The 288,358-nt window shown below is 39.5% G+C and overlaps 17 protein-coding genes, 4 non-coding genes and 4 pseudogenes across 33 annotated transcripts in view; 12 read left to right on the top strand and 13 right to left on the bottom strand.

Moving 5' to 3' along the window:
• The window catches only part of LOC121985865 (probable tRNA N6-adenosine threonylcarbamoyltransferase, mitochondrial), a 28,671-nt gene extending 27,761 nt beyond the window's left edge, over positions 1–910 (bottom strand). Inside the window, exons 1-2 of the mRNA XM_042539560.1 lie at positions 817–910; positions 653–697 (exon numbers count right to left, since the gene is read on the bottom strand). The gene's annotated coding sequence lies outside the window, so the exon portion shown is untranslated. The remainder of the gene's footprint in view (positions 1–652; positions 698–816) is intronic.
• A 2,148-nt stretch (positions 911–3,058) lies between these two features.
• On the bottom strand, positions 3,059–7,999 carry LOC121987031 (protein STICHEL-like). The gene is made up of 8 exons (XM_042540943.1): positions 7,967–7,999; positions 7,551–7,603; positions 5,738–7,430; positions 4,934–5,153; positions 4,290–4,805; positions 3,601–4,210; positions 3,247–3,316; positions 3,059–3,160 (listed from the first exon to the last, which is right to left on the bottom strand). Exons 1-8 carry the CDS (start codon positions 7,997–7,999, stop codon positions 3,059–3,061), a joined length of 3,297 nt encoding a protein of 1,098 aa, XP_042396877.1.
• A 1,124-nt stretch (positions 8,000–9,123) lies between these two features.
• On the bottom strand, positions 9,124–13,681 carry LOC121985861 (protein FAR1-RELATED SEQUENCE 6-like). 5 transcript variants are annotated; one of them, XM_042539550.1, is made up of 7 exons: positions 13,529–13,675; positions 10,832–13,058; positions 10,642–10,752; positions 10,391–10,510; positions 10,166–10,234; positions 9,983–10,050; positions 9,124–9,550 (listed from the first exon to the last, which is right to left on the bottom strand). In XM_042539550.1, exons 2-6 carry the CDS (start codon positions 12,980–12,982, stop codon positions 10,015–10,017), a joined length of 2,487 nt encoding a protein of 828 aa, XP_042395484.1. In that variant the 5' UTR covers positions 12,983–13,058; positions 13,529–13,675; the 3' UTR covers positions 9,124–9,550; positions 9,983–10,014. The 5 variants fall into 5 exon arrangements, 3 of the variants coding, with proteins under 3 accessions (XP_042395484.1, XP_042395483.1, XP_042395485.1); XM_042539549.1 differs by having other exon boundaries at positions 9,124–9,537; XM_042539551.1 differs by having other exon boundaries at positions 9,124–9,537; positions 10,406–10,510.
• Positions 13,682–14,245: 564 nt separating this feature from the next.
• Positions 14,246–18,442, bottom strand: LOC121985864. 2 transcript variants are annotated; one of them, XM_042539557.1, is made up of 6 exons: positions 18,170–18,442; positions 17,877–18,035; positions 16,418–17,344; positions 15,958–16,230; positions 15,694–15,785; positions 14,246–15,317 (listed from the first exon to the last, which is right to left on the bottom strand). In XM_042539557.1, the coding sequence occupies exons 3-6, from the start codon at positions 17,342–17,344 to the stop codon at positions 14,450–14,452; spliced, it is 2,160 nt and encodes a 719-aa protein (XP_042395491.1). In that variant the 5' UTR covers positions 17,877–18,035; positions 18,170–18,442; the 3' UTR covers positions 14,246–14,449. The 2 variants fall into 2 exon arrangements, with proteins under 2 accessions (XP_042395491.1, XP_042395490.1); XM_042539556.1 differs by lacking the exon at positions 17,877–18,035.
• Positions 18,443–23,931: 5,489 nt separating this feature from the next.
• LOC121987030 (probable transcription factor PosF21) lies at positions 23,932–35,276 on the top strand. Its single transcript, XM_042540942.1, has 9 exons — positions 23,932–24,163; positions 28,603–28,830; positions 28,888–28,966; positions 29,332–29,943; positions 30,031–30,163; positions 33,665–33,769; positions 33,889–33,999; positions 34,455–34,539; positions 34,796–35,276. Exons 1-6 carry the CDS (start codon positions 23,932–23,934, stop codon positions 33,692–33,694), a joined length of 1,314 nt encoding a protein of 437 aa, XP_042396876.1. The 3' UTR covers positions 33,695–33,769; positions 33,889–33,999; positions 34,455–34,539; positions 34,796–35,276.
• Positions 35,277–36,473: 1,197 nt separating this feature from the next.
• On the top strand, positions 36,474–44,364 carry LOC121985860 (GTPase-activating protein GYP1-like). The gene is made up of 10 exons (XM_042539548.1): positions 36,474–36,756; positions 37,582–37,735; positions 37,823–38,003; positions 39,516–39,586; positions 40,676–40,813; positions 40,904–40,995; positions 42,545–42,816; positions 43,086–43,171; positions 43,251–43,352; positions 43,960–44,364. The coding sequence occupies exons 1-10, from the start codon at positions 36,626–36,628 to the stop codon at positions 44,119–44,121; spliced, it is 1,389 nt and encodes a 462-aa protein (XP_042395482.1). The 5' UTR covers positions 36,474–36,625; the 3' UTR covers positions 44,122–44,364.
• A 708-nt stretch (positions 44,365–45,072) lies between these two features.
• On the bottom strand, positions 45,073–49,831 carry LOC121985859. The gene is made up of 4 exons (XM_042539547.1): positions 49,209–49,831; positions 47,673–48,104; positions 47,282–47,582; positions 45,073–46,710 (listed from the first exon to the last, which is right to left on the bottom strand). The coding sequence occupies exons 1-4, from the start codon at positions 49,608–49,610 to the stop codon at positions 46,565–46,567; spliced, it is 1,281 nt and encodes a 426-aa protein (XP_042395481.1). The 5' UTR covers positions 49,611–49,831; the 3' UTR covers positions 45,073–46,564.
• A 4,684-nt stretch (positions 49,832–54,515) lies between these two features.
• Positions 54,516–58,377, bottom strand: LOC121985858 (proteasome subunit beta type-4-like). 2 transcript variants are annotated; one of them, XM_042539545.1, is made up of 7 exons: positions 58,201–58,377; positions 58,077–58,138; positions 57,074–57,150; positions 56,223–56,352; positions 55,864–56,023; positions 55,607–55,792; positions 54,516–54,875 (listed from the first exon to the last, which is right to left on the bottom strand). In XM_042539545.1, the coding sequence occupies exons 1-7, from the start codon at positions 58,204–58,206 to the stop codon at positions 54,762–54,764; spliced, it is 735 nt and encodes a 244-aa protein (XP_042395479.1). In that variant the 5' UTR covers positions 58,207–58,377; the 3' UTR covers positions 54,516–54,761. The 2 variants fall into 2 exon arrangements, with proteins under 2 accessions (XP_042395479.1, XP_042395480.1); XM_042539546.1 differs by having other exon boundaries at positions 58,077–58,132.
• A 184-nt stretch (positions 58,378–58,561) lies between these two features.
• Positions 58,562–62,121, bottom strand: LOC121985857 (28 kDa ribonucleoprotein, chloroplastic-like). Its single transcript, XM_042539544.1, has 4 exons — positions 61,524–62,121; positions 61,277–61,378; positions 59,011–59,292; positions 58,562–58,885 (listed from the first exon to the last, which is right to left on the bottom strand). Exons 1-4 carry the CDS (start codon positions 62,043–62,045, stop codon positions 58,823–58,825), a joined length of 969 nt encoding a protein of 322 aa, XP_042395478.1. The 5' UTR covers positions 62,046–62,121; the 3' UTR covers positions 58,562–58,822.
• Positions 62,122–84,296: 22,175 nt separating this feature from the next.
• LOC121985856 lies at positions 84,297–85,499 on the top strand. Its single transcript, XM_042539543.1, has 2 exons — positions 84,297–84,880; positions 84,971–85,499. Exons 1-2 carry the CDS (start codon positions 84,395–84,397, stop codon positions 85,031–85,033), a joined length of 549 nt encoding a protein of 182 aa, XP_042395477.1. The 5' UTR covers positions 84,297–84,394; the 3' UTR covers positions 85,034–85,499.
• A 28,371-nt stretch (positions 85,500–113,870) lies between these two features.
• LOC121987029 (auxin-induced in root cultures protein 12-like) lies at positions 113,871–114,854 on the top strand. The gene is made up of 2 exons (XM_042540941.1): positions 113,871–114,563; positions 114,694–114,854. Exons 1-2 carry the CDS (start codon positions 113,871–113,873, stop codon positions 114,757–114,759), a joined length of 759 nt encoding a protein of 252 aa, XP_042396875.1. The 3' UTR covers positions 114,760–114,854.
• Positions 114,855–117,686: 2,832 nt separating this feature from the next.
• LOC121987028 lies at positions 117,687–118,575 on the top strand (annotated as a pseudogene).
• A 3,176-nt stretch (positions 118,576–121,751) lies between these two features.
• Positions 121,752–121,824, top strand: TRNAK-UUU. The gene has a single exon. It is a non-coding gene; the product is annotated as a tRNA-Lys (tRNA).
• Positions 121,825–124,088: 2,264 nt separating this feature from the next.
• Positions 124,089–127,033, top strand: LOC121985855. The gene is made up of 2 exons (XM_042539542.1): positions 124,089–124,547; positions 125,446–127,033. The coding sequence occupies exons 1-2, from the start codon at positions 124,276–124,278 to the stop codon at positions 126,800–126,802; spliced, it is 1,629 nt and encodes a 542-aa protein (XP_042395476.1). The 5' UTR covers positions 124,089–124,275; the 3' UTR covers positions 126,803–127,033.
• A 40-nt stretch (positions 127,034–127,073) lies between these two features.
• On the bottom strand, positions 127,074–132,942 carry LOC121985854 (purple acid phosphatase 15-like). The gene is made up of 7 exons (XM_042539541.1): positions 132,541–132,942; positions 131,053–131,244; positions 130,367–130,700; positions 130,005–130,222; positions 128,299–128,489; positions 127,693–127,977; positions 127,074–127,421 (listed from the first exon to the last, which is right to left on the bottom strand). Exons 1-7 carry the CDS (start codon positions 132,812–132,814, stop codon positions 127,257–127,259), a joined length of 1,659 nt encoding a protein of 552 aa, XP_042395475.1. The 5' UTR covers positions 132,815–132,942; the 3' UTR covers positions 127,074–127,256.
• Positions 132,943–148,468: 15,526 nt separating this feature from the next.
• Positions 148,469–148,541, top strand: TRNAK-UUU. Its single transcript has one exon. It is a non-coding gene; the product is annotated as a tRNA-Lys (tRNA).
• A 7,347-nt stretch (positions 148,542–155,888) lies between these two features.
• TRNAR-UCU lies at positions 155,889–155,961 on the bottom strand. Its single transcript has one exon. It is a non-coding gene; the product is annotated as a tRNA-Arg (tRNA).
• A 1,476-nt stretch (positions 155,962–157,437) lies between these two features.
• LOC121985853 (TBC1 domain family member 13-like) lies at positions 157,438–174,667 on the top strand. 3 transcript variants are annotated; one of them, XM_042539539.1, is made up of 9 exons: positions 157,440–157,905; positions 157,996–158,088; positions 158,377–158,481; positions 158,684–158,836; positions 172,199–172,297; positions 172,381–172,509; positions 173,822–173,962; positions 174,083–174,199; positions 174,288–174,667. In XM_042539539.1, exons 1-9 carry the CDS (start codon positions 157,594–157,596, stop codon positions 174,450–174,452), a joined length of 1,314 nt encoding a protein of 437 aa, XP_042395473.1. In that variant the 5' UTR covers positions 157,440–157,593; the 3' UTR covers positions 174,453–174,667. The 3 variants fall into 3 exon arrangements, with proteins under 3 accessions (XP_042395474.1, XP_042395473.1, XP_042395472.1); XM_042539538.1 differs by having other exon boundaries at positions 173,783–173,962; XM_042539540.1 differs by lacking the exon at positions 158,377–158,481 and having other exon boundaries at positions 157,438–157,905; positions 173,783–173,962.
• Positions 174,668–196,012: 21,345 nt separating this feature from the next.
• LOC121988233 lies at positions 196,013–196,134 on the bottom strand. Its single transcript, XR_006113968.1, has one exon. It is a non-coding gene; the product is annotated as a U6atac minor spliceosomal RNA (small nuclear RNA).
• A 689-nt stretch (positions 196,135–196,823) lies between these two features.
• On the top strand, positions 196,824–197,005 carry LOC121988007 (annotated as a pseudogene).
• Positions 197,006–199,689: 2,684 nt separating this feature from the next.
• LOC121985851 (calmodulin-binding transcription activator 4-like) lies at positions 199,690–258,498 on the top strand. Of its 3 annotated transcripts, XM_042539534.1 has the most exons (12): positions 199,690–199,883; positions 199,963–200,032; positions 211,534–211,659; positions 211,752–211,867; positions 218,778–218,866; positions 225,952–225,997; positions 240,086–240,572; positions 241,195–241,319; positions 254,423–255,108; positions 255,241–255,832; positions 257,220–257,513; positions 258,143–258,498. In XM_042539534.1, exons 2-12 carry the CDS (start codon positions 200,020–200,022, stop codon positions 258,182–258,184), a joined length of 2,616 nt encoding a protein of 871 aa, XP_042395468.1. In that variant the 5' UTR covers positions 199,690–199,883; positions 199,963–200,019; the 3' UTR covers positions 258,185–258,498. The 3 variants fall into 3 exon arrangements, with proteins under 3 accessions (XP_042395468.1, XP_042395469.1, XP_042395471.1); XM_042539535.1 differs by having other exon boundaries at positions 199,690–200,032; XM_042539537.1 differs by lacking the exons at positions 199,690–199,883; positions 199,963–200,032 and having other exon boundaries at positions 211,532–211,659; positions 211,780–211,867.
• On the top strand, positions 227,736–228,664 carry LOC121985852 (annotated as a pseudogene).
• Positions 258,499–259,171: 673 nt separating the features above from the next.
• LOC121985850 (F-box only protein 6-like) lies at positions 259,172–264,063 on the bottom strand. Of its 2 annotated transcripts, none has more exons than XM_042539532.1 (2): positions 263,854–264,063; positions 259,172–260,608 (listed from the first exon to the last, which is right to left on the bottom strand). In XM_042539532.1, exons 1-2 carry the CDS (start codon positions 263,958–263,960, stop codon positions 259,372–259,374), a joined length of 1,344 nt encoding a protein of 447 aa, XP_042395466.1. In that variant the 5' UTR covers positions 263,961–264,063; the 3' UTR covers positions 259,172–259,371. The 2 variants fall into 2 exon arrangements, with proteins under 2 accessions (XP_042395466.1, XP_042395467.1); XM_042539533.1 differs by lacking the exon at positions 263,854–264,063 and adding an exon at positions 263,627–263,773.
• Positions 264,064–268,803: 4,740 nt separating this feature from the next.
• Positions 268,804–270,310, bottom strand: LOC121985849 (annotated as a pseudogene).
• Positions 270,311–270,457: 147 nt separating this feature from the next.
• Positions 270,458–276,958, bottom strand: LOC121985848 (metal transporter Nramp5-like). 2 transcript variants are annotated; one of them, XM_042539531.1, is made up of 10 exons: positions 276,640–276,958; positions 272,386–272,452; positions 272,110–272,276; positions 271,542–271,713; positions 271,363–271,467; positions 271,167–271,298; positions 270,993–271,100; positions 270,800–270,907; positions 270,642–270,722; positions 270,461–270,498 (listed from the first exon to the last, which is right to left on the bottom strand). In XM_042539531.1, exons 4-10 carry the CDS (start codon positions 271,710–271,712, stop codon positions 270,481–270,483), a joined length of 723 nt encoding a protein of 240 aa, XP_042395465.1. In that variant the 5' UTR covers position 271,713; positions 272,110–272,276; positions 272,386–272,452; positions 276,640–276,958; the 3' UTR covers positions 270,461–270,480. The 2 variants fall into 2 exon arrangements, 1 of the variants encoding a protein (XP_042395465.1); XR_006113276.1 differs by having other exon boundaries at positions 270,458–270,476; positions 270,642–270,907.
• Positions 276,959–288,358: the final 11,400 nt, after the last annotated feature.

The raw sequence follows: 288,358 nt of genomic DNA, 5'->3' as shown, positions 1-288,358 counted from the left end.
CTCCATTAGAAAGATATAGTCCTTTCTATATGCTATAGGTCTCATAAATATGCAAGAACATATTTTTTCTTTTGTTCAAAACATCATAGACAAACTATGCACGCAACATATCATAACAATTTCATATTACTTTTTTGTAATCAGATACCTAAGAATTTTTCTAAATTCAACCATGTGGTTGTGAAGGTTTTATATATGTTGACAAGTTAGCAACTCATGCATCTTCCACTAAATATATCACTAATCCAGCATCTAACATCTATAATTCTGTACACCCATTCTTTTACCTGTCTGAAGAACCACTCAGCACTCACCAGCTAAATTACAAGAGCAGCTAAATCACTAATCCTTTTTCCTGTCCAAGTTTCCACTATGACAACATCTAGTTGACATAATTGCTTTGCCAATCATAATCATCACACAAATAATTTTTAGTTAGCCATTCAACTTATTGTGACTCTAAAAACGAATGTATGAAAAACTGAAGCAGCAGTTCTACTCCAGCAAGAAACATGGAAATCAGCAGGACCATCAGACCAAGTTAAGCAAACCAAATGTGATAGAGTAAAAGAATGATTCTCTATGCACGAGATCAACTTCTAGTCTATTTTTTACAAAAAAAAAAAAAAGAGGAGATTTGTTTAGCACATACCTGGGACGACACGACTTGACTAAGGATTTTCCCGTTGCTTCTGACCTAATAATGGATATTATATAAGCTCCCATCAGTTGGTAAAAAAAAAAGGTAAATTCTCCTCTTTAAACCTACTGAGAACACAAACAAGGCAAAGAATAGACAGAATATATTGAACTTACAACAGCGGCTGCAGTGTCATCACAGCTCGTCTCGATGCCAAGCATGACAACATCGTCCCTCGCGGAACCGAGTCGGGAGGATTTTCGAGCGGCGAAAGGTGGAGCTGAAGGCACAGAAGAGAACATCCTGGTAGAGTCTTTGCTACTGAGACCGACTGAGGGTTTGGAGGTTTGCCACCATTCTCTGAAGGGGGAAGCCGAATGTCTGATGCAAAGAACAGGTAACGAGGGTTTCAGGATGAAGGAGAAGCGAGACACAGAACGAGGTGCAGATACGAATACAAAAGACGCCATTTTGGTGAAGCGGACGACGGAGGCGACGAAGGGAGGGACGATGGCTGCGCCGCAACGACGCCGGCGAGAAATGGCCGAAAAGATATCACGAGTATTTTATTTATTTATGAGAAAATTACGTTTGGTAATTTATATTTTTTTCAATTTTAGTACGAGTCAATTTATATTTTTAGTCTTGTAGTTTATAATATTTTTTAATTTCAATTTTTTTTTTAAAATTAAAATTTTTTAAGAGAAAATGATAAATTGTAAATTAAATTTGGGGACTAAAAACATAAATAAACTCATAATAGAATTAAAATTGAAAAAAATATAAATTACAGGACTGAAAATATAATTTTCTCTTTATCTATTTACATTTTCCCATCTTTTGGATTTTATTTTAAATTGATAAATTTTTATTTATCAAAAATATTTCTATTTAATCGATTTGAAAAATTAAATATTTAGATTATAAAAGAAATTATATTTTTAAAAAAACGAATCTTTGTATTTTTCAAAAAAACATTTTGATTATATTGTTAGAGCATTAGATAGGTATAAATTTTTATAGGGGAAAATTAAAAAGGCATCTCTTTTTATTTCTATCAAATGGATGCTCTGATTCCGCCTGTACATTTTATTTTTTAAAACTGTGTTTATTTTTTACACTATTTAATAGTTATAACTAGGGGGTAAACAAATAGTCAAATATGTCAAAAAAAAAAAAAAAAAAAAAAAAAAAAAAAGATTCGAATTCGGATCGAAACAGGTATATTTAAGTTCGAGTTCAATTCGATACACAAAAAATTTAAAATTTTGTGTTCAAGTTCGATTTGAATTAGGGCTCGAGTTCGAGTTCGGCTCGAAAAATTTGAATATGTTTGTGAACTATTCGAATTATTATTTGAAAATAGATATTCGAAAGACACGAAATTTATTTATTTAATATATATTTAATTTATATTAATAAAATATTAAGAATAATGAGTGTCTTGTGAACTATCAATAATATAATTTAGATTCGAATTCGGCTCGAAAAAAAGTTTGAACATATTCGAGTTAGCTCGAATTCGATAAATTCAAATATAAATTGAATATTTTTTAAACCGGCTCGCAAAATTCACGAGCCGACTTGATTCGTTTACCGTCCTAGTTATAACCCATAACTACTGATATATAAATATTATGACATTTTTAAGTCGGATCAATATTAATAAGTAATAGTAGTTATAATTAAATATGAAATTAATAAATTGTAATAATATATTACAAAATCATATCAGTACTCCAACTCTAATTAATATTAATAATATTAGCTTTTAATAATTATAATTCATAAACTTTGTAATATGGACACCATTTCTAATCAACACTTATCAAAATTAATCGACTTGAACTAACATCATACTATAATAGTTATGAATTATAGTTGTCGACTTGAATTGTATCATGGTAGAATAATAAAATTATAACTATTACAATTATAAAGTAGTTCAGATATTGTAGTTGTATAACAAGTATATTTTATAATTTCTAATATAATATAGAAATAAGAATAGTTTTGAAAGTAAAATATATAAAAATAAGGTAGGGCATCTTTTGATTAAAAAAATAAAAAGCGCCCCTTTGATATTTTAATAAAAAACAGTGGCATCTTGATTTTTACGCTATTTTTATAGATATAAAGAGTAAAATATGATCTATTTTTATATATTTTTTTTACATTGAGATAGTTTTATAACATACTGTATACACTTTCCATAGAAGAATGTTTTTTAAAAAAAACCAATGTAATTTAATTTGATAGAAAATTAAAAAAATAGGATTTACTTTTAGAAAAAAAACATCAAGATAATAGTCATCTATAATTATTTTTACTAAAATATTTCTACTGTTTTAATAAAAATTGTAATATTTCTAAAATAACTAACAGAAAAATACTGAAAAAATAAAATAAATAAAAGTCTCATATCCTGTATCTGTCGTCTTTGTTCTTCCTTGCCCAGCACTTGCCAAAGCATGGAAGGATCCCAGCCATGTTTGGACTTGCACCTCTTTCTTCTCTCATCTGAGTCCAAAGTAAACGACGAACTACTTGGTCATTTAATCCATAGAAAGAAGGAAGCAACGGGAGCAGAATGATTCAAAACCTACCTCTCTATTCTTTGGCTGGCTAGTCTTCCAGCAGCAAAATCCATCGTACTCAGCTGCATCCTCATGCCCCCTGTAAACAGTGAAGCAATTAACGAACTGAATATGGAGTCAGTTTTCAAACTCAAGTAAGATCGTAAGGTTACTAGTTATTTCTTTCTCCTAAGGCTATGTGATCACAAGAAGGGTTTTTTTTTTTTCAGAAGTATTCAATGCTCATCTGAACAATATTAGATTTTTTTTTTTAATAATAAAAGTAGGGAACAGATTGGTTGGAAGTTTTTCAAAAATCCTACAAATCTTGTATTTAGTGCAGCATATCTGTATTGAAGAAAAGCAATTGCATAAATTACTTACTGTTTTTTGTTGGCCAAGTCTGCCATGAGGTTGTCAATGTGCAATAGGCTTGGAGAAAGAGTAGGGTGATGCCTCTTCGACATGTGGTTGTGCTCTCTCTTGTAAACATGTTGGCTGCTTTGGGGATTTAACTTGTTGGTATCAGTGTTAAATGCACATTGGTTTGTTGATCCTGCAATTATCCTTGCAACACCATTTTGGCCAGCATTTCTTGAGTCAGAATACCACAAATTGTGGGTTCTGAATTCAGTTTCACCTTTTTTGGCTTCTTCCTTCCATGCATTGTCCAGTCTTTGTTCATGAAGAAATGTCTTATTGTCGCCCCAATTGTTTCTTCCTAAAGTCTGAATAAGCAATGTTAGATCCTGTGATCTTTCTTCATCCACTTGTGAATGTTCCAGTTGATTCATATTAAGATTTAACCTGCCCATCTTGTTAATAAAGCTGGTTGCTTCATTGTACTGACTTGATTTACGAGGCATTATATTGATCATGACCTCCACACTTTGCTTCAATGTTGTCGTTATTAAGTTTGTGATGCTGCTTAAAAATCTCTCAGCTTGGTGTTTTGCTTTATTGTCGGTGGCCACTAAACAAGCAATCAAAGCACCTGCATTCCATCACATCTTAATCTTTAGACATTTATGAACATAATCTGAATTAAAGAATTTCAAGTGGACAAATCTTACTTTCAGATTCCTTGATTTCCACCAATTTCAAATGAAACGCTAGCAATTGCTTCAGCTCTTTGATATAACATTTCTCAATGCAATCTCTCCAGATCATCTCCAGTTTTTCTGAACTTGCATACTCAAGGACCTTTCTGTTTGTGTATTCATTTGAATGATGGTCTTCTTCTGAGGTTCCATGTGATTCCATACTTGATACTGAACTATCTGTTTTCATCTTTGTAATCGAGCCAATCAAATGAGAACCTTGAGTACTATAGGATCCAGATTTAACTTTAGAAATAGAGGATGTGATGTTCTTCGAAGCATGTTTCAGCTTGTTTGATGCATCATTCAGTTTCTCATTGCTGATCCTGGAGCAACTGCTCGGAGTATTAGGTTCCGTGTTGTGGCTACTGAGCTTTATTAGAGCTGCAGTAAACCATGTCGACGGTTCGCTTGAAAGGCTTAGCTGCTTTTCTGCATCAGATAGAATCTGCAGTGCTTGTAGCAATCTATCAAGCTTCACTTCAGTCACTGAATGAAAGACAAAGCATCACGTTTTCATCTTTCATTATGGAAAAAAACAGCATGCGACGTCAATACTACAATGCTCCATTAATATGCTACAAGAAATAGATCCACTATAGGAGGAGTTTACTTACAAATATTTTTGCCATAAGGTGCCTCAGTGCCTTGTTGAGTGGCAAGCTTGTGAGTTCCTGCGATGATGTCAGTAAGAAACCCTGCTAACTGAGACATTAGAGCCACTGGATCAATGCCAAAGTCCATAAGTTCTCTAGACTTTCTCACTGTCTCGATAGTGTCTGATGACAAGGCTGCCTCAAGAAGACCAAGTGCTGTCTCATCGCTGACAAAACCCACCTAGACATTTTTCAAGTTTAGTTAGGTTCTATTAGTGAATCTCATGTTAGCACAAAACCCACCTAGACATTTTTCAAGTTTAGTTAGGTTCTATTAGTGAATCTCATGTTAGCATGATGGAAGTAGACTTTCTCTTCTGCCATTTATTCAGGAATCAATTCTCATAAAATGTTGTTTTGTATACTTTTGGAGAAATAGCATATTGACTAAACTTGATGCTGGAGTGGTTCATTTTAGCTCTCATAAAATGTTTTAGCATCTGTTTTTTTTGCTCTCATTAAGAAGAGTACAAGTCTGTTTATGAATGCAACAAGTTTACTAAGCTCCTATATATGAACTTCATAGGCATCAAATCTATAGTTAATACAACTTCACACAAATGAGGACCATCAATTTTTTTGTTTTGTTTTGTTTTTTAGCATGTCAGACGATCTCAGTTGTGTGAACCGAGACACTGTGTCTATATTTCCTGGTGGCATATCCTAGACTTCTAAGGCAATGTAGCTTCTTCAGTCATAAAAAGTGAAGACTCAAAATGCATTCAGTTCTATAAGTTCAATAGCTATAGAACATGGCTAACTTACAAGATTCTTGACAGTTGTAGGAGTGATCCTCTTTCCGAGCAAAGTCGACTGGTCTAACATCATTTCTGCTTCGAGAAGAGATCCACATGAACAGCGGGCTATTACTTCCAGAGCTTCATCTTCGATGTCAATGTTTTCTTTTGCACACAGTATTCTCAATCTACTAACAATATCTGCCTCAGATATCTTTAAGAATCTGTACTTGTTGCAACGCGACGTGATAGAATGTGGCAGGTTAGCTTGATGGGTTACAGTGAAGATGAAAGCAACATGAGGAGGAGGATCTTCGACGACTCTGCAAAGCTCCGACCAAACTTCCGATGACAAGATGTGGCATCCATCAACAACAACTACAAATTGCCTGATTGAGGTGGCTGCAGGTGCATGTTTCAGTATGTATCTCAACCTGTTCATTCCCTTTCTAGTGTTGGTGCCGAGCTCTATAATTGGCCCGTTCCTGTTGCACAATGTATCGGTGCAAGGGTTGCATAATCCACAGGGTTGCTTATCTTTGATCGACTGACAATTAAGAGCTGCTGCAAAAACCATTGCAACAGTGGTTTTCCCTGTCCCAGAAGGGCCCTGAAACACATATGCAGGGGATGATCCCTTTGAAATAGCATTTTTAAGTGATTCAATCACAAATGGCTGGCCGAGTATTTCATCGAAAGACCTTGGTCTGTACTTCTCGCATAGACTTCGGCTCTCCAGAATCTCTCTGCCAGATCCTCCATGAAGGATCAATTCCCTGTCTTCTTGAGCTGTGTGGTACGATGACCGTTCTAAAGCCGATCGTTTAGTTGGGCGCAATTGACTGAATGCCTCCAATTCAAGTTCCTGTATGCTTCTCGATAGATCATCCTCTATCTGATGTGTTGATGAACAAGCTCCATCAGAGCTATCTTCTAGCAGTGGCTTGATTTGGTAGCGCTGCGAGAGCGATGAATTCTTTTTACTCTTTTTGCTGTGATGCCTGATCTTACTTCCACTCCTTGTTATGCTGCATAAAGAAGGAGAGGAACAATCTCCACGACGATTATCCTTGTTTCTGCTAGACCTACAGCGTCGATGATGCTGTCCAATTTCACCAAATCCATCAAAAAATGCAGAAGATTCGCGAAGAGAACCAATGGTATCACCATGCCTCCTGCTTCTTGGCTTATGCCTGCTAATCTGTGTTTGATGTTCCAACTCCTCTGACTTGGAGTCACAGAAGGATCGAGCTCTCGAGACAGCACTTGTGCACATCCTCCTCAGTCTTCGACTTTGTAACATCTCCTGACTTGTTGTCTCTCTGCCATCATGAACAGACATGAAATCATCAAGGCTTTTCTCACTTCTGGTTCTTCTGGCATGATTGCTCGAACTGTATCCCAAACTCTCTGATACTGATTTAAGGCTATCATCGACCTCATAGTTGCTAGAATGATTGCCATGATCGTATAGATAAACCTTTTTTCTTCTTTTTTTGTTTACTTCTGTCGACTTTGCCTCGGCTTCCTTATCACGAATCTGACAAGCAGCAGAAGGAGTTGACTTAAAATTGGAAAAGGAGGTTGAAGATGGGAAAAGCTGAGGTTCTTGTAGCATTGGAGCCTTTCCATATCGAATAAGCTTCTTCTTCAAGTGAAGTTTGCTTGGACCAGAAGAATTCCCTACCATCTGGAAGACGACGAATAATGACTGAGAATTCCTGCATTAGATACAAGAATCCAGAATTCACATAAGAAAATTTTCAGACGAAGAAATACAGTAAAAAAAATCTTCTAAAGAAGCACAAGCATGTAGAAGAATGCGGACTCAATCTCCCAACATTGAAAAATCTTCTGATGCAACAAGAGAAATCAACAGAAACTGGAGCAAACCCTGAAAGCCGATGAACAACAAACAAATCAGCAAAATCACAATCGAGACTCACAGACAGAACCACGGCACTGCAGGTTTCAGGAGAAGAGCAGTTTGTGTATGAGAATTCTTAGGGATTGATTATACGAAGAGAAACGATGGAAATATATGGAAGACGCATTTGTAAGGTTATTAAGCATCGTATCTATTTAATCATTCACAACGATTATTTCCCGGTCATAAGGATTTCAGGCGATTTAATTCCTTTCTAAGTTTGATTCTTTCCTGTTATATAAGGCAATTTACCAACATTTTGTATGAGGCATACATACATTAGATTCCTAGTAAGGTCGTAGAATCTTACCAGGCCTTCGAATTACATACGATTGCAAAATGGTCCCCCAAAACAAGGCCCATTGCCCACGTAATAAAGTCGATGGTTACTGCATCAACCGTTCTTTCATCAACTGTTTGTTTATTATGATTTTAGTTTGTTTACTAGTAAATAGCAAAATTAGAATAGTAAATGAATTGAATATTCATGAATAAATTAATTTAATATTTATAAAAATTTATTTATTTGTGTTCAATATATAAAATCATTTAAATAATTCGTTAAACTAAACAAATAAATTTAAATATATATATCATCTGAAATACTAACACAAGGTGCAACTCCTTTATAAGTTTGAGCTAAATATTTCAGCGAGAATTCCTCCATTCGATATGTGATGATAAACTTTACACCGAACCGATTTTTCCCCCTCTTTTTAATAACAATACTTCCGATCAATATCTTTTTTATCTTTTTTTTTTAACAAATTCGTAGTCATTACAAATTTCAAATAGACAAATCAAAATCCTAGAAAAATAAAAGAAAAAAAAATCAAAATAATTAATTAATTAATTATAAGCAAATCAGAAGAAAACAAAAGAATCAATCCAGGATATCTGGATCGATCATTGGATCAATCTAAATGCCCGACTTATCGCAATTGCTTTTGCTCCTTCGAAAAACGAAAAAGGAAAAGAAAAAACCAAACGAAGAAAACCAAAAAGGAAGGAGAAAACGTGACCTCCAATTGCCATCCCTCGCAGCTCACAAGTCGCCAATCACAAGTCGCCACTCACCTCTACCTTACCTTCTCGAAGGTCACGATTCCGCTTGTCTCTATTTCCTTGCCTCTGCCCTAGCTATTTTGTAAGCAACTATAATGGCCGTTATGAGCTGCTAGATCATGATAGCACACGTAGTGTGCGCTATTGACACTATTATCTCGAATAACACAGGCTAATTAGAACAATCTCTAATCAGCGAACACTCTGTAACATTAATTAATTGTAACGCATGATAACGCGCTATTCACCGCTATTATATATATATAAAGTAATTAATAAATAAGATAGTTAAGTAAAATAATAAAATAAAATTTATTTAAATATAAAGGAACATTCATATATCCTACCTCAATGAAAAAAAAACATAATATTACCATATTAACAACCCTGTTACAATTATCTCACGTCATTAAGAGAGAGAATTCAACAGGAATCTAAATCGCCAAGTATATAAACAAAAATCTGAAGAGGTGATAAAATATCTTGCTAAGTTTCAACCCCGACCACTACCGTCATTATCCCACAGTCATGTTCTTATCAATTGATCCAGCCCAGGAGCCTATCCGACCAGATTCCATGCAAGGGAAAAACGATCAAAGCAAAAAGAAAAAAAAGAATGCTTCCAACAGATTATACAATGAACCTATATATACATTAAAAAATTGATCGGCCACATGACATCATGATCTCCATTGAGTACACGAATCTACTCGAGTAACATCATCAGACTGCACTTTGTCTTGACATCATGCAATCCGTACCGACAGTTTCGATCTGTAAAAATATCATCGACAATACAGAAGCCAACGTTCCTCGTCGAAGAACTGCTTGCGATGCTGAAAAAGAAATCTGAAGTAATATGAGAAGAGTACTTCATGAGAATTTGATTAAAAGAATAGATTATTGAATTGGTTATGCCAGACTAGAACAGATCGAGTTTTGATTGAAATCCGACAAACCAAATCTTGCGTCGGAATTTTTCACCTGGATGGAAACCTGAGTGAACTTACAGAGTTTCTGGTTGAAAGTTGATCAAAATTACTAAACCAAATCTAAGTCAAGAAAATCGGTGTGTTGTTAGATTTAGTACAAATGAAATCTAACCGCCAGATGCAATCCTTTTCCTACTATTCCATAAAAATAGATTAATCCTACTAGTGATACAGAGTGATATAAATGAGAATGGACCATCAACTGTCTTATTTGAATACCCTTTCGGGCAAAGAAGTTGGACACGAATGAACAACAAATTGCACTAGTCTTAAGAACATCAGTGTATACCTGAGGTTAATCTGAGGAAAGTAATGGCCTCGCTACCCGGTCCTCCTACCAAATGGTGTTTGGTTTTCCTGCATGTAGGTTGTGTAAAGAAACAAATCATTTTCCAGGAGATTTCTGATATAACTAATCAAAATCATACAAAGAAAAGAATACTAATAAGACATGTTTCTCAATTTTTATAACCTGCAACATTTGTTGGATATGCCAATGCATTCTCGATGGATCTCCAAGATTTTGCTGTCCAAAATGATTCTGCATACATAAATCTATTTTCTTAAAGGAAAAATTCCAAAATATCTGGGAGCGGAGCATACTAATATTAATATAAACAATCATGCTCCCACCTAAAGCAAATGAAAACAACAATATTTCAACAACCTAAGAAGAGAAAGAAACATAAATGCTAACATCTATGGTAGGAACCTGCAATGTAGGACCAGACTGCAGCTGATTGCCAAGAGGATGCTGACGGTTTGTTTGTAGTCCATAATGGGCACCAAATCCCAAGTCATTTTGGCTAACTTCTTCCTGGGTAGACATTATTACAACAAAAATCAGAATCAGGAGATCATGGATAATAAATATAAATACCGAAAAAGTTAAACAAAATAATAAATAATCTAGCAAATAAAGAATTATTTGGTGAGAATAGTATGCACCATTATATCAATCATTCCATGTGCCCTATCATGAGTGCTGAATTGGGCAGCTGTTGATGAAGATTGAAACAAATTGCTCTGGTGCCCCTCAGTTGATGTTCTCAAAGGGTCCTAATCAAAGTAAGTAGAGAGATTGGTTAACAAACAAATATTAGACGCACAGATACAACATTAGTCACTACCAGAGTACCTTTTTGCCATTTGAGTCATTAACTAGTTCCACCTCATATTCCTTCCTTTTCTTGGGAGGGCGTCCTCTTCGCTTAGCAGAAACAGAATTAGAAGATTTGTCACCATCAATGATGCCAGCCTGTGATGCTGCATGATTCTCATCACTTCCAGTCAACCTAGTAACAGAAGACACAAGCCTACTGTGCAAATCCTGAAATATGTTATCATCTAACAGAGATCTTTCCACTTCTTTAATTAACTTCAAAGCAAGTTGGTACTTCTCATCGGACACCATACCAGCTTCAACAAGTTGAAGGCAACACAAAGAGAGAGAATCATACTGCTCAACTGATCTATTGCCATAAAAATCTTTTGAGGAACGCTCCAAAGCATTCAAAAGTTTGAAATCCTTTCTCCAACGACTAAGGATGTATTGAGGTGGAACCTCGTACACTTGTTGCAGATTTAGAACTGACAATGCATGTCTGCATAAGATCCCTGTGGACTGGAAGAAGCCGCATATACATTGCACCTGAAATTCATCAACATGATACAGCACCTCATAATACTTGTCATGGTCTCTTTCGACACTTCCAGTGTAGGAGCATTCCCGTACTTCAAATGTAGTTATAGAGCCATCTACCTTTACAAGTGAAACCTGACAATAAAGAGTTGCCTTTAATTCATTCTGAAAAGTTTCAAACATGCTAAGTGTATATATTTCAGAAAGCTGTTGTTCCATAGGAGAATCTGATACTGTAATGTGACTCTTGTGGAATGAATCAAAATCTGCTTTTGCTTCCAACTCATATTTCGTTCGCAGAAACATGTCATAGTTTTCTAAAAATTGCTGCAAAGAAGTTTCAGGATAAATGAACCCTTCAAAAAAAGGACTTACACCCTTTTCATCGAGTGTAGTGGACAACCCCGCCCAAAACATATCCTTCATATAAACAGGTGCCCATAGTTTCCGATTTTCATATAAGGAGTTCAACCATTCATTAGCCTCAAGTCCATATGTTTTAGTCAGGTTTCTCCAGCCTTCTTCAAACTCGTCAACTTTTAACGAACTGTATATTACATCGGTCATGGCCTTATGAATTGTCTTCCATTCTGTGTGTTCCCTTAACTTCTCAGGAATACTTCTACTTATATGAAAGAGACAAATGCGATGGCGGACATCTGGTAATATTTTAGCAATCACATTTTGAATAGTTTTAGATTGATCAGTGATGATAGCATTTGGAGGGTGCTCCAACATACATGTCAGCCAGGCCTTAAATAACCACAAGTAGTTTCTAGGTGTTTCATCTGCAAGCAAACCAGAGCCTAATAACACCTGTTGACCGTGATTGTTTGATCCAATAAATAGAACAAGAGGAATCTTGTATTCGTCTTTTAAATATGTTGAATCAAAGTAAATAACATCACCAAAACAATGATATGCTGATCTTGACCTAGAATCAGCCCAAAACACATTCCTTAATTGACCTTCCATGTCAAGATCCATCATGTAAAAGAAATTTGGATATTTGATCTGCATTCGTGCAAAAAACTGAGAGATGGCATCCTTGTCACCTTCCACAAGCTTCATTTGCCCATCATCGATAGAATTTAAAAATTCCATGCCAACGTATGGTAAGTGCTCACGTCCTGCCGCTCGGACAGCAAGATCTTTAGTTGCTCCACTGGACATATTCTTATAGCATCTATAGAGGTGAGCCTCTGACGGATTAAGTTCATGGTTGTGTTCAAGTTTAGCTTCAACTACATGCAACAAGCCATCGCCCCATAACTTGGCTATAAACACAGCTTCACAATTTGTCTTCGTTGATGGCCTAGATTGGTGGTAGCATGCTTTCGTTTGTGCCTTGCCCTCTTTGCTGCACACAAGTACAAGCCGTCGGCAAAGTCCATAAGTTGTAAAAGATGACTTTTTTATAGTAACACCAAATCCTGTCCGCATTGCATATCGTTTATAGAAAGTGACAGCTTCCCCGTAGGAGCTGAACACCATCCCAACATGAGGTATGCCATCATCTCCTCCAGCCACTAACGGTAATTGACCATCAAGTTCAACCTTATCATTATTCCCCTCAACAATATCATCCTCAACAACAAGTTCTTTGGCCTGAATGATTTCTCCTTCAATGACCGTATCAGTTTCCATACTTTAGTAAAAACTACAAGCTTAGTCCAGAAAAATAAGAAGAAAGGATCCTGCCGGTGTGGACTTGAAGAACAACCTGCAGCAAGAAATCGAAGTTCTACTTACAATGCATTAGTAGTGAGATGTAATTATCAACCCAAGTTGCTTCATTTCCCCCATACACCTGCTGTTAGCTCCCTTATCCTCGTATCTAACATCTAAAGAAGTATCGCTATCCTCCCCATGTCCCCACTTCAACGATACATCGAACAATCAGAAAAACAGAAACTTGTTCGAATCTGAAATAAATAAAAAAAACAAAGAAAAAGCACGAAGGGAAACAAAAAACTTTTAAAGAAAATCAAGAGATTTGTGTCTAAAATCAACTAGGCATGAATGTACGGAACCCTAAATCATCTTAGCAAACATATAATGATGCGACAAATTAATATTTCAACCTAAAACTCAAGGAAAGTTGATCGAATAGCAATATTATGAACCAAAAAACAGCACCTGGGTCTAAGCCCATGACGATAGCAGCATTAGGCTAACGAAGAGGAAAAGAACCTGGATGCGATCAAGAAGCATGAAGTACAAACACTTCGATTCGGTCGACTCAAAGCTTCTACTTGTCCGATTAGGAAGGCTAGAGGATTGGGGGTTCGTCGCGGCGACGGCGACGGCGAGGACGAGGACGAGAGAGCGGGGGGTGGGCGGGAGGGCGGGCGGCGGCTTTTCGTGGCACCTGATCTGTAATACCCGACCGTCACCTTGACGGGTTTATTTGGGTGTGCAAATTTCGGGTGCGATTACTGCTTTGCGGATTTTGGGTGGGATGTAAAACCCGCATCCGCCATCCGCACCACGAATTTTTGAGATAATATCACGTGTATGCCATTGATGTGCTGTTTCCTTTGATGGAAATAGGAACAAAACAAATGAAAGTATTTTATGAAGGAAAAAAAAACAAGGAAACAAACAGATTAACTTATTTTCATTATATTTACCATGTTTATTTAGAGAGAACAAAAAAGAAAGAAAGAATTCTACTTATTAATTGTGTTTTATTAGATACATGAATTTTATTTCATTTTTCTTTTTTGTTTTTATTTTTTTTAATAATCTAATCTTCACAGTGGATGGTCTACTCCTGATTAGTCTCATTCATCTATCAAATAGATCCAAAAGCATCTAAATTTATCATCCCACAAAAAAGGTTCCTATAATACGATTCAAATTTTAAGTATCTTATTCTTTGGAAGGCAACAATAAAAAGAAATTTGATGAAATATTAATCTTCAGCAAATTTCTATTTCTATTCCTCACAAGAATATTTTTTTTTTCTTTACAATAAATTTTTGACTCGAAATATTTTGGATGCCCAATGGGCCCACTGACTGCACCAGGGATCGGATGAAGTGTGCCCCAATAACTGACGCACCCATTTTTTTGTCCAATAAGGATCCGCCACGACGTTGGATGGGCGTGTCATCGCCTCCATTCTTTGCTAGCCTGCCACGGCTTCGCTGCCGCGACCTTGCTTCCGCCACCGAGAGCGGCGGAGGCGGACTCGACGTGGGCAAGGAGGTATTTGTAGATCTTCTTCCTCAGCCGCTCGATCGTTTCTTCTACCTCTTCGTCATTGTTTATTCTTTGCCTTTCTGGTTCCGCTGCCATTTTCTGCCTTCGGCTCCCGCAGGCCTCCAGCCAATCGTTCACCTTCTTCATCTGCGGGAGCATCGCGGTCACCTGGTTTCTTCTCGAAGGCTCCAGCGCGGTCGCATCAGCGTCGAGTACCCGCTCTACGAACCCTAAGAACCACCCCCGCGCCTCCTCCCTAAGTTTGCGCGCAATCTCCACTTCCACCACGAGCCCTCCCCCGCGCTCCCACTCCAGAGGCTGCGAAGGCAGCGCCGCCACAGCGGCGCGGACCTTTCCCCTGCGAACAGAAGCATAGTCCGAAGACAGGCGCCATTTCGACGGAAGGGATGCTTTCAAGGGAGGCACCGGGGCGGTCTTCAACGGACGCTCGAGGACCACTGCTACCGGTGAGGCGGTGGTCGGGGTCTTGTGGCTGTAGAGGGTGAAATCAGAGAGTTCGGTCGAGAGAGATGCAGCGACCCAGGAGGTGGCGCGGCGGCGATTCTCGGCGAAGGCCTTTGTTGCTTCGTCCAGGATCAAGTCACCGACCGTGGGCTGATCCGGCGATGTTACCGCCATTGCTTGGGATCTTCTGTTGGTGAGGCCATCAGCGATGCTTGCGGCACTACAGAGGGAGGCGTGAAGGCGGAGGAACTGCTCCACCGCCTGATGTGGGATGTCTCCCCTTGCAGAGGTATTGAGCTCTGCATACATACTGCAATGTAGCAACCTTAAAAAGTTCATCTTTTGCGCTTAAGATCACGAAAGCAAATCGAAAAGACCCTCATTTGCATGATAAACTACTAGTAAAGAAGGGCTAAAAGCCTAAAACACCAACCAAATGAAAAACTTACCCGAAGAACAGAGTTTCCAAAATCAAACAGCAAAAGAATTTGCATGCAATAGGAGGATATTTCTGATCAATGTTTTACAAGCGAATTAGGTGGATCCTCTGTAAAAACATATTATTTCTTAACCCAATTCTCCATATCAGTCAGGAAGATTGGAACTAGCAGTTCTAGCATGATGTATAATTTGTATTGGAAATCCCAACACCCATTAAATAACAATAAATTAGAAAGAGAATTCACCTTAAGCACTGGATCAAACTCTCTGCAACAGAAGCTTCTTGTAAGGCCTCAACGGCAGCTAGTTTAGCAGCATCTCTATACTTCAAGAGCACCTAAAATATAAAAATGGTCTCTCAGTCCAGACAGTAAATGACACTATGTGTTGATCTAACCTAATGCATACAAATTAGAAAACCCCAATTCTTGACCAAGCAAAGTGTTGTGGAACAATCTCAACAATTTAGAGAAAGAGGCTACTATTGTGATTTTATACATCAATCATACCTTTCCTAGTTCTGATAGAGATGATGGAAGAGATGCCCATGAAACAGTGCCATCTGACCATCTTTTACTAGCAGGAACAACTTTGACTAAGTTAGAGAGATTTATAGTGTTTGCGGTTTCTGAAGGTTTCTTTGTCTTAGAAGTGTCCTTTTTAGATGATTTATCTGAATCATCTGCTCTAGTATTTGTAGTGCTCCTCTTTGTAGGGCATTGGATCTTAATGTCCTCCTTAGTTGCCAGTTTCCTATTTGTTGATAACTTCTGTAGAGGAACCTGCAAGTTACCACGACTGGAACATTCAGAACCTCGATTAAACTGCTACTGACATTATAATTTCTACTAGAAAGAAACAAAGGATAAAGTATACACATCAGATATCTTGTATCAAAACATAAGTTGTAAATCAAAGCAACTCAAACAAAGTGCAAAAAAAAAAAAAAATCATTTAGAATGAACTCACAGAAGCACGTCTAGTTTCAGTTATTCTATCAAAATTTGTTGTCTTCGAGGTAGAACTATCCCTTCTCTTTGGCTCCATATTCCCTGCCCAACTCTTTCGTAGTGCTTTGGATCCTAGCCCAATGGTTGGCACCAAATTTCTTAAGAAGTTCCCAGCAGAAGGTTTCCTACCAGCTGTGTTCACTTTCAAGACAGAGGTTGCCTTTTCCAAGAGACCAAACCTTGATGATGATTTTTGTTCTCCTTTTGCTCGTGCTTGATTCTTAATTTCATCGGAGAACTTTTTAAATGATGTAGGCAAAGAGCAAAAAGGTGGACTTGAGTTCATTGGTTTTGACCTCACAGTGAAAGCATCCTTCTTCTCCGATTGACAACTAGCCAGTTGTTTAGGGAGTGATGCCTCCAACCTACTGAGGGAAGCCCTTTTCTTTTGTGCTTCTTGTGTTTTAACAGATGTCCTATAGTTTCCTAACTTGCTCTTTTCATTATCTGAAGATGCTTTACGATTACACTTTGATTCAGTGGTTGGCTTTGGTTTCTCTGGATCAAGGAAACCAAGTGAACTGGTGGCAATGAGATCCTCAGGGTTTCCGATACAAGGGTGACGGCCCCGGAGCAGTCTCACCCCCTTAAGAATGGGCACAGGGGAGCCTGCCTTGATGCGATCAACAAGAATGAATTGGCCTAGTTGGATCTTATCGCTCGAGATGAGTTCATTTTGCTCATCAGGCAGGGAAACATATGTTGCGTGGGTAGAATCAGAGACCTTGAGGTAGAAGCCTTTGCTGGTAAAGAAATCTGTTCCGGAAAGAGCAGGAACAATACTCACAACCTGAAGGAGCGAAGACCGATGTTCGCCGGCAACCTTGGCATCCCTATTCGTGTGCTGGAGCAGCTTGATGAGTACACCCGGGACCAGTGAGGCCATCTGAAAGCAAATCTAAAGCATATAACTCTATAACAAAGGAGGTAAAGTTTTCATATCAACAACAGAAACTAACTGAGCAATGAGACCGAAAGGTATGAAACTTGAAATTCTCAACCACTTCATTATAGAATCTAACATTTTGACAATTTAAATCTCTATAAAATCACAAGAATTCGATGCTGAAAGTGCCCTTTCATAATCTGAAGATCATAGTCAACTAGCCATCAAGAATTCAAGATCTGTTAGAAAACCCTACCAATAAAAGAAAACAGAAGCGGTAGCAGGAAAAAAAGGATTAAAAGAAACTTTGGAGGATAGCAAACTTGTTTAGGGTGAAATCAAACAGGTCGGAGATTGAGACATCATTTGATACAAGAACTGGACGCACATTCTTCCTGTGACTCAAATACACAGCAGAGGCAGAGCAGAAAGCACGGATCACACGAGACTTCAATTTGAAGGCTCAGAGAAGTGGCCGGGAAGCAAACTCATTCAGGATCCTAAACTAAATAATTCAGGTTTATGAACTCACCCGACATGGAAGATTGCAAGATTAAGGAAGGTGTTCTTGTTTCCCAAGCAAGGCAATCAAAGAGATGAAGCCGCTCGAGCTGGCGTTGCGAACCCAAATGGAAACGCCACTTATTCCTCCCTCCTTAACGAGATCCAATCTTTGGCAACCTCTAATAGCCTTCTTACCCATAATTGAACGACCACAGAGTCGGTTTTTAAAGATCTCGCAAGTACGGAAAGTGGAATCCAAACGAACAGGAAAGAAAGGACTCTATTTTCGCTGCTGGAACGGAAAATTGAAGTGGTACGTACCTTTCTGCGACCCCCGGCGACAAGGAGAATGGAACAATGGAAGTGATCGCCTCCATTTCCGAGTGGGCTGCTCAGTGCCACTGAGAAATGGATCAATGACCTACCGACCTAACTTTTCTGGGTTGAGAGCGAGGTTTCATTCACTGCGACGGTGAGAGGTTATCAAAATACATGGGCATTTCACTGAACCGCGAACGAAGTTTTAGGACTTCTGATTTCGAAGTACTTAACTTCTATAATATCAAAAACATCACGAAGTCAATTTCATTATACAACTCCTCCATCAATATCATTCAAAAATTGATTGATCGCAATTTATAAATCAAGGAGTTCTAAGAAATATATATTAGGGATAGCGATGGGATGGGATGGGATAGAGATGGATTTATCTGTTGGATCGTAGAGTTCGCTAAAGGAAGGATGAATAGTGATCGAAAATTTATAGCAAAGTAAAATCAAGTACGCAGTGGAAATAAGAAAAACACAATGTTAACACCACCAATTTTACTTAGTTTAGAGCCTTCGTCAATTCTTACTCTAAGGTCCGCATTCGTCGAGTGCTTTTGTTGGGTAATTCACTAGCAGTTCGCAAAAGGGATTACAAGAACTCTTAAAAGAAATACCGATAACAATTGAAAAGAACTTGAGCCGCAAGTTGTCGGAGAAGTTTCGCAGCGTCCCAGGAGCCGAGCGCAACAGAGCAGTCGTCGAAAGAAGTTGTTGTTCGTAGCTCTGGAGGATGACTCCTTTTATAGGAGTGCTCCGGGCGCCCGGACTGTGACGTCAACCCGGCCAATCAACGCGCTCCACGTTTGCAACGAGATAGACTTTTGCCTTTTGGGGCGTCCCGATCAATTCCGGGCGCACGGATCCCTTTCGGACGCCCGGACCACCATTTTTCAGAAATCCATTTTCCTGCAAGAAAATGTTAGTCCGAGACAAAATAAAAGTTATATTACCCTGCAAAATAAAGTGTCAGTACAATTATATTAAAAAGAGTAGTAATTAGATTTTGTCTCTCCGAGACCAGAATCTAGTCACGATCTCAACTTAGATTCCCGAAATAGTTCTATGTTGGATCGACGCCTACTGTTCTCTCTAACGAGGAACGCATCCTCACCAAGTCACTCTCCTCCAGTGACTTATATTAACTTACCTGCCAGACATCCGGTCAGTCCGTCGATTTAGCTGGGTTTCATATTAGCTATCCGGTCGACCCATCGACCTAGTTGAGGTTCGTACTAGCTATCCGATCGGTCCATCGACCTAGCTAGATTTCTCCTGCACACTTAGTCAAAATGTTATATCACAACGAAACTAACTTAACTTACTTTATTATTCATCAAAATTTAAGTTAGACTGTCAGTACTAATCACACTAACATTAGCATCCCATTTTTCAAATTATATCTCTGTTCCATCTCTGTCTCATTTTTTGTTCTATCTAATCGGAGAATCTTTATCTAAATCTTAACCTTAATTATATAGAGATTAAATTCTCATCTCCGGTTGAAATGTCACTTAGTCAAAAATAATTTTTTAATTTTCAACCTGTTTCGTAAAAGTATTAATACACGAATTCAATAATATATAAATGCTCATATTAATTAAATAATACATATATAATAACATGATTTGATAAACAGAAAAGATGAAACTTTTATTATTATTATTATTATTATTATTATTATTTGATCATGTCCTATCGTTGAATCGACGGACACTGGGGACGTGGTATTCTCAGCTGTTTTCGACTGGTGATGTGGATCTCTGGTGAACCTGCAAAGAAGTCGAGCCGGGAGAGATTTCCCTCCGACGCTCAAGTCAGGCAGTGAAAAAGAAGAAGAGCAAGGTAACGCTACTGTGGCTACAGTGATGAGAATCGCATACCTCCGTCAAAATCTGGGGGTCCTTATATAGAACTCCGAGGAAGTGCGGGCACGCTTCTCGATGCGTGCACGCTTCCCCAAACATACCTCAGTAGGGTTGTGGCAGAAAAGCACGTCTGACACCATTCCACAATCGTCCGAGCATATCCCTTATGTGACGGTGAAAACTTCCACCGTACGATACTCTGTCCTCTCCGGCCGCCGACCATGCTGTTTGTCGACGGCAGGTGTCTCGAGGATAATTGTTACAAGCTGTCCCTTTGCGCCTCTTGCCTGTTCCCGATCCGAGCGGACCATTCGCTCGGCGCTCATGGCCTCTGGGAATGCGCATACCTCGGACCGGGCGGGGAAGCTCTGCTCATGTGCTCGGATGGGATTGCGCCTTATTATCCCATGGCTCGGCCGAGCAGCCTGCTCGCTCGGCCCATAGACCTTTTTACCTTGAGCATCGGAAACCCCACCCCTAGTCGGGCTGTCTTTCATCCGGCCTGGGAGCCCCCTGGCCTGATGTTCGGTCGGCGAAATGCTCGATCGGCCCGCCAGTCCGCTCGGCGTGACCTCTGTCCGTCCGGCACGACCTTGGAGTTGACCCTCTTGACCATTGACCTCCCACCAACGAGGGTCCCCGTCCTTACCACCGGATCATTATTATTATTATTATTATTATTATTATTATCAAAATAAATTTGGGGGTGAGACTAATATCCATATATCCGCTCTCGTTCAAGTGTAGTGATTTAAAAAAACCTTAAATTTGAATTCATACTAGAAAAGACTCTCTGGCCCGCTCCAATTTTGGATTTTTCCGATTTCCCCACATACCCTGAATATGTGGGGAAAATTGTCATCCTATTTTAGTGTCAATTTCAGAAAAAAAAAATAGCTAATAGATTTAGAGAATTCAAAATTTTAAAAGTATAATATTTTTTAAGTTAGGTAGTGTTAAAAATTCATTAATAGTGTTAGTTAATAATTATCATTAAAGGGCAAAAGTTAATAAAAGACCTAATTTAACTTTTACAGAGTTCCCCTTTTCTAAATACATTGTTAATCATTATTCTTGAATTATTATTCGTTTGAAATAATTTACAAAGGAAAAAATTTGAAGAAAAAATTAAGGATAGATATATAAAATGATAGATTCATAAAAATAAAATTAGTGGACTATGAATCTATATATCTATCCCTAAATTTTTTTTAAAACTTTTTTCTTCAGTGTATCATTAATCTATTCCTTTTTATTTCTTTAAATATAAGATTCTAGCATCAATATTTTCCTTTATCAACCCGGTTTTTTCTTTCTTATTACAAACAGCAACCGTGCAATTTCTCCTCTCTGTTTTCCACTTTATCGCAATTTATTAACTTTTTAATCATTTTTTTGCAACATTTGTTATAAAATCTAAAATACATGTATAAATTTGCTAAATTTCTATCAGATTCATTAGAATATTAATGAGGTGTGGAATTAAAGAAGGCTGAGCAAAAGTCTAATCATGTGAATCATCTAGTAGAAATTCTCAAGATTGAGCAAAAATTTAAACATGTGGGATGGATCAAAGTTTGACACTAAATAAATTCTCCCAAGTAGAGTGATGAGAATGTGTTCTCGAAAAGAGAGTAGTAAACATTGATTCAACCTAAGATTTCATGGGAAGCCTGAAGTTGAGGCTAAATAGTTGGAAAGTTGTTAATCATAATTTTATTATGCATGTTTGTCAATTGACATCATTAAGTATTCAGAAGAACATTTGTGTTGTTATTACTGTTAAAACTACTTGTGTTATTATCAAAGATATTGATGAGACATATTTTACTATCTTGGTTAATGAGTCTCGTGATGCATCAATGAAAAAGGAAATGATAGTTATTTTCATATAGGTGAACAAAGAGGAAAACATATTAGAATATTTTCTTGGCATTAAACATGTTCCTAGTACAACTGCAACTTCACTTAATGATGTGATTGATGGGCTATTCTCTTGTCATGGTTTAAGCATATCAAGTTTATAAGGTCAAGGCTAGGATGGGGCGAGTTACATGCAAGGTGAGCTTAAAGACTTGAAAACTCTTATTTTACAAGAAAATTTGTATGTCTTTTATGTTCATTGTTTTGCTCATCAATTCTAATTGAGTTTAGTAGTCATCACAAAGTATCATTTTTCAAGTTTAATATTTTTTGAGATCACATTGAAAGTTATGAATGTTGTTGGAGCATCTTATAAGACATAAGATATTCTTAGAGCCAAACAACATGAAAAAGTTACAAAATCACTAGCAAGAAGGGAGATTCTTAGTGGGAGTAGATTGAATCAAGAGACTAATTTTCAACTACTTAACGATACTTTAGTTATGATACTTTAGTTAGGTTCACTTTCATGTTTTCATCTGTAATTGAAGTACTTGAACTTATTATGTAGGATGGGTTAGTTGAAGCACACATATTGTTAGATGCAATGCAATCACTTAAGTTTATATTCACTATGCATTTAATGAAAAATATATTAGGGATTACTAATGACTTGTAATTGGCATTGTAAAGAAAAGAGTAAGAGATTGAGAATGCTATGAAATTAGTTCATATATCAAAACAAAATTTGTAATCTATGAGAGACGATAAATGAGAGATTCATTTTGAAACAAATACTAAATTACTTTATTGTGTGGGGCGCCTTAATCTTATAGACTCATTTTCTACTTTCAATAGAAAAAATCTCATTAGTTTTGCTAGATTATATCATAAGGTTTTTTTTTGTATATGATATTGTGTTACTTGATAATGAACCTGAGAATTATATTATTGACGTGCATACCAACAATAATCTTTTAGCAATTGATGAGATTACATATCTTGCTATAAAAATGATAGAAACAAGAAGACATATGATATATCATTTGGTTTATATGCTTATTATTTTAGCATTAACATTGATCGTTGCTACTTCATTACATAAAATATCGGTTGTTCAACCGAATGAAAGATGATTGCCTTAATGCATGTTGATGCGAATCATATTTCTTGGTTTAATAGGTAATAAGGGAGAAGCTGAAGGGTATTTTGGTCTTTACACTTGGTAAGGGTTTGGAGGTTATAAGGGAAGCACTGTTCATCTTCTAGCAAGGGTTTTTGGGTTCGTGTTTTGGCCGCCACCGCACCGAGGAAGGGGGAGGAGTGTTCCTCTCTTTCTCGCCGCCACCTTCGTGAGGACGCCGACCAACACATCTTCTCTTCCTTCTCCTCTTGATGCCATTGCCATCGTTGGTCCCTCTTAACGCTGACGACACCAGCGCCGCTAGGGGACTGGGCCACCTCCTCTCCTCCCACGGCCAACACTGCCTCCGACCCTCTCGCCGGCCGGCGCTACTAGGGGACTGGGTCGCCTCCTCTCCCTCACGCCCCGCTCCTCGCTGGCGCTGGCCGCCTCTCCTTCTCCTCTCGCCACAGCCACCACGAGCAGGGAGGGGAAACCTTTCCTCTTCCTCGTGCCGCCATAGGGTCTCTGACGGGACTCGCGGCTCGCCGGACCACCTGCGTCGCACGCACATCGCACGCATGCTGTCAATCCCAGCTAGCATCCCCTTGCCGGCAATCCTCTCCCCCTCCAAATCGGCGCCGTATTGTCGCCTCTTTCCAGCGCCACAGCCTCTACGCCGGCTCTCCTCCCTTCCAGCCGCCACCTCCGGTGGCAGCCTTAGAGGGGCCCATTGTCTCGGCCGCCCCACAGTCTTCACCGGCCCACGACCCGGGCCCACGACTTGGGCCAACCGTACAACGTTATTACAACAGTCGGCAGTCCACGCGTCGATTTTATATTGGTTCCAGCCTTGTGTGGTTGTTATATTTCGGCCTACGCGTCGTTGTGATGCGTCCGGCATGCGTCCCGATATTGCGTCCCAGCCTATGTGCCGACGTCATCTCTCGGCCGGTGTGCTACTATTATCTCTCAGCTGGCAGGTTGTTTGCCGGATCCAGGTCATGCTTGGCTCCCGACAGGCAGATCCGGCTCCTCAGCTGACACATTCATCTATCTTTTGGGGTCGTGATGACTCGATCAGCAACGCAACTAGCTCACCGATCCATCCGAGGGCGCTCCCCCGGGGCCAAGGTACGTCATTGTACTCGTCCTACATTTATTTCATTATTCTGCTATTAGTCGATTGCTTATGTATTCGTGGGACCCGCCTCAAGCATCGGGGTACCAGTAACCGGGGTAACTCGGTCGTTGGCTACAGATATTGCTGACTAGAGGACTTCTGACGACTTGGTCAACACAGAAGACAGCTCACCATCCGGACCATGGAGATGCGGTCAACATTCCAGACACGTCACACCGGCAGGTCCGCCTTCTCATATTCCCGACAGGAACATATTTGGCGCCGTCTGTGGGAACGCACTTGATCTGGAACGTGAAGATGGATGACACCGAAAAATTCTGTTATACTCATGACCTTGGTGGGGTTCGACGAGCATGTTCTACTCTCCTCACTCCATGGGTATTCGGGAGTTGAGGAATTGAGTCAGATCCTCTACTGATCGGCAAGTCAGTTTCTTCATCATATTCTCTTTCGGTTGTAGGATTTGCCATAGTTCCTCGGCCGAAGACTCCCGCGCCGATCGGCCGGGATTATAATTACGAAAACTCCTGAGCCGATCGGCCGGGATTATATTTGCGAAGACTCCCGCGCCGATCGACCGGGATTATAATTGCGAAGACTCCCGAGTCGATCAGCCGGGATTATAATTGCGAAGACTCCCGCGCCGATTGGCCGGGATTATATTTACGAAGACTTCCGAGCCAATCAGCCGGCATTATAATTGCGAAGACTCCTGCTCGGCGATCGGCCGGGATTATAATTGCGAAGACTCCCGCGCCGATCGACCGGGATTATATTCGTGAAGACTCCCGAGACGATCGACCGAAATCATATTATATCAGAGCCACAGGCTCACTGTCGAAGATCCCGTGCCGATCGGCTGAGTTTATATTATATCAAAGCCACAGGCTCACTGTCGAAAACCCCATGTCGATCGGTCGGGTTTATATCATATCAGAGCCACAGGCTCACTGTCAAAGACCCCATGCCGATCAACTGAGTTTATATCATATTAGAGTCACAGGCTCATTGTTGAAGATCACGTGCCGATCGGTCAGGCTTATAATTTATTAGAGCCACGAGCTCGTTGTCAAAGACTCACGTGCCGCTTGTCGGCATCTTCGCGGTCGCCCGGTCGGCATCTTCGCGGTCGCGCGCTCGGCATCGCCTGTCCGCTCGGTCTGCTTGTCATCCCGCGTGTCGCTTGGTCAGCATCTCCATGGTTACGCGCTCGGTATCGTCCGCCCGACGTCTATCTACCCGATCGACATCCTTCCAATCGCCTGGTCGGCATCTTCGCGGTCACGCGCTCGGCACCGCCTGTCTGCTAAGTCTGCTCGTCATCCCGCGTGTCGGTCGGTCGGCTATCATTTTACTCGTCGCTCGCTTGACATTTTGTCATTCGCTCAGTGTCGGTCTGGTTATCGATTTGGTATTATTCTCGTAGTTCGCTTGACATCGCTATCCTCTCTCTCGCATGACACCATTACTATAGCGACCGCTTCGTGGCATGATATGAGGGGTTCACGATTTGACTCTATGATCAAGAGTGATGCAGCTTTAGTGATGCAGCTTTTGCGATAGACTGTCTAGTCAGTCGGACTCATGCCTTCTTCGACTAGATTTGAAGGGAAGACTTGTGATGCAGATCATATTTCTTGGCTTAATAGGTAATAAGGGAGAAGATGGAGGGTATTTTGGTCTTTACGCTTGGTAAGGGTTTGGAGGTTATAAGGGAAGCACTGTTCATCTTCTAGCAAGGGGGTTTTTGGGTTCGTGTTTTGGCCGTCGCCGCACCGAGGAAGGGGGAGGAGCATTCCTCTCTTTCTCGCCCGCCTCCTCTCCCTCACGCCCCGCTCCTAGCCGGCGCTGACCGCCTCTCCTTCTCCTCTCACCGCAGCCACCACGAGCAGGGAGGGGAAACCTTTCCTCTTCCTCGTGCCACCATAGGGGTCTCCGACGGGACTCGCGGTTCCCCGGACCACCCGCGTCGCACGCACATCGCACGCCTGCCGCCAACCCCAGCTAGCAGCCCCTTGCCGACAATCCTCTCCCCCTCCAAGTCGGCGCCGTACTGTCGCCTCTTTCCAGTGCCACAGCCCCTACGCCGTTTCCCCTCCCTTCCGGCTACCACCTCCGGTGGCAGCCCCAGAAGGGCCCATTGTCTCAACTGCCCCACAGTCTTCACCGGCCCACGACCCCCGCCCACGATTTGAGTCGACCGTACAACGTTATTGCCACGGTCAGCAGTCCACGTGTCGATTTTGTATTGGTTCCAGCTTTGTGTGGTTGTTTTATTTTGGCCTACGTGTCGTTGTGATGTGACCGGCCTGTGTGCCGATATTGCGTCCCGGTCTGTGTGCCGACGCCATCTCTCGGCCGGTATGCTACTATTATCTCTCAACTAGCAGGTTGTTTGCCGGATCCAGGTCATGCTTGGCTCCCGACAGGTAGATCCGGCTCCTCAGCTAACACATTCATCTATCCTTCAGGGCCGTGACGACTCGATCAGCAGCACGACTAGCTCACCGATCCATCCGAGGGTGCTCCCCCGGGGCCAGGGTACGTCATCGTACTCGTCCTACATTTATTTCATTGTTCTGCTATTAGTCGATTACTTATGTATTCGTGGGATCCGCCTCGAGAATCAGGGTACTAGTAACCAGGGTAACCCGGTCGCTAGCTACAGGTATTGCTGACTAGAGGACTCCTGACGACTTAGTCAACACAGAAGACAGCTCACCATCCAGGTCATGGAGATGCGGTCAATATTCCAGACACGTCACATCGGCAGGTCCGTTTTCTCATATTCCCGACAGGAACACTTGTATAATTTTGTATATTGAGAAAAATATTTTTAATGGAATTGACAATAAATCTATTATACAACGATTTCAAATTATAACTTCTTGCAATAAACAATTATAATTTTAGTATAATTTTTTTGAGGTATATTTATTTATTGTTTTAAAATTATATATCATCGACTTTTACCTAGGGATGACAATGGATAGGATTTAGGTAGGATTTCATATCCTCTGTACTCATCCCCATTTATTATATCTATACCTATACCCATCCTATACTCATTGGGTATTTAACTTTCATACCCATCCTCATACCCGTCGGAGTTTCAGGTACCCATATCCTACCCATCATCCTATTATTCCCTACCATTCTCATTTAAAAAAAAAATTCAATGTACTTGTCAGCTCTTCCTCATCTCGCGCTCTTTCGACCGGATGAACATTTTCCATGGAAAAGAAGATGAGATGCGTGTTGATAACAGGATAAAGAGACAAACTAAGTTTTTTTTCTGAGACGGAAAATGGGCTAAAGTTTTTTCTTTCCCAATAAAAAATAAGGCTTATAAATAAATAAATAAATCGGGTATCGGGTAGGGTATGTATATGATTTTACCACATCCGCCTCCATACCCATACCCGAAATACACATACCCGAATATCCATTTACTATAATTGGGTATAAAAATTTCCTTTATATCCTCCTACATTTGGGTCGGATGTCGAATTATCCATCGGATTCAGATGAAATTGTCATCCCTACTTTTACCTCCCACTATATTTTTAACTTTACATTTATCTATCAATACAATATTTTCTTCAAACAACTATTTATTAAAAAAAATAATCTATTAATTTATTAAAATTAACATCATTGCCTCGAGCACAACATGTGGCAAAAAGGTGATTCGCTCGCCCCCAGCACCCCTGTCAACCCGTTCCTAGGCTAACACGGAAGAGGTAAATCACGGGTGACTACTAGCCATTAGTGCAAATGGCCAAGACATGAGGGAGATTATGCTCGGTCACGCTGAATTTCGACCCTAAAATTTTATATGATAACATCTTATGTTTTAATCATCGCACCGTCACAAAGAGACGCCTCGAGCGCAACATAGATCATTATTGTCTTAATTAAATGAGTTCAATTGTGGTCCAAACATATTTAATGCGGTAGGCCAGGAGCCACACATCTAGTTGCGATGACAATGTGATGGTGACAGTATTCAGCACAGCTGATTACTGCTAGATTGTCTTTCATGCAAAACTTACATTGGATGAATTTCTTTTTATCACATAAACAGTTCCTCGCTAAGTTAATGTTAATGTAAATGCTAAATTAATGTAAATGGACTAATGTGGACATGCCTTTGGAGCCCAGGCTCAGCCCATTATTCATTGCGCTCAGCTGATTGCCTTGGCCCAACAAAGCCTGTCCCATGCATCACGTGACTCGTCCGAACCGCCTACGAACTTGATCAGATGCAACGCTGCTCTTCCCGGTGTCGCGATATCCATCTTCAGCGGTCGGATTCCTCCGTCGACGTTGTACTTCCGGAATCGTTCGATAAAATTTTGGACGAGGGAATGTCAGCCCACACCGTCCTGTTCTTCTTCCTCTTTTGGAATCGGTTTCTTAATTGCAGAGGCGAGCCCGCGGCTGGTGTTCGCTTCCCGCGCAGAAGAGAAGGAATACTTTAATGCGCGCCTTACCCCAGTGGATTTCTTTCCATTTCTGGATCATTGTAACGTGATATGCTATCTCCTCGCTTCTATCGCCCACCCCGTTGCCCATACAGCGCCCGTCGCGCTCCTTCGTCGCAATCGCAGTATTATCGGGATCCATGAACATCTGATATTTGCAGCATTGGAGCGTTTGCAGGCGCCAGTTTGCTAGCTTTTTCGAAAGCCCCCAGCTTTTCTCGCTTCAGGATCGCCAGATCTCCCCAGTTCTAGGGATTTAAGATCCTGTCCGGCGACCTACTTCCAGACCGCGTGTTCGTCGAAAAGGTGCTAACTTTGGCTCCTTTTTATATATATATGTATGTGTATAATATATTACTTTTTCCGTTCTTGATGTTGTGGGTTTTGGATCTCGATAACAATCTCTTATTTTTATAATAAAATGCAACCTTCGAGTTTCTCCTTGCTAGATTTTTGATCTGGTTTATGGTCGTCTTGTTGTATTTGAACGCGAAAGCGCGTTTCTGTTGATTTGGATCGTTCGGTAACTATTATTGTTCTTGTTTCTAAGCTTGGTAGTTGGCTGTCTGTTTCGCAATGGTTTCTCTAAGAAAGATGGTGCCTCTGTGGTAGTTGAGCTTTCTAGATCCCCGGTATGGACAAGGAGAAGTCACTGATATTTGATGGAGCAGGAGGTGGAAATGCTGGTTGTTTGCCGTCCCAGCCCTCAAGATATATTTATTTGCCTCGCCTTTGGACAGTTATGGATTTACAAACGATCCCTCGGTTTCTTCTTCCTCTCAGCCACTTGATTCTGGTCAATTTGGTCACCCTACGCCGTCTGATGCTGAGAGGTTCAGCTATGATGTCAGCAGGATGCCAGATTGCCCTCCGAAAAATTCTGGCCATCGTCGAGCTCACTCAGAAATCCTGAGTCTCCTAGATGACTTTAGCTTTGGTAGCGACCTTGGTGTGGTGAGGTCGCATGATGAGCCTTCACTGTCCGATGAGACTGGGGAGGACCTTCCTTCGATGTTTGTTGATGCTGAAAACTTCAGCTCTTGTGCTACCTCTTCTAGTCTGTCCATTTGTGAGGTATCGCCTGCTCCAGATGTTCCCTCCGGTTCCAGCGAGAGGCCAAGGATGAGGCATCGACATAGCCAATCTCTAGATGGATCTACTGCAATCAAACCTGAGTTTTTGCTGTATGGGGGTGAAGGGTCTTCATCTATGGAAACAAAGAAGGCTATGCCAGCTGCAAAACTTGCTGAATTGGCTCTTGTTGATCTAAGGCGTGCAAAGAGGTTTCACATAACAAATAAAGTTGTCGTTTTTTTTTATTCCATTCAATTGCCTTGTTCCCTTCATTGATCCAAACCCAAGTTTTACAGGATTTTGGCAAATAGACAATCAGCTGCAAGATTAAAAGAAAGGAAGATGAGATACATTTCAGAACTTCAATGGAAGGCGCAAACTCTCCAAACTGAAGCACCCACATTATCTGCTCAGCTGAATGTGCTACAGGTACACTTGCTGATGTTTTTTTTTCCTCATTGATGTTTACTCTATCAACTGCTGAAAATATGTAGACCCAGCAGTTATGTCAACAGATGATAATACCTTTACAATATTCAATCTTGAAGCCGAATGCCTGAGACTGTCTATGATGCAAGATCTTTTATTTATGAGTGGAATGCAATGTCATATGGAGCAAAAAGTTCCAAACAGTTGCCAAGTACCAAATTGTCATTGTGTATAGAAAAAAACGTCACTAGCACTAATTCTACATAAGAGAGAACTTATATCTCTTCATCAACGTTGGAACTTGAGGTGACAAATGAAGTGACAATTTTATTGCATTGCACTTTCTCTCAAATAATGTGACAATAAATCTCTCTCTGAGGTGAACAACTTCTATAAAAAGGAAGTACGGGAAGTCATCTAGAGTTGTACCTGTATTCGAAGGGGCCTGAAGCACATACTAAAAAATAACTCTTTTACTACGATAAATAATGATAAAGTTCAAATAATATATATACTAAATACATAAATAAATCAAAAATAATATATTATTATAAACACTACTTGTCTAGCTATTTTAGAGGTAAAATATTTATAAAATCTGAATAATCCAATTGTCGGATTATTTCTTTCTCAATCTATAATATTGAGACCAATGTGGTGGCTGTAGGTAGTAGTAAGGCGACAAGCAGTAACCACTATGCAATTAGATTGACGTTCGCACAAGCGACCGGGGTAGCGTGCGACAGCCACCGCGCTGTGCAATTAGGTCACACGAGCAAAGGCCAACCACCAGCCCGTGTTGCATGAGATAGCCAATGTGAGAATCGACGTGATTAGGTCGCACAAACGACCGTTGTTGCACGATTAGGATACAATTGGTGCCGCGTGTTGCAAGATGAAGAAGATGGTCAAAGAAGAAGATTAGGATTACCTCTTGTTTAGTGAATTTATGCATTGGTAGAAAAGAACGTTGGAGAAAAAATCACGTGCAAAGAAGAGCAACACCAGAGAAGAAATTGCATTCAAAAAAGAGTCGTGCATCAGTGCGTGCCTCGAAGCCGTGAGAATAGGTTTACCGGCCATTTAGGGTCCATGCCTCTCATTTTGTTTTAGGTATAATTAAAAAAAATGGACCCTTCATTGGGCTGGGCCCTGAGGCAGTTGCCTCTCTGGCCTCATGAAAGTTACGGCTCTGAAGTCACCCAAACTTTAGTTTGAAAATGTTGATGAAATTACTTCATTTATGTGATCCCAATGGAAGTGTCATCAATGTTGATAAGTCCCTATATAGACCATAAGGAGGAAAAATCTTCCTAACTAGAAATAAGGTGAAATACTAAGTGATTACTTGTTCCTAGTCATACCATACTAAAGAAGAGCAAAGCAAAAATTTTCAAATAGAGTCCTTAGTGATTGTTTTAGTTCATATATGATTTCTTAAGCTTGCACACTAGGTTACTTTTCTCTTGAATAATAAACTCCAAAGGTTACTTCATATAAACCTCCTTAATAAGATCAACCCGAAGGTCCTGAAGGAAGACAATTTTGATGTCAAGCTAATGAAAGGGTAAGATAGCATATGAAACCTCCTTAATAAGATCAACCCGAAGGTCCTGAAGGAAGACAATTTTGATGTCAAGCTAATGAAAGGGTAAGATAGTTATCAAAGTGAGAAAAAGGTGACTTAAAGTAAACTTTATCATAAAAAAAATGTCAAGATAGTCTGCATTATAAATTTGAATTTATCCCTTAGCTACAAGACAAGATCAAACTAAAATATGATTATTTATTTGTAAAAGCTCACTTGTAGCCTTCTGTTGACTTTCCTGGAGGGAAAGGAAAGAATCCCAAGTATCATTAGAGTGGAGAGCGTCCATTTTATTGATAGTAGCCTATTGCTAACTTCGATCAGAAAGGGTCTCTAAAACATTATAAAGTTATCAAAGATATATATATAAATTAGGTCACAATGAATTATATGACAAATAGCCTGAACATCGTGGGTGCTTAATAGAACACTTTCTCCTACATTTTTGAAAAGCATTGGGGAGGTTTAAATTAGAAGCAGTAAATGATTGAAGGGTTGGAGAGTCTCAAGAAAATGCTAGAGCATACACATGTCTCCGTCTTTAGCAACAAAACTACAAAGGCAGCTTAGCTTGTATGAAATAAGGACTACGATAGCGAAGTTATGAGAAGTGGCAATGAGGTAGCTAGTAACCGAAAGCACGTCCTTAAGAAAACTCTGGACGATCCATCAAACAAAAATAATTTTAGCACTGCAAGTTTTTTAGGGAAAAATACTTTTATATTTAAAAAATAACATTTAACCCCCTTACCAAAGTCAAATGTGAAAAAAAAATTATAAAAGATAATTATGTCCTTATTTTTTTTTGATAATCTTAAGAGAAAAAAATCACATTAAATTTATTGATAATTTACATCTACTTTTTCCGTTTTCTTTGTTGATATCTGAACTAATTCTAGACAATTCAATGTCCTAATTGATATTTCATCACGTGCATGACTGCTTTTATACTAATTAAAATCAATAAATTGTATGTAACCTCCAATAATATATAAAGATTAATACTTAATTATATGAATAAAATAAAATTAAGCAGTTTAAAATATATATTTTCGTCACCTCGGCTGCGTAGCCTTCGAATATAATGCGTGATAATTATTTTCTTCACTTCCCCCTAAATTTAAAATTTTAGATCCGCCCATGTCCACTATTATATAAGGTTCCGTGAAAATAGGTGAATGTATAATTTTCTTTTCTTACACGTAGATAAATTTTCTTCGTCTTTTTCGATCTCTTTTGCTTTCTCATGCATGCACGCCAGCCTCACATCTCAGTTCATAACTAACTTGATTATCAAAGAGGGTAACATCGATGATGCCAACCCTCAGCTGATAAACTTTGTTTTGCAAGACACCGAGAGCGGATGCACCAACATCAACCACAAATTCGAGTGAGTGACGAAGGGCACCATCACTGGATGCTTATATATATTTTTTTATGTATATTTTTCTCCTGTGTACATCATCGATCCAACTAATCAATAATTAAAGAGTCAATCCCGAAATCATATGTAATTATTTTCCACATCAATTCAATATGTTTTTTTCCTCTTAATATTATCAAAAAATATGAAAAACATAAGGACATAATTGTCTTTTACAATTTTTTTCACATTTGACTTTGATCAAAGGAGGGGTTAAGTGTTATTTTTTAAATAAGGGACAAAATTCTATCAAATAGAGGGGGGTTAAAGTATTTTTCCTTTTTTTTTGTTAGTTGCTTCATAATTTGATGGGGTGTGGTTGGATAGAATTACTGACGCAGATAATTGTGGCTGAAAACCTAGACAATAGACATTTTTAATTAAAAAGAGCTCCAGAGGATCCACCAAACAATAACTTCAGCACCTCATTTTTTTTTGTTGCTACTACAGTAATTCAGTGGGATGTGGCCTGATTGAATTACTGATGCAGAGTTGCAGTAGTCCGATGGAGGTTATCTAGGGTGGAGTGGTATGGGGACACCGGCAAGGTAGTCAGTCGAGTTCAACAGGAGGATTGGCTTTGAAGTTCAACAAGGTAAGCACCATGGACTTTCAATGCTCCCAATTTATAGGGACATGAGGATTGACAACTTCTTAAGGTTGACAGACCTTCAAATTTAATGTTTATTCACCTCAAGGGTTGTCGATTGGCAGAACAGTATGGAGACGATGTTAGAGAATGTTTCCTGTGCTGATTCCTTTGCAGGTGGTGGTAGGGCTGGGATGCAACAGTTAAACAGTAATAGAAGAGGCATAGCCTGAAGGGTATGTGAACTATTGTACTGCAGTACACATATGATACCTCTCCATAGTAGGATACCTTATCTCCATTTGTTTTGTGTGATCATTATCGGTAGGTAGAAAATGATTATTTCTTTAATTTGGAGTATCTATCACCTACAACATATCCATGTATAATGAATGCTCTTCTATTGTTCCAACTTGTGTATCTTTGTCTTATCGGACAAGTCATGATTCACTGCTGCTGCTAAGTAGCTTATGTCTGCTACCATCTTCCCAGTGGGTTAACAATATGCTGCTGCATTTTATTATGGAATCACCTCTCAATATAAGATAATAAAATTAGTTATATTGATCATTGCGGCTTCGCTAATAAACTCATTATGCAATTCTTTTTATGGTTGACATTGGAAATGATAAATTGTTCAGATATGGAAGAAAAAAAAAATCCTCATTCTTGTTATCTTTTCCTTCTACAGACAGATACCAACGGTCTAACTGTTGAAAACAATGAGTTGAAACTGCGATTGCAGGCAATGGAACAACAAGTTCATTTGCAGAACGGTAAGGACCTCATCTAATTTGTTGCAATTGTATCAGTTTTTTCAAAGGGAATTTAGTTATCAGACTTATTTTTGTTTATTCATCTTTCACACAACATCAAATCAACCTCATCATCCGACGCCAATGAGTCTACTGTTCTCTGATATTATTTGGTTGTAATCCAATACTTAAAACCTGATGATGGTTATAATCCAATACTCTAATCAGATACTTTAACTGTCGAATACTTGCTGAGAAAAGTTGTTTATCGGTGCAGCACTGAATGAGACACTGAGAGAATAGATCCAGCTGCTGAAGATGACTACTGGCCAAATGTTGCCGAGTGGCGGGCAAATGAACTTTGCTCCAACTTTTGGTGCAAACCAACAATATTACAATCATAATCCTGCAATCCAATCTCTCTTGGCAACTCACCAGCATCAGCAACTACAAATCCGTTCTCAGCATCCACAACAGCTGCAACCTCATCGCGGACTCAACCGCGCCAGGTTCAGCAACAATCGCAGCCCCCATTGTTGCCTTTCCAGAACCGGTTCGGCAAGGCTCCATTTGACAACAGTAAAACTCATGAATGATGTTTAACCACTGATTTCTTAAGCCTTAACCATGAAGTGCTCTGCGTTTCTTCTTATTTCTAGAGCTTAGATAATTATACATTGACTAAAATCTAGTTACTTATATTGCATACGTAGTAGTTTGTGTTTCACAGAATTCTTTCTTGTGTGTTTGTCCCTGATTAAGTTTTAGAAAAGAAATATTTAATAATTATCTTGGTATGATAAAATATATGCATGACACTACTGTTACAACTCTAGAAGTGTGAAATATTTTTTCATAGTTGTAAATTTATAGTCATCCTAAATCTTTGTTTTTTCCCACGTTAATAATAATGAGAACATTAATATAAATATATAATCAGAAGAAAATTAAAATATCTTATTTAAAAGCTGCTGAGTATAACTTTGTAATATATTAAGAAACAAGACTATAAATGTCAATCATCCGTAGATAAATGAGATAGGTGAGGTGAATTTACATAAAAATTTGCACTTTGCCAGATATTAGATTTGATGTCAAGATCTTATGTGATAATTAATTTATTACTTATCGACTCAGCTAAATTCATGGGATTGACAATATAATCAATAGCACCTCCCAATGGTCATCAATTTTGATTTTTTATCAAAAGTACATCAGTCCATGGAAAAATTATAAGTTTGATGAGCAGACTTTATCTATACAATAATATTCATATCCTAGTAATTATAGTATTTATGATTTTGAGGCATACTAAATTATTCATAAATATTCATGATATAATAATTATCGTTTTGTAATTACTTGAATATGAATTTAATTTGTTCTTAATATTTATATTATATCAATTATGAAAATATAATTACTTTAACATGAATTATTCGTTCAGCTTACGTCGAGAGAATCGTCCCCTCTCTATTATAGTAAATTTTGCCTACAATAATAGACTCTTTTTATTTTTTTTTGGGACTGGATCCTTTGATCTCCTTATCTTAATCCGTTCTTGAATCGGGATAAGAGAATTGGTGAGAGACAATGACCCTTACATATTAACAAGTGGAAGGTCATTGCCCTCCACCAATGTAAAAATTAAACCATGGATTAGTTTCAACCTCTATGGATCAGAAGATCCTCCCCTTAATTTTACACACACATATATAAATAAAATATTTAAATAATTAAAATATGAAAAATAAATAAATTACTAATTATTTTAATTAAAAATAAAGCCTTAAATAAATCTCAACAAAAGCATAAAATTCATATGAGAATGAAGCATAAAGAACCGTCTCCGGTGCGGAGCGCTGGCGGTCGCTGCATCGATCTGTATCCTTCACCGTCCAATTGTGATTGAGCGGACCAGATTAAACATACAAACTGTTCATACCTCAACGTCGTCCCCAATTACATCGCATCACTCACCTTTTCACCGTCCCTTTTTGGTGTCTCCAACTAGAACAGGTATCCAAACGCAGCTAGGGCGAGACCAAGCGGAGAAAGATTCCTTCTCGCCGTATCCGAAGATTCCGAAGGGGGAGAGGGCGTTTCCATGAGGAGCAACGGAGGAGAGGAATCCACGCGAAAGGACGTGACCTCCGGCGGCAGCGGCAGTGGTGCCGGAGGGATCCCCAGTCCTAATCCCGAATGGAGGTTCAACCAAACGCTCCGAAATGTTCAAGGGTTAGTGCCGTTTTCCCTCTCGATCCCGATCACTTTAGGTCCCTTAACCAAATCTAGATCTCGGGTACCAATGTTAATAGTGGATGGAATTTGGTACATTTTTACTCTCAAGTAGTCGGTGTACTTGAAAAGTGTGGATCCTGAATGGTTATTGTGCTTTTTCCCTCTTCATTTTTATAGTTGAATTGGGGAATTGGTCTGGGTTGTGAATAAATTTCTTACTTGCTACTAGAGATATTAAGAAAGAGACTAGCTTTCAGATCTGTTCATTTTAGTGGCTGGGTTTATGAGAAAATAGTTGCTTGATTGTTCCAATTCTGTTTTTGTTTTGGATTTACGACTTCGGTCACGACATTAGGGTGAAAATAGTCTATTTTGATTTTGAAATGTCTTGGCATTAATGTTTCGAGCACGTGGTCCACAAAGAATTCATTTTAACCGTGGGTTTATTAAGGCTACACTAGCCCAGATTTAATGGGCTAACGATCATGATTCATAACATGCCTTGTTAATTTCCTTTGCGTATGGTTAATCAAGAATGGGTAGCATGTACTGCCATTCTTGCTACTACTTTCTGAAAGACCCGGGGTATTTTTTTTTAAAACAAAAAACTAAGTAAACAAATAAAAAAACCTTCTTTCAAATTTAAGTAATGAGGATCTTCTAAAGATAACTGGTACTTTTAATAATGTGTGACCTCTATATCGCCAAACTTTTGCTTCTCTGATGTCAAAGACCTATTATCTTCTCTGATGAACAGAAATGAATTTTGAACATTTGATCTTATAATTTTATAAATTTATATTATATATGTACTTCATTCAGGTTGCTGAAAGGTCGAAGTTTTCCTGGCAAAGTTTTGCTGACTCGGAAATCTGAGCCTCTAAATGCTCTAGCTTCACCTACACACTCTCGAGAAATGGAAAGAAGCTACTCCTCAAATGATCGTGGAAATGACCAAACAACCAATTCCTTTGAAGTAACTGAATCTTGTATATGGATGTTCTAGAATAACTTATCTCTTTACGGTCCATCGAGATGACCATTAAAGTAACACACTCCACAGGCTGAGGCTCAAAGTTCTGGAAGAGCGAACAATGCAAATCTACAGAAGACAAGTATATCATCATTGACCACTTCAAGTGCACCACCTGATGCTCAAGGTTCTGTCACAGGAGCTAGAGCCACAGATTCTGCAAGAGTTGCAAAGTTTGGAAATGAACTTTCTAGACAAGCTGTTATACTAGGTGTAAATTTTTTCCCATTATTCTTTGCACCCTTTTGGTTTGTTTCCAATTTTCATATGCAAATTTATCTCACTAGCACTTTTGTGTTAATAATTAATTATGTTTTCCCCTTCCTTTCCTGGTTTATTTTGCTTGCCCAATGTTTAACCTTTGATTTTATATGCATATGTGAGTTCTTTTTATTAAAAAGTTAATAATGCCAACCATTTTAATTTTAAAGAGATGTGATGCATGTGCCTAGATGAAATTCCCTTTATTGCGTCAATTTTGTAATGAGTTATGACATGGTAGTAAATTTCTGTTTTAGCATAAACTAAATGATTTTTTTTTTTGGTTAAACTTGTGGTAAAACACTAAGTCATCGCCAATTTCATTTGAATGGATGCAAGTGAATTTGCATGTGTTAATGCATTTGTGCTATATCATTTACATATTGATTCTATGTAAGCTTGAAATTCTACTTCATAAGTGTGCTGTAAGCGTGAGAATTCTGCCACAAACATGATTTCTCTTCCCTAAGATTGCTGGTAAAATAGTATTGTTTTATGGAACTATATTACATATTCCATCAGATTATTTTCTTTTATCTCTTTCTACCATCATCGAAGTAGCTTCTAAAGTGAGCATGAATATTAGTCATGTCATGCTCCAAGCCAAGGCATGTGCAAGCCGTATGCCTATAAGAACAACAAATAAATGTATGGCATTAATAACATACAAATCAGTCAGAGCACAATTAAATAAATCTAATGAACCAAGAGTTAATAGCTTACTAAGCCCACTCCTGCCTCCACCTACAGAACTTGCCCCTTCCCTTATCCAAACATAGTTTGCCAGTCTCTTCTTGTTTGCTATTGCCTTGTTTGTTTTGTTTGTTGGACTGGTTTGGATGGGCTGGGCCTTATAGATCATTTGCTATTTTGGCTTTAATATATGCATCCTTATTTACCTTGATTATTTATTTATTTTCTTGGTAATGATGTTTTGTTAACCCATGCTACATAGATACACTATGTTGGCCACCTGCATACTTTCTCCATTTTAGGACTTTGATATTGGTAAGACATATTTCTGCTGGTTTACGACTCACTCTGTCACGGGGAACTGACAGCTTTTGAGCTTGCTATGTGATTAACTTTGTTGAGGGTATGGTCTAAGGAAGATAATGGTTAACCAATTGTTCATTAAGGTAGGGTTTAAGGATCTTGTTTTCCTTGCTGTAGGCAGAACATTTTTACTTATCTTTTTGTGGTTAGTTCTTATAAATAAATTTCACTTGTAGCTACCTTTAGTGTGGCAGAACTTGTATGCTTGAGGTTTTGCTAAGATGTATTTAAGATACAATGCATTTTCTTTAATTTGAAGTATTAATATATGAACGTAAAATGAAGAAGAAAGATGAATTGTATTAGGTGTCGGATAAATTCATTGCATTAGTGCAACTCTGAAGTCATTTAGCAATGAGCATTACCCTTGAGTGTATGAATTTGTAAAGTTATTGCATATATGCAGAAAAGCTACGTGAGTTATCTTGGAGCGGTGTACCACCATATATGCGACCTAATATATGGAGACTTCTTCTGGTAACCCTTCAACTTTTTCAAGTTTTATTATAACTTTGCTTATTAATATTCAATATAATTCTAAAATAGAATCCTGATTTTATCAAGGGAATACATATTTTTTTAGTTTCTATTTCAAAACAGAATAGACAAGTTGACTTTTTTGAACATTTAAAAAGATTATTATAATCCCTCTGCTATGTATCATTACTCCTTCGTGTTATTTGAATGCTGTTCTTTTATAGAAAGTAACTAAACTCTGTTGTTAAATCAGCAGTCCTTATGGTGCACTTCTTGTTAATTCTTGATTATTTATATACAATATATTGTTACTAGCCATCTCCTGGCTACTTAATTCTCTTGTAAGATTTTAGAAATGATCAATCTTTCCCATTAATTTTCTTTTTAACCTTGTTCTTGGACCTTGCATTAGCAACTCAGAATAGTTTGATCTTTCTGAAATAGAGACATCTAAGATTTATAATACAAGTTTATCAAACTAGAATGGAGAATGCCACCTAGAAAGAATGAGTCTGCCATTAAGTTTTTGCATCTTGTGTAATTGATGTTCAAAGATGTAAAAGTAATTTAAGATAATTTAAGAAAATTTCAATAATGCTAGATGTTTGGCACTATATGTGCTTCTAGTCTCTGGTAACTAATTAAAATGAACAAAGAACTTTAGAACTAAATATTTATGCAAGTGATCAAATTTTGCACACGTTTCATGTGATCAACTCAACTATAAGAAATAGAATTAGAGGAGAAAAGACTAAAGAGAAAGAATGGAGCGAATCGGTAGTATTATGAAGTACTCATTTTTGGGAGCTCAAGTTTAGGCCTTTATCATGCCTTTTGGCCTCTTGTGGCATCTCCTCTGGAAACTACACTCTTAATCAAAGAGAAATCAACTCACTCCTATGTTCTTTACCTTGATTTCTATTATTGGATTAGGCATGCACTTACAGGCCGTTAGCAGTCCTAAATTTTCACATATTGTAGACTTGAAAAGCTTTGTTTTGCTGTATGAAACTTTTCATGTTCATTTATCTGCTATAAACCTATCATCATTCTTCAAAATATGTGAATTTAAGCATCATCTGAAAACAGGGATATGCACCACCCAATTCAGATAGAAGGGAGGGAGTTTTGGCTAGAAAGAGACTTGAGTATGTTGAATGTGTCGCACAGTATTATGACATTCCTGACTCTGAACGGTCAGATGATGAGATCAACATGCTTCGCCAGGTTTTTCATTCAATTTTATTTGATGTTTTAGGATATGGTTATCATGCTGTTTGCATTCATATTCTAAATTTGTATATTCTTTATTAACAGATCTCTGTTGACTGCCCAAGGACAGTTCCTGATGTCACTTTCTTCCAGCATGCTCAAATTCAGAAATCCTTGGAACGCATTCTTTATACATGGTTAGATTTAATCATTCTTTCCTTTTGTGTAATCACAACATTCTTGGGAACTTGTACATATTGTTTCAGCCAAGTTTCTCTCATGTTTAGTTGTATTTAATTGTTTATGAACAGCAACTATTATTTATTTCATTGTACACATTAGCCTACCATATCCATCACCACAGAATTCATCTCCCTGTATTAAATTTCATATACCGTTATTTTCGGCTAACATTTTTATTGATAAACCCTAGCTACCCAATAGTTGTTTTATAAAAATCTGACCTATCGGGTGCATGCAATCACATAAAAGCTGAAAACCCCTCATCAATTGACATATTTTATTCTGTTAACAATTGTACCTTTTCAACTTCATCTTACTGGGTAATATAATAAAAAATCTATTCAATTTTTCCTAATGAGGAAGTTTTGTCCATTATTTCAACTACTCATGGTTTTCCTCTTCATTTTGCTAAAAATAGGTCGTATAATATCATAATGCAACTTCAGGATTAATTTCAACTAACTGATATAAAAATTTATTGATCAAGAATATCATACTCCATGGTAATATATCTTGAATATGCTGCCAGGTTTATTTAATACTAATCAGGATTAATTCCAATTATCTATTCAAAGGACCTTCTTAATGAAGTATATCTTGAAAATGTTTATCCGTTCATCTAATACTATTGTGAATTGTAGTGTAAAGACTTAAATTGACTCTAATACACTTTTTGGTAATGAAACTAGTAGCTAGACTAGCATACATATCATTTATCATGTTACTTTCAACTAGTAGATGTTCCTCTTTTTAACAGCTGGAAAAACTCTGCAGTGACTACATTCTCCAATGGATTGTATGTTAGTGGAAAATTCTGAGCCCATTATAATCACATCGAATGAAATTCAAGTGCGCAACATGAGCAGGGGCTGTGCGCCTCAGCGAATGATCTCATAGATCTGCATGCATTGTGCCTCAGTGAGTGATCTCACAAGATTGTGAGAAAGAAAAAGCCATTTGGATAGATAAAAATTTAATTAGATATGATTGAATGTTTATAAGAATGAGAGGGCAGCTTTTTCATAAGTCTTATGACGACTCTTCTCCTAAGATTGGTGTCAAAACTTTCATTAGTTCTTTATTCAGATTATTCCACATTTTAAGACCAGATATTAACCTCTCAACTTAGGGTGTGTTATTTGAGAGGAAGGGATCCCAAGTGGAGGTAAAGGGAAGGGGAAAGTGGCTACTTTGTCTGATTTGATAGAAGAAACAAAAACAAGGAGAAGGGAGCAATTTAGAGCTCCTTTCTCCACTTATGGTTCTGTCCAAAAGTGCATGTAAGAGGAGAGGAAGAGGAGAAAAGTGGCGAAAACAAGGGAAACTCGTCTCTTTGTTCTTTCCCAGAGTTTATCATGAAAAGGTTGTGTTGTTATTTTTGCTCTTGGGAGTTTTGTTTTATATGGTGAAAGTGAATGTTTTTATGGGCTTTTTAAACTCCTCTTCTCATATATATTATTCTGTCAGAAGTGCACTAAAAATAAGTTTGTAATTGCTCCCCAGGGCTATTCGTCACCCAGCAAGTGGATATGTTCAAGGAATAAATGATCTTGTCACACCATTTTTGATAGTGTTCTTATCTGAACATCTAAATGGCAGCATGGAGAGCTGGTCAATTTCGGATCTTTCACCTCAGATAATATCCAATATTGAAGCTGATTGCTATTGGTGCCTCTCAAAGTTGCTTGATGGCATGCAAGATCATTACACATTTGCTCAACCAGGAATTCAGCGGCTTGTTTTCAGATTGCGAGAACTGGTTCGTCGCATTGATGGTAATTTCGGCCTATTTGCTTTTTATTATACCACAATTTAGTCTTATATCTTATTCTCATTCTTGGATGCCGATCTAAGTTTCTGTGATTTCATTACTTCTCTTTCAACTAATAATCTTGCCAAAAGGAAATATAATTGTAACTTGATCAGCAGCTGTGCGCTCCAGTTAATCTCAGAGAATTCTTTTACCTTTACTGTAGATATTTCTTAGTTTTTGGAATTTGAAATGTTCATGTCCTGATGGTTGACCTTTCATGTTTGGCGCTAGAACCTGTATCCAGACACATGGAAGAGGAAGGGCTTGAGTTCCTTCAATTTGCTTTTCGGTGGTTCAATTGTCTCTTAATTCGTGAGGTTAGCTTTGTATTAAAGTCTCTGTCCTTGATGAATATATGATCATTTAAGTTGCTAATTAAGATTCATAACTTTCTAGATCCCTTTCCACCTTGTTACCCGTCTGTGGGATACTTATCTTGCGGAAGGAGATTCATTGCCAGATTTCCTTGTGTACATATCTGCGAGTTTGCTTCTAACAGTAAGTTTAAGTCTTGCTGGGTTCATCTGAATGTTAACTACATATGTTAATTAGATTCAACATGAGTTTCATAATCCTTTTGAGTACCATCTTCCTAGTGACAATAAAATCGCGTCTAGCACAATCTTGAACATCTACTATTCCCGTTTTAATATTTCATCATCACGAGTAGAACAAAGCAGAAACATACACTGAAGTAAAGTTGACTCCACTGGGAATACTCTTGAGATGCAATCTTTTTGACTTTCAGATCTTTAACATTCATTCATCTAAAAAGATCAAAGCCTATTCTTCTGATTGTGTCCCGGTAGGCAAGTCGATTATCCACCTCATTCTAGCTGCTTCATTTGATAATTGTGTATGAACTCTGTTTTTCTCCTACTTCATTGGTGTTGAGCTTTGGATGTAATTTTTTTTAACTAATGAAGAAGACAGGAATGACCAGGTCAACTAAGAAAAGTCTCATGCTTCATTGGTGTTTCTTACTCGATTATCCCTGATTCGGCTTCTAACTGTGTATTATATTGTCGGTTGAATAACCAACTTTTGAACTGTTGTTGGACAACATAGAACTGCTAATTCTGAAAGCACCATTTGAATGTTGTAGTGGTCAGAAAAGCTTCAAAAGTTTGACTTCCAAGAAATGGTGATGTTCCTTCAACACCTTCCCACAGAAGACTGGACTCACGATGAGCTCGAGATGGTGCTCTCAAGGGCTTTCATGTGGCACACCATGTTCAGCAGCTCCCCGAGCCATCTAGCCAGCTAGAACAATCATTCTTCTCGCCTCACTATAAATTTCCTCCATTTGTTTTTAATATTTCAGTGGTATTGTTTCCCACCATTTTTCTTTTCCTCCTGTCTTTCCTACTGTCATGTTTGAGTGATTATTAAGTTTTAGTCTGCTCTTGTATTTTCCATGTTCTGGACTTGTAAATTTTCCAATCAAAATCACTTGTATGTAAAATTTGACAAACTCAAAGTTACATGACGAAACATCATTCTGCGTTCATGGTCAATTTCGAGTTTATTCTTGCATTATTTTTTTAATGCAAATTTTATCTTGCATCACCTATTTTAGTTTGTTTTTATGCCGTTTGATTGAAATAAACATCTAATTAAATTCTATTTTTAATTATTTTATTTTATCCAAAATTGAATTTGGAACTTTGTCAGAGGAACTATAAAAATTTAATTAGATTTTAACTATTTTTTAAATATATTTGTCATTATATTTTAATGGCTAAGCTGGACGTCAATCTAAACTAAAATAATTTTTATTTTTTTTATAATTCAAACATTTAATTTTTTTAATAATTAATCTGGTCTGATGAAACTACTAAGTAAATCGAGAAATGCAGATAGAAACTCATCCAAACGATTAGGTTTTATAAGAAAATCTCTGTGCAACCATTTTTAATTCAATCAAACAAGAATGGCTTATACTTAATTAATTTATCAAAAACTTTAAAAAAAAATTGATAATTTTAACAAAAACTCTATTTAAAAAATTTAAATTTATGAGAATGTAAATTTATCCAAAATCTAGAAGATCTATCCAAACAATTTATCAAAAAAAATTGAAATCTTTTCCTCTCACGGTTTGTTTGATTTCTCTAGCACTCGTTAAAAAGACAGGCGAACATAAATAAGAATCTTAAAGACAAAGATTTTTCCATAGCCAAGGCGGGCCACAATGAAATTAGCTTGCTTCACACCATTTGATCAAACACAATATATCGTATACAAATTGTTACACATGTTCAAACAACTCAATCAGCTCATATGCATACAAAGATCACTCATTTTATAACTAGTAAAAAAGAAAACATTCAAATATAATATTGATTAGATAACAAATAGACCATTTTACATGAATTCTTCTCTCGGACCATTGTGCTTGATTCCCCGTAACATCAACTCTCTCGACTGTTGCTAATCACATTTCCGAACCAAGAACACAAAAAAGAAGAAGAGAAGAAGCCACGAGTGTGTTTTTAAGTGCAAGAGTGCATAGCAAGCTGAATGTCTTGTATATTTATAGGCACAGCCGCACAGCACATACATAACAATTAATTGATTGGATTTAGAGGAATATCTGTAGGGGTAGGTCAGTTAGTAATGAGTCTGGTGGTAATTAATTAACTAAATCTTTTTTTTGCAATTTTTTTGAAGACAAAAAAGGGAATGGTGTGGTCAAAAGTCAAAAGGAATGTTGATTAGTAATTGGCAAGCATGCAGTGTAGGGCTAGACTTTGATCTTTTACTAAAGCTACCACATGCTTTGCATTGCCAAAACCTACTGTTTGTTCAAAAGAGGAGGGGGAAAAGAAGAGTGGTGGTGGCCTAGAAGAGACATAAACTCAAACTTGGTCAGTTGGGTTCAGTTGATTTGTCGAAAACCGATCATTAGCTTGCTTGCCTAGATGAACTCCTGGTTTAAGATGTGCACTTAGTCGACTAATATAAATTTGACGATAAAGTTGGCTTTGAAAGAAAGAAAAAAAAAGGTAACGCATGCTTGAAATGGAAGGGATAGGGAGTGGTGCTTGCATTTGAAGCTACAACCTACAGTGAAAAATGTTTCCAGCAATTGAAGAATTTATGGATTTAGAATAAAATATCTCTAGTAATGGAAGGAAATTGGACAAATTAAACCTAAACAATGAAATTTTAACTTAATGATATGATAATGATACAATGCAAGGCATGATTTTGTCATTAGTCATAGGGATTCCATGGTGCAATTTCCACATGCATTTGCTTTCAAATTTTGAATAAACAGAGCAAAAATAATCAGTTAGAAAAATAACATAAAGAGATTTATTACCTCATTAGGTTTAAGGTCTTGATGAACAATTTGCTCCTTGGCCATGCTCTGCAGTGTTGCAACCTAAAGAGAGTACAGAAAAATAGATGATATATTATATGAATCGTGTAAATGTTCAAATTTTTTTTTTCACATTAATTACAGTATAAAAAGAAGTCGTTAGTTGCCCAATCACAGGAGCAATCATCCAGTTATAGCTTGAACTACTCGACCAAGAACAAAAAGAAGCTTGTAAATTTGTAGCTTCCTGCCCAGACCACAACTACTCCAGATCATATGTTGTTGTGATCTTTGTTTGTTGCGGTCTCACTTAACTGAAAAGGTTAACTTCCCTTAAATTAGGTCACAACTTCTGTTCTGTCGAATGTATGAACAAAGAAGTTCAATTCTTCCCAGTGAAGACAATTGTTTTACCAAGCACGAAAAGAATGAGGGATAGCTCGAGGAAGAAGATGGTATTGAGCAACGCTCGGTCAACTGTCCATCCAAAGATTGTGATGCCCCCTGGGTTCGATTGTAGATATGTAACTGTAAGGGCAAAAGGAAAGAAAGATAAAAACATGCAATAAAGAAATGGAAAATAACTTGTAAGAATGTCAGACATGAGATAATAACAGCCTAGAGTAAAAAGGAAAACTACGGATAGGGAGGCCAGGAATAAATTGGGTTAACTAAAGATGATACTTCAACCAGAGTGATCTCAGAGATTTAATTCCTAATCTAAATTTAGATCACGCATGGACTATTTTTTTTTAGCTAAAATTTTATATATCCCTATCAAATATTTCCTATTAGGATATATAGTCCAAGTAAACTTGCAGGAAAACAATTACCTCTTTCTCTTTTTAGATAAGATCACCTCTCCATGCACCATTTATTTCTTTTACAATGAATCTAGCAGCTTATCAAGTAAGAAGCATTCAAGAAATACCAAAGCAAGACAGGATTTGTATATTTGTAGGTAATGTACATGGCATCTTTACTTCATAAATTAACATGAGGTAGAGTTGAACAAGAAGAATATTAAGAACTAAGGGCATTTTTGTTGCTGCAAATAGAAATAGCATATCTATTTGTAAGAAAAGGTAAAGTTACATACCAAGGGCTTGCCGCCTCTGGAATGAGAGCATAGAAGAAGTAAACTGAGAAGTATTTTGCATTAGCATATCTTCAAAAGATTCCAAGTCACTTTCTGAATTATCCATTACTGATGAACTTTCAGGAATAACCTCCACATTCCCAGCACTATTTGTATTTTGCATTTGAGAACCAGTAGGAGAGCATGTTATATAAGCATGCCATCGGCTGGCTAATGATGCAATGCCTTGAGCCCTATGTGAAATTTTAGAAGCAGCATTTAAACAAAGAATTACAACAACCACCTGAACAACTGATGACACCTGACAGTATGAAAATTTGAAAAGTAAGAAGAATTAAGTTCCAGAAGCACCTAGAACCTATTTAGAACTTGAGTGTTCACATAAACTCACAGCAATATCTCCAGCGTTAGCAAAGTTGATGTTTCCACTGTATCCAGTAGTCTGAAAGAGTGTAACAAACTGACTTGAAGTGACGAACAAGAAAAGTAGCAGCAGGAATATGCGGAATCTATGACTGATTTTGGAAAGATAAAATCGTAAGCGCGTGTGTTCCTCCAAGTGCGTAACAGGATCTACATCCCTTTCAAAAACCTTACCATAGTCTTCAAAGTGAATAATTTGCAAATTACAAACTAGATTAAACAACAAAGTAGCCGATAAAAGCACTGCTGTTAAATAGAGCCACGACAACATTGAGGCTAAGAAAACCACAACAGCTCTCCATGTGGACTCATGTAAGATGAACATACAACGGACAATTTCACGAGCAATCTTCACAAGAGAGCAGGGCAGTATCCACCAAAGAAGCAAATGGAAGAAGTCCTGTCATTTGATATGCAGTGAAATTATCAGTTTATGCAAAAGAAGGTAATAAATTCACTATTGTTGTAAACCTAACACATTACTACTGCAGAGTTTGAGGATTTAATAAAGCTTGAATAATAACTCACTATTTTAGTAGCTAAAGAATTCTTTAACAGAAAGTAAATATCAAAGAAAAAATTCTGTTGAATGTGAATAGTTAAAATTGGTGGAGCACCTTGGTATTTAGTTCAATGCCCCTGTAAAAGATTGAAAATTGGCCTAGTTTTACAAAAATCAATACTAACTTAAGAAGGAGAATCTCAACTAGAAGATCCTCCTACACTGAAATTAGTGAATGGAAATTATGTAGTCAATCGAACTAAAAAGGGCAGCCGGTGCATGAAGTTCTGCCAGTGTAGGGTCTCCGAGGAAGGGTTTATTGTATCTAGCCTTATCCTGTTTTGCAAGAGGCTTCAGGTCAGACGAGAGCAACTTTACTGTTGCGCCAAGACTCTCCTTCCTATTCGATCGAACTAATAGGAAGAATTGTATCTCTAGTTTGCAGAATCGCATCAATCTAATATTACACGAGTTAAGGTCGTTTTCACAATAGAGGGGCCTCCAAGCTTTAACCAGAAATGTTTAATGAACTGAGACAGCACAAATTCAAGAAATGGTTTTGTTTGTCCCTTCAAATTTTAATTTCGTCCATATTACAAGTTCACAATACAATAATAAACCCCAACATCAAGGAAGCCTGTATGTCCATAAAACCTTCGATGTTCTTCCCATGAATTTCGTTTTAGTTCAACTCTATTGCTTTACTCATCCCATTACCCTCTTGACAAGTATATCATCAGTGCTACTAAACTCTAAATCGACCTGCAAGTTCTAGTCCCCAAAGGTGTCAAATACCTTAAGCTTAATGGTTCAGAACGATAACCTAATTGCAGTAAGAAAACAGGCACCTTAGTTTGCTTTCATAGTTCAAACGCCTTCTTCTTTTTTAACTTCACGACTAGGCTATTTGCACTCGAGAGGTAGCTCATAGATACAATATCACCGACCATTCATAAAGATGGGAGAAAATGGACGAATTAAATGCAAAAGGTAGACTTCGACCTGTATCTTAGAGATATATTTCTCCTGTAACCTCACAACATAGCCGTGGTGCTGGTCCACGAAAAGGAACTTCCGCATACCATACTTGAGCAGGTTCCGCGAGATGGTCACAAGCGAAACAGCCGCCAGAGACGTCTCCGACACCGTAACGCAGAGATCGAACTGCTGCACCTCGTATTCTTCGCAGCCGGACCGCGAGCATCGGGAGAGCAAGATCGCGGCGGTAGGCACGCCGACGCCGAGGAAGAGGAAGGCGACGCAGGATGCCGCGAAGAGGCCGAGCGAGGAGGAGGTCGGAAATCCGAGAGAGGACAGGAGTACCTCTATGCGACGGAGGACGGCGTCCAGATCCCTCTCGCCGCATCTGTAAGGCACAAGCGGTGCTTCGCCATCCCCTTCCATGTGCGGAGCAAGGATATAGAGCGACTAGAGGAAGAAGAGGAGGAGGAGCACAGCAGCAGCAGAGAGCTATGGCTTCGCCTAGAGGTGTCGTGGTGGCAGAAGAATGAAGCCGCCGCCGACGAGCACGGTCCTCAGTTCCCGAACCGGTTTATTAACACTTCAGCCTTCAGCCTTCAGCCTTCAACCTTCAACCTCCAACCTCCAACCTTCAACCTCCAACCTTCAACCTTAAAACAAATTTAGGTGGCCTTTGAATCTCTCCTAATAATTAAGAATGAATCGAAATGGGAATGATATCATAGTATTATGAAATGAAAATGAGTATGAGTTTAGTATCATTATTAAAAATAATGTTGGGTTAGTTGAATATTTTTAATTGGAATGAACAAAAACATATGATGAGAGAGAAAGTGTAATGAGAGAAAATGAGAAGAGAGTGTGTGATAGAAGAAATTGAGAAGAGAAAAAGTACGAAGAAAGAGAGAGAGTGATGAGAGAGAAAGAGTGATAGAAAAAAATGAAAAGAGAGAAAATGTGATGAGAGAAAATGAGAGATTGAGGAGAGAAAGTATGATGAGAATATATGATGAGAAAGAAAGTGTGATGGAAAAAATAAAGAGAGAGAAAGTGTGATGAGAGAAAATTGGGAGAGAGTGTGATGAAATAGAATGAAAAGAGAAAAAATGTGATAAAAGAAAATATGGAGAGAGAGTATGGTAAGAGAGATTGAGGAGAAAGAAAATATGATAAGAGAGAAATACTATGGAAAAATAATGAGAGAATGAAGAGAGAGAAAATAATTAGAGAGTGTATGATGAGAGAGAATACAGAGAGAAAATGGTAGAGAATCTGTGATGAGAGAGAATGAGGAGAGAGAGTGTGATGGAAGAGAATAAAGAGAGAGAAAGTGTGATGAGAGGAAATATGAAGAGAGAGTATGGTAAGAGATATTGAGGAGAGAGGAAATATGATGAGAGAGAAAGTATGATGAGAAAATGCGGAGAGAATGAAAAGAGAGAAAATAATGAGAGAGAGTGTGCGATGAGAGAGAATATAGAGAGAAAATGATAGAGAATGTGTGATAAGAGAAAATGTGGAGAGAGAAATTATGTTGAGAGAGAAAATGTGATGATAGAATGAGGAGAAAGAAAGTATGATGAGAGAGAACAAGGAGAGAGAGTGAAATGAAAAAAAAATTGAACAAATATATTAAGGGTATTTTCGTCTAAACTTAATTCTTATTGTCATTCCATCGAAACCCAAGGGAGGGGGTGGGTTTCATCCATATTCAAATTTTTAGATTTCATTCCAAAATCTTGATTCTATTCCCATCAACCAAACATAGTTTAGGAATGAATCCTCTAAACCAAATGCCCCCTTACAATTTAGGATTTCTCACTTTTTGAAAACAACCTCTTGAACCTCTTGTAAAAGAAGATAATGCTTCAGCCTTCAATAATTTATTCACATCTGAAATAACGTGTTCTCTTCACAAATGTTATGTTGATGCCTTATTTTTTCATGTAGCTTTAGCTCTTTTATTTACTTTTTGTTTCTGATAGTTTATTCTAATGATAAAAAGTGATTCGTTCGTCTCAATATCTTTGTCAGTCCATTTTTAAATCAACACGAAAAAAAAAAATCAATCCATTTTTAAATCAACAGAAAAAAAAAATAAATCATACGTAATTATTAATCTTGGACAATTAAATAACATATAAACAGAGATAAATCAATGTTTTTTCCCACTCAGCTGACAAGGGAACACCGAAAAGGAGAAGACATTATTTCAGTTGGTTGTTGAGAGATTTGTTCTTCAGGTGTGTCTAAATAAATGTATTTCCGTCTAATCTTAGCACAAGAAAAATACTGCGAACGGATGCATCCAAGCTCATTTCTAATCTAGCAACAAGTCTGCTTTAATTCTAGCAAGCAGAACGTATCTACAGTGAGTAAATTATTAACGGGCAAAACGTGGGGTCGAGTTCAAAATTAATCGGATTGTAAATATGTAGAAAAATCATAAATATTTCTTGAAAAATTATAACAAATGTAATTTTTGATATAATATATATATTTGTCTCTTTCTAAATCCTGAAGTTCCTGTATTTTGTATGCTGCAATCTTTGCGTTTTTATAATTTTGAACAGTACGGCTCATATCTCGTCTAAAAAAAGCCAAATTTTAAAATGAAATTTTGATATAACATTTTTTCTTCTGGAAAATTTCCCCTCCTGAGGGGAAAAAAGCAATTCACATGCAATGACGGTGCATCTAGACCTAATAAACTAAACTATCGACGATGCCTAAAATGTGGACTTTTTTCAAAAAAATATTTAAAAATTATAAATTTATAAAAAAAATTAATAATCGAAACCGATTCGTTGACCCAGCTATTGAATTCGATCGAGTCTGAATATAATTATACGTTTTACTTTATTTTATATGTTTAATAATAACTTTTATTTTATATATATATATATATAATAAATTATATTTTTTATCATAACAGTTATTATCAAGTTAAATAGTTTTTATCAAATAAATTATTGATTTTTTAATAAATTCAATATTAAAATAAAATAGGTATAATAGTGAAAGGTAAATATTAATAAATTTATTAATAGAGTAAATAATATTAATAAATTAAAAGTATAATAGTTCCATCTCAAATAATTCAAAAATAAATAGATTGTGAATTAGACTGTGCATTAATTTTATTAGAAAAGTAAAATACATTTTGATGATGCCCAAAACAAATAAATTCAAAAATTAATTTAAAGAGATGGTGATACGGTAATGAGGAAGGGTCCATCGAAAATAGGTCAAAGTAAGAAAGACTGATTTATATAGAAGACAAAGTTAAGCAAGGTATCTAAGTATGCCTATGGCTTAGCGGATCGGATACTGCCAAGCGGATGGTACCAACTTGTAAGCCAAGTAAGTCGGGCCTTTTTCGATCGAGAAAATTACCCTCCGATCATAAAGAAAGATAAGCAATCGCTAATCTCGCCGACCGAACACCACGCCCAGTCAGACGAAGATAATTGAGGACAGTCAGGAAGCTCTGAAAGAGACAAGCCAGCATGCTTAATGACACTGTCGAGCGGGAGAAGCATGACCAAGCGAACGCTAATCGGCCGAGCATGGTTCCGCCAAGTATCTTATCATATCCTTTTAGAAGTTTGTGTCACTAACAGCAGGACATGTCTAGTAAGGAAATCGTACTTTAGAAATTTCAAGGTTGTCACGTCAGAAGATTGAATAACTATTTAAAAAATAATGTCAGGAACACTTTTCGTCTTATCTTTTCCTAAGACACTAAAAAAACGTGCATATGCATTGGGGCGTGTGCACGAGCATTCCAATGACACTAAAAAAAAGGGTTCTTATTCACGAGAAAGGTATGCATAACTTCGTCTTCTACATCCTTTAACTGTAGTTCTCCATTTCTTGAGATCGTTGGAGATTGATTTGAAAATCGAAGGGCCAACACCGAGAACCACTTCTCGGCTCGGTGCTGACATTTTTATATTACAAGGCTCCGTAAAATTATCATCGCATCAACCTCAAAGTCACATTCTTATCTTGTCATCCTTACGATTCCGGAGAGGATCATATTGTTAGAATAGTTTAGCATAAAAAAAATTCAAATCAAATATATTAAAAAAATAATTTAAATGAAAAATAGAATAGATTAATTGAACCCACAATTAATATTATTAAATATTTTAAATATATTAAATAAAAATTTACTAAAAATATTATAAATATATTAAATAAAAAATAAAAAATTTACTGAATAGATTTGTTGATTAATTAGACCACCAAGTAAAATGGTCAAGCTTATCTCACCAAATAATTTAAATAGATTGTATTAAAGTTTTATTAATCCATTTAAATATAAATTCAAACAGATTGATCCACTTAGGCTCGTGACTTGAGTAAGTTGGCCTGTGGTAGACTTATGTTGACTCCCAGATTGAGAAGAAAATTTTTCTAAAACATTAAAACTAAAATAAAAAAATTTAATTGACTCGTGAATTTAACCCGCTTAATTCGTAATTCAAATTAAAAATTTTTAATATTATATATATATATATATATATACTTGCTTAACCTGCCTTAAATTGGAAAATTTCCAACCTACCAAAATCTAACGGATCGACACATCCCACCTCGTCAAATGATCCGTCCATATCATGAATCGAGCTCTACCTCCGAACCATAACCGACTCAACTAGGACGGATTTCAATTCAAACCAGACTATCCAAGTCAATGAATAATCAACCCATTAACCAGTTACACGCTTGGGCCGGATCCAATTCAAACCCGGCCCCTGGAAACGTCTCAAACCCAGCCCCCAGCCCCTGTATCCGCTCTAAGAAACATTCAGAACATATTTCTAGAAAACTGTTTTTTAAAAAGATTAATGATATATCAAGAAAAAAAAACTCAACAAAAATTTTAAGAAATAGACACATAAAATCATGACCCACCATATATTTCTATAAAATCATGACCCACCATATATTTCTAGAAAATTATTTTTAAAAAGAATAATGATATGTTCAAGAAAAAAAATTCAAAAAAAAATTTAAAGATAAACACATAATATCATGACCCACCATTTCACTTTTTGTAAATTCTATCATTTTATGTGTCTATCTTTAAATTTTTCCATGAAATTTTTTTTTCTTTAAACATATCATTTTTCTTTAAAACAATGATGCTTTTAAAATAATATTTATGTCTCTCCTTTTCGCCCATAATAAAAAAAACTGATATATAGATTCAGAGGGAACCCAATAAACATACAAGCGCACACAAAATGATATTTTCATTAAAAAAATAGGTAAAACTAGCGACCCAAGGCAAAAGGATAATAAATGAGAAAAAAAAAATTAGCATGCAAAAGATAAATTAGACCGAAGGTAAAAGTTCCAAAATACACTGAGCGAGGTACAAAACAAATCTTTGAAATAAAATGGCTAAAACCAATCACAATGCATCTTCATACCATTCAAGTGTACCACAACTCTATAATTTTAGATTTCTGCCAAAGAAGCTAGAATGATTATCATAATACCACCGCTCGTTCCCACTGAAACCTTGTGCGTGATCAAAGTTTCATAAAGGCATATCAATTATTACCATGATCCCACAGCTCCCTTGCTAGGGTTTTGGAAGGCAGAGAAACCCCAGTAGGTCTTCAGTGCATATGGCTGAGAGATGGTCACTCCTTCCTCTGTTATTTTTGCAACCTGCAATGTAGTCTGATTTAGACGACCAAAACAATCGCACTTGTTGAATAAGATTAACAATCGTCACAGAACTTGCTACATAGTACTATCATCTCAATGAACATGAAAATGCTAAAATCCATCTGTTATACTCTAAAACAAATATTTATCTATTTTTTTTTAAAAAAAACATAATCTGGGAAAAATTGGGATGTCAAATTTGCTAGGAAGCATGGTGGGCCTAACGGGTGGTTTGTGATTAGGATTAATAAGATTTGAACCAAGCTCCAATTAAGCTCAATTTGGACGAGTTGAAGCCAAACCAAGCCAGGGTGATTTGATTTAGGTTTAGTCATGCACTTCGGTTCACCTGGTATAGGGTTTCCGAGGCTTCCCCTTCCCTCTTCTCCTAGTCTGATGTTAAGACAATTTAATAAACCTTTTAATCTCATTGACGCTTACAACTATTTCCACCCATTTATTGTTAAATATCCCTTGTGTCTATCCTTTTAGTCCATCTCCCTTCATTAAAGTGAATGGAGAATATCTGTGTGAACATATAAATGGATTATGGAACCTGGCAAAAAATTGTAAAGCTAGTGCTTGAGTCATGGAAACAATACTCAATCGCACTAATTGCACATCCACACTCAAAATATAATATTTCCATTCTTTCACAATGTGAGTTGCATATCAATAAAGACAACAAAGTGATCATCACTATATAAGAGCGTGATATAAAATGATTATACCTGAAACTTGTTGATTGCTGATCTATCACGATATAAGAGCACAAGAAGGCACTTCTCCATCAGCTTAACAGCCTCTTCAAAGCTTAGGTCTTCATGCCATTCAGCACGAAGTATAGGCCTTGCAAGATGATTCCCAAACCCAGTGGCCACATGATTGTCCTCAAAATGTGTGCCATTCATGCTCACCTATAATATGGGCATTTCATGGTTAAATTAATTCAAACACATAACAAATCAAGAAGAAAGCATTTACGCACCATCCCAAGATACTTCTGTCCATTCTTCACTCCACCAAGAACGAGTGAATTCCAAAGAGGATCAAACTTATTTCGCCGATTGTACATAACCTGAGTGACATAATTGTGAACCTCCTTGGGACCAAGTGAGTTCCCATCATCCCACATGTTGTCGTACAAGCTAAGAGGACAAAAATGCTACTTGTTAAAACATGAAAAGGCAAAAGGTGCATACATGAGATTAAATGTTCCATGAAGAAGTTAAATTCAACCAGATATTCACCGACAACAGAGTTGCTGACTATTTAAAACAAAACGTTGCCAAATACTTATACTTTTAGCAACCGTACGGTACATGAAAAGGCAAGCAAGTTTCTTACATGAGCTCATCAAGATAGCGAAGGATCTCTTGGAAATCACTGATTTCTCCACTTGCACCTAGGAGAGAGTGTTTCCCAATAGGTTTTATGCGCTCCACACTCTTGTATCTCAGAGTAGATCCATAGGAACCTGCACATTGCAAAGAACAAAAGTTCATCTGTGTCAAGTAATATAGAAGGAATAAATCAAATCAGTAATGAGAAATGTAACTATCAGTTATATTCCTTCTTTCATATTTTTCTTTCTGCTTTGCTTTTCTTGTTCATTTATAATTATTTATTGATACTACTATTTCGAGAGTTCAAAATTTCTTCCAATGACATTTGATTTGAGTTTAATCTCTATAACTGGCATCTGAAGGTTATTTGCATCTGCAAGGATTTCCAAGAGTGCCACATATCGGCTGTTTTCTAATTTTCCATAAAATTCTTCCAGCAATAAATTCTATCTTCTCATTTAGTGCACGTTTACCTTAGGCTTGGCTCACTTGCGAGTAAAATTAAAAAGAGGAAGGGGAGGATCACAAAATTAAAGGATCATAGATCACAAAATTAGTCTATGTTCTGTGACTTTGTCTGCATATTCCACACATGCATTATTAATACAAGGAAGACCATTATTTGATTATGATTGTATTCGGCTTCTATATATGACTTCTTTAACTTCATATAGACAAGGCACTGCAGAATATATTAGAATCCTATGTTGGGAATAATCTACATTATATCAGAGCTGCATCTCCTCTGATCCTTGGAAGGAAAGTTTCTACAACTACTATCCAGGAAGAAGTCTTTCGCCATGGTATAATAGTGAATATTAATACAAATAAATTAAAATCTAAAAAAATGACCTCCTGTATCAGCCGCCATGATAACACCTTCTTTGTATTTCATCCCTATCACTGACGTACCAGTCACATAAGGATACCTGTCCAAATATTTCACAAGTTCAATATTGTATAATTCAGTAGGGATGAGTCTATGATTGTATGCTTCAAATGCAATTATAGAAAGTTGGGAAGACAACTGAATTCTCACATAGATATTATTTACATCACCGGATACTAATGCACAGGATCCCGATGTGTCATGACTAAATATCAGTGGAAATTAAATAGTCTTTCATAGTTTAAGACTGAGAAGTATCATCTTATTTGTGATAATAGCAACTGATACAGCATGGTTTCAAATAAAATTCAGGTAAAAAAGCACTTCCAACTACCTTGAGGTACTACCCATCAAATTTATCTAATTCTTTTTTTTTAACTTTTGCTTCACCGTGACATAGAGTTGGTTCTCTTTGTGAAGTAGTATTAGGCAGAAGAATTTTATGTCGTTCAAGCTTCCATGTGTGTTGTGTTTGTTGTCTAAATTTTAGAGGCAAGTGATTGTGAATGGAATGTTTGATAGGATAAAGATATCCTCAACCATATACTTTCTAGATGGACATCATTTCTCAATTACCAACCTTATTAGATATGGTCCACTTGATTTCTCATTAGTGTTTATGAGTAGGTCGTTTCAGTTTCAGACACAAAATTTATACTCAAATTCCATGCATCTGATACTGTAATATATCCAAGCCACATAACCTGCTAGGGCCTACAATTAAAATCAGTAGAAATCTAGATGAATTGTTACATGAAGGATCAGCTTAAATCTCTAACCATACCATTAACTATCGCTGTCAAAGCTTCGAAAAAGACCTAATAAGAGCCTTTATAACAGTTTGATAGAATAAACCACAAAACCGACGCTGGGAGATATCTCGACAAAACCGACAGTGAAACGCTAGGGTAAAGACGACCATCAAAACTTAATAAAAAAAGAGAGCAGATATTACGAGATCCTTACAAGGTCCTTTCAGTAGTTCCATCATCTACGATTGTTGCATCTTTCATGGCCAACGTCTGCAACTAAACACACAAGACTGGTTTAGAGAATGTCGACAATCGAGGGTAAGGACGAAACAACTGACCTCCATAGCGCTCCGACGATCGGAAGGCAGAGGACAAATAGTGATTCAAAACAAAGAAGCACTTAGGTTTCGTTCGTCGATGAGCAAGAGAAGATCGACGAGCTGAAGAGACAAATAGGCGAGCGTTTGCACCTTGACTTGTAGCCCAAGAATTGCTATTTGAGCCGGAAACAAGGCCTGTCCGTTGAGAGGCTGAGAGCACGGCTTTATTAATTTTTTCGAAAATAATACATAGTCAATAATTAATAAAATAAAATATTAACTTCTAAATTTTTATTTTAGCGAATTGACATTTTTAGATTTTTAATAATCATCAATTAGTAATTTCACTTCAAATCCGAACCCACAGGATAAAAGGAAATACATATAAAAATCACAACAGATTTTAATTTAGAGGTTGAATCAACAATTCGGGCTTGGGGGAACAAACTGAACACTGAGCCCCCCTCAAACCAAAATTAATAGCAATGGTTGTACATTAACCTCATCTTCTTCATCAAGTGAGTGATGCATAAATGCATTAGAAATCCATAACAAGGAAGAACTTTGGCTAGCCCTATAAAGTAAAGAAAAAAAATTCATACGAAGTATTTCAGACAAATAATTTTTTGGTTTTTCCACATCAGAAGGTACGCCTCGGTCTCTCCTCAGCGACATTAACTCGTAACGCGCGGCCATCCAAACTCTGGCAACATAGAACGAGCAAGAATCATTAACTGAGCAAGTTTAACATTCAAGATTTGCAAACTCAGACTAGCTGGGAAGATATCGACAGAATTATAATAAATTGGTGGAACTAAGTAAACTCACCTGTCCATCGAGAGCAGCAATAGCGTCGTCCATTTCAGCCTGCGATTCCATTTTCACAAAGCCAAATCCACGCGAACGTCCGCTATCTCTATCATACACAACCCTTGCTTCCACCACTTTACCATGTTCGCTGAATACTTGCTCCAGGCGGTCGTCATCCACTTGCCATGGCAGATTGCCAACATAGATTCTGAAGGAAGGTTCATACACTCGTGGAGTTCTTTCCACACGAGAGCCCCTGGGGGCCGCTTTGTTTACGGCTAGGAGCCTGCCATTAATTTCCTGTTTCCATAACAGCAAACATGTTACTACCACAAAACTCAACAACCATGAGAAACTTTTTCTACTCTAGCAGGAGAGTTCAGATATCTGAATCAGAAAGTAGCTAAAACAAAATAATGCAGGATGGTATCTTAAGCTCATGGCAACAAGCAAAATTAGAATCGACGAATCAGGAAGCATGTGACAATTTAAACATGCAGATAAACAACAAGAAGCAGATAATAAAAGGGTTGTGAAAGAATTGTTAACCTGACACATAAGATTCAACAGTTTGAAAGGTTGGAAATAGTTGGAATGACTAGATTTTGATTTCATCGATCGATAAAAATAATTGGAAAAATAACATTTCTCCTTAACCTTGCTACAGTTTGATGCCGAAGACTGAATATTTTTTGCTTGTCCTCTTTCTCAGACTGAAAGTTAAATGCTCCAGTCTAATTGAGTTGGTCTGTGACTAGGGACCAAACAATTTATATGATGGTATACAAAGCATCCAGGTGAATTTAAAGTAAATCCATTTCATTTAGCCTGAATTGATAGTTGCACAAGTGACAGATTGAACACTCAGACAAGTCTGGTATGTAACAAAAAACTAGCATGTAGAAACAAAGTAGTTTTCTAGATAATTTTCAAGATTTGGTCTTCTGTGGTTATGCTTTAGAGTGATTAAACATTTTGTTTAAAAAAACATAAAGTTAAAATGCCGTGAAAAAGAAATCATGGGAATGCTACAACATAGCATTTCTATAATATTACCAAGATAACTTGTCCTATGAAAGTGTAAGACATATAGGATGATAGACATCACAAATTTGTTCCAACGATCACATTGCTCCAATATGATGCAATCTAAGCTGCATTTGGTTCCTCAAGAAATGACAGATTAGTGATTAGGCTAGCTTTAATCCTAAATTTAGTAATATGCTCAGGTCACCAAATAAGACAAGTGAAACAGCAACTCAATGGCAGATTTTCATAGTGTATCACCAACATATGAAAAGCTAGCAAACTGAAATTTAATGGATTTTAACTGTAGAATATGAGGTTATGATTCAGAGGCTCGTATCCATGTGATCTAATTTTGAGACTCAAATTCAAGTGCTTCTGTGTTCAAGTTCTATATCATAGAGAAGAGCAATTCAATAATACAATAAATCAGAACAATCCACTATATTTTGAGGATGAGCAAAGAAAAAAAAGGGAGAAATCCTTAAAATCCTATAGAAGGAAAGAGTAATTTTGCAAGAATTGAGTTGGACAAATTTCCTCCCATCCTGACAGCTAATGGTAGGTAAGACAAAGTTCACAAATAGTAAAAATTCCAGATTGGTTACAAGTACTGAATTTATATATCCATTGAATTTCCTACACTGAAATATCCAAATGTGAACCCCAAAATAGCTGGGGCTTACACAACACATAGATGAAGGTCATTTATATAGGCTACACGAGATCAAATCATGAAACTTAACCTAAACCATCCATTGTGTAGCCTATATGAATGACAGAATGAGCCCTCCTCAAAGTTTGCCACAATGGTTCACAAAGATAATGCTAGCATTCTGATCATTCACCTTTCTACCACACAACAACAAGCTATATCTCCCAATTATGTGGGGCTAGCTTGTTATCCATGTTTCTAGTTTCTCTTACAAGGAGAATATGGGTCAACACTAAGGCAATGTCAAAGTCCATGCGGAAGTGTTGAATTAATCTCGATCAAATTACACAAAATCTTAAAACCAAATAAGAACAGTAAAGCATAATGCATCACGACACAATCTTGACTCTAAGGACAAAATAGCTGAAGTGTAAGAAACCAAGAAGCAAACAACTTCATGGATCCAGAACCGCATAAAGCTTATATTGGCAATTCATCTTTAACTGAGACAGTGTTTGGGCATTCACAGATATTTTCCACTCAACTTTAGGAGAAAGAATAGCATTTTTTTTTTAATAATCAAGGAGAGGGCTTTGTCCTTACATAACGATGGAACATCTCTACGGCTTTGTCTGCTTCTTCTACAGTACTCATCGTCACGAATCCAAATCCACGACTTTGATCAGTCTGCCGATTGTAAATCACCTGCAAGTACAGAAGCAGAGACCAGAATCGCACAAATAACTTAATCACGTATAACAAAGAGAATAAAATAATCGATTGGTGGGCTAAAAGCTGAAAGAGACGTCTTCATTTCAGGATCCCATCAAACGCCTTGAAGTTTTTTTACCTCCGCGACCTCGACAACGCCAGCCGAATCGAAGAGCTGAGCCAATTTCTCGCTGTCTATATCAAAGGGCAGGTTTCCGACATAGAGCTTAGCCTCCTCAGGCGGCTCGGCATAAGGCTCCTCTACCTCCCCCACAGCGAAGCCGCTACCTCCATCGGCCACTACCCCACCTTCCACCGTCGGCTCCTCTTCTCCCTCATAATCCTCGATCCCAGCAGCGGCTCCCTCCTCGCCCACGTCAAATCCAAAATCTCCGTCTTCCACCTCATCCTCTCCCGCCTCCTCGTCCTGTCGAGCCCAATCAGAGGTCTGCGCGACGAGGGGAAGAAAACGAAGCTTCTTTTCGAGGGAGAAACGCGAAGCGGAGCGAGAGGAGTGGAGGAAGGGGAAGGGCTTGAAGGCGCGAGTCAATGAGAGGAGAGGGAGGGAGCGCTTGGTGTTGGACGAAAAGAAGGTGGTGGGGAGGGAGGGTAGAAGGCCTTCTGCCATGGATACGGGCTTGAAGGCCGCGGCTGCCGCCATGGATTGCGAAGGGGAAGAGATAAGGGAAAAGGGGAAGAAGAGGCGAACAGAGACGGATTGTTTGGGGTTTAGATTCAGCGTGCCAGACATATCGACAGAAAATTCATTTTCGATCCTCCAAAATAAAGATATTGTCAAATCTTGCTCCTTATCCGCGGCTCAAAATATGAAGGGACAAATTCATAAGTATCCATCTAAAAAGATTCAGTTCCGTCACACCCTATTTAAGTCTAAGAGGATTTTTGACTGAGCTTATAAGCTCTCTAAAACAATTTATAAGTTATTTTGGAGTTTATAAGTTCTTTAAATTTGTTTGATAAATTTTTTTTCAAATAGCTTATAAGTTGTCAAAATAAGTTGTTTTGGAGCTTATAAGCTATTTTTAAAAAAGTACGGAAGACTCTACTTTTTAAAAAAAAATCTTATTTTAATAATTTGTTTCTTTAAAATATACTTATATAATTTCATAAATCCCCATCTTATCCTCCATAAATTGTTAGAAGTCTAATATCTTTTTATCTTCGTCGACTTTTCTTTCAACGTTATGTCATCTTCTCCGCCAACGTCTCTTTCTAATTTTCTCTCCCCCAGTGCAAAAATTCACACAAACCCCTCTATTAATAGTATTATACCCTTTTTGATAATTTTATTAATAAAAAGATCTTATAAGACTAAACACATCAATATCTTTAAGTTGATTGTAATAAGTTCACCCAAATACTTTAACAACTTATTTTTAAAATAAGACCTAACAACTTATAAATTCTTAAAATAATTTATAAGTCTTACGAACTTATAAATTATTTTTAATAAGTTTAATCAAATACCCTCTAAGAATGCTCATACGACGGGCTCATTTGAAAGCCGAATAGGGAAGCCGAGCTGTTGGATGACTTGAAAGGCTGAAGGATGACTCGAGAGATAGAGCTAAATCGGGAGATAGTGTCTGGTAAAAGAACTCGGAATATGTCAGTTGAGTACTCGGCAACTAGGAACGGATCCAAGAATTATACTCTGGGTAGACTTGAATTAGCGTTGATGAGAATATTTATTTTCACCGCAATGTCTTATTCTCCTCCTCTTTCTCACTTCACCATCACCAGAGCCGACTGCTTTTTGTTTTTTCCAAAGGCTACATTAAACATTGGTTACTATCGAATATTGATGTCACTGCCTCAATATATTCAATATTTGTTAGTATTGAATAAACTACTTGTTGCTTATTGGACAAGTACTGCAAAGAACAGAAAAGGCTGGACAAAATAAAAACTAGAGCTTCCTATTATGGGTCGGAAAACTCATATATCTAAGTTATGGAGAATTAGGTACTTGACTTAAGTCTTAATTTGGGGGTTAGATAAGGATAATGTCTTAATTGAAGGTTATCGAGATAAAGCTCTAACTAGAAGTAAGATAAAGTAAAGTTTAATGGGTCAAGGAGAATCGTACATTGATAAATAAAAGTTTTAACTGTGATTAAGTAAAAAGAAGTCCAACTGAATCAGGAAGAATCACGTGTTAGTAAAGTAAATTCTAACCGGAGGTTAGGCAAAAGCAGAGTCCTAACTCGGAGGTTAGGCAAGGAAAAGTCCTAACTCGGAAGCTAGGTGAGGCAAAGTTCTAACTCGAGAGTTAGGTAAAGGAAAGTTCGAATGGATCAAGAAGGACCGCACGTTGGCAAAGGGAAGTTCTAATTAGGGTTAGGTAAAAAGAAATTCAACTGGGTCAAAGAGGACCGCATGTTGGCAAAGCAAGTCCTAACTCGAGGGTTAGACAAAGGAAATCCAAGTGGATTAAGGAGGACCACATGTTGGCAAAAGAAAGTCCTAACTGCGGTTAGGTAGAGGAAAATCTAAGTAGGGTAAGGAGGACTGCACTTGATAATCAGAAGTCCAACGGAAAGTTGGTAAAGTTTAAGTAGGTTAAAGGTTGACCGAACAATTGGTGGGGAAGTCCTAACAGATCATGGTTGACTGAAAGTTGGGCAAGGGAACCCTAGACTTTGGTTAAGGAAGTTAGGATTGGATAATCGATTAGGTAATCAATTGGTGATTGATTGGGAACCTTTCTTTATGAAACAAAAGGCGTCTGGATCTATTGAGTAATCGATCAAGAGCTGCGCCAATCGATCACGTGATCGATTAGGAGCTTTTCTGTTAGAGCAATCCCAATGGTCTGTGTGATCATGTGTTTTGGTGTTTGGGCAAAGAGTTTAAATTAGGATTACCCTCATTATTTGATATGTGTATGTGAGTGTACAGGTTTGCAGGATACACATACAACTTAGTTTGATGGCTTCGAGTCCTGTGAAGGATGGAGCATCTGAGGGACCGTGGAAAAGGCGGTAAGGACAAGGGCCGAGGGAAGCGACTTTAAGGCATACGCGAAGGATGACATTGGGGACGAGCTACGGGCTAGGATGCATCCGATGGACGAGAGCTAAAGGAAGTAGGATTGAAGGCAAGAGATCAAGGTTGCAATGAACAGTCAAGTGAGTCGTAAGGGTACGAGTGCATGAGAGATTGTACTCAGGAAAAAATCTGGGGGGAGACCGTAGCAGCCAACGAGTACTATAGCAATTACTATAGCAGTTGACTGGGGCACTGTAACAGTCAAATGGTAGAGAGCAGTTGAGAGAGCCGTTGGTCAGGCAAGGTTATTTTCTTCCAAGCTCTATAAGAAGGAGCTTGGGATGACTGGTATCGGCCTTTTTGCATGTCACAAGGCGCTCCAAATTAATAAAGATTGGAACCCATTTAAACTAAAGAAAATGCGTGTAGTAAGGAGTCCCATGTCGTATTTTTCCAAGGTTAACTAGTGAATGTGTGTGTATCCTAGAATTAGTTCCAATCAAATTCCTACATCAACAAGATCAATTTAACTTTTCATTTAATTAACACTTCAAACTGAATCCTTACACAATCACAAATAGATCAAAGAATGTCCATTCTCACCTCAACATGATTAAACTTCTCCTCATCAAATTAACAACAATTAAACTCAAATTCTTAAGTATCAGCTCATCAAATAAATCAATTGAATTCCCTTCCATTCAAGTTCACAGAAATAGAGCCTTCAAGTATTTAACATTGACACTCTTAGTAGCCATAACTCAACTCAAATTCTCATCAAAGTTACAAGAACCGAAAATAACAATCCATTCTCTATCACAATCAAATTCAACACTTACTTGATCACCAAATCTTGAATTCACTCCACAATCAACAAGGTTAACAGAATTTATAATGAAACTAAACTCAAGAATTGAAACTAAACTCTAACTTGTTGAAACCAAAACATGACTTAAAAACTAGAAATAAGTTGCAAACTAAGTTAGTAACTGAACAAGATTTGGATTGCCAAAAACTCAACAAATCCAGAATGCAAGTAAGAAACTCAGAAATGAAATTGCATAAACATCAAGTAAGTAAATCGGGGCTTAAATTGCTGAAATCTAAAGAAATCAAAGATGCAAGCAAGAAATGAGAAATGAAATTACAAGCTAAGTTAATCAGATCTTCAGATCTGAGCCAAATTATGAACAATTAAAAGACAAGAACAAGAAATATAAATCCTAACATTTCACAGTCCCAAACCCGTAGCAACCTTCTTCAATCTGCCAGGAAACCTCCAAAACAGAAGTGCTCTCGGAAACCTCCTTTCAAGCACCCAACAAACAATTCCCGAGCTTCCAGCTATTACCAGATGATGATCACAGCATCTTGGAAACCTCCCTTCTGCTTACATTTCTCTGATAACCTCACCAGCCGAAGAACAGAGCTCAGGATCTGTGAAGTTGCAAACCAGATCAACCGGCCAAATTGACCCAGGTTTGCTGCGGCATGGCAATCGGAACAGGATCAGAAGCATCCGAGAAACCTCTCTTCAGCTCTGGTGGATGCGAAAAACGCCGATCGGGAGACCTCCTCTATCGGGTATGCGGCGATGAAGCAAATCCCAAATCGCAATCGGGAGACCTCCCTCAAGCTCTCTGATGAACGGAAGATGGGCGTCGGCAGCTCGGATATCGCCGTCGGTGAAGAAGTCTAGCTCACGGATCTGGATCGAGGAATGGGAACTCAGCGCCGCGAGGAAGAAGAAGATGCTACAGTGAAGAAATCGCGAACGCCCGAGCCCAATCGCACTGTAGCTTCTCACGAAGCTTTTAAACCTCCTCAGTCTTAATCGGACGGTCCAGATCTTTCAGGGCTTGATCAACGGTGGAAACATCTCAGATCTGGATCAAAACCCTTGGATCTTCATCTATGGCTATGATGTGCTTCCTTGTAGCTCGGATGGACCAGATCCTCCACGGATGGCTCAGATCTGCTTGATTGAAGATGAATGGTCCAAATAGCTCCAAGATGTGATTGCCTCATTTTGCCCTAGATTTAAGCCCAAATGCAGTCTGATCTGATCGGGTCTATGACCCTTTTGATGCCTACAAAATAATAATAAAATATTAGCATCAAATACCATGGAAATAGGCTAATTTACAATTATGTCCAAAATCAAATGCAATTATGAAATGTAATGCAAATATGAGTTTAAGCTATGAATAGACCAATAAAAACATGCATTATGATTCAAAATAATATAGCTAAAATCATGGTTATCAAATCCCCCACACTTAGCCTTGGACGTCCCGTTCAAGTCAAGAAAACTAAAAATCATCTCCAAACAAATTCCCTAGCAATACCTAGAAGATGGTAAAAAGAATTTAACTAAGATCATCTTAAAGATCACAAACAATCATGGATACAATTCAAACAATAATCAGTAGGTATGGTGGTTTCAATCCAATTGAAGAATTAAGCAAGTTGCAATCTCACAAGGTATTCACATATTCTAGCCCTCACACTCACAACATATATTAGTGGAGCTCACTCAATGTCACTCACAACATTTCACTATCATAAGCTTGCTTATTTTCTAATTCTCTACCACTGTAAACATAGCATACATGAATCAAAAGGATTTAATCATGAAGAATTTAAATGGAATCAAAAAGAACAATGAAAGTGAATGAAAATGGCAAAAGAAAAGTATTTAATGAAGAAAATGAGAAGATGAGAGTATTGGAGGAGTATACTTGATGAGTTGACTATTTTGATGTGAAAAGGAGTGAATACCATTTGTTATTACTACTTCAAAGTATCAAGCTAACCTCCCCTTCAATTTGATGACCAACAAAGAATCTTGATACTCTATCTTCACCTTTGATACATTCTTGATTTTGCCAATTTTCTAAATTTTTCTGTTTTTTTTCACTGTAAGCTAAGATAATCTGGAATTACCTTATGGAAGAGAACTTCCTCCCCCACACTTAATCCATTGGCCGTCCCGGACAATGCAAAAAGAATTTCAGCAATATAGAAGCTACAAGAATTAAAACTGCCGAACCAGAGAATCAACAATGCTGAGCAGAACTGAATCAACACTTGAAAACTATATTATGATTTTCTCAACAAATCAGAACTTTAAGAAAACAATCCAGCAGAACTTAAGAACTTGTTGCCTTTCCTGCATACCAAATCCAGAAAAGAGAAATGTTCTTTTAGCACTAAGTCAAACATAATTGAATTTAAACTGCTGGCTAATCAATTGAGGAACAAACAAACAATTGAAATAGTTTGAGTTCTGATTCAGATTTTTTTTTTTCCTTCTACTGATTTTTCCATTTCTGAATTGTATCACGAATTCAGCAAGAATTCAAGGTTTTCAGCTTCCTAAAGTTCATGGTTGCAAACTCTGGTTGATACACATCAGTTCAACAGAATTAAAATCTGTTGCTACTGATAACTTGAATTGGATTGAGTTTCAAAGCAAGTTATTCTCTGCATTTACAGCATCTCACAGTTTCTTGCACTGAATTTCAGATTCAGATTCCTGAATTCGTAAAGGACTTTAAAGGCTGAAATACCATATATTCCGCATCATATAGGACTAAACTCGAATTCTTTCCTTGTCTAGATGTTGCATCTAATCCTTTGATACACTTTGGCACACAATTCAGCAATGAATCAAAAGAGACTTGAGGAGAATGAAATGCCATAGAATGCAGCAATAAACTCTTCAGCTTGCCAATTCCTGAGACTTTTGAATGCTGATTTCTGTTCAGCTCACAGGGACAGAATTCTTCTTTATTTCCTTGCACATTTAAAACATATAATTCTGCATCTTGTAAGGTTTCACTTAAGCTTCTCTATTTCACCCTTCTTATATTTTTACAGCTGCTGCTGTTTCTAGATTTCTGAAACTCGGTTTCAGGAATTGGAATTCAAAGAAATCTGGCCCTTGCTCTTAATCAGCAAATAGGTTGAAGAATTTGTTCCCTTACATTCCTGCACTTCAACAATTAATTCCCAAGAACTTAAAAGAGTTTCAAAGCTGATGACGAAAAAGTTGCAAAAACTTGATACACATATAAACTCCATTCTGATTCCGGAATTTTCCTCACTGCTTAAGGTACCAAATGCTGCCCTTTTCTTCAACTTCTCAAAATAATTGATACTCCATGCAAGTGCTTCATTTATGAAATAATAATCACCAATTAAATTCCCCATTAAAGTCCATTGTGATCAAATTTCAATAGCTCATTTGTCTGACATTTTTGTGTCCATAATTTATACTGAAATTCAATCAAATGTATCAATATTGGAGCAATGACCACAGCAACAAAACGAATTGATCTCCCTGGACACCTACAGCAGCCTTTGTAGTAAATTCAGCATCTCAGACCCTTGTATCATATTCAAGTATCACTCTTCTTCCTTACCTCATTGGCTTCTTCCTAACCAAAATTCCACAACCAAATTTGGCACAATTGATATTAACTTCATTTCCTAATAAGGAATAACATAATTAGTTGACACAGAACAAGTTCGAATGGATGCAATTTCATGTCTCATAGGGCTGATCTCTTGTCCAACTTTTGATGTACTTCATCATAAACGTTATGCTTAGTCAAGCTAAAGTACCTTTCCTTGACCCACGAAGATATAAATTTGGCAAAGGATTCCATTTAGCACTGTGATATCTGCATTCTGCATTACAGCTTTAATGATTCAATTTCTGAGCTCTTTCTTGCAAATTCTGCAGCATCTTTGTCGGCACAAACAACTTCCTGATTAAAGCTTCGGAATTCTGAAATCCAGAAACAATTCTTGGTACTTCTAGTTAAAATTTGAATTTTACTCTTGAATTGAGTTTCACTTCCCAACTCTAGAACTATCACTGTCTTCTTCTAATCTTCTCCTTCAAACTCAATGCAATTTCCATTAGCAATTCAATGCTATTACAGCTTTTGATTCATCAGAACTCAGCTTCTTCTTTTTTTTTTTTTTTTTTTTTTTAAAGCTGCATTTGTCACAAGAGTTTAGGTCTGTATAGAGCACCTCACTGCCAGTTATATACTTAGAAAATTGATTCTATTATCAGGTTCAGCATTTCCTTTCCTTCTCTTGTTTCAATCTTCATTCCTTTTCTGCCATCAATTACTGAACAGAATTTGGCAGCTTACGAAACTACAATTGATGCAGCAACTTCAATAGGGAATTCAGCTATTTTCTGAATCAAATCACAATATCACCAACTAGCACAAAATAATCCTCACAAAAAACAATTCTGATTCTAAGATTTGAACTGAATTCTTACATCTCTTGCTTAGGCTTTCTTCATTTAACTTCAAATAATCAAAAGGTTGTTTCCTAAAATTGGAATTGATTAATGAAGAGTTCCCTTGCAAAGAATTAATCATCATTCATCCCTTAAATAACCAAAATCTTTCCCGAAATCAGAATTCAAAATTTTGGACCAAGGCACTTGCAAATTCTGCATCTTAGTTGACAATTGTAGAACCATAATTGAAATCCATGTTCAAGACTTCCAAATCACTCTCAAAAATCACAATTCAATACTTATGAAACCATCCTTCTTCTTCAAAATTCTTGAGCACAAACTACTTTTCCCCCACACTTAAAACTTTGTCCATCATCAAGCAATCTAACTCATCAAGATAATCAACCAAAACCCTCAATGAAATATTAACAAGCAAGGATAATCAATGGGTTTGAATGCTAGACAAGAATATTTTAAGAAAATTGTGGAGAAAGAAATGGAAAGTATAATGGAGCAAAAATTGATAAAATCCTCAATTTCTATGCATACTTATGCTATTGTGATTTCGAAAAGAAGCAAAGCAAGTTCTAGAGCTTCAATTGTCATGAGTACATGCCACACAAAAGAATATAATCGTGTATAGGCTTAAAGTGGACCTCACTAGGTAATATTCATGCAAACAAGCTCAATTAATCAAATTGAAATTCACCACCAATTTAACCAATGTCATGTAAGTAGAGCATTCAATCATGTCATATGACCTAAAATTGATGGTCAAATTTAAAACAACTTTTACCATCTTAAAAGCATTACTTAAGAAATTCATGGAGACTTTCATTCAAATGAAATGCTATATACTAACAAAATGCAAAAGTGTAGAAGCAAAGTGTGGAAGTAAAATGCAATTGCTAAGTATGAAACTAAAGAAACGTATGAAGCAAGAATTTATTAACAAAGCATGAATTAAAATGCAAAAGAAAGTAAAATTAGAACCAACTCCCCTTAAATTCCGGCGGTCGAAGAAGATTGAGAAGAATAATCCATGCCGGTAGTGGAGTACTTTTGGTTCCACTCAATTCCTTTTTATTCTTCATTTTTCCTTTCAAAGCTTTTTCTGGAGGTCTTAGGCGGTTCAGTGTAAGCATCCACTCCGGAAGCTTGTGTTCTCCTACAACATCAATCAAAGAAAACGTCTCCCACATGCATGTGGGGTAAAAAGAAGATAGGAGAATATTAGTGTGGGTAAAATATGTATCAAGAAATGAATCACATATAATAAAGTCAACAATTGGTACCTCAATGAAATTTTCTGATAAATCACAAGAAAAACTCACCTTTTCATGTTGAAAGGTACCTGGAGTGGTGATTGTTACCTCCTTTTCATCATGATATGGCTCAAGCTCTTGTTCTTGTGAATGTTCATCCTCATGTAGTGATTCTTGGGTGCTTGGCTCCATAGCACAAGTCCCTACACTTACATCTTCAACTCTTGGTGATTCTTGAGGTAATGCCTCCAGTAAGCATTCCCCTACACTTAAATAATCTTCAACAACATATTCAGAACCTGAATCACTAACAACATCTTCAACAACAATATCAGTAGGATCAGAAATTTGCATAATCACATAATCATCACAAAAAGTATTAGAAAAATCATGTGAATTAATGGAAGTAGGGTCAGGCCTGACAGAATCGCTACTTTCCATCTCTCCACTGGAGTTTTGTGCTTGCGGCTGATTAATAGATGATGTAATCTGATCTAATTGAATCTGTATGTTCTGAATCTTTGAAAATTGTTGCTCTTGATGTTCGATCATTTGTTGCATCATCTCCCTGAGTTTCCATGTTGACTCATCCATCTGAGGTTCGTTTTGTTGAAAAGGTTGTGGGATAAAATTTGTTGAAACTTCTTGAAATCCATATGAACTCTGGTAGGTTGGAAATGGCTCAACAAATTGTCCTTGTGCACTTTCATACCTGAAACGTGAATTATCCACCCAATTAGAATTAAAACCATTTGAAAATGACTCATACCTATTTTGTTGATCCATGTTTGGGTAATATTGATACTCAGGCTGAAAACACTGATAACTCTCCATTCCACCTTCAAAATTCTGAAAATATGGATCCATGCTAAAGAAATCTCCTGTTCTTTCAAAACAACACTACAAATCAATGTTAGAAGATTCTAGAACATAAAGTTTCAATCTCATGAAAATAGGAACAGTAAAAGCAATTAATAATTCAAGAACAACCCAACATGAAAATTCAAAAGAGAAATAAGCAATCAAATCAATCAACATGCTAACAAATAAAATCAATCAATACACAATCTAAAATAAACACACACTACTAGTTAGTTCCCCGGCAACGGCGCCAAAATTTTGGTGTCGGCCTTTTTGCATGTCACAAGGCGCTCCAAATTAATAAAGATTGGAACCCATTTAAACTAAAGAAAATGCGTGTAGTAAGGAGTCCCATGTCGTATTTTTCCAAGGTTAACTAGTGAATGTGTGTGTATCCTAGAATTAGTTCCAATCAAATTCCTACATCAACAAGATCAATTTAACTTTTCATTTAATTAACACTTCAAACTGAATCCTTACACAATCACAAATAGATCAAAGAATGTCCATTCTCACCTCAACATGATTAAACTTCTCCTCATCAAATTAACAACAATTAAACTCAAATTCTTAAGTATCAGCTCATCAAATAAATCAATTGAATTCCCTTCCATTCAAGTTCACAGAAATAGAGCCTTCAAGTATTTAACATTGACACTCTTAGTAGCCATAACTCAACTCAAATTCTCATCAAAGTTACAAGAACCGAAAATAACAATCCATTCTCTATCACAATCAAATTCAACACTTACTTGATCACCAAATCTTGAATTCACTCCACAATCAACAAGGTTAACAGAATTTATAATGAAACTAAACTCAAGAATTGAAACTAAACTCTAACTTGTTGAAACCAAAACATGACTTAAAAACTAGAAATAAGTTGCAAACTAAGTTAGTAACTGAACAAGATTTGGATTGCCAAAAACTCAACAAATCCAGAATGCAAGTAAGAAACTCAGAAATGAAATTGCATAAACATCAAGTAAGTAAATCGGGGCTTAAATTGCTGAAATCTAAAGAAATCAAAGATGCAAGCAAGAAATGAGAAATGAAATTGCAAGCTAAGTTAATCAGATCTTCAGATCTGAGCCAAATTATGAACAATTAAAAGACAAGAACAAGAAATATAAATCCTAACATTCCACAGTCCCAAACCCGTAGCAACCTTCTTCAATCTGCCAGGAAACCTCCAAAACAGAAGTGCTCTCGGAAACCTCCTTTCAAGCACCCAACAAACAATTCCCGAGCTTCCAGCTATTACCAGATGATGATCACAGCATCTTGGAAACCTCCCTTCTGCTTACATTTCTCTGATAACCTCACCAGCCGAAGAACAGAGCTCAGGATCTGTGAAGTTGCAAACCAGATCAACCGGCCAAATTGACCCAGGTTTGCTGCGGCATGGCAATCGGAACAGGATCAGAAGCATCCGAGAAACCTCTCTTCAGCTCTGGTGGATGCGAAAAACGCCGATCGAGAGACCTCCTCTATCGGGTATGCGGCGATGAAGCAAATCCCAAATCGCAATCGGGAGACCTCCCTCAAGCTCTCTGATCAACGGAAGATGGGCGTCGGCAGCTCGGATATCGCCGTCGGTGAAGAAGTCTAGCTCACGGATCTGGATCGAGGAATGGGAACTCGGCGCCGCGAGGAAGAAGAAGATGCTACAGTGAAGAAATCGCGAACGCCCGAGCCCAATCGCACTGTAGCTTCTCACGAAGCTTTTAAACCTCCTCAGTCTTAATCGGACGGTCCAGATCTTTCAGGGCTTGATCAACGGTGGAAACATCTCAGATCTGGATCAAAACCCTTGGATCTTCATCTATGGCTATGATGTGCTTCCTTGTAGCTCGGATGGACCAGATCCTCCACGGATGGCTCAGATCTGCTTGATTGAAGATGAATGGTCCAAATAGCTCCAAGATGTGATTGCCTCATTTTGCCCTAGATTTAAGCCCAAATGCAGTCTGATCTGATCGGGTCTATGACCCTTTTGATGCCTACAAAATAATAATAAAATATTAGTATCAAATACCATGAAAATAGGCTAATTTACAATTATGTCCAAAATCAAATGCAATTATGAAATGTAATGCAAATATGAGTTTAAGCTATGAATAGACCAATAAAAACATGCATTATGATTCAAAATAATATAGCTAAAATCATGGTTATCAAATCCCCCACACTTAGCCTTGGACGTCCCGTTCAAGTCAAGAAAACTAAAAATCATCTCCAAACAAATTCCCTAGCAATACCTAGAAGATGGTAAAAAGAATTTAACTAAGATCATCTTAAAGATCACAAACAATCATGGATACAATTCAAACAATAATCAGTAGGTATGGTGGTTTCAATCCAATTGAAGAATTAAGCAAGTTGCAATCTCACAAGGTATTCACATATTCTAGCCCTCACACTCACAACATATATTAGTGGAGCTCACTCAATGTCACTCACAACATTTCACTATCATAAGCTTGCTTATTTTCTAATTCTCTACCACTGTAAACATAGCATACATGAATCAAAAGGATTTAATCATGAAGAATTTAAATGGAATCAAAAAGAACAATGAAAGTGAATGAAAATGGCAAAAGAAAAGTATTTAATGAAGAAAATGAGAAGATGAGAGTATTGGAGGAGTATACTTGATGAGTTGACTATTTTGATGTGAAAAGGAGTGAATACCATTTGTTATTACTACTTCAAAGTATCAAGCTAACCTCCCCTTCAATTTGATGACCAACAAAGAATCTTGATACTCTATCTTCACCTTTGATACATTCTTGATTTTGCCAATTTTCTAAATTTTTCTGTTTTTTTTCACTGTAAGCTAAGATAATCTGGAATTACCTTATGGAAGAGAACTTCCTCCCCCACACTTAATCCATTGGCCGTCCCGGACAATGCAAAAAGAATTTCAGCAATATAGAAGCTACAAGAATTAAAACTGCCGAACCAGAGAATCAACAATGCTGAGCAGAACTGAATCAACACTTGAAAACTATATTATGATTTTCTCAACAAATCAGAACTTTAAGAAAACAATCCAGCAGAACTTAAGAACTTGTTGCCTTTCCTGCATACCAAATCCAGAAAAGAGAAATGTTCTTTTAGCACTAAGTCAAACATAATTGAATTTAAACTGCTGGCTAATCAATTGAGGAACAAACAAACAATTGAAATAGTTTGAGTTCTGATTCAGATTTTTTTTTTTCCTTCTACTGATTTTTCCATTTCTGAATTGTATCACGAATTCAGCAAGAATTCAAGGTTTTCAGCTTCCTAAAGTTCATGGTTGCAAACTCTGGTTGATACACATCAGTTCAACAGAATTAAAATCTGTTGCTACTGATAACTTGAATTGGATTGAGTTTCAAAGCAAGTTATTCTCTGCATTTACAGCATCTCACAGTTTCTTGCACTGAATTTCAGATTCAGATTCCTGAATTCGTAAAGGACTTTAAAGGCTGAAATACCATATATTCCGCATCATATAGGACTAAACTCGAATTCTTTCCTTGTCTAGATGTTGCATCTAATCCTTTGATACACTTTGGCACACAATTCAGCAATGAATCAAAAGAGACTTGAGGAGAATGAAATGCCATAGAATGCAGCAATAAACTCTTCAGCTTGCCAATTCCTGAGACTTTTGAATGCTGATTTCTGTTCAGCTCACAGGGACAGAATTCTTCTTTATTTCCTTGCACATTTAAAACATATAATTCTGCATCTTGTAAGGTTTCACTTAAGCTTCTCTATTTCACCCTTCTTATATTTTTACAGCTGCTGCTGTTTCTAGATTTCTGAAACTCGGTTTCAGGAATTGGAATTCAAAGAAATCTGGCCCTTGCTCTTAATCAGCAAATAGGTTGAAGAATTTGTTCCCTTACATTCCTGCACTTCAACAATTAATTCCCAAGAACTTAAAAGAGTTTCAAAGCTGATGACGAAAAAGTTGCAAAAACTTGATACACATATAAACTCCATTCTGATTCCGGAATTTTCCTCACTGCTTAAGGTACCAAATGCTGCCCTTTTCTTCAACTTCTCAAAATAATTGATACTCCATGCAAGTGCTTCATTTATGAAATAATAATCACCAATTAAATTCCCCATTAAAGTCCATTGTGATCAAATTTCAATAGCTCATTTGTCTGACATTTTTGTGTCCATAATTTATACTGAAATTCAATCAAATGTATCAATATTGGAGCAATGACCACAGCAACAAAACGAATTGATCTCCCTGGACACCTACAGCAGCCTTTGTAGTAAATTCAGCATCTCAGACCCTTGTATCATATTCAAGTATCACTCTTCTTCCTTACCTCATTGGCTTCTTCCTAACCAAAATTCCACAACCAAATTTGGCACAATTGATATTAACTTCATTTCCTAATAAGGAATAACATAATTAGTTGACACAGAACAAGTTCGAATGGATGCAATTTCATGTCTCATAGGGCTGATCTCTTGTCCAACTTTTGATGTACTTCATCATAAACGTTATGCTTAGTCAAGCTAAAGTACCTTTCCTTGACCCACGAAGATATAAATTTGGCAAAGGATTCCATTTAGCACTGTGATATCTGCATTCTGCATTACAGCTTTAATGATTCAATTTCTGAGCTCTTTCTTGCAAATTCTGCAGCATCTTTGTCGGCACAAACAACTTCCTGATTAAAGCTTCGGAATTCTGAAATCCAGAAACAATTCTTGGTACTTCTAGTTAAAATTTGAATTTTACTCTTGAATTGAGTTTCACTTCCCAACTCTAGAACTATCACTGTCTTCTTCTAATCTTCTCCTTCAAACTCAATGCAATTTCCATTAGCAATTCAATGCTATTACAGCTTTTGATTCATCAGAACTCAGCTTCTTCTTTTTTTTTTTTTTTTTTTTTTTAAAGCTGCATTTGTCACAAGAGTTTAGGTCTGTATAGAGCACCTCACTGCCAGTTATATACTTAGAAAATTGATTCTATTATCAGGTTCAGCATTTCCTTTCCTTCTCTTGTTTCAATCTTCATTCCTTTTCTGCCATCAATTACTGAACAGAATTTGGCAGCTTACGAAACTACAATTGATGCAGCAACTTCAATAGGGAATTCAGCTATTTTCTGAATCAAATCACAATATCACCAACTAGCACAAAATAATCCTCACAAAAAACAATTCTGATTCTAAGATTTGAACTGAATTCTTACATCTCTTGCTTAGGCTTTCTTCATTTAACTTCAAATAATCAAAAGGTTGTTTCCTAAAATTGGAATTGATTAATGAAGAGTTCCCTTGCAAAGAATTAATCATCATTCATCCCTTAAATAACCAAAATCTTTCCCGAAATCAGAATTCAAAATTTTGGACCAAGGCACTTGCAAATTCTGCATCTTAGTTGACAATTGTAGAACCATAATTGAAATCCATGTTCAAGACTTCCAAATCACTCTCAAAAATCACAATTCAATACTTATGAAACCATCCTTCTTCTTCAAAATTCTTGAGCACAAACTACTTTTCCCCCACACTTAAAACTTTGTCCATCATCAAGCAATCTAACTCATCAAGATAATCAACCAAAACCCTCAATGAAATATTAACAAGCAAGGATAATCAATGGGTTTGAATGCTAGACAAGAATATTTTAAGAAAATTGTGGAGAAAGAAATGGAAAGTATAATGGAGCAAAAATTGATAAAATCCTCAATTTCTATGCATACTTATGCTATTGTGATTTCGAAAAGAAGCAAAGCAAGTTCTAGAGCTTCAATTGTCATGAGTACATGCCACACAAAAGAATATAATCGTGTATAGGCTTAAAGTGGACCTCACTAGGTAATATTCATGCAAACAAGCTCAATTAATCAAATTGAAATTCACCACCAATTTAACCAATGTCATGTAAGTAGAGCATTCAATCATGTCATATGACCTAAAATTGATGGTCAAATTTAAAACAACTTTTACCATCTTAAAAGCATTACTTAAGAAATTCATGGAGACTTTCATTCAAATGAAATGCTATATACTAACAAAATGCAAAAGTGTAGAAGCAAAGTGTGGAAGTAAAATGCAATTGCTAAGTATGAAACTAAAGAAACGTATGAAGCAAGAATTTATTAACAAAGCATGAATTAAAATGCAAAAGAAAGTAAAATTAGAACCAACTCCCCTTAAATTCCGGCGGTCGAAGAAGATTGAGAAGAATAATCCATGCCGGTAGTGGAGTACTTTTGGTTCCACTCAATTCCTTTTTATTCTTCATTTTTCCTTTCAAAGCTTTTTCTGGAGGTCTTAGGCGGTTCAGTGTAAGCATCCACTCCGGAAGCTTGTGTTCTCCTACAACATCAATCAAAGAAAACGTCTCCCACATGCATGTGGGGTAAAAAGAAGATAGGAGAATATTAGTGTGGGTAAAATATGTATCAAGAAATGAATCACATATAATAAAGTCAACAATTGGTACCTCAATGAAATTTTCTGATAAATCACAAGAAAAACTCACCTTTTCATGTTGAAAGGTACCTGGAGTGGTGATTGTTACCTCCTTTTCATCATGATATGGCTCAAGCTCTTGTTCTTGTGAATGTTCATCCTCATGTAGTGATTCTTGGGTGCTTGGCTCCATAGCACAAGTCCCTACACTTACATCTTCAACTCTTGGTGATTCTTGAGGTAATGCCTCCAGTAAGCATTCCCCTACACTTAAATAATCTTCAACAACATATTCAGAACCTGAATCACTAACAACATCTTCAACAACAATATCAGTAGGATCAGAAATTTGCATAATCACATAATCATCACAAAAAGTATTAGAAAAATCATGTGAATTAATGGAAGTAGGGTCAGGCCTGACAGAATCGCTACTTTCCATCTCTCCACTGGAGTTTTGTGCTTGCGGCTGATTAATAGATGATGTAATCTGATCTAATTGAATCTGTATGTTCTGAATCTTTGAAAATTGTTGCTCTTGATGTTCGATCATTTGTTGCATCATCTCCCTGAGTTTCCATGTTGACTCATCCATCTGAGGTTCGTTTTGTTGAAAAGGTTGTGGGATAAAATTTGTTGAAACTTCTTGAAATCCATATGAACTCTGGTAGGTTGGAAATGGCTCAACAAATTGTCCTTGTGCACTTTCATACCTGAAACGTGAATTATCCACCCAATTAGAATTAAAACCATTTGAAAATGACTCATACCTATTTTGTTGATCCATGTTTGGGTAATATTGATACTCAGGCTGAAAACACTGATAACTCTCCATTCCACCTTCAAAATTCTGAAAATATGGATCCATGCTAAAGAAATCTCCTGTTCTTTCAAAACAACACTACAAATCAATGTTAGAAGATTCTAGAACATAAAGTTTCAATCTCATGAAAATAGGAACAGTAAAAGCAATTAATAATTCAAGAACAACCCAACATGAAAATTCAAAAGAGAAATAAGCAATCAAATCAATCAACATGCTAACAAATAAAATCAATCAATACACAATCTAAAATAAACACACACTACTAGTTAGTTGCTCCCCGGCAACGGCGCCAAAATTTGGTGTCGGCCTTTTTGCATGTCACAAGGCGCTCCAAATTAATAAAGATTGGAACCCATTTAAACTAAAGAAAATGCGTGTAGTAAGGAGTCCCATGTCGTATTTTTCCAAGGTTAACTAGTGAATGTGTGTGTATCCTAGAATTAGTTCCAATCAAATTCCTACATCAACAAGATCAATTTAACTTTTCATTTAATTAACACTTCAAACTGAATCCTTACACAATCACAAATAGATCAAAGAATGTCCATTCTCACCTCAACATGATTAAACTTCTCCTCATCAAATTAACAACAATTAAACTCAAATTCTTAAGTATCAGCTCATCAAATAAATCAATTGAATTCCCTTCCATTCAAGTTCACAGAAATAGAGCCTTCAAGTATTTAACATTGACACTCTTAGTAGCCATAACTCAACTCAAATTCTCATCAAAGTTACAAGAACCGAAAATAACAATCCATTCTCTATCACAATCAAATTCAACACTTACTTGATCACCAAATCTTGAATTCACTCCACAATCAACAAGGTTAATAGAATTTATAATGAAACTAAACTCAAGAATTGAAACTAAACTCTAACTTGTTGAAACCAAAACATGACTTAAAAACTAGAAATAAGTTGCAAACTAAGTTAGTAACTGAACAAGATTTGGATTGCCAAAAACTCAACAAATCCAGAATGCAAGTAAGAAACTCAGAAATGAAATTGCATAAACATCAAGTAAGTAAATCGGGGCTTAAATTGCTGAAATCTAAAGAAATCAAAGATGCAAGCAAGAAATGAGAAATGAAATTGCAAGCTAAGTTAATCAGATCTTCAGATCTGAGCCAAATTATGAACAATTAAAAGACAAGAACAAGAAATATAAATCCTAACATTCCACAGTCCCAAACCCGTAGCAACCTTCTTCAATCTGCCAGGAAACCTCCAAAACAGAAGTGCTCTCGGAAACCTCCTTTCAAGCACCCAACAAACAATTCCCGAGCTTCCAGCTATTACCAGATGATGATCACAGCATCTTGGAAACCTCCCTTCTGCTTACATTTCTCTGATAACCTCACCAGCCGAAGAACAGAGCTCAGGATCTGTGAAGTTGCAAACCAGATCAACCGGCCAAATTGACCCAGGTTTGCTGCGGCATGGCAATCGGAACAGGATCAGAAGCATCCGAGAAACCTCTCTTCAGCTCTGGTGGATGCGAAAAACGCCGATCGGGAGACCTCCTCTATCGGGTATGCGGCGATGAAGCAAATCCCAAATCGCAATCGGGAGACCTCCCTCAAGCTCTCTGATGAACGGAAGATGGGCGTCGGCAGCTCGGATATCGCCGTCGGTGAAGAAGTCTAGCTCACGGATCTGGATCGAGGAATGGGAACTCGGCGCCGCGAGGAAGAAGAAGATGCTACAGTGAAGAAATCGCGAACGCCCGAGCCCAATCGCACTGTAGCTTCTCACGAAGCTTTTAAACCTCCTCAGTCTTAATCGGACGGTCCAGATCTTTCAGGGCTTGATCAACGGTGGAAACATCTCAGATCTGGATCAAAACCCTTGGATCTTCATCTATGGCTATGATGTGCTTCCTTGTAGCTCGGATGGACCAGATCCTCCACGGATGGCTCAGATCTGCTTGATTGAAGATGAATGGTCCAAATAGCTCCAAGATGTGATTGCCTCATTTTGCCCTAGATTTAAGCCCAAATGCAGTCTGATCTGATCGGGTCTATGACCCTTTTGATGCCTACAAAATAATAATAAAATATTAGTATCAAATACCATGAAAATAGGCTAATTTACAATTATGTCCAAAATCAAATGCAATTATGAAATGTAATGCAAATATGAGTTTAAGCTATGAATAGACCAATAAAAACATGCATTATGATTCAAAATAATATAGCTAAAATCATGGTTATCAATGACATGTTAAGGTGATGAAATTATACTTGGTTAAAGCCTAATTAGTAGTCAAAAAAGTGCTCAAGGTTCTTTTGTGTCCAAGTGTTCTTGGTTGGTATTGTGGTGAGGTTTCTCCACCCACAATGAGTTGCTTGAGTAGTCGGAGTTTGTCAGGGGCTAATCTACCAAAGGATCGGGATCGTTCACCATAAGGACAGCCGTTGAGTAGGAGCCATAATATCCGAACCACGTTATATCAACGTGCATTGGTTAGCATGTTTTTTCTCATTGTCTTTAGCTTCTGTATTTATATTAGTATTTGTATTTCCACTTGCGCACTAACGAATATGTAGGAAGCGATAATTTAGGGTCAACGTCTATTCAACCCCTCTTCTAGTCGGTCACGAGATCCCCAACATTTTCTACATGAAACAGAAAGGGCTCAGATCGATTGGATAAGACCAATCTCAATCGAGTAGGCAATCAATTGGGAGAAGATGTTCGCGACAAACAATGGGTTCTTGATCGATCAGCTGACTGATTAAGAGGGTTTTTCATGAAGCACAATAGCTTCCTCGCGAGAGCGTAATCGATCAGGTGATCAATTGGGAGAAATTCGCAAGCGAAGAGTGGGCTTCTAAATCGATTAGGTGATCGATTAAGAAGCTTTGTAATCGAGTGACTAATCGATTGAGAGAAGAAAGAAAAGAGCAATTGCGAGATTTGAACGGTTGGATTTGATCGGATTTGACTTGACAATCGATTGACGGTAAGATCAATTGATTGAAAACTCTAATCCATGGGATATAAGGCATTCGAAAGATTCAAATCAACAACTCTTCTTCTCCATCCCTCTCCACAAATTCTTGAAGCATTTGGAGATAAGTGTTGTCGTACTTTTCAAACATCAAGAGGCAATCTAAAACAGTAAGAGATCTATAGTAAAAACTCAATAAGTTATATATGCAAGGTTAGTGTGCTGGGGCAAATCCTCTAGTCCACCAGAAGGTGGGCAGAGGATGGACCACTTCCAATTATGGTTGAATCATGGCCGTAATTGGTTGAGATTTCTTCTTGGGTTCATCGTCCCTCAGGTTATAGTTTAGGTTGGGACAGATGGCCAGAGGCCGCTGGTAGTGGGCAAGTGGCCAGACAATCCGGCACTGAGCGGGGGCGGTCTCCGAGTGGCCTCCGGCCACCCATCCCAACCCTAACTATAATTTGGAAGAGACCATCAATTCAGGGAGGAATCATAACTAATTACAATCGAATCGTGGTCATGATCCTATAGTAATTATAAGTAGTTAATCTCATGATCCACTTTTTCACGACGAACTGGGCGCTAGCTAGTGTGCTCGGGAGGCTTAGTCAGGAGGCAAGAAGTCACGAGGAAAAACCTATCGACAAGAAGCTGAAACTTGAAACTGAGTCAAGTGTTCGGAGATTGAAATGCATGGTGACCCGAGTCTGTGTTTAATATATAGAGTTTTTTATTCATATGACATTCAGAGATTTCATAAGAAAAATAAATCTTTTAATCATCATGTAACACAATGATTTTATAGATTGAATGTATTAAAAGTTACATTATGTAAAATTACGTGAAGTATACTCGAAGACAAAAAAAAAGAAGTTTATAATAATTAAAGGCGATCAAAATATGTTTGACCAAAATATACCAATAATTAATTTTCTATGGCTCTCTTTTAAAAGAAAGAGGGAGCTAGGGTCTCTCTTTAACCCAAAGAACTATATGTGATGTCATTTTCTAAGCCATCCAATTCTATTAATCGCTTATAGTCCACTAAAATAATAGTAAATGGATTCATAACCATTGACCCCTCCTTCTAATTTTTTCCTATATATTTGTCTTCGATCCTTCTTTATTTTCATCTTACATACATTTCAACTACAATAACATCGTCTTATATAACGAATAAATTCACTATGGCACGCCCTCAAGTTCTTATCTTTGCCTTTGTCTTGGTTGCAATTGTTGCATCTGCCTTAGCAGGCTCTGCTCCCTCTCCCTCCCCGTCGAATGACGAAAGCTCTGTGCCTAATGTCTTAACCCCGATCGCCAAATCACCTCTCCCGGAAGATGCTAATGCTCCTTCTAGCGATGACATCACCGATAGCGATGCCGGGGCTGTCGGTGCTCCTCTTGGGACAACCCCCACCGAGCCGGAGACCAACTCCACTAGTAGCACGAGCAAAGCCGATGCTTCTTTCAATATTGGAGCAATTTCCATGGCGACATTTGTAGCCATTTCTACTTTTGGTTATTATGTGTTCTAAATGTGTTCAATTGAGGCTTTTGCCACGATGTTATTGAATTGCAAATGGTGTAATATCAAACTAATATTTCATTGATATCTTTCGATTTAATTTCTACCATACGATCGGTTTCCAATGAATGTTTTAACCGAAGAAGTCTAGACTTCCACTTTATTCTTCAAATTGAATTGGAATCCACTCGATAATGCTAGCGATGGAAGATAGTAACTTTAAGAGAACCTTCGCTGCTTGCAATCTTAAGGTCTAATCACTTAATCTCACATTCAACGTTAATAAAATTGTGAGTTACGTTTGAATATTTTTTTTATAATTTAAGTATTAATTAGATTTTGTCTGATTAATTTTAAAGATAGACGATCGATTTTTTAAAATATTCATCCAATTACGTTTGAATTTTGAACCAACGTGAGGTTTACTGCAGGATGACTGACTGTACGTAACGTCGTCGGCTGCATGCATGCCGCTCTCATGCTTCTCGTGCGTCGATTTAATTTCTACACCTGTTTTTTTTAAGCATTTATTTTAAATTATTATTATTATTATTTCCAACTTTTTTATCATCATTTTTTTTTTCAAAAGAGACATTATCATTTTGACGTTTTTCATTAATCCTGATTTAATTTAGATTCCCAATTTTTTACTAAACAGTCCAAAAAGTTCGAGATATCCATTCTCATCTCTATTATTGATTTATTTCTTGAAGGTTGGTCTGGCCCGGGCCCACCAACACTCTCCTTTTCTTCCCTCCCACTCCGCCCTTCCTTTCCCATTCTCCCTCTCCCTCTCCCTCTCCGTTGCCTTTCGGGGTTCAATTGGCCGAATTGAACCCGCAACATGCTCCGCCACTTCCCCCTCCTCCTCCTCCTCCTCCTCCGCGTCTCCTCCATCGCCAGCAGCGACGGCAGCGACGGCGGCGACGCCTACGAGGTCCTCCGCTCCCATGGCCTTCCCATCGGCCTGCTACCCAAGGGCGTCCAGGACTTCCGCATCGACGCCGACGGTCGCTTCGAGGTCCGCCTCCCCTCCCCCTGCACCGCGAAGTTCGACGGAGAGGTCCTCTACAACGCCACCGTCTCCGGAACCATCTCCCCCGGCCAGATCGCCTCCCTTTCCGGCATCGCTGCCCAGGACCTCTTCCTTTGGTTCTTAGTCCGCGCCATCCGCCTCGACGACCAGGCCTCCGGCATCATCCACTTCGACGTCGGGGTCGTCGACAAGCGATTCGCCCTCTCCCTGTTCGAGACCCCGCCGGACTGCGCCCCCGTCTCCGCTGACTACCTTCCCCGAGAGGGCTCGCGCATAGCTGCCCACGTCGACGAGGTATCCTTTCACGATCTCACTATATGTATGTTCCATTCGCTTCGACATTTTCCCAAACGACTCTCATGCGCGCACCCTTTTGATACACAGAGTCAATCAGCTGAGCTCCGCTACAAGCTCGATCATCCCGACTTTGGGGAGACAACCATCTGAAACAAGCAACGCCATATATCTTCAATTCTTCATCAGTAAAAAGGTCACGCCTGCTTGGTTTTAGCTTGCTAATCTGTGTGCTTGTAGAGCTTCACAGTCTCAAGCTGAAAGGCTGAACCTTTTTATAAAATTTCCATTGAATCTCGGAGTTACCATCTGAGATTCAATGTAAGATCGATCATATAGCATCCAATGTTGGTAAGAGAGTCTGGGATGATACTTTTTCCAACTGATCAATCATGCTAATGCTTATATGATATCTATTATTGGCATCGATCATAATGTTTTGATCATGCCAGTAGTATAGTTCATATGCATGCAGTGAAATCTGGAGTTTCTTTGCTGCAAAATATCTTTCTTGCTGTGTTGTGATTAATGTCCTACTCATGTAATTTTGTAATATTTAAGGATTTGTGGGAACATATAGGTTCTCTTGGTTGAGAGATAAACAGCTCTTTCAGTAGTAGTAGTGTTCTTCATTTTCTTTCAAATCAGGTTCACCAACCTAACTATCTTAATGACTGTCTCAACAAAGAAGATGCGAGTCCGATTTCATTTGACAAGCACTGCAGACTTGTGCAACTCATCTGTTCAAGATCTTCTAATGGGACACTTTAAAACTGGTGAGGTATGAAACAGGATTCAACTGATCCTGTTTTATCTAATTGAATGTGTGAGAATGTCAGGGATGGAATTCATAGAACATGTGGCTTTGCTTAATGGCGTTTTGCAGGAGTTCAAACATTATTTGCATGGAGGAACCTTTATCTCTAGTGAACTTCAGTGAGTGTCTCAATTCAGATGCTTTAACAATTGTTCTTGTGCAGTTTTGTTTGGACTGATCCTGTGGAACAGCATCTGGAAATTGAAGAGTTTTAAGTTTTAGTTTGAACCTGTGGACCTCTCAAAGGACAGACAACTCAAATGTCACTTTACTTTTCGTAAAGGAGGATTGGGAAACTGGAGTTGACTAGTAGTGAATATGAAGATGCAGTGCCTTTTGGAGCTCCAAATCTATGAGAAACCTCACTCCTGAATCATAATGAACACCAGCATGGAGTGCCCACCTGAATGCTTCAAGTCAACTTCAAAAATAATAGATTGCTGGCTCAAGTGCCTTTAATTGTGTAGCTTTTTCTATGGCATTTTGCAGAAGTTCATTATTGATACGTGGTAACTTTGATTTTGCATAATGTGGATGCTCTACCCCTTTTAAAGATTAGCCCTCATTAAATGCTTTAACAGTTGAGTTTTGCAAGCTTATTTGCAACTGTCTTGACTTAGTACCCAATTAGTAGAGATTAATTAGTTAAGTTTGCACAAAGTAGCATCATCTTAGTTGGATAGAAAATATACTAGATTTTCTTTTTACATGATGCTGAATTTAGGAGGAATTATATTAAAACAGGAAAAAAAATATGTTCAATTTAATAGAAAATATACTTGATTCTAATGTAAAGTGCTGAATATAAGAAGAATTATATTCATTTTTGGATCATTTGTACCTAAAAAATCTGAGGGATAATTAGGTCACAATATTTACATGAGGGAGTTGAAGCAAATAAAACTTTACAAGGAGTAGAAATAAAGTTTTTTATGAGTGAAGATTGTATGTAAAATTTAAATTATGATTGGAGATTTTTCTCTACTTTCGATTTTAATTTTAGAATCTATTAAATTAAATGAATTTAAATTAATCATTAAATTTCTAAATAAATGAATAGATAAATACCTAATTAATCTATAAATTATTAAAAATATTATTAATTCAGTTTTTATTAATTTAATTGATATTTTATCAGTTTAATTTATTTGATTTTAGTTAATTCGATTTGGTGTAGTGTCGATAGAAGAATTGGCTGCTATCACAACCCCAGTTTTTTCAAGTGAAACATCAAGTTGATTGCTAAGTGGTTAATCTTCAAGTGAAACTCCAAGTTGATTGTTAAGTGGTTAAAGAGTGAGAATAAATTTTTTTTATTTCCAAATATACCTCTTATCTATTATTGTAAAATTATCATTCTCTAACCAACTAGTACCGTAGAGACTATTTTGACATCTAAATATGATCATGTTTATCTTTTATTACATATTAATATCACTTCATATTTGCACATATAATCAACTTGTTAAGTCAAATTTATTTAATACGTAAGTAGATAGAGAAGGGCATGCATTGAAATTATTGAAAGTTGTTGGTGCAATATTTCTTAGGTTAAAGTTGACCTGATTGACTGAATTTGAATTGGTTTAAGCTCGAGTCTTGATGTTTAGGTTTCGATGTTTGACAATACATGTAGACAACACATGGAGATTGCAAGTGCGATTGTTCATGTGGGGAGATTGTGAAGGAGAGTCAAGAAGGTCAAGGTTAACTGGATACTTGACTGGAAAATCCTGGTGAGTGAAGCCAGGTGAAAGTCTTGGTGAGTGAAGCCAGACAGGTGTGGAAAGTCCTAGTGAGTGAAGCTAGGCAGAAGAAAATCCTGGTGAGTGAAGCCAGGTAAAAGACCTAGTGAGTGAAGCTATGCAGTAAGGAAAATCCTGGTGAGTGAAGCCAGGTGAAAGTCCTAACTGAGAGGTTAGGCAGACTGGAAAGTTCTGGTGAGTGAAACTAGGTGAATGACCTAGTGAGTGAAACTAGGCAGTTGGGAAGTCCTGGTGAGTGAAGCCAGGTAAAAGTCCTAACTGGGAGTTTAGGCAGACTGGAAAGTCCTGGTGAGTGAAGCCAGGTGAAAGACCTGATGAGTGAAGTCAGACAGTTGGGAAGTCCAAGTAGGTCAAAGGGATTGATCGGATACTTGACACGAGGAAATCCAGATGGGTCAAGGTTTGACTAGCCATCTGGTGAAGGTCCAAGTGGGTCATGGAGGACCGGACACTTGGTACGAGGAGAAAAGTCCAAGTGGGTCAAAGGGATTGACCAGACACTTGGAGAGGGAGTCCTGGCAGGTCAAGGGTGGCCGGATGTTAGGTATGATGTACCAACAGGTCATGGTTGACCGGATGTCGGTTTAGGGGATTTGGACTTGATTTTAGGCAAAATCATGAGCTGGATCGATCGGCCGATCGATTGGCTCATGCCCAATCGATCGGCTGATCGATTGAGCGAGTCCCTGCGACAAGCCTCCTCCCAATTGATCAGTGGATCGATTGGGAGAATCGTCGATCGCACATAAAGCCTCCCAATCGATCGACCGATCGATTGGGAGCCTCCAATCGATCGGCTGATCGATTGGGAGCTGCGATTTTACGCGATAAGCCCTGGATCGATCAGCCGATCGATCCAGGCGATTCCTAAGAGCACAGAGGCACTCTGAATCGATTGGTCGATCGATCCAAAGCCTCCCCAATCGATTGGAAGCAATTCAATCGATTGGGGTTCGACCGTTGGCGTAGAATAAAGCCGTTGTCGAGCTCTTTCTCCGCTAACGCTTGCATTGTTCAACTCCGATCTTCACAGCGATTCCACAGCTCATCCACAGAGTTCTCACCACCAGATCTTGAAGATTCTTGGAGGCATTTCCAAGTCAAGAGGCGGATCTACAGCAAGAAGAAGAAGCTAGGGTTAGAGTTTCGGGTATAAACCGTGTAAGCTTTCCCTTATATTTGCTTCTCTTTATTTCTTGTTGTATTAAGAGTATTGTAGGGCTTCTCCGCCCTCGATAGTTACCAAAAAGGAGCGTTTTCATAGTGGAGAGTGTGTGAGTGTGTGGATCCTTTGACTAGTCACCTCTTCTTGAGGTGGATACCAAGTAAATCCCTAGAGTTAGCGTTGTGTGTTTGTTTTCTTGTATTTCCGCTGCACATCATCGCAAGAGGCAAGCAACGACAAGCACGAGATCGCGACGAGCTATTCACCCCCCCCTCTCTAGCTACATTTCGGTCCCAACAAGTGGTATCAGTGAGAGGCCGCTCTTCACCGGAATCATCGCCGGAAGGGGCAACAAGCTAGAGGGTGAAGAAGTTGGAGCAAAATTTTACAAGTCAAAAACTTTATCAAAAGGCTCAACTTCAAGATGGAATTCCAGGATGGACTTGGATTCGATACAAGGGTGCCTCCACCATATGTATCCACGAGTTTCGATTCTTGGAAATCAAGAATTGAAAATTTTCTCATGATGGAGATAGAGCAATGGTTTGCTCTAATGGAAGGCTTCAAAGCTCCAACAAGTTCAAAGGGCAAGATCCTCAAGAAGAGAAAATGGAGTCAAGAGCAAATTCAAATGAGCGAGGCAAATGACAAAGTGACCAAGCTATTGGTCAATTTATTGTCAAGAAATATTTTAGCTCAAGTCGGAGAATTCAAAGATGCCAAGGAGTTTTGGAGCAAATTGGCAACGATTCATGATATCCCCTCCACTGTACCAATTCAAGAAGAATCCAAAGAGGACGACTCCGTGAGTCAAGATCAAGAGGAAGAGGACTTCGAAGTTGAGAGATGCTCAACTTCCAAAGAAGAAGTCCAAGAAGCATCATCTTCAAAGAAATGCAATGAAAAGGGCAAAGAGGGAGCATACTATTTGTTCCATGTACAAGATGAAGATGATGAAGCCTCCACCTCTAGGATTGAGGGGGAGTGATCTTCGTTGAACCGGATCAAGAAGAAGGAGAAACTTCTACATCCGGGTCTAATGGAGAAGAAGACAATGCATCCTCCACAAGTCAAGTCAAATCTATTGGAGGAGCATCATTGTCAGATCAAGAGGAAGTTTCTACCTCCGGATCAAAAGGAGAAGATGTCATCCCTACACATGAAGGTATAAATATTTCATTTAAAAATAAAAAAAATATTATATGTTTTGAGTGTAGGGAACATGGACATTACAAGAGCAAATGCCCTAAATTGGCCAAGAAGAAAGGCCAAGTGGCACCAAAGGGCAAGGAGAAACCCAAAGAGACCATTCCCGGAACAAAAAAGAGCAAGGAGCACATTGTGTGTTTCTCTTGCAATCAAAGGGGACACTATTGGAGTCAATGTCCAAAGCGGAAGAAAGCGGTCAAGACACAAGGAGGAAGCACAACTCAAGGGGGAGCCTCCAAGGTAAAACGAAAGGTATCATTTATTGAGCCTATCCCTTTAAATAATGGTAAAAGATATGTTAGTTCTAATTTATATCATTTTAATGCTATTTACCATAAAAATAGGGAACATGATAGCATTAAATAAAAACATATGACTCTCCATGCTAAGACTACCACACCTAGGGTTAGGAAGGTAGGTAAAAGTTTAGGAAATAACACTAAGGACCTTAGTTACAAGCCTAAAAATAAAATTGCTCAAGGATTAAATGAAAAACCAAAAACTAAGGAGTTAATGAGAGAAAATCAAGTCTTGAGGTCAAGACTTGATGAATTAGAAAAGACCCTAAAAGGATGGAAAATCCTAAAAGGGCAAAATGAGCAAAATCTAGGTTTAAGACAACAAGGGTCATCCAAGGGGCATAGAGGTTTGGGATACAAACCTAAAACCAAAAAGGATGTGCCTTCTTACCATAAAGTTCCATATAGTTATGGAACTAACCCTAGGCCTAGTGGTCAAGTCAAAAATACAAGGGAAGTTATCACTAGAAGTGTTTTTGCTACAACAAACGTGACTAAGACTTCTAAGAAGTCTAAGAAGGCCACTAAGAAGGTCACAAGGGAAGCAATCCCTAGAGTTGACCTAGAAAAGATGACCAAGGACTCTAAGAAGCCTAACAAGGTCACTAGGAAGGTATCTAGAGAAGTTATCGCTAGTGAATACCTAGAGAATCCAAGGAGCACCAATAGGTTTTGGGTTCCTAGGAGCATTTTCTCTACCCCTTAGATGGGTTAGAGAGTGTCAACTCTAATTAGAAGGGTAGTTAACCCAACTTTGATGAATTTGACACTCGGAGAGCATTTTCAAGGTTATTGTTAACCTTTGAAAATGAAACTCTTAGAAAGAGTAAGATGTGCCATAATTTGAGAAATTGAATATAATTTTAAATTGACACAAAATTTATAAAAGCAAAAGAAATGTCAAAATTAGATTTTGGCATTTTCTTGGGAAGTAATGGGCAATCTAGGTTTAAACTTTAAGTTAGCTAAGGTTTAAGGATACTTAGATAGCTATTCTAGGCTTTATTTATGCAAATTTGTCATGCTTTGTTTGCCCATTATATGTCATGACATCATATTTATTCTTGCACTCATGACTTATTATGAAAAACACAAAAATACCATGTTATGTCATACATTCATCATGTAGTTCTAGGAAATTTTCTTTTGAAAAATTATTTATCTTTGATGTATGCCACATCACATCATGCTTAATTTTTATATTTCTTGAAATTAAGGACAAATGACATTTATTAACAAGTAACATCCTTGGTGGATGTTCATAACCTCAAAATGCCTAGATAGGTATGCATGACCCTTAGATTAGGGCAAAACCAAAGTTTGCATCTCACTAAAAAACTATAAAATGACTTGTATGTGTTTTTGTACACATTAGATACAAGTGAGTGTTGGGATCGAAAAGTAGCTAGAGGGGGGGGTGAATAGCTCGTCGCTCGCTAGGTGCTCGTCGTTGCTTGTTTCTTCAAAGATGTGCAGCGGAAATACAAGAAACAAACCACACAACGCTAACAAGGTTGGTTTACTTGGTATCCACCTCACAAGAGGTGACTAGTCCAAGGATCCACACCTACTCACGCACCCTCCACTAATAAAACCCTCCTTTTCGGTAACTACCGAAGGCGGAGAAGCCCTACAAGTTCACACTACAAGAGGAAAGGGAAAGGATACAAAATACAAGCACAAAGCTTACAATGAGTACAAGAAAACCCTAACCCTAGCTTTCTTCCTCTTGCAATAGATCCGCCTCTTGACTTGGAAGAACCTCCAAGAACTGACGTGGAGAGCTCTGTGGAGTCGCTGGTGAAGATCTGAGCTCTGTCGTGGAAGCAATACCGAAGGAAATGAACGCCTGCGGCTTAAATCAACGCTAACGGTCGAATCCCGATCGATTGGAATGCTCCCAATCGATCGGGGAGGCTTTGGATCGATCCACGGATCGATCCAGAGCACCTCTGTGCTCTCTGGAATAGCCTGGATCGATCGGTGGATCGATCCAGGGCTTATCGTGCATAAACAGCAGCTCCCAATCGATCCACTGATCGATTGGGACCTCTGGATCGATCCACCGATCGATCCAGAGGGGTTCTGTTCGCGGGGACTTATGCACGATGGAATCGATCTTCTGGATCTTGAGATCTTCACAGATTTTGAATCTTGATCAATCAAATATCTTGAATTGATTAGGCACTTGAAAGAGTCCAATCTTGTTTTAAATTCGGCATCCAGTCAACCATGACTTGTTGGTACATAAAACCTAGCATCCGGTCACCCTTGACCATCTAGGACTCTCTCACCAAGTGTCCGGTCAATCCCTTTGACCCACTTGGACTTTTCTCCTCTTGCCAAGCATCCGGTCAATCCCTTTGACCTACTTGGAATTTTCTTCCTCGTGCCAAGTATCCGGTCAATTCCTTTGACCTACTTGAACTTTCACCAGATGTTTGGTCAACCTTGACCCATCTGGATTTCCCCGTGCCTGGCTTCACTCACCAGGACTTCCCTTCTGCCTAGCTTCACTCACTAGAACTTCTCTTCTGCCTGGCTTCACTCACCAGGTCTTTCACCTAGCTTCACTCACTAGGACTTCTCTTCTGCCTGGCTTCACTCACCAGGTCTTTCACCTAGCTTCACTCACTAGGATTTTTACCTGACTTCACTCACCAGGATTTTCCTTTGCCTGGCTTCACTCACCAGGACTTTCACCTAGCTTCACTCACTAGGATTTCCTCACTGCCTAGCTTGACTCACTAGGTCTTTCACCTGACTTCACTCACCAGGATTTTCCTTCTGCCTAACATCCTAGTTAGGACTTCTCAGTCAAGTATTCGGTCATCCTTGACCTACTTGACTCTTCTTCAATCAACCTTGTATTGTCAAACATCGAAACTCAAACCAAGATTCAAGCTTGGTCAACCTTGACCTGAGGGATGTTGCACTAACAGTGAGATGTTAGGATGAAGGGCAAAACTCAAGATGTTGATTTAATGCATTCTTTTGAGTTTTAAATTCATCAAAACAGATAGTTATGTGTTTTCCAATCATTGGGAAAGCTAATGTACAAGTCATGTGCATTGAGTCCAAAGAATATGGTTGGATATTGATTTTGAAAATGATTTTAAATATGCTTTGGAAAACCTTGATGAAGGCTATCTTTTGATAGTAATCATCATTGAATAGTTAAGCACAAACTTGGAAGAAAACACTAAACGTTTTACAGGTTTCCAAGTTTGTGTCAATCTTTAAAAATATAAAGTACTTTCATAGAAAACTATTTTTCCTTGATAGTATATGTCCTAAGGAATGTCTGCATGAATTTTCATGATTTTTTTATTTTTCTAGAATTTTAAGGGAGTTTCTGAAATTCACTTAAATAAATTTTCAGTTTTTCAGAGCTCCAATCGATCACCCGATCGATTGGAGTGCCTCAATCGATCGGGCGATCGATTGAGAGGAGTTTTCCCGCGAGCAGAAGCTCGCTGGATCGATCAGCCTATCGATCCACGCAGTCTGAATCGATCAGTGGATCGATTCAGCAGGGTTCAATCGATTGGGACCCAACTTCAATCGATTGGGGATGCTGATTTTGGCTGGGAAAGCTTATTTTCAGCATTTTAAACCATTTTTTGTCTATAAAACCATTTCTAACCCCTCAAAAATATTTGTATATCTTTAGGGGGAGTTTTCATGATGAAAACAAGGATGAATTGGTTAAAGAAGACTGAGTAGAGGTTTAGGTTGAGCTTTGACTTCAATATTGAATTTATAAACCTCAAAACTTCAAAATTTGGGTCTCCTATATGTTTAGGGATTCCAAGTCATTGTTGGTGCAATGACAGAAGTTACGTGCATGTCTTTAGGGGGAGTTACTCTTTAAGGACATGAAAATCAATTTTTTTATATACACCTTGGAAGGTGGTTAACCTTCTTTAGCGAGTATGCTCAAGGTTGGGCATTTGAATATAATGGAGAGTGGATATCTTCATGATTCAAGTGGTGTATACTCACGGATGAGTATTTGATGGCAATGAAGGGTATGAGACCTTCATTTGAATCGTATGTGAATATACCAAGTGGTATATGCTCAAGGATGAGCGTTAAGAATAATGAAGGGTATGGGACCTTTGTTATTGTGTTGTGAACAACGAGTGAAGTTGTAAACAACGTTGGATAACTCTTCAGGGGGTGAGTTTTTGATGTGTGCCAATAGGGAGAGAATGTGTGGTTAAGTTAGGCCTTTATTACCTAAGAGGGAGTTTGCCCTCTAGAAAAGGAGGAGAATGAAGGAAACCATCACTCTTACATTGGCATGAAGGAGAGTTGAGGCTATGAGATTAGCCTAACTTAAAGGTATTGTCAAACATCAAAAAGGGAGAGATTGTTGGTGCAATATCCCTAGGTCAAGGCTGACCTGGTTGACTGAGCTTGAATTGGTTCAACCGCGAGTCTTGATGTTTGGGTTTCGATGTTTGACAATACATGTAGACGACACATGGAGATTATAAGTGCGATTGTTCATGTGAGGAGATTGTGAAGGAGAGTCAAGAAGGTCAAGGTTGACTGATACTTGACTGAAAAATCCTGATGAGTGAAGCCAGGTGAAAGTCCTGGTAAATGAAGCCAGGCAGATGTGGAAAGTCCTAGTGAGTGAAGCTAGGCAGAAGAAAATCCTGGTGAGTGAAGCCAGGTAAAAGACCTAGTAAGTGAAGCTAGGCAGTAAGGAAAATCCTGGTGAGTGAAGCCAGGTGAAAGTCCTAATTGGGATGTTAGGCAGACTGGAAAGTCCTGATGAGTGAAGCCAGGTGAAAAACCTAGTGAGTGAAGCTAGGCAGTTAGGAAGTCCTGGTGAGTGAAGCCAGGTGAAAGTCCTAACTAGGACTTTAGGCAGACTGGAAAATCCTGGTGAGTGAAGCCAGGTGAAAGACCTAGTGAGTGAAGCTAGGCAGTTGGGAAATCCTGGTGAGTGAAGCCAGGTGAAAGACCTGGTGAGTGAAGCCAGGCAGGTGGGAAGTCCAAGTAGGTCAAAGGGATTAATCGGATACTTGACACGAGGAAATCCAGATGGGTCAAAGTTTGACCAAACATCTAGTGAAGATCCAAGTGGGTCATGGAGGACCGGACACTTGACACGAGGAGAAAAGTCTAAGTGGGTCAAAGGGATTGACCAGACACTTGGTGAGGGAGTCCTAGCAGGTCAAGGGTGGTCGGATGCTAGGTATGATGTACCAACAGGTCATGGTTGACCGGATGTCGGTTTATGGGATTAGGACTTGATTTTGGGCAAAATCATGAGCTGGATCGATCGACTGATCGATTGAGCGAGTCCCTGCGACAAGCCTCCTCCCAATCGATCAGTGGATCGATTGGGAGAATCGCCTATCGCACAGAAAGCCTCCCAATCGATCGGCCAATCGATTGGGAGCCTCCAATCGATCGGCTGATCAATTGGGAGCTGCGATTTTACGCGATAAGCCCTGGATCGATCAGCCGATCGATCCAGGCGATTCCCAAGAGCACAGAAGTGCTCTAGATCGATTAGCCGATCGATCCAAAGTATCCCCAATCAATTAGGAGCAATCCAATCGATTGGGATTCGACCGTAGGCGTAGAATAAAGTCGTTGTCGAGCTCTTTCTCCGCTAACGCTTGCACTGTTCAGCTCCGATCTTCACAGCGATTCCACAGCTCCTCCACAGAGTTCTCACCACCAGATCTTGAAGGTTCTTGGAGGCATTTCCAAGTCAAAAGGCGGATCTACAGCAAGAAGAAGAAGCTAGGGTTAGACTTTCGGGTATAAACCGTGTAAGCTTTCCCTTGTATTTGTTTCTTGTTGTATTAAGAGTATTGTGTTAGGATCCTTCGTACGGCTAGAGAGGGGGGGTGTGAATAGCCGACCCCAAATTCTCGCGTTTCTTCCTACAATTTGTCAGCGCAGCGGAAAAACAAACAAGGAAACGAAAACAAGAAGATCAAACCTCAACGCGTCGATGTAACGAGGTTCGGAGATGATACTCCTACTCCTCGGCGTGTCCGTAAGGTGGACGAAGCCTCTCAATCCGTCGGTGGATGAGTCCCCGGAAAACCGGCTAATACAATATACTCCTTGTGGGTGGAGAAACCTCGCCACAATATTCTTGCAACAGCAAGAAAGGAATACAACAAGAGATACAAGAAGACAAGAATAATGAATGTAAAACACGGGTTTTCTTGCCTCCTTGCCGATTGGATTCGTTGAAGCAGCACTCCTCGAACACCTACAACAGCAGGATATCCCGATCGAGAAGCTCACGCGAAGCTTCGAAGAAGAGCTCAACAAAGCTCAAGCACCAGCAGCTCTGTAGCAGAAGAGAAGAGGAAGAAGTTGTCGCGCAGCAGCTCTCGACCCCTTTATACTGCGAAGAAGCGAAGAAACTAGCGTTGCGTCGCAGCTAGAACTCTGATCGGTCTACGGACCGATCGGGAGCATCTGATTGGTCCCCGGACCGATCAGGTAACCTTCCTGGCGTACAAAATGAGCCTGAACTCGAACTGGATCGGTCCACCGATCCCAACCTCAGCGACATCGTCTCTGATCGGTCCCGGACCGATCAAGACATAACTTTGATCGATGCGTGGACGATCGACTGCCTGCTTTTTCGCCTCTGTTAAACTGGCGATCGGTCACGGGCCGATCGATGCCAACGAAGATTTCTGACCGATATCGATCGGTCACCGGACCGATCGAGGCAAAATCTTGGATCGGTCACCAGTCCGATCCAACTCCTAGGTTTAGAGTGCCCTCTCTAACCTAGTTCGGAGAACGAGCTACGAGCCCTCTCCGACTCCATATGCCAAGCTTCACTCACTTGGACTTCTCAACACGGATGTCGATCATCCTTGATCCATCTGGATTTTCCCTTGCCGGCTTTACTCACCAGGACTCTCACGGTTCACTCACCAGGATTTCCACCGCCTAACATCCAGTTAGGACTTTCCCATTGGTGGCTTCACTCACGGGACTTTCCAACTGCCTAACATCCAGTTAGGACTTTCCCTTTGCTTCACTCACGGGACTTTCCCCGTGCCAAGTCTCCATACTTGGACTTTTCCAGTGCCAAGTCTTCATACTTGGACTTTTCCAGTGCCAAGTCTCCATACTTGGACTTTTCGCGTGCCAAGCTCCCTGCTTGGACTTTTCCGTGCCAAGTCTCCATACTTGGACTTTTCCAGTGCCAAGCTCCCTACTTGGACTTTTCCCGAATCAGGTCAACCAGGTCAACCCTGACCTACGGTTGCACCAATAATCTCCCAAACATCTATTCTTGTCCCACATCAAGAATAGAACTCTCTCACGAGTGTCAAACATCAACATGCAACACAACTAGGTCAACCTTGACCTAAGGTTGCACCGACAATCTTCCCAAGTCAAACATCAAAATACAACTCGAGTCACGTCAACTCGAGTCGGGTCAACCAGGTCAACCTTGACCTAAGGTTGCACCAACATATTGTAGGGCTTCTTCGCCTTCGGTAGTTATCGAAAAGGAGCATTTTCATAGTGGAGGGTGTGAGAGTGTGGATCCTTGGACTTGTCAGCTCTTTTTGAGGTGGATACCAAGTAAATTCCTAGAGTTGGCGTTGTGTGTTTGTTTTCTTGTATTTTTGTTGCACATCATCGCAAGAGGCAAGCAACGATGAGCACAAGATCACGACGAGCTATTCATCCCCTCTCCCCCTTCTTTAGCTACATTTCGATCCCAACAGAAATTAATTAATGTTGGTTTTTAATAATATTTTGGCAATATTACATTATTACGTATAAAAAACAGCTTATAAAGTATGAATACAATAATCGAGAACACGCCAAGTTTCAAAATTCTTCTCCGTTCCACCAAATGAAAACCCACCACGTGTCTCTCTTATAAGGTATCCATATGATAAGTACATAATGCTAAACTTATAAATCCAACATGTTATATCATGGTTACATCAAAAATAAAAATAAAATCTATAATTTCTATAAATCTTGCACCCCTCATAGGGTGTTATCAGAGTGAAAGTCAAAATCAAAACGGTCAATACTCCTATATTATTGGTCAGTCGAATAACTTATTTGTCTGGCTGGGATGAAGGATAGCCAGGCTAATATCAACCCAATATTACCACAGCTCGATCGCATACCAAGTTTTCGATGCTCAAAAAGTCATGTGTTGGCGAGGCATACGTCGAGCAGCCAACCCGCTCGAACTAACATCGAACCTCGGGACCGGCGAAGCGCGATCGCAGCCGAGTAGTCACTCAGATATAGCTTAGCCCAACAACGCAGTTCAGACAGTGGAATGTTGGCCGAGCGGCCACTCCACTAGGGCCAAAGGCCAGACCACCCGAACGGCTAAGGGTTGGCTGAACGTCCACCCCGCTCGGCCCACTACCAGACAAAAAGAGGATCAGTCAATATCCTTGTGGGAATCCGTGCCACCGACAGACGGCATGGTTAACGGCATGACCAAGCAGAAAATCGTACTACGGAAGCTTTCACTGTCATGTCAGAGATATGCTCGGGTCATTAAGGTATGGTGTCAGAGACGCTTTCCTGACATATCTTTTCAGGGAAAACTTTGAGAAACGTGCACACTTCGAGGAGTGTACACGCGCATCCCTGGAGCCTTATATAAAGGGCCCTAAGCTTTAACAGAGGTAGGCATAATTTCTACAGTAGCTACTATTACTCTGCTTCTTTAGATTCGCTTTTGTCTCTGCTCCCACATCGCCAGCGACTGACTTGAGCGTCGGAGGGCCATCGTCGGGAAACCCCTCCCTGGCTCGACTAGGGCTGCAAACGAATCGAGCCGGCTCGCGAGCTTTTCGAGCCGGCTCGAAAAATATTCGATTCGTATTCGAATTTATCGAATTCGAGCCGAACTCAAACATGTTCGAACTTTTTTTCGAGCCGAACTCGAACCCAAATTATATTGTTCGAGCCGCTTGCGAGCCGCTCACGAGCCTTAATATTTATTAATATAAGTTAAATATATATTAAATAAATAAATTTTGAGCCTTTCGAACCTATTTTCGAGTAATAATTCGAATAGTTCGCGAACATGTTCGAATATTTCGAGCCGAATTCGAACCCGAACCCTAATTCGAACCGAACTCGAACCAAACATTTTAAAATTTTTGAGCTTCGAATCGAACTCGAACTCGAATATACCTATTTCGAGTCGAATTCGAACCTTAAATTTTTCAGCATATTCGGCTTGATTCGATTCGTTTACACCCCTAGGCTCGACATTGACGTTGTTGTGGTTACAAGTTCATCCTATTCGAAGTCCACGCACGATCAACAAAAGTACCACATTCTCCCGACATTCATCGTCTCGACTCTCGGACATGATCAAATCTCTTTTCACAACCATAAATTAAAAAAAACTTTATATTAGAATTCATACATCATTATTTATGTTTTCTATCTACTATCTTTATTTACAATATTTATTTATATAGTATCATAAATATATATTTATAATATACATATTAATTAATTTATTAATAGTATATTAGTTTTATTTAATAATTTTTAATAAAAATAGTCATTTCTAACTATTTTGTATATTTTAAAAATTAATTTTTAAAAAACATTTGACAGATTTGATTTTGATATAAATTTGCATATTAAAAAAATAAAAAAATTCTGAAAAAAAAAAAATGAAGTGAGCGTGTTAGCTATCGCATGTGGTGCCGTCACTAAATAAATTTTTTTAAAAATCCACTGACCTTATAATGCTACTCAATTCACAAACCCAGCTTGGTTTTATGAATCTAATATTACAATTGCCTAATACCCATCATCTCATCGAAAATGTAAGATTCATTTCACATACATATTATATTAATATTTTTTTCTTATATTCATTATATTAATATTATCATATTTATTATTAAAATGTATTTTTTTAATTAAAATAATTGTTAACTAGTCGTTTTATGAATTTACTGAATACTGACAAGTCATTGTATTGATCCATTACTGTTAACTAGTCGTTTACTTTTGTTTTTTTTTTAATTTTAATCTCATCAAATATATATTACCAATTCAGTTTTATTGGTTGAATTTAAATTTTTAAATAAACTCAGCCCCCGATAAAAACAAATTATAAACAAAACCCTTTTTTTCAATTTTATATAAACAAATCAATTGAACGTGTTTAATATTGGTGTAATTTTTCTAGGTTAAGATTGATCAGATTAATTAAATTTGAATTTATTTAAGTTTGAGTCGTAATATATGAGTTTCGATATTTAACAATATATGAAGATTATTTTGACAATGTATGAAGATTGCAGGAGCAATCGTTCATTTGGAGAGGTTGGTTAAGGTTGACCAGGGTGACAACTGACAAGAAGAAAAATTAAGTAGATCAAGGTTGATCGATACTTGATAGGGAAAGTCCTAACTGAAGATTAGGCAAAGATAAGTGTAACGGAAAGGTTGACAGAAGAGAGAAATCTCAGTTGCCATTGTTGACTGGACACTTGGTGTTGAAAATCCTGGTGAGTGAAGTCAAGCAGAAAGAAATCCTAATGAGTGAAGTTAAATAAAAACCCTGCTGAGTGAAGACAGGCAGAAGGAAAGTCCTGATGAGTGAAGCCAGACAGTGAAAAAATCCTTGTGAGTGTAGCCAGGTAGTGAGAAAATCCTAGTGAGTAAAGTCAGGTGAAAAACCTAGTGAGTAAGCTAGGCAAATGGAAATCCTGGTGAGTGAAGCCAGATGAAAGTCTTAGTGAGTGAAACTAAGCAGTAAGAATGTCCTGATGAGAGAAGCCAGACAATGGAAATCCAGGTGGGTCAAGGATGACCGGACATCTGGTGATTGAAAGTCCATGTAGGTCAAAGGATCGACCGGATATTTGGCACAAAGAGAAAAGTCCAAGTGAGTTAAGGGATTAACTAGACACTTGGTAAAGAAATCCCAGAAGGTCAACTTTGACCAGATGCTAGACAATGAGAAGTCCCAATAGGTCAACGTTGACTGGATTTTGGGTTTAGGAACTCTAGACTTGAGTTAGGCAAGTTAGGGTTGGTCAATCGATCAGGTGATCAATTGAACTGTTAGGGTCGATTTGTAGCTAGAGGGGGGGCGAGGTTGAATAGCTCGCCGCGCTTCGGTTGCTTGCTTTGATGATGTTGTTGCAGCGGAATACACTCAAGCAACTCTCACGATGCTAACACAAAGGATTTACTTGGTATCCACCTCAAAAAGAGATGACAAATCCAAGGATCCGACCATCACTCACTCATACACTATAAAATAACTCCTTCTCGGTAACTACCGGAGGTGGAGAAGGCTCGTATAGGCTCACACACACAGAGACACAGGAGGAACGAAATACAAGCTAATATAATATCAAATCTTACCAGATCTGCAAAACCCTAGCTTGTTTCTCCTTCCTGTATGGAACACCACCTGACCTTGGAAGTGCACCAACAATTTGCTCCAAGAAAGCTTCAAGAACAGGCATGAACCTGTGAGAACAATCGCAAGAAGAAGTGGAGAGAAAAGGGTTGTGGAATCGCTGCGAGGAAGAAAGCTTTTGAGTGTTTCTTTCGCAATGGTCAAATCCCAATTGATTAGGGAGATTTAAATCGATCAGCTAATTGATTCAAAGCACCTCTGTGCTCTGCTGGAGAAACCTGAATCGATCGACCGATTGATTCAATGTTTATCGCAACTAATGCGATTTCCAGCCCCTATCAATCGTGCCTAATCGGTCGATCGATTGGCGATGCCTAATCGGTCGATCGATTGGCGATGCCCAATCGGTCAATCGAATCGCCAATCGATCGACCGATTGGCGATGCTCAATCGATCGACTGATCGATTGGGTAAACTTCTGTGGTCACGATTCAGGCTCCCAATCGATCGCTTGTTTGATTGGGTCAGCCTTCACTCATAGCCACTTCCAATCGCTCAGCTGATCGATTGGATTGTGGTTCAATTGATCGGTCGATCGATTAACCTCCCTTTGACTTGCTTAACTCAAGTCTAGGATCCCCAAATCCAACATCCAATCAACCGTGACCTGTTGGATCTTCTCATGCCTAGCATCCGGTCAATCTTGACCTGCCAGGACTTCTTCACCAAGTGTCCGGTCAATCCTTTGACCCACTTGAACTTTTCTCCTCGTGCCAAGTGTCCGGTCAACCTTGACCCACTTAGACTTATCGTCTCGTGTTAAGTGTTCGGTCCTCCATGACCCACTTGGACTTCCACCAGATGTCCAGTCACTCTTGACCCATCTGGATTTTCTCGTGCCAAATATCCGGTCAATGCTTTGACCTACTTGGCCTTCCCAACACCAGGTGTCCGGTCAGCCTTGACTCACCTGGATCTCCACGTGCCTGACTTCACTCACCAGGTCTTTCCATCTGCCTAGCTTCACTCACCAAAACTTTCTATCTACCTGACTTCATTCACTAGAACTTTCCACACTGCCTGGCTTCACTGACCAGAACTTTCACACTGCTCGGTTTCACTCACCGGGACTTTCATCTGCCTAGTTTTACTCATTAGGTCTTTCACCTGGCTTCACTTACTAGGATTTCCTAACTGCTTAGTTTCACTCACTAGGTCTTTCACCTGGCTTCACTCACCAGGATTTCCAACTACCTAGCTTTACTTACTAAGTCTTTCACCTGGCTTCACTCACCAAGATTTTCAACTGCCTGGTTTCACTCACCAGGACTTTTACCTGCCTAACCTCCAGTTATGACTTTCTCAGTCAAGTATCCGGTCAACCCTTTGACCTACTTGACTATTCTTCACATCTAACTGGTCAGTCCTTGACTAGAGGGAAATTGTATCAACAATCTTCCCATTGTATCAACAATCTCCCCCAATCGGACGATCGCATATGTAATTTTCATGTATTGTCAAACATCGAAACCCAAATATCAAGACTCAAGCTTGAGTCAACTCAAGCTTAGTCAATCAGATCAACCTTGACCTAGGGATATTGCACCAACATGAACCAGAGCCCAATCGATCAGTCGATCGATTGGGAGTGTGCTGCGAGTGGAAGCACTCAATCGATCAGTCGATCGATCGAGGAGACCTTCTTGTGAGTAGAGCTGTCAAACCAGCCAACCCATGGCGGGGCGGGTCGGCCCGTGGCGGATCAACTATTTGGCGGGGCGGGGCGGGGCGGGGCGGGCCGTCAACTTAGCGGGTTGGGAAATTTCCAACCCAATCCAATCCAAGGCGGGTCGCGGGTTTGGCGGGTCAACCCACGGGCCTATCAAATTTTTTAAAAAAATTTTAAAAAAAATTCTTATCTTCAATGTTTTACTTCGGAAATATTTTATCAATCAAATGTATTCATAAACAAGTATTTTAAATATAAATGGACATAAACAAGCACTTATGTTGGGTCAAAAGTACTATTTTTATTTAAAAATTATAACAAAGAAAGATAATAAACTGACATAAAATTGTGCAACGAAGAGCAATAGTAATTAGGACTCCTGGCTGTGCGTCAAGCAGTTTAGATCAGTGGTACCCTGGTTGTGCGTGTGTAAACTGATAGGATCGAGTAGCGCGATAGAGGGGGGGTGAATATCGCTTCTTTTTAAAAACTATTCTTTTCGTATTTAAATCAAAGTCGTGCACAGCAGAAAGTAAATAGAGACACAAATGTTTTACTTCGTTCGGAGCCTAACTCGACTCCTACTCGAAGGCCCGCGGTCCTTGACCGCACCGATGGGCAAAGCACTAAAACCCTTCTCTCCGAACTCCTCGGAGAGAAGCAGATCGTACAAGTACAATAGAATAAGATAGTAACAAACCTACTATCTTATTAGCAATTAAGTATAAACCAAAAAACAAGTATACTGACAAATGAATCGAAGATGTAGCGTAGGTCGGTGCTTTCGAATGACGCAGCTTGCTGTACTGATGAAGATGAGTCGTTTGCAGAGCAGTAACTTGTGATCAGAAAAGTTCTATTTTAGTCTCTGTCTTCGAGTCTGAATTTATAGGTGGACTGAGGTTCGGTCGACCGATCCCTCTGTTCGGTCGACCGAACCAGCTCCGATCACCCACAGCTGGAATCTGACGCTGGCTCGTAAATTCTGCATTAACTGGCCTTCAATGGTTCGGTCGACCGAACCCTTTTATCGGTCGACCGAACAAGCTTTTACCTTGTTCGTCGAAGTCTGCCATAATCTTGAATTAATGCGCGATTAATGTTGATTGGATCGGTCGACCGATCCTCAGGTTCGGTCGACCGATCAGCTTATTTCCTTTGCTTGCTGATCGATGCTGACGAGCTGGCTTTGCTGAGTCATCAAGTTCGGTCGACCGATCTTACTATTCGGTCGACCGATCAAACTTTGATCGAACTTTGACTTTGATCTGTTCTGAACTGTTTGCTTTCTGTTATGCTCATGTTCGGTCGACTGAACCGCTGGTTCGGTCGACCGATCCAGTCTGACCTGCAACACAGTGTTAGAACAAAAACTTCCTGCAACACAGTGTTAGAAGAAAAACTTCCTGCAACACAGATGTTAGCACACAACATAATAATGAATAAAAGACAGCATAATGAGTAATATAAAAGACAGCAATAGAACTGTCTTGATCTCAACTTGGAAACCTTCCCGGTTTCTTCAGTTGGATCAGCGACCTAAGGTTGTTCCCTCTGGGAACCCGACCTCACTGTCGCTCCTCCAGTTTGCTTACCTCAACCTACCTGCCAAACTTTGATCCTCCAGATCTAGTTTGGACTTCTCACTCAGCCTTGATCGGCTCCCCAGGACTTTTCCTTTGATCTTCGGTCCTTCAGACCTCTCGATCACACTGCCAAGCTTCGTCTCCCCTCGACCTACTTGGACTTTCACCTAGGTTCCACAATCTGCTAAGATTTCTCCTGCCTAGCCTCCAACTAGGTCTTTCCCGGTTGAGTAAACATTCTGCACACTCAGTAAACTTGTTAGATCATAACAAGACTTAACTTGAACCTTTGACAACATCAAAACTCAGGTTTGATTCTAGTGCATCTTGCACCAACAATCTCCCCCTTTTTGATGTTTGGCAACCAAGGTTCAAAGTTAAGTTAAACATATGCAACTAGTAAATAAACAAGCAATTTCAATTCTTATTTCTCCCCCTGAAATAATCATCTCCCCCTGAATTCACTATCTCCCCCTTTGACACACATCAAAATTAGGGGAAGTCAAAAAACTAAACATAGAACATAATAAAGTCTAACATTTTTGAAAATGAGGAAAGATTAGAGAAGTAAAACTTTTTAGTAAAGGAAAATGAATTGTACAAAAATATACTAAGTTTTGAAATGATATCACATTTGTCTAAGTTTCAAAACCATAATTTTACTAAGTGATCAAAATTTGAAAAAGAGTTTAATGATAAAATGATTTATAACTTGAAAAGAGTTAAAGAAAGAAAATCAATCTTGAAATTATTTTTTTTTTATTTTGAAAAAGATGTTAAAGAAAATAATTTTGAAAATAAATAGACTAAGTGAAAAATTTTGAAAACGTGTTTAAAGAAAATAATTTGAAACAATAAAAAAGTTTATAAAACTATTTTGAAGATAACGCCCCCTAAATTTGATATTTATCCTAAAAGTCCAAGCATGGTATGGTAAACTAAGGGAAAAAGTCCTTATGATGAAATGTCCAACCTTTGTCCAAGACTAGCTATCACAAGATAGTAGCAAGTTGACTCAGGTTGGTCAATTTGAGCATTTTATAACTAGCAAGTTTTTACTTACTAGTTAACTCAAATTGATCAATGTTTGTTATTTAAAGCCCAGATTTATAGCGATGCACTGACATAAGGATCTGAAATCTAGGGCTAGGACCTAAGCATCTCACCCATTCTAAGTTATCAAACAAGGGATTCTACTGTGCTTGTGAGATGCTGGCTCCTAGAACTATAGGATCATGAAATTCTACGGTAAAACTTAGGCTAATCCATAGACTGAAAAATAGTTTCAAAGTTTTTTTGAAACAAAAATTTGAAATGGGAATTTTTACAAAAATAATTTTGAAAAATAAACTACGTAGTAATTTTCAAAAACAAAGAATCTATTCTACAAAACATAATCCTAACTGTCTTCTAAGGTTACTAAATTCTGCTTTAGGTAAGGGTTTAGTAAAAATGTCTGCCAAGTTAGATTTGGATTCAATATAATTAAGTTCAATATTCCCTTTAGACACATGATCTCTAATGAAGTGATGCTTAACCTCTATATGTTTAGTTCTAGAGTGATGTACTGGATTTTTAGTAAGATTTATAGAGCTAATATTATCAATTAATGTAGGTTTTTACATTTTTATAATCTAGATTAAAATCTTTTAATGTATGAGACATCCACAACAATTGAGCTACACATTCGCCCATTGCTATGTATTCGGCTTCAGTGGTAGATAAGACAACACATTGTTGCTTACGACTAAACCAACTAACTAAAGAAGATCCTAACAACTGACAACCTCCACTTGTATTCTTTCTATCTAACTTACACCCAGCATAATCTGAATCCGAGTATCCAACTAAGTCAAAATGTGAGGTTCTTGGGTACCAAATTCCCACATTGATAGTGCTTTTTAAATATTTGATAATTCTTTTAACCAATGAAAGATGGGTTTCTTTTGCACAAGTTTGATATCGGGCACACATACTAACCGCAAATAAAATGTCAGGTCGGCTTGCAATTAGATAAAGTAAACTCCCTATCATACTTCTGTAATATTTTAAATCAACAGGTATACCATTTTCATCATTATCAAGGGTTAGATTACTAGCCATTGGTGTTTTAAGCCCTTTACAATTTGCCATGCCAAATTTTTTAAGAAGTTCTTTTGTATATTTAGTTTGATGTACATAATTACCATCTTTAGTTTGTTTAATTTGGAGCCTAAAAAATAATTTAATTCACCAACTAAACTCATTTCAAATTCATTTTCCATTAAGGTGACAAATTCTTTTAAGAATTTTGAATTAGTTAAACCAAATACAATATCGTCTACATAAACCTGGGCTATAAAAATATCTGAGTTAAAGGTTTTAATAAAAAGTGTAGGATCAATTTGGCCTTCTTTAAAACCCTTGGATTTTAGAAAACTAGATAAACGTTCATACCAAGCCCTAGGTGCTTGTTTTAATCCATATAAAGCTTTTTTAAGTTTAAAGACATAGGTTGGATTTTCTAGATTTTCAAAACCGGGTGGTTGACTAACGTAGACTTCCTCCTTAATAACGCCATTTAAAAAAGCGAATTTAACATCCATTTGGTACAACTTGAACCCCTTAAATGCAGCATAGGCTAACAACATTCTAATTGATTCAAGTCTAGCTACCGGGGCATAAGTCTCGTCGTAATCTAGTCCTTCGACTTGACTAAACTCTTTTGCTACTAAACGAGCTTCATTTCTTAAAATATTACCTTGATCATCTTATTTGTTTCTAAACACTCATTTAGTATCAATGATCGTTTTATTTATTGGTGGAGGTACTAAGTCCCAAACCTGATTTCGTTCAAATTGGTTTAATTCTTCTTGCATTGCGATTACCCAGTCATGTGTCTGGAACACCCGCTATCCAAAATCCATTTATCCAGAGCTTTGAAATCCTACAAAATGTAGGATGAGACCAAAGTGTGGTTAAGGGATTAAATAAGTAGTTTTGAACTTTAATGAATTTAATATGTATTATTTATTGTTCGAATCAAGTAAATTGATTAAGTTATAATTTTTAATAAGTTAAAATAATAATTTTTTTTTAAAAAAAAATAAGTTTAAAATAATTTTAATTAAGTTTTAAAATAAAAATAATTTAATTAAGTTTAAAATAATTTTAAGTTTAAAAATAATTTAATTGAGTTTTAAAAATAATTTTAATTAAGTTTAAAATAATTAAATTAAGGTTTAAAATAATTTAATTAATAATTTAAATTAAGTTTAAAATAATTTAATTAAGTTTTTAAAATAATTTAATTAAGTTTTAAAATAATTTAATTAAGTTTTAAAAATAATTTAATTAAGTTTTAAAAATAATTTAATTACGTTTTAAAATAATTTTAATTAAGTTTAAAATAATTTAATTAAGCTTAAAATAATTTAATTAAGTTTTAAAATAATTTAATTAAGTTTTAAAAAAAAATAATTAAGTTTTTAAAATAATTTTAATAATTTTAATTGAGTTTTTAAAATAATTTTAATTGAGTTTTAAAATAATTTTAATTGAGTTTAAAATAATTTAATTAAGTTTAAAATAATTTAATTAAGTTTTAAAATAATTTAATTAAGTTTTTAAAATAATTTTAATTGAGTTTTAAAAATAATTTTAATTGAGTTTTAAATTGAATTAGTTTGAATTAGATTTAATTTGATTGAAAGAGGTTATTTAACCCATGTTAGATTCAAACTTAGCTTTGGGTTAATCAAGCAGGCGTCCTAAGGATAAGTTTCAGTTCAGTGGCGAGGCATATGGCCTACTTGAATATCATTAGACCACTTGCTGAAGACTTTCCAAACTGTTCCTGCCCAAAAAACTTAATACTAAATTTTGGTCTAACTAGCCCATATTTGACTGGGGTAGCTTCGGTCAGATCCACTAAGTCTAGTGCACCAGGTAGAATTCCATATTCAACCTAGACATGCCTTCGACAGAGTTTCCTTGACGTACTATCATCCCAATCCATTCCGGTGCTATGTTATAGGATTTGGTAAACCTTTTTCATCTAACCGTTCTAATAATCCTAATCCTAAGTAATGAGTTTGGTTTAATTAAGTTGGTTGGATTATTTTTCTAGTTGCTCCCCCTAAGTCATAGCTTAGATAAGGTCTATCTAAGTAATTGATTTGACTCTTAGGGATCAAGTAGTGGTTTGGTTTGATTGATTTGATTAAGTGTTTTGTTTGAACCCATGCTTGGACTTGACTTCTAACATTTTGACTGATTAGAGACATGTATGATTTGTTTATTTTGTTCGGTTTATAGACAAGCCCCGATTTGTTGTACACCGCTCGTTGCGATCCAAGTACCATATTTAGACACTTGGATCCCATTTCGAAACTTTCAAAAGTTTTCTTGAGTCGCTCGACTTGACCTTTTAAATCGGAATTTTCTTCCTCAAGTTTTTCAACTTGAGTCGAAGTTCCGACTTGAACTTGGTTAGTCGAGTCACTCAAGATAACTTGTTGCTTAAGGTGGTCTATTTCCTTAAGTAACAAGTTATTTTGTTTTTCCGAATTTGCTAATTTTTTAAACAAACATTTAACTACTTTAAGTAAATTTGACTTTGAATAAATCGTTACCATATTCGGATCTTTCGATCCGGGGCTTCTTTCGGAATCGAGGTCGATCTCGGACTCGTATTCTTCGTCGGACTCAGACTCAGAATCTTCGTTCCTTGCCATAAATGCAAGGTGACTCGAGTGCTTCGTTTGTTCCATGTCAAATTCGTCGGAAGAGGTTTCGTCCCAAGTCGCTTGAAGTGCCTTCTTCCGTCTTGTCGATTTGGGTCGTTCTTCTTTCCGACTTGGGCATTTGTTTTTGAATGTCCCTTTTTGTTGCATCCATAACAAATCATTTCTGATTTGTTTTGGATCTGGTTCGGTGGGATCTTTTTGGTATTTCTTCTGAACTTTTTCTTAGTCAACAATCTTCGGACCATGTTGACTAGTTCTTCTTCGTTTGTTGAATCTGAGTCTGACTCGCTTTCAGACTCGATCTTCGTTTTTGATTTTGTCTCTTTGTTTGAACCTGCATACAAAGCAACTCCTTTCTCGACATGGCTCATGTTAGATTGCTCGTGTAATTTCAACTCGCAAAATAATTCATCTAACTTAAGAATTGAAAGATCTTTGGAAACTTTGTATGCATCTACAATTGATGCCCACAAAGCATTCATCGGAAAGGCGTTCAGAGCGTACCTTATCGTGTCGTGATTTTCGAGTTCGTGTCCGATCAAGTGAAGATCGTTGAGGATGTCTTTCAGTCGGGCGTGTAGTTGCGAGGTCGTCTCTCCAGGAAACATTTTTATATTAAGTAAATTATTTAAAAGAAGATCTCGTTTGTTTACCTTTGAGTCGTCGGTTCCTTCGTGTAATTTGATTAGTGAGTCCCACAAGTCTTTGGCGTTGTCGTAGGGACCAACTCGGTTCAATTCCTCCATTGTGAGTCCACACTGAATGGTGTTGATCGCCTTGTAATTTAGTTGTGCCTTTTTCACCATTTGTGGAGTCCATTCTTCCGGTTCTAGAGTTGTTCCGTCCTTCATTGGAGGAGTGTAACCTTTCAAGATTGTGAACCAGAGCTCGATGTCGGACTTCAGGAAACACTCCATCCTATTCTTCCAGTAGCTAAAGTTTTCTCCTTTGAACAGTGGAGGTCGGACTGTGCTATAACGTTCTTGATATGAATTCGACGTCCTTGCAAAGCACAGATTAAAAAAATATTTCCAAGACTTTTGTCTTGGGATTAGTAGTGCTTAAAAAAAATAGAGATAATGAAAAATATTAAAGAAATTTGAAGAAAAGAAAAGATTTTAAAGATGTTTAGAAAATTGGTTAAGAAATTTCAGAGCTAACCTGCCTCTGATACCAATTGATAGGATCGAGTAGCGCGATAGAGGGGGGGTGAATATCGCTTCCTTTTAAAAACTATTCTTTTCGTATTTAAATCAAAGTCGTGCACAGCGGAAAGTAAATAGAGACACAAATGTTTTACTTCGTTCGGAGCCTAGCTCGACTCCTACTCGAAGGCCCGCGGTCCTTGACCGCACCGATAGGCAAAGCACTAAAACCCTTCTCTCCGAACTCCTCGGAGAGAAGCAGATCGTACAAGTACAATAGAATAAGATAGTAACAAACCTACTATCTTATTAGCAATTAAGTATAAACCAAAAAACAAGTATACCGACAAATGAATCGAAGATGTAGCGTAGGTCAGTGCTTTCGAATGACGCAGCTTGCTGTACTGATGAAGATGAGTCGCTTGCAGAGCAGTAACTTGTGATCAGAAAAGTTCTATTTTAGTCTCTGTCTTCGAGTCTGAATTTATAGGTGGACTGAGGTTCGGTCGACCGATCCCTCTGTTCGGTCGACCGAACCAGCTCCGATCACCCACAGCTGGAATCTGACGCTGGCTCGTAAATTCTGCATTAACTGGCCTTCAATGGTTCGGTCGACCGAACCCTTTTATCGGTCGACCGAACAAGCTTTTACCTTGTTCGTCGAAGTCTGCCATAATCTTGAATTAATGCGCGATTAATGTTGATTGGATCGGTCGACCGATCCTCAGGTTCGGTCGACCGATCAGCTTATTTCCTTTGCTTGCTGATCGATGCTGACGAGCTGGCTTTGCTGAGTCATCAAGTTCGGTCGACCGATCTTACTATTCGGTCGACCGATCAAGCTTTGATCGAACTTTGACTTTGATCTGTTCTGAACTGTTTGCTTTCTGTTATGCTCATGTTCGGTCGACTGAACCGCTGGTTCGGTCAACCGATCCAGTCTGACCTGCAACACAGTGTTAGAACAAAAACTTCCTGCAACACAGATGTTAGCACACAACATAATAATGAATAAAAGACAGCATAATGAGTAATATAAAAGACAGCAATAGAACTGTCTTGATCTATACTTGGAAACCTTCCCGGTTTCTTCAGTTGGATCAGCGACCTAAGGTTGTTCCCTCTGGGAACCCGACCTCACTGTCGCTCCTCCAGTTTGCTTACCTCAACCTACCTACCAAACTTTGATCCTCCAGATCTAGTTTGGACTTCTCACTCAGCCTTGATCGGCTCCCCAGGACTTTTCCTTTGATCTTCGGTCCTTCAGACCTCTCGATCACACTGCCAAGCTTCGTCTCCCCTCGACCTACTTGGACTTTCACCTGGGTTCCACAATCTGCTAAGATTTCTCCTGCCTAGCCTCCAACTAGGTCTTTCCCGGTTGAGTAAACATTCTGCACACTCAGTAAACTTGTTAGATCATAACAAGACTTAACTTGAACCTTTGACAACATCAAAACTCAGGTTTGATTCTGGTGCATCTTGCACCAACATAAACGAATCAAATAAGAATGTCATATACTTTTAAGAAGGCCATCTAGTTTGGGTGCACACACCAAACTCTTCATTGTGTATAATGTATGTTTCAGATTTATCCCATAAACGAATCAAATAAGAAGGTCATCTACTTTTAAGATTAATCGACTTTGTGTGCATATATATATTTCTGTAACTTTTGTCTATCACACTCAACTTCACAAGTATGGATTTTTCCTAATTAGTATTCCTCTCAACGAAGAAGATAATGAAATGCTACAATTTAACCCCGGTACTCTCGCAGTTGCAGCATTGACTACTGATATAAAATGCTTACATGTGTTTCTCAACCCGCGGGCCAACCCAAGCCTATCGTGGGCCAACCTGCGCGGGTCACGGGCCTAGGCGGGTTGGCCCGCGGCGGACTTGGGTTGATAAAATTTCAACCCAACCCGCTTAATTGGTTTGGCGGGGCGGGCCAACCCGACAGGCCTAACCCAAATTGACGATTCTACTTGTGAGCATAGAGAGGTTCCCAATCGATCAGCCAATTGATTGGGCCACGCTAATTGATCAGCAGATCGATTGAGGCTGAATTTCTTGCAGGAATGCTACGAAGCCTGAATCAATCGGTCAATCGATTTAGGGCTTTTTCAGCGAGAGCACAGAGGAGCTCTGAATCGATTGGTCGATCGATTCAAGCCTCTCCAATCTATTAGGATAGACCGTTGCGCAGGATGCAAGTTTTGGACGATTGGGTTCGTTGGGATTTGACGTGACAATCGATTGGGAGCACTAGATCGCGGAATATAAAGGTGACAACGAGTTTAAATGAGGCAGCGCTTGCACGAGTTCTTCTACGCTTCTTCACACTTATCACCGCCAGTTCTTGAAGCGTTCTTAGGACAAGTGTTGTTGCACTCCCAAAAGTCAAGAGTCATCCTCAAGCTACACAAGATCAAGCAATAAGAGGTTTTCTTTTATATTTCTATGTTTATTTCTTGCTTCAAATTGTATCTTGTTGTGTGAGTATTATACGAGGTTTCTCAGCCTCTGACTATTCCGAAGAGTTATTTTCTTAGTGGAGGGTTTGTTCAGTGTGTGGATCCTTGGATTAGTAAAAAATGAACACCAAATAAATCTATGTATTAACATTGGAGTGCTTAACTTCAATTCTATCCACTCCAAACCAACATCTACGAAGTAAACGTACAAACGAGAAGAACTATTCACATCTCCCTCTAACTTCGAAATGACCCAACATTCAAAACCACATTATTAGTCGTTACAAGCTATTGTATTGATCCATTAACCGTTAACTAGCTGTTTATTTTTTTATTTTAATCTCATTAAAATTATATTACCAATTTAATTTTATTAGTTGAATTTAATTTTTTAAATAAACTCACACCCCTGATAAAAAAATTTATAAACAAAATCTTTTTTACTATTATTATTTTTATATAAACAAATCAATTAAACCTGTTCAAAACCACGTTGCCATAACGCGGATTAGAAACAACCGATGTGGAAGCTATAAAAAGAGGTGTTGTCACATCACGGCGTTGGTGCCTTCCGCTTTTAGCAATCAGTTGCACCGGCCCGAAAGCTTTCAAACGTCAATGCCCTATAAAATTCCACCTCCACCTCGAAACAGACAAGAACTCACATTGATCGAAGCCATGGTGACCGGAGCACACCTAAACCTCGCCCTCCTCTTCGTCTTCATCGCCGTATCCGCCTCCGTCTCCGCTGCCAGCCGGTGCTCCTCCACCACATTCTCCGCGGACCGCACTTTCGCGCACTGCCGCGATCTTCCGCACCTCGACTCCTCCCTTCACTGGACCTACGACTCCGCCGCCCGAAACCTCTCGATCGCCTTCGTCGCGACGCCTGCATCGCCGGAGGGGTGGGTGGCGTGGGCTATCAACCCTTCCGGAGGCGGCATGAGGGGGAGCCAGGCCCTGATCGGCTTCCACCAGGCCAACGGGTCGATGGGCGTGAAGACCTACAACATCACCGAGTACGGCCCGATAGCCGAGGGGCGGATCGCCTTCCAGACGGCCGATCTGGCCGCGGAGTTCTCCGGCGGGACGATGCGGATCTTCGGGAAGTTGGTGCTGCCCCAGGGGATGTCGCCGACGGTGAAGCAGGTGTGGCAGGTGGGGGCGACGGTTGCGAACGGCGTGCCGCAGAGGCATGAGTTCGATCGCGAGAACTTGGAGGCGGTGGGGTTGGTGGATCTCAGCAGGGGAGTGTTTGCACAGTCTCCTCCTCCGGATCCGGCGCCAAGTACTCCCGCTTCCAGCGGCACCTCCCCTCCCGGCGCCGCCGCCGGCGGCTCCCCTCGTACCCCCGCTTCGGGATGCAAAAACGTGAGTCAAATTAGATTAGGGTTTTTTTTTCCTTATCATCTTCTACTTTTATTTTCAAGAAATTATATTTATATTTTATAATATTGATTTATTTTTTTTATCAATTAACCGCTTGTGTATATTTGTGCAGTTGAATGGAATTAGCAAGCCTGCCACGCTGATTATTTTGCTTGCATTTGGATTTCTATTTATATAGATTTTAATATAATCAATGTAACTTTTTTTTTTCTTTTCCTTTAATCAATTAGTTATTATTAACTTTATGTACTACTCTATTTGTAACTTCTAATATTAAAGATTATCCGTCCGAGCTCATAATTTGATTCCTAAATATGATGGATATTTTTCAGATTTATTTTGATGATTGATGATTACTCGACCCTAATTAAAAATAATAATAATAATAAAGATTATTTTGATGGTCGGGGTCGAGCTTATAAGAGCATTTAATCTCCTCTGTTCGAGGTCGAGCTATCTTCGATGATCACGAACAAGAGTATCTCCACTCGTCTCAGATCAGAGTATCTAATATGCTATGTACCCGTTCAGCTCACGACTTTCACTTTGATGCGCCTTCGACTCACGGGCTACACCCCAGTTCAGTCCATGTGCGATGCACCCGTTCAGCTCACGACTTTCGTCTCCGTGCGCATTTGATTTCACGAGCTACACTCTCGCTCAGTTTTCGGGCTCCACTCTTGCCCAGCGCAGCTTTGCCTCTCGCTCGATATTTGTCCGGGCACTCACTTGGCGTTCGCTTGCTTGCTCGCTCGTCTGGTCAGCATTTTATGGCCACCTGGTTGACACTTTCAGGTCGCTCGGTCACATTTTACGGTAGCTCGATTGACATCTCTCTGATCTCCCCTGTCGGCATCTTCACGGTCACGCGCTTGGCACCGCTCGGTCGCTCAGTCTGCTCGGCATCTCGCGTGTCACTCGATCTACTATCATTTTGCTCATCGCTTGCTTGAAGCTCGACGTCGATCCAGTGGCCGACTTAGCATCATTTCTCGTAGTTCGCTCAGCGTGGCTATCATCCCCCACGCGACGCACTCTTGAATTACTTGGTTCGTATTTTTTCAGTTACCTGATCGGCACCTTCTTGATCGCGCGCTCGACTCGATCTCCCGCCTTTCTATCCGATCAGTACTATCTCTATTGCCCGGGCCGCACTATTTCTCGTCGCTTGCTCGTTACTACTTGAGTCACTTGCCTGGCATCACCACAGCTGCTCATTCGACGTGATAAGATGAGCACAGTGATATGATTTCGTGTTCGGCAGTGATTCTGTTTTGGGACTTGGTCCAGTCAGTCGGACTTGCGCCTCTTTCGACTAGACTTGAATGTGAGACTTGTGATCCAGATGCAGGTTAGGATATATAAGAGAGGGGGCATTTGGGTCATTTCACATATTAGGGCTTTAGTGCTTCTTTAGTGCTTTTAAAGAAGCATTGTTCATAGGGAAAAAGAGGAGGAGGGGGGTTCATGGTTCTGCCACCGCACACAGGAAAAAAAACCATCTTCCTTATCCTCTCCGGCGCCTCGCCAGTGCCATCGCTGGTCGCCACCTGCGCTCTTCTCACTCCTCTCCTTCCTCGCTGGCAAGCCTCCACGAACAGACCGCCGCCCTCGCAACGACCAGCAGCCGAACCTCATGCTCTCCTCGTCCCCGTCTCTCTTCTCCACGCCGACGTCGCCTCGGAGCACGGCCAGCGCCTCATGCACTATCCAGGATGCCTCTGTCACCGATCTTCCTCACGCCGGTAGCCGCCAGGGCTATCCTTCCCTTCTCACCCTCTCCTTCTGTCGACAGACACCTCGGCTGCCTCCGGCGGAGGGCGCTGCTACCCCTTCTCCACGCCGGCATCGCCTCGGAGCACAGCCAGCGCCGCCCCTAGTGGGCATCGCCTCTGGCAGTTCGCGCCATCCCAGCGGTAGTAGTCGCCCTTAGCGATAATTGTCGCCTCCGGCAGCCAACGCTACCACTGGCGGCCACTGCCCCAGCTGCCATGGCCAGCCAGAGCCTTCGGTGTCTAGCGTCGTCATCTCTGGCAACCATTGTCGCAGCCGCCGGCACCGCCTGTCAGCCATCGTTACCCTCCAAGCCATAGCCGTCCGAGTGCTCAGGTATCGTACTATGTCTATATTCCGGCCTGCGAGCCGATGGAGTGTTCGGCCCTCGCGCCGCGTTTGTATTCCGGTCTTCGTGTCCCTATTCCGGCCTGCGAGCCGATGCTGTAGTCGAACCGTGCTCCGTCCTGCGGATCCATATTGAGTCCGGCTTTGAGTCACCGGAGCAAGCTACTCATATGGTGGACATCTATCCACTCTGCACGCCAGCGGCGACTCGATCAGCACCGCGACTAGTTCATCGACCCATCCGAGGACGCCCCCCGGGGCCAGGGTACGTCATCGTACTTTTCTTGCATTTATTTCACTATTCTGTTATTAGTATTCGGCTGCTTATATATTTGTGGGATTCGCCTCGAACACCGAGGTACCAGACATCGGGGCAACCCGGTCGATGACTACAGGTATTGTTGACCCGAGGATTCCGGACGACTTGGTCAATACAGAAAACAGTTCACCATCTTGGTCATGGGGATGCGATCAATTTTTCAGATACGTCATATCGACAGGTTCGTTTCTCAACTTCCCGACAGGATCAATTATTATTATTATTTGTATATAAACAAATCAATTGAACGTGTTCAAATGAGTTCAGATCCTCTGTCCCCATTTCACTCTGTCTCCGTGTCCCACTGTCAATCGGACGGGTCAGATTACATCTTAAGAATGTCTTGCACATCACGAAGATACTGTACAAATCTTAATAGTATCATGATGTATTAATATATAATCTGGTACGTCCGATCAATAGTAAAATAGGAGGACAGATAGAAATGGAAATAGAGTACCCGAACTCTGTTCAAACCACGTTGCCATAACGCGGATTAGAAACAACCTATGTGGAAGCTATAAAAAGAGGTGTTGTCACATCACGGCGTTGGTGCCTTCCGCTTTTAGCAATCAATTGCACCGGCCCGAAAGTTTTCAAACGGCAATGCCCTATAAAATTCCACCTCACCTCGAAACAGACAAGAACTCACATTGATCGAAGCCATGGCGACCGGAGCACACCTAAACCTCGCCCTCCTCTTCGTCTTCATCGCCGTATCCGCCTCCGTCTCCGCTGCCAGCCGGTGCTCCTCCACCACATTCTCCGCGGACCGCACTTTCGCGCACTGCCGCGATCTTCCGCACCTCGACTCCTCCCTTCACTGGACCTACGACTCCGCCGCCCGAAACCTCTCGATCGCCTTCGTCGCGACGCCTGCGTCGCCGGAGGGGTGGGTGGCGTGGGCCATCAACCCTTCCGGAGGCGGCATGAGGGGGAGCCAGGCCCTGATCGGCTTCCACCAGGCCAACGGATCGATGGGCGTGAAGACCTACAACATCACCGAGTACGGCCCGATCGCCGAGGGGCGGATCGCCTTCCAGACGGCCGATCTGGCCGCGGAGTTTCCGGCGGGGCGATGCGGATCTTCGGGAAGTTGGTGCTGCCCCAGGGGATGTCGCCGACGGTGAAGCAGGTGTGGCAGGTGGGGGCGACGGTTGCGAACGGCGTGCCGCAGAGGCATGAGTTCGATCGCGAGAACTTGGAAGCGGTGGGGTTGGTGGATCTCAGCAGGGGAGTGTTTGCACAGTCTCCTCCTCCGGATCCGGCGCCAAGTACTCCCGCTTCCAGCGGCACCTCCCCTCCCGGCGCCGCCGCCGGCGGCTCCCCTCGTACCCCCGCTTCGGGATGCAAAAACGTGAGTCAAATTAGATTAGGGTTTTTTTTTCCCTTATCGTCTTCTACTTTTATTTTCAAGAAATTATATTTATATTTTATAATATTGATTTTTTTTTTTTATCAATTAACCGCTTGTGTATATTTGTGCAGTTGAATGGAATTAGCAAGCTTGCCACGCTGGTTATTTTGCTTGCATTCGGATTTCTATTTATATAGATTTTAATATAATCAATGTAACTTTTTTTTTCTTTTCCTTTAATCAATTAGTTATTATTAACTTTATGTACTATATTGGTAATTCCTAAATATGATGGATATTTTTCAGATTTATTTTGATGATTGGTGATTACTCGACCTTAATTAAAAATAATAATAATAATAAAGATTATTTTATTGAAAGATAGGTGATGGCAAAATGCAATATCCTAATTGTGTAAGTCTATGCTTGTATAAGTATTTAATGTTGTTTGAGCCCTCGAGTTCTACTTCACAATCCACAATCTACTTATTATGAATGTCTTCGAAAATTTCGCTGGCGTATTCTCCTTTTAGATGCAAAGAAATCTAGTGTAAAATTCTTTTCTTTACAATAAAGATAAAATAGGAAAAGCAAAAGAAATTATACTTCATCAAAACTTGTAAGAAATTAGAGGTAAAACTTTAAAGCTCTAGAAATAAAATAACACACAAAAATAAAGTAGTTGAGTTTCTCTTACTTTTTGTAATTTATAACCTTCAAACTGAGTTTGATTAATGAGCACTCAAATCCTTATTTGTTGATTGAAATCTTCATTACCAGAGCCTTGCCCGTCAGTTGCAATCTATAGTCAACTCAACTAGATAAGATCGTATGCTTATCTTTTAATTGATTGTGATTCTAGTCAACTCAAATCAAATTTACTCAACTCAACACCTCTCAATCAACTCAAATGACTATTGTTGTTATCTTAATTGTCTTCCAACATATACTAATTGCACAATTAGTAGACTCAAGAGTCAAGACCTCTTTAAGTTTAATCGACTCAATGCAAATAGAGAGCACGATATTTTTAAAATTCAACTATCTCAATTCACTTTAGTCGACTAAATTATCATTTAGTTAATTCAAGTTGAGATAGAACTGTTGTATTTATAAGTAAAATGTCTTGAGTTGACTACTCGATTGACTTGCTTGAAGATAACTTCCAATTAATTAAAATTAATTACTTAACCAGATTTAGGTGGTGCTTGGTTCTCTCTTAGGAATCAGAATGCGAATGAGTATCATAATATTGTGAAATGGGAATGGGCATGAATTTGAGTATCATTCTTAAAAATAATATTTGGTTAGTTGAACATTTTCAATCGGAATAAACCTAAATTTCTTTTTTTATCCTTATAGGATAATAAGAGAAAAAATTAGATGGAAGAGAAAGTTGAATGTGAAAGAAACATATGATGAGAGAGAAAGTGTGATGAGAGAAAAAATGTGATGGGAAAAAATGAAGAAAGGGGAAATGTGATGAGAGAAAATGATCAGGAGAGAGCGTGATAGGAGAGATTGAGAATAGAAAAAGTATGATGAGAGAGAAAGTGTGTTGAGAGAGAAAGAGTGATGGGAAAATAAAGAGAGAGAAAGTGTGATGAGAGAAAATGAGAGATTGAGGAGAGAAAGTATGATGAGGGAGAAAGCATAATGGGAAAAAATGAAGAGAGAGAAAGTGTTATGCGAGAAAATGAGAAGAGCGAGTGTGATGGAAGAGAATGAAGAGAGAGAAAGTATGATGAGAGAAAAAGATGGAGAGAGAGTATGGTAAGAGAGATTGAGGAGCGAGAAAGTATGATGAAAAAAATGAAGAGAAAAAATAATAAGAGAGTGTGTGTGACGAGAGAGAATACAGAGAGATATAATGGTAGAGAATGTGTGATGAGAGAGAATGAGGAAAGAGAGTGTGATGAAAGAGAATGAAGAGAGAGAAAGTATGATGAGATAAAATATGGAGAGAAAGTATGGTAAGAAAGATTGTGGAGAGAGAAAGTATGATGAGAGAGAAAGCATGATGAAAAAATGAGAAGAGAATGAAGAAAGAGAAAATAATGAGAGAGAGAGTGTGCGATGAGAGAAAATGGTAGAGAATGTATGATTAGAGAGAATGAGGAGTGAGAAAGTATGTTGAGAGAAAAAAAATGTGATGATAGAATGAGGAGGGAGAACGTATGATGAGAGAGAACATGAAGAGAGAGTGAAATGAAAGAAAAATTGAATAAATATATTAAGGGTATTTTCGTCTAAAACTTAATTCTTATTCTCATTCAATCAAAATCCAACGGAGAGTGTGAGTTTCATCTATACCCAAATTTTGGGTTTCATTCTAAAATCTTAATTCCATTCATGTCAACCAAATACAAAATTTGAGAATGAATCTATTCGCTCATTCTCAAACCTCTAAACCAAACGTTACCTTAAGTCATCATATATTATCAACGAATGCACAATTTGATGAGCGATAACTATTGACTATTAAACACTTCTAGCCAAAATTAATTAACGACTATCACTTAACTAGAATGACATCTAGTTAGTTGTTGGTTTTCTTAAAAATGGATTCGATAAAGATGGTTGATAGAGGGGCATTATAGAAAATCTACGAAAGCAAGTACACTCTTTGATAAATTTACAAGTAGGACCTTTGATATTCTACAACTTTAGGCGCTCGTCCGTTTTGAAAAAAAATACATTTTTTATAACATTATAATATTTGATATAACATTTTTTACAAGTAGGGCATGCCCTCTGAGTAATATTTGCTTGGCTCGTCAAGTCATCTAGCTAGACTCACATGGCTTGTTCTGTTGAACCAACTTAATTGATTGGCCCGACTTGATCTATGCCACTTGCTTACCTTGACAAGTTTAATAAGACTAATCGACTTGCTTGGACAACGTGAATTGATTGTTTCGCTTGAACCAACTGTCATGACTAGTATGTTAAGTTGATTACCTCGATTAACTTTTCTAAACCACCCCTAACTAGATCAGAGGATTTAATTAGTCTATTTAAATGCTTAGTGTTCCCTGTGTTCCATACCAACTAGACTAACCTCTCTAAATCACTCAAATTGTTGGATTGCCTTGAGACCAAACGGAATAATTGGCACACATCAACTTTCCTAGTTTACATCCACTTCGCTCATGCTGGATTGACTAACCCATGTGGATAAACTAGACTAGTTGAACTCGTGCTAGACCCAAACTAATTTGCAAATGATTATCTGACATAAAGTTATCAAATTAAAGCTGATGAGAACAATTGTTACCAAAAAAACAATGTTTGTATCAATAATTTAAAGAAAAACAGTTTGAATGACTTTGAACATAGAAGATATTTTAGTATTTATTGTTAAAAAGAAAAAGCCGTCTTAGCTCAGCTGGTAGAGCGCATGGCTTTTAACCATGTGGTCGTGGGTTCGATTCCCACAGACGGCGGATGTTGTTTTTGCCTCTTACTGTCATTTTATTAATTATCTGATATTAAAAGGATATCCCATTTTAAAATAAAATTAAATGATTTTTTTATCCTTTATCATAATTTTGAAAGTTTAATTGGCCATTTAACATTCAAATTCAGTATATATATTTTTTAAAAAAATATAATACATAAAGCTGAATTATTATGAAAAAAATACAGATATTTGAATGCGTTTTTTTGAAAAAAAATAAATTATATGTTTCAAACTTTTATATTAAATCCTATAAACTCGGGTTTTATAAAAACTAGTGAATCACTCACTCACCTAATAACTTTGCAAAGAATTTTCTTTTTAAACTTAAACTCAAAAAATAGCTAATTTTGAATTTATATTTAATAAATAATAATTTTTATTTAATCCTAATACTATAATGCAAAGCGGCATCTTTTGTTATTATTTTAAATTAAGTCAAACATATCATTCTTTTACATTAATTCTAACGCTCCAAGCAAATTGATTTAATATATATTTTTTAAATTTAACTTATCAAAATTATTATATATGGATTATTTTTATATTAAAATAATTTATATTAAATTAGAAATGATTGTAATCAAGTTTTAAAATTACAATAAGTGTACATATAAAGTGTTACTTTTATTATTATTATTATTTTTACCCAATTGATTCTTTCAATTCCATTTGATTTAGAATCGATTATTAAAGCCCAACATAAAACTTTAAGGCTTTAACAACTACTTTCCCAAAAAATAAATAAACAAGTAAATCAATGGATGTGGTAGCTTTGCAAGTACAGTAGTAAATCCAAACATGATTTACACCGCAAGCCAGAGAAGAACACTAATTGCACAAATAAATGTTCTAGGCCGCATTAATTCACTGTCTCATTCTTCACTCTCAACATGAATTTCATTGTGAAATAATTACGTTGCCTTCCATATCTTATAATAATCATAAATAAATACTCTTTATTTTTATTTAATAATTTAGATGTTCAAATTTCTTCCTAATAATTTTGAAAGTGGATGATTTTTTTTAAAAAATAATCTCTTGAGTAATGATAAACAAAGAGAGAGAAAATGGGGAAAATATTAAGGGAACTTGAAGAAGGAGAATGAGAAAAGAAAAAGTTGATAGGGGAGAGACTAGAAAAGATTTCTTTAAAGAAAAAAAATAGTCTATTGAATTTTTCCATGGCTCAATGACAGAGTTCAGATTTATAGCTGGATCGACAAATGTCTTTCAAAGAGTCCCTTGTTAAAATTCTTTTTCTATTTGAGAATTAAAAATCAATAAAATCAATAGATAAAATTAATACATTTTTAATCGAGCCCTGGGGCTCCCGGGTAACCTTACACTTGACTCCGCCCTTGCCACGATTGATCGCGTGGGGTCAACCACTGCGAGAGTGTGGTGAGTGCGTGCGACCACACTTAGCCTTTGAACTAGGGTTTCAAATAAATCGAGTCGGTTTGCGAACTTTTCGAACTGACTCGAAAAAATTTTCGAGCAATAATTCGAATAGTTCACGAACATGTTCGAATATTTCAAGACTAATTTGAACCCGAGTCCTAATTCAAACCGAACTCGAACCAAATATTTTGAATTTTTCGAAGTTCGAATCGAACTCGAACTCGAATATATCTATTTCGAACCGAATTTATATTTTAAATTTTTCTAAATATTCAACTTGATTCGATTCATTTATATCTCTATTTTGAACCCGGCCATCTCACTAGTCACCTCGCACGGGGTCACGAACCACAGCTGCATGAGACCACCTCGCGTGGGGCCACCAACCATGGTTGCTGAAGGCAACCTCGCATGGGCTTACCATCTGCGGTCGAGTGAGGCCAGCCGTGGAGAAATTCTATTTTGTATCAGTACTGCGTCCATCCTTTTAAGTAAATAAGGGGTAAAATTAAAAAAAAAATAAACTGAAATCTTTAGTGAAAAAAAATATGGAAGAAATTGATATTTTTTTCATAATTGAGATATTCAATTATTTGAACCCAGGTGACCCAGCAAGATAAAGTTAGAAGCGTGAACAGCTCGGCAGCCCGTAATCGGAGAAAATTAATCCGCAGTACTTCAAAATCGTATTTAATTAACTACGGAAACACTTTGTCATGGCATCGTAGGCTCAGAGATTGACATTTGAATGTACATTAATCGGATAATGTCACCGAACTTATTAAATAATAATAATAAATCATACATTTCTTGATGGTATAAAAATATCTGAAATAGATTGACAGGGAAAGGGGAGTGAGAGTATCACATCTTCCACCTCGCCTCTGCCGAGAGAGAGAGGCCGACAGATCCGTGCCGGCTGACGTCCAGATAATCCGGCACCGACCGTCGGCAAACACCAGATCCCGTACGCTTTCTGTGACGCTACATTGGGTTGTACTTTCTCGGATTGGAGGAGACGCTTGCGGGCGAGATGGGAGTTTTGGGGGAGGGTTCGAGGTGGTGCTTCTGCTCGGGCGGGGGGAGATCCGAGAGGATGAAGGACAGCATATTCTCGTCCAAAGGCCTCGCGCTCGCGTCCATCTCCGTCGCCGGAGGCGGGGGCGGCGGCGCAGGCACTGGTTTCCTCATCCACCGTAACCTCCTACTCACAACGCATGCCCGTCTCCCTTCTGCTGCGGTGGCTGAGGCGGCCGAGATCCAACTCTTCCGTGGCTGCGCTGTTGGCCGCCTCGTCCCTCAGAGGTCAGTTGCTTCCTGCTTCATTACTGATTTTCCTCATTTGTTTCGAGATTCTCCTGCTTCCCAGTAACTCAGGGTTTGAATTAGAAATTTTGAAGTGTGGTGATTCGATTGTAGATCAATCTGGAAGTAGGTAAAAGCATGCCAATGGCGATTGCAATTTGTCCCAGATCTGATCCTGTGTACATGAGAATACATAGTTCCTATATTGTTAAGATTTTTTCCCCCTTTTATTTAGGAATTTAGCATTCTTCGAGCAACTGAAAGTGGAGAGATTTGACTATCATAACTATAGAAAATCCAAATTGACCTCTTTCTGCATATTGAAAGTGGAGATTTGACTATGTACGTAGATCGATATGACATTGAAGTGTCAACTGGATACATTCCACACTACTAGAGTAGCTGACCTACACATTAAAAACTCGTGTTTGATCTAACTTTTTGGTGAGTGAAGATGACACAATCCATTTACACGACACAATGTGATCCCCAAGTTTGCATAAACTAGTTGATGTTTTTATGATCTCTACAAATAAATAAGTTGTGTTCAAGTTTGATGATCTAACTAATTTTGATCTGGTTAGTGGTTACTGAAGTGGTTGTATACATGTTAGAGTCAAATTCGTTGCAGGATAAGGTGACATGAATTGTTTATGATCCCTTGGCCCAAATTGTCACCCATAATCTAATAGCTACAAATGTGTAATACAAGCAGCTATGAGTTCCAACAATTTAATTAGGATTGGCCACAGATGCATTATTGACATCAAACTTCATTGCGATTGAACTATTGATTCATGCACTTAATGAATAATTAGCATTAATGTTCTTCTACTTTCTAGATGAATACTTCATTTATCTTAGTGTTGTCGTCTCATGTTTCTTTGTTCTTTTTCAGATTTTTCATAACGAGCTCCGTTCTCGATCTTACTATAGTGGGACTTGATATACTGGATGACGATTCGACCTCACAGGTGCAACAACCCTTTCACTTGAAGATCTGCTGCCACCCGAATCTAGATTTGGGCAATTTGGTTTACCTATTAGGGCACACAATGAAAAAGGAGCTGAAGATTGGCGAAGCAAAAATAGTTGTAGCGACCGATAATCTCATAAAGTTGTCTACAGATGGTGTGCCATGGTGCCCTGGATCTGCTGGTTTTGATGTTCAAGGCAATTTAGCTTTCATGATATGTGATCCCATGAAACTTGCATCGTCTCCCACCAGAAGATCGCCTCCATCTTCTTCGACAGCTTTGTCACTGAAGAAGGATACTTCCACCCAATTTGGGATTCCCATTTCGGTCATATGCAATTGGTTGTATCAGCATTGGGAGGGCAGTTTGGATGAGGTTAGCAAGCCCAAGTTGCCTGCAGTTCAGTTGATGTCTACGGGACTGAAGACACGGCGTGTCTCCAAAGTACCTGAGGAGGTGAATGAGGCTATCACGCTATCCCCACCTGCAGACCGAAAATATAGACATCAACTTGGGCCAAGTTGCTCGTCAAACTCTAATGCTATATTTTGCCCTGACGAAGACCTGGTTATGGACTTGGATTGTATCCATGACCAGGGGATTCCTACTCCAGAGATTTTCGAATCGCCAAAACTAATTCCTGGACCGATTCAAAAGAAGGAACGAGCTCCGGTGCAGCTCTTGGACATCAACTTCCCTCCCAAGGTCTCAAGGTCGATCGTTTTACCTCTGCCACTTAAAAAATTAACTGACCAAAACAATGTCAAAGAGCCTACAATTGCAAAGAGAGAAAACAAGTTTTCATCCGACAATGCATCGCAAGTGAATGTTAAACCAGAATATAAGCTCCCACCTGTTGGTACTTGGCAAGATCACTGCAGTGACATGCACTCCTCTTCATCTCCAGAGGCATTGAACGAGTGGGAGCATTGTAGTAGCGAGAAGCAAACCATGTACTCGGCTGAGACAATGGAGAGTAGAAATATACCCAGTGCCAAAGAAACCAAGCTTCAACAGGTGGGCAGGAGCAGAAGCTGTGTCAACTACAGCAGATGGTCCTCAACGACAACATCAGCATCCAAAGCTGCCGTGCAGAAGCAGCACCTTGCCTCGCAAACTGCAAGGAAGACACGATCGCAAACATCAGTGTCGGCACAAGGGATCCATGAGTATTACAACCCAACCGTCTCATCGAGCATGAAGAAGCAGAACAATTCGGTGAATCAGAGGAAGCTGCCTCAAACTGCTGCTCATACGTCTCCAAAATGGAATTTTTGACCATTTGTTGACAAAGAGAAATGAGAACCACCACTCGCCGCTGTTCAGTGAAGCAGGAGCTTAGTTGTGTTGCATCTGCGAATATAGTAACTAAATTCTGTTCTGAATTTGTATGGGCTAGTGTTGTATTGAAGAAGTCAACAGATCCAAAATTAGAATGTAACATTTTGTGTTGAAGAACAAACTGTTGTGCGATAAATATAGTTCAAAACCATAAAAAATAATTATTAAAACAAACACTTTTTTGCAAGGCTGCATGCCCAAGCCCATATACATTGAGATAAAGTATCATGTAATCCATATCAAGCACAATTTAGGGCTACACAATAAATAAGTATTCACCCTGATGAGATAGGTTTAAATTTGTAATTTTGACCTTCATCCAATTTACACCGTGACTTCACCAAACCTATGTACCTTGTAAAATTTCATCCCACTGGGAAAAAATAGGTTGTTATTCCACTAGATTACCCTTGATCCCTCCTATAAAATCTGATGGCATTATCGGCTGGACAGGGCACTTGTCCGGCTGCCGGACTATATAAATCTCATCTTTAGCACTGGCATAAAGATCCTGGTTCCGGTGCCACGTCCATAGAGCATGAGTCTCGTTCTTCACCTGCATTTGGCAAATGATGCAAGTGCAAAAGATGGTGAACAAATCATCTACACCGTAAGTTGTAAATACTTTACTTCATGATTGAATTCTTAGTTATTTTAATCAAGTATTTAGATCCCTAATCCGGTAGATTTTTGGCTTGAATAGAATGGTTAAGATAAGTGTAACCTGATTGAAGAATCTAAAAGTTCAGTGAAAAAACAGAAACCAGTTTGAAACATGGTTGATACTGGGATCGTTTATGCAAGTAACAAAGAAAATAATGGTTTACCTCTAGAATCCCATGTCCAAAGCTACTTTCTCTATAAGCACTGTAATCAGGCTGACGATCCCAGCAAAACTTGCCTGCAGCAGGGCCAGAGGTGAAATTGAATGCACAGAATCCACCCATATGCACATCATATGTTGTCGATGGCTCTGGGCATCCATCAGGATCATCTGCATGCCTAACTGCCATTTTTTCTCGGTTGCCCCCATCACCTACTGTGATATAGACTGGACCACACGGATCCAACAAATAGTTGTACACACGGTTTGATCGTTCATATGCATGAACCTGAATATTGGGGAATGAAGATGGTTGATGATCAGATAGTTCAGAATTCAATGCAAACGTACTAATAATTTGTCATTTCAAGAAGAATGATAGGCAAAGGTGATATAACATGTGGGTTACACAAGATAATGAAATCAATGAAGCTCACTTCACCTTGTGTTCAAAGAAGCTGATATAATTTCAAAGCCAATTTTTTAAGATTTTTTACAATAATTGTATATAATTAAGTTCATTTTTCATTCAACTCCTTTCTTTAGAATGAAAAATAGCAGAGAGATCGTCATGGAAATAATGCAATTTAAGAAAAGACAACAGTCTTACATGGCCATTGAATACGATGTCAACGCCATACGAGTAAAGTAACTCCTCCATTTCCACTCTCATACACTCAGCTTCCCTGTAATGGGCTTTGTAGGAACTGTACCAAGGGGGATGCCAAGTTGCTATCAGCCATGGAGTTAGTGTTCGGTCCACCCTTTCCAGGTCTCTTTCCAACCACTTGTATTGTTCACCTGAAATAGACCAACTTACCTTAGGAGATTGCTATGATGGAGAGAGTTGTAAAGGGCATACTACCTTGGAAGATGCTACAGTGAGTGTAACCCTTATACATGAAAACAATTTTAGATTATACAAAATCTTCCAATATGTTTGATTCATGGAATGAATTTGGCAAGGAATGAAATAAGTGGGAATGGAATAGGAATATGCATTCTTAGTTTTGGAGTGGAATAAAGTATGAATAATATAAGAATACGAGTCTTAAATTTTTGGTTCATGGAAATATGGAATGAAATGAATTTTCTTAGTTTGCCATGCCTTGACTGCCCCTGTGAGGATCTTTGCACATTATCTAGTATCGTCTCCACAAGGAATATGTCAGACCCCTGTTCTTCCAAGTGTCTTGGTTCCCCTTCTCTCTCATGGCTCGGTAGTTCAATTCCTCCCTGATCATGTTCATTCAGATAAAGTGCAACTTCCTGTTCTGGACTAAAAAATTCTTCTTCCAGAAAAACTCTCTTTGCTTCTTTATTTTTCCATTGGTTCCTCTGCAGCATCTACTATTTGTTGCCTTCTCCCTCATCTGTTCCTCAATTTTTTTCTTCTTTCTTTCCATGCTTACTGCCTTATTGTCCACATGGTTCCATCTTCTTAGCAGCAAAGGTTGTTGAGTGATGTCCATCAGTCCTCTAAAATCTTTGAGTGATTCCCTTTTTCTTCATTCTTTTTCATGTTTGTTGTATGAACACTTTAGGGAGAAGCCCACTCAAGAACTTGCTCTTGAGACCCCTCTCTTTGTCCTCTCTATCACTGTGTTGATCTAAAACTAAGGAATTGTTGCTTGCATTCTCCAATAACTAAGTCTAGAGCTCTCTAAATATATTGTCTCTTATGAATACAACATGCAATACAAGTTTACCTTCTTCAAATTCTACTCAAACATCACTTGAGTCCAATTTTCAGTCTCAATTTTAACTGACCTTGTAGTGTAAGCCAGATAACTATCTAAAACCTAGAGTCTACACTGAATAGTCTAAGATAAATGGGCATGCAGGTGATTTCCTTTTTTGACCTTGAAACATCAATTGCCACCCTTAGTGACTTTCTCATATCCACAGATACATGTACTATTCTTAGTTCATGTTGGCCTACATATATTGTTGCTGCAAGGTGGATCAGATGCCAACAATATTTTGCAACTCAACCACTTAACATACTTCTACATACATAACGCCTTCATACTTTCATTCCTTCAATTGAAGTTTGAGGTAGGCAAATTTCAAAAATCGCTGCTCCAGTAAAAGAGATTTATAATGTTCAGAAATTATAATCCACACAACTCTGAATGATTGTAACAACTAAAGAAGTATGGCAGTTATTTACGGTTACAAATCAGAAAATTTTGTGTGCATTCCAAAATTGAAGACATTGATCCTTCACTTGAATGACAAGCAGCTTTATATGAATATCAAAATTGGAACCAAGCTACAAGCATCAGCAGTGTGTGAGAAGAAGCCTAAACTGACCTGATTTGTAATAGGAAATATAGGCTCCGAGCATAATAAAGTGTATCCCTCCAGCATTGAAAGAATAGTAAAATGTAGAAAATGATTCACTTTCTTCAGATGGAAACGCAAATCTTGAGCTGTAAGATACAAATGTCTTATTTTCAGCCTGTTGTTCTATCTCATGGTTTCCTTCAATCACCATAATTGGAATTTCTGAAATCACAGGCTCCATGTATCTATAAAGGGATTATAGAAAACATCATTCCATCGGTGGCAGCAATTTTGAATTCAAAATATTCATAAATGGATAATTTTCCTAATACTAGTATTCTTAGCAAAGATAGACAGATATTCAAAGAAGTGTTAGCAAGCTTACAAACCTTCCCCAGTAATCCCACCGAGGTTGGAAGGTCTCATGTATTGGAGTTGTTGGAAATGAACAGCAATAACAATCTGCTCCTGTCCCATTTGTCAAATATAAATTTGCATAAGTAGCATCCCCTAGCAAAAGAATAAGATCTGGCTTGTTGCTCATCATATGATCCACAGTGGATGTACTATTGTACGTAAGACCCAAATCTCCAACCACAGCTATCGATTTTGGGTAGTTATCAGGTCCCGAAGCAAGCATTGTGTGGAAAGAATGGATGGTACTCATAGCTGGTATTGATGGGTCTCCACATTGGTAGTAGTATTTTGTCCCTGGTCTCAGATCTGCAAAGGAATTATTTAGCAGCATTAACATGATAAAAGCATTTTTAAGGGTACTGGAGCAGTACATTGTGTCATCAGCTCCAATAAGAATATCAGATCCAAATTTTTAATTACTACTTAAGCACTTTCTTTGGAACTATTAGACCCAATGGTAAATACATGTGTATAATTCCACTAAATACATAAAACTAGGAAATATAATCTAAGCATATCACACGGAAAAAAAGGACAGAAGCTGCAAGCCTCATGCTACCATATAAAACCTCACCAAATTAAATGCTGTGGTGAATGATTTGCAAGAACCAGCATGAACAGGTCAAACCACATAAACAAATAAGATCTGCAAGCATACCATTTAGTAGTGCATGATGTATAATCCCAGAAGTGTAATTTTGCAGGCCTTCAAATGGATAAAATTGATTATAAATGAGTGAATATCCTGTAGCTTCAGAAGTCAGAATTTCCTTTGAAATCCCATAATGGACTACACTTGCTACAATTGTAGGATCTAATGGCTCAATGTCATTGCCAATTTGAAACTCACCTGCATGTTGACATGAAGATTTAAACTACAGCAATAATCAGATTACAGTAGAAAAACAAAAAAACAATTCCAGAACTCAATAAAGGAAAGATCTATACTTTGAATCGAAGAACAATGTGCATGTGAAAAATTAACGTCAGATATTATTTTTTTTACAATAACATACAAATTCTTACAATGTGAAAGATGCCTCAAAAGTGGAAGTAAGAACAGAACTCAAATATTTCTCTACTGTACAAAATTGTCACTCGCCTAACTCAAAAAGAACTAAATCCATATGCCTGCATCAAAACTAGCAAAAAAAAAAAAAGGAACAAGTGCAAGAAAACATCATTTGATGTTAATTTGGCAGACATGAATTTTTCTCAAAGTGATTAGAATCACTTGTGCACACAGATACTTTTATTCAAAGCCAATTGATTTCTCTGAATTTTCAGAATTTTCCTTCCAGTGGTGGTTTTTTTCAAAATGATCATGATTAAGATTTTGGAAACCAGCTGCTTCTCAAAGGGATTCTGTTGACAATATTATAGCATGGTTTCTGATTGCAGATTCCTGGATTGCCTCATAAGATTTGGATATCTTTAGTGCAAGCCTAGGTATGTAGATTTGGTTGGAACATTATCGATGTGCCTTCAACAACCATCATCTCACAATTAATTATTTTCATCTCAAATAGCGACAAAATGGCAACAACAGAGGATTAGGTGCATGAACATACACACACTTCTCTTTTCTGAAATGTAAAGGTGATACTCTGCAATGCTTCATTTATAATCCTTCTGATGTTTCCTCTTTGATTTTCATCAGTTTATCCATGTATTGAGCTACTCAAACTTGAACTATCTAATTTTCTTTATGTTCTCTGTTACCCTCAGATTGATTTCTGACTCTAGAATTCTGTTCTTATTTATAGCCGTTCTTCAACACTATAATTACTGAATTCGTCATTTCGTTCTCAATAAACAAAATTTCAGATGGTACGTTCTCTCCCTTATTCTTTCAGCTGTTCGTGCCAGTTTACTCTAGTAAACTCATGCAAAGAAGGGGGAAAAAACTACAAATTGAACTGGCATTTTTGCATCCAGATAAACAAAATAACTAAATAAGGGGAAGAAAAGCACTCCTATTTTTAAAGTAACTTGACCAAAGGTAAGAATAATAAGAGAATTCAATCAAAACGAGAAAATGTATAACAAGAGAAAGAGAGGCGATAATCCTAAATTCCTCGAGAACGCTGAGAAAGGGAGACGAAACTCAAAAGTCCTAAACTATACACTAACACGGAGCACAAACCCGTAATCCACGAAATCCAGACGGAATCCTCAGTGGCCGATAGCGAGACGGAGATCTGCTCAGGCTCCCACCCTGTCACCCTCCTCTGCACCCTGGGGTCGGAGTCCGGCAAATCGACGGCGTTCCTTGGTGCCACTCTGCCGTAGATCGGGACGGTCACGGGGACGAACGGACCATCCAATGTGGTCGGGATCCTCCGGCCGCCTTCCGCGAGGGCTGTCCACGCTGGAAGCGCCAACGCCAGAATGAGGAGGAGGGGAGCCGGGAGATCCATTGCCCTGTTTCGCTTGGGTGTTAGGGTTTGGTTGAGGGTGGAGCGAGGAGAGCACAGAGGAAAGGTGGAAAAGAGAGAGGCGGGGGGGGAAAGAGAGAGAGATAGCGTGAAGCGTTGCGTCTCCGCGGCATTTGTCCATTTTTGGAATATAAATCAAATGCCGTAGTGGTTCTTATCGTTTGATTGTTGAAGTGCAGGAAAATGTCAACTTGTTCCTTAAAATTTAAACTAATCTCATGAAGCTTGACAATTGACAGAGATTTTTTTGTTTTTACCCTTAGAATTTTTTATTTTTAAATATCCACTATGATTTTGCTATTATTATATTATTTCACGCCTACATTCATATATATTATTGACATACATTCCTTGTAAAGGGATGAAGTTACAAGTGCACAACTAACAATGGAAGAGAAGTGAATCAACATTATTCATAAAATTCCAGTTTGAGGAAGCTATTAATTCTGTTTTGACTTAATGAATACTGAATCAAATAACAAATTCAATTGGGTGAATCGTTTTCCAAGAATCAACATTGATTCATGAGTGCCAAATGTATTGTACTTGAAAAAAAATATATAGGAAAGCTAAAGAAGTAAAGATAAAGCATAGTAGAATGGAAGACAAAGCAATGCACCTTCATCCATATGCTGCTGCATGCTTCCTCGATTGCCCTCTTCTTGCTCAATGTGGATGTCCATCTCCCAACGTTGACTTCCCTCTCAGCTGGTAGTCTCAAGGTCTCCTCTTCCTCAGCTGCATACCCTTGCATAGAGTCTGATGAAGATCCTGTTAATGTGTGTATTTATGTATCAAGACATTTCTTATATATTTTATGGATAATTATTTAATAAAGATAAAAATTTATCATTAATTATTTATTTTTCTGTACGTATATGATTAATGATAAATTCCACAGATTAATGGGTATATTAATTTGAAAATCATCCTTGATCGGATAAATATCTAGAGGAGACATGGATATCTAGATCAACGCTGAGTATGACTAGGTCGAGTAGACCAAGTGATGTATATCCAAGTTGTACTTGGGGTGCCTTGAGTTTAGAGGTACACTGGACACGACCCGCTCAAGAAGAGACCACATATTAAACATCATTGGTTATTCCTCTTATGAATGAGTGTAACTGCTGTTTTAACTTAATATCTTCATTTATTCTATACGTGGAGGTATGTGCTTTGGCGTTGTTAAAAGCAGCCTTTAATCGGATTATGATTAATACGGTAGTTGAGTGTATGACAAAGCATAGAGAGAATAGTATTGAGTCAATAAAGGATTAATCACTCTCTTGCATTAAGAGTTAGCATCCTAACCACTTGATAGAGATATTAGTGACTCAAAATTCATAGCCATGGAAGGAATGATTTATCATTCAAGAGGAGTTTATTATATCTTGGAAATCAAGAAAAATAATTAATTGGGTAATGATGCATAATGTATCGAATTAATTGAGATGTAGGCTTAGATGAAGAGATTGAATTACACAGTAATCGATTCATGGTGGTTTACAATTTATAACTGATATTAATTTTATCACTTTGGGTGGCTAAAAACTGTTGCTAGACGGTTACCTTAGTCTGTGTATGGATTTACACTGCCTTCGTATATAAAACCTCGAGGGTCGCACGCATAACACGTAGGCATGAACAATGGTATCGGAAGCTAGTCGAGATAAAGATCAAATATGGATTTATTTGATACAAAGAAGAGAGAATTCGAATAGCCATAATCATGATGATTAATGGAGAATTCGAAGAGTCATCATAATGATAATTAATGAAGATTATAAATAAAGAATTTATGGAGTCTATAACTCTTCATCTTCCTAATTAATGAAGATCATAAATGATGAATTAATTGAAATCTTAACTCTTCGTATTCCTTGGAGGCTATAAGTAGTCATCCTCGGAAAGATACAAGAGTAGATTTTGTTCTCTCCATTACTCCCTCGTCAACTTCTTCTTCATTTTCTTCCACCGGAAGAGATCAGTAGTGCTTCCAAGGCTTTGTTGATCCAAGAGGCTAGCACCTAGCGGATCGTATCAAGTTCATGATCTAGTGCGCATAGATACCGCTAGAGGAGTCACACGTGGTGTTCTTATCTGTCTGTAATATCATTCAAGCCTATTGAGAACTCGAGGTATGTTTTTATGTTATTATGTGTAAAACTATATGTACCACGAAACGATCCATGATTCAATATATGTCTTCCGCTGCGCTCCGATCCCAATAGTGGTATCAGAGCCAATTCGTGTTTGAATCATATAGTACGAAACCGATTCTTCAAAATTTATTTGAGGAATCAGTGTTTCGAGAGATTTCAAAGAAATCTTAATTTCTTTATTTCAAGTTATATGTCGTAACATTTCATGATAGAAATGAATTTTGTCTAAAACCTATAAAGTAATACATGTTGTAATCTAGATATAAATTTCTTATGACATAAGTAAATTAACATGTTAAAATCTCTGAGACCTATTTGTCTTAAAAGACTAAAAGGATTAATGGAGATAAATCTCATAATGAGATTGTGCAAATGCACAAGAAGCTAATTATGGTAAGACATTTTAATAATTATAAAATCTCTTAAATATATTAAAGTCAAGATCTGTTAAAAGTCCTCCACTAATAACTATGATGATAGTTAGAGTTTTTACATAAGTCGGTACAACTCAGTTGTGGGCTTGTGTCAAAATATCTATAATTTATCATACTTATTAGTGGGTTGACTTAACTCAAATTCGTTGACTTGTTTAGCTCAGCTAAGGTTAACTGAGTTGAGGGCAAGTGTTGAGAATATAAAGCTCAACAATAACATACCGAAAGCCACATAGATTTGTGATTGACAAGTTAAGACCTACTTGATGAATGTAGCATGTAGGTACAGCTCAACTGTGTGCATTCTATATGATTCAAGGTTTCAGTCTTATTAGGAATTGTTACCGACCAATTCCTGATTCTAACAGTGAGGGATGTTGGACTTAAATAAAATAGTAGAAGTTATAAAAGACCTTTATTAAATATATTTCACCAATACTAAAACTCTACTTTAAATTTTAGATGACAAACACGAGTACCTTATCACTGCGAAGCATTCTTGAGAAAGAAAATATCCTCCTCGGTTCCAATTACCTGGATTGGTATAGGAAACTCAAAATTGTCTTAAGACACCAGAGAAAATTTTATGTGCTCGAAGATGAACCACTGAAAGAGCCTACACCCAATGCTTCAGACGAAAATCAGTCATATTATTCTCAGTATATGAAAGGTGCACTTGATGTGCAATGAATCATGTTATCTTCTATGTCTCTCGAGTTGCAGAGATAGCATGAGAACATGAGTGCTAGGGAGATTGTCAACGCTTGCGTGAGCTATTCCAAGAGAGTGCGAGAGTAAAGAGGTATGGAACCTCTCGAGCACTATTTCGTACTATGCTGGAGGAAGGAAATCAAGTTGGGTCTCATAAGTAAGCTTTTAAAGCTATGCGCCATTTGGATATAATGAAATTCTAGTTGCTATAGAGAAGAGGCACAAACATGAAATAACAATGCGAAGAGTATAAAAGATAAATTATGTCATTTCCTAAATTTCTTTGGGCTCTAATTTCATGAAATGAGATTTAGATTTTGAAAATAATGTCCCTATGTTCCATCATTATACAAGGAATAAGAGCATCCATAATGAATCTATGTTATAATATTCACCATCTCATCAAAAAACATAGAGTCCATTGTCACATATTCGTTATAACAATATATCTCTTTTACTCACATTCCTTTTAATGTTAATACTCATTATTCATGAGTCCCACAGTCCACTCAATTATCTTAAAATTATATCATATTAAATAAATAAATTTTAAAATATTAAATTTATTATTATTATTAATAATAATAACAGTTAACTAGTCGTTACAATTTTTTAATTTAATTCAAATTAAATAAAAAATAAATTATAAATAAATAAAATAATATAAAATATAAATCTAAATAGTTGGGAAAAAGTATGTAAAAAATAAATTATTACCATTTAAAAAAATAATATTATTACTAAAAATACATTCATTATTTATTATTTACCTATTTTATTTGATTTTTAATTTTAAAATTTATATTTGTTTAATGAAAAAATTAAAAAAAATACACTTACCAGGGTGGGCCAGGGTTAGCCCACCCCATACCACATTAACACTTTCAAAGCCATGAACGTGTTAATATGAAAGGGTGTTCACATTGATTTTAACATCAATGGGGTGTTATAACACTCCCATTAACGAGCAATGCGGATGCTTTAAGTACAAACTGTTTGTTGTAAAATTAGAAGAAAAAAAATAAATATAAAGAATCTCTAAAAATAGATGAAAAATCCCTGATCCTGTCCGAGTGATGAGTGGATGGACGTTGGGAGCGTGGCGCTCTCCGCTGTCTCCGGCTGGTGATGTGGATCTCCGCCGCTACCTGCAAAGAAGTCAGGCCGGGAAGAGTTTCCCGACAACGACCCTCCGACGCTCAAGTCAGGCAAGAGGCAAGTGAAAAAGTAGAGTTGAGAATCAGAGATTGCATACCTTCTTGAAGTCTGGGGGGCTCTCATATACATAGAGCTATGGGGAGGCTTGTGCACTCCCATCGAGGCGTACACGTGTACCTCACCTTACTTCGGTATGGGCATGCCAGCAGAGCATGTCTGACACCATACTGCTACAGTACGAGCATCTCTTTGATGGGACGGCAGACCATTTCGTCTTGGGCTTCTGCGTTATGGCCTGGTCGTTGAACATACCTGTTGTCAGTGACAGGTGTTTCTGAGGATGATGCTCCCACTGTTCCCTTTGTCGTCTGGTCTCCTTTCTCCGCGCCGAGCGTCCAGCTGTTCGACCAGCACATTACTCCCAATCGGGCGTAGGTATTGGTCCGACCGGGAAGATTCCCAGTCGTGTGCTCGGACGAGCTTATTCCCGCCCATGCTGCTTTATGCCTTGGCCAAGCGGACTACCCACTCGGCCCGACTACCCTTTTCACCTTGAGCGTCGGAAACCAGACTCCTGTCAGGGGGGTTATTGATTTCGCTCGGACTCGCTCGGCCAGTCGGCCTGTTAACCCTAAACTCCTATCCGATCGGCCAGACCTTAGGTTGACCATTTTGCCTTTTGACCTCCACGTGACGTTGACTCTCCTCCAGAGGGGGTCCCCCGACCTTACTGTCGGATCACTTGCCTCCCCTTCAAGTTTAGTCGAAGGAGGCACATAGTCCGACTGACTGGACGCCAGTAGTGCCGAGCGGCGCATCCAAGAAACCATCCTCCGCTTGGCCCGTGTGGGGGTAGCTACGGCCTCAGTCAACGCCACCCTCCCTCGAATCTCCTCGGAATTTGCACCAATCTCCGTCATTAAGGCCGAGCACGCGCTCATTAAATGCACTCCAGTAGCCGAATGCCACGTGGCGCTGCTGCCGTCATCGTACGGCGGTGGCGTGGTGTACGACGAGACAGAGGCGGTCTGAAATGGACGGCCCGATGCGTGCTTCGGTTACCGTGACCTGCATCCGACGGTGGAGGCCGCTCGGGCCCAACCCTATAAAGTCTTTGCCTTCCCCCCGCCCCCCGCCGCATCTGTGCCTTCTCGTGCTCTACAGCTTCCTATGGCGTTTCAAACTTCCGGCAATCCCGCTTTTCCGTTTCCGGCGATCTCCAGCCTCCTCCTTTCGATCCTCAGCTTCTTTGTAAGGTCCTTACTCCTTCTCTGTTATCCTCGTGTTTATTGCCGAGTTCTCGCTCTCTGGTCACTGTATTGTTTGTCATCTTCTTCCTTCTATCATTTGTCTTTCCTCGCCTTTTGTGGTTTCGCCCGTTCGGACAATGGTCAGTTCCTCTCAGCCCTCGGATCTAGCTCTCGGCCCATGGTACACTACCATGGAGTCGCGGTTCGATCGACGCGACGCCAAGGTTTTATTTAATGATTTTGCTATCCCATCCGATTTTGAACTTATTTTGCCCTCACCCTCCGCTCGGCCGAACAAACCGCCGCGCGGAGGTATATGTTTTTTCCGCGACCAATTCGTGGTCGGTCTGCGGTTCCCTCTTCACCCCTTCCTCGCGGATGTCTGTAACTTTTTTGGCATTCCGCTCGGAAGCTTAGTTCCCAATACTTTCCGCCTTCTTTGTGGTGTTGTGATGTTATTCAAGATACACCGCATTCCTCTCTGACCGGAGATCTTCTATTATTTTTATTATCCCAAACAGTTCGAACCGGGTACTTATATGTTCCAAGTCCGGCCCGGCCTTGTCTTTTTTGATAAACTTCCTTCCTCCAATAAACACTAGAGGGAGTATTACTTCTATCTTCGTCTCCCCGAGCGGGCTCCTTTCTTAACCAAATGGCAGGTCGAACCGCCCACTTCTCCTGAGTTAAAGCGGTTCAAGACCTAATCGGATTATCTTCAGGCTGCGAACCTGCTGGCCAGTCTGAAGCTTAACATAAATAAGTTTCTGCAAGAGGACGTACTGTACATATTTGGTCTGAGTCCGATCCGGACTCCTCTTCCGAGCAGCTTTGGTAAGAATTTTACTTGAACTTTCACCTTGATTGCTAACTGATTTTCTTCTTTTTCCTTTGCAGCAAACGTTGTTATGGAGTCAATAATGGTCGGTATCTTGAAGAAGAAAGCTGAGGCACTTGAGGCGGCAGCCGCCAAGGAGATGGAGCAACTGGGCATCACCCCGGTCGGCTCTCACGAGGGAGAGAGCGAAACGAATGCGGGGGAGTCGGCCGCTCAGGCTTCTCTCCCGGAGCCAGCGGTTGGCGCAACTTCTAGCCGAGGGCCTTCCGTCCGGGAGGAAGGTTCTATTCAGGAGGAAGAGCGCCCGCTTAGGCAAAAAAGACGCCGCCCGGAAACTCCCCCACGATCAGCCACTTCCGCAATCCATGCGCCTTTGCGAGAGGGAAACGCTTCTCGTGGCAAAGGCCCAACGATTGAGGCGATCTCATCCGATCGGACCCCCTCTCACCTGGACCTACCCGCGGATCCCATCGAGGCGGTGCCGGTCAACTCAATTCCTCCTGTGCCTCGCCATGTTCAACGCTCGACTATTTTATCCAAGTTCTCCACTCCGGCCTCCGATCGTTCTGCGTCTGCTTACACAACTCCCGGCCGGAGTCGTACGATCAGGGCCACGCTGCATCTCCCTACCGAGAAGCTTATGGCCGAGTCCGCTCGGCCAACTGTGCCCGAGCACATGATTACTATGAAGGGGCCCCTCGCCGAGATGTGGACCGATGCTAGGGCTCGGGTTGCCTTGATTCCGCTCGGCAACTTGGCCAACAGCCATATGCAGCAGGCCACTGGGGTAAGTGTGTTTTCTTCCGAAGTTTTTTATGCCGTAATTCCGATCGGCTATTAATATTCCTATTCATGCCAAAGATGGGTGGAGGAGATCGCTGTCTCTAACCGCTTGGCTATGGTGGAAGAAGAGATAAAGAGGCTGAAGGCTTCGGGCGGCCCGTCCGGCTCCCAAGGCCCCTCATACGCCGAGCTGCAGAAAGAGCTCAAGAAGGCCCAGGATTTGTTGGAGGCGGAACGGAAGAAGACGGCCGATCAGGCCTATGCTCTAGTAGAACTTGAAAGACAGGCGAAGACACTCGAGCGGAAAATAAGTCTTGCCACCGATCGGAAGAAGGCGGTCATCGCCGATCTGGAGAAGAAAAACGTCGAGGCTCGAGGCCTGGAGCAACTGGTTAAGGAGCTGATGGAGCAGCTGGCCGGTGAGAAGGCGGCCCGATCGGATGAGGTGACGAAGCTTGAGGCTGCCTTGCAAGAACACCAAGCAGCCGCCGATGCTTCCCGAGCGGCCCTCAAGGAATACCAGGAGGCTGAGCCAGGCCGGGTCGCCGCCTTGAGGCTAAATTACATCCGTTCGGCCGAATTCTCGGAGAAAGTCTGCGAACGGATGTACACTGCTTTTGAGCTTGCTATAACTGCCACAACAAACTACCTGAAGTCCAAGGGTTAACTTTCCGATTCCGTCATCATCCCAGCCCAAGACTAAGCAACACTCCTCAGTACCATCCCAAATGATCTTTATGATTTCCTTGAATGAAGGCCTTTTTGTAACCGTTCTGATCGGCTTTAACGACCTTTAATGATATGCCATCCTTTTGCTTGCCTTGTCTTTTGCTAATCAATACATGTGATATCCGCTTGGCTCACGAACCACCGTCGTTCACGTTCCTCCGCTTCTCCTCGTTAATCGCCTCTCATCCTGCCTCACTTACGTTTGAAAGGGATTTCTCACGAAGTATTTTGTATAGCTAGGTTGCTCGGCTGAATATATCTCGTTTTGCAAATGAGATTTTCGCTAGATGTTTACGGGGTACTCTTGGTAACCCATCCGCTTGCACACTTGGTCAGCCGGATTCGCTTAGTTGAATACGCGCATAGCTTTAACTGGAAATACCGCTAAACAACATTACTTCTGGCCGGAGGGTTTATAGTCGTCGGTCCGACTCTCGATATTTAACGTCGGAGCTCGACGGTCTTCCGGCCGGAGGGTTTATAGTCGCCGGTCCGACTCTCGATATTTAACGTCGGAGCTCGACGGTCTTCCGGCCGGAGGGTTTATAGTCGCCGGTCCTACTCTCGATATTTAACGTCGGAGCTCGACGGTCTTCTGGCCGGAGGGTTTATAGTCGCCGGTCCGACTCTCGATATTTAACGTCGGAGCTCGACGGTCTTTTGATTCGGCTGACGATGCCCTATACTTGCGCTAAGTTTTCGATTTTTTACTCCTGCATTTCAAGTATACAGCCGAACGGAAAGTATACAACATACATTACATTGGCGCACCTTTCACCCCGCCCGGTAAGGCTGAGGTGGTTCGCGCTCCATGGTCGATTTAGTTGCCGTCCGTCTTCATCCTCCAGATAATAGGCACCCGAGCGGAGCTTTTCGACGACTCTGAAGGGTCCTGCCCAGGGAGCTTCGAGCTTGCCCACAACTCCGACTGACTTCAATTTTTTCCACACAAGATCGTCGACCTGGAATGCTCTCGGGATCACACGGCGGTTGTAGTTCTGCTTCATCCTTTGCCTGTATGCCATAAGTCGGACATTGGCTTTGGCTCGCTCCTCGTCGATCAGGTCCAATTCCAGCTGCCTTCGCTCGGCGTTGCCCTCGTCGTAGTTCTGTATTCGAACGGACGCCGACTTCCACGGGGATAACCGTTTCACCCCCATATACCAAGTGGAACGGTGTTACTCCCGTTCCCTCTTTAGGGGTCGTGCGGATGACCCATAGGACGCCTGGCAACTCGTCCACCCAGCTTCCTCCCATATGGTCGAGCCGAGCCCGAAGAATGCGAAGGATCTCCCGATTGGCTACTTCGGCTTGACCATTGCTTTGGGGGTACGCCACGGACGTGAAGTGCTACTCGATGTCGTAACCCTCGCACCACTTTCCGAGCTGCTTTCCCACGAACTGTCGTCCGTTATCGGAAATGAGTCGATGCGGAATGCCGAACCGGCAGAGGATGTGTTGCCATATGAATTTCTTGACCATCTGCTCGGTTATCTTCGCAAGTAGTTCAGCCTCGACCCACTTGGAGAAGTAGTCGACTGCCACTAGCAGGAATCTCCGCTGCCCGGTCGCCATGGGGAAGGGACCTACAATATCCATACCCCATTGGTCGAACGGGCAGGATACCGCAGACGCTTTCATTTCCTTCGCCGGCCGATGAGAGAAGCAAGGAAACTTCTGACAAGAAATGCATGTTGCGACAGTCCGAGCGGCGTTTTCTTACAAGGTTGGCCAGAAGTACCCGGCCAGCAGGACTTTCCTAGCGAGTGATCGCCCACCCGGATGTCCTCTGCATGATCCTTGGTGCACTTCCTGGAGGATGTATTCCGCGTCTTCCAAGCTCACACATCTCAGGAGCGGACGGGAGAAAGCCTTTTTATAGAGTTGACCTCCCACGAGTGTGAACCGACCGGCTCTCCTCCTTAACAAATGAGCTTCCTCTCGATCGGACGGTGTGGTCTCCGAGCTCAAGAATTCCATTATCGGTGTCCTCCAGTCACTCGGGAAGGTGAGACCCTCCATTCGGTCGATATGCGCCACCAAGGATACCTGCTCTATGGGTTGTTGGATGACGATCGGTGATATTGAACTCGCGAGCTTAGCTAACTCATCTGCCGACTGGTTTTCCGCTCGGGGTATCTTCTGGATGATGACTTCCCTAAAGTGGTACTTAAGCCTTTCGAAGGCCTCGACATAAAGCTTCAGCCTCGCGTTATTTATTTCGAAGGACCCGGAGAGTTGCTGAGCGGCGAGTTGGGAGTCTGAATGTATTGTTACTCGACCGACTCCCACATGTCGGGCGGCCTGCAAACCGGCTATGAGGGCCTCGTATTCCGCTTCATTATTCGTCGCCCGGTAGTCCAGCCAGACAGAAAGGTGCATCCACTCGTCTTGAGGGGAAATCAACAGGATACCAATCCCACTCCCTCACTGAGTGGACGATCCGTCCACAAACACTTTCCACAAAGCTTCGGGCTCGGGATTTTGTACATATGTCACGAAATCCGCTAAGGATTGGGCCTTGATTGCCGACCGGGGTTGATATTGAATGTCAAATTCACTCAACTCCGTTGTCCACTTGATGAGCCGTCCGGACGCTTCTGGGTTCAGCAGCACTCTTCCCAATGGGCTATTGGTCCTGACGATGATTGTGTGCGCCAGGAAATAAGGATGAAGTCTCCAAGCGGCTAGGACCAAAGCCAAAGCCAGCTTCTCAAGCCCGGTGTAGCGAGATTCAACATCTTTTAAAAATATGGCTCAAGAAGTATACAGGTTGTTCTTCGCCGCTCGACCGTACCACTGTCGAGCCCACGGCATGCTCAGTTGAAGATAAGTAATATAGAGCGGCTCACCTACAGCCGGTTTGGCTAACACTGGTAGGGAATTCAAATATGCCTTCAGCTCTTCGAATGCCCGATCGCAATCCTCATCCCATTGGAACTTGGTAGCTTTTCGCAGAATTCTGAAGAAAGGCGGGCTCCGGTCGGCCGTCTTAGAGATGAATCTTGATAATACCGTTATCCGACCGGTCAGGCGCTGTACCTCCCTGAGATTTTTAGGAGGCGACATATCTTGTATTGCTTTTACTTTGCTAGGGTTCACCTCTATGCCCCGCTCAGTCACGATGTAACCCAAAAAATATCCTCCTTTTGCTCCAAACAAGCATTTCTGAGGGTTCAGCTTAACTCCATACTTCCTCAACGTTTGAAAAGTTTCTTCCATGTCCTTGAGAAGATCTGTCACTCGGGTTGACTTGATGAGTATATCGTCGACGTAGACTTCCAAGTTGCGCCCGATCTGCTCACGAAATACTTTGTTCATCAGCCGCTGGTATGTTGCTCCTGCATTCTTCAACCCGAACGACATCACTTTATAACAGTACGTGTCATCTGCCGTGACGAAACTGACTTTCACTTGGTCTTCTCTGGCGAGCGGCACTTGGTGATAACCCTGATAAGCATCTAGCATGCATATCAGTTCGCACCCGGCCGTGGAGTCCACCAGTTGATCAATCCGGGGCAGGGGGTAGAAGTCCTTTGGGCAGACCTTGTTTAGATCTCGGAAGTCGATGCAGACTCTCCACTTGTTGCCCGGCTTGGAGACTAGCACCACGTTCGCCAGCCAGCTCGGGAACTGCACTTCCCGTATGTGGCCGCCCTCCAAGAGTTTCTCCACTTCCTCTCGGATGATGACGTTCTGCTCGGCGCTGAAGTCTCTCTTCCTCTGCTTCACTGGCCGCGCATCCGGCCGGACGTGCAGTTCATGCTGCGCGATGCTTGGCGAAATTCCCGGCAGCTTGTGCGTCGACCACACGAAGACATCACAGTTTTTCTGGAGACATCTGATTAATTTCTCCTTCTGACTTGCCTCCAGATCATACGCTATGAATGTAGTGGTCTCCGGTCGGGAAGGGTGGATCTGTACCTTCTCTTTTTCTTCATAAATCAAAGAGGGTGGTTTATCTGTTATAGCGTTTATCTCGATCCGTGGCATCTTCTGTGCGGACTTTGCTTCGGCTCGGACCATTTCGACATAGCATTGCCGAGACGCCAGCTGATCTCCTTGCACTTCTCCCACTTGGTCTTCTACAGGGAATTTAATTTTTTGGTAGAAGGTGGAGACGGCCGCTCGGAACTCGCTGAGCGATGGTCTCCCAGGATAACATTGTACGCCGAGGGAGAGTCGACCACGACGAAGTTGGAGGTCCTCGTCCTCCTGAGCGGCTCTTCTCCTAGCGAAATGGCTAGTCGGACCTGACCGACCGGTAGAACTTCGTTTCCCGTAAACCCGTAGAGCGGGGTAGTCATGGGCATCAGCTCAGCTCGATCAATTTGCAGTTGGTCGAAAGCCTTTTTGAATATGATGTTGATCGAACTGCCTGTATCAATGAAAATGCGGTGAATAGTGTAATTAGCTATTACCGCTTGATGATGAGGGCGTCGTCATGTGGGACTTCGACTCCCTCGAGGTCCCTGGGCCCGAAGCTGATTTCGGGCCCGCTCGCCCGTTCTTGACTGCACCTGACCGCATGGATCTTGAGCTGCCTGACATTCGCCTTCCTTGCTCTGTTGGAGTCACCCTCGGTCGGTCCACCAGGGATGATGTTGATTTCGCCCTGGGATATGTTGTTTCTATTTTCTTCCTCCCGATCGGACGGCCTCGGCCGCTCCTTGGATCCCCGAGGATTGTTTTCGTGCTTCTGAGGATGATACCGCTCGGGTGACTTTCTGGACGACCGCCGACCGGCTTCATGGTGTCGCTGTCGCCTATCGGGTGATGGCGATCGACGACGACCACTCCGGGGAGCGGGGTGGGCGATAAGGGGAAGACTTCAGCAATCCCGGGTGTTATGCGTGTCGGCCCGGTGGAAGGAGCAAAACCTGAGGGTCCATAGCTTCTTTTTTGTCTTGGACCGCTCGGCACTTACCTCTTGGATGGCATGGGACCTTGCATATTGATGAGGGCGGGCTGCTTCAGCTCGCGGTTCTCTAGGTGGCTGGTAGCTAGTGGGCAGCTTCCGCTCGGCAGGGGCTAGCCGCTCAGTTGGAGCTTCCTTTCTTCTGGCCGCCTGGGCTTCCTCCACATTGATGTACTCATTGGCCCGGTGCAGCATATGATCTTAGTCTCGGGGTGGCTTCCGAACAAGTGAGCGGAAGAAGTCACCATCCACGAGGCCTTGCATGAACGCATTCATCATTGTTTCTGAGATGGCCGTTGGAATATCCATGGTCACCTGGTTGAATCGCTGGATGTAAGCTTGAAGCGATTCTCTGGGCTCTTGTTTGATGGCGAACAGACTGACACTGGTCTTCTGGTAGCGTCGACTGGTTGTGAAATGGTGGAGAAAAGTCGTGCGGAACTCCTTGAAGATTGTAATGGATCCGTCCGGCAACCTCCGAAACCATCGTTGCGCCGATCCCGAAAGGGTAGTGAGAAACACCCGGCACTTTACTCCATCTGTGTATTGATGTAGGGTAGCTGTGTTGTCGAACTTACCCAGATGGTCGTCCGGGTCGGTGGTTCCGCTGTATTCCCCGATCGCCAGTGGCACATAATGCTTTGGTAGAGGGTCTCGCAGGATGACCTCTGAAAACTGGCGATTGATGCGCTCGGGTGAGGCGTCCGTTCGGGGCGCCTTGCCTTTTCTATGGTCTCGCTTGAGTGTCTCGTCAGATGAAGATCCTCGATAAGGGTTAGCTGACATTAATTCCGGGGGTGTACGGAAAAGGGCTCGGTGAAAAGGAATCGGGGCAAGTGGTGCTTCCCCTTGAATGCCGACCGGATCTTTATCTCGGCCCCATGTTGAAATATTCTCCGGTCGGAACTCTGCTACCGCCCGGCCTGCTGATGCTGACGTCGCTTGTTGCTCTAGGCGCTCGGTTTGCGCCTTTTGTTTCTGCTGCTCCACGAGCTTAGCTGCTCTGGCCTCAATTAAAGCGTCGAGCTCCTCCTGAGAGAGCATCACGGTATGAGGTCGTCCAACTTCTTTCATCTTCTCTACTCGGATTCAAGTGCGTTTCCACAGACGGCGCCAATTTGATCCTGTCCGAGTGATGAGTGGATGGACGCTGGGAACGTGGCGCTCTCCGCTGTCTCCGGCTGGTGATGTGGCTCTCCGCCGCTACCTACAAAGAAGTCAGGCCGGGAGGAGTTTCCCGACAACGACCCTCCGACGCTCAAGTCAGGCAAGAGGCCAGCGAAAAAGTGGCGTTGAGAATCAGAGATTGCATACCTTCTTGAAGTCTGGGGGGCTCTCATATATATAGAGCTATGGGGAGGCTTGTGCACTCCCATCGAGGCGTACACGTGTGCCTCACCTTACCTCAGTATGGACTTGCCAGCAGAGCATGCCTGACACCATACTGCTACAGTCTGAGCATCTCTTTGATGGGACGACAGACCATTTCGTCTTGGGCTTCTGCGTTATGGCCTGGTCGTTGAATATACCTTTTGTTAGTGACAGGTGTTTCTGAGGATGATGCTCCCACTGTTCCCTTTGTCGTCTGGTCTCCTTTCTCCGCGCCGAGCGTCCAGCTGTTCGACCAGCACATTACTCCCGATCGGGCGTAGGTATTGGTCTGACCGGGAAGATTCCCAGTCGCGTGCTCGGACGAGCTTATTCCCGCCCATGCTGCTTTATGCCTTGGCCGAGCGGACTACCCGCTCGGCTCGTCTACCCTTTTCACCTTGAGCGTCGGAAACCGGACTCCTGTCAGGGGGGTTATTGATTTCGCTCGGACTCGCTCGGCCGGTTGGCCTGTTAACCCTAAACTCCTATCCGATCAGCCAGACTTTAGGTTGACCATTTTGCCTTTTGACCTCCACGTGACGTTGACTCTCCTCCAGAGAGGGTCCCCCGATCTTACTGCCGGATCAATCCCTAATAAAAACTAGGCAACAAATGCAAATTCTCACATACAAATTATTCCTGTTGGTTTCTATTTTCTACACTACCTCGTCCAAGTCTGACTGGAGTTGATGCACATGTAAATATAAATATCGGAATATATATCTTAATAACACTGTGAATCAACTTGCAGATTTTGCTAAAATTATCTATTATAACTGAGAAACTTTAAGATTCATGAAAACGTCTCCATGATCGATGATGCATTAACTTAAGATAAATAAATAAATAAATCTGCGGCTGAATCTTTATTCGAATTAACAAGTAGGTCTCCCCAACCTTTGATCAGAAATTCATACTTGGAAAGTGAATAAAGAAAAGAAAAAGAATCCCTCCAATCCATCAGCAATGGTTTTAGTTCTTCTTCTCTATAGACTATAGAAAATGGTGTCTGGAAGCTGCGGAGACTAGAAATTAGGCTTACATGTTGGAGGCGGCGGCTAGGCTTCAAAGGAGGATCGCCAGAGGAAACGGACGGCGAACGCAGGTGGGTGGGAAGTGGAAGCCGACTCTTAGGATTTAAAAGAAGAGGACGGGCTGGGAGGGGATCGCGACACTAGACGAGGGCGGAATAACACTTTGGCCATAGGATTTGTAAATTGTAATAGAATCTATACATAAAATTATAATTTAATATATTTAATGAGAGTTTTGTCATCAAGCCGTCTTAGCTCAGCTGGTAGAGCGCATGGCTTTTAACCATGTGGTCGTGGGTTCGATTCCCACAGACGGCGGTTTTTTTCTTTTATATTCACTGAATTCCTTTTTAATAGCGAGGGGCAATTATGAGGCTGCTGTATCATAGTTTTTTCTGTGATAATTCTTTTTTTTTTTTCCTTCAACTCCTGTAAGTTTATTTATCATCGTCTTATGTTTGTGGGATTATGATATTTATAATTCAATCTTCAACTATGTTGTATTTATAAAAAAAATTCATTTAAATGAAAAGTTTAACGAAACATACGTTTCCCAATTATTTCAGTGATCGATAAAATTTTTTTATAAGATTGAATTGATCACTTTGAAAATAATCAATAAGACTATCTTAATTTATCATTTATCATCATCTCATAATAATTTTAATCAGTTTAAGTTTGCATTTATCAACTTATAATAATTTTGATCATTTAAGTTTACATTTAGCATCCCCGTGATTCCCCTCGCACAACATTATTTATTGCTTTTTTTTTCTTCTTCAACTCCTTGAACCTATACAAATATTTGTGTTCCGAGAACACGTGCATTTGAGTCTCTAGTTTGCATCTGTTATCTTCAATTATTTTCCTCGCTAATTATAGTATCTCCTTTTCAATTCCTTCTACCTTAGCCATAACCCCAACTAGGGGATAAGCCAGCCAAGCCGCTTGTTATTTGGGTCTTAATTTGAAATAATAAAAAAACATTCAATTAAATTAATGAGCAGAGCACGAGTTTAATTTTGAATTCGAAAATATTATCGAGTCGAGTCGAGGTTGAGTTTAACACTATTTAATTCGTAAACTCGTGAATATATTCGTTTAGAGACTTGTGAATATGTTCGTTAAGAGGTTTGTGAACATATTCATCAAGAAACTTATTTTTATATATATAATTAAAATTTAAAAGTAAAATAATACCATTAACTCGAGTCTGATTATGTGCCTAATGAACTAGAACTCAAACTTATTTAACGATCTAAAAATATTATGTTAACGATCTAAAAATATTATGTTAACGAATCGAATTCGAACTAAGCTCATTTAAATATTAAACGAGTTATTTTTAGACAAAGCTCGAGTCACTCATGATATATTTAATTTTGAACTGAGTTTGAGATTGAGAATTAAAGTTCAAATTGAACTCGAGCTGAGTGAAAATTTCACTCAGCTCGAGTTCAAACTCGAACATCTTACCGTTTGATTTGACTCGATTAGATTATCCCCTAGCTCCAACTTCATCTTAGGACACTATAGCATGATCTCAACGTTCATCCTTTTCAACCATGTGTTTTTCATTAGTCGTGACAATTTGTTCTTCCATTCTCCTCCCTCCCAACTGCTCTCCCATACCCATAAAATAAATAATACTAATATAAAATTACACTCTTCTTATTATAATTGATCATGTCCGAATGAATGAAGCTGACACTACAAAAAAATAATAATTTAGGGATGAAAATTTGGGACAAAAAATATTCGTCTCAAAATTACAATAAATTTGATGAAAAAAACAAACATCGATACAAATTACCAACGAAATCTGCAACAAAATAATTTTGTTTCAAGTTCCCAACAAACAATATTTTCGTTACTAAATTCGTCCCATAATTCTGGGACGAATCTTGGATTCATCCCAAAATTAAAAATTAAAAAAAAAATCGGAAGACTTAAATATTGACCTAGAGACATCAGAATTTTATGAATTTTTTTTTTATATGTTCATATCATTCTTCTGATTGTAATAATGTCCTCATAAATAATTTTGATCTAATATATTGAATGTTGGGAATTTTTAATCTGAATTTGACCTAATTCAAGTTAAAAAATCGTCACACTCAAAATATTATTTCAAAATTATGGATGATGACATATTTACGATTAGGAGAACGATACAAACTTATAAAAACTTGTTTCATGAAATTTCGATGTCTCTAGGTCCATATCTAAGCCTTCTGATGTAGTGATAAATGTGGATACAAGTGAAATTGATGATGATGAAGAGGAGGAGGAGGAGGATAATGACAATGAGGACTTTGATTTTTTATGATGGATAAATTTTGTTAGCTTATTTAAAGGAATTTGCCATATTTTTTTTACGTTTGTGGTACTAGTTTTTTTACAAGCACATTTATCTTTAATATGCAAATTTACCAAACTTATAACTCAGTTTTTTTATATATTGTCTTATTTATAATTATATTTATTTTATCTCTTAGTACACTGTATTTGTTCCTACAGAGGTGTTATCTCATATTTTTTCCCTCTTATTCTATAAGCTTTACGTAAAAATGGTAAGTTTTTAAATGTTACTTTTTATGCATCAAATTTACAATTTACTTTATCCTATATTAGAATTTTTAGCATATATTTCAACATGGTGGACTTAGACGGAGATCACAGGTCAGGCAGATTCATCACCTGCCAATGTACCTGTGCCACCCCTTGATCAGGCAGGACGATCTCATGTACCTTCTCTACCGGCTTCATATTCGCCGCCGCCAGTACCATCGCTAGTGCAGTTCCCAGTTCCCAGTTCCCATAGATCTTCCTAACTCTGCAAGAAACTCATTTGCTGAGTTTAGGAATGATAGAGCTTTTTTAGTCCCCATCGGAGATTCATAACTACTATAAAATATTTTATTTTTTTATCTATCTTAATTATTTAACATCGTTTGTTTGTAATTTAATGTAGATTTGAAAATCCTGTACAAGTTGTTCACAAAATTAATAGAAACGTGAATAATTATTGGGGAGGATAATCGATGACATATTCAAACACTCCACCGGCCACAAACAACTATGGTAGAGCGAGTTCAAGGTATATTTTCATGAGTTTAATTCAAATTTAAAGTTAATATATAATAATTATTTTTCTCTATTTCAACGGTTAAATAATTGGGACCCGAATGATGAAATGGAGATCCGCAAAATATTTTTAAAAAATATAGAGATCACATCAAACATGTATTAAGTCACGCCAAGGATCGGGAAAAAAAAAGCCAAACTTCATCACCGAAGAAAATTGGGAGAGGATCTCTAGCTTTTGGGCAACGGAGGAGAGTAAGCAAGAGAGTAACTTGAATAGAATGAATTAAACTCACAATTTTGATGACTCATCTGCTATATATGCGGGAGACTCCATTAACATAGATGAGCATAAACGGAGATTGGTAATTTTTAACTCTTTCAATAAATTTTTTTTCCTATATCAAATTATTTCATTATTTGTAATAATATTTTTTCAGACAAAGGAGATGGGGAAGGAGTCCTCTTTCATTGATACTTTCACCCGCACTTTTAGAAAAAAAAAGATAAGACTTGGAGTGGGGCGAGAGCAAAAGCAGTAAATGTTAGAATTATTATTTATTTGATCTTAATATATGATTTAGATTTTATTAGTTAGTACCTTCGTTGTCTTAATATTATATGTGTTTATATTATTTCTAATCAATATCTTATGTGTTTTAAAAAATAGGAAAAATATGATGAACTCGAGCTAGCCCAAACATGTTCACAAGCTGATGTCAATAGTTAGGGGTCTGAGGACTCTATTGACAATAATTTGAGTTTATGGTTGGAGGTCAGTGGAGGACAAAAAGGGGGAAGGATATTGGGGATGAGTTCCTTGAGAAGAACCCAATGAATAGTTAAAACATCTTCCTCCTCACCCGCACTTACGACCCAAGTAAATAACTTGAGTGAAGAGGTTAACAATATGAAGGAAATATTATCGCAAAGAGACCTAGAAAGGGCGCAAATGGAGCAAGATATGAGAGAGGTGCGCTGATAACAAAATTTTATCATACGACACCTTCAGTTGAGCTCCACTCTAAGTCAGATTCCTCCGCATGACGATGATGATGATTGCGACGATGATAACAATGATGGCGGTGTTGGTTGTTTATGATTTTAATTATGTATGATTATTATTTGTCTCATAATTAGTGTTTTAAACATTAATCCATGGCTTGTTAATTTTTTCTAATTTTTATTTTAATTAATATTGTTAATTTATTTTTAACAGGGTTTGTGAGGCAAAATATATGTCGGAGAAAAAAGTAAGTATTAAGTAACACACTCTTAATTAGTTGAACATGTTAATTTTATTTATTTATTTATTTATCAGTTGCATTTGAAAAGTTAAATAAGGGTATTATTCTTTTTATAAATTTATTGAAATTTGCTACTACTGCATTATTAGTTCAAATTATGAATTATGATTAGAGTTTGGCTAGCAACCAAGTAACCATGAGTACTAAAAGACTAATATCAACTAATTGATCTTGACTAATTTGTGTTTTCTTCATTTGAGACATTTTCATATGATAGGAATTTTAAGAATACATCTCATGCTCTCCATGTCAGATGGAAATAGGATATTTATAACTATTGTTTGATATGGTGAAATAGGTTGTATCATAACAATTTGATGGGGTAAAATAAGTTGTATCATATTTAGGATACTTGTAGTTAGCTTCAAGGTACTTCTTATAATTTAATTTACCGTTGCTATAAAATTGATGGTTCATATTAGCTTCAAAGTGCTTCTTACCATTTAATTTACCATTGCTATAAATCCTGATTAATGCTCTCATTATTTTTTTGATTAAATAATTATGAGCCATTTTGGTATTAATTGTACAGGAATTTTTATTTTCTCGTTGCAAAGTTATCTTATTGTCTAATTATGGGTTGTTAAAATACTACCATACTTTCTTCTTCTAATTTAAAAGGGAATACATGATATTGGTAAACTTATGAATGTTAAGTAGATTATGCCCCTACATTTTTTGCTCGATTCTCTTTGTTTCCCTTGGTTCTAGTTTATTTATCATTATAGGTTGTCGTTTTAGCATCTTAAATTACTACTCTGTAGAGTGAGTCCTTACCATTATTACAACGAATCTACCTACATAAATATGGTCATTATTGCAACCAATCTAAGTACATTGAAGTTATAGTTCGATTATTTGCCTTCTGTTTCACTACTCAATATAATTCCCATTAATATTATTATCGCCCTCTACATCTTTTACGTGTGTTTGACATCTTCAAACACTAGGACTACTGGCTAGATCTGTTTCTATGCCTACAATACAATTTATACAACATTCTCAAGCACCAATCCTCAAACCAGGTTTGTGGTGCCACAATCCCATGCAAGCAAACTAATTATGAGACTGTTAGAATTTAAGTAATTATCTTTTTTGTTATAAATGGTCTGGTTTATTTATTTATTTTTATACAAGAAAAGAAGATTTGATGGGGAAGAAAGCTTTTGTGGACAAAGAAGATGAGTCGATGTATCTTGTTTTTTTTTTAAAAAAAAATTAAATCCTTGTTTAACTTTTTCGATTGTTGGACTTCTATAACTTTTGGAGTGTTGAAATTGTATAATATTTTAGAGTAACTTGAAGAAGAAAGATCTTGTATAACTTGTTGAGATCTTTGAATTTGTTGTATTATGATTTGATTTCAATTATTAATAGATGTATGTGAAATAGGATGTGATAATGTTAAGTAGGATGTGCTGAATGTATATAATATATTATTTGAATTTGTTGTATATATATATATTTATTGATTGAATTATAGAAATAAATTGTTTCTGGAATTCTTTTTTTGAGTTAGGGATGAATTTGGCAACGAAAATAATTTGTCGCCAAATACACAGATTCTGGGACGAAATATGGGATGAAATTTTATTTGTTACAAATTAAATTAGTATTTTAAGGTCTCATGAAAATTAGTGACGAATTTGGCAACAAAAATCTAATTCGTTGCCAAATTTTGTCGTCAAATTAGGGACAAACTTAGCAACAAAAAAATAATTCGTCAAAAACAAATATTCGTTTCAAAATTGTATACAATATTGTGACGAATAGAGTTTTTGTTGTAAATTTGGCGATGAAAATATTATTCATTGCCAATTCGTCCCCCAAATTCGTTGCCAAATTTGCAAAAAAAAAATATATTCGTTCCAAAAGTTAGCAACAAGAAGTTTGGGACGAAATTTTTTTCGTCGTAGAATTCGCCCCAAAATATTTTGCAACGAAATTTTTTTATAAATTCGTCCCAGAAAACTATATTTTTTGTTATGTGGAAAGACGAGGATAGGGTGTCTACCGACAGGATAAAAACTTCAATCTTGCAAAATAAAACCAAACCAAGGAAGGAGTCCTTGACGTCGACCCTCCGACACTCAAGTTGGAATCGGGATGAGAAAATGAGTATTTGAGAAATAGATGAATATTGTCTTTCCTCATACCTGACGTACCTTTTATACCTTTCTTTGTGATCGTTCATCTGCCCTTATTTAATGATATTAATTGTCAAAGCAAGACTTATTTGTCTTGACTTCTGTGCAATGGAGTGTTTTTCTTGGTCTTAACTTCTTCATATTTAATGATGATAGACAGAATATTCTCTTTTGTTTTCTCATATTTTCTTGTGTAGTGTCTTGTTTTTCTGCCTACCGGAACAAACAACTGCTGGTTGGCCATTTGTCCGATCGACCCATGATGTCCATTTGTTTGACCGGCCGAGTGATCCACTCGGTCACTCATTTGCCGACCGGGATTAATTGAGGCTCTTTTCTCAAGCTCAGATGTTGATCGTTTTAACTTTGACCGACACCGTATCGACCAACCTGTGACCGATGGATCCTTATCACCACATAAGGACAATCTAAAAAGAAGCTCAAGATCAATCCTCAAGCTTCTTCGGTGGCTTTATTCCTTTTATTCTATACAATCAAAATTATTATAATTATTATTTATTTAAATATTACATTTGTTTACAATAGTAGAGAATTTAGAATTTCAAACATGGAGGTAGTGAATAAAAATAAAATTTACCATGAAAACAATTTCAATTACATACTACTTTTTGAATCATAATCCAAATCCACAATGAATCATACACTGTTGATTAATTTCACCGGCTCGATAAAACTTCCTTGCGTTTGATTTATCAGTTGGGTCTTTCGAAGTTCACAAAGTCTTACTTATCGAAAGTAAGTTATCAAATGGGCGAAAACAAGAGACGCGAGAGCATGGAGTCCCCTCACAAGTAAGTACTATCTTCTTTTAAAATGGAGACTTGCAAGCACACTTTGAGGTTCAATGGCTACGTTGAGTAACCTAAAATTATTAATTTAAATTTTGCACATCTCATTTTATTTTATATTATTTAGATCGAAACATTTCATATGATTTTTTTTTTTTTTTTGCATATCTTATATCTCATGAGTCGGAGAAAAAACTAATAAGTTTGGAAGTACTAATAAACCTCCCTAATTAAATACGATAGAAACAGCAGCATCACATAATAAACTATTTAAATATATATTTTTTAAAAAAAAAGGGAAAGTAAAAACAACTTCACGCCCGGTGGGACTCGAACCCACAATCGCCTGATTAGAAGTCAGACGCCTTATCCATTAGGCCACGGGCGCCTTTTATTAGGATCGTCTTAAATAATATTTAAGTTTATTTAAATTCTGTAATATTGACAGTTTTTTAACAGGTATAATCAACATTTATATGAACTAAGACATCGAATTGAATGCATTTACATTAATCAGGCGTTTTATCCTTTTTTTTTTTTTTTCCGAACGCTTAATTTTTAAAAATTAAATTAGGCATTTTAAAATTATTTTAAAAATACATTCCAACAAAAGACGCTTCACAGTTGCCCAAGAATCCAAGATACATAATCACTATTTTAATTATGTTGTTTGACATGTTTGCACACTAATCTAATAAAAATGTCTATCTAAAGCACCAAAATCTTCTCCCAAACCATGTGAACAAGAGTAGAATGGCTATCTAAAATATCATTTTGTCAATGACGTTCCTCCAAAGCATCAACAACAATCTATTGTTTTTATTATTCTGTCCATAATTATGAAAAATAATCTTCCACATCTTAGCAACATTAATGACATTCCAAGCTATTTAGTCTAGCACGTCTAAGACCATCCACATCAGTATCCTCATCTAAAATCTAAAATTTAGGATAAAAGAATTATTTTATTAAATTTAGATATCCGTTTTTCACCACATGATACATCAATTTCCCTATAATTTACCATATCTTTATCTTTTTTATTATTTTTTCTCTTTTCTTCATATTTTTTATTATTAGATGGAGGAAAGAGATAGAGGAGAGAGAAATTTTTTATTATTAGAGGAAGGAGAGAGAAATTTTTTATTATTAAAAGGAGGAGAGAGAAATAATATTTTAATATTTAGTGAATGAATTACATTTCCTAAATTTAAAGAACTACTATTCATAAAATGTATATTTAGGGAATGAGTAGGGTACCTGATGCAGATGTTTTTTTAATGCAAAATGTAAAATTTAAGATAAAAATTTAAGTTAAGGTAATTGATGTGGATGTTCTAATGGTAATTTTTTTTTCTACATTATTGATGTTATTCGAACAAATAATTATTAGATGAGTATTCAAATCCTAGATTTCTTCTATGCAACCTTTCAAATTTCTATGCACTTCTTTAACATATCTAACTAAATATACACACACTAATTAGTTTTCAATGTCGTAAAAAGTGATTCACTCTTCATCAGTATTTTCATTAATTCACAATTAATACTAAGAAGATAAATCACATGACTATTATGAATAAGTGACTGAGTAGTAACAATTAGTTTTTCATCAATCTTATAATTCTTTGAGACAGCAAGAAACATGACAATTAAGAAGGCGTGTAATTTTATTTTTAAAATTTTTTATGACAATTATTTTTCATAAATAAAAATAATACATTTGTATTTTTTGTTTTTGCCAAAAAGAACATTTGAATATTTATTAAAAATAGAGGTCCTTTACGACAATTCAACTAGAGCTGTTCGTAGTCAAACAGCACACAGCATCGACACCGAATGAAAACGCGGCATAATTTTTATTTTGCCGAAATGCACTTCTTTGTGGGGGAATCGGCACCTCGATCTCCCACGTCGCCGTCTGTCACGGAGCGCGAACTGTGTCATGGCGATGACGGCGAGCAGAGCTTAGGGCTCACGGCCAGCGAAGCGCCGAGATACGCTGGGGAGACGGTAAAGAATGGGCAAGAAGGGCGTGCCCGAGTGGCTCAATAGCTCGATCTGGTCCTCGTCGACCTCTTCCTCCGCCGCTACCGTGGCTGCCGCTTCACATCCTGCCGATCGCTCACCCCGATCGTTGCCACCTCCGAAGCACGAACCACCTGTGCAAGCTGTAATCCCTGAGCCTCCGCCTTCCCCTCGCCCTGCTCCGCCTCCTCCTCCGCCTCCGCGGGAGGCCCCGAGACCCTCCTCCGGAACCCTTTCGGGCGATCCGAACCCTTCGAGGTTGTCGGAGGAGGACGTCTCTCGCCAGTCCCAGCTCTTATCCGAAGTATACACGCATTCTCTCTATTGCTGGATGCTTCCGTTGCAATTTTTCCATGGTTATGATTTACTTACTGGAGTTAAAATGTGTGCTCAGCTATCGAAGAAGGTTATAAATATCGAGGAACTACGAAGGTTGGCCTCGCAGGGCATTCCGGATGGAGCTGGAATTCGATCTACTATATGGAAGGTTCCTACAAACTCATTTCCGTTACAATTTGGTATATATTATCGTGAATTAGATTAGTCGTTTAATTTAATTCTACCTCTAATAGGATTTTTTTTCCCTAAAAACTTCTCCATTCGTTCGTTGTTAACGAGAAAAAAATGCTAAGACTACGCTACTCCTTTCAATATGATATATAATACCGATCTGTTTCATGGAAATCTCTTCAGGTGACGGATTATCAATGGATTAAACGTTTCTTTTTCTGAACTTTGGAGCTAGAAAATAACACTTTTTTTTTATGCTGCACAGCTCCTCCTAGGTTATTTGCCTAGAAACCGAGAATTGTGGGGTCAAGAATTAGACAGGAAGCGGGTTCAATACAATGATTTTAGGGAAGAGTTTTTGGTGAATCCGGTAGGCATCTTCTATTTATGAATTCTATATGGCTGTGAAAGTTAATGGTCCAACAAAATTAAGAGTTATTCTAGTTAAATCTGATTTTACCTCTTGAATGAGTGGCCGACCAAGATACAAAAAGAAATTTGAGTGTTACTGATATGGTTCTTTTCCCCCTCTCCATTCATGGAAATTTTGAAAGTTTTTTTCTGCTAGTCAGTCAGAAGTGGCATGGAGAATGGAGGAATCTTGTCGCCAGAAAAATGAAGAGTTGGGAAGTGGAGGCCATGGCTTTCTAACAAGATCCGGAATAACACATGATGAGCATCCTTTGAGCCTAGGGAAAACTAGTGTGTGGAATCAGTTTTTCAAGGTAAAGCTTCTGAACTTGACAAGACTATTCTTTTCAGTATGCTTAAGCTACTACTTTATACCTTCATGCCCATCTCATCACCTTGCACAATTAGAAAATGTGGATAACTACGAGGGATATTTTAGCTTAATAGAGTTGAAGTTATTAACAGTTGCTGATGAAGTTTTCATGCATTGAATCACTGACAACTATCTTTCATTTTGTTGCATACACTGGATCATGACATAAATATTACCTATATCATAAACTTAATGCCTACATACTGTTGCAAACTTATTTGATTGGTATGTCAAATACGAACCAGAGAAACTGGGTTAAAGAAACTTAAAATAGTTGGAGGGAAGTATTTCTCCTAAATGTAGTAATGTGGTTTCAATAAATTGATGACCTCGATCCTAAATCAAGGGGCCTCTTTCTGGAGTTTTTTTATGGTACAATATAGAGTTGCCTCCTAATGATTGTGGCATGGGGTTTCAATAAATTGACTGCAAATGAGATGTTAAAATTTGTCCTTATAAGATAACTTTGTTTATCAACTAATCTTCTGTACTTGTATGGATTAGATAATGCCTTTCCTTATCTTGGTACCAGTTTGACATTCATGGCAGTGCAATGGCTCGTAGCATACCAACTTCCACTAGCATAGCATGATAGAAAACACATAATTCAATTGAGAAATGTGTCTCCTCTTTAACTGGCAACTTTTACACCAAAGAAGTATTTGAAATATAAGTGGTTGAACATGCTGACAGAAGTACTCTTTTGGTTGTGTGTGTAGGATCGAAAGAGTGCGATAGAGGAGGGGGGGGGGGGGGGGGGGGGTGAATATCGCACTCTAAAAACTTTTCTTTTCGCGTTTTAAAGACAATCAGAATATGGAAAGTAAACGACTCGTTTGGTTACTTGGTTCAGAGCCTAGGTCGACTCCTATTCCGAGACCCGCAATCCTTGATCGCAATTCACTAAAATTCTTCTTTCCGAAAACCTTGGAAAGAAGCAGTGCGTACAAGAAGAAGAGTAAGATAGTAACAACCACTATTTTACTTGAATTAAGTACAATGCAAGCAAAAGAAAGTTATACCGGCAGTATATAAAAGTTGAGGCTCGATCGACACTTCTTGGAGCAGTAGATGATTAGTCGTAGCACGAATTGCAACCTGCATAGAAATGAACTTTGAATAGATTTCTTGCTTCATTGCTTCGTTACACAACCTAGGACCTCGAGCTCACTTATATAAGAGTCGTCAACGTTCGGTCGACTGAACCAGCTTCCTTCCATCTTCGCTGAGATTTGATGCTGATTCAATCTTCGACATTTAATGACCATTAAGGGTTCGGTCGACCGATCCTTCTTTTCGGTCGACCGAACAGGATCCTTCCTTGTTCGTCAAGATTTGCCGAGATTCGCACTTACTGCGCCTTTAATGTGATGATCGTTCGGTCGATCGATCCATGTGTTCGGTTGACCGATCAGCAAGTTTTCCTTCTTTCCTTCTTTCCTTCTTTCCTTCTGCTCGATCTGAACTGTGCTGAGTCATCAGGGTTCGGTCGACCGTTCATCTTGTTCGGTCCACCGATCAAGCTTTGATCGGACTCTGCTCTGTTTTGGTTTGAACAAATATTTGCTCTGAGTTGGCCTTGTTCGGTCGACCGATCATCTAGTTTGGTCGACCGATCAAACCGAACCTGCAAAACAGTGTTAGACAATAATCCTGCAAAACAGATATTAGCATAGTAATAATAAATGCATGAGTAATAATAATAGACAGTTCACTTATTTTGATCTCAACTTGGAAACCTTTCTGGTTTCTTTAGTTGGATTAGCGACCTTAGGTTGTTCCTTTCAGGAATACGACCTCACTGTCGCTCCTCCAGTTGCTTACCTCAATTTACCTACCAAACATTGGTCCTCTAGACTTGTTTGGACTTTCTCTGCTCAGTGTCTGATCACCTGATCCACTAAGGCCTTTCTTGCAATACTACATTATCCAGCAGCAATAATAGTAACACAAAATGCTATGGTAAAACTAAACTTAGAATCACCAAGATCCGCAGTCGACCGGAAACCATCCGATCAACCTTGCTTGGAGTTCACTCCTCCAAGACTTCTCGTTACCTAAGGTTATCTCCCCCTAGGATTTTCTCCATCTGGCTTCACTCACCAGAACCTAAGGTTACCACCCTCTAGGGTTTTCTCCACCTGGCTTCACTCACTAAGACTCAGTATTCGGCTATCGAGGGATTAGGTCCTTCATACCTATCCACTTGGCTTCCACGATTTACCGAGATTTCCCTCCCTAGCCCATAACTAGGACTCAGTATTCGGCTACCAGGGATTAGGTCCTCCAGACCTATCAAATTGGCTTCCACAATCTATCGAGATTTCCCTTGCTTAGTCTACAACTAGGACTTTCCAAGACTAAGTATCATTAAACATACTTAAACATATTTGTCGGACATTAAAACCTTGGAGGTCAATTGCACTAACAGTGTGATCCCATTGAAATCATCATTTTGTGATACTAATATTGTCTAGATAAATAATATGTTGGATAATTTGATTTATCTTAATTTATATAACTTGAATGGGTAAAAATAAGAACAAAACAATTTAAGTTTACCTTAATTTTGATCTGCTGAGCAATCTACTTCCTCTTTTGACTGATTATTTTCATCCTCAACTTCAATGATTCTGCATTGAAGGTTATTAAGCTTGTCTCTGTTTCCACCCCAATATTACTGGATTTTGGATTCTGTGTGAACATTTTCCTTCTCCACATGACCATGTCTTCCACTTCTCTACCACTGAAATCATTCTTTCTTAGCTTAAGCAAAAAATGGAAAAAAGATCACATCAGATAAAACAGTCTATTTGTTCAAAATTCTTGTTTTATACCTCATTTGTAATGCTCTTGTAACGTCATCATTAATTCATTATTGACCTTGTTTCTGCATAAATTTCCACTTCAGAGGTAAGCAGAGCTCATATAATGCCACTTGTCATTGCAATTTCTTTCCTTCCAGCTTCATCCCATCTTCTTCATCTTCACTTCTAGTGGGTATGAATTCCTTGAAGTCGTTAGCTAAATGCTCTCCTTGGCACCGTTTGAGCTCCTTCAACATCTCAATCACTGTAGTCCAAGAAACATCTGCATCAGCAATCATCAAATTTTTAGGTGAAAACTGCCAACAAACTTTAAGAAACAACCAAATCTAATGCAAAAGTTACTGCCATAGACGAGGAGCATGCAAAGGAGGAGTTCACCTTGAAAGCTTCAACTGTTTCCCTCTCATCCAAACTCCATGCAGGCTCCTGCAACTTGGCCATCTTTCTGTCACTAGTGGCTATGGTCTCCTTCATGAAGCTGTTGATGGTCCTCATGGTGCATAGCTTAAGATTTAGGCCAATCTCCATCCTCATTGATCCCATCCCTGTTTCACGCGCCTAATCATGAGTTGTAGATGAAGTTCCTTGCACGACCAATCCCATTAATTAATCCCTAAGTGCTTTTCAACTGCATCACACTGAAGATCTAATTCCAATTGAGATACCAAAATTTTTACGAAAGTAGATGATTAATTTTTACGAAAGTAGATGATACCAAAATTTTTACGAAAGTAGATGATTAAAATCCCCGACAAAGACCAACTCTTAAATAAAATCCAAAACTCAAAATGGTACTCAAAATTTGACATGAAATCAGGATTTTGGCAAGTCAAAATGCATCCTGAGTCCATTGAATGGACAGCCTTTTCTTGTCCCGAGGGACATTTTGAGTGGCTTGTTATGCCTTTTGGCTTCAAGGTCGCTCCTCAAATATTCCAAAGGAAAATGGATGATATTTTTCGAGATTTTTCTCTCTTCACTTGTGTATATATAGATGATATTTTAGTCTTCTCTAAGACTAAACAAGAACATTATGCTCATCTTTATATTATATTTAACTTATTTGAGAAACATGGTCTGATTATTTCTTGAAAGAAAATGACAATAGTTACTACTCATATTGATTTCTTAGGAGCAGAGATAGGACAGGGACAAATAACCCTTCAACCTCATATCTCTGCTAAAATCCTTGCTTTTCCAGATAAAATGGAAGACACTAAAACTCTAAGAGCCTTTTTAGGACTCCTAAATTATGCTAGATCTTATTTAAAAAATATAGGAAAAATCAGCGGCCCCTTATACAACAAAACCTCCTTAACAGGACAAAAACACTTTAATCAACAAGATATAGCACTTGTAAAACAGATTAAAGAGTTAGTAAAAACAATTCCCATGTTAACACTCCCACTTGATGCTGACTACTTAGTCATCGAAACAGATGGATGTGAAACAGGATGGGGAGGAATTTTATTTAGAAAACATCCAAGTATGACCCTAAAACTACAGAAACCTTATGCAGATATGCCTCTGGAAAATTTCAAGAAAAAGGACATCTTACCTCGTTAGATTTTGAAATATTAGCAGTTATTATTGTCTAGAAGCCTTCCGATTATTCATTTGTAATAAGCAAGAAATCACCATTTGAACCGACTGCGAAGCTATAGTCAAGTATAGTCAACAAACTAAAGGATTAAGTACTAAGAGATGACTAAAATTCACAGATACTATTATTAATAAAGGTTTACGCATTCACTGAGAACATATAAAAGAAATTAACAATTCTTTAGCTGATATTTTATCTCGTTTCCTCCTCTAACGTTAAAAAAAAAGGTAATGGATCGACCAAGGAAAGTACGCACCTCGTTTGCTACTAAAACATTAAGATTTGGAACACAAGAATTACAACAGTTTACACAGCAAGAAGATCAGTTTCGCTCTTTATTCAGAGACAAACTAGATCACATTCAACACTGTTTGATAGATAACATTTGGCACATTCCTACCATCCCTGGTAGCTCAGGACACAAGATAGCAGTCATAAATGTTTTAACAAACTATTTTCTAACAACCATACAAAAGTCAGCAGGCAAGAAATTCTTTTGTTATGTAGTCTTTTCTGGGCCACAAGCTGGGTTATATGATATTTGGGAGGAAACAAATATGGCCATACAAGGCCTAGAACATCCTTTCTTCAAAGGGTATTATTCACTTGAAGAAGCTTTTAATGCTGTCAGAACTCAACTTGGTGCTAATTTCTTTATTAGCACTTTATTAAAAACAACAACTATGGTGCCAACTAGCTCACAATCAGAACCTCCTACAAATTGCAGAAGGAACTCATGGGTCTCCTTCCTCTTCCACGACATTAGAAGAAAAGAAACCACAACGGGCCAACTTTCTAACACTGGCCCAGTTAAGGCCTTCACAAAAATCCCCTCCTAGGATAACTATTACCTATGAAGCAAAATTTGACCCAAAACTTAAATGTCGAATTGGGCCAACCTGTGAAGACTCTGCTAAATACGGATGTCCGTGCCAATTGCTATATTCCTTCAAAAGCCGACTTAGACTATGAAAGGTATAAAGCAATTTCATACAAAGGAAGGCTTATCACTCCTTTTCTTACGATGGACTACGGACTTCTATCAAAGTTTGGGTCGTGATCCAGTTAAAGATTTTTTCTAAAAAAAAATTATTTCTGCTCGAAAAGAGGAAGCGTTTGTTGTATGTACTTTTGTGACTCTCGGAATGGCAACCTTAATTGAACCGAACATACGGTTGGTGAATATCGATGAAGTCGGGGTATCGAAGCAGAACTTGAAGATTACCCGTCGGCCCGATCTCCGTTGGGAAGCTCTCCTCTTATTGAAGATCGATTAAAGCATTGGAAGCATCGATCTGAGGACTAATTGGGCTTGGGATCGCTTAGGATCGAGCAATTACTTCTAGGAGAAACTTACGAGAAGATCTGGCGAAAGATATGGGAACTAGATTCCTCCCTCCTTGAAACACGACATTGCTTGACATTATAAAGAAAAGCGAAGATCTTGTCGAAAAGAGACTAGCCCTGTCCTCTACCGAGCGTATAGAGACACTCCAGTATGCGATCGGACTTAGCGGAAGTTCCTGACTCCCTCTGGACCTTACAATAACCTCGACAACTTAATGGAGACTTAACGTCGTCCATGGCGTCCTCTCCATAAACACAACACTACGATAACATCTCCGCGAAGCCATCATCCTCCCACTAAACCCTTCTTTTACCAGGCCCCCTTTCCATTTCTTAGTGCTTTCCACTTGTCCTTCACTAAGCCTTCTCTTTCCAGGCCCCTCTCTTTCTCTGCTTTCCTTCTCCTCCAAGAAAATCTCTCTCCTCCGCTTATAAAAGGACCCCAAAAATCTCTTGCTGAAGCATCCACTTCCCCCATTGCACTCACTACTGTTTATGTAAAAATTCGGTACCTTTATGTAATATATGTTGTTCTCTATGTAAGCTATCTTTATGTAAAAATTTTATGTAACTCTCTGTAAAAATTCTCTACTCAATAAGATCTATGCTTGTTGCTTGTTTTATAATGACAATCTACGTTTAGACTCAAAAATATTCTGTCTCTCTCGTCTTGGCTCTTTTCCTCAGTCCTTGTCTTAGTAACCAACAGGTGAACAGTAACTGTATCAGGAATAACCAAAATCATATAAGACCTGTGCGGGCTTATGCGTAAGATTTTGGGTTGCTACCCTTCTTACTTAGCCCGCACTGTTCACCTGTTGGTTACTAAGACAAGGACTGAGGAAAAGAGCCAAGACGAGAGAGACAGAATATTTTTGAGTCTAAACGTAGATTGTCATTATAAAACAAGCAACAAGCATAGATCTTATTGAGTAGAGAATTTTTACAGAGAGTTACATAAAATTTTTACATAAAGATAGCTTACATAGAGAACAACATATATTACATAAAGGTACCGAATTTTTACATAACTTAACAGAGAAAACTTACAAACACACTTGAGCACACTTGAAGAACAGCGGAAGAGTATGGACAGTAGTGAGTGCAGTGGGGGGAAGTGGATGCTCCAGTAAGAGAGTTTTGGGGTCCTTTTATAGACGGAGGAGAGAGCTTTTCTTGGAGGAGAAGGAAAGCAGAGAAAGAGAGGGGCCTGGAAAGAGAAGGCTTGGTGAAGGACAAGTGGAAAGCACTAAGAAATGGAAAGGGGGCCTGGCAAAAGAAGGGTTTAGTTGGGAGGACAGATGGCTTCGTTTTAGGTGGGTGGACATATTGGCTGGTCGGCAGAAAAAAAAAGTCAGGAATGACGTTTTTGGTAGATGTTACTGTAGTGTTGTGTTTATGGGAGAGGACGTCATGGATGACGTTACTTCATTAAGTCTCCATTAAGTTGTCGAGGTTATTGTCACTGGTAAGGTCCAGAGAGGGAGTTTGTGAACTTCCGGCTAAGTCTGGCTGCATACTTCTGTGGAGTGCTGCTCTATATGCTCTAGCAGTCCTTGTACCGATGCTCTCCAATGCTTTAATCGATCTTCAATATGAGGAGAGCTTCCCAACGGAGATCGGGTCGGATGGGTAATCTTCAAGTTCCGTTTGATACCCCGACTTCATCGATATTAATTTTAACCAGATGTTTTGGGTGGTTCAATATTAAGGTCATGCCATTCAGGTGGAGAGCTATCAAAAGTGTATACGACAAACGTTTCTTCTTCTTCTAGGGCCAGAGAAATGATAATACCAAGCTTCATAGAAAAATCTTTTACAGAATCTAGATCATGTATCCAAACTTTGTAAAATAGTCCATCAGAAGAAAAGGAGTAATAAGCCTTCCTTTGTAAGAGGTTGCTTTATACTTCTCATAGTCCAAGTTAACTTTACGGAAGAAATATAACAGCTGGCATAGACATCCTTATTTAGCAGAGTCTTCACAAGTTGGGTCAATTTTTTGACATTTGAGTTTTGGGTCAAATTCTGCTTCATAGACAATAATTATCTCAGGAGGGGGATTTTTATGGAAGACCTTTAAGGCTTCACATAATTCAATAAAGGTTTGTAATGCAGACTGTTCTGCTAAGTTTCAAACGTAAGAGTTGATGTCTTCAGGTATAGAATTGAGCAGGCTCAATATATGAGCTGCGGATGTTCTTTGAGCAAAAGTTGTAGCAGCTTGTTCTTTTAACCGGGCCAGTGTTAGATAGTTAGGCCGTTGTGGCTTTTTTTCTTCTAATGTCGTGGAAGAGGAAGGAGACCCATGAGTTCCTTCAGTAATTTGTACATATATATGAGTCTCTTCAATTTGTGAGCTGGTTAGGTTTGGCACCATAGTTGTTGTTTTTAATAAAGTGCTAATAAAGAAATTAGCACCAAGTTGAGTTCTGGCAGCATTAAAAGCTTCTTCAAGTGAATAATACCCTTTGAAGAAAGGATGTTCTAGGCCTTGTATGGCCATATTTGTTTCCTCCCAAATATCATATAACCCAGCTTGTGGCCCAGAAAAGACTACATAACAAAAGAATTTCTTGCCTGCTGACTTTTGTATGGTTGTTAGAAAATAGTTTGTTAAAACATTTATGACTGCTATCTTGTGTCCTGAGCTACCAGGGATGGTAGGAATGTGCCAAATGTTATCTATCAAACAGTGTTGAATGTGATCTAGTTTGTCTCTGAATAAAGAGCGAAACTGATCTTCTTGCTGTGTAAACTGTTGTAATTCTTGTGTTCCAAATCTTAATGTTTTAGTAGCAAACGAGGTGCGTACTTTCCTTGGTCGATCCATTACCTAAACAGAAAACGTTAGTGGAGTAAACGAGATAAAATATCAGCTAAAGAATTGTTAATTTCTTTTATATGTTCTCAGTGAATGCGTAAACCTTTATTAATAATAGTATCTGTGAATTTTAGTCATCTCTTAGTACTTAATCCTTTAGTTTGTTGACTATACTTGACTATAGCTTCGCAGTCGGTTCAAATGGTGATTTCTTGCTTATTACAAATGAATAATCGGAAGGCTTCTAGACAATAATAACTGCTAATATTTCAAAATCTAACGAGGTAAGATGTCCTTTTTCTTGAAATTTTCCAGAGGCATATCTGCATAAGGTTTCTGTAGTTTTAGGGTCATACTTGGATGTTTTCTAAATAAAATTCCTCCCCATCCTGTTTCACATCCATCTGTTTCGATGACTAAGTAGTTAGCATCAAGTGGGAGTGTTAACATGGGAATTGTTTTTACTAACTCTTTAATCTGTTTTACAAGTGCTATATCTTGTTGATTAAAGTGTTTTTGTCCTGTTAAGTAGGTTTTGTTGTATAAGGGGCCGCTGATTTTTCCTATATTTTTTAAATAAGATCTAGCATAATTTAGGAGTCCTAAAAAGGCTCTTAGAGTTTTAGTGTCTTCCATTTTATCTGGAAAAGCAAGGATTTTAGCAGAGATACGAGGTTGAAGGGCTATTTGTCCCTGTCCTATCTCTGCTCCTAAGAAATCAATATGAGTAGTAACTATTGTCATTTTCTTTCGAGAAATAATCAGACCATGTTTCTCAAATAAGTTAAATATAATATAAAGATGAGCATAATGTTCTTGTTTAGTCTTAGAGAAGACTAAAATATCATCTATATATACACAAGTGAAGAGAGAAAAATCTCGAAAAATGTCATCCATTTTCCTTTGGAATATTTGAGGAGACATAACAAGCCACTCAAAATGTCCCTCGGGACAAGAAAAGGCTGTCCATTCAATGGACTCAGGATGCATTTTGACTTGCCAAAATCCTGATTTCATGTCAAATTTTGAGTACCATTTTGAGTTTTGGATTTTATTTAAGAGTTGGTCTTTGTCGGGGATTTTATGACCGTCTTCTTGACAATTATCATTTAGTCTCTTGTAATTAAATACCATTCTAGATTGGCCACGTTTTTGTTCTGATCCTTTATTAACTATAAAAGCTGGACTTCGGTGTCTAGATGTAGACCTTTGAATGACTCCTAAAGTTAAGAGTTGGTTAATATGCATTTTGCATTCTTCAGTTTCCCAATTTGTATATTTTAAGTCTTGGGCCTTAATTGTAAGGTCTGGATTAATGATTGATAGTTTGCAGTATACTTTGTCTCTGTCCCAATATTTAGTAGGATTTTCTCCAATTATTTCTAGTTTTTCTAATCTAGAAATGAGAGAGTCTAAATCAGGTTTATGTGTGTTTATTAATTGAAGTAACTGTTGTGGGAGTATAAGATCATGTGGGATCCAAGTGTCATCAGTTATAGGGCTTGACCAGCCAAGTGAGGCTAGTTTTTCGAGTCTTGGTAGTCAGAAAAAGCTAGGGCATAGGTCTGGTTATCTGGTTGTGCCTTCTTACTGGGTTGTTTACAGGCATTTTTAGGAGAACATTGACAAGATGTGTTGTCTGAAGGTAGGAGTTCTATGTGGGATTTTGTAGTTAAGGGATGGATAATAGAGGGATAGTCTGATACTATTGGGGATATTATGGATGAGGAAAAGAAAAGAGCATAATCCTTAGTTAGAAGACAAGCTCTATCTGATTTAGTCTTCTTGACAATTATCATTTAGTCTCTTGTAATTAAATACCATTCTAGATTGGCCACGTTTTTGTTCTGATCCTTTATTAACTATAAAAGCTGGACTTTGGTGCCTAGATGTAGACCTTTGAATGACTCCTAAAGTTAAGAGTTGGTTAATATGTATTTTGCATTCTTCAGCTTCCCAATTTGTATATTTTAAGTCTTGGGCCTTAATTGTAAGGTATGGATTAATGATTGATAGTTTGCAGTATACTTTTTCGCTGTCCCAATATTTAGTAGGATTTTCTCCAATTATTTCTAGTTTTTCTAATCTAGAAATGAGAGAGTCTAAATCAGGTTTATGTGTGTTTATTAATTGAAGTAACTGTTGTGGGAGTATAAGATCATGTGGGATCCAAGTGTCATCAGTTATAGGGCTTGACCAGCCAAGTGAGGCTAGTTTTCCGAGTCTTGGTAGTCAGAAAAAGCTAGGGCACAGGTCTGGTTATCCGGTTGTGCCTTCTTACTGGGTTGTTTACAGGCATTTTTAGGAAAACATTGACAAGATGTGTTGTCTGAAGGTAGGAGTTCTATGTGGGATTTTGTAGTTAAGGGATGGACAATAGAGGGATAGTCTAATACTATTGGGGATATTATGGGTGAGGAAAAGAAAAGAGCATAATCCTTAGTTAGAAGACAAGCTCTATCTGATGCTACCAGAAAATTTAAACCTAGGATTAAGTGAATATTAGGATGTAATAGTGGTTTAATCCATAGCTTAGGAAGTGAGAGTGGTGTGCCGTATTTACCATAGTTGTCATAAAACCTTAGATGGGTGTTAGTAACAAATTGCGTGCAAGCTAACTGTTGGCCATCAAATTGTGTACTTAGTAATGATTGTGATGCTGTTTTTATTAAAGTTTTTGGTAAGACAGAAAGAAGTGTATTTTCATCTATGGTGGAGTTGGTAGCTCCACTATCTAAAAAGGTATGTAGTGTGAATTCATGGCCATGGATATTGACCAGACATTTGACTCTAATGTCTTGAGTTTTTCCTGTATTACATATACTAGAGGCTTTTATAAAGACTAGATCTCGATCTATTATATCGGCTGGTGTAAGTTGTAAACCTTTACCTTTATCAAGGGTAGCCTGAGAAGAAGAATGTGGAGGAAGGTTTTCTTTTATTTGTTTATCTAGGGTCTCAATTTCTGTTTCTAATTTATTAATACGTGTTTCTAATACAGAAACTCTTGTTTCTAATAAAAAATTTCGAGTGTCTCCTTTAGAGAGCTGGCTTATGGGTATCGTAATAAGAACAGTTGTTGAAGACAAAGATTACAGGCTTGTTTTTTACATATTTTGCAGGTTCCTCTTTTATCTAAAGATGGATAATAACTACAAAAGAAACAAGGAATGTTATCAGTTCCTGTTTTGAGTATCCACTCATGTAGGCAGTTAAGTTCTTCTGTAGTCTTATTGTTGAGTTGTTTAAACATTAGATTTGTATCTGTTTGGTAAGGCAAGGCAAGATGGAGAGCTGAGCAGGCAGTTGAGCGTAAAGCTGACCAAGGTAGGTGAATGGAGGTGCTACACCTCCATATCTACAAATATGATGTGCCAAATTGAGCAATCAGAATCGGATGTTGACAATCTTGGGGAGAAAACAATCCATAAGATCCAACTCCTCCTCCATGTTGACTCACCTCCTCTTCCACCCTTGAAGAACATTCTGAAAATCTTGAAGATCCAACAAGCAGATGCCGAATAGTGCTGGCGATAGGTGACAACAACAATGAAATCCAGGAGGAATAAAGTTATATTAAAAATGATACTGCTTCACCTCCAGTTAAATTGACCACACTTCTGCAGAAAAATAAATGCCACCACTCATAGAATGCCAACTATGTTGTTCAACAGCAAAGGCTTCGTGAACTCAGATTAATCCACTGATTGAGAAGGAGAGCAGAATGATAAAAAACCACCTGTGTAGCAAGGTTGTGAAGCCCGAAGCAGCCACTGGATTGAGAAGTAGAGGGAAAAAAAGTAACATGATGCCTACGTGCTGAACACTTAGGAAGCCCAGAAGCAACTTCGTGGATTTTAATAGAAAATATAATATTCATATTGTAAACTTTATGCTTTACACCTTAGATTTTGTGGTATTTACAATTAGTCCCTGATAGTATTGATGCTAAATACACTTGAAGAAAAGACAATGTAATCTCTCTATTGACCACCATCTATAAGTCTTATGAGACGGTAAAAATTTCTGCAAGAAACAAGTTGCAGAATAGGAGCCTACCTCCAAGAAATGCACCTTCATTATCCCTGCCTGCTCATTTTCAGCACATAACTGTGAACAATGTTTAATAGTAACTTAATAGAATGATTTATGGAGTATGTTTTTTTCGTTTATTCTTAGGATTGCCCTATTTTTGTGCAAAGTCTTTAGCTCACACTAGGAAATATGCTCAGTGATAGGAAAAAAAATAGATGCAACCAATGTTCTAAGGATCCTGTATATTTTAAAAAATGATATTTACCTATGGCTGGAAGCTAGATTTCACTAATTTAATCTGTTTGTTTTTTTTATAATTTTCTGGTGACACTAAAAACATTTAAAATCCTCTATGTTTGATCTTTGTTTTTAAATCCAAGTATTCATGAATTATGATACTTATTTTCAGATTGCTGAAATTCCTTATAGATTAAAGAAGAAACAGAATACAAATTTTTCTCATGCAAAAAATGCATTTTTTTTCTTGTTAAGTTGCTGCTTGTTTACAGTTTGATTATTATGATTTGCATGTGTCATAATTATTAGAATGTTTGCATTATGTTCATATGAATCACCTCTGACTAGCTGTTTTTCTTTTTTGGATCCTTGTTTCTATTTTGGATGATGGTAAATGCAACTAATTCTAATACATGTGGACCACTTTAGGATGCGGAGATCATAGAGCAGATTGACAGAGATGTAAAGCGCACTCATCCTGACATGCAATTTTTTAATGGTGATTCTTCCTTTGCAGTGTCTAATCAGGCAAGTATCTGCTTAGATACTAGGTGACATCAAGTAGTTTTCTTAAGCTGGTTGCACTAACCAATCAATTATCTTTGTTCCAGGAGGTCATGAGGCGCATACTCATTATATTTGCAAAGCTGAATCCAGGAATAAGATATGTACAAGGGATGAATGAAATTTTAGCGCCTCTTTTTTATGTTTTCAAAAATGATCCAGAGGCAAATAATGCTGTATGGTTATGAAACTCCCGCTGTGTCATTATTGCAACTATACATTTAGTCATTATAAATCTTTTCCATTATCGTATACCATTAATACTGGCAACAATGTCCACTTTCAGTCATGATTTGATATATGGGTTGCTTTTATCCATGCTTTAAAATTATTTTCTTCTGACACCAATAAGTTTTCTGTCTTAATGAGGCTTTTGTGGTCTATTCACCAGAAACTATTTCACTAGTCATACTAAACTGTTTGAGTTATTTATATTATATTGATGGAATATTTATAGAGCTCGTATTGCATTAAGTTAGTTGTTGTCCATATTAGGCAAGTAATTGAGGTATCTTTCAGTGGTCAAGCCTCTGACACTTTGCTTTTCAATCTTATAAATAGTAGTCCTGATTCTAGAATATTGATAAATTCTGCTTGTTGCAACCTCTTCTGATGTCCATCCACTTCTCTACATTTTGGCACCAGTCTCCTAATAAACCTGAATGAGGTTGTCTAGGAAGGCACAGAATAAGTCTTGCTTTTGAAATCTATTAATTGTGGATCTGGGAATATTCTGAGTCGTCAATTCCCTTCTGCTTGGCTTGATACATCCATCTCTATTCCCTGTTTTCAGCAATTAGGATGTCATATTTATCTAATTGGGAAACTGCACTTGTAATTATTTGGTGTTCTGAAAGGAACCTTAACAAAATTGTATGAGACAGACGCTAGCAAACGGTGCAGTGTCAAGTTAGTCTCACTGCAAATAAGGAGATTTGGTAGCATTCCCCAAGCTATCATGTGGATTTTCCTGTATGATGGTGCTCTATGATTTAGTGTGGCCAAGGAGAATGCTTCCTTGTCTTTATTTTTTTATCTTGCTCTTGCCAGAACCATTATTTGTGTTCCATTTGCTCTTATGATTGATTACTCATTTTTCAAACTGATGACTAATTGGTCATATAGCAAGTTATGAAGCAGTGCCGTCATCTTTTTCTCACATAGACTATGTTGTCACTTTCTATTTGGAAAAAAGTCAGTCTCTTTGTCTATATTGCCTTTTGGACTTTGTGGAACTGCATCTATTGAATGCATATACCATAATTTACTGGATGCTTGAATTCTCTTTCAATTATTGCATAGACTATCTGAAACACAACTACTATTAACAGATAAGTTGTGCAAGTGATTTTTCATTTAATGATAAATATATGCTCTTTACTTTAAGTCATTGGAATATTTTCTTGATTATTGATGGACTCTTAGGATTTACATTGTCCATCTTAACAGGAATATGCTGAAGCTGATGCTTTCTTTTGTTTTGTTGAGTTACTGAGTGGGTTCAGGGACAATTTCTGTCAAAAACTTGACAATAGTGTAGTTGGAATTCGTTCTACAATCAGTAAACTGTCTGAGCTACTCAAGAAGCATGATGAAGAGCTTTGGCGTCATCTTGAAGTCACAACCAAGGTAAGAAGAGTAGCTACTATAGTTACATTTTCTATTACCCATCTGAGCTACTCATTTGCAAAAGTGTCATTTTGGAATCTGCTTCTTGGTGTTGATCTGATTGATTCATGAATTTTGAAGGTCAATCCCCAGTTCTACGCTTTCAGATGGATTACACTGCTTTTAACACAGGAGTTCAACTTTGCTGACAGCCTTCACATTTGGGATACACTCTTAAGTGATCCTGAAGGTCCTCAGGTACCCATATCTTTCCTTCGTGGTAGTTGAATGATCCGTCATCATGTCCTTCACCAAAAGGTTACACGAACAATGTCCATGATCACAGGAAACCCTACTAAGAATATGTTGTGCCATGCTGATACTCGTCAGAAGACGCCTCTTGGCTGGGGATTTCACATCCAACCTTAAACTCTTGCAGAATTATCCATCAACAAACATCAGCCATCTCCTCTACGTTGCAAATAAACTTCGTGGATCTTCAGCTGGTTGAGTTCTGGTATGGGGCCTGTTCAGTTATTGACATTTTCTCTCATCTGTAAATTGTTATAAATTGCTAGATCTGTTTTAAAAAGCAAGTTTGAGCACAAGGACATTTCTGATTGTGCTTTCTTATTATTTAGTGCGAGATATTACATGCGATCTTTCATTGTGTTTAAATTGCCAAAAATTAGTGTGAACCATCGGTTGTAGAATTATTTCTTCTTACTGACTGTGTTTGGGGTTAGTAAGTTAGTTCAAACAATGGTTTGTGGAATTAGACTGATATAACGCCTACATTTCAATCTTGCTTGCATTTACTAAAGAATTGATATTGAAGGATGTTGTTCTAATCTAATTCTACGTTATAAACTTTGGCGAATAACCAAATTAGGATCATGCTAAGAAAGGTCCTAAACAAGTTCAATGTTATTATCTAATTCTGATATAAATTATGATTTATATAAATTGATCATTCATGAAAAGAAATTATAATTTTATAAAAAAAAATATTTTTATTTCTTATTTTTCTGTATGACCATACATTTATTTTAACATTCTTATCTTTGTGATTCATCTTTGGCTCGTGTTTTCATTTTATATTTAATATTCAACTTGACATAGTAAATTTAATCATTATTTTATAAAATTTCTCATCATTAAATTTTACAAGTACTGTATTTCTTCTATTCCAATCACTTTACTTTTATCTTATGTGAAATATGTTTAACAAAAATCAAAAGAACATCTCACTCTATTATTTAGTTCCTGAGAATATTACATTTTTAGTCCTATAATTTATATCTTTTTCAATTTTAATCCTTTTATGAATCAATTTATGTTCTTAGTTTTATAACTTATAATATTCTTCAATTTCAATCCTTTTTCTTTTAAAATCAAAAATTTTCAACAAAAAAAAATGTTTAATTTATGATTGGAATATAAAAAATACTTGGGTCATAAAAAATTAAAATCTTCAAATTCAATTTACAACTTAGCATTTTTTATTGGAAATTTTTAATTTTAGAAGAAAAAGGATTGAAATTAAAAAATATTATAAGTTATAGGACTAAAAATATAAATTAATTTATAACAGGATTAAAATTGAAAAATATGTAAATTATAGGATTGAAAACATAATTTTTTTCTTTTTCCCTATAAAATGACAAGTAATTAGTTGTATGAAGAAGACAAGTTTATAGTGTAATAGCTATTATAGCGGATATAATTACAAGTTAGACTTGTCCTGTTCATCAAATTCATTGATAGGTTCAAGATTTTACTACTGTGTGGTCGGAAATCATAATGCAGAACATCCTACTTGACGGTTGTTGGGGTTGATGGGATGAGGTGTCCTTTTGAAGAAAAAAATAAAAAGATATCTAAAAAAAGGCACTCCACTCCTTTGATTTTTGTCTTTTTATGAGAAGGGCTCCGTGAAGAAGACCCTGCACGTCTTTTGGAACGTAACATATCATTTTCTGTACTCTGAAATTTACAGAGCTTCGGAGCTTGGCGATCAATGCTAACTTTTTCAAACTGCGACAAGAAACCCGATCCATGTACACTTGAATTGAATTATTCGTTGTCCCATAATGTTCCAAGCTTCATTGTTTGTTTACGTGTTTAAACAGAATCATAAGGACGGTTTCGTATTGTTTATTCAGTTTTATTGCGCTTCTATTGCTCTTGTACGTTTGTGCTATCCACATTTATTTCTGTAAGATGGCGATAGAGATGTTTTTGTATTTCAAGAATACTTGATTTGAGGTGACAGGCTTAGTAAGTTGTCGGCAACCAGAAAAGTGCCATAAAAGATGCCCCAGGGCATAGTTAGATGATAAATGATAGGGTGATAAATCATAACTATGCTACGAAGGTTCGGTTTTCTCATAGGCTATATCAAACATCTGTAGTGTGTGAATTATTCGTGTGTTGTCTGTTCACAGCGGAACGTTCCGCAACTGTATTGTCGAAGTACTGGAATTGATCTAGTATTTCTATCTTTGTTTTTTATTTTTTTTTTAAATTCTTTAAATCCTAAATCTTAAATCTTAAATATTAAGTAACACCTAAATACATATAATACATACTATGAGCATCTAATTTTTTCACCGAACACTATAACTCAATTCATGAATTCTAAACGTACAATCTAATTGACTTAACTTCAAAGCTAAGAATAAAAAATAATACAATTGTGTATTTCAATTGGGGTGCTTAGATCCATTTTAGGCATTCTAAAAATATAGTCGCGGACCATTTCGTAGGTTATTTTGATATCCTCCATATCTTACCTTATACACTCTCTGTGAAAACTAAAACAAAATGTACCTCAACGAATCCAGGCACCTGTATTTATTTTTTTTTAATCAACATCTCTTCAAAGAAACCTTATACCTATGAGCATAAAAAATTTTCAAATCTGAACACTATAAATCAAAAAGAAAGTTTTAACTCTAGAGGATAAATCTTATCAATTTAAATCTATTATAATCCAATTCTTAAATTTTAAAAATTTAAATCCTAAATATATATAATATATATGTGAGTATCTATATATTTTAATTTTAAATATTATAATCCAAGAGGGAAGCCTAACCTCGAGAGGAAAAATCTTATTAACTCAAATTTATTATAACTCAACTCCTAAATTATAAAATTTTAAACCTCAAATATATATAATATATTTTAAAAAAATAAATAAAAATAAATAAATATTTTGTTTGAATCTAAGGGCTAGATTGAATCTAGGGGCGTTTGGTTTAGGGGAATAGAAGTGGGGAATGAGAATGAGAATCATTGATTACCATTGTTAATGTTTGGATTATAGGAATAGGAATACAAATAAGGGAATGAATCCTTGAAATTGGGTAATAACTCATTCCCATGTACCTCCCCTTCAATGAGTCATTACCCTATTTCCATCAATCAAAATATTCTCTTATTCCAAAAATACCCTTGACCTAAAACTAAAATTTTCTCCCTTAATATCAAATATCAAAAATTATTTATTTATTTTTTCTTTCATATCACTTCTCTCTCCTTATTCTCTCTCATCACATTTTCTCTCTCATCATACTTTCTCTCTCATCGTACTTTCTCTCCTCAATCTCTTCCATCACACTCTCTTCCTTCTTTTTTTTTCATCATACTTTCTCTCTCATCAGACTTTCTCTCTCCTCAATCTCTCCCATCACACTCTTTTTTTTTCTCATTACACTTTCTCACTCCTCAATCTCTCTTGTCACACTCCCTCCTTTTTTTTCCTCATCATACTTTCTCTCTTCTCAATATCTCCCATCACACTCACTGTTCTCTTTTTTCTCATCACATTTTCTCTCTCATCATACTTTCTCTCTCCTCAATCTCTCTCATCACACACTCTCTCTCTCCTCATTTTTCCTCATTACATTTTCTCTCTCTTCATCCTCTCCCATCATAATTTCTCTCATATCATTTTTTATCTCACATCTTCTCTCATCATGCTTTCTTCTATTACACTCTCTTTTATCATTTTCTCTCATTCTTACTTTCTCTCTCTTCATTCTTTTTCATCACACTTTGTCTCTCATCATACTTTCTCTCTCTTCATTCTTTTTCATCGTATTTTCTCTCTCATCATACTTTCTATCTTATCATTCTCTTTCATCATATTTTTCTCTCACATTCATCTTTCTCTTACATCTAATTTTTTTCTCTTATTTTTCTTTAAGGGTAAAAAAGGAAATATTGATTTATTCCGATAGAAAGTATGCAACTAACCAAACATTACTTTTAAGAGTGATATCCATGCTCATACCCATTCCCATTCCACAATACAATGATTCTCATTCCGATTATCATTTCCATACTCATACCAAACGCCCCCTAGTACTCGGATCGGCAGGGTTATGAGTCTGAAAGTATTTCCATATATATATTAATAATCAAGCTAACGTGTCGAACAAGAATACGCCTAAAATAACAATCGACAACAAAATGTATGGTCATCTTCCATTTAAATATATTAAATATATATATAATCCTGTCCGAGTGCTGAGTCGACAGACGCTGGGGACGTGGCATGCTCCGCTGTCTCCGGCTGGTGGTGTAGATCTCCGGAGAACCTGCAAAGAAGCCGAGCCGGGAGGGGTTTACCGGCGACGACCCTCCGACGCTCAAGTCAGGCAACGAGAAATGAGAGAGGCAACGTAACTGTGACTATAGTGAGAATTGCGCCTCCCTTCGTCGACGTCTGGGGGTCCTTATATAGGACCCCGGGGAGGCGCAGGCACGCTTCTCTATGCGTGCACGTTCCCCTAAACATACCTTAACGAGCCCCTGTCAGAAAAGTACCTCTGGCGCCATTCCGCAATCGTCCGAGCATATCCCGGATGTGACGGTGGAAGCTTCCACCGTATGATCCTGTGTACGGCTCGGCCGCCAACTCTGCTGCCTGTCGACGGCAGACGTCTCGAGGATGATGTTATCCCCTGTCTCCTTTGTCCTCTTGCGCTTCCTGTCTGTTCCAGGGCCAAGCGGTTCGGTCGCTCGGCGGCATATCACTTCTGCCTCGGTCGTATGCTCGGATGAGATTGCTCCTGCCTGTCTTCGTTGACTTGTGTCCCGGCCGAACGGATAGCCCGCTCGGCCCTGAAACCTTTTTACCTTGAGCCTCGGAAACCCAACCCCTAGTCGGGTTGTCTTTTATTCGGCTCGGGGGATTCCCGGCCGGTCGACCATCTCATTCCGGTCGATCGGGTGACCGGTCGACCCTCTCAGTCCGGTCGGTCGGGTCTTAAGGTTGAATCTCTTGACCTTTGACCTCCACGTGTCGTTGACCTTCCGCCAATGAGGGTCCCCCGTCCTTACCACCGGATCACATGCCTCCCCCTCAAGTCTAGTCGAAGGAGGCGCTAAATCCGACTGACTAGACTGCCGGTCGGCCTGAGTGACACCGCCCTGCCACTCTGGAATGTTCCTCCTCACGGCCGCTCAGCCTCTTCCGAGCGCTGGCTTTGCTGCCGTGTCGACGGTCAACGCTGACGCCCTGCGGATCTCCTTGGGATTCGTGTAAATCCTCTCCATTAAGACCGAGCACGTTCGCTGTGCGCCGTAATGGTGCTCATTAAATGCGCCCCTATGACATGGTGCCACATGGCGCCTCTGCTGGCGTCATCGTACGGCTCGGCGTTGTGTCCGATAGGACATCGGTGGTTTGAAATGAACGGCCCGATGGGGGCCTCGATTCCTGTGACCTGCATCCGACGGTCGAGGCCGATCGGGCCCGACCTTATAAAGCCTTCACCTTCTTCCTCCGCCGCACTTTTGCCTTCGCGTGTCCCGCAACCTTCCTCGGCGTTTCAGCGTTCCGGCGATTCCGAGTCCCCGTGCTCCGACGATTCCCCGCCTCCTTCCTTCGATCCTCCGCTTCTTTGTAAGATTCTCCCGCCTTTCTTCCTTTGATTCCTGTGTGTTCTTCGCGCTCTTGGCCGCGTTTCGTCTTTTGGTTACTGCTTTGCTCCTCTCCTCGCTTGCTCATTTGCTTTCCCTTTCGATTTCTGCTTCCTCCATTGCTCTGGCGATGGCAAGTTCCTCTCAGCTTGCGGACCCGGCTCTCGACGCATGGTATACCACCATGGAGTCGCGGTTCGATCGGCGCGATGCCGAGAGCCTGTTTAACGCTTTTGATATCCCTTCCGATTTTGAACTGATTTTACCTTCACCTTCCGCTCGACCGCACAAACCACCGAGCGGCGCCTTTTGTCTTTTCCGCGACCAATTCATAGCCGGTCTGCGGTTTCCCCTCCACCCCTTCATTGTTGAAGTTTGCAACTTTTTCGGCATTCCGCTCGCCCAACTGGTTCCCAACACTTTTCGCCTCTTGTGCGGAGTTGTGGTCTTATTTAAGTTACACAACATTCCCCTCCGCCCGAAGGTCTTCTATTATTTTTATTATCCTAAGCAATCTGAGCCGGGCACTTATCTGTTTCAAGCTCGACCCGGATTAGTCTTTTTTGATAAGCTCCCTCTTCCAACAAATATTGGAAAGAGAATTTTTTCTACCTTCGTGTTCCCGGGCGGCTCCCCTTTCGTACGAAATGGCAGGTCGGACCACCCGTCTCTCCCGAGTTGAAGAAGTTTAAGACCCGACCGGACTATCTTCAAGCAGCGAATCTGCTAGCCGGTCTGAAGCTCGACATCAACAAGCTCCTACATGAAGGAGTGATGTACATATTTGGTTTGAGTCCGAGCCGGACCCCCCTTCCGAGCAGCTTTGGTAAGAACTTCACTTGTACATTTGTCTTGAGTTCTAACTGATTTCCTTCTCTTTTCTTTGCAGCGAATATCGTAATGGAGTCCGTGTTGTTCGGAATTTTGAAGAAGAAAGCGGTCGCGCTCGAAGCGGCAACGACCAAGGAAATGGAGCAATTGGGCATTGCTCCGGTCGGCTCTCATGAGGATGAGAGTGAAGCGTAGGCAGGGGAGTCGGCCGCTCAGGCTTCGCCTATGGATGCGGCTGGCGCTGCAACTCCTAGCAAGGAACCGTCCGTTCGGGAGGAAGATTCCGAACCGGAGGACGAGCTCCCGCTCGACAGGAAAAGACGGCGAGTTGAGAAGCCTCTCCGTTCGGCAACCTCCGCGGTGCAAGCGTTTGAGCATATAGCCACCGCCTCTCAACGCGGCAAAGTACCATCAGTGGAGGCGCTCTCCTCCGACCGGACTCCCTCTCAGCTGGATGCGCCCACGACGCCAATCGAGGCGGTTCCAGTTAGCTCCCTTCCTCCGGTACCCCGTCGAGTCCTCCGCTCGGGAATTCTATCCACCATGTCCAGCCCGGCCTCTGATCCTTTGGCGTCCGCTCAGACGACTCCGGGCCGGCGCCGCACTGTTAGGGCCACTCTGCACCTCCCTACCGAGGCGTTCATAGCCGAGTCCGATCGGCCGACGGCCCCTGAGCATATGATCACTATGAAGGGGACTCTTGCGGAGATATGGGCGGACGCTCAGGCCCGTGTGACCATGATACCGCTCGACAAGCTAGCTGACAGCCACATGCAGCAATCCACAGGGGTAAGGTTTATTTCTTCTTTATGTAGTTTTCCCGATCGGCCTTTTAACATTTCCGTGTTCATCAGCGATGGGTGGAAGAGATTGCTGTCTCCAACCGCTTGGCAATGGTGGAGGACGAGCTGAAGAAGCTGAAGAGTCAGGGCGGTCCGTCTTCTTCTCGAGGCCCTTCTTATGCCGAGCTACAGAAGGAGCTCGACAAAACCAAGGAATATCTGTTAGAGGCCGAGAGGAAGAAGACGGCCGACCAAGCTTACATGTTGGACCAGAGAGACAAAAAGGTCAAATCCTATGACCGCAAGATTAAGCTGGCCACCACTCGGAAGAACACTGCCATCGCTGATCTGGAAAAAAGGAATGTACAAGCTCAAGCTCTGGAGCAGCGTGTGAATGAGCTAGCCGAGCTGCTAGAAGGCGAGCAGAAAGGACGCTCGGAGGAGGTGACTAAGCTCAAGGACGATTTGAAGGACCTGCAGGGGGCTCTTGATGCTTCCCGTGCTGCCTTCAAGGAGTGCCAAGAGGCGGAGCCAGGCCGCGTTGCCGCCTTGAGGCAAAATTACATCCGCTCGGCGAAATTTGTGGAGAAGGTGTGCGACCGGCTGGTGATCGCCTTCGAGTTGGCCATCACCGCCATGACGGACTATTTGAAGTCCAAGGGCCAGCTCCCCGACTCCGTGGTCATCCCCGCTACAGAGCATGCGACGCTTCTCACCACCATCCCAAAGCATATTTTTGACTACCTTGACTGAAGTATCTTCTGTAATTTTACCAATCAGCTAGACTTTTATTTTCATGTGGCGTCTGTAACTTTTAAATGCTATCTTCAAATGAATGCCCACTTTTGCTGTGTTAACCTTTCATTTTGAGTGTTTCTTTTAACTGTGCCGACCAGTCGCTTGACCTTTTCCCCGCAGGGAATTTTTAAATTTTACCGATCGATAAAACGACCTTCCACTCTGCCTGGGATTTCTATGAGCTTTTCGCATAGTATTTTTCTTCACTATGCCGATCGGTCAAACGACTTTCCATCTTTCATGGACTTTCTGCTAGTGTCTCGCTGAAGTGCCTCAACGCGACGCTGCCTCATCTGGTGAGTTTATAGTCGCCGGTTTGACTCTAAGATTTAACGTCGCTGCTCGACGGTCTTCCGGCCGGAGGGTTTATAGTCGCCGGTTCCACTCTAAGATTTAACGTCGCTGCTAGACGGTCTTCCGGCCGGAGGGTTTATAGTCGCTGGTTCGACTCTAAGATTTAACGTCGCTGCTCGACGGTCTTCAGGCCGGAGGGTTTATAGTTGCCGGTTCGACTCTAAGATTTAACGTCGCTGCTCGACGGTCTTCAGGCCAGAGGGTTTATAGTCGCCGGTTCGACTCTAAGATTTAACGTCGCTGCTCGACGGTCTTCAGGCCGGAGGGTTTATAGTCGGTGGTTCGACTCTAAGATTTAACGTCGCTGCTCGACGGTCTTCTGGCCAGAGGGTTTATAGTCGCCGGTCCGACTCTAAAATTTAACGTCGCTGCTCGACGGTCTTCAGGCTGGAGGGTTTATAGTCGCCAGTTCGACTCTAAGATTTAACATCGCTGCTCGACGGTCTTCAGGCCGGAGGGTTTATAGTCGCCGGTTCGACTCTAAGGTTTAATGTCGCTGCTCGACGGTCTTCAACATCGAGCCCGTGGCTCGGATAATATACACCTGGCCGAATGGCACGGGATCTTCGACATCGAGCCTGTGGCTCGGATAATATACGTCCGGCCGAACGGCACGGGGTCTTAGACATCGAGCCTGTGGCTCAGATAATATACGCCCAGCCGAACGACACAGGGTCTCCACCACGCCTTCATGCAGTTATCTACTTGGCGCACAATGCTCATGCCTTTGCTTCATTCTTATAATTTTCATTCCTGCAACCAAAGGCTACAGCTGAACGGAATATTCATGAAATATATTATATCGGCGCACCTTTTATCCGGCTCGATAGAGCTGGAGGTGGTTTGCATTCCATGGTCTCTCCAGCCGCCGTCCATCCTCATCCTCCAAGTAGTAGGCTCCCGATCGGAGCTTCTCGACGACTTTGAAGGGTCCTGCCCAGGGAGCCTCCAGCTTGCCTATGTCCCCGACCGGCTTCACTTTCTTCTAGACCAAGTCGCCCACTTGGAACGCTCGGGGAATCACGTGACGGTTGTAGTTCTGCTTCATTCTCTGCCTGTAGGCCATCAGTCGGACGAACGCTTTGGCTTGCTCCTCGTCGATCAAGTCCAATTCTAGCTGCCTCCGGTCGGAATTACCCTCGTCGTAGTTTTGGATCCGGACGGACTCTACGCCGACTTCGATTGGGACGACCGTCTCGCCTCCATACACCAGGTGAAACGGTGTCACTCCCGTTCCCTCCTTAGGGGTCGTGCGGATGGCCCATAGGACTCTCGGTAGCTCGTCCACCCAGCTTCCTCCCATGTGGTCGAGTTGAGCCTGAAGAATTCGAAGGATCTCCCGGTTGGCTACTTCGGCTTGACCGTTACTTTGGGGATATGCCACAGACGTGAAGTGTTACTCAATGCCATATCCCTCGCACCATTCCTCGAGCTGCTTTCCGACGAACTGTCGCCCGTTGTCCGACATGAGCCGACGCGGAATATCGAACCGACAAATGATGTGTTGCCAGATGAATTTCTTGACCATCTGCTCGGTTATCTTGGCCAGTGGCTCAGCCTCCACCCATTTGGAGAAGTAATCGACTGCCACCAATAGGAACCTCCGTTGTCCGATCGCCATAGGGAAAGGTCCTACGATGTCCATGCCCCATTGGTCGAACGGGCAGGACACTGTGGACGCTTTCATTTTCTACATTGGCTAATATGAGAGGATCGTGGTACTTCTGACAAGAAAGTCATGTTGCGATGGTCCGAGCGGCGTCCTCGTGTAGAGTTGGCCAGAAGTATCCGGCCAGCAGGATCTTCCTAGCCAAAGACCGGCCGCCCGGATGACCTCCGCAAGATCCTTGGTGTATCTCCTGGAGAATGTACTCGGCGTCTTCCAAACTGACACATTTCAGCAAAGGTCGAGAGAACGTCTTTTTGTAAAGCTGATCTCCGATGAGCGTGAACCGTCCAGCTCTCCTCCTCAGTAGCTGGGCTTCCTCCCGATCGGACGGCGTGACCCCCGAACGCAGAAACTCCATGATGGTTGTTCTCCAATCGCTGGGGAATGTGAGGCCTTCCATCCGGTCCACGTGCGCTACCAAGGATACTTGCTCGATTGGTTGCTGGATGACGACCGACGATATCGAGGTTGCGAGCTTGGCTAACTCATCTGCCGCCTGGTTCTCCGTCCGGGGTATCTTCTGGACCGCCACCTCGGTGAAGCTGGTCTTGAGTTTTTCAAAGGCCTCCGCGTACAGCCTGAGTCTTGCGCTGTTTATCTCAAAGGCGCCCGAGAGTTGTTGAGCGGCTAGCTGGGAGTCTGAGTGGAGCACCACCCGGCTGCCTCCAACATGTCGTGCGGCCTGCAGTCCAACTATGAGCGCTTCGTACTCTGCCTCATTATTTGTTGCCCGATAGTCCAGCCAAACGGACAAATGCATCTGCTCTTTGTGCAGCGAAAGTATCAGGATCCCAATTCCGCTTCCGAGGCGAGTGGACGATCTGTCCACATATACCTTCCATGTAGCTTCGGGCTCGGACTTTTGTACCTCTGTCATGAAATCTGCCAAGGACTGTGCCTTGATCGCTGGGCGGGGTTGGTATTGGATGTCAAATTCGCTTAGCTCTGTCGTCCACTTGATGAGCTGTCCGGATGCTTCAGGGTTTATGAGTACCCTTCCCAACGGGCTGTTCGTCATCACAATAATGGTGCGCGCCAAAAAGTAAGGGCGCAACCTCCGAGCGGCCAGGACCAAGGCGAAGGCCAACTTCTCGAGAGCGGTGTAGCGAGACTCAGCATCCTTTAAGATATGACTTAAGAAGTACACCAGCTGTTCTTCGCCGTTCGGCCTTACTAATGCCGAGCCCACAGCATGCTCGGTCGAGGATAAATAAATGCGGAGTGGCTCGCCTACGACCGGTTTTGCCAACACGGGTAAGGAATTCAAGTAAGTCTTCAGTTCCTCGAACGCCCGATCGCACTCCTCGTCCCATTGAAACTTGGTAGCTTTACGCAGAATCTTGAATAACGGAAGGCTTCGGTCGGCGGTCTTAGAGATGAACCTTGACAACGTCGTTATCCGATCGGTGAGACGCTGTATCTCTCGAAGATTTCTGGGAGGAGACATGTCTTGCAATGCCTTTATCTTGCTGGGGTTCGCCTCTATGCCTCGCTCGGTCACGATGTAACCCAGGAAGTGCCCGCCTTTTGTTCCGAACAGGCACTTCTGAGGGTTAAGCTTGACTCCATATCTTCTTAATGTTTGGAAAGTCTCTTCCATATCCGCATAGAGATCTGCCGCCTGGAAGGACTTGATAAGTATGTCATCCACGTATACTTCCAAGTTGCGCCCGATCTGCTCCCTGAATACCTTGTTCAACAGACGCTGGTAGGTAGCTCCTGCATTCTTCAGCCCGAATGACATTACATTTAGCAGTAGGTGTCGTCTGGCGTGACGAAGTTGACTTTCTCCTGGTCTTCTCGGGCGAGCGACACTTGATGGTAGCCTTGGTATGCATCCAGCATGCATATCAGCTCGCACCCGGCCGTGGAGTCTACCAGTTGATCGATCCGGGGCAGGGGGTAGAAGTCCTTCGGGCATGCCTTTTTCAGGTCTCGAAAATCGATGCAGACCCTCCACTTGTTGCCCGGCTTGGAGACCAACACCACATTGGCGAGCCAACTCGGGAATTGCACTTCCCTTATGTGGCCGGCCTCCAGAAGCTTCTCTACCTCCGCTCGGATAATTACATTCTGCTCGGCGCTAAAGTCCCTCTTCCTTTGCTTCACCGGCCGAGCGTCTGGTTGGACGTGGAGCTCGTGCTGCGCTACGCTTGGCGAGACCCCTGGCAGCTCATGGGTTGACCAAGTGAAGACGTCGCGGTTTCGCTGGAGGCATCTGATCAGCTTCTCCTTCTGGTTCTCCTCCAGATCGGATGATATGAAGGTGGTGACCTCCGATCGGGAAGAGTCGATATGCACCTCCTCCTTTTCTTCGTAAACCAAAGAAGGTGGTTTTTCGGTTATAGCATTTACCTCGACTCGCGGCATCTTCCGAGCGGACTTAGCTTCGGCTCGGACCATCTCCACATAGCATCTTCGAGCTGCCAGTTGGTCTCCCCGCGCCTCCCCTACTTGATCTTCCATCGGGAACTTGATCTTTTGGCAGAAGGTGGATACGACCGTCCGGAATTCGTTGAGAGCCGGTCGTCCCAAGATAACGTTGTACGCAGAAGGAGCATCAACCACGATGAAGCTGGTGGTCCTTGTCCTTCTGAGCGGTTCCTCTCCCAACGAGATAGCCAGTCGGACCTGGCCGACCCGCAAGACTTCATTCCCCGTGAACCCGTAGAGAGGGGTTGTCATTAGCAGTAGTTCAGCTCGGTCGATTTGCAGTTGGTCGAAGACCTTCTTGAATATTATGTTGACCGAGCTGCCTGTGTCAATGAAAATGCGGTGAATAGTGTAGTTAGCTATTACCGCTCGAATGATCAGGGTGTCATCATGCGGGACTTCGACTCCTTCGAGGTCCCTAGGCCCGAAGTTTATCTCGGGTCCGCTCGCCCTGTCTTGGCTGCAGCTGACCGCGTGTATCCTTAGCTGCCTTGCGTGTGCCTTTCTGGCTCTATTGGAGTCTCCTCCGGTCGGGCCTCCGGCAATGATGTTGATCTCGTCTCGGGATGCGTTGCCCCTATTCTCCTCCTCTCGAGCGGATGGTTGAGGTCGCTCATGTGACGCCCGATGGTGGGCCCCGGGCTGTTGACGATGCTGCCGCTCAGGGGATCTCCTTTCTATTCTTTGAATGGGGCTCCGTTGTCGATGTCGTCAGTCTGGTGAAGGTGATCGGCAGCGGTAGCTCCTTGGCGCAGGATGAGTGATGGGGGGGAGGCTCCGACAGTCACGGGTGTTGTGAGTGGCTGACTGATGGAGTGAACAAAATATCGGGGTCCATACCTTCCCCTTGGGCTTGGGTCGATCAGTCGCTACTTGCTGGACGGCGTGCGGCCGAGTGTGCTGATGAGGACGGGCGACTTCGGCTCGCGGTCCTCTGGGGGGCTGGTGACTGACGGGCTGCTTCCGCTCGGCAGAAGCTGGTTGGTCAGTCAGGGCTAGGGATGTAAATGAACCAAGCCGCTCGCGAGCTATTCGAAGCTCGATTCGATAAAAGCTCGTTTGAGCTCGTTTAATGAGGCTCGTTAAGATAAACAAACCAAGCTCAAGCTTCGCAGTATTCGGCTCGTTAGCTCGTGAACACGTTCGTTAAACTCATTAAGTAATTTTTAAATAAAAATAATAATAATTTTGATATTGAATTTATAGATTTTACACTCTACTTATGAAAAATATAGACAAATATATTAAATTTATTTATTAGAATAAAATTATAAATTTTAATAATATTATTATAATTTTCTCTAAATATATGATGTAGTTTTTAATGAATATTTAAATTTATGATTTATATTTATTAAGCTCGTTTAGGCTCGATAAAAGTTCGAATAAGCTCGTGAGCCATGAATATATTCATTAAATAAAGCTCGAGCTCGGCTCGATTATAAACGAGCCAAGCTCAAACATTCAAGAGTTCGGCTCGGCTCAGCTCGATTACACCCCTAGTCAGGGCTTCCTTTCTTCTCACCGCCTGGGCTTCCTCCACATTGATGTACTCATTGGCCTTATGCAGCATGTAGTCGTAGTCCCGAGGCGGCTTCCGGATGAGCGAACGGAAGAAATCACCATCCACGAGCCCTTGCGTGAACGCGTTCATCATTGTTTCCGAGGTGACCGTTGGAATGCCCATGGCCACCTGGTTGAAGCGTTGGATGTAGGCTCGGAGCGACTCCCTCGAGCCTTGCTTGATGGCGAACAGATTGACGTTGGTCTTCTGGTGGCGCCTGTTGCTCGCAAAATGATGGAGGAATGCCGTTCGGAATTCTTTGAAACTAATGATAGATCCGTCCGGCAGCCTCCGGAACCACCGATGCGCCGATCCCGAGAGGGTGGTGAGGAACACTCGGCACTTCACACCATCTGTGTATTGATGCAGAGTGGCAGTGCTGTCGAACTTACCCAGATAGTCGTCTGGGTCGGTTGTCCCGTTGTATTCCCCGATCGCAGGGGGCACATAATTCTTCGGCAGTGGATCATGCAGGATGACATCTGAGAATTGCCGATTGATCCACTCGGGTGACGCGTCCATTCGGGGCGTTTTTCCTTTTCTGCCGTCCTGGACGGGTGCTTCGTCTGATGAAGATCTTTTGTCCTGATTAGCTTGCGCGACCTCCGAGGGCATCTGGAACAAAGCCCTATGAAAAGGTATCGGGGCGGGCGGCGCCCCTATCTGGGTGTCGGTCGGTCCCTTATTTTGCCCCCATATTGAGAGCTGCTCCGGCCGCTCTTCGGGTGACGCTCGGTCCACCGATGCTGATGTCGCCTGCTGCGCTGCCCGCTCGGCCTGAGCTTTCTGCTGCTGCTCCACGATTTTTGCTGCTCACGCTTTGATGAGCGCTTCAAGCTCCTCAGGAGAGAGCGTTACCAGAAGTTGACGTCCAGCTTCTTCCATCTTCTAGGCTCGGATTCAGGTGCGTTCCCACAGACGGCGCCAATTTGATCCTGTCCGAGCGCTGAGTCGACAGACGCTGGGGACGTGGCACGCTCCGCTGTCGCCGGCTGGTGGTGTAGATCTCCGGTGAACCTGCAAAGAAATCGAGCCGGGAAGGGTTTCCCGGCGACGACCCTCCGACGCTCAAGTCAGACAACGAAAAATGAGAGTGGCAGCGTAACTGTGGCTACAATGAGAATTGTGCCTCCCTTCGTCGACGTCTGGGGGTCCTTATATAGAACCTCGGGGAGGTGCGGGCACGCTTCTCTATGCGCGCACGCTTCTCCAAACATACCTTAACGAGTCTCTGTCAGAAAAGTACCTCTGGCGCCATTCCGCAATCGTCCGAGCATATCCCGGATGTGACGGTGGAAGCTTCCACCGTATGATCCTGTGTACGGCTCGGCCGCTAACTCTGCTGCCTGTCGGCGGCAGACGTCTCGAGTATGATGTTATCCCCTGTCTCCTTTGTCCTCTTGCGCTTCCTGTCTATTCCAGGGCCGAGCGGTTCGGCCGCTCGGCGGGCATATCACTTCCGCCTCGGTCGTATGCTCGGATGAGATTACTCCTGCCTGTCTTCGTTGCCTTGTGCCCCGACCGAACGGATAACCCGCTCGGCCCTGAAACCTTTTTACCTTGAGCCTCAGAAACCCGACCCCTAGTCGGGTTGTCTTTTATTCGGCTCGGGGGATTCCTGGCCGGTCGGCCATCTCATTCCGGTCGGTCGGGTGACCGATCGACCCTCTCAGTCCGGTCGGTCGGGTCTCACGGTTGAATCTCTTGACCTTTGACCTCCACGTGTCGTTGACCTTCCGCCATATATATATATATATATATATATATATATATATATAGTTATTTATTTCCTTTTAATTTTTAATATGGATCCACATATTTTGCTATCAAATGACATCAATTTTTGTATATAGCATTGTTATGTCACAATTGAGATCAATCTAGGCGTCGGGTCCGCTGGATGGAGTGGCAGTTCACAGAATATTTTCATATATATATATATATATATATATATATATATATATATATATATATATATATATATATATATATATATATATATATATATATATATATAATCAAACGGTAATTTACCAAAAGGCGTAGGTAGAGATTCAAATTTACCAAAAGGCATATGTTACTTTGGTATTTATCAAAGAACACATTTTTTTAAAGTGCATTTCCTATTTTACCCTTTTCACAATTTGACTTTTTCTACCGTTTTTTTTTCTTCACTATATTTCTCTCTCTTCTCTTTTTTTATCAGCAGAACATATGGACAACATTAGTCAATTTTTTCATAACATTTTAATACATTTGAAGAAGGAAAAATAAACAATAAATAGCATATTTAAACTCCTTGCAATTTCAGAAATCCACTGGAACTAAAATGAGTGCAATCGGAGCTCTCTAGGTCGATCAGTGGGTTTCGGTCAAAACCCACTAATAGACCTAGAGAGCTCCGATTGCACCCATTTCAGTTTCTATGGTTTTCTAAAATTACAAGGAGTTCAAATATGATGTTCATTATTTATTTTGGCTTTTCATAGATATTAAAGTGCAAAATCAAAGAATCAACAAAAAAGTCCACGTTGGGCCTGATATGGAATCATATCAGGCCCACGTTGGGCTTGATATGAGTCCATATCAGGTCCAACGTGGGCTTTTTTATCGATTCTTTGATTTTATATATTAATATCTATTAAAAGACAAAATAAATAATGGACACTATATTTGAACTCCTTGCAACATCAGAAATCCATAGGAACTGAAATGGATTCAATCGGAGCTCTCTAAGTCCATCAGTGAGTTTTGGTCAAAACCCACTAATGGACCTAGAGAGCTCGGATTGAACTCATTTCAGTTCCTATGGATTTCTGATATTGCAAGGAGTTCAAATATGATGTCTCTTATTTATTTCGACTTTTCATAGCTGTTAACATGCAAAATCAAAGAATCATCAAAAAACTACACGTTGGGCCTGATATGGAATCATATCAGGCCCAACGTGGATCTGATATGATTCCATATCAGGCCCAACTTCCATATTGTAAAAATTCAACAGCCTTTTCTGATAGTCGTGGTTTATATGTGACTCGGTAATACTCAATGTACCTTTTCTGATATGATTACATATCAGACCCAACGTGAGTTTTTTTTGCTGATTCTTTGATTTTGCACATTAACATCTACGAAAAGCCAAAATAAATAATGGACACCATATTTGAACTCCTTGTAATTTTAGAAATCTATAGAACTCCTTGTAATTTGACACCATATTTGAATACCACTGATCGACCTAGAGAGCTCCGATTGCACTCATTTTAGTTCCAGTGGATTTCTGAAATTGCAAGGAGTTCAGATATGCTATTCGTTGTTTATTTTTACTTCTTCAAATGTATTAAAATATTATGAAAAAATTGACTAATGTTGTCCATATATTCTGTTGATAAAAAAAGAAAAGAGAGAGAAATATAGTGAAAAAAAAAAGAAAACAGTTGAAAAAGTCAAATTGTCAGGATGGTAAAATAGGAAATACACTTAAAAAAGTGTGTTCTTTGATAAATATTAAAGTAGCATGGTAAATTTAAATATCTACTTATCATAAATTACCGATAATCAAGTTAACGTGTCGAACAAGAATACGTTTAAAATAACAATGGATAACAAAATGTATGATCATCTTCCAGTTAAATATATTAAATATATTTTTTTTTGTTATTTATTTCATTTTAATTTTTAATATGGACCCACATATTTTGCTATCAAATAACATCAATTAATTTTTGTATATAGCATTGTTATGTCACGAGTGAGAACGGTGAGATAGAGTGATAAGCAATTAGGGAAATAAATGAGAGGATTATAATTCGAATTTTAATAACAATTAATATTTTAGAGGTTGATCCTAAAAAAAAAAAAAATGGAACCGTCACATTAACAACCCTCTAGAGCCAGTCTCATAGATATAAAGGGAGATAAATATAGATACACAATTGAAATCACATATAGAGGTTGATCTTTTAAATATGCATATGTTGTGGATTTATCCGGTAAATGAATCTAGAAAGAATGTCATTTACTTTTAAGATTAGTTGGAGGAAATTTAAATATCTAAATTATATATATAAAAATTACCTATTTTATTATTTTTAGGAGGCAGGATCTCCTAGATCACTTTTTGTGATCCAGGAGATGTGTCACTCACATTTACAGTTGAATCGTGATCGTTATCCAATCTCAAATGGTTACGATCCCTTCCTGAGTTCATCGTCCCTATCAGGTTATAATTTTTGTTCGGAGCGGGTGACCGGAGGACACCCTCGCTCGACACCCAGTAACCTGGCCACTTATCCACCACCGGAGGCCTCCGGACGTCTGCTCCGAATAAAAACTATAATCTGACGGGGACGATGAACCCAAAAAGGGATCGTAACAATTTGCGGTCGGATCGCAACAACGATCCGATCGCAAATACGAATGACACATCCCCTAGATCATAAAAAATGGTCCAGGAGATCTATGCTCTATTTTTAGATATCCAATTCGTTCAAAAAAAAAACTTTAAATTTATTTTTTTTAAAATAAATTATAATTTTAATACAAAACTTATTATTGGCAATCCCCTACTTAATTTTTAATTTATAAAATTTTCAAAATAATATAAATCTCTATTTGACACTCTTAAAGAAATCATATTATGTTTATTATATTTTATTGATAATTTAGGTATCCAATTTTTATCATTTGATTAATTTTAGAGATGATGAATTCATCTTATAAAATTTTTCTTCTAGCTACCCAGATAAATCGGAAGCGTAGATGGATCCTAACAGATAGCTTAACGTCATAAATTTTTTAAATTTTTCAAGTGTAATATATCCATGGTGAAATTTGAATTTTTATTGCTTAAAGAATCTGCCCCTCTTTTTACTATCGTGAATATTCAAATAATTGGTCCTAAATAAATAGGACGTTTGATGTTGATTTAGGATTATAAATAAATCTTTATGAATAAAATTGATTTATCCTCTCACCTTTTAGTTATTTGGTTGTGACTATAAATTCATAATTTATTTTTCTTAATATAATTTAGAGATAGATTATAAGGGGCACTTGAGATGAGATGAGATGAGTATAGTCTTTTACTATCATGAATAAAATTGATGTATTTATATTTGAGTTAGGAAACTAATTTCTTTATATAATTGTGTATCTAAATATATTGATGTTTTTATAATATATATTGTCAAGGGATTAAGTATCTAAATATTTTTATAATATGATAGGAGATTTTAGTACTTACAAATATATGACTTGTCACATCATTTGAGTATTTAATTGAGAACATGTATTTTTAATAATCATATTAGGTGAATTTCGAAATTATGTTAACTTAATATCTTTTTCTTAGTTTTCCCCTCCAAAATAATTTAAGGACTTATTAATAATTTTAATTTTTTTTATCTTTTTCATGTATTAATTTATTATATCGATTATTCTAGCATAACTTGAGGTATGCTATTTGTATAACTTATTCTCGTCGTCTCAATTCTCGACTTAATATCTATCTCCGTATCTCATTTAATATTGATGACCACCCTTAATTTTTTTAAAGAGAGGTTTAGTACTTAATTGATCCTACCATTCCCTTAAATTTTGTTTATAAGAGTGATTTAGTGCCTAGTTGACTCTGCTCCTCCCTTGACACCTAGTTGACTCCACCTCCCTCTTGATAAAATATCTAGCTCCGTCCTTAATTTTATTGATTCTTTGTATGATATAAGACATTCTCGTTATATAATATGATTGTTTCGGATTTAGTTTTACCTGCTATGTATGAATTTAGAATATTATAGATGTGGTTTTTTTATTTGTGCTCTTGTCCGAAAGTGAGAAGGTGGAAAGTTGGAGATGTGGTGGGTTCGTTGATTGGTTGTAAACCTCGTTTCGCTCTGCAACACAAGTAATGTTAGTGCCGAGTTAGGGAAGGGGTCCCCGACGTTAGCCCTCCGACGCTCGTGTCAGTCACCGGAAGTGTAGAAGGAAAGCGGAGCAACAGTAACATAAGGGCAAATGGTGAATAACATACATAGAGCTGTCAAACGGGCCAACCCATGGCGGGGCGGGTCGGCCCGTGGCTGGCCCACCATTTGGCGGGGTGGGGTGGGGCGGGCCGTCAACTTGGCGGGTTGGGAAATTTCCAACCCAACTCAATCCAAGGCAGGTCGCGGGTTTGGCGGGCCAACCCGCGGGTCTATCAAATTTAAAATAAAAAATAAAAAAAAATAGTTCATATCTTCAATGTTTTACTTCGGAAATATTTTATCAATCAAATGTATTAATAAACAAGTATTTTAAATATAAATGGACATAAATAAGTACTTATGTTGGGTCAAAAGTACTATTTTTATTTTAAAATTATAACAAAGAAAGATAATAAACTGCAATAAAATTATGCAACGAAGAGGAATAGTAATTAGGACTCCTGGCTGTGCATCGAGCAGTTTAGATCAGTGGTACCTTGGTTGTGCGTGTGTAAACGAATCAAATAAGAATGTCATCTACTTTTAAGAAGGCCATCTAATTTGGGTACACACACCAAGCTCTTCATTGTGCATAATGTATGTTTCAGATTTATCCCATAAACGAATCAATTATGAAGGTCATCTACTTTTAAGATTAATCGACTTTGTGTGCATATATATTTCTGTAACTTTTGTCTATCACACTCAACTTCACAAGTATGGGCTTTTCCTAATTAGTATTCCTCTCAACGAAGAAGATAATGAAATGCTATAATTTAACCCCTGGTATTCTCGCAGTTGCAGCATTGACTACTGATATAAACTGCTTACATGTGTTTCTCAACCCGCGGGTCAACCTAAGCCCATCCCGGGCCGACTCGCGCGGGTCGCGGGCCTAGGCGGGTCGGCCCACAACGGACTTGGGTTGATAAAATTTCAACCCAACCCGCTTAATTGGTTTGGCGGGGCGGGCCAACCCGACGAGCCTAACCCAAATTGACGGCTCTAAACATACACACTCCTCGAGGCATGCGCATGTTGTCCAATTGTCCCATGAAAGAGTCTGTTAGGAAAGTACCTCTGATGTCATACCTTAATAAGACATACATATCCCTAACAAGACAATAGAAGTTTTCGCCGTACGATCATGCCTCGTATCAGCGGTACTAGGTCCCAAAAGGATATCGAGATATACGACAATGGACCCTTTGCTTGGTCGAGCGAGGTAGCCGCTCGGTCGGAATTCCTTCGCTCTTTCGGCCTCAGCTGCTCTTCCCTGCGGTGATTGTAATAACGTGACCTCCACGTTCGGACAAGTTCTCCGATTTTCTTGACGTTCTGTTGCACCATATTGAGCGTCTATCTTGTCATATTATCCCAAGTTGGACAGGTGATCCGTTCGGGCATGTCTCCCGCCGGTCGGGCTTGGGCCTAACCCGATCGGCCGTAGCAATCGTCCTCCGTTCGATCCTTTGACATTTTGACATTGACTATCTTGACATTGACCTCCACCTTAGCAGTTGACCTCGTACTAGATAGATCTTCTTATATAGTCGCATCAATTGAGAAATCTAATTTATGGGTAAATTATGTCAAATTTTTATAGAATAAAGTATACTATACGCATGTACGATGACTAGTAATAAAAAAAAATACTAGATAAATGTAGCCACTCTTTCGGTAATAAAGTTTATGATGGTAAAAAATAATTCTCCCGTACCTCTAGCAATTCGTCCCCGGAATAAAATTTGATAAACATTCACATAACTGGGTAGCTTTAACCGCATGTGTTAACAGGAAAGCACTAAGGCCGTTCCCGTCCCTGTCAGGGGAGGCCAACCATCTCTCCTTCCTACGAACAATCTTTCGACAATAAAACTTATGATTAGACAAATCATTCAACATTCGAAATCGAGCAATTTATCAAATACAACCTTTATAATTTAAAATTAACACAAAAATACTTCTTTTACGTAAATAAAAAAATATATTTTACTTAAAAAAACTCATACCGGTCAAAATTTAGAATTTTAATGGTTACACATAATAGATACAAACTATTTGAACTTAACCATTATTAAAATTTAGTCATCTTACTATTTAATAGAGTTTAAGTTTTTTTATAAGAATTTTAGCTTTTTAATAATTAATTTTAGTGAATCCTAAAATTAAATTAAATTAATATTGTTTTTTTCTTTTGATACTGAGATAAATATAAGATTTATTAATACTTTTTATTAGCTATTTTTTATATAAAAAATATACATTATTATGATTATCTTTAGTTTCACATTTTAAAAAGCGGCTCCCCTAGAACAGATCCTACGAATATAGAGAGAAGTAAATGCAGGTATACAACTGAAAGCGCATAGCCGGGACGTTAACCCCAGACAATGATACCGCGAGGATTGAACCCTGGACCTCTTGGTCACGAAACCATGCGCCTCCAGCTGTGCTACGCCCTAGGAACTTAGTTTCATATCTTAAGATTGATAATACCGTGAGCGAAAAAATTTTCTATAAATATCTTGAGTTGGTGAAATTAAAAAGTATATCTTTTTCGATCTTTTGGCTAAGATCAAGTATAGTAGTTGTTCTTATTAATTTAATATCTAATCTAAAAAATTAAATTAATTTTTTTTTATAAGGGAGAGTATGTTATAGTAACTTGTTGCTTAGGTTCTTAAGCATCGCTCTTATATTACACTACTATATATACTTGACACATCCTTATCAAATTTAATTTATATGTCTATCATACTCATTTATGTATAGTTATACATTATATTACATATGCAATATGTGCGTGCGATAACTAGTCTTAATTAAAATTTGTTAGATTTTCTCATTCTCAAGGTGAAAGCTAATTTTAAAAATCATTTTGCTTTTAATGATTTTTTTTAACCATTATGAACCTTCAAATACCCTAGGTATAAATGATTTAATAAACTAAATTTCAAAATAAAATCTTTAATTCTTCAAACAATTTTATTCCTCTTTATCAAATTATTATTTTTATTTTATCATATATATATTATAGCAGTTACAAAATAATAACTATCACAACTATAAATAGTAAATTACTAATGGTATAATTATAGTAGTTATGAAACTGTAATTGTTATAATCTATTTAGTAATTATGATTTGGTAGCTACTACAATATTGATTTATGATCATTTATGTGAAAAATATAGATAAGATAATAATAGGAACGATATTGAAAGATAATTGTATTATTTTATATGGGATGAAGGTTTTTTGATAAAAATTAATATAGGACGTCTCACGATTAAAACTAACATATATTTTTAAAAATGGCATTTTGATTTTATATTTTCCAATACTTTTAGTGAAACAAATAATTATATCAATATTTTAAATTAATTTTAATTATAAAGGATCTTTTTGATAAATCGTTAAACATTCGATGTAATCATGAAAATTTGTTTCTATTTTGAAAATGAAATATAAATCATTCAATAATTTACTAAATCTTAAGCCACATATACTCAAATTATAGGATTTATTTTTAAAATTATCGAATCGTTTGAACAAGAGGCGATTGCGAAATTGCAACCGAGCATAATTGTGAAAATTGCGAGAGTTGATTATGAAATGACGTTGGATGGATGCATCTGACAGTTGAATCTCAAGTTAATCCATTGCAAAGATAAGATTGGACCGAATTTTATGACTTAGTATATGAGTGGTCCCTATTAGATGGAGAAAGATAGATAAGAGGAGACAGATTATTTTAAAATAATTAATATGTGAATTGATAATTTAAAATTGGAGGGCGTCATTCAATTATTTGGAAAATTTTACATAATGATTTGGTACTTTCTGTAAATTAATTAGGGACAAAGTCGAAAGAGGTTCGTTTTTGAATAATATATTATTTTATTGTTTTTAATAAAAAAATATCCCATCTAAATAAGCAGTTATGATTTCATAAATACTATAACTAAATTATTATACAGTTGTAAGATTTATATTTATGGTTGTTATAACGTAAAAAAAAATTGACTAAAATTGTTCAAAGATTCTAAAAAAAATTTAAATGATATTTTTTAAATTAAAAGCTGGTCGTTATGGGTTCTACCTTATAATGAACTATAGATTTTTAAATAAATTTTGATTTGATATATCATATGCCTTATGATTCAACTCAAGTTAAAAGTTATGACTTTTTAAAATTTAAAGTTTAGAATTCTAGCGGTTATGAAATTGTACCTGTAATGTTTAATCCTAAATTTTGAGAGACATTAACTTTTGATTCGGATTGAATAACAGATGTATAATATCTAATTATGTCCGAAGGCGCGAATCTGGAAAGCCGAAGAGGCGACATTTCCGCTGACGGGATGAAAACCTCGCTCTTTTCTACAAAATAAAAATCAAAATCAGGGAAGGGGTTCCTGACGTTAGCCCTCCGACATTTAAGTTAGAAACAAAAAAAGAAAATAGTGAAAGTATTAGGGACAAAGATCTATATTGCCTTTCTTCGTACTTGACATACTCTTTTATACCTTTCTCGGTGGCTCTCTATCTTCCCTGACTTAATGATATTAATTACGGAAGACATCTTTATCTTGACTGTTTCTTATTTAATGATAGATGGAGTGCTCTTTATTATCTTTTTCTTCCCCTATTAATTACTTGTCTTTTCCTCTTTTATTATTGTATCGGTTCATTAGGTGTATAATGCCAATATATACGCTATCTTTGTCTTGACTGCTTCTTATTTAATGATAGATGGAGTATTTTTTTTATCTTCATCTTCCCCTATTAATTACCTGTCTTTTCCTCTTTTATTATTATATTGGTTCATTAGGTGTATAATGCCAATGATATACGCTCGGTTCGGGCTTCTGGCCCGCTCAGCTTATTTTTTTACTACCGTGGTTGACCAGTTACTGGTTCACTCAGATGCCCGACTGGATAATGATCCTTCCGATCGGCCTGTCCGGCTCGAGCTTCTGGCCCGCTCAACTTGCTCTTTTGCCGCCCCTGGTTGACTAGTCATTGATTCACTCAGATGAACCACTTCCCGCTCGAGCGCGGCCGAGACTTAAGCCCTAACGTGGACCGTCTTGATTTTAATTTATGATGTGATAATTAATTTATGCCAGGTAATAAAAAAATATCATTTAAATTATTATTGGCGGCTCAGATCAATTTGTCTTAACAAAATTAATATTATAATAATTATAAAATTATAATTGCTATCCGTCCAATTTAAACGGGAGATCAGAAAACAATGAGAATAGTATTAAATAACATAGTTGTGTCGTATGTCATCTAATAGAGGGGTGGCCGGGTGGGGACCGGCCATGAGCGTTCACAACAAATATTTGGTAATTTATAAAAGATTCAGGGAGGAAAATATAAAGCAAAAGGTAACGGACTCAGAAAGGGAAAGGAAGTAGTTTCTCTAGAGTAGAGCTAGAGTAGAGCAGAGCATAACGTCATGGCAGCGAGCGTTGGTCGGTGTTCTTGCTGATCTCGCCCTGGCCGTCTTCTTGGTGGCTTCCTCTTTCCTCCTTCAACTCCATGTGCTAAACGTGTGGATCAGAGAGCGCGGCGGCAGATGCCATGCCTATTTTTTTGTAATACTCGGTTTCCTTTCTCTGTACCTGGACTGGAAGATTCCGCTTTTGACCGTACCTCTTCCGGTGTCTTCCCTAGGGCTTGAGCTACTTCGATCCTATTTTTGCTCGAGGAGCCGCCGCGCGGAGGTTCGATATGATGCAGCAAGGTATGTTCGACTTAGGCTTTCGATCCCCTTTTCTTGTAATTTTTTTTTCTTTTCTCTCCATTTTTTGTACAATGATTCTTCTGAAGAAAAAAGGGTTTTTTTGTTTTTTTTTGTTTTTTGGCGGAGTGATCTCGTACAGAATTCGCTTTTTGTTGGGATAAAAAGAGAGTCTGTATAGGTTGATGTGGATGATAACGGTGAAGGAAAGAAAAAGAAAAGTTATATACTTTATGGAATATTCTTGATATGCCTCGTGTTCGTCTCCTTTCATTAACTTTTTTGAATCTACGTGACAATTCCCTTTGATAAGACAGCAGTGTCTGTCTATATACTTCTCTCTTTATGCCGCTAAACATAAACACAGTCACAGTAGAAAATAATGGAACTAAAATCAAGCACTACTAATAGAAGTGCACAGAGCTTCTTGGTTGAACCGTTCAACCAAGAAGCTAATATTGTGATTCGTAATTTATATTTTTATATGTATAAAAGCCATTAGCAAAAAGTAGCAAAAATATCAAAATTCTGATAAAATGTGTTCAAAATTTAGAAAACTTATATGTAATAAAATAAATTTAAACGTTTCCTAATTTAGTACTATATGTGTTATTCAAACTTAACTCTGATTGATTAAAAAGCAATTATACAATTATTAATAGAAAATATAGAATTTAAACTTAAATGTGATTAATTAAAAATGAAGTGAGATATTAATGAGAAAAATTAGGCATCATGAGGTGTTAATCCCTTTTTTGCAGGATCAAATGGGGCAACTTCCTTTTTATTGTATTCTATTTGTTCATCAGTTCTCAGTATTTATATTCAATTTAAGCTTACTTCCAAATCATATTGGAGATTGTTGAGATCGCGCAACAACAATAGTGAATAACCCATAAAGGAGAAACCAAAGAAGAAGAAGAAGAATCGAGAGAGGAGAGAAAACAAAGAGAAGTTTTACCTTTCGGCGATGTACCTACTCCACAAGAACTCTCTATTAGAATTAGGTGTAAGGTTACAATGATCCTATATATAGCCCAAGCAGTATATCGTATTTTAGACCTAGAATACCAAGTAATACCATAAATTTCAATCAACTCGGCACCTCCAGCACAGGGCATGATCAAGCTGTGCCCCTAGGCATGCCCGTGCCACGCGTGTGCCCATTCCCTCATACCCAGACACGGCCAGGCCATGTCCGGTGGCACTCCTGTGGCTGGTCGCACGGCTAGGTCGTGCTCGACAACATAGCCGTGTGATGATATCTTTTGGGCCGTCACGTCTCTCAGAAGTTGACATGCACGCCATGTCGTCGGGCACAACCATGTTAGATTCTGAGCATGAGTCACCTCTTCAACAATCTCTATTTTGACTAATATCCACCCCTTCAGATAAATTCGACTATTCGAGAAGAACTCCACCTGGAATGCGAGTTCGAGTTGTCTCCCTCTAGCAACTAGAGAAATGGATCAAGTTCAAGCAATGCTTGAATTTCTTTGCAATAATGGGCTTTGTCAATATATCTGCAACGTTTTCAGAATTATGGACCTTCTCAAGTAGTATCTCATTGGAAGATATCAACTCTTTAATCTTGTAAAACCTCATATCAATATGCTTGTTCCTTACATGATACACATGATTCTTTGCCAAATAGATAGCACTCTGGCTATCACAATCACCTTAATTACACCTTGTTGAACACTCAATTCTCTTCCTAATCCTGTAAGCCACAACGCTTCCTTGGTTGCTTCAGTTATTGCCTTGTACTTTGACTCAATAGTAGACAATACAATTATAAGTTGAATTATAGACTTCAAACAAATAGGTCCTTCTGCTACAGTAACACACATACTTGTAGTAGACCTTATGTCATCCATATCCCTTGCATAGTCCTTATCCACATATCCTGTAATTGAAGGATTACTCTGTTGTCTGCTGAACACGATGCCATAATTTGTAGTATTCTTCAAATACATGAAAATTCACTTGACTGCATCCTGACCATGATTTGAAAGAAACTTACTCACCGTACTAATCATATACACCAAATCAGATCTTGTGCAAACCATGACATACATCAAACAACTAACTGCACTGACACGGGGAACCTTTGACATGTCTTGGATCTCTTTATCCGTCCTTGGGCACTATACATGAGATATTTTGAGATGATGTGCCAAAGGTGTACCTACAAATTTCACATTTCCCATGTTGAATGTGTCCAACACCTTCTTGAGATAGCTATAATCTCTCAGAGACATTGTCTTTGTGTATCTTCATCCTAAGAATCTTCTTGACCGCACTCAAATCCTTCACGTCAAATTCTTTACTCAGTAGATTCTTTAACTTGTTGACCTCAGTCATACTTAACATATCATCAACATAAAGCAACAAGAAAATAAGTGAATCGTCGTCAAGACACTTCACATAAATGCAACAGTCATACTTACATCTTCTGTACCCGTTTTCAAACATATAGGAGTCAAAATGCTTGTACCACTGCCTTGGAGATTACTTTTGGCCCATAAAGTGATTTTTTCAATTTTCAGACTAAGTGCTCCAGCCCGGGCATGACTAAAACCTTGTGGTTGTGATATGTAAATCTGCTCCTCTAAATCACTATGAAGAAACGCTATCTTCACATCCATTTGGTCTAATTGCAAGTCATGATGTGCTACCAAAACCAACACCGCCCCGATAGATGTATGTCTGACCACCAGAGAAAATATCTCATCATGGTCAATCCCTTCCTATGTGAGTAACTCTTTGCTACTAGCCGAGTCCTGAACTTCTCCTCGTCCTTTTATACCCACTTGCATCCTATAGCCCTTTTCCCTTCAAGAAATTCCACCCGATTCCATGTTTGATTCTTATACAAAGATTCTAGCTCCTCCACCATAGCACTCATATACTTGTCCTTCTCTGAGTTGTGTACTGCCTCCTGAAAAGTAGTAGGTGTTGGAACCCCAAGGTTGTTTTGATGTGATCAAACAAGTTAAGTTAGGTCCTGTTGGTTTTGATCCCTATGTCTAAGTGTGCAGGAGCTTAGGAGCACAGGAAGTCGAGCGGAAGATGCGGCTAGCGAGAAGGATGACACTGGTGAGAGCCGATGGGCTCGGTGCATCTGAGGGACGAGGTGCCGCGGAAGAATACACTGGTGAACAAGAAGAACGTACACGACGTTCGAGGGACGAGAAGCCGGATTGGAAGTCCGCTCAAGGAGAAGGCCGAAATTGAGTTCGGGTGAGCCTTATTTCGGTTAGCCGAAATCACCCAAGTGAGCGGAGTCGGAGTGTAAGATCTGGACCGAGGTGAACAACACTGGAGCAGAAGGCCCGGACCGCAAAAGTCAATGGGGTTGACTTTGAGGGTCTGGGCGCTCGGAACGCTTCCGGGCGCTCGGAACTCAACTTTTATCATCATCGACGTCAACGTTGACCGTTGCGTCGGGGATAAAAATCTATCCCACTCCAGGTGCCTGGAACCTTCCAGGCGCCCCGACCAAGGCTATAAATACAACCTTGGTCCAGAAGCTTGAAAACAACAAGCATTCCTGCAAACAACACTTGTACACGCTTTAGTTTCCTTTTAGCTTCTCATTTTCTGTGCTTCATTGTTGTAACGAGGCTTCTCCGCCCGAAGGAGATCTTTAGTGCGCGTTCACTTCCTTGGATTAACAACCTCCCCGGTTGTAACCAAGTAAATCCTCCGAGCCTTAGTCTTTCAGTTTATTTCTTATTTTATTTAATGCAAGTGTTCCTTTAAAGTCCGAGAAGGGTTCGTTTTTGTTTGTATTTGTGCAGGAGCTATTCAACCCCCTCTTTTAGCCGACCAACGGGTCCCAACAGTAGGATCTCCGCTACTAGTGATAAGTGCATAAGGAACCAAGTCCTCAAAACCATACCTAGTAGGTGATTTGATTGTATGTTTAGTCCTCTTTGTGGCTATAGTCAAATGCTCCATGTACTTTGAGCTAGCTTCATCAAGATCATGGGTTTTTGGCTCCATCTGCATAACATTCTTCTCTTTGCTATAGTTTTTTGGTATTTATTTCTCTTCTTCTTGAGTACATTGTAACATGACTCTTTCATCACAACCTTAGTCATCTTAGGATCCCAAAGCTTGAAGCCTTTCGCTCCTTTTTGATAACCCAAAAAAATTCACTGCATCCTGGTTTGATCAATCCTCACTAGAAGCGTGCATGTAGGCCGAACATTCAAACATTCTCATACTAAAGTAATCAACCGGATTTCCCATCCATACCTCCTTTGATGATTTATCATTTAGTGTTGCCCTCGGTGATCGATTGATCAAGAAACACACCATGTTTACTGCCTCTGTCCAGAAGTTCTTTGTAAGCCTTGCACCAAAGAATTTAAGCGGATTGGGTTGGAATTTTATTCGTCATGGGCCGATCCGCTTAGGCCGGCGACCCGCGCGGGTCGGCCCGCGATGGGCTTGGGTTGGCCGCGGGTTGAAAAACACATGTAGGCTAAGTTTTATGTCAATTTATTATCTTTCTTTGTTATAATTTTGAAATAAAAATAATACTTTTTATCAAATATGTGTACTCGTTTGTATCCATTTATATTTAAAATATCTATTTTTGGATATATTTGATTGATGAAATCTTTCTGAAGTAAAAAGTTGAAGATATGAATTTTTTTTAAAATTTTTTATGGGCCCGCGGGTTGGCCCGTCTAATCCGCAACCTGCCTTAGATTGGGTTGGGTTGGAGATTTTCCAACCCACCAAGATGACTGGCCAATTCGCTCCGCCCCATCAAATGGCTGGCTCTCCATGGACTGACCCGCCTTGCCACAACCCGTGTGGCAACTCTACTTGCATTTAGTATGAGACATCGAACTCTCTTGATTATTGTCTTGTTCATCCATTCCGCTACATAGTTTGTTGAGATGTCCTGCGAACTGTGAAGTGTCTCTTGATATCATGCTGCTCATAAAATTCCTGGAACTTTGAATTTGTGTACTCAGTACCATTGCCTAATCTTAAACATTTGAGTTTCCTTCTAGTCTAATTCTCTGCTTCAGTTTTCCACATCTTAAACTTGCTGGCTTGTGACACATGAAGTACACCCAGACTTTCCGTGAGTAATTGTCGATGAAACTCACAAAATACACATGTCCTCCATGTGATGCTACATTGGTCGATCTCGAGAGATCCGTATGAACATAGTTCAGAATACCCTCCATCTTGTGTGTGGTTATCTTGAATTACACTCTGCTTTATCAATAACATAATACTTGCAAAAGTTGAGTTTGCAAGCATTGCCACCCTTCAATAAGCCTCTTTTATAAAGCTTCAGCATCCCACGCTCACTCATATGACCTAGCCGCATAGGTATTTTATTATCTGATTCAGATTCTATAGTGGTAGCTTCACCGACAACTATAGCACCTAGCAATCTGTAGACGTTTCTTACTAGTTTCTGTCCTTTCATCATCGTCAAAGAATCTTTACTAATTTCATTACTCCGTTCGTAGATTTGTAACAACTGCTGTCATCCAATGTGCCCAATGAAAGCATGTTCTTCCTCAAATCTAGTATATATCTAACATCACCCAACGTTCTGACCACACCATTAAACATCTTGATTCTGACATTCCCTATTCCAATCACTCTACAACATTCATTGTTACCTATTAGAATAGAAAAAGAATTCATCAACCTGTAAGTGTCAAATCAATTCTTGTTAGGCGTCATATGATAAGAATATGTTGAATTCAGGATCCAAGAATCTGTCAATTGCTCTGAACTTGATGAAACAGAAACTATCACCATCTTCGCTCTCTGAATTTTCTTCCTTCACTATGTTTGCCGACTTCGATGAACCATCTTTATTCCCTGCATTTGCTTTCTTTCTCTCTGGACAATCTCTCTTGATGCAACCCTTTACTTCACACTTTTAGCACATGATCTCCTTTCTCGATTTAGATCCGGCTTTATTATCGTTGCTCTACCCATATCGAGTCTTGCCTACCGCGTTGCTAGTTACCTCACCACAAAACCTTCACTGAGATGTCTCATCACTAGCTTTCTTCTGCTGATGAAATCCCAACAGAGCACTTGTGACTTCCTCTAACTTGAGAGTTTCCTTTCCCCACATCAGAGTCGTAACCAGATTCTCATACGTTGGAGTTGACGGAAGAGAAATCAACAACATCAGCGCCTTGTCTTCATCTTCGATCTTCATATCAACCCGTTTCAGATCACTTACAATTTGATTGAAAGCGTTGATGTGTCAACTCAGATTTGTGCCCTCTGACATCTTAAGCCCAAACAATTTCTATTTAAGATAAAGTTGGTTCGTTAATGATTTCGACAGGTGTCGACTTTCCAATTTCTATCAAACTACCACCGGTGATTCCTCGTACATAACGTGATACATCATGTCATCCGTTAGACAAAGCTTGATTGTTGTCACTGTCTTCGCCTGTAGTTCCTTCCAATCTAACCTTTCCATCACTTCTGGTTTCTTTTTGCCTAGTTCCTTCATTGTTTCTCGTTGCACTAGTAGATATTTAACCCTTCTTTGCCACAATCTGAGAAGAGATCCCAGACATGATGTCTTGGCTCTAATACTAGTTGTTGAGATCGTGCCGCAAAAATAGCAAAGAACCACAAGGAGAAACTGAAGAAGAAGGAGCGAGAGAGAAGAGAAGACGAAGAGAAGTTTTACCGTGGTTCAGTGATATTCCTATTCCACAAAACGGCCAAGAACTCTCTATTAGAATTAGGTTTAGAGTTTCAATGATCCTATATATACAACCCAAGCAATACATGGTATTTTAGACATAAAATGCCAAGTAATACCATAAACCCTGATCAACTCAGCGCCTCTAGCACACGACATGGCCTAGTCGTGCCCTTGGGCACGCCCATGCCATAGGCGTGCCCGTTCGCTCAGATCCAGACACGATTAGGTTGTGTCCGGTGGCATGCTCGTGCCACAGGCATGCTAATTTTCCCAGACTCGGATTGTTGGGCATACAATCAAAGTCTCACATTGAAAATAATGGAAAAAATCATGGGTTTATAAGATGGAAGATATCTCCATTAGAATGAGACTTTTTGGGTAAAGCCCAAAAACAAATTTATGAGGGCTTAGGCCCAAAGTGGATATCATACCATTGTAAGATATGTGAATTCTTTTTTCCTAACAAGTGGTATCAAAGCCAGGTTCAAATCAAGCCATGTGGGTGGAATGATGGCCTTCAACGAAGGAGGTGGGGCTCCTAGAGGAGTGAACTCAAAGCGAAAAGTCCAAGCAGGTCAAATGTGACCGGATGCTTGGTGAAAATCTTAAGGGAGTGAACCTTAGGTGGTGATAGAGGAGAGGAGTGACCTTGATGACCGGATGCATGAGGGGAGGCTTAGAGCATGCCATTAGTGACTAGATGCTTGAGAGGACACTCGGAGTATGCCAAGGGTGATCGGATACTTGAGGGGAGGCCCGAACCATAAGAATAATGGTAATCCTTTGTTTGAAGGGAGGACTGCTGGGATTACAATCAAAGTCTCATATTAGAAATACATATAAAAGATCATGAATTTATAAGATAGAAAATATTTCCATTGGTATGAGGTATTTGGGGTAGAGTCCAAAAACAAATCCATGAGGATTTAGGCCCAAAGTGGATAATATTATATCATTATGGAGATATGTGAATTCTTTTAGTCCTAACACCAGACACAACCATGCCATGTCCAGTGGCACGACCATGCGACCATGCCATGCTTGGCAACCGGCTGTGTGATGATGTCTTTCGGCGCGACATCCCGACTCTTAGAAGCTGACATGCCCTAGCTTTGTCGTCGAGCACGACTGTCAGATTCTGAGCATATGAGCCACCTCTTCGACTGAGTCTGGTTCAAGTTTAACTGATTGGATCAGCTAGTCCAACCCGATTCTTTTGCTTAAAAAAACTACTAGTAAATGATGCGAGAGGTCTTAACCTCCATCACATTAGTGCCTAGATGTGACATAAAATAGCAAAGAGTTTTTGCATTGTTGTGGGTCATTGTGGATAAAAAAATTTGGTGTATGGTTTATAGGATTAAGATGTCAACTTAGAATGTAAGAACACTTTTTGAGAAAAATAAGTATTGGTATATGCAATGATAAGGAGAAAAGTAAACTTCTAAGTTTATTGGAAAGGATAAAAGGCTAAAGTAATAGTTAGAATATAGGCTTTAAAATATGATGAACCAGAGAAGTTAGATATAAAAATTGAAAAGGTATTTTCAAAACAAAAATAACAAGACTAAGATTGTCAAAGTGAAGAGGATTGAAAGTAAAATTATTGTACTAAAGTTCTATTTGTGGAAATGAGACAACAAATGTTATAAATGCTTATGTTCCTTGAGTATGATTGAAATCAAAATAGAATCATTCTTATATACATATGGCTCAAATTTATACTTGTAAAACATGTGGGAAGTGCGTATAGGAGAATATAAAACAATATATGGAGCCTTCAAATTTTGTGAGAGAAATGAAGATAAGACTCGGGAACATTTGATCTCTTTTAAAAGTGACAAAACCTTAGCGATTAGATTTTTCCACCTGCTAGGAAGCTTGACCAAATTACATGAAAAGTTTGTAAGGTGTCACATATGGTATGCTCCACTAGTCAATATTTGTCTAACAGCATGAAAGAAACTAGCCGAGTGACACACAACATAAATCGAGGCACAAAGGAAGGTGCAAGGCTTTATACAATTGTAACATCCGACTCCAGCTACATGAGATTTCATGGGTGAAACGAAAGGGCAAGATTTTGTGATATTCTTCTTCTCCAGTAGCTAAGACTTCATGTGAAGCGAGACACAACACCTCCTAGCTTACATCTAACATCAACAACAGCAAGCGAGATGCAAGGCGACACACAGAACTCTCGTGACTACCTCTAAGACCAACAATGATGGCAAACCTCCTCCTCTGTATAGGCCACAACCTTCTCTTCTTCTTCTTTTGCTAAAATGCTAGTGCTGGTAGGTCTTGGCAACTTCTACATCTGTAATGGCATATCTCAATTTTGCATTGCGACTCCTTCCTTTTCCTCCTCAATGCCTCTGACACACACACCGGCATGCTTGGCACGTATCATATTCTTGTTGTCTAGCAAAATGCTCAGCTTAGAATGAAATCTTAAACCTTATTTAGTATGAATAGAATAATAGATTTGTTAATAATGTTAGATCTAGCACATTTAAAGAAGTTGTACTAAAGTGATATTTCTACTATATTTGGAAAAAATTAGGAACAAAAGTAATTTGTTAGCTAAGTTATTCAATAATATTTGACATTTAGGTAGATGATTGAACAATAATGGAAAATTCTCAATAATAACTTATAAGAATAAACGTGAATATTAGAGAGATTAAGATGGTAAACATTTTTGAAATCAATTTGGTTTTATGTTCACTAATTTAACTATAAAGGATATTTCTTTTAGTAAGACAACTAAAGTAGAAATATAGAGAAAGGAATATGATTTGCACATTTTTTTTGTTTGACTTTGAAAAAGTTTCAGTCTGTAGACAATCATTTTGATGGATTTCGGAGGAGAAATAAATATTCAACTTTCACTGTAATATAATTATTACTTTTTGAACTACTAAGAGTGTAAGAATCATGTTTTTGTAATTGTAGATTTGCATCAAGCACCAGAGTGGATCTTTTATCTTTTTATTAAAAAAGATAAACCAACTTAGTTTTGTTATTTGCATATAAATTTGTTCTAATTAATGGGTGCAGATACACTAAACTCGAAGCTTGAATTGTGGTATAATTGTGTTTGCTTTGATTTTTCCCAGTTTTTTCGTTTCTTTTTTCAAAGAAAAGGAGATAACAAATGCCTATTTTATTTTCTTTTAGCTTTCCAGATTTTTGGATTTAAGGGAAAAGAAAATCTGAAAAGTTTTAAGGCATCAAACACAGATGTATTTCCAATAATATGAAAATAAGGGAATAGCTACGATTGATAAAAATAAAATTACTATAATAGAGTTTTTGATATGTTAGGTCCGTTATTCTACAATGAAACAATATTGATGATGGTATACTTAATAGTAAAAAGAACGAATGGCTTAAATGAAACTAAACATCTAGAGTATTTTATGAACACATAAAAAAAACTTCTATAAGACTATTGATACAATCTGCCATATTTTAAAAATCATAGTGATGAACAATTAGAAACTAACACTTCCAAAAATTTAATGCACTCTAGATGAGAATACTAAGATGGATTAATGAAATTATTAGAAGGATTTAAAATTAAATACTAATACCAAAGGAGAAGTAGGTGTAATTTCAACATAGATGATAAAATGAAATAGAATGACCTACACTAGCATGAACATGCTCATCATGATTAATCAAGCTGTACTGTTCTGACTAGAGTTAAAGGTGCAAGCGGTGGAGGAATACCAAGGAATACTTTAGTCAACAAAGTTGCAAGAAATTTAAGATATTCAAATATTACAAATATATTCAATAGAAAATAAGATCTATGTAGCTGACTCCAAATACTTGGGGATAATTATTATGATGAATATTGATGTGTGATAATTAGCACCAACTCAGCCACATATCCTATTAAAGGTATAAAGTAAGTGAAGAAAAACAACCTATGGCTACCTTAGCCATGTGAAGATAAGGGTATAATCATATGTTCTCAACAGTTGTATTGGTAATGGTCATCAGAGTCAAATACACCTCCCGATGCGTAAAATAGAATAAATAGTAAAAATTGACCTCTTTAATTCATCTGCTTTGATTTAACTCCTGAGCTTTTCAAAATCCCACCACACATGTAAAACCTGTCAACCTCCACCTTGGGCTAAAACTTGGTGTTGACCTACTTCAGCTTCCATATACATCAGACAATTTGGTAGGAAGCAATTCCTTACTGTGCCATCTCCAAGAGGAAGTTAGTTCGTGCCACTGCATATTAGTGACTGACGTCACAACTCACTTGACCTCAGTAGTAGTTCACCAATGGGCAACTTTTTTGCCTTCATAGGTAGTAGGAAATTCTCAGATCCAACCTACATCCTGGTTGATTCATGTGCACAATTATAGGGAATCCACTTCAGAGCTTCCTCCATGTTGGAATTTCAACCAGTTTTCCAGCTTAGCAAGAATTTTTGCCAAGAGTTGTTCTTGCTTCTACCCAAACCAAAATTGGGTAGGCCCCAACATCTGATTGAGTTTGACTAGATTAGGCATATCTCTGAGAATATGCATCTATGGATATACTTTCTGATTCTTCTTTTATTTTTCTTTATGCTGTTAATAGATATACTTTCTGATCCTTCTTTTGTCTTTCTTTGCCATTGTCATGGTCAAAGTGTGACTCAACACTTTTAATTTTTCATGCCTTAGATTGCTCTCTATCTTATGTGCATATGATGTCTGTCTCTTTATTGAAATGCATGAACTACTTTAACCTAATTTTTCTCATTTGTGTTTGCAGGGTTTGATATAACTAAGTTGTTTCAAGAAGCTCAAATACGATGGTTGAAGCCTGTAGAAGTTCTGTATATCCTGCAGAATCATGAGAAATTAAAGATAACAGAGAGGCCCCCTCAAAAGCCACATAGTAATTAAACACTACTAAATTGTGCTTAATTAGGATTTGCATTATTCTATGTTTAAGGTTGGTCTGATTGATTTTATGAATTTTCTTGATAGGTGGTTCTTTATTCCTTTTCAACCGTAGGGTGCTTCGCTATTTTCGTAATGATGGACACTTGTGGCGGAAAAAGACAAATGGCAATACAGTAGGTGAGGGGCATGAGCGTCTTAAGGTATAGAAAAACAAGGGTCATATTTTTAGATAATGCTTTGGATGCTGGATGATTTTTTCCAGAGCTGTTATTTTTTCTTCTCTCCTCTTTCTTGAGGTTTGTATGCTTTGCCTGGTTAAAATATTTACTTTATTGCTTTCAATAATTATCCGTGAAATGACAAATCAATATATACTTTGCTTGTTGTATGATTCTTGTCTGCAAAAAAACCTTTTTCTATCATTTTATTAGATAACACTTCTGAACTCGGTGTTTCCAAAGCTGTTATTTTTTCTTCTTACTCTATCTTGAGGTTTGAATACTTTGCCTGTTAAAACATTTTCTTTATTGTTTTCAGTATTTTCTCTTGATGGCTAATCATGCAACACGAAAGGCTTCTTCAATGCAAACTGAGTGACCATAGATACAAGTTATGGAAAGGTGTAGGTTTTCACGTTGCGGAAACAAACCTGCATCAATATCAGAAACTACAACAGAAGCAAGACAGAGAACAACAGAACCTTCTGCAGACGCTAGCTTCTGTAGTGCAACCTTCTGCAGGACGAAACGAACCAAAACTTAAGAACACTCGAACAATCTTTGAGCAAATGCTTTTTTTCTGGATTTTCGATAGATAGTTTTTAGAAACCATTACATCACGAACCTTAAATAGACAAAACAAAAAGAAATGAAAAGACAACAAGACAAATGAAAGGACACCATTAACTTTAGACCATTAAAACTCATTTAATCTCCATTATCTTCAGCATTTATTCTCTATTGTCATCAGCCTTAAACCAACACCAACAAACTCCTCCTTGGATCAAGCACTGATAGACACTCCAATCTTCTCTCGAAGCCATACAAATCTGCGCTGGTGAAAAGACTTGGTGAAGATATCGGCTAACTGATCTTCTGTAGTACAGTAGATCAATTCTACTTCTCCCATCTGCTGTACTTCTCTAAGATAATAATACTTCACATTAAAGTGTTTTGTTTTACCATGAAAAACTGGATTCTTTGAGATCGCCAGTGCAGCTTGGTTATCAACAGAAACTTTCGTTTCCTTCTCCATTATGTAACTCATATCATTCAGAAGCTTCCTCAACCAAATAGCTTGATTCACAGCACTTGTTGGCGCAACAAACTCAGCTTCTACAGTCGATTGAGCTACAATTTCTTGTTTCTTCGAACACCATGAGAAACAAGCTGATCTTAATGAAAAACAATACCCCGAAGTACTCTTCATATCATCTACAGAACCTGCCCAATCACTATCAGAAAATCCATAGAGCTTAAACTTGTTGGACCTTCTGTACCTCATTCCATAGGAACTCGTCCCCTTAAGATATCTAAGTACCCTCTTTGCTGCTATCATGTGCGCTTCACTAGCACAATGCATAAATCTTGAAAGTATACTTACTGGAAAAAGGATATCCGACCGAGTTGCTGTCAAGTACATCAGACATCCGACTAAACTTCTATAGAATGCATTGTCTGCAGGTGCAGAACTATCACTTTTGCTCAGTTTATCCTTCTGTGCCATAGGAGTTGCTACACTCTTGCACTCCTCCATCCGGAATATCTTTAGAATCTCTCTCACATACTTCTTCTGACAAATAAAGATCTCTCCTGGAATTTGATTCACCTCCATGCCAAGAAAAAATGTCATCTCTTCCAAATCTGTCATCTCAAATATCTGCATTAGACTTTGCTTCATCTTCTGTATGAGCTTCTGATCATTTCCTGTAACCAAAAGATCATCTACATACAAGGAAATAATAATTACACTCAGATCAACCTTCCTAACATACAGAGTATGCTCACTTCGACTTCTTTCAAACCCCAACTCAGTAAAATAATCATCAATCTTACTATACCAAGCTCTAGGAGCTTGCTTTAAGCCATACAGAGCCTTCTTCAACCTGTACACCTTTTGTTCAGGCTCTGCAACACAAAACCCTTCTGGCTGCTCAACATAAATCTCCTTCTGCAGAATACCATTAAGAAATGCAGATTTTACATCAAGTTGGAATACCTTCCATTCCTTTTCAGCTGCAATTGCTAGTATCATCCTGATTGTATCTAGTCTCGCCACAGGAGCAAAGGTCTCTGAATAATCTACTCCCCAAACTTGAGAGTAGCCCTTCACAACAAGCCTAGCTTTTTGCTTGTTCACAGAACCATCCGGGTTTAGCTTCGTTCTGTAAACCCATTTTACTCCAATGACCTTTCTGTCATGTGGTCTATCCACAAGTTCCCAAGTTTCATTCTTTTCAAACATAGCTAGCTCCTCCTGCATTGCAGCTAGCCACCTTCTGTCTTCCTTTGCATCCTCAAAACTAGCAGGTTCCATTACTGCAACATTACATCTTTCATAAACATCAGTTAATGATCTCGTACCTCTTATTGGTGTATCATCAACATTTTGTTCAGAACTGAGTTGCTGCTCAATGTTCTGTCCCTTAGCATTCTGCTCCTCAGAATTTCGTTCCACCAAAACAGGTATCTCTGGTCCCTTAGCATTCTGCTCTTCAGAATTCCGTTCCACCAAAACAGGCATCTCTGGTCCCTCAGCATTCTTCTCCTCAGAATTCCGTTCCACCAAAACAGGCATCTCTGACATATGCTCAGAGACTGATTCTCTGCTCGACCAGATCCACTTTTCTTCTTTAAAGAACTTAACATCTCTGCTCATAATTACCTTTCCATTCTGCGGCTGATAAATTCCATAAGCCTTTGATTGCATACTATAACCAATGAAGATCCCAACTTCTGCCTTCTGGTCCAACTTATCTCTTCTCACAGAAGGAATATTTGTATAACACACACATCCAAACACCTTTAGATTCTTCATGATTGGTTTGACCCCATACCAAGCCTCATGAGGTGTCTTCATGCTTATTGACTTTGTTGGAAGTTTGTTCCGCAGAAACACTGCAGTATTCACAGCTTCTGCCCAAAACTTTTTTGGCATATCCTTCTCTTGCATTATGCATCTTGCCATCTCCATGATGCTTCTGTTCTTTCTCTCACTCACATCATTTTGTTGTGGGGAATAAGGTACAGTAAATTGATGCTGCACTCCAGATTCTTCACAAATGGACCTGAAACTAGCAGAAGTATACTCTGTCCCATTGTCAGATCTCACAATCTGTATGGATCTACCACACTCATTTTCAACTTGCTTCTTAAACTTCTCAAATGTCTCTGCAACCTCAGACTTAGCCTTCAAGAAGTAAATCCAACACATCTTAGAGAAATCATCTATAAAAATGATAAAATACTTACAACCATTTAATGAAACCTCCGACATAGGTCCACAAACATCTGTGTGAATAAGCTGTAGCTTCTCGCTGGCTCTCCAGCTCAAACTCTCAAAAGGAAGCCTCGTCTGCTTTCCAAGCACACACGTTCTACAGTCAGATGTATCCTTCTGCTGTAGAATTGGAAATTCAACTGCCATATCATTCTTCTACAGAAACTCTATGCCCTTGCTGTGGAAATGCTCCAGCCTTCTGTGCCAAAGTTCTGCTTCGTTATCTTGGGTCGCCATAGCTTGCTGACCTTGTGACACGGGATCAAAGGAGAAGCTCTTGTTTTTCATCTGAATCTTGAGTATCTCCTTCCCAGAAGAATCTGCTATCAAACAGAATCCTTCTTCGAACATCACCTTGCACCCCTTCTGCACGAGTTGACCAACACTCAAAAGATTTTGATTAATCTTAGGTACATACAATACATCACTTATCAACTTTCTACCTTTTAGACCATCAACGTCTACATCTCCTCTTCCTTCAACATCGATGTAATCACCATTTCCGATCTTCACTTTAGCACAGAAACTTCGATCTAAATTTGCAAATGACTTCTCATCATATGACATGTGGTGGGTACATCCGCTATCCACCAATCAACTTCTACGAGTCACACCTGTAGCAAAACAAGATGCTGTAAACATCAACTCTACCTCATTATTTGCAGCACCTTCTATAGCATCTTGTCGAGAATCTTTCTCCTGACAAAACCTTGCAATATGACCAAACTTATGACAATTATTGCACTTCACGTCTGGCCTCCTCCAACACTTGTAATGTGGATGATTTGTGCCTCCACAATGTTTGCAAGAATCAAACCTTTCTCTCTGATAAGCAGAACCACTCTCAGAAGGATGCCTCTATTCAGCATGACCTTTGTTACTGCTTGAACCGTCTGCATTCCCTTTCTGTTGGTTCCAAGACTTCTTTTCTCTTCCAGAAGCTCTCATCTGAGACCTTGCTGGTAAGGCTCCTTCCATGGCGTCTACGGGAACTTCCCTTCTCATCAACCTTCTTTGTTCTTGAGCTTCTAATGCACTCAACAACTCCGCCAACCTTATATCGGACAGATCCTTGGTGTTCTCCGGAGAGGCAATCGTAGCTTCAAACCTTTCTGGCAATGACACTAAAATCTTCTGCACGATCCGGTCGTCCTTCATATCTGTGCCCAGAACTCTGATTCTGTTAGCCAGATTGATCAATCTATCTGAAAAATCCTTCACAGCCTCATTCTCCTTCATTTGTTGTCTCTCGAACTCCCGCATCAAATTCAAAGCCTTCATACCTCTTATCTTCTCATCACCTTCGTACTCAATCTTCAGAAAATTCCAAATATCCTTCGTGGTTGGAAACTTCATGATCCTGTTGAATATAAAAGGTGACACTACAACATAAAGGCACGACTTCGCCTTTGCCTTCCTTGTGATACTTGTGAAACCGTATTTGATTGATTGTAGGATTGTCGGGGAGTGGGGTCACTTCATAATCATCCTTCACTGCTTCCCACAAGTCACTACCCTCCATGAAAGTGCTCATCTTCACCGCCCACGCTTGATAGTTCTCCCCATCAAACACAGGAGGTGTCGTAGAAGAAAAACCGCTTCCGCTTGCTTCCATCTCCTTCTGTAGGATAGAAACAACCTTCCAAAAACTTCACAAGACTTCCACAGCTCCCGAAAGATCACTAAGTGCTCTGATACCACTTGTAGGTTTTCACGATGCGGAAACAAACCTACATAAATATCAGAAACTACAACAGAAGCAAGACAAAGAACAACAAAACCTTCTGCAGACGCTAGCTTCTGTAGCGCAACCTTTTGCAGGACGAAACGAACCAAAACTTAAGAACACTTGAACAATCTTTGAGCAAATGTTTTTTTTCTGGATTTTTGATAGATAGTTTTTAGAAACCATTACATCACGAACCTTAAATAGACAAAACAAAAAGAAATGAAAAGACAACAAAACAAATGAAAGGACACCATTAACTCTAGACCATTAAAACTCATTTAATCTCCATTATCTTCAGCATTTATTCTCCATTGTCATCAGCCTTGAACCAACACCAACAAAAGGCCTCTCCATTTTTTGGGTTTAGGCATGCTTTGGCCTTGTACTCCCTTAGTCCATTGAATTAATCTATCCTTTTTTTATTTTTTAATATTTTGGATTGCTTTACTAGCTATATGACTTGTTTGGAAGTCATCTTTCTACCATTAACATAGATACTGGAATATCTTAGATCTTGAATTTTTTTTACTATAGTTCCTGAATATTAGGAAATAATATTGATGTCTATATTCTATCTGGCTAGGTTTCTCTTCACTAATGTTTTAGTAGTCTACTTAATCTTATATTACGTAAAAATTACCTATAGACATCCTAAACTATCCCGGATGTACATGAAGAGTATTGATGTGGGATTTTTTCGATCCATTGCATACGTCTGTCAGCTTATTGCTATTCATTGTTTGATTAGTTTATGCTGTAGAAGAATCCTATACTCTATAAATCCAAGGACTTCTAGTTTCCTCTTGGGCATCTTAACCATGCTGTTTGCTCCACAGAAGCAAGTTACAAAGGAATTGTAAACGACAGTGGAAAATTGGTCGGATTGCTTTCCCTATCTAGTATATATAGACTCAGTTAGCAATCTATTGGTTGATTATCACTGATAAATGATATGACAATTTCTTGGTTTGTACTTTCTTCTTAATAAAGTGACAACTAATTTGTATATCATAAGTACCTCTACCTGTATATAATATTTATCATTGTAATATTACACTTTAGTCCTGTGTGATGTTTACAACTAGGTCCCTAATTGTAATTAATAATGTTTTAAAAAGTGACATCTTTCTTCAACCTGCCTTTTTGCTACAATAACTTTACCAGTGCTATCCAGGAAGTCAGCATTGAACTACTTAGGTGTCACAGGATGAGGAATGTGTGACTGAGAGGCTAGTTCTCAACAACAATAGAAGCAAGAAGAGTTACCTACTTCTGCATCTGTGACAAATGGTTGTAAAATTTTATCTGAAATACTGATCACAGAATATTTATCAGGCTAAGACTGCAATACGATATATAGAAAAGCAGACAGAAGATTGAGTCTTGATTATTCTTTATCTATGGGACCCCTGTAGAAGATAAAGTGGGTACGTAACGATTGATTTCAAGCCAGGTATATGTAAATTTAGGTCTCTGGTAAGGGCCTCAGAATATTGGAAAAAGAACACGAGTCTGATTGATAATTGCCAAATCTTCCATAATGTTGGCGTCAAATGGTTTAGGGTCTAAAACCCCAAATGGTGCTATTGAGCATATCTGGGAACCCATACCATCTCTGTTTGTCTTCCTCTACCATTAGCATAGAACAAAACAAACAATTATATTTTTATTATCAGAGTCAAGTTGTCAGTTTTCTTCCCTTTTTTACATTACAGCTTCAAGAGAAGTTCTGATTTTATTATAACTATAATAGTTTATTTATCGATAGAACTATTGCTTTATCACGTTTTCGCTAATTCATCATTTTGTAAGTCCTAACTGTCCCCATAAAACTGGGACTTAAAAGTATTTATGATGATGCCTATATGTCCTCTCATTAACAGGTTGGAAATTCTGAAGTATTAAACTGTTATTATGCTCGTGGACAGGAAAATTCTAATTTCCAAAGGAGGAGTTATTGGATGCTTCATCCGTAAGCTTTAATCATTAAATATTTCTTGATAGTTTATTTGCTGAAACATAATTCCCTTATTCTGATTTACATGCAAACTCATTGTGATAGTCTATTCTTTTACTCATGAGGCATCTATTGAAAAATAAATTGGCATACAATTTAGCCATTTGACCTTTTTCAATTTTTTGCCCATACCATGATTTGTCTGTTGCTTTAAGATCAAACTATTTTGCATCCTCATTCTTGTGTGCATTTGGTTGAATTCAACTAGGTTACATATGTTGGAATTTAACAAGTTTTACCATTTTGGTAATTATCAATTATAAACCTTATTTTGAATTTATGAGATAATTTGTATTTTCAACATAATAGTTTAAGCTTAGGAGTTACCATATCAATGCATTTTCAGTTGAATTAAAGAGGAATTCAGATATTGAGTGAGAACAGTTTTAAAAGGTGAGATTTTTTGTAGCAAATACGAGGGCATTTTCATAAGTCTATGGCCTAGAAGATCAATTATGACTATTTTTAATATGTCCCATATAGTTATTGGAATGTACATTTTTTAAATATCAATTCATGCTACATGGATTTGGTGTGGAGCAGTCTACCTGCCAATCGGTATTTAGACCATCCAGTAGTGGCACAGCTCAAATGGACCTTCATGGCCATTGGTATAGCTTAAACCCATGTCGACTGCGTGATGATCTCTTCAGCGCATGCAAAGCTGGAAGCATCAATGTAGGAAGAACACAAACTACCAAAATCACTTTAATATTATCAAATGCAATTACTGATTCACACTATGAGAAAACCTTTAGGGATTCACCAGCAGAAGTGGTTTCTTTATCAAATGCTAATTAGGTGCTGTAGGAGGAAGAAATCGTGCCTTCATTGTTGCACAACTTTCCTCGCTCTCTCACTCAGGTGCTACTGGAAATGAGGAACAACTTTCAAAATAACGTAAACTAATGCTTCTTACACTCATTGAAAAACAGAGAAGTGTTGCTCAATCCCTGCATGAAAGGGCAAAGAAGTGGGGGTTGCTTCTTGGGAGAATTTTGTTGCTGCTTGAGAGTATTGGGATTTTTTTTTTTAATTTTGTGGAAGGGTTGTCTGGTGTTGGTTCACAAGCAATGGTGGCTGCCATATGTAGGCAGTGTGGTGGCAACAAGCAAGGGCAGCAATGGTGATGGGAACAACAGCAGAAGGTGTTTGTGAGACCATTAGAATGATGGGGAACGAGCGGTGCTTGGGTGGTAGTATGTTGACAGCAACATTGATTGTGATTGGTGCTGCTTCTGGGGGAGAAATTACCAGGAGTGGGAGTAAATTGTGAGGGGATTTGAGAAGTAGGGAATGAGGCATGGGGGATGTTAAGAAGAGAAACCCGTGTCTTAGATATCACGGAGTTATTGTCTTATATAGAGGAGAATATACAACATAATTACAATAATACCCCTAGTTATGTTACAATATTCCAACACTCCTGCTTGAGGAGAATATAGATCATCTGCACCAAGCTTGTTACATATGTAGTGAATTCGGAGACTTCTCAGTGACTTAGTGAATATATCTACTAACCGATCATGTGAGTTGACAAAACTAGTAGATATTTCTCCCGATATGACCTTCTCTCTAACGAAGGGACAGTCAACTTCAATATGCTTTGTCCTCTCATGAAAAACTGGGTTTGAGGCAATTTGTTTGGTGGCTTGGTTGTCACATATAAGTGACATTTGTGTAACCTCCCCAAACCTGAGTTCCTGAAGTAACCGTTTTAGCCATATAAGCTCTTGACTAGTTATGACCATAGCTCGATACTCTGCCTCTGCACTGGATCTTGCCACAACATTTTGTTTTTTGCTTTTCCAAGAAACAAGTTTACCTCCGACAAATATACAAAACCTAGAAGTGGACTTTCTATCAGTAGGAGATCCTGCCCAATCTGCATCAGAGTATCCTACGACTCGAGTATGTCCTTTGTCTACATACAAAAGACCCTTCATGGTGCGCCTCTGATATATCGAATAATGCGAGTCACAACATCCCAATGTTCTTTGCATGGAAAGTTGAGAAACCGGCTTATTACACTTATCGCAAATGAGATATCCGGACGAGTAACAATAAGGTAGCTTAGTTTTCCTACTAATTGCCTGTACCATTCAGGATTTGGAAGAGACTCTCCCTGATTTGACATGAGCTTGACATTAGGATTCATAGGGTTATCGACTGTCTTTGAGTTTAACATTCTTGTTTCTTCCAAAATATCCATTACATACTTCCTTTGGGATATGACGATTCCTTGTTTAGACTGTGCTATTTCTATCGCCAAGAAGTATTTGAGTTTACCGAGATCCTTTGTCTGGAAATGTTTGAAAAGATGTTGTTTCACCTGTGAAATCCCAAGATGATCACTACCTGTGATGACAATATCATCAACATAAACCACTACGTAGATGCAACCAGTAGATGAGTGGCGATAAAAGATAGAATGGTCAGCCTCGTTCCAAGTCATGTCAAACTGTTGAATTACAGTACTAAATCTACCGAATCATGTTCTGGGTGATCGCTTGAGGCTATATAAAAATTTCTGCAGGCGACATACAAGACCAAAAGACTCCCCCTTGAGCAACAAAACATGGAGGTTGTTCCATGTAGACTTCCTCGAGTAGATCACCATGTAAGAATGCATTTTTGATGTCTAACTGATAAAGAGGCCAATGGTGAATCACAACAATTGACAGGAATAGGCGTACAGAAGATATCTTGGCAACAGGAGAAAAATTATCCCCATAATCCAGTCCGAAGATCTGAGTATAGCATTTAGCGACAAGACGAGCCTTAAGTCTGTCAACCATATCGTCTGGACCAACCTTCACCGTATACACCCATCGACAACCAACAACTGACTTCCCTGGTAGAGGAACGAGGTCCCAAGTCCCACTACTCTGTAAAGCACAAATTTCATCGAGCATAGCCTGTTTCCATCCTGGATGGGCAAAAACATCACCTGCTGTCTTTGGAAGAGAAATAGACGACAAGGAAGAAAGACAAGAATAATAGGAAGGAGAAAGGCGATGATAACTCAAAGAAACATAGTGAGGAGAAGGATTACGAGTGGAATGCATACCCTTTTGAAGTGCAATGGAAATATCAGAGTCAGGAGATGGGACCGGAGGAAACGGCGAAAGACTTGACTCCAAAGATGTGTCCACGGCAGTGTCAGTGTTGGGCGGTGGTTAAGCAGGACCAGGACGACGCTGATAAACCTACAAAGGAGGAGACGAGGCTGGGGATGATAGAGGCACCCCCAGAGGATAAAAGATAGTCATTGGTGCAGGTGGAGATGGAGAAACCTCGGACTAGGAAGCGGGAGGCCCAAAAAATGAAACCGAATCAAAGAATGTAACATCAGCAGAGATGAAGTACCAATGAAGAGTAGGGGAATAACACTTGTACCCTTTCTAAGACCGTGGGTACCCAAGGAAAGCGCACTTATGAGACCGAGGAGAGAGTTTATCAATGCTAGGATCAAGATTATGAGCAAAACATATAGAACCAAAGACCCGAGGTGTGGTAAAGGATGTAGAGGATGATGAGGGTAGAGGATATGATAAGGTATTTTACCCTGGAGAGTGGAGGAAGGCATGCGATTGATGAGATAATACGCAATAAGTACGGTATCATCCCAAAACTGACGAGGAACTTGAGAATGGAGAAGAAGAGTCCGAGTGGTCTTAAGGAGATGACGATTCTTGTGTTCTGCAACCCCATTCTATTGAGGGGTATGAGGGCAAGACGTGTGATGCAACACACCATGAGATGCCAAGAAGGAATGAAACTGAGTAGAAAGATACTCGCGTGCATTATCACTTTGCAAAGTTCGAAGAGAAATACCAAACTGAGTTTTGATTTCATGAAAAAAAGATTGAAAAATAGAAAATAATTATGAACGTTCTTTCATTAGATATAACCATGTACAACGGGAAAAATTGTCTATAAAAGTAACAAAATATTGTGATCCCAATATAGAAGAAACACGACTCGGACCCCAAACATCAGAATGAACCAAAGCAAAGAGGGTCGTAGCCTGACTCGTACGAGGAGAAAAAGAACTACGAACATCCTTACCTAAATGACACGACTCACAAGACAAAAACTCTAAGTGAGAAAAACTAGGATGTAATTGTTTCAACTTATCAAGACCTGGATGCCCCAACTGAGCATGAATAAGAAGTGGAGATGCCGCCGCCGAACCAACAAGAGAGGGTTGTTGAAGCCGATAAAGACCATGAGACTCACATCCGAAGTCAATCATCCTCCCCGTACTCCGATCCCATAAGGAAACAGACGTTTTAGTAAAAGAAATGACACAATCAAGAGACCGAGTAAGTTGACTTATTGACAATAAATTAAAGGGAGCTTCGGGAACATAAAGAACATTATGAATGGAAAGAGACAGAAGGATGAACAATACCAATACTCTTGACTGAGTTTGGGAATCATGGGCCATGGTGACAATTGGTAAATAACCAGAAGTAGTGAGAGAAGAAAATAGGGATTTATTACTAGTGATATGATCTGTGGCCCCAAAATCAAGAACTCAAGGACCTGAAGAGCGAGATATGCCAACAAAGGAATTACCAGTGTGTGCAACAGTGGTAGTGGAGTTAGAAGCATGACGATCCTCAAACCATTTCAAAAAGTTATTATAGAAAGGTGGTGGGGTCGGGTCCGGTGTTAAATATGAAGTGGAAGCTAAAGAAGCAACAGAACTCTGAATGATCTGAGCAGCGCGAGGAGGTCGACCATGCAGACCCCAGTACTTATCAATCGTGTGACCCGGGCGGTGGCAATGATCACACCAAGGACGACTTTTGCCACCCTTGCGAGGCAGAGGTTTGGTGTTGTGTCGAGAGACCAAAGCTGACGAGTCAACAGGAACGGAAGGAGGCATCGTCAAGATCTTGGTCAGGACGCGGAGGAGATTCGCCCAGGTATTGCCCATGGTAGCTTCTGTGGGATTGCCCAAGATCTGATCACGAACATGAGAATAATCTGTGGGCAGACCATATAAAGCCAAGGATAAAAAATTTCTTCCGATTTTCAAGCTCTTCAATAGGACTGGTCGCAGGTGGTAGCAGTTCATTGAAGTCATAAAGAAGGCTAGAGACCGAACCCAGGCAAGTTGACATTGAATCCTTAATCTGATGGGTACTGAGGATGATCATGAGATCTTCACAAACTTGATATAGTCGCTGAGAGGTGTTTGTAAAGAGTTGTTGAGCCTGTGTCCAAACAGCTTTGCAGCTTTTGTGAGTACGGAAGACATTCGTAAGAGATGGATAGATAGTGGCTCGGATAATACAACACAACTGAGCGCCAACCTTCTTCCATAGAGGACCATCGGCGACTTGAACATCTTTTTCAGTTTGAGTGAGATGTGTCTCATAACCCTCTCCAACAAGCCAAAGCTCAATGTGAGATGCCCAAGAGACGTAATTTTTACCATCCAACTGCTCGAAAGAGAGGGGTGCAGTGACGTGGTTAGTAAAGATTGAGGTATCTGGCTTTGGGACGTCGGATATATCCATTGATTAGTTTGGAAAGAATTGTGAAGAAAGGCTCTTGGCTGCTGGAGAAAACAATGACGGAGAAGACAAGGGTCGTGGTTGCACCCGAGTCTCCGGTGAACAGGATGTGGCTGAGGAATCAGGAGAAGTTAGTGGTGTACTCCTGATTCGGCAGTTGGAACAACCTCACGGGCGAGCAACTGCGGAAGGTGGAGTGAAGGTTGGTGTCGCCGATCCACGGTGACGGTGGCTGCAGAACAACGACGGCGTGTCTGCGTGCGAAGAACGTCGAAGGAGAAGGCGTAACCCTTCTCGGAGGAGAAAGGAAGAAGAAGTGGTGCGGGAGGCGCTGTTTCGTGCCCTCGCATAAAATCGTGAGGAAGCCGCGATGCTGCGTTTTCCTGGTTGTAAGAGATGCCTTGGTTGTACTTCTCGGTGAGTTGGGTAGCGGCAGGGAGGACGGTGTTGGCCACCTGCGGGACAAGGGACTCACCAAAGAAGACGCGGATGATACGCTCTGTTGGAACAAGGGGAAGAAAATTAGGGTTTTGGCGAACGACACTGTGCGTGCACGAGAGAGGAACGACGGCGCAGAAAATTAGGGTTTTGGCTCTGATACCATGTTAAGAAGAGAAACCTGTGTCTTAGACACCACGGAGTTATTGTCTTATATATAGGAGAATATACAATATAATTACAATAATACCCCTAGTTATATTACAATATTCCAATAGGGGATAAAAGAGGCTTAAGGTTCTCCACTCAAAACACTAAAAGACAACCAAATCTAACTGATTCAATTCCAGTTCATCAAAGACTCATCTAGATTGGGCTTGATTCAAGCCTGATTTAAACCCAAAGCACATGCAGATTTCATTTCCACCTAGTGCAACCTTCAATTAGCCAATCTACCCTCAATTTGAACCCAAATTTGGTTCAGATACCATAAAATCAGGAAATAAGGTTTACTGGTTCAGTCATAAATACTACTAGTTACCCCTGATTAACTTCGCGATCCATTAGTTAGCCTTAATTAAACCTCAGTAGGTAACAATTAGTTCTTGGACACTAGATTGATTTAAAATATCAATTTTTTTCTTGCATATCTCTCCGGTATCTCAACTTCTCTGTATTGTCACTCCATTTCTGCCTTGTGCCATCCACTTTAGCCTGGAGCTCATTGTGTTGTCTTTCAAGTTTCATCTCTTCTCTTCTCTCATAATTCATAAGGGTACATTAATTCAATTATCACATGCAAATCACTAACTTGAGATTTATTGGTTCAAGACTAATATGAACATAGTATTGTTTCAAGTGTAGTTTGACAAGATACATAAAAAGTATCCATATGGCAAGTATGCCAAGGGCACTGATATGGATGAAAGCCTATTGAATTTCAATAAATTCAATCCTCATTATATTCTTCGTATTGTTTGGAATATTTAATTGTTTAAATACAATTTCAGGATGTGTTTTTTCAGCCATGTTGCTGTGATTTTAGATATCTTATTCAAGGTTTGCTTGCAGGGCCTTTGAGCACATAGTTCTTGTGCATTACAGAGATGTTGTCGAGGTATGTTGCTTCAAGGTTTTACATGGATGATTCTCTTTTTCTGCTGATTATGTCTTGTTACTTAGAGCACTCCAATGTGAAATGAGAAGGATTCATATTAATCATCTGAAAAAGGAAATACGAATTCTGGAAGAAATTAGTTAAGATATATTCAATCCATTAGGTGTCTCTCTAAAAACCTTTCTTTATCTTACCCGTTTGAGCTTTTGTAATTAGGTTTAACATCGATTGTTGATGTTGAGTTAAGCCTTCTACTGAAGTTCTTCAATTTCATTTTCATTTCTATTGCTCTTGTTATCATGAGTGGCTTTTCCATGTGAATGGAACCTATTGGGATTTATTAAAGTTGTGCATCAAAGTTCAAACCTGATTTGAGAATTCACTTCTTTTCTTGTTCTTGAAAGAGAAGGGAGGACAAAAGGGGTGGGATTGCCTGGTAGTATTTGGTGGCTTCATAGTATAATGGAAGAAATATATTACTGTTATCCTGCTTAGAATGAAGTTATGTAGGATTTAAATGCAAGATCAGTTCAATTAGATTACACTTTTTCCCTGGATGTATTAACTGTACTTTTCCTTTTAATGCAGGGAGAATTTTTTATCCACATATTTTCCTTAGGAAACCAACACATGAAATTATAGATGTGTATATCTGGAAAACGACTTTGACTTCAAAGTAGAGTCTATAGACCTGAAGTGATTGTGAAATTATTAACTATAGCAGGTTCTCTAAGTTGTCTATTCAGAGGGATCCAGTAAAAAACATCATTTGATTGCACTATTTCAACTCTTTATTTATACTTTTATATCTGAACATGGTGCTGTTAAAAATAATCCTTTTAGGGGTTCTTGGGGTTGAAAATATCTGGAAAACTGTGCTTGTGTTCTCTCTTGTTTGCACTATTCTTCTAATTATTGTAGTATTGTCATTATATATTAGTTACCATATTATCTATATATATTAGTTAATATATCTGTCAATTAGTTAATTGTCAATTAGTTTAATTATAATTTTCTAAGATAGATTCCTAGTTTGTATATAAATATGCCTCACTCTTCAATAAAGAGTATCAATTCTTTTTATCTCAAATAACATGGTATCAGAGCAACTTCGAAATTAGGGATTCAAAATTAGGTTTCATCTCCACCTCTTCTACCTCTCACGTACTTTCATCTTCGCGCATGTCACTTCCTCACCGTTGCCCACACGCAAGTGCCTCCACCAGCCGGCCATGACCTCCTCGTTAACACTCTTTCCTTCCCTCCTCCGTTCGCGCACGAAGTCGACTGCTAGTCGTCGACGCAAGTCATTGTTGCACCTCCCCTTCGCCGGTGTACAACGCACAGGGCTACTCCTGTGCTAACCCATCGCCGCACCAGGTGCCGACTCTCCTTCCACGATGTCGTGGTCTTAGATTCCGGCTGTCAAGTAGCCATCGCGTAAGGCCTATCCACGACAATCGCTGTCGTTTGCGATGCTCTCCTGATATCGTCATCAGAAGCATTGCCAACATCGCCCAATCTCGGTCGTCAGTGATCCTTGCCGTCAGCTTAAACCTATCACCCTGCTTTCCTCAACGCGAACAACACCTAGGCACGTGTGGGTTATCTGTACTTGTTGGTTTGGATCTTCCTTCGGATATCTGTTGGTTTGGATATCTGTATTTTAAGCCTTCGGATATCTGTACTTGTTGGTTTGGATCTTCCTTCTTTTATTTGATTTTCTTTAGGATGTCTTATGGCTTAAAATAAGCTTTCTATTGTGACTGATGTGATGCTTGTGATATCTAAAATCATGGACTATAAGTTAAATGGTTCAAACCATTTGGATTGGAGTAAGATTTTTCGTCTTTATCTATGAAGTATTGACAAAAATGGTCATTTGACTAATGAACCTCAAGATTATTCGAAGCAAACATGGCTTAGAGAGGATGCTCGCTTGTTCCTTCAGATTCAGAATTGTATTGATAGTGAGGTAATTGGTTTAATCAATCATTGTGAGTTTGTTAAAGAACTAATGGATTACTTGAAATTTTTGTACTGGAAAAGAAATCTGTCCTGCATGTATGAGGTTTGCAAAGCATTTTACGGTATCAATTATTTTATGGCATTCAAGAAGACATATGAGGAGCTTAATATGTTGCCGCCCTTTAGCCTTGATGTGAAGGTTCAACAACGCCAACTAGAACAAATGTCTTTCATGAGCTTCCTCGCTGACTTATCTCCTGACTTTGAGTCCGCTAAGTCATAAGTTCTCTATGGTTCTAAGGTCTCTTCTTTGCAAGATGTATTTAGTCATGTTCTTTATACAGAAAGTATTGCACCTATTCTGCTTAGTGGTGCTTTGGTGAGTCGCAATACTAATTATGTGTCATTAAGATCAACTAGTTACAGTGGAAACAAAGGAGGTGACTCACATGACTTTGAAACTCGAATGGCGAATTCGGGTAGTATTATGTGCAACTAGTATCGTAAATTAGGTCATCTTCAGTATAAAAATCAGCAAAATAATTGACCCATATATCCACTAATGATGTCTCTTATAAATCGGTCTTTATCTTTGCAGATAAATTTGCCAAGTTCTCACAATATCAGGAATCACTCAAGTCTTTATCTCCCTTTATCATTGCTATTGTTGATTCCGGTAAATAAAACACATGTCTTCCTTCCTCATCCTCCAAATGGGTTGATCCTGTCCGAAAGCTGAATCAACGGACGCTGGGCACGTGGCGCTCTCCAAATTGCTGACGTAGATCTCCGACCGGTCATACGGACCTCCGGCGAACCTGCAAAGAAGTCGGGCCGGGAAGGGGTTCCCGGCGACGACCCTCCGACGCTCAAGTCAGGTAAGTGGACAACAAAGAAGTGGCTCCGAATATGCCAGAATGCGTACCTCCAATGAAGGGTGAGACTCTTTATATAGAGCTGCGAAGAGGCTCGCGCACACATACCGAAGCGCGTACGTGTCCCCAGCCCATACCTCAGCATGGGCTTGTCAGACAAACTTACCTGACACCATACTGCTATAGTCCGAGCTCGTCTCTGACGGGACAGCGGAGCCCTCTGTCATAAGATCCTGCGTATGGCCTGCTCGTCGAACATGCCCGCTGTCAGAAGATGTTCCCTTGTCCTTTTGTCTCTTCTTACTTCATGCCGAGCGTCCGGCCGGTCGGCAATTCCATCATGTTCGGCCGGTCGGTCCGCTCGGGAGAATCCCAGTAGTGTGCTCCGTGGACTATTAGCAGTATTGCTACTTTATGCCTTCGGTCGAGCGAGCCACCCGCTCGGCCATACGACCTTGTTCAACATGAGCGTCGGAACCCCGACTCCCGCTGGGGTGCCTTTGCTTTCAGTTAGACTCCGGTCGGCCGGTTGGTCCAACCCTTTTCTGGTCGTCCGGTCGGGTCAACCCTCTCTGGTAGGCCGTTCGGCCCACCCTTCTCCGATAATCCTTTTAACCTTTTGACCTCCACGTGGCATTGACTTCTCGAAAAGGGGGTCCCCTGTTCTTACCGCCGGATCACTTGCCTCCCCGTCAAGTCCAGTCAAAGGAGGCGATTAGTCCGACTGACTGGACCATCAGTTTAGCCGAACGGCGTCCTTCAGCTACCATCCGCTCGGAATCAAAGGGGGTAGCCAAAACGCCAGTCAACATCACCCTCCCTCTGATCTCCTCGGAAGTTGCACCAATCTCCGTCATTAAGGCCAAGCACGCGCCCTGCGCCTCGATAAGGCGCTTATTAAATGCTCCCCTGTGGCGGAATGCCACGTGGCATTGCTGCCGTCAGCGTACGGCGGCGGCGTCGCAGGCGACGAGACCGAGGCGGTTCGAAATCAAGGGCCCGATGCACGCTCCGATTCTCGCGACCTGGATCCAACGGTGGAGGCCGCTCGGGCTCCGCCCTATAAAATCTTCGCTTTCTCCTCTCTTCGCCGCATTTGCGTCTGTGCGAGTCCACTGCTTCTTGCGCTCCAGACTCCCGACGATCTCGCGCTTCTGTTTCCGGCGATCTCCGGTGCTCTCTCCTCGATCTTCCTCTTCATCGTAAGGTTCTTCCTCCTCTCTTTGGTTCTAGCATTTTCTTTGCACTTCTTTCCCAAGTTTTCGTCCTCGGGGGTACTGTTTCGTTGCCGTCTTCTTCCTTTTATCCTTTTATCTTTTTTGGTTTCGTCCGCTCGAACAATGGCTAGCTCTTCTCAGCCACAAGACGAAGCCCTCGGCCCATGGTATACTCTACCATGGAGTCGCGCTTCGATCGGCGCGACGCTGATCTTTTGATAGAAAATTTTGACATCCCTTCTGATTTCGAAGTCATTTTACCCGGTCCCTCCGCTCGGCCTCATAAACCGCCGCGCGGAGCCTTTTGTGTTTTCCGCGACCAGTTTACAGCCGGTCTGCGATTTCCCATTCATCCTTTCATCGTTGACGTCTGCAACTTTTTCGGCATTCCGCTCGGAAGCCTAGTCCCCAATACCTTCCGCCTTTTATGCGGCGTCGTTGTCCTGTTCAAAATCCACACTATCCCCCTCCGACCGGAGGTTTTCTATTATTTTTATTACCCTAAACAGTCCGAGCTGGGCACATATATGTTCCAGGCTCGGCCCGGCCTAGTTTTCTTCAAAAACTTCCTTCTTCCAATAAGCATTGGAAAGAATTTTATTTCTACCTTCGCATGCCCGAGCGGGCCCCCTTCCTGACGAAGTGGCAGATCGGACCACCAACCTCCCCAGAGCTCAAAAGATTCAAGACCCGGCCGGATTATCTACACGCTGCCAATATGCTTGCCAGTTTGCGGGTCGACATCACCAAATTCCTTTCAGAAGGGGTTATGTACATATTCGGGCTGAGTCCGATCAGAACACCCCTCCTGAGCGGCTTCGGTAAGAATTTTACTTGTGCATTCGCTTTGATTGCTAACTGATTTCCTCCTTTTTCCTTTGCAGCAAACATTGTCATGGAGTCGGTGATGGCTGGAATTCTGAAAAAGAAGGCAGCGGCGCTCGAAGCCGCGGCAGCCAAAGAAATGGAGACGCTCGGCATCCCGCCGGTCGGCTCGTATAAAGGGGAAAGCGGGACTCATGAAGAGTCGGCCGCTCAGGCCTCTCAACAAAATGTGGCAAGAGGAGCCACCCCCAGTGGGGGACCAACTGTTCAAGAGGAAGGCTCCGCTCAGGAGGAAGAGGAACAACCCGGACAAAAGAGGCGCCGAGTGGAGACTCCACTCCGATCGGCCACGTCTGCGGTCCAACCATCCGAGCGGGTTACTGCAACCGCTCGCGGCAAGGCTCCAGAGGTCGAGGCTATTTCCTCCGACCGGACTCCATCTCAATTGGACGCGCCGGCGGACCCTCTTGAGGCCGTCCCTGTCAGCATTCTTCCGCCCGCTCCCCACCGAGTCCAGCGTTCAACAATTTTATCTCAATTTTCGGCGCCAGCTTCCGATCGTCTCCCGTCTTCCGCTCGGACAACCCCCGGTCATGGCTGCACTGTCCAGGTCACACTTCACCTTCCGACTGAAGAATTGCTACCCGAGGCCGATCGCCCAACCGCGCCCGAGCACACAATTACCCTGAAGGGGCCCCTAGCCGAAATGTGGGCCGACGCTCGGGCGCGCGTCGCGATGATCCCCCTCCGCAATTTGGCTAACAACCATATGCAAGAGGCCACGGGGGTAAGTTCGTTTTCTTCTAAGTTTTGTATGCATTCCTTCCGATCGGCCACCTACAACTTCTATTTTCTTTTCTTTTTCGTCAGAGATGGGTGGAGGAAATAGCTGTCTCCAACCGCCTGGCGATGGTGGACGAGGAATTGAGATAACTGAAGGCTGCAAGCGGTCCGTCCGGCTCTCAAGGCCCCTCGTATGCCGAGTTGCAGAAGGAGCTGAAGAAGGCTCAAGCTTTGCTGGCGGCCGAGCAGAAGAAGACGGCCGATCAGCCGCCGATGCTTCTCGAGCGGCCTTTAAAGAATACCAGGAGGCCGAACCAAGCCGAGTCGCTGCCCTGCAACAGAAATATATCCGTTCGGCCGAATTTTCGGAGAAGGTCTGCGAGCGGATGTATACTGCGTTTGACCTTGCTATGACCGCCACGATGACATATTTGAAGTCCAAGGGGCAACTTCCCGAGTCCGCCGCCATCCCGGCCGCAGATCAAGTGGCTCTTCTTGACAATATCCCGAAGGATCTGTACGATTATCTTGAATAAGAAATTTAGTTGTAATTCGGCCGCTCGGGTGAAGACTACCTTTTTTGTAATTTGGCCGCTCGGCCTTAGTTTCTATAATGCTATGCCTTTCCCTTTGCTAATCCATATGCGTGTTGTCCACTCGGCTCGCTAACTACCGTTTATATTCGCCTGCTTCTCCTCGTAGTTCTCCCTTTCATCCCACCTTTCTTGTATTCGAAAGGGGTTTTTATGAAGTATTTCGCGTGGATAGTCTGCTCGGATGAAGGTATACTTTTTCGCAAATGGAATTTTTCGCATGCTATTCGCCAAGTACCTTTGGTTACTTGGCCGCTCGGCAAAACGATCCCTCAGTCGACTTTATTATCTTAGTCAACGTGACCTGATATTTAACGTCGGGGCTCGACGGTCTTCCACTCGGAAGATTTATAGACACCGGCTCGTCTCTCGATTTTTAACGTCGGAGCTCGACGGTCTTCCGCTCGGAGGGTTTATAGACGCCGGCTCGTCTCTCGATTTTTAACGTCGGAGCTCGACGGTCTTCCGCTCGGAGGGTTTATAGACGCCGGCTCGTCTCTCGATTTTTAACGTCGGAGCTCGACGGCCTTTAAGGCTAATTTTGACACTGCCGTTCGGCTAAGCTATTTGCCATCCTTTCATCATTTCTGCTTCCTGCATTACAAGTACAAAGGCGACCAAAACATATATAAAATTACATCAGCGCACCTCTCACCCAGCTCGGTACGGCTGGAGATGATTCGCGCTCCTTGGTCGATCTAGCCGACGTCCGTCTTCATCCTCCAAATAATAAGCACCCGAGCGGAGCTTTTCGATGACTTTGAAGGGGCCTCCAGCTTGCCGACGTCGCCGACCGGCTTTACTTTCTTCCAGACAAGGTCGCCAACTTGGAATGCCCTAGGGATCACGCGCCGATTGTAGTTTTGCTTCATTCTTTGCCGGTACGCCATCAGCCGGACGGACGCCTTGGCTCGCTCTTCGTCGACCAAATCCAACTCCATGTTCCTCCGCTCGGCGTTGTCATCATCATAGTTCTGGATCCGGACGGACTCGACGTCGACTTCGACAGGAATAACCGCTTCGCCTTCATACACCAGATGGAAAGGCGTGACGCCCATTCCTTCCTTTGGGGTTGTTTGGATGACCCATAGGACGCCCGACACTTCCTCCACCCAGCTTCCTCCCAAATGGTCGAGCCGAGCGCGCACAATGCGAAGAATTTCCCGGTTGGCTACTTCGGCTTGACCATTGCTTTGGGGGTACGCCACGGAACTTGATTTTCTAGTGGAAGGTGGAGACGGCCGCTTGGAATTCACTGAGAGCCGGTCGTCCCAAGATGACGTTGTATGGCGACGGAGAGTCCACCACGACGAAGTTTGCAGTCCGCGTCCTTCTGAGCGGCTCCTCTCCCAGCGAAATAGCCAGTCGGATTTGTCCGACCGGCATAACTTCATTGCCCGTAAACCCGTAGAGGGGGGTTGTCATGGGCAGCAGCTCGGCTCGATCAATTTGTAGTTGATCGAAGGCCTTTTTGAATATGATATTGACCGAGCTTCCTGTGTCAATAAAAACGCGGTGAATAGTGTAGTTGGCTATTACCGCTTTGATGAGGAGAGCATCGTCATGCGGCACTTCGACTCCCTCCAAGTCCTTGGGCCCGAAGCTGATTTCGGGTCCGCTCGCCCGTTCTTGGCTGCAGCCGACCGCATGGATCTGGAGCTGCCGGACGCTCGACTTTCTTGCTCGGTTAGAGTCGTCTCCGGTCGGCCCACCAGCTATAATGTTGATTTCGCCTCGGGAAGTGTTACTTCTATTTTCTTCTTCCCGAGCGGACGGTCGGGGTCGCTCTCGAGACATCCGGGGATTCTCACGCCTCAGAGTGTGATGTTGCTCGGGAGTCTGTTGTTGTCGCCTGTCGGCTACCATCCGATCGGCTTCACGAGGCCTCTGTCGCCTGTCGGATGATGGCGATCGGCGGTGGCCACCCCGGGGCACGGGGTGGGCAATCAGTGGAAGGCTTCTGCAATCCCTTGTATTGTGCGTGTCGGTCCGATGGAAAGAGCAGAACATAGGGGTCCATACCTTCCTCTTTGGTTTGAGCCGCTCGACAGCTACTTCTTGTACATGGGACCTAGCCTGGGGGAGCGGATTGCTTCGGCCCTCGGTCCTCTGGGCGGCTGATGAGCATTGTCTGGCTTCCGCTCGGCAGGGGGAGCCCGCTCAGTGGGAGTTTCCTTTCTTCATGCCGCTTGGGCTTCCTCCACGTTGATGTATTCATTGGCTCGGTGTAGCATACGGTCGTAGTCCCGGGGCGGCTTCCGAATGAGCGATCGGAAGAAGTCCCCGTCCACGAGGCCTTGCGTGAAGGCATTCATCATGGTTTCCGAGGTGACCGTTGGAATATCCATGGCCACCCTGTTGAACCGCTGGATATAGGCTCGGAGCGATTCGCGGGCTTCTTGTTTGATGGCAAACAGACTCACACTAGTCTTCTGATAGCGCCTACTGCTTGCAAAGTGGTGAAAGAAGGTCGTGCGGAAGTCCTTGAAACTTGAGATAGATCCGTCCGGCAATCTCCGAAATCACCGTTGAGCCGATCTCGAGAGGGTGGTTAGAAAAACTCGACACTTCACCCCATCTGTGTATTGATGAAGGGTAGCCGTGTTGTCGAACTTACCCAAATGATCATCCGGGTCGGTAGTTCCATTGTATTCACCGATCGCCGGGGGCACATAGTGCTTTGGCAAAGGGTCTTGTAGAATAGCCTCTGAGAATTGACGGTTGATCCGTTCGGGCGAGGCGTCCGCTCGGGGGGCTTTGCCTTTTCTGCTGTCTCGTCTTGGTACTTCATCTGAAGAAGATCCTCGATCACGATTAACTGCTACGGCTTTAGGAGTGCGGAATAGGGCTCGATGGAATGGAACTGTGGCCGGCGGTGCTTCCGCTCGGCCACCTGATGCTGATGTTGCTTGCTGCTCAATCCGCTCGGCTTGCGATTTTTGTCTTTGTTCCACAAGCTTAGCGGCTCTTGTCTCGATCAAAGCGTCGAGCTCCTCTGTGGAGAGCATCACCGAGTGCGGTCGTCCAGCCTCGTCCATTGCTTCCGATCGGATTCAGGAGCGTTCCCACAGACGGCGCCAAATTGATCCTGCCCGAAAGCTGAATCAACGAACGCTGGGCACGTGGCGCTCTCCGAGTTGCTGACGTAGATCTCCGACCGGTCATACGGACCTCCGGCGAACCTGCAAAGAAGTCGGGCCGGGAAGGGGTTTCCGGCGATGACCCTCCGACGCTCAAGTCAGGTAAGTGGACAACAAAGAAGTGGCTCCGAATATGCCAGAATGCGTACCTCCAATGAACGGTGAGGCTCTTTATATAGAGCTGCGAAGAGGCTCGCGCACACATACCAAAGCGCGTACGTGTCCCCAGCCCATACCTCAGCATGGGCTTGTCAGACAAACTTACCTGATACCATACTGCTACAGTCCGAGCACGTCTCTGACGGGACAGCGGAGCTCTCTGTCATAAGATCCTGCGTATGGCCTGCTCGTCGAACATGCCCGCTGTCAGAAGATGTTCCCTTGTCCTTTTGTCTCTTCTTACCTCATGCCGAGCGTCCGGCCGGTCGGCAGTTCCATCACGTTCGGCCGGTCGGTCCGCTCAGGAGAATCCCAGTAGTGTGCTCCGTGGACTATTAGCAGTATTGCTACTTTATGCCTTTGGCTGAGCGAGCCACCCGCTCGGCCATACGACCTTGTTCAACATGAGCGTCGGAACCCCGACTCCTGTTGGGGTGCCTTTGCTTTCAGTTAGACTCCGGTCGGCCGGTTGGTCCAACCCTTTTCGGGTCGTCTGGTCGGGTCAACCCTCTCTGGTAGGCCGGTCGGCCCACCCTTCTCCGATAATCCTTTTAACCTTTTGACCTCCACGTGGCATTGACTTCTCGAAAAGGGGGTCCCCTGTTCTTACCGCCGGATCACTTGCCTCCCCGTCAAGTCCAGTCGAAGGAGGCGATTAGTCCGACTGACTGGACCATCAGTTTAGCCGAACGGCGTCCTTCAGCTACCATCCGCTCGGAATCAAAGGGGGTAGCCAAAACGCCAGTCAACGTCACCCTCCCTCTGATCTCCTCGGAAGTTGCACCAATCTCCGTCATTAAGGCCAAGCACGCGCCGTGCGCCTCGATAAGGCGCTTATTAAATGCTCCCCTGTGGCGGAATGCCACGTGGCATTGCTGCCGTCAGCGTACGGCGGCGGCGTCGCAGGCGACGAGACCGAGGCGGTTCAAAATCAAGGGCCCGATGCACGCTCCGATTCTCGCGACCTGGATCCAATGGTGGAGGCCGCTCGGGCTCCGCCCTATAAAATCTTCGCTTTCTCCTCTCTTCGCCGCATTTGCGTCTGTGCGAGTTCACTGCTTCTTGCGCTCCAGACTCCCGGCGATCTCGCGCTTCTGTTTCCGGCGATCTCCGGTGCTCTCTCCTCGATCTTCCTCTTCGTCGTAAGGTTCTTCCTCCTCTCTTTGGTTCTGGCATATTCGGAGCCACTTCTTTGTTGTCCACTTACCTGACTTGAGCGTCGGAGGGTCGTCGCCGGGAACCCCTTCCCGGCTCGACTTCTTTGCAGGTTCGCCGGAGGTCCGTACGACCGGTCGGAGATCTACGTCAGCAACTCGAAGAGCGCCACGTGCCCAACGTCCGTTGATTCAGCTTTCGGACAGGATCATGGGCCATATTGATTCTGGTACCACGGATCATATAATAGGTAATTCTATTCTCTTTTTTATTTTTCAGTCCAAAGCTAACACTCTTACCGTTACTTTAGCTAATGGGTCTTCATCTTGTGTTTGTTGGTCTGACACTATCAATCCTACCCCTTTGCTTCTTCTGTCCTCCGTTTACATTTACCTAATTTATCCTTTAATTTGCTCTTTGTCAATCAATTAACTCGTAATCTTAACTGTTGCATCTCATTACTTATTTTAGAATCTTTTGACGAAGAAGATTATAGGTAAAGGACATGAATCTGGAGGCCTCACATTCTTGACGCACTGCTGCCAAATTCTTTTGCTTGCTCTAGTGTCACTTCTCCTTTCGAAACTCATTGTAGGTTGGGATATCCATTTCTCCCCTTTGCTCAAAAAACTTTGTTCACAATATAGTAAGGTGTCTTCATTAGATTGTGAGTCATGTCAATTTACAAAATATCACTGTCTTAGTTTAAGTCCTAGTGCAAATAAACATGCTATTATTCATTTTGAATTAGTTCATTCTGATATTTGGGGTCCTTGTCTTATTTTGTCTAAACCTGGTTTTAGATATTTAGTTTCTTTTATGGATGATTATTCTCGTGTAACTTAGTTATATTTAATGAAAAATAGTTCTGAGTTATTTTATCTGTTTTGTGCATTTTGTGCTGAGATTAAAACTCAGTTCAATGCGTCCAGTCGTACTTTGCGAAGTGATAATGCTAAGGAATATACACCTAGTTTATTCTAATCTTATATGGGTCAGAATGACATACTACACGAAACCTCTTGTGTTGATACTCCATCCCAAAATGGTGCGGCCTGAATGTAAAGACAGACATCTTCTTGAAACTGCACGGGCCCTTTTATTTCAATTGAATGTTCCCAAAGATTTTTTTTTTTTATTTTGGGGATTGATGCAGTTTCTACGACATGTTTTCTCATTAACCGCATGCCATGCTCTGTTCTTCATGGTGAGATCCCTTACAAAATCTTTTTCCCAATAAGTTGTTTCCTGTTAACCCTAGGATATTTGGTAGTACTTGTTTTATTCGGTCTACATATCACGAAATTTGATCCCAAGTCTTTAAAGTGTATCTTCCGTTCTCATCTTCAGAAAGATTATAGGTGTTATTGACAAAAATCTTGTCTCAATTGATGTTACCTTCATGGAAAACAAGCCTTATTTCCATTCTTCACCTATTCCGATTCGTTAAAGGGAGGAGGATGATTTGTTGGTGTATTCGAACACATCCTTTGCACCTGTCTCAAAACTGATGCTTGTCATACCTCCTATTATTCAAGTCTACACCAGACGTCAACCTCTTGATTCATGTCCTGCACCTACTACTTCATCATTGGATCCACTCTCGAGCGATGATCTTTCTATTGTGTTTTACAAAGGTAAATGTCAGTATATTTATCCTACTTTTTTTGTTTCTTATAACGGCTTGTCATCTTCCTCTTGTTCTTTTATTACTTCACTTGACTCTATCTCTATTCCTAAAACTATCCGTGAGGTCATATCTCATCCTAGTTGGAAATATGCAATGATAGGGAGATGAATACTTTAGATGATAATGATACTTGGTACTTAGTCGATCTACCTTCAAGGAAACGGGCTATTAGATGCAAATGTGTATTCGTAGTTAAAGTCAATCCGGATGGATCAGTTGCCTGATTAAAAGTTCGTCTTATCGCTAAAGCCTATGCTCAAACCTATGGTGTGGATTATGCAGACACTTTTTCTCTTATTGCAAGTACTCATCATTGGTCTTTACATCAACTTGATATTAAGAATGTTTTTCTTTATGGTGATAATCAGTAGGAGGTGCATATGGAGCAACCTCCTAGTTTTGTTAATCAGGGGGAGTTGGGGCGAGTTTGTCGTCTTCAAAAATCTTTGTATGGTTTGAAACAGAGTCCTCATGCTTGGTTTAGAAAATTTAGTCAAGTTGTTGAAAAATTTGGTATGATGAAAAACAAATCTGACCATTGTGTGTTCTACAAGGTCAGGAGTTATGTATGTGGATGATATTGTTATCACTGGAAGTGATACTATGAGAGTCTCATCTCTTAAATCTTTCATTCATACTCAGTTTTACACGAAAGACTTTGGTGGTGTTAAAGTATTTCATAGGTGTTGAAATTACGAGTAAAAAAGATATATTTCTATCTCAGAGAAAATATATCCTCAACCTATTAACTGAGACAGGAAATTGGGGGCAAAGACTTGTAGTGTTGTAATGACTCATAACATGCACCTCACATAAGATGAGGAATTATTTGAACATTCTGAGAGATATTGAAGGTTGATTGGGAAGTTAAATTACCTTACTATGACTCATCAGATATTACATATTCTGTTAGTGTTGTCAGTCAATTTATATCATCTTCAACCGTTCATCATTGGGTAGCGTTAGAGAAAATTTTGTGTTATTTGAAGATAGCACCCAGATGGGTTATCATATATGCAAATCATGGGTACACTCATATTGAATGTTTTTCGGATACAGATTGGGCAGGTTCCAAAATGGATAGAAGATCTACTTCAGGTTATTGTATCTTTGTGGGAGGAAATTTGATCTCATGGAAGAGTAAGAACAAAACGTTGTGTCACGATCCAGAGTTAGAATATAGGGTTATGACACTATCTGTGTGTGAGATAATGTGGATATATCAACTCTTGATTAAAGTAGGACTTAAAATTTCAGTACCAGTTTTACTGTGGTGTGATAACTAAGCTGCTCTTCATATTGCATCGTTTCATGAGTGAAATTGATTGTCATTTTGTTCGTGAGAAAATTCATCAAAGGTTGTTTTCTATGGGATATGTGAAGAGCAGGGAACATCTTCACAAAAGCATTAATAGAGTTCAGGTTGATTATCTTTGTAACAAGTTAGGTATGATTAATTTCTATGCTCCAATTTGTGGGGGAGTATTATTTGTATATATTAGTTAATATATCTGTCAATTAGCTAATTGTCAATTAACCTAATTATAGTTTCCTAAGATAGATTTTTAGTTTGTATATAAATATGTCCACTCTAAAGAGTATCAATTCTTTTTATCTCAAATAATACGTAGGAACGTTACCATAAGAGGTGTTTTTATCCTTGTTTATGGTTCTGCAATGCAGGGAAGATGCATGCCTGAATCAATCTTAAGCTCAAATGATTCTGGTCCAACTCTCAGATACACTGCAAGCATCTGTGATAATCAAGAAAATTACTTTTCTCGTGACACTGGATTTAATGATACTGGTAAAAATTCAAGTAGTACTGGATTGGCAGAAGAAGTCAGTTCTCAACTTGTCATAGGGGATCTTGAGATTTCTCAGTTAAACAAAATGGACAGAGCAGAATCGTCCAACAGATTATCACTGCCAGAACTCAATCAAGCACTAAGGAAGCTTGAACAGCAGTTAAGTTTAGACAGTGACGAAGATGATTTAGCCTCTACGAAGGAAGCATCGCTCCCATTCAGTCAAGTGGAAACACATTATCTACAACTTCTGGATTATGAAATTACAAATTCTCAAGAAAGAGCACTTATGCATCCTCCGAAAATTTTAAATAGCCATACCACAGATGGAGCACAACCTGACAGTATATTGATTAATTCAGGTATGCTTTTCTCCAACAAAATGTATATGAACCAAGCTTAGCCCGCATACATTCTGATGTAACACGTGGTCCATAGTAATTGATAGTGATGTTCATTAGTATTCAGACATTTCACTTTTGAATCCATATTTGGCATACCTGTATCTTTTCTTGTATAGAAACAAAAAGGTTTTGCCCTATTTTACACTACAAAAAGCTAGACCTATCTTGCCATTGAAAGTTTTAAACGACAAGGTATTTATTAAGCTTTTTTCAATGTCGAAATATAAACTATGTAAAGTAGTAAATTTGAATTGTTGATAATTCTTAAGCTTTGGACATATTTCAATTGAATTGGCAGGCTAGAGAATTGTGGAAGGAAAAAAAAACAGAGATAACATGAACTAACATTAGAAAAATGTAAAACATAAACCAAAAATTAACACATGGCCCACATCTGTCTTTGGTTACAATAAGTCTCCCATTCAGGAAGACATCTTTATTGACCTGTCTTCTTCACTACCCTTGGTACATTATATCTAAAGCAGATAACAATGGAGCCAGCTGTAATCTGCCAATACAAGGAACCACAAATGCTATTTCAGTTGTAAACAGTGAGTTTTCTTCTTTCTTTTTTTTTCAGATACACGGCAGAGTCAGTTTGAAGCTCCTGTTCAAACCGAATCAAGTTTGGCATTAGCACAAGGAAATCTGTTTAAAATACATGAAATCTCTCCTGAATGGGGTTTCACTACAGAAAGTACAAAGGTAGAATCAATAAAGTCTAAAACTTTGCTTATACCAATTCTACACTGTCAATACTTCCTATTGAAATGGATTCTTTTACTTTTCCCCCCTACTTGATTGACAATGAAAGGAACAAATAATTAGGTATTTGCAATTTTTGCAGTCACAAATCTCAATTCTCTTTAAGTTTGGTCCATATACAAGCTTTTATTATCTTTTTTTCTTTCATTCCTTCACTAAATTTACAAGTACTAGAAACGTGGATAAATTTGTCTTAGATTAACCAATCAACAAAATAATATCAAACTTGTGAACTAAAGTATGTATATAAATTTTAGGTTTTAGATTGACAATGAAGGAGGATCCTGCCTTACATCTTGTACAAAAGTTGGTGATATATGACATACAAACTTATCAATAAGTACAATGTTCATTATGTTACTTTTGTTTTATATAAAAGCCGTATAATGTTCAACTGCACACTTCTAATGTACATTATTAGATGCTTAAAATAAGGATGCACTGTTTCAACATAAGACCAAGTGAAGTGTAAGATCCAACATGTGTTGATATCTGACATGGATATTGATCTTGTCCGAAAGTCGATGAGATGAAAATCTGGATATGTGGCGCTCCCGCCGCCCTGCAACACAGATGACGTCAGTGCCGAGCCAGGGAAGGGATCCCCTGCGTTGGCCCTCCGATGCTCAAGTCAGTCACCAGCGATGATGTAGAAGGCAGAGCAACAACAAGAATGAACAGTGTAGCACGAAGTGTATCTTGCATACCTCCGTCGATCCTTGGACCCCTTTATATAGATCTCCTGTAGCGCGCGTGCGCGCTCCCCAAGGCGAGCACGCTTCCCAAAGTTTTTCCTGAAAAGACTTGTCAGTAAAGTGTCCCTGACACAATACCTTAACAGGCCGAGCATATCTCTGATGTGACAGTGGAAGCTTCCGTCATATGATCTTTTGGTTGGCCATGCCCGGCGTCAGCGGCACTAACTCGTAAAAGGATGTCGAGGGATAACACAGCGAGATAGTTGCTAGGCCAAGTGGGATAGCCGCTCGGGCGGGGCTCCGCGGTTCTTATGTATCGCCCGCTCGGCCGGGATTTCGTTGCATGTGTCGTGTTCGCTCGACCAAAATTTCACTGTGCCAATGTCGAGTCCTACTGCCTAGCGAGCGGGGTAGCTGCTCGGCCCGGCTTCTGCATATCGTCTCCTCCTCCGTCCGGCGTCCAATACTCCATTGAGCGTCAGTCATTTGACCTCTCCATGTCAAAGGCGGGATCGGACCGGAACCTTCTCCTCCTGGTCGGGGTATGATCGCCCGACTGGCCGATGAAATCTGAGCGTTGACTTGATCGCCCGACCGACCGATGATATCTGAGCGTTGATCGCCTTGACTTTAACCTCCACCGTGGCAGCTATCCCCCGCGGGGTGGGGTCCCTCCTTACCACCGCATCACATGCCTTCCCCTCAAGTCTAGTCGAAGGAGACTGCAAGTCCGACTGACTGGACAAGATGTATGCGAAGCTTTTCACCCGCTCAACTTATGACGCTCCTTATCTTCTGATCGACCCGATATAATCCGTTGGTTGATATGGGACTGCTCTTCTGTAACCGAGCGAATGTTAACAACTTTTACGGGCGATCGGCATGTTGAAGACTGTTGTTCGGTGACACGTCCGCTTCCTTACATCAATCAACATAACGAACATTCATACTTGGAAAAACCTTTACTTGCGCTGCCTTGGGCGAGCGCGATCCGGGCTTATGTCAGCCATATTTCTGGGAGACCGTGCAAATCCCGACTCATGATGGCTGAGCACGACCCATGCCTCCTTAATTGCCTCGATTAAATGTTGTCCCGTGGCTAAGCGCCATGTGTCCTATCTGCTGCCGCCGCACGCATGATGTGACAGTCAGATATCCGCTGACGATGTGACGTTTGGGGCTTCGAATTCAACGGTCCGATTTCTACCAGGTTTTCCGCGACCTAGATCGGACGACTCCAGTCGGTCGACCTCGAGGGTTATAAACCCGTGCGCGTCGCCTTCTCCTCCTTCGCATCTCCATCTTCGAGCTCCTTGGCAATAAACCCGTGCGTTTCCCGGCGACATTCTGTCTTTGCTCCTCCGCGATGTTCTGCCTGCGTTGCTCTCCGGCGACACCCCGGTAAGCTTTTCTCCCTTCCAATCGCGTCTTTTTCACTCTTCGTGGCGTTTTTGCAACGACGAGTTCCTCACAGCCTCCTGCCAGCACCCCTAGGCCCTGGTGCACCTCTACTGAGTCCCGGTTTGACGCCGGTGATGCTGAGAGCCTGATAGCCACCTTTGAATTTCCTTCCGAATACAAAGTTGTTCTTCCTTCTCCTTTCGATCGGCCAAATTCTCCGCCGCCCGACTGTCTTTGTTTCTTTAGGGATAAGTTTACCGCCGGTCTGCGGTTTCCCATCCACCCCTTCTCTCCCGCCGTATGTAAATACTTTCGCATATCCCTTCATCAATTAGTGCTGAACTCTTTTCGGCTGCTATGTGGGGTAGTAGTTCTATTCCGTCAGCACGGCATGCCCCTCACTCCTCGAATTTTTCATTACTTTTATTATCCCAAACTATTCGAGCCGGGGACTTTTCTTTTCCAAGCCCAAGTGAGCTTAGTTTTCTTCGATAAAATGTCGACTTCCAATAAGCATTGGAGGGAATACTTTTTTTTTTGTGCGCCTTCCCGAGCGGTCAGACTTCCCGACCAACTGGCAGCTTGAAGTGGCGAGTCAGCCTCCCTTAAAATAGTACAAGAGCCGGTCAGACTACCTCAATGCAGCTTCAATGTTGGCCGGTCAAAAATATGACATCCACAAGTTGCTGCTAGTGGGTGTGCAACTTCTTCACTCCTGATTTTCGGCCTGAGTCCGATCCGCACTCGGCTTCCGTCCAGCCTAGGTATGCAACTTCTTTACTCCTTCCTTTGATTCTAACTGATTTTTCTTCCTCTTTTGCAGTTGAAGTCATGCTACGTGCGCGTCTGGCCGGCAAGGCTAAGCTTGTGGATGCCACGATCAATGCGGCGGCCATAGATGAGTTGGAGAGTCGCGGTTTGCAGCCGGTCGGCTCTCAAGAAGATCCACAAGACGAGAGCGAAGCGGCTCCAGTCTTGGTGAGCAGAGGGGCAGCCAGCCGGACGCCTAGCGGTGGAGCGGCTGGTGGATCACAACCTCCCTCTGAACGGCTTCCGGTTGTTTAGGTTGAGAGGGTGTCGGGCTTAGCCTCCTTAGGAGAGCCACTGATCAGGCGTAAGAGGCGTCGGGCGGAGCCTTCTTCGCGCTCCGTTTCCTCGGTGGTGCGGACCGCCGAGCAGGTTGAAACTTCGACCCAACTCCAGTTCAAGAGACTACGGCCCCTACGTCGTCTGATCGGACGTCATCGTTATCTGGTCTGCCGCAGGGGACTCTTTGCGCGCTGCCAGTGGATTGAAGGTCAAAAAGTCCAGCATCCGTCCGGTGCCCTCGTCTCGGTCGTTCGGCCGAGCAACCTCGGCCCAGTCAGCCCCGAGCGGCCAGCGCCACATAACGGCGATTCTTTATCTGTCGACTGAGGAATGGCGCGAGTCGGCTAGCTCTGGATCCCGAGCCCCCGAGCACCAAATAGTTATTCAGGGGCTGCTCATACAGACATGGGCTAACGCCCGAGCCCGTGCAGCGATGATGACTCCGGGGTGTTCGCGGACAGTCATAGCCAAATGTCCATTGAGGCAAGTGTTGTATTTTTCTTAATTTATCTTCGATCGGCGCTTATATTTTCCTAGTTACTTGCAGTATTGGGTAGAGATCCTGGCCATGTGCCAAAGGCTCGCATTTTTGGAGCAGGAGGTCAAACAGCTGAAGGCGTCGAGCGGCCAATCATCCGCCTTTCAGGAGCAGATGAATGCTGAGGTGGCTAATCTAAGGGTTGATCTGGCGAAAAGCACCGAGCTACTAGAGGCCGAGCGGGGAAAGAGTGCAGAGCAGGCCTCTCTGCTGGCTCGACTGAACAAGCAAGTCAGCACTTTTGATGCTAAGATCGAATCGGCGAATGCGAGAAAGCTCTGGGCCATCGAAGACCTAAACCTGAAGAATAAAGAGGCCTAGGCTCTCGCTAAGAAACTCAAAGAAGTTGAAGATTTTCTAATTGCCGAACGGAAAAGTCGGTCGGTCGAAGAAGTTATCCTTTGAGGCCAACTCTCCACAAAAAATGATGAGTTGGCCACCGCGAAGGACGAGATGGGGGCTTCCCGGGCGGCTTTGAAAACTTATCAAGATGCCGAGCCTAGCCGTTTTGAGGCTATGAAGAAAAACTACATCTGCTCGGACGTTTTCAATAACAAGGTCGTCGACCGGGCACTTCGCTTGTTGGACCTGGCGATCGAAGGGACGTTCGGCCAACTCCAGGCAGGTGGCTACATCTCTGCTGCTTTATCGAGTAAGGTCATTAGTCGGGACAAGCTGACCGAATCGTTGCCCGATGATGCCTTGAATTATCTAGAGTGAGCTTTTCTCGAGTGATTCTGTATCATCCTTCTGTTTGTAACTCTCCTGCAAGATGTTTGTAATCTTTCTAAGTATTAACGAATGATCGCCCATTCGGCGATCTTTTATTATGCGTTCGTCCCCTTGACGTCCTTCGGCCTCTTTCGATTTGATTCGTATTTTAGTTCGTGTTACTGCGCAAACCCCTGAGCGAGATTGCGAGCTGCTTATCGCTACTTTGTGACTTTCCGATTGGTAGGAGAATAATCCCGAACGGTCATCGTATTTTGAAGACTTGGAGCTTTTGAGTAGCGCGTATCCATATTCGGCCATTTGTCGTTTGTGCTTGACCGCTTATCGGGACCAAGGTTTAAGGTCGCTGCTCGACCATTGATGACGACAAGGGTTTAAGGTCGCTGCTCGACCGTTGATGTAGACTAGGGTTTAAGGTCGCTGCTCGACCGTTGAGGGAGACTAGGGTTTAAGGTCGCCGCTCGACCGTTAAGGGAGACTAGGATTTAAGGTCGTCGCTCGACCGTTGATGTAGACTAGGGTTTAAGGTCGTCGCTCGACCGTTGAGGGAGACGAGAGGATTCAGCTCAAGAGTGGCCTACTTCGCTTTTATTCACATTTGCCCTGCACTCAGGAAACATACACATGTATTCGCTCGCTCACCTCTCATTCGACCCTGTAGGGTTGGAGATGATTCGCGCTCCACGGTCGTTCGAGCTGCCTCCCCCCCTCATCCTCCAAGTAGTACGTGCCTGAACGGAGCTTTCGCACGACCTTAAAAGGTCCTGCCCATTGGGCTTCAAGCTTGGTGACGTCGCCGATCGACTTCACTTTCTTCCATACGAGATCACCAACCTAGAAGGACCTCGGGATCACCCTCCGGTTGTAGTTCTGCTTCATCCGTTGCCGGTACGCTGTTAGCTGCTTTCGCCCGCGTTTTGTCCACCAAGTCGAGGTCCAGGAGCCTTCGTTCGGCGTTTCCTTCATCGTAGTACCGCACCCTATCGGATTCTTCTCCGACCTCTACGGGGACGACTGTTTCGCCGCCGTATACCAAGTGGAAAGGAGTTACGCCAGTCCCCTCCTTCGGGGTCGTGGGAAGGGCCCACAACACACTGGAGAGTTCATCGACCTAGCTGCCTCCGGCGTGGTTGAGTCGAGCACGTAGAACTCTGAGAATTTCCCGATTGGCGACCTCCGCTTGTTCGTTGCTCTGGGAGTAGGCCACATATGCCATAGCCTTCGCACCACTCTCTGAGCCTTTGACCGGTGAATTGTCTCCCATTATCTGATACGAGCCGGTGTGGGATGTCGAATTGGCATATGATGTTCTGCCAAACTAACTTAATGACCATATGCTCGGTTATTCTTGCAAGCGGCTCGGCCTCCACCCACTTCGAGAAGTAGTCCATCGCGACGAGCAGAAATCTCCGCTGACCTGTCGCTATGGGGAATGACCCAACGATATCCATGCCCCATTGGTCGAACGGGCAAGATACTGTGGACACCTTCATTTCCTCGGTGCGGAAGGTGGCCATCGTCCAAGCGACATCTTCTTGGAGGATCGGCCAAAAATATCCGGCTAAGAGTATCTTTTGGGCTAACGACCGACCGCCCGGATGGCCTCCATAGGAACCTTGGTGCACTTTCCGCAGAATGTATTCAGCATCTTCCGATCCGACGCAATTGAATAGGAGCCTGGAGAAGGCTCTCTTATAAAGCTAGTCCCCGACCAAAGTGAACCGTCCGACCCTCTTCTTCAGCAAGTGAGCTTCTTCCTGATCGGCAGGTATAACTCCCGACTGTAGAAACTTTGTCAGAGTCGTCCTCCAGTCGTTCGAGAAGGTCATTCCTTCCATTCGGTCAGTATATGTCACCAGCGAGACCTGTTCGATCGGCTACCCTATGACGATCGGTCATAACGAACTGGCTAATTTTACCAACTCATCTGCCGCCTGATTTTCTGATCGAGGGATCTTTTGTATAATGACCTCCTGAAAGTTGATCTTCAGCTTCTTGAAGGCTTCCGCATAGAGCCTGAGTCGGGCATTGCTTATCTTGAACGTCCCGGATAGCTGGGCGGCCAACTGAGAGTCCGAGTGGATGAGGAATTTAACGGTTCCCACATGCCGGGTTGCTTGTAGGCCAGCTATCAATACCTTATACTCAGCTTCATTATTAGTGGCGTGGTAGTCAAGCCGAACGGAAAACTGCATTCGGTCTTCCCGTGGTGAGATGAGCAATATGTTGATTACGCTACCTTGCCGAGTGGACGAGCCGACAACATATATCTTTCACGTTGCCTTCGGCTCGACATTCTGGACCTCTATGACAAAATCCGCTAAGGTCTGAGCCTTGATTGCTGCTCGGGGTTGATATTATATGTCGAATTCGCTTAGCTCGGTCGTCTATTTGATCAGTCTTCCCGATGCCTCACGGTTGAGAAGAACCCGTCCCAAGGCGCTGTTAGTCAGCACGATGATTGCGTGCGCTAGAAAGTATGGACGAAGTCTCCGAGCGGCGAGAATCAAAGCATAAGCTAATTTTTCCAGACTGGTGTAGCGAGACTCTGCATCCTTCAATATATGGCTTAAAAAGTATACAGGCTATTGCTCTTGGCCATTCTGCCTAACTAGAGCTGATCCAACGATGTGTTCATTAGATGATAGATAAATCCAGAGTGGCTCACCAACAATTGGCTTAGCCAATACATGCAAGGAGTTTAGATATTCCTTAAGCTCTTCCAATGCCCGATCACACTCGGCGTCCCACTGGAATGTTGTAGCTCGGCGAAGCACTTTAAAGAATGGCAGGCTTCGGTCGGATGACTTGGATACGAATCTTGACAGTGCCGTGATCCGACCGGTCAACCGTTGAGCTTCCTTCAAGTTTCGAAGCAACAACATATCTTGTAACGCTTTGACTTTGCTTGGATTGACTTCAATGCCCCGCTCGGTGACGATGTAACCCAGGAAGCGGCCACTCTTCGCGCCGAACAGACACTTTACTTGGATTCAACTTTATTCCATAAGTCCTCAGCGTTTGGCAAGTTTCCTCGATATCTGCGCATGCTCGGAGGGATTTTATTAATATGTCGTCGACGTATATCTCTATGTTACGGTCGATCTGTCGTCGGAACACCTTGTTCATCAGCCTCTGGTAAGTTGCTCCGACATTCTTGAGTTCGAACGACATGACGTTGTATCAGTACGTTCCGTCAGCCGTAATGAAGCTGACCTTCTCCTGGTCTTCACGGGCGAGCGACACTTGGTGATACCCTTGGTATGCGTCGAGCATGCAGATCAGCTTCCAACTCGTCGTTGAGTCCACCATCTGGTTTATCCTGGGTAACGGATAAAAGTCTTTTGGGCATGCCTTGTTCAAGTCACGGAAGTCGATGCAAACCCGCCATTTATTGCCCGGCTTGGAGACTAGCACGACGTTAGCGAGCCAGCTCGGGAATTGGACTTCCCTTATATGGTCAGCCTCCAGCAACTTATCTATCTCCGCCCGAATGATCAAATTATGTTCCGCACTGAATTTCCTCTTTTTTTGCTTCACCGGCCATGCGTTCGGTCGGACGTAAAGCTCGTGCTGAGCCACACTCGGGGAGATACCGGGAAGCTCGTGTGTCGACTAGGTGAACACATCGTGATTATTTCTGAGACATGCAACCAGCTCTGCCTTTTTCCTGTCCTTCAGGTCAGCAGCAATAAAGGTGGTTGTTTCCGGACGGTGGTTGTTTCCGTCCGGCTTGGTGGATCTGAACCTCCTCCTTTTCCTCGTATACCAGTGTAGGAGGTTTTTCAGTGATTGCGTTCACTTACAAGCTCGGATTCTTTCGAGCACTTCTCGCTTCAGACTTTACCATCTCGACGTAGCATCACCGAGCGGCCAGTTGATCGCCTTTGACTTCGCCCACCTGGTCATCCACCGGGAACTTGATCTTTTGACAGTATGTAGACACCACCGTTCGAAATTTGGTCGGTCGGCCTAAGATGACGTTGTAGGCCGATGGTGCGTCCACCACAATGAAGTTCGTGGTCCTGGTTCTCCTCAGTAGCTCTTCCCCGAGCGAGATGGCCACTCGGGTTTGTCCGAGCAGCAGTACTTTGTTGCCAAACTGTAAAGAGGGGTCGTCATGGGCAGCAACTCATTTTGATCGATTTGTAATTGATCGAACGCCTTCTTGAAGATGATATTCACCGAACTCCCTGTATTAACAAAAGTTCAATGAATAATGTAATTAACAATTACCGCCAGGATGATCAGCGCCTCGTCATGAGGGATCTCCACTCCCTCCAAATCGCTGGGGCCGAAGCTAATCTCGGGCCCTTCGGCCTTCTCCCTACTGTATCCCACGGCGCGGATCTCCAGTCGCCAAGTGTACAACTTCCTGGCTCTGTTGGAGTCGTCGTCGGTCGACCCACCAGTGATCATGCCTATTTCTCCTCGGGCAGCGTTGCTTCTGTTTTCTTCTTCCCGAGCAGAGGGTCTATTTCGCTCAGCCGGGACTCGGGAGGGATCAACATTATCCCTCCGCTGGTGCTGATGCGCCCTTCTTTCGTCCTCTCGTTGCCCGGTAGATCAGTGTCTATGTCACCGATCGGGAGTTGGAGATCGGCGGCGGTATCCTCTCGTTGTCGGTCGGGTGTCGTTTGGTGTCAGATCGTAGTAGTCGCGCGTGTTGTGTATCGCCGACTGGTGAAAGGAACAGAACATTAGCATCCAAACCTTGGCTCTTGTCGTCTTCTGCCGATCGAAGGTCACATGCTGCACGACATGTGTCCTGGCCCTCCGGGTGTGACCTTGCTCCCTCTGCCCTTGGCCCTTTGGGCGGTTGGTGGTTGTTCGACAGTCGCCGTTCGGGTGTCGGTGCGGGCTCGGCCGACGTTTCCTTCTTCCTCGTCGCTTGGGCTTCTTCTACATTTATGTATTCATTGTCCTTCCTAAGCAGGTGGTTGAAGTCCCTGGGTGGCTTCCTGATGAGCGACTGGGAGAACTCTCCTTCAACCAGCACTTGAGTGAAGGCGTTCATCATTGTCTCGGATGAGACCGAGGGGATATCTATGGCCACTTGATTGAAACACCTGATGTAGGTTCGGAGTGCTTCTTTCGATCCTTGCTTCAAGGCAAAGAGGCTAACGCTCGTCTTCTGATAGTGTCGGTTACTGGCAAAATGGTGCTGGCATGCAGCTCGGAAGTCCTTGAAGCTACGTATTGATCCGTCCGACAGTCTTCGGAACCAGCGTTACGCCGAACCAGAGAGGGTGGTGAGAAAGACTCGACACTTTACCTCATCTGGTGAAGCATGGTCGCGTTATCAAACTTATCCAGATGATCATCTGGATCGGTCGTCTCGTTGTATTCCCCGATCGCGAGTGGGGTATAGTGCCTGGGTAGAGGATCACACAAGAGAACTGCAAATTGATCCGTTCGGGCGAAGTGTGGCCTCTAGGCGCCTTTCCTTTTCGCGCATCCCGAATGGGAGCGTCGTCCGAAGATGACCCCCTTTCCTGGTTCGCCTGAGCTATTTCTAAGGGGGTTTGGAATAAGGCGCGGTGAAAGGGGATGGGCGCGGGCGGCACTTCACCCTGCGTGCCAGTCGGTCCTCTATTCTGCCCCCATATGGAAACTGGTTCCGGTCGGTCTTCCAATCCCGCTCGCCCTCCTGCTGCCGATGTCGCCGGCTGTTGTACTAGCCGATCGGCTAGTGTCTGCTGTTGTTGCTGCTTGAACATCTTCGCCGCTCGGGCTTGCACGAGCATGTCGAGTTTCTCCTTTGTGAGCGTCACGGTAGTGAGTCATCCAGCGTGCTCCATCTTCTCAAATCGGATGCAGGTTAAGTTCCCACAGACGATGCCAAATATGATCCTGCTCGAAAGTCGATGAGATGAAAAGCTGGGGATGTGGCTCTCCCGTAAACTTCTTGTAGACTCTCCTCCGCCCTACAACACAGATGACGTCAGTGCTGAGCCAAGGAAGGGGTCCCCGGCGTTGGCCCTCCGACGCTCAAGTCAGTCACCTGCAATGATGTAGAAGGCGGAGCAACAACAAGAATGAACAATGTAGCACAAAGTGTATCTCACATACCTCCGTCGATGTTTGTACCTCCCTTTATATAAAGCTCCTATAGCGCGCGTGCACGTTTCCCAAAGTTTTCCCTGAAAAGACTTGTCAGTAAAGTATCCTTGACACAATACCTTAACAGGCCGAGCATATCTCTGATGTGACAGTAAAAGCTTCTGTCGTACGATCTTCTGGTTGACCATGCCCGGCGTCAACAGCACTAACTCCCAAAAGGATGTCGAGGAATAACAATGAGATAGTTGCTAGGCTGAGCGAGATAGCCACTCGGCCGGGGCTCTGCTGTTCCTGTGCACCGCCTGCTCGACCGGGATTTCATTGCATATCGTCTCCTCCTTCGTCCGACGTCCAATACTCCATTGAGCGTCGGTCATTTGACCTCTCTGTGTCAAAGGCGTGATCGGACCGGAACCTTCTGCTCTCGGTCGTGGCATGATCGCCCGACCGGCCGATGATATCTGAGCGTTGACTTGATTGCCCGACTGACCGATGATATCTGAGCATTGACTGCCTTGACTTTGACCTCTACCGTGGTAGCTATCCCCCGCGGGGTGGGGTCCCTCTGTACCACCGCATCGGGTATGATGCAATAACAGCGATATTAATGCTGAGCTTAAGACAATTTGTCTTGAATTGTTCTTTTGATTTAATTTTCCAGTCATTTGCATGTATTTTAGTTGACAATATAATAGAATAATCTAGAATCTTATATTTGAGTACATCCTTTTCTATCCATGCTAATAACTGACCTTAATCTTTTTATTATTTGAAATTGTTTCAATTTGTGTTGGAAAATAAATTAGCCAAAGACAAAATGCCAGTATCTATGAAATTGTTTCAATTTGTATTGGAAAATAAATTAACTAAGTGGAACTAAAATTGAATAATATGAAATGTAGCCTTGATGATAGGAAAGTAGTGAGAGAATTATAAATTGGGTGAACAAAAAATTTCTGAGGGAACAACTTGGTGAAATTGAGAGATGATAAAATGACAATCAATTTACATGAATATTTTTAATGATGACCGATAGATTTTATAATTAGACATTTGAATAAATTAGAGTTGGTGGTGTAGGGGATAAAGGGTAAAAGGTTGACCAAATAAAACCATAGTGTAAAATATCGTGTCATGCCTATCAGCACGGATGGAATTTTCTGTTTCTCCCACCAACCAACACTGACATGGCCTTGTGAGATCGTAGAGGAAGCCGTGAGGCCGAGACAGGTTAGACACTCTATAGAAACTTATTTTGATTTCTTGAAGAGATGAAAACTGACACTAAATACTTGGTACTACTTGTGGTTGTGCTTCTATAGAGTAGGCGTGAAAATATTTTTAAGGATGGCTAACAAATTTTATAATTAGACATGTTCAATAGATTAGATTTGGTGGTGTAGGGGATAAAGGGTAAAAGGGGGACTAAATAAAGAATAGCACTATTACTACCTACGGTTGTGCTTCTATAGAGTAGAATAGTCGGATGAGATCCATGAATCTGACCCTCAAATAGTTAGGACTTAGAGTTTTTAGTTGTGATTGACTGATTGTTAATGATTTAGATCATATTCTTGTCTTTAAAATGTCATTTGCATATAGGGATGGCAATCAGGCAGGGCAAGGCTACATAAACTATATGAAATATAGGATGTGGGCTTGATGCAGATACCCATCATACTAGGCCAAATTTCCAAGTAACTTGAAACTATTTTATAGTTCGACAAGTGCTGTTTTGGTAGCAATTTAAATATCCACAAGGAGTGGCCTCACAATAGTTGAATGTAGAATAATGGCTGTTTCTTGCATTGCTCTTCTATTCTCAATTTCTACGTATGAGATGGTTGTGTTGGTCATATAATATGGTTCAGGGGACAGATGTATCAACAAATTTCTTTCTGTAGCATCCTTTTGACTGCTAGAACCAAAGGAAGGGGAAAATCAAATGTGAAGAAATGGAAGATTTTTTATGACTTTAATGAAAAAATTGTCTTTTCATGTTTCCTGAAGCTTAAGGAATTTCTACCAGTTGCGAAGATTGTCATGTTTCGACAAGACCTTACCATGTGATTTCTCAATACTAGAATTAATTCTAAAGTAGCGGACCTACACTTTATAATTGGTTCTTGAATTTCATGTACCTTTTTTTTCTGAATGAAACAGAAGGCATGTAACCTACCAATTTTATACATATCAAAGATAAGTTCAGTTTGCAGAACTAATTGGACTATTAGAGTAAACAGGAATTAGAATTGATAAAAACTAAACTAAGATCATCGAAACACCTTTTTTCAGTAAACTACCCTATTTTTAAATTTTGAAACAAAGTCTAACATTTTTACTCATCATATTTATGACTACTATGATATGGGTACTTTCAAAAGAATATAATGACAAAGCCTAGAATTCATATTAAAGTCAATTTTTTTTCCTCCATCTCTAGCAAAGTTCTGTCATTGATTATGATACAAAGCAATTTATCAAATATCAAGATCATCTTGATTTGAATTGCCACTTCGCAGGTTGTCATCATAGGAGCATTCCATTGCAGCCCTGCAGAGTACACATGGGCTGTATTATTTGGAGATACTGAAGTTCCCTTGGAAATTGTTCAGGATGGTGTTTTCCGTTGCACAACACCCCTGCATGCTGCTGGTAAAGTCAAACTATTGATTACAGTTGGCAACAAGCAACCCTGTAGTGAAATACATGAATTTGAATTTCGTGATAAGCTAAAAAATACAAGCTACGGAAATGCAACACAAGAAAATATAATGTATAGCCCAGAGGAACTGTTGCTTCTTGTTAAATTCGTTCAGTTACTTCTATCTCAACATTTTGATACAACAATTCTTCAAGAGAGTAATATTGAACAAGAAATCGGTCATTTGAGGAAGTTGAAGGGGTCCAATGATATATTGGAACCAATCATTAGAGCACTACTAGCTGGATCTATAGCTTCAAAAAATATAATGGATGCAATTCTTCAAGAACTATTAAAAGATAAATTGTACCAGTGGTTATCATCTAGACATGAAAGAGATACTGACAAATATCAGCTATCCAAGAGAAAGCAATGCGTCATACACATGATCTCAGGATTGGGATTTATGTGGGCCTTACGACCAATTCTCAACTCTGGTATAGGCATAAATTGCCGTGATTCAGGTGGATGGACTGCACTTCACTGGGCTGCATATTTTGGAAGGTATTTGAAACAGCACTCTTTTTCTTGAACTGATTTAGAAATCCTAGCATGGCAAAGTATTGAAATAATCCAAGTAACACATTGTTTGAGCAGGATGCCTTATGTCTATGTTTTTGAACTTGACTTATCCAGGGAAGAAATGGTTGCTGCACTTCTTGTTGCTGGTGCTTCAGCTCGAGCCGTCACAAATCCCAGTTCGCGTGAGCCAGAAGGCAAAACACCGGCTTCTTTGGCAGCTGCCAATGGCTACAAGGGTCTTGCTGGATATCTTTCAGAAGCTGCACTTACTACTCATCTCTATTCTCTGACAACTGAGAAAACTGAGAGGTCATTTGAGGCTGCATCTACAGAGATTGATAGGGGTGTTGAGACCATATCTCAGAGAAGTGCCGTTGTAGATGGTGGCACAGAAGATCAATTGTCACTTAAAGATTCTTTGGCAGCTGCCAGAAATGCTTCTCAAGCTGCTGCTCGTATACAAGCTTCTTTCCGCTCCTATTCTTTCAGGAAGAAGCAACAAAGTGCTGCTGTATGTCGAGGAAAGGACAGTCTATCCTCTGTAGAGATACATAAAGTTTCTGTCACATCAAGGTTGCATAACACATGCCAAAGTCATTACGATCATAAGTCTGATAAAGCAGCTTTATCGATCCAAAAGAATTATCGACGTTGGAAAACCAAAAAAGAGTTTCTACTTCTACGAAAACATGCTGTGAAAATACAGGTACTTGAATCCTTAACTTATTGCATTTCACTTGTGTTTGAATTATTATTCGAACAAAATATTCTGTCTTTTACTGTAGCACAACAGATTTGATACTATTTACCTGTTTGACCATCAATGTATAGTGTAGAATTTTGATTTTTAATGATTCATCATTATAATGTTGGCATAGAATAACTCTTGTATCTTAAGCATCTACTTTGCTTCTCTAGATGAAGCTCCTGAGCATTCACATCCATAGCACGTCTCTAATATTTCCATAATTCCAATTCACTCTCGTGTTATGTATCAAATAGGTTTGTTTTTCACATGGTATTCTAGTTTTAAAATCCAATGCACCAATGCACTACAATTCATTTAATCTCAAGACTCATATAGGTCGTAATTTATTCATTATCATAGCCCTGCTGCTCTATTTGCACTTTCGCCTATGGGTTCAGATTGCTTATATTCATTCATTTAAAACCGATATATCATTCAGTGACATATTTTCATTTTTAATCATTTCAAATGGGTCTTGATATGGATCACATGTGAGAGGCTTCTGCCTTCTAATTATTGTGAATGACTATATAGATATTTGATCAGTGTGACCTACTTTATATTCATGGACTCAATTGAATAAGTCCCCTCGGGACGGTCTAGTGGCTAGCGCATGAGGTGTTGCCACCATGAGTTCTGGGATTCGAATCTTGGCAAAACCGAGGTAAATGTCTCCCTTATGTATTAGTCACTATTCCAAAGGCTAGTAGCCGCCTGTGATTTACCTCCACTGTGTTGGCCCTGGGACGGGTTGGCAGGGGCGTTGGGGGCGAGCGTATTCACCTTTTGCCACCATAGACTCAATTGAACAACTATTTGTATGAACTGATTACCCATGATTACTATTTCCTGTGAATTTATCTGAAAAATATTTGACTAATTGCAATATGTTCTCAATTTCATCATTCTTTATGCAGTGCTATTGCACCAACTACCGATGTGAGAAATTGTTTGTGCCACTTTGCCTCTTTTTGTGTAGTGACCTCTTTTGAGATTCTAATTTAGATCCTTTGATTTAATTTTAATATCATGGAACATTTTCACTGGAATCACCTAAAGAACTTCAAATCTTTTGAGATCAGACACTGAATCTTGGAAAAGGATCTAAGTTATCTTGATTCTGGATGATAGGAATGCAAAGCAATATGACTAACATCCTTTTTAGTTCCAAACTTGACATTGAAGATGGTCATTTAGTTTAAATTCAGAAATCTTGGTATGGGTTCTGTGACAAACTGGTCCTATGTTAATAAACATCAACACATGTATACTTCGTAGTTCCTCTAGTTAAATAGGAAGTTATTAGGAACTGTTTATTTAATTATGCACTTTTGTATTATCACAGTCTCATGTAAGAGCTCATTTGGCAAGGAAAAAGTACAAGACACTACTTTGGACTGTCAACTTTCTGGACAAGGCCATACTACGATGGCATAGACGAGGAGTTGGTTTGAGGGGTTTTCGTGCTAAACAAGAATTTATTAATGAGGAGGAAGAAGATGACATAATCAAGGTTTTCCGCAAAGAAAAAGTGGATTTAGCAACAGATGAAGCTGCTTCAATGGTCTTGTCAGTGGTCCAGAGTCCTATGGCACGGCGTCAGTACCGCCGGATGCTTGAATGCTACCAACAAACTAAGGTAACAAACATAGAATCATGTTCTTTTAAGTTTTAACTACAGATGGTGAATTAGTCAAAATATACTGCTTCTGGACAGAGTTTTTGTTTGGATATCGGATGAAATTTTACAAAGTCTTTGTTGGGGTTGTTAAAATCTAGTGATTGATTAAGCTTGGAAGATCATCCATCATTAGAGCTGGAAACTCTTCTTGAACTCTTAGACGGCTCCTGATTTTTTCAAACACAAACACCTTATCCTCATTAAGAAATCCTGATTTATTCACAAAATTCTAAACAAAGATCAGTGAATCATATAGAGGCTATTCTGTAAGTTCGGATCTTGTTAGGTTAACACTGCTGTCTAAGTAGAAACTTATACCTTTGAAATGAAAATAAGCCAAAGGAAATTTTGGATTTCCACATGTCCTTCAGGTCTTTGGATACCCAAAACCTTTTAAAGTGGAACCTGCATTGCTATCATTTTATTAATACGTACTCAGCAAGCAGCATAACAATTTTTTTGCATTTTGAGGAACAACATAATGTATATTTTCCAAGCAAAAAACTCTGTTATGCAGTTTCAACTGAAGCCACACTTAATTGATTTCTCTTTCTCTTTTTTTTTTTTCTTTTCCCCTTTCTTTGCAGGCTGAGCTGAGTAGCAACGATAATAAACCAACCGACTGTTAATAATGAGGCTCGGAAGGATAAGGAAACATGGCTTTTATAACAGAGGCGAAGTGGCAAATAAGTTTGTAAATAAGTTTTTGGTAAATAATACTAAAGTTCTCGTCAGTATAAATTTGCAAACCAATCAATTGGTTGAGTCCTTGTATGTAATTGTTATTGGACTCATACGTCAACAAAGTGTAACTTACGAGAGCGTGATTGTAATATTTCATACTCTTATTAACAATATGTATGCAAGGTAGTAAAGCACTACTTAGGACTGTTGATTGAGAATAATCTCCATATTAATTTCCACATGGTAATATCTAGCAAAAGATGGTAATTTGTTATTGATTTATTCTTCATGTTAATAATTCTGAAAATTACAGAACTTTATTCATATTTGCATAATTGCAAATATTTTGATTAATGATCCAGAACTTTATTCAAAATATGGCATTAATTACTTATGAATTCTATTTCAAGGTTTCTATAAGAATATTATTTTTTACACTGTAATTACCAGTTGAGTTGAAAGTATTCACTGAAGGCTTAACCATAAAACAAACGTTAAGCAGCATGATTTTGATTCCAAAGCCATACTTGTTATCAATATATATAGTAATAAAACTTTACAACTTATTTAAAGATCCACTATAAGAATCATAAGACCCTATGACATGATGCGATAGTAAGAGATAAGACGGGCTCTCATGCAATGAGGATCAAAATTTTCTCATAGGGCATGTCATATATTAATGGTGTAATCACTCATGATGCTGAACAGTTTGCTAGAATTCATCCTGGTAGTCAGTAAAATTTTACTTATGTCGAATTAGACTAGTAACCTCTTTTCATATTTGACTATTAGAATCATAAGAACTACATAGTCATGGATTTTAAAGGTTAAACTGTATCAATTAAAAATAATCTAACTCTGTTCAGCTTTCATATGTAAGAACATATTTCTGAAAACAACATCAAGACACTTTCAAATGAACATTAATGTGAACAACTGAGAATGAACCATCAGGCATCATATTTCGCTTTCGAAGAACTTTATACAAAAGCAAGAACCACAATACAAAAACACCAAGAATCCTTGATTTTAATGCAGACGATCATGACATGGGAGTGGCAGTGTTTATTGATATCGAGAGACAAGGATACCTTTCTACAAAATGATCACACTCAAATCGACAGAGCCATCAAGCAAGAGCAGTGGGACAAGGATGAAATGCAGTCCCACAAGCAATTGTCTGTCTCTTCCTGCCATGAGGGTGCATACATTCTGGCACTCGTTGCCATTCCTTTGTCGACAAATTGTGCATAACAAGACGGTTCATCCGCTTCGACCGCAAGGAAAGCATGAGCAACCCATGGTTGCCCAGGCATGTCATCCTTACATGCTTACCGTAAAGCTCCAAGCACCAGATGTTTGGCATTCTGTCCACCTCCTTCCACAGGAGAGTCATCTTCTGCATCTCCCATATGTAAACGCATGTGGCAGCGTTCTTAGTCACCAAACCTACAAGCAAAATCTGACCCTCATACTCCAACAGTGTATGATCTGTAAGGTGCAGCGGTGAAGGGATGAGGTACTGCTTCCAAATACCATTTACTATGTCGTATGACAAAATGCCGTCAGGTTCAGCATGCATGAAGTAGATGGTGCTGCCGACAGACACTGTCTGTGACCTGAAATTTAACGAGAGGGGAAGCTTGATGCTTGGAGGAAAACTTGCACTGCGACTCCAACTGTTATGAATGGAGTCGTAAATCTCATGATCCCCATTGCAGCCAAGCCACATTATCTTGTAGCCACTGACAGCAGTCTTCCCGTTCAGAATCATTCCAACAGCCACTCGGGACCAAACTCGGTAAGATCTCGGTGGAAGTTCTTTGAATGAATCGGTCAGAGGATTGCTAATATAGAAATTCTTATGTGACAAATCCAAGAAACAAATGAGGCCACCAGCTGATGCTACCGGAAGAAGCACTGTCTTTGCAGGCAGAAACGGAATGGAAATATGATGCCATTTTCTCAAAGATGGATTGTACATGGCACCCTTGGTTATGTTTTCATGAGTGACTGAATAAAACCAAGGATGTAAATTTGGAACTTCTGCGAGATGTTGGGCGAAGGTACAGGAGGACAACAAGGAGTTCCACTTTTTGCATACAGTTCGGAACCTGAAGAAGGATTCTGTAGGGAGTCTTGCAATCACAGCTTCAAAAAGATCTTCCGGAAAATCTTTCCAGATTTGCTGATCCATCAAGCCACTTGAAATTGATGCAATTGTTTTTGACGGGTTCTTTTCTCTTCTAGGTCTCTTGCAATGTGGTGATTCAAGAACTTCAACCATTTTTTCACCAGATTTATCTTCCATTAAAATACCACAGAAGTCATATCCCAATGGGTTATTCAACTCCAATATATACAACCTGCACATGACAAAGTATTAGCAAATGTTTTATCAATCTTAGCCTTCTGAAGACAACTTCCAAAAGAAACTAAGATGATTCAGTTCGCTGAATAAGGCATTGACAAATACGCAGCAGTAATATATTTATATGAAAAAACAAATGCAACACCTAAGAGTATGATAGTTGAACTCTTTATCTAACTCTTCTGTGGTTGTTTCAAACACCTACACTTTGAGTGGACACAAAATTCCTATTGATTACATGTAATAAAAAGTTTTAGAAACTACGGAGTGAGACATTTGAATCCATGTAATAATATGTTTTGTTTTCTTTTAGTACTTAGACAGTTCATCTACCCCTTTCTACCTGACTTAGATACCGACACTCAGACATCTATTCCCTGAGTGAACATTGGTCACAAAACTTGTAGAAAAAACCATATCAGAAATATGGCATGTGTTGGACTATTCATTTCCAAGTCTAAGTACCAACTATTTTTTCTTTTTATCAGTAGCCCTTTTATAATTCATTATACAACCATGACTTAAGATCAACAACTGGCTACAAATACAAATGTCACTGTAAGAAAAAACAAGTTAGTCATATTTCTAAGTAGACAGAATTACATAACAAAATAATCCAATTCTTCTTTTTTAAGCATTCCATATCTCAGAGAAGAATTAGTGATTCTTTCTAACAACCAGATAACAGTGTTAACTACAAAAAATAAGAACAAAAATCCTGTTTTGAAATCAAACCAAGTTGCAATAACTGCAAAGATGAACATGGCATAGCTGAAAAGAATGACATATTTTATAACTGAGAATATGCCATGGCCGCTCAACTGATGCTTAAAAAACTAATATCTACAATTTCTAGGGTTGCATGTAAAATGAACTAGCATTCTTTGAACATTTAACCTACTGCTTCTCTAAAATACTTTAGCAACAAAGCAGATGTGAAAAACAATTTTATGTTCAATCCTGATTTAGTACTGAAGATAAAGTTAGATTAGACTCAAAATTAGCCCTGAGAAATCTAGGTTTAAATTTTCTAGTGGAAAATGGTAGAGGTTTCGAATGGGCTTAGGCTACCTACAGCTCAACATGAGATGGGTCATGCATGGTCCACCACTAAACAGGCCATGCAAGATGCAAGGTGAGCAACCTTCTGGGCTAGTGGGTTATTGCTAGCTTGGCCACACAGAACAGTGTTAGGCTAGACATGGCACGTGGGCTAGTCCAAGCCTTGGCCACAAGTCTAACAAGGCTCATGAACAATAAATTTTATCCTGAACATAATTTGGTTAAAAGAAAAACATAGTATTTTATTTTCAAAATCATGACCTACTGAGCTTGGAATTGGCCATTCAAGCATGAGCCAATGCTGGGCCTGAGGTAGTTCAGTAATGCCCAAAAGAACCCATTGGCCCCTCTATATTTAGTCCATGACAAAATGTGGATACTGAGGATGAGTACAATATTTACTCCATGAAAGATGCCTTTTCAAGGAGATCTAGTTGCTCCCCTAGTTGAATTTTCCTCAGCATTCCTTGTCTAACGAAGCTACCTAAGCTGATAGCCTGATAACAACAATGAAGATATAACATCTTATGGTGACTCTTGTACTGGAAAAGATGTTTGCACCAAGGAAGTACAAAGAAACCACATTTGTCTATCTCTACTGCATTTCCTTAGAGGTGTTATCATCATACAGTACCCAAGAAACATATGACAGCCCAATATAGTACATCAATAAATGACTATGGACTATAGCTATCTATCAGAATCCATGATCATTAAAATAGCTTATTAGTACATCTTTGTAAAAACCTACATCAATGACCTACTAAGAAAAGAGACATAGTAGTGCCTTAAGAAAATTGGGAAAAGTAAGACATGACAAATCCTAGATAGTATAAACTATAGGATTACAACATAGTTGTTGGCATCATAAGTACTCTGATATTAGTTATTGGGTTAAAGATCACTGTAGATTGAAGTGGATATCCATATTGTCTCTAGTTTATTCCTGTTCCCTTTTTCTTGTTTGCTGTTGATTTTTTTTTATGAAATTGTTCATCAATAAAGATTTATACCTACAAGCTGAAGGTTTTCCAGCAAGACTCGGACTAGATTATGTCAACTATCTGCTTCCCTCCCAATATTTATTGTTTATCCTTCCTTCTACCATGATTATGTTGATAGATGAACCAGTTGCGGCAAAGGGAATGTCTGCACTATTCAGTCATTGACTCTTTGATCCTCTTTTATCTACTTCCATGTGTTGCAAACAGTAGGCTCTCATCTTCAGTGCCATGGAGATTGTGGCAAAAAAATTAAGAAGACACTAGTTTTGGATGGAGCTTGGTATAAAGTTAGAATCTACATCCATGAGAAAGAGGAAATAACCAGCCACTTGGATGGGCATGTGGATGACAACCAACAATTGATGGGTATTCAACAACTGAACACAGACATCAAGCATCAATAATAAGGTTCAGCATATGGAAAAGAAAACTCTGGAAGCCTACAGATGCTAGAAATTATGTTTTCACAGTGAATCTGACAAATTCTAAGAATCTGATCTTATACAAGGAAAAAAAAAATCAAAAGACAATCAGGCAAGTCATATTTAAGGATTAAGGAGTGGATGGCTGAGACACTTCCCTTTGCTGCAATAGGGCCATCCAGCATCACATAGCTAACAGAAGGGGAAAAAATGGATAAAAGAGAAACTTTAAAGAAAAAAGATAGATGATAGATTCCAATCTAACTCTTGCTGACAAACCTTTCAATTTACAGCTATCAATCTTTGTTGGCGAACAATTTCATCTAACAAATTCAACAGCAAAAAAGAATTTTAAAAAGGCAAAAAAAATTTATAAAACAAGCAGATGAAGGAGACCCACTTCAACCAACTTTGAGAGTAAGAAAGATGCAAATAACAAAAAAGAAAAAGAGAGACTTAAGCATGGAACTGCGCGCGCGCACACACACAAGGAAAAAAAAGTATAGAATAGGAAAAAAAACAGACAACTTTCCCAAATCGAACACAAGGATCTGCAAAACCCTAACGCTTCCTCATCTCCAAAGCCAAGAGATCGAGCAGAAGCAAAAGAGATTTCAAGCACCTATCTACTTGACCACTTCAAAAACATGGCATTCAATTCCGACCTCCCCTGACAAGTAAAGGACCCGAACAAAACCAAACAAGAAAGCAAAAAAAAAGCAGAAAGGAAAAGAAAGGGATAGGCATTTTGCCTGGGATCGAGACGGCGAGGCCAGTCAAGTGAAGGCGAGGAGGCGTAAAGTTCGCAAAGTTCCTGGATGCGGCCGACGACCTGACTCAGCACCACCGCCTCATCCATCCGCCACCTCCCCCGTCGCCGTCGCCGTCGCCGTCGCCGCCACTCGTATTTTCTCTGGATTTTCCACTTGCTCTGTTCTTCTTCTGAATCTAATAGCTCAAACTTCTAAGCCCCACGTCACACGTACTACCAATCAGCCCCTAATTTATACAAACATTTACGGGACTTGCCACTGTGTTCGTGTTTTCTCTCTCTTTCTCGCATCGTGCGGATCCGCTTCCGACCGCACAGGAAGCATATGCGGTTACAGAATCCAACACAAAACAAAGATCGGATCGGATCTTGATTTTCTTTACCCGGATGATCCGATCCAGATCTTCTCAGATCGAACCTGATAATTTTTAAAATTCACCGTAACTTTCACTATTATTAAATATCTTTTAAAACAATTATTATATTATTAAAATATATTTTTCATCAACAAAATTAAAAGAGAAAATTATATTTTCAATAATGTAACTTACATCTTTTTTAATTTTAATCTTGTTATGAGTTAATTTACGTTGTTAGTCCTATAACTTATAATATTTTTCAATTTTAGTCCTTTTTCTTACAAAATTATAATTTTTCAACGAAAATTATCTAGTTTGTGGTTGGAATATAAAAAATACATGGATCATAAAAAATCAAAATCCCTAAATTCAATTTACAACTTATCATTTTCTGTTGAAAAATTCTAATTTTAGAAGAAAAAAGACTGAAATTAAAAAATATTATAAGTTACAAGACTAAAAATATAAATTGACTCATAATAGAAGTAAAATTAAAAAAAATATAAATTATAGGACTAAAAACATAATAACTTACCATTCTATAAAAATAACCTGGATGGGATCAAATTTGATTAAAAGGTACAGAAGAATCTAACTTTATCTTAGGCAAGGGGGACATTAAAATAGTAAATTAATGTTACAAAATTTTCTTATATTTCTTATTTCAACCCTTTAATTGGTAAATGATATTCAAATTTATCATCTCTAAACACACGATTAATGGGTTTTATTATTTCATTGAAAATGATATTCAATTTTTTTTTTCCCTTCTAGATACAATCAACATTTACAATAAACAAGAAATGCTAAACGATGATGACAATTATGAACTCAATTAATCGAGGTGGACCATTTGGAGCTCCCATTAATTGTATTTTTTTCTCAATATAAATATCATTAAATGAGAAAAGGCTTAAGGAGAATGACAATTATGATAATAATAATGAATGGCACAATAACTAGAAAATGACACATGGCTACTAATTGACTTAATTTATACATTTATGACACACAAAATCATCTTAATTCCATAATTAATAAAGTGAGCAAACATGAAAAATAAAAACTCAATAAATGCAAACTCAAAAATAGAATTATCCCAAGATTTGATAGCTTCCAACTGTGCGATCACTTCCTCCATCAACTAAACATGAATAATTATGAAGATTTGGTCAATGAATAACTTTGAAAAAAACACAAACGAACAAATAAATAAATAAAAAAGGAGGGAAAGGAAAATGGTCTAATTTTCTTGTGAGCCAAATGCACTAATTTTCCATTGGTCTAATTAAATATAAGAATAATTTTTAAAACAAAAATATTTTTTTTTCACATGCTCTCTACAACAAAGAACACTCAACACTCTAAAAGCCACCAAAATTGTTTTCTTTCACCTTCAAGACAAATCTTTCCTTTTTAATTGATGAGACATTTTAATTTAATTGCCACAATTCCATGAAAATAACCTACAATCAAATTTGATTAATAATAATAATTATTATTAGTAGTATTTTGGATTAAGTTGGAGTGTAGGAAATATATAGCTAAAGTTGATATTTCTTTTTCAAGGAAAAGGAGAAAGCATTAATGTATTTTTAGGGAGACCCTTTCTACCAAGTAATGAGTGTGGCTATCTCGCTAAAGTAATAATTACTAGATCAATGCCTTTGCTTGAAGGAAAGGTAGAGAGTGAGGGAAAGAGGTTGGGCTTCCTCTCAAAAGTTGGCATGATCTCATGGCATGTTTTGGTTCTCAAGGAATCGATTTGGATTTAGGGAAAGAGTGGTAGGTGCAATGGTGTAATTTAGGGTTTATGGAGGTTGAGTCGACCTAATCAGTGCAATTGGCATCAATTATCATTTTTTGATTAGAACAAAGATGTGTTTCTCAATATAGGTGGGTTAGTCTTAAACGTGATCCATATTTTGTGTTTTTTTTCCAACTATCCTAATGAAAAAAAAATTGAAAGTTAGGTTATTGCTCATATATACCAAATGAAAAAAAAAAAGTTGAGTATTGTCCAAGAGTGTACCTTGTGCTCATACCAAATTGTTGTCTTCCCATCTGAACGCAATCAAACTGTGGTAAGAAGTTATATTAAAAATATTTAATAACCCTAAAGAGCTCAAATTCACGTTCAATGAATACCATCTTATTACTTTTGTGCCCTAATTTTTCAAGCTTCTCATCATGTATGATTGGACTTTACTTTGGGCCAAAACTGAATAGATCAAATTCACGAGGGTGAATCATTTTGGATATGGAGTTATAGTTTAAATCCATCTCTCAATCCATAGTTTAAATCACTAAAATTTAAATTTAAACAAAATGATAAAGGATCTAGTCTTCAAAATAATTATAACAAAGAACGTGAGTTGGATGGTGAAACTACCTACAATTTGAACAAACATGATAACCATTTGGTCATTGAATTAAAGTGGAGAAGAAAAGGGAGGGAGATTCAATGATGAGGATGGCCAAAAATCCAAGAAGATGTGCAATGCAATGGAATGCAATGATGTGGTATGAGTTCAAAGGGAAGAAAAGGAAAAGGTGAGTGTGGGTAATGAGTGATTTGCCTACTTTCAATTTGGATGCAACCTTGGATCCATTCATCAAAATTTGACCTTTTTTGCCAAAATTTAATTCATTTGATAGAATTATTTTCAAATCTAAAATGGCGATTTAATTTGAGTCATTTGGATCCTCCAATGTTATTGATTTAATATTATATTCTCATTTATATTTAAATCTTTTTAGTTTTTTTTCTTTATTAATTAGTACATGCTTATCATAATCTCACGTTGTCTAATTGAGATATTTATTGAGTGTTACTTGTTCATACCTATTACACTTTATAAATTTGGTTTGAATAATTGAAGGGATACTTTATCATATTTGCATAATTTAAGGTGCAATTTTTTATTTTAAAAGAATTTCTCATTCAATTTCAACATCCTTCAAGTTTTAATAGTTGAAAAGCTTTGTCTAATATAATACTTATCAATTTCGAAATTGAAATGAAATAAATAAAATAAATAAACTAGATAGATAGATTAATTAGGTAAAAACAAAAAAAAACAAATGAGCTCATTGAATTAGTCTGGCCAAGAAAATTAATCATGCCGGTAGAAATTGTGTTAGTGTTTAAGTTGTACACTACAAATTATATTTTTTTTTAAATTTAGATATCCAATTCTTCAAACCAATTAATTTTATAGATGATCGGTCCAACCCTATTAAAATTTTTTGATCGACTATAGATAAATCAGAAAGTATTCATAAAAATATATCCAAATGACTAATGTTTTAAAATCTATTTTTTACTAGAATAAAAAATTTCTATAATACACGATAGCTAAAAATCGAATCTTAAATATATTGATTATCCATGGAGACTTACTCTAATGGAACTTTGAACACATAGTTTTGTGTATTGAATAAATTATAAAGTAGATTTGACATCTTAAATAAGCAAAATAAATCAAATAAATGATATTACTTAAAAGAATTAGATGAAAATAAATTAGTGAAGCATTAAATAAATGAATTTTCTTTCATTCTATATTAAAACGTACACCCTTAAAGTTGTGATTTAATTACGAACAGATCATTTAGATTTCAAAGTATGATTTTGCATGTGCATGTAGATAATGTGCATCAAACCTACAAACCCCTAAATGCCTAACCACTAAATTTCATTCATTTCTTAATTACTGGTAAAAAAACGACAATATCTTTGGGGTTGGGATGGGAACTCACTTGCAAAGGCAATTGGAATATTCCTTGTCTTGTTGTGCTCACAAGGGGAAAGAAACAAAAGTGCTTTATGCTTTGTCATTGTGGTTGCAAAAATATATAAAATATAAAATATTATATATATATATATATATATATATATATATATATATATATATATATATATATATATATATATATATATATATATATATATATATATATTATCATGTTAGGAACATAAATTATTTATAAAAAATATATAATTTTGTATGTTTAATCTAAATTCAGTTCTCTAATTAGGATTTATAAAATTTAAAATAATAAAAATGTACTAAAAAAAATGGATTTCTTGATTCGAATGTAATAGGAAGTGGAGTGATATGGGCTTTTGGTTCGAGCCCAAGTACGATAGATTCCAGGTTAATGGGTTAGCACGTATGATTTGGATCCAATAAATCTAGGATCCAATAATTAGGCATGAGAGGCTCATTTAGATGGATTAGAATATCTTTTGTCTGTTTTTATCGATTAAATGATATTTTTATTTATTTAATTGAATTATGATAGATTTACGCGAGGTGAATTTCAAAATATTAGAACGACTTTTAATTCAAAACTTTGTCTTGTTTGTCATTGTCATTGGGAATACAATCAAAACGTAGGATGTAGTCTACCGTTTTGATCACAAGTATTTAACTTTAACTTCTACTCATTCTCAGACCTCTAACTTTCATCCCAACAAAAAGATTGCTCACTCTCGATGAAATTATTATATAAAATGTGACTTCATAAACCCTCACGAAAAGGTTAGCAATGAATAAAGACCCCCAAAAAAAAAGATACAAAGAATAACTTGATTCAGGAGCAAAAGGAACAGATGACAGTATATAGGAACAAACATGTACGCTGTAACAAATTGGTCAATATAAATAAATAAATGGACGAACAAAAACAAAAAATCCCTACTTTTAGGCAAAAGATATATAGACCATTGAAGGATGGCAAGCACTGCCCGCAGCATCCCCAAGTGTTTCAGGAAATTAGACCACGACCCCAATCAAGACCGTCACAGGCTTGGAGAAGCTGCTGTGGATTATCCAAGTCACAAAGTTCGTGCTCAAGTAGTAGACGTTGATCCCAATCACGCCCAAGCCGATGACCCATGAGACCACAATTATCTAGCATTAAATGAGTAGTCAGCAATAATGGGAACATGGTGGCTTAATTGCGAGAAAGAAAAAAAAAAACAATAGTGTGAGCTCACGTAGATGGAGTTTTTGTGAGGTGCTGCTGCTGAACTTGAGAGGGACGAGGGCGAGGGGCAGCTCGTAGGAGAGGATCATCTACCAAGCCTGAGGAGCAAATATTAATATCTTATAATTTCTAAGAGTAAGATGTTAATCTGTACCGATGCTATGATTATAAGCCTCCCTAATCCTGCTGTTCCTCCGATAATGGCTGCCAAAAGGCTAGGACAGATTGTGCATCGCGTCACAAGGTTTCGCAATTCTTATTTTGATGTCCAGAAAACCCTAAGCAAGCAGTAGATATAATGAATTTATGAACAAAATGATTTTTAGTAATATGTCATGGTTACCTGCATAATATATTGATCAGCGTATGTGCCTGAGATTGAAGAGCTTTGACAGGAGGCCAATAAAGAGATTCCATGGATGAAGGAGCTTGATTTGCCCAGCACATTCTGTGAAAACGCATCGCGAGCAGAGTTTAGGGTTAAAATTCGCTGCAGTATTGATGCAGATCTTAGTTATAGACCTTGAGCAAGAAAGACGCAGAGTTCAGGTCAAATCGCTGCATCTATTGGAGTCTTTAGCAGAGAGATCAGTAGTAGCGCACAAGGTTCCGGAGACTGAAACCACTGCGAGGTTGATGAGCAACGCCACGAACAATGCGAAGCTACTCTCCAGCAAGAACCTGAAATAAAAAAGAAAAATGAGAGACAGAAATATGTTGCTTGATCAAATAGATTTGATTACGTTGATCACGAAGGTGGCGTCTTCCCTGAGAGCACCAGTGCTGAATGCAGAAACAAGTTGTGCCTGCAAAGATCAGCGTCTTCGTGGCATCTTCCCTGAGAGCACCAGTGCTGAATGCAGAAACAAGTTGTGCCTGCAAAGGTCAGCGTAGCGTGAGGATTATGAACTGTGAGGTGCAATGTTATGTTGAGTCTGTTTGCTTACGGCATGACAAGTGCCCAGGAGGGAAATGGCGTCTCTGGTGGCAATATCGCCCTGCAGTCTTGGATAAACATGCCTTCATCACCTCTGCTACAGGGGGCTTCACAGCGCTCACCTCCCCGAAGTAACAGGCGGTCATAAAAACACTAGAACTGAGATCCACAGCTCAAGTTTTCTGATCTACAGGAAATTATAATTGCAGTAATCAGTAATGAGGCAATCCTCATTTTGATAATAGGTAGGTCTTTTATTGGATCGTACAGTGATAAATTGACCTCATTTTGAGGAGGTAGAGCCAATCCTATCTAATCAAACCAGTTGGTCAATCTATGAAGGGAACAATAGGAATAAAATAAAGAAGAAAAGATGGAGCAAGCAATTTGTTCATGGTTCTCATTCTGCGGCCAATAATGCACAACAATGTAAGTAAAAAAATTGGAATAGGCTATATAGCTCAGGATAGCCTCTACCTGCATCCGTCTCTGACTCCTTGCCCTCCCTGCTCCATCGAAACCTCCAACTTCTAGTCGAAGGTCACCATCCTTTCCTTCCTGAACATCAAGTAGATCAAAGAGATCACATAAAATGCCATAACAGGAAAGACCATGACCCCAATCAAGACCATCACAGGTTTCGGGAAGCTGCTGTGGATTATCCAAGTCACAAAGCTCGTGCTCAAGTAGTAGACATTCATCCCAATCACACCCAAGCCAAGGACCCATAAGACCACAATTATCTAGCATTAAATGAGCAGTCAGCAATAATGGAAACATGGTGGCTTAATTGCGAGAAAGAAAAAAAAAACAATAGTGGGAACTCACGTAGATGGAGTTCTTGTCAGGCCCCATCTTGGTGCTGGTGCTGCTGCTGCTGCTGCTGAACTTGAGGAGAGGGACGAGGACGAAGGGCAGCTCGAGGGAGAGGATCATCTACCAAGGTGAGGAGCAAATATTAGTATCTTCTAATTTCTAAGGGTAAGATGTAATATTCTGTACCGATGCTATGATTATAAGCCTCCCTGATCTTGCTGTTCCTCCAATAATGGCTACGAAAAGACTGGGACAGATTGCGATGCATCGAGTCACAAGGTTTCGCAACCATATTCTCATTTTGATGTCTAGAAAACACTAAGCAAGCAGTCGATATAATGAATTTAAGAATGAAATGGTTTTAGTAATATGTTGTTGTTACCTGCATGATATATTGGTCAGTGTACGTGCCTGTGATTGTAGAGCTTTGGCCAGAGGCCAATAAAGAGATTCCATAACTAATGGAGCTTGATTTGCCCAGCACATTCTGTGAAAACGCATCGTGATTAGAATTTAGAGTTGAAATTCGCTGCAGTATTGAAGCAAAGCTTAGTTACCGACCTTGAGCAATAAAGACGCAGAGTTCAAGGTCAAATCGCTGCATCTATTGGAGTCTTCAATAGAGAGATCAGTGGAAGCGCACACAGATCCGGAGACTGACCACTGTGATGTTGATGAGCAATGCCACGAACAATGCAAAGTCACTCTCGAGCAAGAAATATCCGCAAGCATCCTAAAATAAAAACAAAAATGCATATAATCTTGACATCCGAACACAACACCTTTACGTATATCAATAGCAAGCACAACCAACTAGAGGCAATACTTCACAAATATAGGGTACTAAGTGATAATTATATCTGTAGTCACCCCTAGATTGGAAGACAATGACCGGATAATGAGTGAAAAAATCAGGCCAATTAATATCACCCACAGGAGCTCATATTTGTGGTTTGCTCCAGCTTGCAGATTAGTCTCCACGATCTCAAAACAACAAATCAATTCATACATTTAAAAGACAAATACAAAAAAGTTTAGAGAAAGAGAAAAATATTATAGTTCCCCATATCAAGGTAGGAAAAATTATTTTGTGCAACTAAATATATACAAGGAGATATATTTTACTCACCGAATAATATTTTTCCAACACCTCCCATGCCAACTTGCACGCAAAAAGAGCAAAATATTTTTCTCTTCTTTCTTCTCGTAGTTCCACGGGTAAGTATAAACATGATAAACTCATCCTCAATTCTTCTAGCAAGTTGGGGCATCTCACTCCATAAGAAAGCTTGCTGACTGTAAAAAAAAACAAAACATTGCTTGGTTTTATTTCCAATTTCCCTCAGATGTCTCATTGGGAAAAAAAATGAACTAAGGAAAAAAAAGAGATAGAAAGAAAGAGTACCAAGGATTGCTATCTGCCTCAGCCCTGTCAATCGACAGCCAGAAGTTGGTCGTGGTAGATGGGCTATCTATCAAAAGAGAATTCATGATCAACTAAATTAAGGTTTGGCTAACCAACAATTACCGTAGCCACTGGATCATGCCAAAGAAGATTAATGCCTAACTCATCCTCAATGCCTAAGTCCCTTTTGATTGTAATCTATGAAGATTAATATGCCAAAGAAAATTGATTTGTTAACTAAAGATGAATAACAATCATTGGACGGTAAAATTTTGAAAATTAGGGCACCCTGTGAAATGTTGGTTGATCGAGGCTAGTCAACATACTTACACTAAAAATATTTTCGTCAACCAATAAACTAGAATTGGTCAACCACCTTTCACAGAAAGTGTCTTAGGTCGGAAATAGCTAGACATCATCAAAGTCCTAAATACTTTCAATGCCATTTAACAACTGGACATTACCATTGATTAAGCTCAATCCATTAATGGATGGAACTTAGAGAGTCAACACAAAGTCATGTGTGACAAGATTTGTAAAAATAAATGTTCTCTAGATAATCACATTACTAACTAAATCCCTAGAACTAGGGAGATCTGGAGATCCTGAAGCGAGAAAACCAGGCGGGTTTGCTCCAATGCTACAAATATTAGATGTTCATGGATCCCGATAAGATTGTGAACCCTACAGAAGCGCGATGGGAGTTGTATGGGCTGGGCAACAGAAGTCATGAGATAATCATACCACGTTACATGGATCCAGAAATGGAAAGAAACACACCGGGATTAGGCGCGCATTAAAGCATTCCTTTTACAAGTAAGAAATCGATTCCAAGAGAGGAACAAAAACAGGACGGTGTCTCACGACATTTACCTTGTGCACGATTTAATTTATGAAAGTTGATACAATAACAACAACAACAACAACCAAGCCTTTACCCACTAGGTGGGGTCGGCTGTATGAATCCTTTTACGCCATTGAGCTCTATCTCCTATTATATCATCATCTATATTTAAATAAATTTTATCTTGTTTTATTGTTGCTAACCAAGTCTTTTTTGGTCTTCTTCTTCCTCGTTTGATATGCATGTTTATCATAATTTCACATCGCCTAACTGGAGCATTTATTGGTCGTCTAAGTACATGTCCGTACCATCTTAAACATGTCTCTCGGAGTTTGTCCTCAATAGATGCAACTCCGACTTTCTCTCTAATGCTCTCATTTCTTATTTTGTCCATCTTCGTATGTCCACACATCCACCTTAACATTCTCATCTCTGCAACTCTCATCTTCTGCTCAAATTTATAAAAGTTGATAATGTGAAAAATAGAATTCATTCTACTATTATCCTTACTCTCACCGGTTGATTTTTCCTATCACGTCTTGCCCTTTTATTCTTTAGTTGATTCCTATCTTGTTTGTTTTTTTATTTGAGATCCATAAAAAATTAGATTACCTAATTAATTATGCTAACTAATAAAGTAAGAAACTAATTATATCAATAGTTTATCTCCGTGTTTTAGAAATTACTCTAGCACTGATATTAATTAATAAAATAATAGATGCAATAATTATATTTAGAATTTTGGACTATGCCCTTGCAAGAGGCACATTATCATTGACAGTAAATTGTCAAGATAATAAATGTAGCCTTTACATTATAGAATTTAGGCTCCATGCACAAAGAGTTGTGTGATTACTTGTAGTATAGAGCAATTGACTTCATGCACAAAGAGGACTCTTAAGTCTTTTCATGCGTTCGACCAAATTGAGTTGATTTCCTCATTGGGTCAATTGTGAGTCGTTCACTCTATTCTTATGTGAGGGATGGATTACAGGTCGTTCATTCTATTTTTATGAGATCTACTTTCGGGTGGGGTTGTAAACGAGTCGAGTTGAGCAGAACTGTAATAGGCTCGAGCTCGGGCTCGGTTCGTTATCCCTAAGTTCGAGCTCTGCTCGAGTTCGATTCGAGCTTTAGTTCTTAAGCTCGAGCTCGGCTCGTAATAAGATTAAATAGCTCGAGCTCGGCTCGAAAAAAACTCGTTTAAAAATTAAATAATTTTTAGTTCTAGCTCGTTTAAGATAATTAGCTATAATAATTAATAATATATTATTATACTTATTATTTATGTGATATTTAATAATAATAATAATAATAAGATAAACGAATCTCTTAACGAACACGTTCGCGAGCCTCTTAACAAACACGTTCACGAGCCTCTAAACAAACATGTTCATAAGCTAACGAACCAAATACTGTTAAGCTCGATCTCGGCTCGATAATAATTTTGAGCTCGAAATCAGGCTCGAGCTCGGCTCGTTAACTTAATCAAATGAACTTTTTTTCGAATCAAGACCCGAATAGCTCGCGAGCGGCTTGGCTTGTTTACACCCCTACGGGTGGATTACAGATCGTTCACCTTATATATATGTGTTTGTATATGTGCATTCACATGATGTATTTTGTATTAGATGGATTGCGGGTCGTTCGCCCCATGTATATACGATACATCCCTTTTGGTGGATTGCAGGTTGTTCGCCTACATATATAGGTGCATACATACTATCATTTTCGTTACAAGTGGATTGCAAGTCATTCACTTTCCCATATATCTTTCTCGGGTGGATTACAAGTCACCCACCTTGATATTTTAATTTATACACGATGCATTTGTATTAGTTGGATTGCAAGTCATTTCACCTTTACTTGTACGACACATCCTTGATGAATATATTATATGTGTGATTAATAAACTATATTGAATTGTCAGATAAATAAGACTATAATGTGGGTAATGTTGGAAAATGAAAAATTAAAGAAAACTGATGAAGTTAATTAAGAAGAGAATAAAAGACGAATGATATGGAAATATAATTTGTAAATTATGTTGTTGCTTTTGTTGATTATATTTTCATGCATATCTCTCTTATTTCCACTTTGTGTGCACTCTCCTTTCCCTTTGACCTTTAGGTTAATTGTTGAAATACATACATAACATTAGTAGAGTTACTTGCATGTTGTTTAGTTAGTTTTTCTCTATATTTTGTTATAGTTCAAGCAAGGAGAGTGAAGCTAGCGTCGTGGCAAGCCTAGCTTGTACGAGCCGTGACAACATGGTATCAGAGCTTAGGTTTAGGAGTGTGTCAGAGAATCATATGCATATTTGGTGAAAATTCTTGACTTGGTCCTATGCAATGCAATAATCTTCTTGAGTTGATCATGGCGTTAGTGATGTGAAGAGTTGCTCAATTTAATTGCTATAACTAAGTTGCTACTATGAATAACATTAACAAAATATATTTCTTCGGGTTCCTCTTACCGAGGGCCAAGATTTGATTTATGATTGATTAATAGATTGTGTCGTGCATTTTTTGTATGCAGAAATCAGAATGCATCCCTACCAGTGTTGCCATTCTAAAGTTTACATTGTATGTGATAATGATCTAAATCTCAGAAACACTATCTACCTTATATCTACGAAAGATAGTGAGTTGATTCAAGTTTTGAAAATTAGGATTTCAAACGAGGATACTTTAGGATGTTGACTTTAGAATGGTATGGCTAGAATCTCGAAAACCTAATCAAATTTCATATACGAATAATTTAGATGCTAGAAATTACAAATATACTGGTTTGGAAGTACTAAAACAAAAAAGATTATTGAACTTGTAAATTGCTTGATATCCATATGTGTGTATTCTAATTGGCTCATTATTTTGATATTGCATACATATGCACTGATGCAAATTTATATAAAACAAATGCTGATATTATGAAAAGTTATTATTAGTATCACTATCATTATTACTACTAAAAATTGTATTAGAAGTTCCAGTTAATGGGTTGTGGATCTCTAGCTTTAGAGGTTAACATCAATACGTCTATTGAACCTCTTCAGAAATTTTTTAAAAAAATTAGCATTTCAAAGTGCCCAATACCTTCTCTACCATACAAAATTTCTAAACCTTCCATCACCCCACAATCTAACTTTTGGGGCATCACCTAGGTTATTATGTTATATGCATTCCACAAAAAAAAAAAAAAAGAACAAAATTGTCATCATCCTTCCTATGTGCCCGGTGTTTGGAGTCAGTATCTCTCAGAGCAGAGCTCTGAGATCCGAGTCAGTATCCTTCCTCTTTTGCAACAGAAACGCACTTTCCCGTTCAAACACAACACAACGACCATAAACCAGAGATAAAAAATCTAGAACGGAAAACCAACTAAGATTACGAAAAAGAGGAGCGCACATTTTCCACGATCACGCGGTCTGGAAGCCTAGAACTGTGGAGACTGGCGATCCTGAAGCGAGAAAAGTGGCGAGTTTCGCTGGAGAACCTGCGCCTGCAAACGCTCCAATGCTGGATCCCGATAAGACTGCGAACCCTATAGGCGCTGTATGGGGTGGGAGAGAAGCGATCGAGGAGATAAACCGATTCCAAAAGAGGAAAAAGAAGAGGACGGTGTGGGCTGGCATTCACTCGTCCAAAATTTATTGAACGATTCCCAAGTACGACGTCGACGGAGGAATCCGAAGTGGTTTGTTTGCGGGCGTTCCGGACGAGTCCCGTGACCAGGCTTTGTTGGGCCAGACCAATCAGGTGATAGCAATGAATTAATGGTCCGGCACTAGGTACGTCATTAAGCTAAATGTAAACATTAAATAAATTAATTAGTCCATTTACGCTAATTTAGCATGAGACAGTTTCAAACATCCTTCTCAGTCTGAATTCCCAGAGCATCTCAGATCAATCTCAGCTCAGGCATACGTGGACAAAGGAAAAGACTTATTATATTTAAGGATTCAAGATTCAGGTCATGCTCAATCCAACACATTACCGTAAGCACTTCTAAATTTATCCGATAATTAAACAAGAAGAGAGACCGTCCACCTCTTGGACAAATCGACTCAGTATGACTCTAGATATATACCTCTAGTAAATAAAATGATCATTGTCCCTTAGGATTTGATACAGTGATAAAATTTAGAATGTATTTGTAAGGCACGTCTTAAAATAAATTCAATTTGATCCTCTCATAGACATAATTATTATTTCATTGAAAAATGACACATGGCTACTAATTGACTTAATTTAGACATTTATGACAAACAAAATCATCTTAATTCATTAATTAACAAAGTAAGCAAACACGAAGAATAAACTCAATAAATGCAAACTCAAAAATAGAATTATCCCCAAATTAGATAGCTTCCAAATGCGCGATCACTTCCACCATCAACTATACATTAATAATTATGAAGATTAATTAATCAATTAATAACTTAGAAAAATAAACAACTAAATAAATAAGGAGGAAATTGAAATTGAAATTTTTTTAATTATTAGTGGCACAAGTTTAGACCCAACAATTCGATTCCCTATGAACCAAATCTGCTAATATTCCATTGGTCGAATTAATTATAAAAATATTTTTAAAAATAATAATAAAATAACTTTTTTTCACATGCACTGTCTACAACAAAAGAACACCCAACATTCCAAAAGCCATCAAATGGTTTTCTTTCACCTTCAAGACCAATCTTTCCTTTTTATTGATGAGACATATTTATAATTTGCCACAATTCCATATAAAAAAACCCACAATCAAATTTGATTAATAATAATAATAATTATTATTTTGGATTAAGTTGGAGTGTAGGAAATATATAGCTAAAGTTGAGTTTTCTTTTTAAAGGAAAAGGAGAAAGCATTCTTTATATTGTAGAGAGTGAGGGAAAGAGGTTGGGCTTCCTCTCAAAAGTTGGCATGATCTCATGGCATGTTTTGGTTTGCAAGGAATCAATTTGGATTTAGGGAAAGAGTGGTAGGTGCAATGTTGTAATTCGGGTTTAGGGAGGTTGAGTCTACCTAATCGGTGCAATTAGCATCAATTGTCATTTTTTATTAGAACAAAGATATGTTTCTCAATATATATAGTTGGGTTAGTCTTAAACGTGATCCATATTTTGTGTTTCTTTTCCAACTATTCTAATGAAAGAAAAAAAAATTAAGAAAGTTAATTAGGTTATTAAAAATATTTAATAACCCTAAAGAGCTCAAATTCACGTTCTAAGTCTTATTATTTTTGTGCCCTAATTTTTCTAATTTCTCATTATGGCTGGTCACTTACATTGGGCCCAAAACCGAATAGTTCAAATGCACGAGGGTGAATCATTTTGGACTTGGAGTTATAGTTTAAATCCATCTCTCACTCCATAGTTTAAATCACTAAAATTTAAATTTAAACAAAATGATAAAGTATCAAAGTATCTAGTCTTCGAAATAAGCATAACAAAGAATGTGAGTTGGATGGTGAAACAACCTACAATTTGAACAACATGATAACCATTTTGCCATTGATTTAAAGTGGAGAAGAAAAGGGGGGGGGGGGGGGGGGGATTCAATGATGAGGATGGCCAAAAATCCAAGAAGATGTGCAATGCAATGATGGGATATGAGTTCAAAGGGAGTAAAGGGAAAAGGTAAGTGTGGGTAATGAGTGATTTGCCTACTTTCAACTTAGATGCAACCTTGGATCCATTCATCAAAATTTGACCCTTTTTTGCCAAAATTTACTATATATATATATATAGAATTATTTTCAAATCTAAAATGATGATTTAATTTGAGTCATCGGATCCTCCAATGTTACTGATTTAATACTATATTCTCATTTATATTTAAATCTTTTTAGTTTTTTTTTCTTTATTAATTAGTACATATTTATCATAGTCTCACGTATCTAATTGAGATATTTACTGAATGTTATTTGTTCATACCTATTACACTTTATAAATTTGGTTTGAATGATTGAAGGGATACTTTGCATAATTTAAGGTGCAATAGTTTATTTTAAAAGAATTTCTCATTCAATTTCACCCATCGTACAAGTTTTAATAGATGAAAAGCTTTGTCTAATATAATACTTATCAATTTCGAAATTGAAATGAAATAAATAAAATAAATAAACTAGATAGATAGATTAATTAGGTAAAAACAAATGAGCTCATTGAATTAGTCCGACCAAGAAATTAATCGTTCCAGTAGATAATTGCGTTAGTCGTGATCAAGTTGTACACTCCGATGGAATTATTTAAAAAAAAAAAAAATCTATATTCAGTTTTTCAATCCGATTAATTGTTTAAATGATCAATCCAATCCTATTAAAATATTCGATCAGCCACCCGGTATAAATTAGAAAGTGTCCATAAAGATCTATCCAAATGATTAATATTTTTAAAAAATCTTTTATAATACACTGTACTTAAAAGTTGAATCTTAAATCTGTTGATCATCCATGTAGACTTACTGAACTTAACACATAGTTTTGTGTATTAAATAAATTATAAAGTAAATTTGACACGTTATTAAATCAAATAAATGATACTACTTAAAAGAATTAGATGGAACTAAATTAGTGAAGCATTAAATAAAATGAATTTTATTTCATTCTATATTAAAACGTACACCCTTAAAGTTGTGATTTAATTACAAACAGATCATTTAGATTTCAAAGTATGATTTTGCATGTGCATGTAGATAATGTGCATCAAACCTACAAAACCCTAAATGCCTAACCACTAAATTTCATTTATTTCTTAATTACAGGTAAAAAACGACAATATCTTTTGGGTTTGGGATGGGAACTCACTTGCAAAGGCAATTGGAATATTCCTTGTCTTGTTGTGCTCACAAGGGGAAAGAAACAAAAGTGCTTTATGCTTTTTCATTGTGGTTGCAAAAATATATAAAATATAAAATATATTATAATGTTAGGAAACATAAATTATTTATAAAAAATATATAATTTTGTATGTTTAATCTAAATTCAGTTTCTCCAATAATCCAATTAGGATTTATAAAATTTAAAATAATAAAAATGTACTAAAAAAAATGGTTTCCTTGATTCGAATGTAATAGGAATTAGGAAGGGGAGTAATATGGGCTTTAATTCGAGCCCAAGTACGAGAGATTCCAGGTTAATGGGTCGCTACGTAAGATTTGGATCCAATAAATCTAGGATCCAATAATTAGGCTTGAGAGGCTTATTTAGATGGATTAGAATATCTTTTGTCTGTTTTTATCGATTAAATGATATTTTTATTTATTTAATTGAATTATGATAGATTTACGTGAGGTGAATTTCAACATATTAGAATGATTTTTAATTCAAAAGTTATCTTGTTTGTCATTGTCATTTCATTGGGAATGGTTGGGAATACAATCAAAAGGTAGGATGTAGCTCAGCAGCAAATCCAACAGGCATGAGTTCCCAGTATGTAACTTTAACTTCTACTTATTCTCGGACCTCTAAATCTCATCCCAACAAAAAGATTACTCACTCAATAAAATTATTATATAAAACGTGACTTCATAAATCCTCGCGAAAAGGTTGGCAATGAATAAAGACCAAAAAAAAAAAAAAAGAAATCGACAATTTATCAAAAGGCGTATAAAGGTTAATGTATTTACCAAAAAGTGTATCACGATTTTATATTTATCAAAAGGCGGAGTTTATCAAAGTCAATTCCCAGATTAACCCTCTGGCTAATCTGGCAACCGCCTTTTTCAAACACATTTTTCCAAGCATCCAAGCCGAAAGTAGAATAGAAAAATAATTTATGGTTCGGATACACATCTTCTCACCGTCTCTCTCCCTTCATCCCTCTGTGTGGTGTTATAAACTTGAAAGAAAAAAAAAATATACGAACCCTGCGCTTGCCATTACTGCTCGTGGCGGTTGGCGATTGCAATAGACGAGTTAGGTTTATGGCATAATTGCGTAAGAGTTGCTAGAGGAGACGAAGGACAAATTAAGTTAAGAAGGTCAGCCGAGAAGGACAAACTTCTTGCAAGAGGGAAATTAGTAGAAGCACACATTTAAAGATTTAGACATGTATGTATGGATTTTTTTACTGTAAAATAGGCTAGTGAAGGTAAATAAAAAGTACACCATTTGTGTGTGAATGGTGGCAGCAAAAAGTGGTTTTATGGTTATTTTTGGTTGTGTGGGGAATAATATCAATAACACCTGAATTATGATGTAATAGAAGACTTAATCGATTTAATTCATGTTAGTTTTTGACGTAAATAGATAAGTTTGGCTAAAAATTATTTATTTATGGTTTAGGGTTTAGTCAGTGGTGGGCCTAGTTTACAAGAAGTATCTGCTTCAAAAGTGGCCTGATATCATAGATATCAGACCCAAGGTGGGCCTGATATATATGATATCAGGCCCAAGGTGGGCCTGATATGGGTCTGATATCGATAATGTGTTATGTGGTTAAAACTTTTCTTTTACATCAGACCCTTCCTATTTTGAGCAAAATTACAATTTAACTACAGAAAAAGATTATGGAGTTGCAAATTTACTAAAATAGTTTGTAATTTATTTATCAGGGATGATCATATAACTGACGAAATTCTATCTGAGATATGGAATACTCTTGATGCAACTTCTAGCATTGGACATGCGGATAATGTAGGAGAAGTATCCAGAACAAATATTCCATCATCTTCACAGTATAGTTGTGTGCATAACACAAATAGAAATACAAGCAGTAATTTCACATTTGATCTAAATGAAGAAGCTAGTATTCAAGAAGATGAGGTTCTGAACCCGTGTGCAACACTTGTTGATTACTATGAGCCTAGTTGGAGTGAGGAGGAAGGGTATTATAATCGAAATGGAGAGGAAATGCAATGCAATACAGATGTACAAGAATTCTTTGCTGATGATATGCAGATTGAACAATATGAAATATCTCAAGAGCAGTATAGTGACTTAGAGGAGGAGTTCCCAATAGCTGATGATCCATATATTCTAAATTCTCGATTGCTCCAAAGGCCAATTGAAGAGGCAACAGATCAGCATGAATTTTTTGTAGGACAGATATTTCAGTCTCGACAAGAGTTCAAGAATCAACTTGTGAAGCATGCCATGGTTAAACATATGAGATATAACCCAGTTGACACTAGGAAAAATAAAGTAAAAGTTGTCTGCTTCAATCAACCGTGTAAGTGGAGAGTAGTTGCCAGGGGGGATGTCGAGTTCATTGTTACGAAATATATAAAGGAACACCAATGTTGCACCATTAGGGAAAGTGCTGATCATCAAGCATGCTCTTCATCCTTTGTAGCTTCTTTTGTTGAAGAGCAATTTCTTGCTAATGAACAATACAAGCCAAGTATGATTATAGCAGATATAAAAGCCAGGTTCAGAGTGACCATATCCTACAGAAAAGCTTACATAGCTCGAGAGAAAGCGATGAAGAAAGTTATTGGAGATTATGATCAAGCATATAGAGATCTTCCAGTATATCTGCGTGAGTTAAGAGTAAGGGATCCTGAAACCTATGTTGCACTACACAGGAATGGGGATAATCAGTTCCAACGATGTTTTTGGGGTTTTGGAGCTTGTAGGAGAGTATTCAGGTCTTATCTGCGTAAATTAATTGGAATTGATGCCACACACCTAAGAGGCAAATATCCGGGTGTGTTGTTGATAGCTACATCAATAGATGCTAATGACAATGTCCTCCCAGTAGCGTTTGGAATCGCTGAAGTTGAATGTGGGTCTGCATGGGAGTGGTTTCTGGATCATACGAAGAGATTCTTTAATGTTGATCCAGAGTCAATGAGTATAGTATCAGATAGACATCGTGGCATTATAGCAGCAGTTAGGAAAGTCTACCCTACTGCTCATCATGCTTTTTGTTGCCACCACATGTCTTGCAATATGGTAACAGATACTGGCAGTAGGTCAGGTTTAGGGTTGTTTTGGGCAGCTGCTCGAGCAAACACAACACTACAATATGATCTCATAATGCAATCCATGCTTGAAAAACATCCAGATACTCATAAGTGGCTTCAGAACATTGACCCTAAAAGATGGGCTAATGCACACTTTAGTGGGAGAAGGTACACAATGCTAACTACCAATTGTGTAGAGAGTTTAAATGCTTTGTTCAAGGAGACGCGTGAACTTCCGATAAACAGGTTAATTGATAATACCCGAAGAAAGGTAGCTCAATGGTTCTGTAACCATAAGGAGGAAGCGTCGAAATGGTATGTAGCGTTGACACCTCATGCTACCAAAGAAATGCAATCAAGGAGGGAGAAAGCTAGAAGATATAAAGTCCACCCTTACTCTCAATCCGAAATGGAAGTAGAGACATGGGGTGCTTCATACATTGTTGATTTGGAGAGGAAATATTGTAACTGTGGAGAGTTTCAAATTTCAGGATTGCCTTGCTCACATGCAAATGCCGTCATAATTCACCGGAACATGGATACACTCCCATATTGTGAGTATTACTTTCATTCACATAATTGGAAAACGACATACATGGATCGTATTTACCCCTGTCGAAGCAAAGAATTTTGGCCTAGGGGTGTCAACAACATTATAGTGCTATGTCCCCGTAGCCTTGTGCAGCCTGGTAGGCGAAAGAAGGCAAGGATCGAGTCAAAACATAATGGGAAGGTAAAAATCAAATGCAGCAGGTGCAAACAACTGGGCCATAATCGGAGGACCTGTAGAATGCCGCCATCCCCTGGATCTTGACTGAATTGTAAATTGGAGGAGTTGAGGCATATGTTTTGTATGAAGTACATAAATAGGTTTGTAAGACAAACAGTTGTTAAAAGTGATGTTTCTGTTATATACGTTTATGGAGTATTTAGTTTGTGTTACAGTTTTATGGTAGGTATGAGAAGTGTAAACCATCACCTGCAAGGCAGAAATAATACTTCACACCATATCTCCATTGTGTCAAATAAAAATGCGATACATTTCAATTCAACAGGAAGGGGTTTGTAATTTCAAAGTCACATTAATATGTAGTGAAATATAGATGTGTTAAAACATGCACAAAGGGAGTGTAGTAATCCATTCCATAGGGTAGAAAAAGAAAAGGTGTGCACTTTTCCGTGCCTACTGGCACGGTGCCATACTTCCTAATCCATGGTGTATAAATTATGTTTGACACCATAAATACCATCTTCCCACCAAGACCTTCACAGGGGACTTGATTTCATGAAAATCTAAGTAGGGGAGGGCCGTCAGTGGGTTTTGGTCAAAACCCACTGATGGACCTAGACACATCGGATTGGACCCATTTCAGCTCTAGTGATATTCTGGAGTTGCAAGGACTCAGAATCTGGTGGCAAATCATTATTTAAATATTTATAGGTGTTGGGAAAAATTTAAAATACAATCAGCCTCCGTTGGGCCTGATATGCTTGGATATCAGGCCCAACGTGGGCCTGATATGAGTGCATATCAGGCCCAACGTGGGCCTGATATGAGTGCATATCAGGCCCAACGTGGGCCTGATATGAATATAATTTAATAAAGCAGTATTCTATCACCCCCTAATATAAACTCCAAGCATTCTTACAGGGGCCTGATCAAAATAATAAAATAACATCAATTTTAATAGTCACCTTCCATAAGGTAGAAAAGAAAAGGTGTGCACTGTTCCGTGCGAGCCATACTTCGTAATCCATGGTGTATAAATTATGTTTGACACCATAAATACCATCTTCCCACCAAGACCTTCACAGGGGACTTGATTTCATGAAAATCCAAGTAAGGGAGGGCCATCAGTGGGTTTTGGTCAAAACCCACTGATGGACCTAGACACATCGGATTGGACCCATTTCAGCTCTAGTGGTATTCTGGAGTTGCAAGGACTCAGAATCTGGTGGCAAATAATTATTTAAATATTTATAGGTGCTGGGAAAAATTTAAAATACAATCAGCCTCCGTTGGGCCTGATATGCTTGGATATCAAGCCCAACATCGGCCTGATATGAGTGCATATCAGGCCCAACGTGGGCCTGATATCCAAGCATATCAGGCCCAAAGTGGCCTTGGTATGATATCCTTTCTTATAAATTTATACTATCTCCCCTTTTCTATAAACTCAAAATGTGCTACCATGCTCCTTATGAAAAAATAAATGACAACTGGCACGGAGCCATACTTCGTAATCCATGGTGTATAAATTATGTTTGACACCATAAATACCATCTCCCGACCAAGACCTTCACAGGGGACTTGATTTCATGAAAATCCAAGTAGGGGAGGGTCATCAGTGGGTTTTGGTCAAAACCCACTGATGGACCTAGACACATCGGATTGAACCCATTTCAGCTCTAGTGGTATTCTAGAGTTGCAAGGACTCAGAATCTGGTGGCAAATAAATGTTTAAATATTTATAGGTGCTGGGAAAAATTTAAAATACAATCAGCCTCCGTTGGGCCTGATATGCTTGGATATCAGGCCCAACGGGGGCCTGATATGAGTGCATATCAGGCCCAACGTGGGCCTGATATGAATATCATTTAATAAAGCAATATTCTATCTCCCCTTAATAAAAACTCCAAGCATTCTTACAGGGGCCTGATCAAATTAATAAAATAACATCAATTTTAATAGTCACCTTCCATAGGGTAGAAAAAGAAAAGGTGTGCACTGTTCCGTGCCTACTGGCACGGAGCCATACTTCGTAATCCATGGTGTATAAATTATGTTTGACACCATAAATACCATCTCCCCACCAAGACCTTCACATGAGACTTGATTTCATGAAAATCCAAGTAGGGGAGGGCCATCAGTGGGTTTTGGTCAAAACCCACTGATGGACCTAGACACATCGGATTGGACCCATTTCAGCTCTAGTGGTATTCTGGAGTTGCAAGGACTCATAATCTGGTGGAAAATAATTATTTAAATATTTATAGGTGCTGGGAAAAATTTAAAATACAATCAGCCTTCGTTGGGCCTGATATGCTTGGATATCAGGCCCAACGTGGGCCTGATATGAGTGCATATCAGGCCCAACGTGGGGGCTGATAATATAAAAAGTATTATTTCAAAATAATAATAAATAATCTTACACATAAATCGAGGCGATTAAATAAAATAAATTAATGAGATATCAGACCCAAGTTTCAATCTGCAAAAGCGCACACTCTCCTGCTTCGGTCTTCATCTTCTTCTCGAAGCCATTCAACGCAGCTCCGGGCCAAAACCCACTCTTCCTTCACCGGCGTTCAAGAATCATTTCCGTACGTAGGTCGGTTGCTCATTTAGTTAAGCTTTCTATAACCGGTTAACCTAGGGTTTGTGTGGGTGTGTTAGAATAAGAGCGTAGTCGTTATTACGGGAACTAAGAGTTGTTTTTCTGTGTGTGGTTATACAGTACCTAGGTTCGCAATGACAACAAAAGAAGTCTCCACAAGTGTGTGTGCTGATCGACCAAATTATCAAAGTTACGTCAACAGAGGAAGAACTAAAAGAATGAACTGGAAAAGTACCATTTGCCACTTCAGAAAGTTTATCTCTTCTGTTAACCCGACTGCAGAACAAGAACAGATGATTCGAGGCACACCTTTTTCCTGGATCCTCGCCCTCCCTGATAGTTCTTTTGTAAGAGCTCAGGTACAAAATATGTTTGATAACTGGGATCATGAGGAAAAAAACTTTATCTTCCATGGGAAGAAGCTCAATTTTACAAAGGTAGATGTGGGACTGATTCTTGGCCTACCCGACAATGGAGATATAGTTCGTCTCGATTTAAATGAGGCTTCAAGCGCACTGTACATGGAGTTTTTCCGAGAATCGGATTGTTCTGCCAAACATTTAGAGAAACTGATTAGGAAGTCTAGATCAAACGACAAGCTGTACTGTCAGCTTTTTATCCTGTATTTTTTTACAACAGTTCTGTTTTGTGGGAGTAGCAGTGTTCTCAGAATACCTGTGCTCTCCCTAATTGACTGTGTAGATGATTTTGACAACTTAGCTAGGTTTAACTGGTGCAATGCAGTATACAGTTTCATGGCTCAACAATTAGACTCCATTGGATTGGAGCTTACATTAAGACCAAAACCACAGGTTGCTGATGCAACGCCCAAGGGCCCTTGCTAAAGGGATTTCCAAATATTTTAGCTGTAAGTCCGATTACATATATAGCAAGATATGTGTAAAGATTATGAATTATTTTTATAATCATATTGTAGGTATGGGTGTGTGAGCACATCAGCATTATTGATCCAGACCATCCAGAAAAATTGCCAAGAATACTACGATGGAGGTGGCCTAACTATCATGTTGACACAGTAAAAAAAATGATAGACCGTGTAACTGCAGATAAAATTTTAGTAGATTTAATTCCGACAGAATCAGAGTTTAATTTACTACCAAACCGGCCTCAGCCATCTGAGTATCTTGAGTTGGTTGGCCAAGGATCTTTACATCAAGCCGAAGAAGGCCAACTCCAGTGTGACGATACCGTAGATTGTAGTTTGTGCAAGGAAAAGGATAACAAAATTGAGAGTTTAAAGCAAGAATTACATAAAGCTTCTCAAAGTTTGGAGGAAGCTAATAAAAACCTGGCAACGGTGATAGAAGAAAAGGATAGTCTAGTAGCAGCAAAGGATATTGTGATTGCTGATATGGAAGCTATGCTTAAAGAAAAGGATCAACAAATAAGTGAACTGCGTAAAGAACGGGATACGAGTGGCAACAAGGCTGACACTATAAATTCTGACGTGGATAACAGAATTTTAACTGTAAAAGACAAAATCATAGCCGATGCTGAAAATAAGATTAAAGAGCTCCAACAAGTCATACAAAGCATATTAGGGGAGCCAAGAGCATCAGAAGGCATAGGCCCAGCATCAGAAGGCATAGACCCTAATCTGCCTATAATTCCAACTAATTTTCGGGTAGGCCCCAAAAGAAAGAGAACCCAGAGAAGGTTGATATCCCAATGCACCAAAAAAAAAGGCAAACAGGTTGTTCTTAGTGTCGAACCAGATGCTCCTGCACCATCAAAGACAGAAAATACAAGTTCATCACAGATAGAAACACAATGTCATGAAATTAACAAGGTCAAAACCAAAATATTGAAGGTACGGTCGAGAGTAGGTAAGTTTTTATTTTATAATCCTTAATGAC

The sequence above is a fragment of the Zingiber officinale genome, chromosome 5B, assembly GCF_018446385.1.
Source record: "Zingiber officinale cultivar Zhangliang chromosome 5B, Zo_v1.1, whole genome shotgun sequence".
Classification (NCBI taxonomy): Eukaryota; Viridiplantae; Streptophyta; class Magnoliopsida; order Zingiberales; family Zingiberaceae; genus Zingiber; species Zingiber officinale.
This window is presented reverse-complemented; position numbering and strand designations above follow the sequence as displayed.

Coding starts and splice junctions, on each gene's coding strand:
- LOC121987031 (XM_042540943.1), bottom strand. CDS start 7,999: ATGGGCCTTGTTTTGGGGGACCATTTTGCAATC. Junction 7,604..7,966: donor TGGGGGACCATTTTGCAATC/GTATGTAATTCG, acceptor ATCGGCTTTCAG/GGTTTGCTCCAGTTTCTGTT. Junction 4,211..4,289: donor GGAAATCAAGGAATCTGAAA/GTAAGATTTGTC, acceptor GATGGAATGCAG/GTGCTTTGATTGCTTGTTTA.
- LOC121985861 (XM_042539550.1), bottom strand. CDS start 12,982: ATGGAAACTGATACGGTCATTGAAGGAGAAATCATTCAGGCCAAAGAA. Junction 10,753..10,831: donor ATGACTCAAATGGCAAAAAG/GTACTCTGGTAG, acceptor TACTTTGATTAG/GACCCTTTGAGAACATCAAC. Junction 10,051..10,165: donor ATATCCAACAAATGTTGCAG/GTTATAAAAATT, acceptor ACCTACATGCAG/GAAAACCAAACACCATTTGG.
- LOC121985864 (XM_042539557.1), bottom strand. CDS start 17,344: ATGGCCTCACTGGTCCCGGGTGTACTCATCAAGCTGCTCCAGCACACG. Junction 15,786..15,957: donor CTCTATCAGAACTAGGAAAG/GTATGATTGATG, acceptor TTTATATTTTAG/GTGCTCTTGAAGTATAGAGA. Junction 15,318..15,693: donor AGTTTGATCCAGTGCTTAAG/GTGAATTCTCTT, acceptor GCTACATTGCAG/TATGTATGCAGAGCTCAATA.
- LOC121987030 (XM_042540942.1), top strand. CDS start 23,932: ATGCGTCCCGATATTGCGTCCCAGCCTATGTGCCGACGTCATCTCTCG. Junction 24,164..28,602: donor GGCGCTCCCCCGGGGCCAAG/GTACGTCATTGT, acceptor TCTTAATTGCAG/AGGCGAGCCCGCGGCTGGTG. Junction 28,967..29,331: donor ACCGCGTGTTCGTCGAAAAG/GTGCTAACTTTG, acceptor TTGATGGAGCAG/GAGGTGGAAATGCTGGTTGT.
- LOC121985860 (XM_042539548.1), top strand. CDS start 36,626: ATGAGGAGCAACGGAGGAGAGGAATCCACGCGAAAGGACGTGACCTCC. Junction 36,757..37,581: donor ACGCTCCGAAATGTTCAAGG/GTTAGTGCCGTT, acceptor TACTTCATTCAG/GTTGCTGAAAGGTCGAAGTT. Junction 43,353..43,959: donor CTGCGAGTTTGCTTCTAACA/GTAAGTTTAAGT, acceptor TGAATGTTGTAG/TGGTCAGAAAAGCTTCAAAA.
- LOC121985859 (XM_042539547.1), bottom strand. CDS start 49,610: ATGGAAGGGGATGGCGAAGCACCGCTTGTGCCTTACAGATGCGGCGAG. Junction 48,105..49,208: donor AATATATCTCTAAGATACAG/GTCGAAGTCTAC, acceptor ATCAAATGACAG/GACTTCTTCCATTTGCTTCT. Junction 47,583..47,672: donor CTAACGCTGGAGATATTGCT/GTGAGTTTATGT, acceptor TCATACTGTCAG/GTGTCATCAGTTGTTCAGGT.
- LOC121985858 (XM_042539545.1), bottom strand. Junction 55,793..55,863: donor GACAGAAGTATCTTGGGATG/GTGCGTAAATGC, acceptor CCCATATTATAG/GTGAGCATGAATGGCACACA. Junction 54,876..55,606: donor CAGCAATCAACAAGTTTCAG/GTATAATCATTT, acceptor ACTACATTGCAG/GTTGCAAAAATAACAGAGGA.
- LOC121985857 (XM_042539544.1), bottom strand. CDS start 62,045: ATGGCGGCAGCCGCGGCCTTCAAGCCCGTATCCATGGCAGAAGGCCTT. Junction 59,293..61,276: donor TAGAGATGTTCCATCGTTAT/GTAAGGACAAAG, acceptor TTATGGAAACAG/GAAATTAATGGCAGGCTCCT. Junction 58,886..59,010: donor TTGCTGCTCTCGATGGACAG/GTGAGTTTACTT, acceptor CTATGTTGCCAG/AGTTTGGATGGCCGCGCGTT.
- LOC121985856 (XM_042539543.1), top strand. CDS start 84,395: ATGCTCCGCCACTTCCCCCTCCTCCTCCTCCTCCTCCTCCGCGTCTCC. Junction 84,881..84,970: donor TAGCTGCCCACGTCGACGAG/GTATCCTTTCAC, acceptor TTTGATACACAG/AGTCAATCAGCTGAGCTCCG.
- LOC121987029 (XM_042540941.1), top strand. CDS start 113,871: ATGGTGACCGGAGCACACCTAAACCTCGCCCTCCTCTTCGTCTTCATC. Junction 114,564..114,693: donor CCGCTTCGGGATGCAAAAAC/GTGAGTCAAATT, acceptor ATATTTGTGCAG/TTGAATGGAATTAGCAAGCC.
- LOC121985855 (XM_042539542.1), top strand. CDS start 124,276: ATGGGAGTTTTGGGGGAGGGTTCGAGGTGGTGCTTCTGCTCGGGCGGG. Junction 124,548..125,445: donor GGCCGCCTCGTCCCTCAGAG/GTCAGTTGCTTC, acceptor GTTCTTTTTCAG/ATTTTTCATAACGAGCTCCG.
- LOC121985854 (XM_042539541.1), bottom strand. CDS start 132,814: ATGGATCTCCCGGCTCCCCTCCTCCTCATTCTGGCGTTGGCGCTTCCA. Junction 131,245..132,540: donor CTGGATTTCGTGGATTACGG/GTTTGTGCTCCG, acceptor GTCAACATGCAG/GTGAGTTTCAAATTGGCAAT. Junction 130,223..130,366: donor CGGTGGGATTACTGGGGAAG/GTTTGTAAGCTT, acceptor ATCCCTTTATAG/ATACATGGAGCCTGTGATTT.
- LOC121985853 (XM_042539538.1), top strand. CDS start 157,594: ATGGGCAAGAAGGGCGTGCCCGAGTGGCTCAATAGCTCGATCTGGTCC. Junction 158,837..172,198: donor TGTGGAATCAGTTTTTCAAG/GTAAAGCTTCTG, acceptor GGACCACTTTAG/GATGCGGAGATCATAGAGCA. Junction 172,510..173,782: donor ATCCAGAGGCAAATAATGCT/GTATGGTTATGA, acceptor CCATCTTAACAG/GAATATGCTGAAGCTGATGC.
- LOC121985851 (XM_042539534.1), top strand. Junction 211,868..218,777: donor AGGGGCATGAGCGTCTTAAG/GTATAGAAAAAC, acceptor TCTCATTAACAG/GTTGGAAATTCTGAAGTATT. Junction 257,514..258,142: donor AATGCTACCAACAAACTAAG/GTAACAAACATA, acceptor CTTTCTTTGCAG/GCTGAGCTGAGTAGCAACGA.
- LOC121985850 (XM_042539532.1), bottom strand. CDS start 263,960: ATGGATGAGGCGGTGGTGCTGAGTCAGGTCGTCGGCCGCATCCAGGAA. Junction 260,609..263,853: donor CCTCGCCGTCTCGATCCCAG/GCAAAATGCCTA, acceptor TGTCATGTGCAG/GTTGTATATATTGGAGTTGA.
- LOC121985848 (XM_042539531.1), bottom strand. CDS start 271,712: ATGCTTGCGGATATTTCTTGCTCGAGAGTGACTTTGCATTGTTCGTGG. Junction 271,101..271,166: donor GGCTTATAATCATAGCATCG/GTACAGAATATT, acceptor TCACCTTGGTAG/ATGATCCTCTCCCTCGAGCT. Junction 270,908..270,992: donor CTGACAAGAACTCCATCTAC/GTGAGTTCCCAC, acceptor ATTTAATGCTAG/ATAATTGTGGTCTTATGGGT.